The sequence below is a fragment of the Equus asinus genome, chromosome 21 (genome assembly GCF_041296235.1).
Source record: "Equus asinus isolate D_3611 breed Donkey chromosome 21, EquAss-T2T_v2, whole genome shotgun sequence".
Lineage (NCBI taxonomy): Eukaryota > Metazoa > Chordata > Mammalia > Perissodactyla > Equidae > Equus > Equus asinus.
The window spans coordinates 11,662,828-11,948,575 of NC_091810.1; the positions used below are offsets into that span (position 1 = coordinate 11,662,828).

Genomic DNA, 285,748 nt, shown 5'->3' on the forward strand with positions numbered 1-285,748 from the left:
TCTCGTGGGGGCCCCTCGGGACAAGGCTGACAGAGGCTCTGTCTTGACACGTGCCTCCGCCATTATAGTGGCAGCACAGAGCAGTGTCCTGGCAGCTAAATGCTTTGACCTGCAAGTGACACGTGCCACTTCTACGCACATGTCATTAGCCAAAGGTCACAGGGCTTTACCTCTCTTCCTAAGGGGCAGGGAAGGCAATCAGCCCGTCTGCGTGTGCAGGAGGCGAAGCAGAATGCGTGGGCGACCCCCAAGAGAGCCCCATTACACGAGAGCTTGACTCCCAGTCCACAAACCCATGAGAGAGCTTCTAGAATGCTGCTCAGATTCCCACTTGGCCTGTTCTGCTGAGTGGGTGGAAGATCTAACCTCCTCCTTGGGGTTGTTTGCCTGGGCTGTGGATCTAGTCGAGGCCCTGCTTGCACAGTTTCAGGATCAGGGGAGTGATTTGTTATGGGCTGAATTGCGTCCCCCCAAATTCTTCTGTTGAAGCACTAACCCAGTACCGCAGAATGTGACTGTATTTGGAGACGGCGCCTTTAAGAAGTGATTTAGTTAAAGTGAGGCCATTAGGGTGGCCCTAATCCAATCTCACTGGTGTCCTTACAAGGAGAGAAGATTTGGGCACAGAGAGACCCCAGGGATGTGCACGCACAGAGGGAAGACCACATGAGGACACAGGAAGGCGACGGCCGTCTGCAAGCCGAGGAGAGAGGCCTCGGAAGAAACCAGCCCTGCTGACAGCTTGATCTTGGACTTTTAGCCTCCAAAACTGTGAGAAAATAAATGTCTGTCGTGTAAGCCTGGTCTGTGGTACGTTGTTCTGGCAGGCTGAGCAAACTTACACACCACCAGTCGTGTGTTCACACCGTTAGCACTGACAGCCCAGCGCTCCTGGCCACGGGGACCTTCAGGTCTCAGAGCTCCGCGGTGTCGGCGCCACACCTGGGCTGGGAGACCCTTTGCAGTGTGAGAACCCTGGACCCAGAGTCTTCCTCCTCAAACTCACAAGGGTGCCATTTTACCTGGAGCCTGGCCTCACGGGTGCCTGGGTCCCCAGTGCTCAAGGCCACACAGACCTCATTCCTAAGGGAACCCCTACTTGTTTCTTTCCACAGCCCTTTCTGTGCTCTGTAGTCCGAGGCACTTGAGAACAAAGGCAGGAAGAGCTCCACCAGCTGCAGGCTGCCCTGGGCAAGGACAGGACGAAACTCCCACTGTCGAGGGAGGGAGGAGAAGGGTGAAGTTTAGGAAGGAAAGGACAAAAATGGGTATCTGGAAATATTGTCCCGTCTCCCTCAAATGACCCCTTCAGGGTATATTATGATCCCTACAATTCAGTTAGGATTGAGTTTGCTGTAAACAAGATGGCTTCTCTCTCATGTAAAGGAAGCTGTCAAGAGCAGTCCTATGCTGGTACAGCGGTGCCATCATCATCAGGGACAGCAATTGCTTTGTCTTTATATTTGACCATCATTGCTGAATAGCTTCCCAAACTCACCTCCTCATCCAAGGCTGCTGGGGATTCAGCTATCACACCTGCATTCCAGGAAGCAGGAAAGAGAAAGGCAGGAGGACAGAAGAGCACATCTCCTAGCTGAGTCAGCTCCCTTTCAGCAGCCTCTGCTGAAAAAGTCTCTCCTGTGTCTGCTAACATCCCACTGGCCAGAACTTAGTCACATGAGTGGCTATGCTGGAGACTGGGAAATACCGCCTTTTATCTGGGTGCTTCACTGACCCGTGAAACATCAGGGTGCAGTTGCTAAGGGAGGAAAGAGTGGATATCTGCTACCACATGTCCCCGATGAGGAAACTCAGGGTCAGAGAGGAGGTGATCTTGCCCAAGGTCCACGGCCCACAAGCAGCAGCTGTGGGGAGTTAGACTAGAACCTGGCCACACGCTTCCAGAACGCCCCACATCCCGGCCTCTCTTTTGCATGGCGTCTGTTCCCACCCAGCCACAGCACACAGACGTCATCCTAGCAGAAGAGATGCCAGCAGGGCCTTTCAGGAAGATGCAGACGTGAACAGTACCCCGCGTCGGCGGGGCCGTGCTCCTAGGAGCTAACACAGACACAGCCTCTTTGAAGGGTACGTTGGTGCAGATTAGCTTCAGCTATAAGAGAAAACGCCAAAGTTGTTCAAACAAGATAGTGTCTCTTTCTTTCCCACATTCAAACAGTCTGAAGGCAGGCAGTCCAGGGCCATCGTGGAGGCACCAGGGTCAGGGATGGGTTCCTGCCAGCTTGCTGCACTGCCACGAGAACCTTCCATTCCCAAGATTACCTGTGATTCAAGATTGCTGCTACAACTCCAGCCACTATAACCACATCCAGTTAGCAGCACAGAACAGAGCCTACCCTCTCTCTGTAAGGGAGTTGCATGCACGCTTACACCCCATTGGCCAGAACTTAGTCACGTGGCCAGAGCCACCTGCAAGAAAGGCTGGGAAGTGCAGCCTTACATTAGCTGTATCCAGCTGAAAACCCGGGATTCTCTGACAATGGAGGGAAAGAGAGCATATATTGGAGGACAGCTATTAGTCTCTGCCCACAGACCAGGGGACTAATTAAGACTAATTAAGACTGTGTGCTCCAGCAATTCCACTTGCGTGAGTTACCAAAAGCATATGTGTAAGGAATTTTGTCGCTGCATTGTTTGTTGCAAAATATATTGAACACAAAAGTCCCTCCCAAGGGGACCAGTTAGATAAGTTGCCACATATCCATAACGTGTGCAGCTGGCAGGGAGGCGGCTCCCCTACCCAACGTGGACCGACCCCAGATCACCCATCATGTGGAGAACACAAGCCATGGAGCATGCATGCTCCCAAACAGGGATGTGACGCGTGCGCGGGTCCTCGCGGTGCTTGTGGCACTGCCGCAGGCTGGGAAACTGCACGTCGAAGTAGCTAAGGCTTGCCTTCCGCTGGACACGCCCTGCACTTCATGAACTTCTTTTTTTGCCATTTACACCTAACACCTGTTTTAAAAACACTTTAAAATCCGAAGAGAAAGCAGCAGGCTCTCACCTCACTCTGCTACCGCCCTGCCCGCCCTGGGTGCGCAGCGACCGCCCGGGCCAGCAGTGGTGCCAAGGTCAGGCTGCACTCGTCCGCCAGCTTGGGGGCAGACATCGAGTCTGGCCCTCTACACTCGCCCTGCGCGATGCCCTGCGGGCTTTCCTTCCATCTAACAGGCGTCTACCAATACCGTGAGTCATGGCAATACCACTTGGGAGAAGCTTGCCAGGACCCCCAGCATGCTGCAGTCCCCTCGAGCGAGTCCAGCTCGCTGGTGGTGTCTTTGCCCTCGACAGCTGTGCCTGCAGACAGCCCTCTGGGCCTGGGCCCCAGGGAGCCTGGCACGTTGGCCCCACAGCCACAAGCTATTGGTGCTGGTGCCTTGGTGCCCTCTGAGAAAGAGGGCTGGAGGGGAGGCGGCACCAGCCCTGACCGCGGCACCCCCCTTTCCTTGTCCTTACAGATCCCTGCGAGACAGGCCTTCTCATCCCCACTTGACAGATGGCGACTCTGGAGCTTCGGGAGGGGAAGCGGCTGCCTAGGATGACAGCATCAGGAGCGGAGAAGGGAAGGCACCCGCAGGTGGGGAGACCACGCTTCTCCTTCCATGTCCATCTCCTCCACTCCAACAGGGGCCCTGGGGCAGTGATGGCTTCCCCAGCAGCCAGGCAGGGCCTGCGCACTGGCCCACGTCCCTCAGTTGAGCAGTGTAAGTGCCCTGAGCTCCCAGGCCGCAGGCCACAGAGGGACCCACCAGCCCTCTGCATGTCACAGCTCCTCACCCCGGTCCTCGGGCTCCTGAGAGGAAACTGCTCCAGTATTCCTGCAGAACCTCCACACTGACACCTTCTGCTTCTTTTCCTTTTTATTAAAAAATAGATCACGAAAATATACACACTTCAGCCCACCCGCCAGAGAGGGCTTTGCAGAGGCCATTGCACCAAGGGGAGGGGGCAGAAGGCTGAGGAGGACCAGACCAGTCCTGGGTGGCCAGGTTTTCCAGAAAGGAAGTGGCCTCGGACAGCCAGGCATGGCCCTGGGCAATCGAGCCTGGGCCATGCCGCTGAGCAGGGCAGAAGGGGGAGGCTGCCCCCAGCCAGGGCAGAGGTGGCAGAGGGCAGCTGGGGGCCTGGAGAGCAGGACAGGCCTGCTGCCCACACAAGTCCTGTCACTCATTCTCCTCCCCTGGGCACTCTGTGTTCCCTGGCCTTCTCTCTGTCTGCCCTCCACAGGGCCGGCAGGCCTTCCAGTCAGGGTGGCCGCACTCAGGCACTGATGGCCTTCCAACGCTCGCTGTCCGTACTGTTGATGCTGCCGGTGTGGCAGGGCATGGAGGCAATGTCGTCCAGGTAGGCCACCCCACTGGCCGAATCGAACTGTGTGCTAGCAGCCCCTGCTGCCTCCAGGCCCTCCCGCCGGGCCACAGCATAGGGCTGGGGCAGGTGCATGTCCGGCTCCTCTGTCTCGTCCACTTGGCATTTGTAGGAGAAGAGGATCTTGGGCTCCGAGCTATTCGGGAGAACAGAGGGCCAGGGGACCCGCACTGAATAAGTCACGAAAGCCTTCCCTCCTGGACAGCACGCGGTCAGACGCGGGAGGAAACGCGCCAACAGCTGCCTAACACCACCCGCAAGGTCCCCAGTGCTGGACTCTAGAGCGCCTGCTCTCTCAGAGCACAGTGCAGCGCTCCCAGCTCAGCCGGCTCCCTGAGCAGGGCGAACAGAGGTCACTTCTGAGGCTCAGCGAGGACCTGGCCCAAGGTGCTCAGCAAACGTGGGCCGTGACCTCCGCCCCACTTACTACTACCCGCTGTGTGCCTACCCGGCCCCTGCGTCCTCAGGAGAACTCTCTGAGAGGGAAGCATTGCACCCAGTTTACAAAAAGAAGCCTGAGGCCAGGGAGATAAATCAGATCAGGGCAGGGATCCAATGGAGCCCTTCCCACTCCACCTCTGGCCCTGTCCCAGCTCCCCCTGCAGGAGGCAGATCCCCACCCTCCCTCAGACCTGCAGGTGGGGCAGGAGGGCTGGGGTGAGGCAAAATGCCTGTGCTTCCGCCACGGCTGAGGCCGGGGACCAACCCCAGCCCCACATGTCCTTAGATCCCATCTCCCTGACACGCCTTCAACACACAGGTGCACAAGTGCCCCCCACCCAACGCTCAAATACACACTGGACCTCCCCCAAGCCTGCTCCTGCCCCAGGTACCCCCACCACAATACACACTCCCAATGCAAGGTTTGTGTCTACTCTGTGAACTGTTGAGTCTGTGGCTACACAGTGCCTGGCACACAGTAGGTGCTCAATAAATGCTTGCTGACTGAATGAACTAATCTATCCTTCAGTGAAAAACAGCAAGTGCAGAGCAATGTGCACTGCCACTCTCTCTGGTGGGGAAAGCATGCATGTCTCTGTGTTATGTATATAGTGTATATATGCATGCATATGTAAATGTGCTACACGTCTGTATATGCATGCATACGTGTAGATATGTGTGTGTATATACTGTGCACATGTATGTTGTGTGTCTACGAATATGTATATGCGTGTGTATATGAGTATGATATGTATGCGTAAGCAGTCCCCTCTGTCCTGGCATCCAAGCCGGCACCAGGAGCGCCCAGGCGCCCCGGGGCACGCGAACGCGCATGCGCAGGAAGCAGAGGGCGCGGGGCTAACTGCAGCACCGGGACCGAGGCATGAGGGGGGGCGGCCCAGAGCCCAGCTGCGACCCCCCTGCCACAAGTGCCCGGGGGAGACTCACCCGAAGAAGCCCCGGAGGAAGGCCACGTAGATGAGGGGTGCGAAGAAGCTGAAGTAGAGGAACGTGGTGGCATCGACACAGCTGGAGAAGGGGAGGGAGGGCGCGTTGGGGCGCGGTCTCGGCTTGGCCTCCCCCTCCCCGCCCCAACCCGCCAGCCCCGCGCCTGCCCAGCCGGCGGCGACACCCAGTGCCCGGCCTGGCCCCACCCCGCGTACCAGAGCCCCTCGATGATGTTGGCGCAGAGCAGCGCGCTCCCCAGCCCCTGCAGCAGGTTGAGCAGCGCCAGGATGCCCGCATACACGTAGAAGCTCCTCCGCGCTGGGGGGTCAGGGGGGCGTGAGGTCCTCCCCGCACCTCCACCCTTCATCCCCAGTGCGTCACCTGGACCCCTCTGGGGGCCCCCCTCCCTCCCACCCAGGGTTCCCCAGTTCCCGGCCACAGCAGCCCCAACAGACCCCACCCTGCACCCAGCCCTGTGCCCGAGCCCCTCACAAGGCAGGGAGATGCGCTCCTTCAGCGGGGTCTTGGGGAGGATGACCACCAGAGAGTAGACCTGCGGAGACAGGGCGGACTGAGGAGGATGCTGAGGAGCGCCGGGCCCAGAGCGAAGCCCGGGGCCAAGGTGCAGGTCCCTGCCTCGGAGGAGGCTCGCCGCCGCCCCCGCCCCCGCCCCCTCCCCCTCCGCCTCACCAGGAAGAAGAAGCAGGAGCTGACCAGCCAGAACTGGCGGCCCCCGTGCCCGTAGATGTTGAAGTCCTCTGCTGAAAGGTGGGCGTCAGGGTACAGGATCTCCAGCGTCCCCTGCAGGCACGGGCAGGGGAGGGTCTCACAGGCTCCTACCCCCTGGAAAGTCCCCTCCCCAAGCTCTCCACCACACCAAGCCCGCCTCCTCGGTTGGCCCTCTGAGTTCCCTGCCCAGCCTGCTCTCCTGCCATGCCTGGCCCACAGAGCTCCAGCACCCAGAAGGGCCCAGCGGAGGGCGGGGCAGAGCCGGGTGAGGGGCAGCCCTGTCCATCTGAGAAAGGGGCCTCTGGATGCAGGCTCCGCGGACTGCGGATGGGCTCTCCCGTCCTGGGCTGCGTGTGAAACCGCAGCTTCTGGGCCTTCCCCCTTCCCAGCCCCAGCCTATTGCATGAGAATCTGGGGACCCTGGACCCTGCCTTGTTAACAGGCAGCCCGGGTGACTCATTAGGTGCATTTAAAATTTGGGAACGCTGCATGTGACAAACATTCAAACCCTAACCCAGGACCAGGAGGCAGAGGATGCCCAACCATCACTGACCCCTGCCTCCTCCAGGGAGCCCCCAGGGCTGCCCTGCCCCACCCCCTCTTACCTGGGTGACAGAGTAAGCCAAGGACAGCACTGTGGTGATGGCCAGCACCCGCTTGATGCTTGACTTGCTCTCCAGGTGACCTGGAAGAAACGTGCTGGTCAGTCAGCGGGAGCCAGCCAGGTAACTGTGGTGGGGTCGGCCCCCGCCAAGGAGGGGCAGGGAGAGCGTTGGCCCCAGCAGCACACGCACCAAAGGCAAGGCCCAGGATGACCACGCTCAGCTCGATGGCCAACAGGAAGAAGCGGGTAATCTCCCACAGGATCTGGACACAGAGCGGGCACAGCATCAGCCTAGGGCCCAGGCGCCCGTCTGCCCAGCACCCGGCACCCACCCCCTCGTCGGCTGGCCCAGCCACACCTTATCAGCAACAGTCGCAGCATCCGAGGTGCTGACCGTCATGGACACCACGGCCCGGGCGATGCCCACCAGCGCCACCACGAACACCTGGTGGGTGAGAGAGGGGTTGGGCGGTGGAGCTGGGGACAAAACCTCGGGGAACGGCAGGGACCGCAAACCCACACCCAGCGTTTACAGGAGCTTTTGATTCCTCGAGAATGGAGGGATTCAAACAAAGTGAGTCGGACGGGATGCAGGGAGGTGGGGAGACCCTCCACTGCTGGTGACCTCGACCTGGCCCTCCCCTCTCGGGCCTCAGCCTCCTGGCTCCACTGACAGGCTCCAGATGGTTAGTAGGGTGACACAGTACAGCCAGACTGCCTGGGTTCGAATCCCAGCTCTGCTACTTCCTGCCTCTGTGACCTCAGGCAAGGAGCTGCACCTCCGTGCCTCAGTTTCCTCATCTGTGAAATGGGGTAAAAACAGCAGTGGATGTTGGGAAGATCAAAGGGGTAAATAAAGGTAGCAGAGCATGCCTGGCGCCTGGTCATGGCTAGGTACACGTGTGCCCTTAGTGTCGTGTTCATGGTCTTCATCCTGAGACGAGGGGACCGGGAAGAGGCCGCAGGGAAGAGGCGCCGAAGGCCCCAGCACGGCTGCGGCACCGGCAGGTTTGCAAAGGTGCGGTGCTCACGCCTGTGGCTTTGGCAGCCCAGGTCCAGCCCCTTCGCTGGCACAGCCCCACTCCTCGCCCCGCTGTCTCCTCCCTCACGGGATTCAGGGGGCTGACCCACCCCTCCTGGCTTCAGGGGCTGGTCTGTGACCCAGGGCTGGCCATTCGGCGTACACCATTCCCCTGGTTTGGGGAGGGGGTGGGACCCAAAGGAGTCTACTGAAAGTCACACCCAGGACATCAGGTGCTCACGTTTGATGTTTCATTTGGTGCTCAGAGGAGCGCCGCAAGCTAAAGCAGATCCAACACACATCACGTCGGAGGGCACTGGGGCACAGAAAGACCAGGCCACTGGCCCCAGGTCATTCAGCACAGCTGGGAAAGGAAGCTGAGGAGATGCAAGCCTGGAGCTGCTGGGGCCGCCTGGCTGCCACGAGGGCAGAGACTGTGAGAGACAGGGCCATCTGAGAGACGCTGATGAGGGAGGCAGAGACAGAGTCCCCATGGCATCACGGAGCCCCTGAATCCAGCTGTGCCTGAAGCCCTGGGGCTTGTCAGTTTCTCACTCAGTACCTTCCCTTCAGCTTCTATGAGTGAGTTTCAGCTTGGTTTTCTGACACATAAAAACAAAAGAGCCCAGATTCATATACACTCCATCCTTAGTGCCATGAAAATCATGTCCAAGCCTTGGGGAGGCTGACACCACTCAGCAGGGCAGGCTGCAGAAGCAGCACTGCCACGTGCCTACTGTATGCCAAGCCCCCACTGGACCAGAGCTATGCACACTGTCTCATTTGGTGCTCACAGGAGCACCACAAGCTGAAGCAGATCCAACACATCACATAGGAGGGCACTGGGGCACAGAGAGGCCAAGCCACTAGCCCAAGGTCATTCAGCACAGCTGGGGTTCGGAGATGGTCTGCCCGAGTACACTCTTCCCACTGCCTCCTGAGCTCTAGAACAAAGTCTCCAGGAGTCAGAGGGCAACACAGTGCTGTCTCTGCCCTGCCTCCTGCTCTCAGGCATCAGCCCTGGGACCCTTGTCCCTGCCCACTCTCCCGGAAAGGGCATCTGCCTGACATACAGCAGGTACTTAATATCTGCTGAATAAATACACCAACAAGTAAATGGTCAGAGGAGCAGAGAGAGCAGAGAAGAAAGGCGGCCTCAATCCCCACCTCTGCCCATCTCCGCCTCACAGGGGAGCAGGCTCCAGTTGGCCGGCAGCCCCTGGGGCCTCCAACGGTCTCCAGGGTTCCCCATGGCCTCCCTTGCCTCTCCGCCTGCCCACTGCCCACTCCTCTAACAGGGAAGTGCTGAGCCAGGCCACAAGAGGGGGACCAGGGGGCCACTCAGCTCTCAGGTAGTTAAGAAGCAGAGAGGGGAGGACTCCAGTCAGTGAGGCCTGAGCCCTGAAGGAAGGAAGCCGGACAGCGTGCCCCTGGAGCCTGGCCCTGGGGCTGCCTTCTCACCCACAGTCCCGCGACCTTTCCCCAGGCAACACCCACCAGGACCACTGCGTGACGAGAATGCAGGGGCTCCCAACAGACAAGAATGCTGCTCCAAAGAGGTCTGGCAGAATGTGTGGAAGGAAGGACAGATGGACAGATGGATGGATGGAGGCTGCAGTGGGCACGCTTCCCCACCCAACATCCATTCCCCTTCCCTCTAGTAAAGGTGGCCCAATTTTCTTCCAGGGACCACCACCCTCCTCAGTCCATATAGTCTGGCTGCGCTGACTCCACCTTCCCAGCTCCAAACTGCCCCTTTCCCTGCTAGTCACAGTGACTAGCTCAGGAATGAACACAGGATCCAAGGTGGGCCAATCAGAGGGAATTCCAGGTCTACACTGGCACCATCAGGAAAGAGGGACTCTTTGGCTAGAGTTGGCAGGGAGGCAGGATGTTAGCTCAAAGCTCTTCTTGGCTATCTGTGACACCATATGGGGCCACCTCATCTGAGATAAGGCCAGAGGGGAACAGAGATGCAAAGAGAGACAGAGTCCTGATGACACTGGTTAATTCCCTGGATCCAGCCATACCTCAAGCTGGTTTTTTTATTACAGACGTAGTTAATAATTCCCTTTTTTGCTTGGGTTTGGAGTTGGGTTTTCTATCACCAATTGGAGTGAACTCACCAGAATATAGAAGGTGATAAAAATGGGGCTGGAGGTGACACAGATCCTGGCCCGAGCAAATGGAAGCTTCCAGAGCAAGAAGATGAAGAAGAGCACATTGGGGATGAGCAGCAAGAGGTCCCAGTACCGGACCCTAGTAGACAAGTAAAGAAACCAGCTCACTGGTAAGGTTGTGTCTGCACCCCACCCCACCTCTCTCTCATACACACACACACCCACACACCGGGAAAACCTACTCACACACAGCCAGCCTGCCCAACAGGCTGTGGCTGCCTCACCGAGAGGTGCCGATGTCCTCATAGAGCAGCAGCAGACAGCGATGTGGCACGGTGATGTTGGGTGCCAGGGGCGGGGGCAGTGCTGTGCTCCCATTGGCCCAAATCACCTCCTCCAGGGTGTCCATTCCCCCAGCAGCCAGCCCTGGGGGAGAGAGAGCCATGTCAGCAGGGTCTCCGGCTCCCAGGGGAACACAAGAGGGCTGCCTGCTGTGGGCCACTCCCCCACCCGCCAGGCGGGAGGCGACGGGTTGCCCTGCGACACGCGTTGTGACCCAGTCCCTGGGCAGGGGCCATGCCTGTCTCAGGCTCTGTCTCATGACCCCCGAACAATAAAAGCCCCTGCACCCTGTGAGTGAGCCTGTCTGCATGCCACACAGCAGCGCAAGTTCCTCGGGGACCTGGGGGAGAGACGGAGCAGAGGGGCTAGGGGCCAGGGCTCACGTCCCAGCCTGCCCCTTACTTCCCATTATTCTGTGCCTCAGTTTCCCCTACCCCTGGTATGGGGGTAACAATAGGGTCCACCCCATGAGGTCGTGGGGAGCGCTAAGTAAGTGGCGTCAAGCGCCGCTGACAGCCTGCACACGTAGTGTCCCTGGGAAGTGCGAGCTGTGGTCCATGCAACGTGTGTGGCCACACAGCTGCCAAGTGCCAGAGCTGGGCACCATGCACAACTGGGATGCACCTCAAGCCCTTCCTCCCACTGCTGCCATCCTGGAAAGGGAGACGCAAATGGAGGGGACAGTCCCCTCTGCCGGGAGGATGCTCGGGAGGATGCACAGGAGTTCTCCAAGTGGAGCCGGGCCAGGAAGAGGAGGTGCTGCAGAGGGAGGTAGGGGAGCTCTGTCTACAAGGGCTGGAGGAGCAGGAGTCGAGGGCTGGGGCCCCGCCGAGCGCTCACGTGCCAATCTGAGAACGAGAGGTCAGGAGTCCAGACTGGAGGCCAGGAGAGCTGGTGGTCTGGGGTCCTGCAGCCACCCTGGACAACCATGGCAGGCTCCCGGTCACAGGACTCTCGGGGACAGCAGTAGGGACTTCTGCTGGGAGCTCGGGGCCCAGGGCAAGTGAGCCAGGTGCGGCCCAGGGAACCAGCATGTATCAGATGCCAGCGTTTAAAACGATGACTTGAACAGACTGGGCGCTGTAACCCATCTCCACTTCCTGGTACATTCATACCAGCCCCAGGCTGGGAGCAGCTCAAATGCCCACCAGCAGCAGAAGGCACACGGAATGGAAGCCTTCAGGTAAACGGTGGAGCCTCGTGCAGTAAGAAGCAGAATGGCCACCGCTACAGCAGCGATGACAGGACCTCATGGTCTGATGCAGACAGAGCCAGGCACCGGAGCGGACATGTGGTCTGACCCCGCAGAGAGATGCAGGCGAGGGTCATATTTGCGGAGGACGGAGGGCACAGTGGTGGGGGAGGCACACCAGCTCTGGGTGCTTGATCTGGGTGCTGGGTCCTAGGCACTCACTGTGTCAAATGCACGGGGCCATGGACCTAGGATTCTTGCACTTTTCCGTCTGCCTTACAGTTCAGTCAATGTACAAAAATTTAAAAGATATTCTGTCTCCATGTCAGGGCACAGTCTCCCCTCAGCAGGCACAGACCCGGAGGCCCGCGCCCTGCTGGCAAAAGGATTTGCAGCAATGCCACAGGAACCCGCACTGTGCTGTCAGGAGCACCAGCCCTCAACAACAGCAGGCACAAGACGAGGACGGGACACGACGCAGGAACAGTCTCACTATGTGTCTGAGCCACGAAACACAGCCACCTCTGGCTGAAAGACGTCTCCAAAGGGGGTGGGCCAGGACCTGGGGCTCAGGCCGCTCACTGGCTCTGGTTTCTGTCCTCACTGCAACACGAGGGCTTGCCAACAACCTCCAGGTTGATGGGGAGTATTACAAAGAAACTCTGACACACAGTAGGTCCAAATAAAGAAGCTGGCTCTTCCTCTGTTCCCTCCGATGGGAGAGGCGGCCAGTCCCCCCTCCATTCCTGTGTTCCTCCGCCCGCACAGGCCTGGGAGGGCCCACTGGGAGCCAGGCACAGTCTAGGCACAGGGACACGCCTGTCCTCACAGGGCTGCATCCGAGGAGCAGGGGCCGACAGCCAGCATGAGCCTGGACGCGCACAGCCAACCCCTCCTAGAGGTAAGGGCTGAAGCGAAGAAAACAGTGTGGGGCGAAACAACAGAAACGCAGCAGAGGCTGCTGGAGCCCCAACACTCAGCCTGCCCCTTAGCCCTGCAGCCCGTGGACTCTAGCTCGCACATGGCTTCCCAGAACAACGGCTACTTCCCCAGCTCCCCTGTCCCTGGCTGTGGCCATGACTGAGTTTTATTCAGTTGGACATGAACAGTGAGGTTTGCCAATTTCAGGTGGTGCCATCTCTGTTCCCATTGGCTGGAACATGGATGTGGTGGTGGGAGCAAGAGCACCCACCTTAGACCATGAGACAGAAGCCACTCTGTTATTGAGGAGGTCCTGCGATTGAGGATAACAGTAATAAGAAAGGTGTCTGGGTTCCAGACACGAGGGGGCTCCCATGTGCGTCCCGGACATTTTGAACACTGTCATACAACAGACAGAAATAACCTTCTGTCTTGTTATTTTGGCCTTTGTTGCAACAGCTAAGCCTGAATTCCATGAATATAAAGGGGTGCTGCTTAGGACTGGGTTGTCAGACAAGGTGACATTTGAGCTGAGATCTAAATAACAGCCAGAGCTAGCCTTGGAAAAATCTGGACAGAGCATACCCGGGAAAGAATGGCAAATGCAAAGGCCCTGGGGTAGAGACAGGTTCAAGGGCAAAATGTAGGCAGGTGTGGCTGGAGGTGAGATCAGAAAGGTTGGTGTGCCGGGTCAGACGGGGCTGTGTGGCCACATGCGATATGATTTCAGTCTGAATGCAATGAGAAGGTCTTACGAAGGCAGACAACGGGGTCCCATGTCTACGTGCAGAGGATTGCTCTGGCTGCCATGGAGAACAGACTGAAGTGGGGCAAGAGTGGGGCAGGGAGACAGAGGAGCTCCTGAGCCAGTCCAGACGAGAGGACAGCAGCGTGACTAGTGCCGGAGTGGGCTGGGGTGGAGGGATCTGGGGTGACTTTGGGAGGGGGGCCAAGAAGACCTGCCGAGACACACGCACAGGGAGGGGAGAGAGCGAGGCAGGCTGACGTCGCGGTTTCTGGCCTGAGCACTGGATATTCCGCAGTGGTGAGGCTGGCACCAGTGGCGGCGTCCCCAGCAGACACTGCCCCCTTCTTCCCCACTAATGAGCTGCTATTTTGTTCCAGGACTCGGGCCGGCTGTGGCAGGAGCATCCCTGTGGTGAGGGACGCTGCCCTCCACGCTGCCGTGAAGGGGCCTGCAGGGCGGGCCCCTCCCCAGCGCCAGAAGCCTCGCATAAGCAGCAGTTTAGAGCTGGGGCGGGAGCAGGACCAGACCCCTCAGCAGGGCACCTGGTGCTCCGCTGTGATAAGGGGCTGCGGGGGCACGTCCAGGGCTGCCAGCTGGCCTGTGACGCGCGGGACAGTTCCCCAATGACTGCTGGTCCTCCCTGTACCAGCAGGGCCCGCAGAGCAGCTCTGTGAGAGTCAGGGAGGGCAGCCCTTTCTCCTCGGGCAGACCTGCTTTAGGCCGGGTGCCCCGCGGCAGGGGCCTTCCCAGGAAAGCTGCCTCCCTGAGAAAGGGAGGAAGGCTCCTGTGGGCGCCTGTGGTGGCGCTGAGGTGTGACGTCTGAACTGCGGCCATCCTGCAGCCATGTGGACCAGGCCACCTGCCAAGCACAGGCGAGATTAAGTCTCCTCAAGACTTCGGGGGCCCTGAGATAATGACTTGGAAGTGACTGTGAGTTGGAGAGATATTCCACAGCCCCCTCTGCCCCACTCCCCACTCCCCACAGAGCAAACTTCTGGTCCCAGCAACCCAACCCCAGCTCTGGCCTAGGACAGAGCATCAAGCAGCCCCGATAGGGGCAGGCCAAGCACCCAGCAGCCACAGGAAGCTGAGAGGCCCCAGCGGCAAAGAGAAGCCAATGAGGACGAACAGGGCAGGAGCCAGAGCAGCCGGACAGAGCGCCCAGAGTAGGAGGTGGTCAGAGGGACTTCTCTTGGCTTTCCCTGTCCAGCATCCCATTTTCTTCAGGGGAAACCCCAACTTCCCCAATCTCTGTCCATGAGGTTTAGGTATGGCTGACTGTACCCCTCCACAACGCCAGGTAATGTGCATGTGATCTAAGCCTGGCCAATCAGGATGCTTCGTTGTCCCGGCCAAGGAGAATCAGCCCTGAGCCTTCTGCTATAATTACTTCTACTGCTAAGGGGACTAAGCCAGAACTGTACCACTTTGACTCCACATATGGAGACCCACGTGAGAATAAGGCCAACATGGAGGAACACAGAGCTGGGAGGCAGATGGAAATACATTCTGGAGACAGATCCTCATGTGAGCCCCTGGATCCAGTCATACCTGAAGCCAGTCTTACACTCCTGAACTCTTCAGTTATAAAATCTAACAAATTCCCCTTTCTGCTAAGGCATTTTGAGGCTGATTTCTCTAATTTACCACTGAAAAACTTCTGGCAAACATAGGTTATAGAGTTGGGCAGAACTAGGTTGTGCTTCTGGCTCTGCCAGACACTTGCTGTGTGACCTTGGGTGAGTCATTTCTCCTCTCTGCATGTCACAGGGAGAATAACACCTAACAAGGTTGCTGTCAAGACCAGAGAAGTAAATGTCTACAAAAGGTCACACACACCAAGGGCACTGCTGCTTTTCTTCCCAGAGGAGCTGGGCTGTGAGGGGGAGGGATTTGGTCCACAGGCCCACAGGCCCCTTTCGAAGACCCGCTTGCTATGGAGTCTGAGGGGAGAAGGTCAGTTGCCCCCCCTCTCCCAGTTCCCCTGCTCATTCTGTGACCACAGCAGGGGACACTCTGAGCCCTCCCGCCCTGCGAGGGAAGACTTCTGTCCCCACCGTACCAAGCTCAGAGCCGGGCGGCCCCTGCTGAGCCTGTGCCCAGGCTGTGTCTCCAGAGCCCAGGCCCCCAGTCGGGGGCTTGTCAGGTGCCCCCTCTGGGTCTGGGCTCCTCCCTGGCGATGACTTGAGTGTTGTTAACATGAAGATTCCAATCCTGCAGGCCTGGGGAGCTGAGAGTCGCGTTTCTAACACACTCCCAGGTGGTGCCACTGCTCTGCTGGTCCCAGAGCCACACTTGAGTTATGAGGCTGTCGACAGGCCAAAATTGCCACCATGTGTCAGAGCTTACAAAATAACTGAAGCAAGACACAGGGCCGAGCGCTTTACCCCATCGCACCCGCCTCTCCCCACTGTACCAAGGACAGGAGAGCCACAGAGGGGTTAAGTCACCGGCTGCATGTTCTCCTCCTTGCAAGAATGAGCTCCTGGCCTTGGGGGCTGGAGCCCAGAGAGCAACAGAGAAGGCAGGGGTCTTCAGGCTCAGGACACAGGATGGTGGGAAAGCTGGTCGATGGCAGGGGAGGAAGGGGTGGAGCCCAGACCAGAGGGAAGGGGACCCGCAGAGGAGTTCCCAGAAGGTGAGTGCCCTGGGCAACCCCAGGCCTCTCGGGACCAGCGAAACTGGGACAGACTGTTTCTTCCACCCGGGAGGGGCTCTCCTGACCTCATTAACATTTCAGAGGCAATTTTCCCACCCACACCTTGGGCCTCCACCACCCACCCTCTCTGCATCTGTGGGACTGACCAACTCCACCCAGGGCTACTGGGGGGGAACCCTGGGAAGACAGCAGCCCTGAGCAGAAGAGAGGCCACACTTCTTCACGGTGCTTCCCAACCCTCGGGGCGGGCTGGGCTTTTAAAGCCTGGGACCACAACAGGAGGCTCCAGAAGACAGAGGCCGCCCGCCTTATCCTTCAGTCTCGGAAATCCCAGAGAGGCCACTCCTAGCAACCTGTCAGCAGCCCAGGTGGAAGCCCCAGGAGGAAACCCCCTAGCCTTCAAGGCCCAACCTGATCTGACCCCTGCCTACTGCTCTGCCTGCTGCCTTCCACTCTGCAGCCCCGGCCTTCTCCCTGTCCCGCAAGCTCCCTCAGGGCCTTGGTGCTTGCTCTTCCCCCAGCCTCGTCCTCGCGCGGGCCACCTCGCCGGAGAAGGCACAGCTCGTCCCCCCGGGCTTTCCCGGCAGCCCCGGCCTCCGTCCGCAGCGGCCCCGGCTGCGCGTTGGCGTGCTTACTGGCTGTCCACGCACCTGCTCACGACCCAAGCCCCCAGGGCAGCGGCCGGCCCACAGGCAGTCCCCCGCGGAACCTCCCGACGTGGGCACGGGGCAGCCAAGCCCTTCTGCGGAGTGGGGCAGGGGTCCGTGCCCGCCGCGGGGCCGGAGGTGCCGGCACTCCCCAACCTCCGTGCGCTGGGCCCGTGGAAGCAGAGCCCCGGGCCACGGAGATGCGCTCACGCGCCGGGGAACCGGGGCCGCGGCGCCGCAGCCGCAGCACGTGCGCCGCCCCTCCCGCCCCTCCCGGCTGCCGAGGCCCCAGCGGCGGCGCGTCCGCGGTCCGGGGCGAGCGGGGGCCAGCGCCCCGCACAGCCCCGCCCCGCCTCCCCGCGCCCGGCCCTCCGCCGCCGACGCTTCCCCGGGGCTGCTCTGCGCGGGGGCCGGGGCGGGCCGTCAGCTCGGCGCCGCCGCACCGCCGCGCGGCCCCGGCGCCCCCCTTACCTGAGGCCCGGGCCGCCCATCCGCCGCGGCGCGGCCCGGCACAGGCGGCGGGGAGCGTCGCGCAAGAGCCGCGGGCGGCCGGCTCCGCGGAAATGGGGGTAGGAGAGCGGGCGAGACGCGGTCGGCGCGCCGGGCTCACTGCCCCCCAGGACACCCTGCGTCCTTCCTGGCAGCGGCGACCCGGAAGGCAGGAGCGTCCTTTTCGTCCAGCAAAACTACAAAAACAGCCACAGTCCCTACTTGCCGCACTCAGGCCCGCCCCCCCAAGCCCCCGGTAGCCTATAGGAATGGAGTTACACCAAAAAGAGGGCGCAAGCAGCGGAAGGAGCCAATCAGGTCCCCAAGAGGCGGGGCGGCCAGCTGACCTCTTAAAGAGACGGCACGCAGGCACTGGGGGATGAGAAGCCGCTGCGGGGAAGGGAAGCGGCTGCGATTCTCACCCGGCAGGCGGCCCGGATCGCGGACCCACGAACTGAGGACGCGGCCACCTCTCGGCCCCCGCGCCTGCCAGCTGTCAGCAGCTGTCAACCGACCAGCTCGCCCCAGCCAGTGCTCCTCCTCCCAGCGGGGCTGCGGCCTGACCGTCCGGGGAGGAGCCTCCGCGGACTGCCGCCTCGCGTGCCGCCGCCTCGGGCGCCCCGCAGCGGCAGTCCTGCCGGGTGACCTCTGGTCACCTGGGTGAGGAAGGCAGGATCGGGACAACCCCTCCCCCGGAACGACGCGTTTCCACCAGCGTGCCGCGCGGCCTGGACGTCCATCATCAAAGCGCACCGTCCGGATGTCAGGCGCTAATTTTATAACAACCCCGCAGGGCGGTTATGATTAGTCGCATTTTACAGAGGAGGAGTCTGAGACTTAGAGAGGTTAGATCACTTGCCCAAAGCCACGCAACTAGGAAGTGACAAAGCCGAGACGGCCAGGGTTTGAATTGCCCCTCGCCAATCTCTAATGTCAACAATTCAGGCAACTTCCTCTGGCAAGCCTTCCCTGATTGCCCCTGTCCTTGCTCCTCCTGACAGCTATGCTGTCTTCACTCCTAGCCTTTCTCACGCTGGCCCTGCACGGTCTGGTCCCTCCTGCCTCTGGGTCCTCATCTCCCACTCACGCCCTACTCATTCAGCAGGCTCGACCCACACTGGTTTCTGTTTCTCTTCCTTAAATAGACCAAGCTTGTTCTTGCCTGCAGGTCTCTGCGTCTGTCCCCTGCCTGGCTGCTTCTTGTCACATGACTCCTCCTTGACACCCTAGCTGAAGTAGCTGTTCAGTCTCTGTCACATGATGCCCTTTTATTTCCTCAGAGCACCGTCACTCTCTAACATGATCATATTCATTTGCTTGCTTCCTAGTTGGTCATCAGCCTCGCCCCACTAGAATGTCAGTGTCATGAGGATAGAGCCTTGCTCGTAACATTCCCTGCAATGTCCTGAAGCTGACTCAGTGCCTGGCATAAATTGTAGACACCCCTTTACAGAAGTAACCCCAAGACACACACCCTGTGAGAATACAGTTGCGCCGGAATGAGACTGGACCCTGTTCTTTGCCTAGCTCCGGTTCTAGAAAGGCGAAGGTTAGGAAGCAACCACTTGTGACCAGTGGGTCTTGGTTTATCTGGGACTGTGCCAGCCTGGCCCGGGGTCAGGATGCACAATTTCTGTATTAGCCGGAAAAGGCTGGGTCTACCCCGACGTGTGCCTGCATGGATAGGCTGTGGGGAGTTGGGGTCACCCTAGAGTTTCTGCTGGAAGTTACCCGCATCGCTCCTGCTCACATTCAGTTGGTGAAAACAAGTCATAAGCCACTTCCTACCCTCAGGGGGCAGGAAACGTCCCTCCTACCACGTGCTGAGAAGGAGGAGAAAGGAAATATCTGTGACCAGGCTGAGTGATCACCCTTCATCTTTATTTTCATGTTTTTTGAGACAGTACAGACGTCCTGCAGGGAAGATGTTTGCTTTTCTACATTTTATACTCTCAGTTTGGGGCCGCACATGTAGGTTTTTGTGGGGTTTTGTTTGTGGAGTGACCGAGGGTACCTATTTCAGCCCTCCCTTCAGGGCAGGGCAGTGAGTTCTTCACCACAGTATCCCCTGCACACAGGACAGAGTGTGGCATCCGCCAAGTTCAATGCATGGTGGTTGAATAAACACACATCTGACTCCCAAGTTCTGTGCTTCGCCCTACACCAGGCTGGGGGCGGTCATCCTTTCTAGGCCATGGCTGACAGCAGGAGATGCTGCGACAGAACTGGGGATCCAAAAATAATGCAGGTAAGATGATACTGCCCCACTGTGAGAAGCAAAGGGGTACAATCGTCTCCTAACCATCGAGGGCAAACTGGCAGCCAGGAAGGCTGAGCAGGCCACCAGGACAGACACGGTCAGTAGTCGGCAGAGTGCCCACAGTGGTTCCTCGGTCTGTGTGCTGAGAGTTCATAGAGGTGAAGGTGAAGCAGAAGCCCCTGAAACTTCCCACCACCCACCTGCCTCAGCCAAGATAGTAAATAAAAAACATCACATACCAGGGAAAACGGCAGGTTAGTGGCGCCCTCAAAGACCTAAAGCTTAGGGGAAGTTGACCCCACCATATCCCTATTTAATTCCTCAGTCTGCGCTTAAAAAAACACAGAAAATGGGAGTGGATTGCTGCAAACCCAACCAAGTAGGAGCCCAGTTGCAGCCGCTGTGCTGGTGTGACTGCTAGCCCAGATCAACAGGGCTCAGGCACCTGTGGGTGGCCTGCGATCTGACCAGCCCTATCAGGAGCTGGGAGCCTTTGCAGGGAGGGACAGCCGTTTACATTCATGGTCTTGCCCCAGGCTATGGTCACTTTCTCACCCGGTGTCACAATATACATAGTCTGAAGGGCCCTGGCCATCTGGACGTTCTGCAGAACAGTGCATTGACTTATTATATTGATGACATCCTGCTAATCTGGCTGGATGAACAAGAAGTAACATGTAAATGAAAACCTTGATGAGACATATGTGCTCCAGAGAGTGGAAGATAAACTATGAAGATTTGGGAGCTTGCCACATCAGTGAAACCTGTGGAGGTCCAGTGGTCTGGGGCATACCAGGACATCCTCTCTAAAGTAAAGGACGAATGACTGTATCTTACACAACCCATCACAGGAAAGGGAGCAAAATGCTGGAATCCACCCTTTGGGTTCTGGAGGCAGCATATTCTACACCTGGAAATGGGGCTCTGACTGCTATATCTCTGGGTGACATAAAAGGCTTCCAGCTTTGAGTGAGGCTCAAAGCGGGAAAGAGCGGTCCCAGAGGCGACAGGACCCTCAGACCCTACGATATTAAAGGCCCTCTAATGGTAGGGGGAAAAGATGCTGTATAAAATTTATGGCAAGCCCTAGGGGGAAACCACAGTGTAGACCCCTAGGGTTCTAGAGAGGGGCCAGGCCTTCTACTGCAGAGAACTATACCCAAATTCAAAAGCAACTCCACCAGCTACCAGACCCTGGTAGAGAGGACCAGGGAGCATCACGTGACCAGGAGGCCGGAGCTGTTCCTCATGAACTGGGTTCTATCAGGCCCACTGAGTGGTAAATTCAGGTGGGCCCAGCAGCCATGCATGGTGCGATGGCTGCTGGTCCGTTGCAGAGCCATATCATCTACCACTGTCACACTAGTGCCTCTCCCTCATTCACACCAATGGCAGATTGGGAGGTCCCTGTGACCGCTGACAAAGGAGGGGAAAGGCTGAGTTTGCTCAGAGATGAGCTGGCTCATTATGTGGGTCAGATGCAAGGCCTGGAGCGGGAGCAGCCACATGGAGACTTCGAGGATGAAAGCCACAGGCTGCCGACGGTGGAACCAGAAGTTCCAAAGCAGACATGTCCTTGATGACGTTCAGTGTTGGATGCCTACTGATGTGAGAAAGATAAAACCCCAAGATGACATGCACCCAGACTGGGTCTAACTTGACTGTTGGCTGGGGTCCTTGGTTCCTCACTCCATGGGCCCGTCACAGGTCTGCCTGCGTGTCCTTAGGACATGGCAGCTGGCTTCCCTCACAGTGAGTGATCTAACAGATCACTTAATCTCTGAAGTGACATCTAATCACTCTGTCATAGGCTATTGGTCACACAGACCAACTCTGTACAATGGGGAGGAGATTATGCCAAGGTGTGAATGCCAGAAGGCAGAGGTCACTGGGGGCCACATGAGAGGCTGCACCCCACCGTCTTCCACCTTTCTATTTCTCCTACTCTCCCTCCCATTAGCATTTAAACATGCCCAAGTATCTCTCATCTCAAGAAAAGTCCTTCCTCAGCTCCACATCCCACTCTGTTACTGCCCCATCTCCCACAGCCCAGCTTCGCCACAGAGCTGTCCATGTTCACCCTTCTCACCTCCCAGCAGCCTACTCCTCAACACACTCCAACATGGTGTCCGACACCAAGCTGGCATAGCCAGGGACACCAATGGCTCCTAGTCCTTACCAAACTTGACCACTTGGCAGGTTGTCACCTACTGACCCCATCTACCCCCAGTAGGCAGACTCTGAGATGGCCCCCAATGATCTCCTCCCCTTGACAGTGGGTTAGACCTAGCAATTTGCTTCTAACAAACAGAATATGGCAACAGGGATGGAATGTCACTTCCAAGACATCACTTCTGCTTGTATGGCCTCTCTCACCTTCTCATTCACTTCCTCTGAGCAAAGCCACGTTTTGAGCTGCCCTATGGAGAGGCCCACATGACAAGGAACAGAGGAGGCCCCAACCAAGAGCCAGTGTGAAACCGTCCTCTCCAGCAGCCTAGGAGGAATTACATCCTGCCACATGAGGGGCCTGGAAGCAGATCCTCCCTTCAGGTGAGCCTGCAGCCCTCACCTGCACCTTGAGTGCACCACTGTGGGAGACACTGAGGCAGAGGCAACCAGCTCTACCATGCCCAGGTCCTGGACCCACAGACACTGAGACAATACATGGAAATTGTTTTAAACTGCTAGGTTCCAGGATAATTCGTTATGCAGCAATGGCTAATTAATACAGTGCCACCCGCCATCTCTTCTGTGGCTTCTCAGGAGCTCCCTGCATCCCTGCTCCTGTCCAGCATCCTTTGTTGGTGCCACTTAACTGCTGGGGCTCCTGGGTCCCAGGCCTGGGCCTCCTTCTCTTCTCACTGCACTTGCCCCCTGGATTAGCCAACCCCCAGGCGATCTGCGGCTGCAACCCAAACTCCCTCTCAAGCCCCAGACCTGAACATCCAGTGGCCTCCTGGATATCTCCACTCAGGGCCCACGTTCAACACAGCCAGACCAAACTCATCCTCTTTTCCCCCAAATGTTGTCTTCCTCTGCGTTCCCCATCTCAGAGGTGGCGCCATCATACCCTAGTCTCCTAAATCAGAATCCTGGTGTTCTCCTGGATGCCTCCCTTTTGCCATCCTCAAACCCCAAGACCAAAAGACTCCATCCAGCCCTCATCACCACTCCTGTCCCCATTCGGGGGCCCACCCAGAGACGCCTGTTTAGTACACTAAAGCGCCAGGCCAAGAGGGCGGAGATCCAGCCCCGCCCTGCTCACCGAGGGATCCCAAGCTACCTGTAACTAGGAAGAACCACAGTAATCACCTCCACCGCGGGCGGCCTGAAGGATTCTCCTAAAACCCACACTGGCTCCCCTCTCACCCTGCTCGAAACCTTTCCGTGGCTCTCCACTGTCCTCAGGGTAAAGCTCACACTCCCTAGAAAGACCTGGGAGATCTTTTGTGTCCTGGGCTCTCTGAGCTCAAGCCTTGTCCCTTCTTCCGCATCACAAGCTCTTTAACCAGAACTACAGACGACCTTCTTTCTATCCTGAAGATCCTCCCCGCATCTCTGCTCCCCTCGGTGAGGATAACTCCCACTAGAACACCAGATGTGGCCTCCTACAATCCCAGAGCATTTGGGGCTTTAAGTGCCCAGCCTGAGTGCTTTCGGAGAAGTTGAAACGGGCTGTCCGTTCATAACACGGTAACAAGACCTCAGAAAACACGGCTCTGAGCCCCAGTTGCCTCGTCTGTAAAACGACCATAGCGTGAGCAAGGAGGGGTCGCCAGCAGGCGGGGCTGGTCCTCACCGCCCGCCCCCGCAGCTCCGCCTCCCGCACCCGTGCCGGCCAGCGCAGCGCAGACCCGGGGCAGCCCCTCGCCTGGCACGCACGGGGCCCGGGCGGCGTGGGCGGGGCCCCCTCTGGCCCGGCCCCCGCGCGCCGGCTTGACGCAAACGGACGCCGACGTCATGACGCCACGTTCCTTCAGATTCTTCCCGGGTTCGGGAGGGTCACGTGGGCCAGTTTTCGCGCGAAAACTAGTTGTTGCTGGAGAAGCAGGAAGGCGCTGCGATGGCGGTGAGCGCGCGGGGCCCGCGGGCCTGCCCTGCGGTGGGCGCGGGAGGAGCGTGGGCGCGGCGGCCGGCGGGTGGTCTCTGCCAGGCACCGCCCGGGCGCCGGTGGTCCCCGCGGCCTGCACCTCCGCGCGGCGGGCGGGCGGTGTAGCGCGCGCGGGAGCAAGGGCGCGGGGGCTACCAGCTTCGAGTTCTCTCGCCCCCGCCCCGTCCGCGATCGGCTCTCTGGAGGAGGTTGGCCCCCTGGGCTCTGGCATGGAGCTGATTCTCTCCTTTCCTCTCGTCTTGCGGGGTCTGCCAAGCCGGCGGGCCCCGCGCGGCTTGAGTTCTCCGGGTGACGCCTCCTCCGCCGCAGTCACCTGGGAGCGCTGGGCTTCCTAAGCCAAGCCCTGCCCGCCCGGGTATTCTCTTTATTCGCTCCGCGCATACTTGTTGGGTGCTCTCTTTATGCCCGGCGCTGGGTGAACGCAGGACAGACGAGTCCTGCATCTTCATGCATTTCTTACTGTAACATTTTTTTCGCTTTTGTCTTGTTTACTGTCTGTCCGCTCCACCAGTCTGTAAGTTCCAGACCTCTTACGTTTTGGTCGCTTTTGTATCCCATGTCCTGTCACAGTGCGTGGCACACTGGGTGCTCAAACGGGTGGGAATGCGTGTTTACAGGGGAGGAATAGATGATAAGCAGGTAAATAAACAAATGATGTACCCTTAGTGATTTCTCATGGACAAAACTGGGTAACGTGAGTGACAGAGCGTTTGAGGAAGTGTAACTTGGGCTGGTCCCCGTGTGCTGAGAAGCCGCTGGCTCAGAGAGCTCAGAGGAGAGCATTCCAGGCAGAGGGGATAGCAAGTGCACTCTTGAGGCTGGAAGGGGTTCAGAGTGTTGGAGGACAGGGTCACTGTGGAGAGGGAGACCTTGTGGGTGGGGAGGGCCGCAGGACAGGAGGCGAAGTCAGCCCTCACCTCCTCCATCTCTTGCAGGAATCGTCCGAGTCCTTCACCACGGCTTCCAGCCCGGCCCGCCGGCGGCGTAGCAATGATCCTCTCACCTCCAGCCCTGGGCGAAGCTCCCGCCGCACTGATGCCCTGACCTCCAGTCCTGGCCGTGACCTTCCTCCCTTTGAGGATGAGTCGGAGGGGCTGCTAGGCACAGAGGGGCCCCTGGAGGAAGAGGAAGAGGATGGAGAGGAGCTTATTGGAGATGGCATGGAGAGGTATTTTCGTTCAAGGCCCTGCACTCAACATATAGTTTGCAGGGAGCCCGCTGTGCATCTGGCAACCTTGTTTTGGGTGCTGAGGAAGCAAATGAATCAGAACATCCTTGTGTTGAGCGCATCTTGGTCCAGGTTCTGGGGGGAGACAGGTTCATGGAGCCACAACGTAAGTTTGTGTAACTTGCTGTATCTAACTTAGACTAGACCTTGTGGCCTGGGTAAGGCCTAACTGCATGAGATGTGCACTCCAGGGGATAGCATGGGGTCCCTAATCTGGAGGAAAGGGACACTTCAGAGATGCCAGCTGGAAAGGACAGGAAGCAGACAGCCAAGTGTTTTTCTGTAACTTCAAAGAAACAGTTGGGGGAGGGGTGATTAATCAAGATTTAGATTCAATCCAGCAAACATTTGTTGTGCCTAATCTGTAGCAGGCCCCGCGTTAGATGCGTTCTTACGAACACATATTAGAGGTTATCGAGGCTTGATGCTAAGATAGTGGAGTCGGCTCTGCAAGGTAGCAAGGTTAGATTTCTACTGCGGCGTCACCCTGTATTTACTACCGGGATGTGGTAGCTACCTTCCTAGTGGAATTGTGAGAACGCCCAGGAGCATTTCTTTCCTCTGACTCGGGGTTCCAGACTTGGTGTGTATGAGAGGACATACAGGCTATCTTACAGACCAGGGGGCGTGCCCTTTGTGAGCCATCACAAGGACTTTCATCTGGACCCTCTGGGTCTTTGCTTTCAGCACAGCCACCCCAGGTGATGAGACTGGGTGCATAGTGCGTGCCGGACTGGAAGGAAGGAGGAGGCTGGAAAAACCAGCCCTGGCCGCAGGGTCCCCGTTGTGCGCTGTGGAGTTGTTGAGGCAGCGTGCCCCTCCCTGTCAGCCACCGTCTGTCTCCGCTCCTCTCTGCTTCTCTCCCCCCTTCAGAGGAGCAAGGCCCTTTGCAGGGGCCTCTGGACAGACGCGTCTGAGGGCTCGCTGGGCCCAGTTAGGTTTTGTTCTTTGTTTTTTTTTTTAAAGATTGGCACCTGAGCTAACAACTGTTGCCAATCTTTTCTTTTTTCTGCTTTATCTCCCCAAACCGTGTCCCCCCCCCCGTACACAGTTGTATGTTGTATATCTTAGTTGCAGGTCCTTCTAGTTGTGGGATATGGGACGCCGCCTCAATGTGGCCTGACGAGCGGAGCGGTGCCATGTCCGTGCCCAGGATCCGAACCCGGGGCCGCCGCAGCGGAGCGCGCGAACTTAACCACTCGGCCACGGAGCCGGCCCCGGTTTTGTTCTTTTTGAAGAACAACTTTATTAAGCTGAAATTTGTATATTATGAAACTCACATCTTGTAAGAATACAATTCAGTGCTTTCTAGTAAATTTCCTGAGTTGCGCAACCATCACCACAGTCCAGTTTAGACATTTTTATCATCCCAATAAGATTTCTTGTGCTTGTTTGCAGTTGATTTCTATTCCCATCCCAGCCCCTAGGCATCCAATAATCTACTTTCTGTCATTTTAGATTTGCCCGTTCTGGCGATTTCGTGTAGATGGAACCTATACAATGTGGCTGTTTTCGACAGGCTCCTTTCACTTAGTGTGGTTTTCACGGTCCTTCCATGTTGTTACATGTATCATTACTTCGATCCTTTTTGTGGCTCAATAATATTCCATTGTATGGACAGACCATTTTTATCTATTCATACGTTGGTGGACATTTTGTTCTTTGCACTTTTTGGCTGTTATGAGTGATGTTGCCATGCAGTTTTTGTGTGAACATATGTTTTCACTTCTCATGAACAGATCCCTGGGAATGGAATTGCTGGATCATATGGTAACTGTTTAATCTTTTGAGGAACTGCCAGAATGTTTTCCAAATCAGCTGCACCGTTTTACATTCCCACAAGTGGTGCATGAGGATTCCAGTTTCTCCACGTTCTTACCAACACCTGTTATTTTCCTGGTTTTGATAATAGCCGTCCTCAAGGGTGTGGGATGGTGTCTCATTGGGTTTGATTTGCATTTCTCTACTGATTAATGGCGTGGAGCATCTTTTCACATGTGTATTGGCCATTTGTGTATCTTTTAGGATATGTCTATTCAGGTCCTTTCCCATTTTATAATTGGGTTACTGACTTTTTATTATTGAGTTGTAAGAGTTTATTTATTGTAGATACAAGTCCTTTATCAGAGAGGTGATTTGCAAATATTTTCTCAGTTTGTGGCTCATCTTTCTTTTAGTGGAGTATCTCTTGAGGCACAAAAGTTTTTAATTTTGATGAAGTCAAATTTATCAATTTTTTTAAATAAACCAATTAGAATTTTGCTGAGGGCATTTCATGTGACTTAAAATTCTTTTCTTCCCCCAGTTTTATTGAAATAGAATTGACATACAGCACCGTATAAGTTTAAGGTGCACAGCAGAATGATTTGACTTACACATATTGTGACAGGATTGCCAGAGTAAGTTTAGTTAACATCCATTATCTTGTATAAATACAAAAAAAAGAAAAAAATATGTTTTCCTTATGATGAGAACTCTCAGGATTACTCTCCTAACAGCTTTCTTGTATATCCGACAGCAGTGTTATTTATCTGTAGTCATCACATACAGTACATCCCGAGTACGTATTTCTCTTATAGCTGGAACTTTGTACCTTTTGACCCCTTCATCCAGTGCCCCCTTCTCCGACCCCCTGCCTCTGGTAACCACAGATCTGATCTCTTTTTCTATGAATTTGGTTTTTTTGTTCTTTAGATTCCACATATAATTGAGATCATACAGTGTTTGTCTTTCTCTGACTTACCTCACTTAGCATAATGCCCTCGAGGCCCTTCCATGTTGTACCAAATGGCAGGAGTTCCTTATTTTTTTTGGCTGAATAATATTCCATTGGATGTGTATCCACAACTTCTTTATCCATCCATCCGTCCGTCAGTGGAGAGTTAGGTAGTGTCCATGTCTTGGCTGTTGCGAATAATGCTGCTGTGATCATGGGGTGTGGGTGTCTCTTCAACGTGGTGTTTTCATTTTCTTCAGATATATTCCCAGAAGTGGAATTGCTGGATCTGACTTAAAATTCTTGAACAGTCAGATACCTTTTTCCTGAGAACATTGAGAATTCAGAACTGGATCCACCCAGAAATGTATTGCTTTAGGTTCTGTTTCTGGTATCAGCAGTGTAAGATTATTCGTTCTGAGAATATAGTTGGAAAGAGTTTACTGCAAAAAAAAAAATCATACTAATAGTAGTAGTAGAGTTCCCATCATCACTGCTTACCCTGAACAAAGGGTGAGCTCGGGAGAATGGTCTAGGGAAGGCAGTGCGGCGTCAGGGAAAGGCCGTGTGGTTTGTGAGGGTACTGTACTTTGACACCTGGCTCTTCTGGGTGACCACTGGCAAAAATCCCATCCCCCCAACCCTTGGTTTCCTCGTCCTTCAGTCAGAGCACTGATGTCTGCCTCCCAGTTGCTCTCAGTGGGTCCCTTGTTAAGACAGCATTCCCCTTCAGATATCTGGTAGATGACATTGTGGAAAAGAGTCCTTGGAGGTCTTGGAGGAGCTGAGAGGGTGGAGCCAGTGGGCGGGCGTTTCAGAGAGGCCGTTGGGCTGATGTGTGCGGAGGACCTTCCCAGGGCCTCCGGGGGTTTGAGGCGGCGCTGTCTCCCGGAGAGGCTGCGGGGAGACGTCCTGCCCTGTTGGGGAGCTGGGCTTGGCTCTCTGAAGGCCATCCTGCCTGAAGGTTTCGCGGTTCCTCAATTCCTCTGTCTTCCTGGTTGTTCAGAGCTGTCTAGAGAGCCCCTCCCTGCTTTTTTTATTGTGGAAAAATACACATAATATAAAATTTGCCATCTTAACCGTCTTTAAGTCAGTTGTATTAAGTACAGTCATACTGTTGGGTGACAATCCCCACCTTCCACCTCCAGAACTTTTTGATCTGCCCAAACTGAATCGTGCGGTATTTGTCCTCTTGTGACTGGTTTATTTGACTGAGCAGTGTCCTCAAGGTTCACCCGTGTTGTAGCATGAGTGAGACTCGCCTTCCTTTTGAGGACTGGGTAATATTCCATTGTCTATTGTGCGAATAGACCACCCTTGATTTATCCATTGGAGATCCATTTTGAGCCTTTTGTATTTCCTACCTGGACACTGCAGGCCTGCCTGGGCTGGGGCTCCTGAGCCTTCTGGAGCAGGCCCAGTGCCTGGGTGGGGTTTTTTGGGTACTAACAGGGTTTGTTTGGGGGCTCTCTCAGGGACTACCGTGCCATCCCAGAGCTGGACACCTATGAGGCCGAGGGAATGGCCCTGGATGACGAGGACGTAGAGGAGCTGACAGCCAGTCAGAGAGAGGCGGCAGAGCGGGTGATGCGGCAGCGCGACCGGGAGGCTGGCCGGGGCCTAGGCCGCATGCGGCGGGGTCTCCTGTATGGTAGGTTGAGATGTCTGCGTCCTCAAGGCGCTGGTCCTGGCTTCCGGAGCCTTGGGGAGCTGGGAAGGAGGAGGGCTGGGGCAGGCGATAGAAGGTGCTGGCGAGACTTCACTCGAGGGCATCCCTTGGCCCCCAGACAGCGATGAAGAGGACGAGGAGCGCCCCGCCCGGAAGCGCCGCCAGGTGGAGCGGGCCACGGAGGACGGCGAGGAGGATGAGGAGATGATCGAGAGCATCGAGAACCTGGAGGACCTCAAGGGCCACTCTGTGCGTGAGTGGGTGAGCATGGCAGGCCCCCGGCTGGAGATCCACCACCGCTTCAAGAACTTCCTGCGCACCCACGTGGACGGCCACGGCCACAACGTCTTCAAGGAGCGCATCAGCGACATGTGTAAAGGTGCAGCCTCTGCAGGCCCCCTGCCCCTCAGCCCACCTTGCATGGCCCCCTGCAGGTTGTTTGTTTTGGCCTTGTAATGGCACATTCAGCAGAAGCCTGAGGTGCGGGGAATACCAAGTGAGTTGCCTATAGCCAGACAGGAGCTAGGACCTGAAGCCCGAGATGCCCGTCTTCCAGACAAATGCAAAAAGTATTGAGTGTGCTGGGATGCTTCAGCGCACTGTCCAGGGAGCACCTTGGGACCATAGAAGTGCTTTTTGTCAGATTTTGTGTAAGAATCTGGATTACTACTTTGATCAGAAAGTAGCACAATTGCATGTGACAGGAATGGATTTTAAAGGGGGCATGCAAATTGTGATTTCCTGCAGTCCCCTCCATGCCCTTTGTCTTAGTTTTGACACAGTTGACTTGTAGGTTTCCTTCTTGGCCCTTGGGGAGTTTGCAGCCCTGCTCCCCAAGGCCCTCTACGTCATGTTCCTTCACTTGATTCCCCCAGTGTGCTTTGTGACATCCCTGTTTTACCAATTGGGAAGTCGAGGGTCGGTATGTCACTTACCTAAATCGCGTAGCTAAAGCATGTAGACCTAGAAGGGAGAGCTGGGCTTTCCGGCTCAAAGTCAAGGATTTGAGTGGGCAGGCTGCCTCCAACAGGGAGACAGAAATTGCCTCCTTTGGCCCCAGCCGGGCTTAATGCTTAACGTCCCTGCCCACCTCACCTGCCTCTAGAGAACCGTGAGAGCCTGGTGGTGAACTATGAGGACCTGGCAGCCAGGGAGCACGTCCTGGCCTATTTCCTGCCAGAGGCGCCGGCAGAGCTGCTGCAGATCTTCGATGAGGCTGCCCTGGAGGTTGTGCTGGCCATGTACCCCAAGTATGACCGCATCGCCAGCCACATCCACGTGCGCATCTCCCACCTGCCTCTGGTGGAGGAGCTGCGCTCGCTGAGGTGAGCTGAGGGCAGGGCAAGGGCCGAGCGTCTGGGTGCACAGCACCTCGTGGCTCAGGTGTCACCCTGGAGAGCTTCGACAGGGCAGTGGTGGTGTGGGGAGGCTGGCTGCAGCCAAGGAGAGCCCTCACCCCGTGAGCTCGGGCTAGCACAAGGCTGCCATGCAATGGATCTGGTTGTGGTTGGGCCGCAGATTTGGGGATCTCATGTTGGAACCCCCTCACGTGTACCCCTGGCCTCTCTGGAGGGCATAGGTTGAGCGTCCGGGCTCCAGGCCTCTGAGAAGCCCTCTTCTCTCCACAGGCAGCTGCACCTGAACCAGTTGATCCGCACCAGCGGGGTGGTGACCAGCTGCACAGGCGTCCTGCCCCAGCTCAGCATGGTCAAGTACAACTGCAACAAGTGTAGCTTTGTGCTGGGGCCTTTCTGTCAGTCCCAGAACCAGGAGGTGAAGCCGGGCTCCTGTCCCGAGTGCCAGTCAGCTGGCCCCTTTGAAGTCAACATGGAAGAGGTGAGAGGGCACGCGACACCTGCCACCGGCTGTCCTTCCTGTCTCAGGGGCTCCCGGGCACACAGGGCCTCGGACCTCTCAGGCTATTGGAAGACCAGCGTGGGCAGCCACAGGAAGCGTGATGGAGTTGCACATTGGCCACACTCGGGGGTGACCGGGTCTGTGTGGCCAGCCTGTTTAGTTTGGCACACACCATGTTTTCAAGAATTCAAGCCAATATTTAAAAAATCAGATGATTTTGTTTAAAACATCAAAGTTTATGGCCTCTCTTGAAAAATGGCAAGATCTGGCAAAACTGGGTCTGCTTCTTGCCGAGTGACCCCTCTTTGCAAGGCACCTGCCCTGCAGTCCGTCCCTCCCACGGGTGCCAGCAGCCCCCTCGAGACTCCTGACGTGTCTGCTCGCTGCCTCTCTGAGGGCCTTTTGCTGGGGCCCCTGGGTTGTCACCTCCCTAGGCACCGTTGTGCCCCATTCAGGAGACGCCGCCAAAGGCTCTGGGCCTTCAGACCTCAGGCTTGTCGCGTGTGCCTCATCTGTACAGTGGGGGCATCCTGACCCCTGTGGGGGATGCCCAAACCCTCTTTTCTTTCTTACTGCCGTGCGTGTCGGCTGCTAGCTTCTCGCTGCTCCGAGCTTCTGGGAAGTGCCTAGCTGTAGCCACCTTCCAGGAAATGCCTGTGAGGGCACGTTTGTAGCGGCCCACGGCCACAGATAGACCTGTTTAAAAGTTCAAGTGCGTCTTGCCTTGGAGAGGGACAGCCACAGGCTGGACGTCGCTGAGCCCGTGCCTCTGCCCAGAGTCTTCCCTCCCTGCCCAGCGTCCCTCCTTCACAGATTCCGGCTGCACCAAAGTTCTCTTGCACGAGAGCAGAGGAGCAGGCTGTGTTTCTAGGGAACCATCTTCATCATGCCATGTAAGGCAGGTCCTATTATCGACCCCATTTGCCATTGAAGAAACTGGCTGGGTCAGTGAGCCAGGAAGTAGCCCAAACGATTAGGTATCTGACGCAGGGCGTGTGCTTAACTGCTGATTTATGTGGTTTTTCTCTAGACAGTGAGTGAGATAAGCGACATTAAATTGCACAGCATGATGCTGGCACGTGATGGTTGACGAGAGCTCACACTTATTTTGCATTGCTGTTTTTTGCTCATTGGTTTAAATACTGTGTGTGTGTGGCTTGGTTTAAGCCTCCTGTGAGGTTGCATCTGCAGTATTAGCATCCCCATTCTGCAGAGAAGGCACAGAGGGAGTCACTTGCCTGAGACCACACAGCTTAAGCCACAGAGCCAGGCTTTGAACCCAGGCAGCCTTACTCCAGCGTCCGTACACGTGAGGGCTCAGTTATACTGCTGTCTAGCAGCAAGGAGGCATCCAGAAGGGTGGTGGCAGGAGCAGGGACCACCCACTGATGTGCTGGTCACAGTGGGCTCACTCCTGCTGTCATTGGCTCTCCATTTTCTAGTTAGTAGACAGGAATAATAATACTGCCTGCCCTCCCTCCTCACAGAGCCGAGGTCAAGGTCAGGTGGCGTAATAAGTCAGTGCTAGAGGAGAGCAAAGTCTTCGCCATGCAGGGATGGGCCCCTGTGACCGTCTGTTTGTCTCATAGACCATCTATCAGAACTACCAGCGCATCCGCATTCAGGAGAGTCCCGGGAAAGTGGCGGCCGGCCGGCTGCCCCGCTCCAAGGATGCCATCCTCCTTGCCGATCTGGTGGACAGCTGCAAGCCAGGAGATGAGATCGTGAGTGGGTCAGGAGCGGGCCGGGAGGGAGCTGAGCCACTAAGGAAGTGAGGGTGCACATTCGTGGTGGGAGAGGGCTGATGGTAGTGGGGGTCAGCAGAGATGGGTTCTTGAGTCACTGGGCGGAGAGCTTACTCTCCTGTCATGGGTTGGCCAATTGGAATGTTGGGTTTCGGAGCAGTTTTACTCAGTTTCTCATTTTGGTGTCTGTGGCTTGGAGGACTTGGAGGAGAAGAAATTGGCTGAAGTGAGTGTGGAGGTGGCCCCAGCTCCCACTTCTACCCTGAGGGCTGGCCCTTCTGACCACGTGGTCTGTCCACTCTCCCCAGGAGCTGACTGGCATCTATCACAACAACTACGACGGCTCCCTCAACACTGCCAATGGCTTCCCCGTCTTTGCCACTGTCATCTTAGCCAACCATGTGGCCAAGAAGGACAACAAGGTTGCTGTGGGGGAACTGACTGACGAAGATGTGAAGATGATCATCAGCCTTTCCAAGGACCAGCAGATCGGGGAGAAGGCAGGTGGAGCTGTGGGCGGGCTGCCCTGCTCTGTGAGGAGCAGGGGCTCGCTGGGGCTGGGGGCACCCAGGCTCACTGTCGTGCTGCGCCTCCTCCTTGCTGCCCCTGGAACCTCAGTTTTGATTCCTAGGTCTTGGAAACTGTGCTCCTTTCTTATTGTTTTAGTTCCCTGCGTGAGCTCAGTAAACTTGCCTTGATGCTCCAGGGGAAGAAGATAAACGTTGGCGTTGGGGGTCTGCCCCTCTGAGCCTTTGTCCGCACCTGGTCAGGATAGGACTGTGGTGCAGAGGCCTCAGATCACGTCAAGCCCGGGCTCAAAATTGAAAAGGAGGCAGAGCGGTGGGATAAGTGGTCTCTCGTGGGTGTTCCCTGGTGTCAGCCTCCTTCCTACCATGAGTCATTTCTCCAGGGAGAACACAGCCTCAACGTGGTTTTGTTTTTTGTATGTAGATGTTTTTACTGAAGGTTGGGGAGATGTGGCTTGGCGTTGCAGACACAAATAACAACTAGCATGTTAAATTTCTATTATGAAAGTCCTCTGCCATTTCTACTGCCAGGTACCGCCCAACCCCCAGGTCGCTGAGTGCCCTTCTCAAGGTCGCGGTTCTCCTCCTGTCCTTTTTCTTCCTGTCTCCTCAGCTCTCCCTTCTGTTTGGTTTTCAGTGCAGATCAGCACAGCGCTCTCTTCAGCCTCTGCTCTTCTCATTCGGAAGAGCTCGCCCTGGGCTCAGGTGAATCAGCTCAGGCTCCAGCTGGCCACTGAAGGAGTGGGATCCTTTCCTTTGTGCTCTGTAAGCTCCCTGAGGGCAGGGCCCAGTCAGATGTGCTCACCTGTCACCTCTGTCACAGCTGTCTGCCTTCATCTGCCAAGATCTGGGGTTCCCACCTGAGAGGCGGGTGTCCCAGCCTTGGGAGGACGAGGACTTCGGTTCTGCCAGCACACGCTCAGTCCTTGAGTATCTTCTAGGGCCGTGTTCTGGGATCCTGGGGGAGTCAGACACAATCCTTCCCATCAGTGGCCTCATATTTTATTGGGGTTCCTGATAATAAGAAACAGGGTCTTCTCATGAAGCTAGTAACGGGAGGAAAGCTTTGATCGGTGACCTTTGCTGCCCCGCTCTTTGGTGCTTAGCTCTCGCGGAGGAAAACCAGTGCTGATGTGAGGGACGCGTTTTCAGAATCTGCAGTGTTTGAGCCAGTCTCTCGGGACTCAGCCCTGCCTGTGTCCTGTGCTCGCATCAGCTTGTCTGCACGTGCACCTGATGTACCAAAAGAACAGAGTCCTTCCAGAACTCTCCTAGTGCCCTCTTTCTCCTGCTGTGACTTCTAGCCCCTGACCTCCCACTCTGCCGATTGAGGAGACTAGAAAACCTAGAGGTGAGAGTGTAGTGGACGCAGCACGTCTGGACTGTAAACAAGGCATTGGACGAGGCTGTCCGGTGTGTGCCTTGTGCCCCAGACTTGCAGGGCTACTCGTAGTTGCCCAGGCATGGAAGGCTCTGCCACTCTGCCGTGCCTTGATACCTGCCATTCCTGTCTGCCCCAAGAGCCCTTCTCCCTTCTTGTATGCTAGCTGACTTCCCCAGGCACACGTGCCCATAGCCTGGTCCTGATGCTCACTTCAGTTCGCCCTCTGCATGCGTACACAGTGACCCCCCTCGGGTTGGAGAGGATGACTTCTAAAGCAAAGTCCTTTAGAAGGATCTAGAGGAGATCCTTCCAGAGAGGCCGACATCTCTACATGACGCCTCCCTGAGCCCCATGGGGAAAGGGGGCTGGATGAGATCAGGCAGGGAGTGTTGATCTGTACCGCCTCATCTCTTCAGTCCTCTGTTAGGGCGGATATTTTTGTCAGTAACTTGGACAGAGACAGAAGGAACACTCGGCAATTCTGGGTACAAACTGAAGGGATGACGGGCAAGATCCAAAAAGGATCAGGCTCACTTGAACTCTCTAGGCCAGGGGTTTGCAGACAGGTGGCCCATGACTCCCTCCGGCCTGCTGACGAGTTTTGTTCAGTTGGTATGTGGTTCTCTTTTTTCTTTGTTATTTATTTTTATTGGTATTTATTTTTATCATCCTTTAGGAATCAGGAGATTTCACATAAAAACCAGCATGCCTGGGCTTTTGACAGCCCAGGTGTCCGTCAGTGCTTGGTCTGTGTATCTGCAGCGACTCCTGACTGGGGCTGAGCGGCAGCATCCCCTGCAGCTGGGACACGCTCCCTCCAGTTTGTCCATCTACCCACTGCCCACTGCTGTCTTCTCTCCAGCCTCATTAACTCAAGTTTGTGACCCTGCCTGCCTTTTGTGGGCCCACCACTGACAGGGTGAAATATTCAAGGGATCAATGCCTTGCCTAACAGTTCGGTTTTCAAGAACTAACAGGAGAATCATGCAGTCTGAAGCCAGGCTTCCTGGGTTGAATTTGGGCCTAAATCCCCAGTAGGATCAGATGACCCGCCCGCCTGCGAGGATGAGGTGATGATGGATAATGTTGCTCTTGGAGTTGTCACGGAGGTTGAACACCTGATGCGTGGCGTGTGCAGCAGCCGGCTGTTGTCGTTACAGTTGTTAGAAACGTCAGTCTGTGCAGAAATTGGGTGCAGGAGCTCCTCCATTGGGCGTTACCCACCTGTTGTCTGCCTGCAGTAGCCATGCAGCTGGGGGATTGTCACGGGTGGGCGTTCTGAGGGTGGATGGGGTCAGTGCACATAGAAATTTTTTTTTTTTTTTTGAGGAAGATTAGCCCTGAGCTAACTACTGCCAGTTCTCTTTTTTGCTGAGGAAGCCTGGCCCTGAGCTAATATCTGTGCCCATCTTCCTCTATTTTATGTGTGGGACGCCTACCACAGCATGGCTTGCCAAGCGGTGCTGTGTCCGCACTCGGGATCCAAACCGGCGAACCCTTGGCCACTGAGAAGCGGAACGTGCGAACTTAACTGCTGTGCCACCAGGGCCCCAAGAATTGTTTTTTTTATTGCGGTAACGTTGGTTAATACTATTGTCTAAATTTGAGGCGTACATTGTTATGTTTCGATTTCTGTGTAGATTATATCGTGCTCACCACCCAAAGACTAATTACAATCCATCATCAAGCACACGCGCCTCATCACCCCTTTCGGCCTCCTCCCTCTCCCTTCCCGTCTGGTAACCACCAATCCAGTCTCTGTCTCTCTCTGCTTGTTTGTTCTTGTTTTTATCTTCTATTTATGAGTGAGATCATACGGTATTTGACTTTCTCCCTCTGACTTATTTCGCTTAGCATAGTACCCTCAAATTCCATCCATGCTGTCACAAATGGCTGGAGTTCATCATTTGTTATGGCTGAGTAGTAGTCCATTGTGTATATATACCGCATGTTCTTTATCCGTTAATCCCTTGATGGGCCCTAGGTTGCTTCCAAGTCTTGGCTACTGTGAATAATGCTGTGATGAACATAGGGGTGCATGTATCTTTACACACTCATGTTTTCATAGTCGTCAGATAAATACCCAGCAGTGGAATAGCTGGATCATATTGTAGTTCTGTTCTTAATTTTTTGAGGAATTTCCATTCTGCTTTCCATAGTGGCTGCACCAGGTTGCACTCCCACCAGCAGTATATGAGGGTTCCCTTCTCGCCACATCCTCTTCAACATTTGTTTCCTGTCTTGTTAATTGTAGCCGTTCTGACGGGAGTGAGGTGATATCTCATTGTAGTTTTGATTTGCATTTCCCTAATAGTGATGTTGAACATCTGTTCATGTGCCTGTTGGCCATCTGTATATCTTCTTTGGAAAAATGTTCAGCTCTTTTGCCCATTTTTTAATTGGGTTGTTAGTTTTGTTGTCGTTGAAATCTATGAGTTCTTTGTATATTTTGGATATTAACTCCTTATGAGATACGTGGTTTGCAAATATCTTCTCCCAATTGTTAGGTTGTCTTTTTGTTTTGTTGATGGTTCCCTTTGCTGTGCAGAAGCTCTTTAGTCTGATATAGTCCCATTTGTTTATTTTTTTTCTATTGTTTCCCTTGCCCAGTCAGACATGGTACTTGAAAATATGCTGCTAAGACTGATGTTGAAGTGTGTGCTGCCTATGTTTTCTTCTAGAAGTTTCATGGTCTCAGGTCTTACATTGAATTCCTTGATGCATTTTGAGTTAATTTTTGTGTACGGTGTAAGATCATGGTCAATCTTCATTCTTTTGCATGTGGCTGTCCAGTTTTCCCAGCACCATTTATTGAAGAGACTTTCCTTTCTCCATTGTATGTTCTTAGCTCCTTTGTCAAAGATTAGCTTTGCATAAATGTGTGGTTTTATTTCTGGGCTCTCAATTCCATTCAATTGATTTGTGTGTCTGCTTTTTGCCAGTACCGTGCTGTTTTGATCACTATGGCTTTGTAGTATATTTTGAAATCAGGTTGTGATGCCTCCAGCTTGGTTCTTTTTTCTCAGGATTCCTTTGGTTATTCGGGGTCTCTTGTTTCTTTTGTTGCTCCATATGAATTTTAGAATTCTTTGTTCTATTTCTGTGAACAATGTCATTGGGACTTTGCTGGGGGTGGCGTTGAATCTGTAGATTGCTTTAGGGAGTGTGAACATTTTCACATAGAGAGTTAGAGCATGAGCTTCCGCTTGTGAGGATGAATGAGATCATTCCTGGGAGCCCCAGGTCATGGCCTGACAGGTACCCTTGCTACTGGACGTTAAGCTGGCCATCACTCTTGGACTAGCTGGGTCAGTGACAGCACAGTGAGCGCCAGGGCCTCACGGGGTTGCTCCCTTGCCCCCCAGTCCCTTGGGGAGGCCGGCCTGGACGTCCTCCTGGACACAGTGCTTGGTTTGCAGGGGAGGAGCTGAGCCTGGGGAAGCTGCCTTACGTAGCAGGCAGGAAGTGGGCCTACCGCTTTTGGTCCTAGGGAGACATTGCCTCATCCTGTAAGACTGCTCGCTACAAAAGCAGCCCTGAGAAACAGTCTGGGTGAAGAGGCCAGGGCCTGGCCAGCCTGCACACCCACAAGGTGTAGGGAGGGCGGGAGGTCCGTGGACGGTTGTCTCCCAGCACAGACAGGGTTTAATGAAAGAATCATGGGGCTGGCCCCGTGGCCGAGTGGTTAAGTTCTCGCGCTCTGCTCCCTCTCCGCAGTTACCCCAGTGGGGGATGCGTTTGTGAGTTGATTTGGTTGTTGTGAGTCCATGGGGCGCCCTAGCACAAGGCCTGGCCCACGTGTTAATACTTTTTATTACAGAATGTCTCAGACACCCACGTGGAATGGTGTGATGTGCCTACGTATACCCTTCCCTGCTCCCACAGTGGCTGGGCCGTGGCCAGTCCAGTGTCCTCTGTGCTTCCACACACTCCCCTCCACTGCTCTGAAGCACACTCCAGACTTGGTACCTCGTCTGTAACGATATCAGTGTGCATGTCTACAAGGCTCTCTGTACCAGCCTGCCCACAGTACCACAGCCACACTCGAAGTAATTCGCAATTCCTTACCATCAGCTGTTGGGTTTGTGTGCACGTTTCCCTGATCATCTTAGTATTTTTAAACAGTTTCTTGGAGTCAGTATCCAGATAAGGCCCCCACGCTGTGACTGGTTGATCTCTTTTTGTTTTTTTAAAGATTGGCACCTGAGCTAACATCTGTTGCTAATCTTTTTTTTCTGCTTCCTCTCCTCCTCAAAGCCCCCTAGTACATAGTTGTATATTCTAGTTGTGGGTCCTTCTAGTTGTGGCATGTGGGATGTCACCTCAGCATGGCTTGATGAGCGGTGCCCTGTCCGCGCCCAGGATCTGAACCAGCAAAACCCTGGGCCGCCAAAGCAGAGCACGCGAACTTAACCACTCGGCCCCGGGGTCGGCCCATATCTGTCTCTTGAGCCTCGTAATCTTTAGCTCTCCTCTCCTTTCCATCTCTTCTTTGTTGCTTGCAATTTTTTTTTTATTGAGTTAAAGATAGGTTACAATCTTGTGAAATTTCATTTGTACATTAATGTTTGTCAGTCGTGTTGTAGGTGCACCACTTCACCCTTTGTGCCCACCCCCCACCCCCCCTTTCCCCTGGTAGCCACTAATCTGTTCTCTTTGTCCACATGTTTAAATTCCTCATATGAGTGGAGTCATACAGAGATTGTCCTTCTCTATCTGGCTTATTTCACTTAACATAATTCCCTCAAGGTCCATCCATGTTGTTGCAAATGGGATGATTTTGTTCTGTTTTACAGCTGAGTAGTATTCCATTGTATCTATATACCACATCTTCTTTATCCATTCGTCTGTTGATGGGCACTTAGGTTGCTTCCATGTCTTGGCTATTGTAAATAATGCTGCAATGAACATAAGGGTGCATAGGACTTTTGGAATTGCTGACTTCAAGCTCTTTGGATAGATACCCAGTAGTGGAATGGCTGGATCGTATGATAGTTCTATTTTTAATTTTTTGAGGAATCTCCATTCTGTTTTCCAGAGTGGCTGTACCAGTTTGCATTCCCACCAGCAGTGTATGAGGGTTCCTTTTTCTCCACAACCTCTCCAACATTTGTTACTATTAGTTTTAGATATTTTTGTCATTCTAATGGGCGTAAGGTGATATCTTAGTGTAGTTTTGATTTGCATTTCCCTGATGATCAGCGATGATGAGCATCTTTTCATGTGCCTATTGGCCATCTGTATATCTTCTTTGGAGAAATGTCTGTTCATGTCTCCTGCCCATTTTTTCATCGGGTTGTTTGATTTTTTGCTGTTGAGTTGTGAGAGTTCTTTATATATTATGGATAATAAGCCTTTGTCAGATATATGACTTGCAAATATTTTTTCCCAGTTAGTCGGTTGTTTTTTTGTTTCAATCCTGTTTTCATTTGCCTTGAAGAAGCTCTTTAGTCTGATCTAAGTCCCATTTGTTTATTCTTTCTATTGTTTCCCTTCTCTGAGAAGACATGGTGTGGGAAAAGATCCTTTTAATACTGATGTCAAAGAGTGTACTGCCTACGTTTTCTTCTAGAAGCCTTATGGTTTCAGGTCTCAGCTTTAGGTCTTTGATCCATTTTGAGTTTATTTTGGTGAATAGTGAAAAAGAATGGTCAATTTTCATTCTTTTACATATGGCTTTCCAGTTTTCCCAGCACCATTTGTTGAAGAGAGTTTCTTTTCTCCATTGTATGCCCTCAGCTCCTTTGTCGAAGATTAGCTGTCCATAGATATGTGGTTTTATTTCTGGGCTTTCAATTCTGTTCCATTGATCTGTGCACCTGTTTTTGTACCAGTACCTTGCTGTTTTGATTACTGTAGCTTTGTAGTATGTTTTGAAGTCAGGGGTTGTGATGCCTCCCGTTTTGTTCTTTTTTCTCAGGATTGCTTTAGCCATTTGGGGTCTTTTGTTGCCCCATATGAATTTTAGGATTCTTTGTTCTAATTCTGTAAAGAATGTCATTGGCATTCTGATTGGGATGGTGTTGAATCTGTAGATTGCTTAGGTAGAACGGACATTTTAACTATGTTTATTCTTCCAATCCATGTACATGGAATGTCTTTCCATCTCCTTATGTCGTCGTCCAATTCTCTCAGAAAGGCCTTGTAATTTTCATTATATAGGTCCTTCACTTCCTTAGTTAAATTCACCCCGAGGTATTTTATTCTTTTTGTTGTGATTGTGAATGGTATTGTGTTCTTGAGTTCTTTTTCTGTTAGTTCGTTATTAGAATATAGAAATGCTGCTGATTTATGCAAATTGATTTTATACCCTGCAACTTTGCTGTAGTTTGTTTCTTGCAATTTTTTGTGGAACAAACTGTCCTGTTGAGTTTCCCACAGTCTGGATGTTGCTGATTACGTCCTTGTTGAGTGTCTTCCTCTGGCACCTGTTTCTGTAAATTGGCATTCGGATAGGGAGGCTTAGGCAGACTTGGGTTTGATTTTTTTTCTTTTTGGTGGGGGTCACGGCAGAGGTGGGCTGTAGCAGGAGACACGTCACGTCGCGTCGCGTCGCCTCTGTGATGTGAGCTGCCATTGATGATCCTGAGCTGAGTCTGCTCATTCACTAGGGGTTGCAAGATGACCATCTGACCATCTTCTAATGCCAAAGCCTTCATTTCTTCGGTGGAATGCTGCTTTATAGAGAAGCTTCTCTTTGTTAACTGTTTGAGCACCCCGAGTAGAGTTCCTATAGGAAATCCATGATAATGCTGCTTGATTATTTTCTTGTATTTACCAGTTTTCAAAATAATGAGCAGCTCACCTTCTGAGGTGACCACTGAATGTCATTACACTCGATGGACTTAGGCATCCCTGAGGTTTCAGCGCTGCGGTTACCATCTGGGTGGCCCCCAGAGTGCCCATTCTTTGCCAGTGTGAAGCTGCTCATGTTGGCTCCTCTTCACATGACCAGCCATCTCTGAAAGCTTTCGCGCTGCTTTCTAGTACAAGGCATTGCAGGCTCCTCTTGCACATTTCCTGCCCCAGACCTGGAATTGGCTATTTCTTCAAAAAGCCCCATGGGAACTAGGATTTCCTTTCAGTGGGAGATAGTGTTTGATACATCGGCCTGTAGAGGCCATGGGCCAGGACCGCTGTTAGCCTTTCAGTGCTGCACTGCCTCTTTTTGCCTGGGTTCGCAGTAAATTTTAGGGCCCAGGAAAGAACCAGCAAATGTGTAATGTGGAAACTGACCTCTGCTCCTAGCATATTACATAAGATAATGCCAGGAGGCATTTCTGGCACGGTGTCCTTGGTACCCGCATCATTTCCAGAAGCACCTGCTCGTCACACTGCCCTCTGGTGGCCGTGGAGAGTGGCCTTGCACAGGATAAACTGCCAGCTCCCAGCCCCCATTCTAAGAATTAGATTCCTCCTGTCTTCACGCTCCCAGGGAACCCAGAGGGAGCAACTCTGCCGCTGGCTGGTGGTGCAGGCAGAACAGCAGATCCAGCCCCATGCAGCTGTGCCTCCCTCACCACTTTCAGTCTTGATTTTCCTGATTCAGTGTCCCCTGCCCGCAGGGGCCTGGTGCTATCCAAGCCGCCTCGGCCAGACCTGTAAGCAGGGAAGTATGTGGGTGCAGAGGGCAGAGAGGCTGTGCAGAGTAGAAGCATGCCTGCCCCTGTGCGCCATGGGTGCGGGCTGCTTCCAGCCAGCAGGACATTCTTTGATGGCCCTGGTTTGATCTTTAAAATTCACGCACATTTTGGGAGATTCTCCCTCTTTCTCTCTCTGTCTCACTCACCCACAGAAACAGAGAAATGTTTCAGTGACTCACCAGTTGAAATGACTTCTTGGTGGACATATCTCCCAGACGATCCATATTTGTCATGCTTCTCTGTCACAGCTGGGCCAGGAGCCAGGCTTGTGTAAGCACCTCCCTTGGAGCTCACGCACCCCTAAATTAGGTGGTGGTATCTCTCTTTTCCATTGGGGGAAACCAAGGCTCAGGAAGGCTGCAGAGCCCAAGTGAGGCGTCTTCCTGTGTTTGTGTTGTTGAAGCCCACGGTCTACCCACATGTGGCGCTGTGTCCTGGGCCCGCGTCTTGTCTCCTTTCTGCTCTTGGTCTGTGACCTTCGGGGAGTCCTTTGAAATATGACAAAATAAAAGGGTTCAGCGAAGGTTCTCTTAAGCTCTAACATGCTGTGATTCTCAGGAAGAGCCAACCAATTACAAGGCCCAGAGTCAGAGGGCAGGGCCTGTGGAGCTGTGGCAGTGTGGAGCGGGTGCTTTGGGGCTGAGATGTCCCGGGTCCCTGAGTTGGAGCATGTGGGTGACCTGCTGCGTGCACTCAGGTTGGTCCAGACTCGAGAGCAGAAGGCCCTGTTCCCATTGGCTCTTCTGCCTTCTTTCAGATCTTTGCCAGTATTGCTCCTTCCATCTATGGGCACGAAGACATCAAGAGAGGCCTGGCGCTGGCTCTGTTTGGAGGGGAGCCCAAAAACCCAGGTGAGCAGTGCGCCACCCACCTTTCCTCTGCAGCAGCCTCAGCAGGGGCCAGCGTTCCAGGTGTCAGACAAGGCAGGACCCTGCGTTTAAAGCCCAGACGCCTGGGGGGAAGAACGTGTTAGCACAGGGCCGGACTCCGTGTGGCTCGCTCATCGTGGGGAGAGCCCAGCTCACGGCCGTGGCGTCTTGGGTGGTGTTAACTATAAAAATAGTACACGAATATGTATTCATGTTACATTTTCTTCTTAAGTTGTTCAAAGTCACAGAAAGGGTAGAGTCCCCGTTGACCACCCTTTCTAATCCTAGTCGCTTCCCAGTCACCAGGTGATGGGTAGGCTAGCAGACTGTGTGGCCGTTCACACAGACTTACTTGTGTACTTGTACAGAAAACTCAGGGATTCCTGTACCTCTGTATACGTGACCATACATAAAATGTCCAGCCTGTTTTTTCTCACTCGTTAGCATGTCTCGGGCATGTTTTCTCATTGGCGCATATGAACAAGTCTGTTCTTTGAGTCACAGTATCAGGGTCCGTGTGGCGTAGTGTATCTTGCTCTCCTAGTTGGAGAACGTGTACATTGTTCCTAGTTTTTACGTTTACAAAGAACACCTTTATGCACACCACTGTGTATACCCGTCTCTCTGGGTTTAGTGCTCAGAAGTGGGATTGCTGGTCCTAGGGTATCACATCCCTTTCTAGAAAGAATATTCCTTTGCCCTTCGTAATAAGCAGGCTGAGAAATTGGGGATAATCTGGCTGCGTCCTGTATCCCTCACCTCCTTTTTGCCCCACTGCCTCTGCTCCCATCCCTGCCTCCTCCAGGTGGCAAGCACAAGGTGCGAGGTGACATCAACGTCCTCTTGTGTGGAGATCCTGGCACAGCCAAGTCTCAGTTCCTCAAGTATATTGAGAAAGTGTCCAGCCGAGCCATTTTCACCACTGGCCAGGGGGCTTCGGCTGTGGGCCTCACAGCATATGTCCAGCGGCACCCCGTCAGCAGGGAGTGGACCTTAGAGGCTGGAGCCCTGGTCCTGGCTGACCGAGGGGTGTGTCTCATCGATGAATTTGACAAGGTGGGTCCCTGGGCCACGTAGCTGTTGGGATTCCGGGTGTGAAGGCTTAGCCCTCCGTGGGAGAACGAGTGGTAAGGGGAGCGCAGGGACCTCATCTCAGAGTGCTAGGGGCAGAGTCACGCATTTGAATCTCTTGCAGATGAACGACCAGGACAGAACGAGTATCCACGAGGCCATGGAGCAGCAGAGCATCTCTATCTCAAAGGCCGGCATCGTCACCTCCCTGCAGGCCCGCTGCACCGTCATTGCCGCAGCCAACCCCATAGGTACACTGGGCACGATGGCCAGCGAGGTTTCAGGGCCTGCCAAAAGGAGACAGACCCAGAGAGGCCCTGCCTTCAGGAATCAGGAGCCCACGGCGCCCCTCGCCAGGCACAGATCTGAAGAAGGAATTGAGCAACAGAAAGTGTTCCTCTCTTCTGCATTTCTTGCCAGAGGCGGGAGTGGAAGTGCGACTTGGGACACCTGGGTTTTTCGTTGAGCCGTTTTTGAGAACCACCCTTGGTGCTGTTCTCAGAGACATGGGAGAAGAATCTAGTGCACTAAGTTGAGGTGGCATTGGTGTTGGTCCCCCAGCAAGTGGTTAGAGAGCCCAGGCATTCTCGCCCATCCCATTCTTGGTTTTTCCCTCCTGGCGACAGTTCAGCCTTCTGCCTAAAGGTTGTTTCAGGCAATTCGTCAGAGGAAAGCCCTTGTCTTGTCCAGAATGCCTGACAGCGGGCACTGAGTTTCCGTCTGCTGCGTTCTCTTCCAAAGTCATCTTCCCCTTCTGTCACTGAAGCAACTTGGGGTTAGAAAGCACTTTCCATGGTTAGGAAGAAGAGGGGATCTGGGGGGAGCATGGGCCCTGATGACGAGGTGCCTTTGTGTTACAGGAGGCCGCTATGACCCCTCGCTGACCTTCTCAGAAAACGTAGACCTCACAGAGCCCATCATTTCTCGCTTCGATGTCCTGTGTGTGGTGAGGGACACGGTGGACCCAGTCCAGGTACACAACCCCGTGTCCTTGGTTCTATGTAGTAGGTTCCAGGGACCTTGAGTGAGGCTTGGGCCTGTGGTGTGCCAGGCACGGGGAACAGGGCTCTGCACGCACCATGGTGTGGTTTCCACTCTTCTTCTCTGTCTAGAAGTTGTCCTTGATTTCCTTTTCCTTCACTGGCCCCTCTGCAGCCGTGCACCCAGCATAGTCCACACTGAGTCCACTGCTCCTTGCCACCTGCTCTAACCGAGGTATTGCTGTGTTGGGTCACTGGTCTCCTGGCTTCCACTCTCTCCCGTTTAGACCTTCTCCAGTTAGAAAGCAGACCATCTTGAAGGAGTAAGTCAGGTCGTTCCTCTCCTTAAAAACCTGCTGGCAGCTTTCCACTGTAACTAGCAGAGAATCCACCATCCCAGCCGTGGCTGCCAGCCCCATGAGCTCGGTCCTCAGCCCGCCTCCTTCTTGCTCCCTTCACTCATCAACACTGCCTCTCTCTCAGATGCCAGGCCTCGGGCTTCAGTCGTGCTCTTTCCTTTTCCTGGCACGCTGCTCTCCAAGTTGTCACGTGTCTGAGGCACGCTGGCAGCCTCAGCTGGAAGAGTCTCCTTGGGCCCTCGACCCCACCGCCCTACACCTCTTCTTAGCATGTGTTACTTTTGACATTTCCTTTTAACCGCCGTCCCTCTCCTCTCCCCTCGCTGGGGGACCTCTGTGAGGGCCGTCAGGATCACCAGTGTCTCCAGGCACGTGGCAGGAGTGGGGTGTGTGTTGTTGAGACAAGGTCGACTTCTGGTGTGGACAGCTTTCACTTCCAGCGCGCTGACTTGCTCCCAGCCAGGTCACCAGACCCACCCTGCCCCCTGCCCTCTCCCTTCTTAGGATGAGATGCTGGCCCGTTTTGTGGTCGGCAGCCACGTCAGACACCACCCCAGCAACAAGGAGGAGGAGGGGCTGGGTGGTGGCACCCCAGAGCCTGCCATGCCCAACACGTACGGCGTGGAGCCCCTGCCGCAGGAGGTCCTGAAGAAGTACATCATCTACGCCAAGGAGAAGGTCCACCCAAAGCTCAACCAGATGGACCAGGACAAGGTGGCCAAGATGTATAGTGACCTGAGGAAGGAGTCCATGGTGAGGGCTCAGCGTGGCGCACGGAGGGCAGGGCGGGGCGCCGAGGAGGAGGCATCTGTGTAGTCAGTTAATCCAGAAAGTGGGAGAGCAGGAAGGCCTTACGAAAAATGAAACTCACGCACTGTTTTGTTTTAGATGGAATTGAAATGTGCGCGCACTTGCTTTTCTGGGTCTTGGGTCAGTGTCTTTTGATTGTTGGCCACTGATTAAGTTCCATGTTGACTTTGCATAAGTTTCACCCAAATGAACACGTGGTCTGAACTAGTTTTGGTTCTTTCATAGGAGAGCAAGACTTTAAAGGCAGCTTGCAAGCAGTTGGAATGCAGAATTCTTGTAGATTGGTCCATCTCTCCTGACATGAACACAGCAACTTTTTTTCTTCTACCTTTTAACTTTATCAAGTCTTTTCAGGGCATTCAACTTACTTTTCATAGAAACAGCTTTGTTTTCTCAGTTATGTTGCGCTGGATTATGCGATGCTTAGTACTCGACAGTAACAAGGTCAGCTGGCCACAGATATAATGGATTCTGGGGTGCATATGAGTGAGCTGATGGGAGCAGAATGTGCAGGCATGATAGTGGCAGGCATATGCATTGAGCATCCACTGGGCACCGTCACACTTTGAGAAGGAAGGGAAAGCGTGTGTTTGCTGGTGGCTCTGTTGAGCACTTCTGCTGTGGGACTGTTAGATGAGCCCTGGGGATGGGCCGCTGGCAGGGCCGCTTCTCCGTTTTTCTTGCATCTCTCCTGCCTGAGAAGACCTGACACTGTCCTCCTCCTCAGGCCACAGGCAGCATCCCCATCACCGTGCGGCACATCGAGTCCATGATCCGCATGGCAGAGGCCCACGCGCGCATCCACCTGCGGGACTATGTGATAGAAGATGACGTCAACATGGCCATCCGCGTGATGCTGGAGAGCTTCATCGACACGCAGAAGTTCAGCGTCATGCGCAGCATGCGGAAGGTGGGTGTGAGCCGAGGCGCAGGGACCTGTTGGAGCACAGCCTGAAGGGCCAGCTCGGCACAGGAGGCCAAGGATGGGCATCTCGAGGCTCAGGCCTGGACCCTGGGCTTTGCCTGCTGCAGTGGCTCCCTGGTCGGGGGGAAGGGAGCATGGTCGGAGTGGGGACTGGTCAGCCTGCACGCACTCTAAGGGGCCTGGTAGGGAGGGGTGTTGACCTTGGTTTTTCTCTCACACAGACTTTCTCCCGCTACCTTTCATTTCGCCGTGACAACAACGAGCTGTTGCTCTTCATACTGAAGCAGTTAGTGGCAGAGCAGGTGACATATCAACGCAACCGCTTTGGGGCCCAGCAGGACACTATTGAAGTGCCTGAGAAGGACCTGGTGGACAAGGTATGGGCACCGAGGGGAAGGGAGAGCAGGATTTGCTTCCTGGGGGCTGTCAGTCATCTCTAGGGGGAAGAAGTCCTTGCTCTGTCATTAAGTGGATGGGCCTTGGATGAGAGCCACTTATTGGGTGTCTAACATACTGAGCACTGTTCCATGCACCTAAATCTTGGGAGCAGCCAAACAAGATAGTCCTGTTGTTGCCGTTCATACTACAGAGGAGATAGGCACAGGGTCACCCAGTAGCTTGTCCAAGTTCACAGGCAGCTGGCGAAGCGAAGATTTCAAGTCCTACATTTAGCTCCAGACCCTCTCTGAGTCAGCCTCTGACCCTTTACTCTTTCACCCTGTAATGGAGATGTAACTCTCGCCCTGCCTGCCACGCGCGGCCTCAGGAAGCGCGCTGTGGGCCTGCCGGAGCTCCTTCTCACGGCTCACTCGATGTCCCTCCTCTTAGGCTCGGCAGATCAACATCCACAGCCTCTCCGCTTTCTATGACAGTGAGCTCTTTAGGATGAACAAGTTCAGCCATGACCTGAAACGCAAGATGATCCTGCAGCAGTTCTGAACATCCACAGTAGCGCCCTGGGGTGCTGGCTGGGAAGTCACACCAAGCGCTCGCTTCCCTCTGTGTTTCCTGGACTCGAAGCCGAAGCCCTGAGCAACCCAGGGTGGTGGGGCTGGGGCTTGCTGCTGCCCCGCTGACTTCCCCGCGGTCTCCTGGGCCCAGGCTCTGCCTGAGACTGATGGTGCTGATTTCTTTCGCTTCACTTTCTGCTTCTCTCTCTGTCTGGGGTGGGCATGCTTTGCCAGTGTTTCTTTTTCAACAGCCCAGCAGCCCATCACATCCAGGAGATCTACCTGCACTTAGTTCCTTGGATTAGAGTCGCTTGTGTTCAGGACACCCATGGTCTGTTTCAGGTGACTGAGCACATAAGGGGCTTATAAGGACTGTTGCCCTCTTGGCGTGAGTTCTGTGTCCTGGCCGCTCCTGCCACATTGGCTGAAGAGCGAGTTCAGGTTATTTGTAGTGTTTTTCTGAACTGTGTCATGCACGTTTTCTCTACACTGTCGACAGAAGAGAGCACAGCCTGTCAGCACAGCCCCTTTGCACTCTGTCATGGCACAGCGGGCTCGGCTTCCCCTGGGTGGGAGGGGTCAGAGGGGTTGGTATGGTAATGATGTGGTAATGAGGACTGTCCCCTAGCCAGGACTGTAGCACCAATGTCATGTTAATCTGTTCTCCTACCTAGCCGTTTCCCCATCCTCATTGTACATTCAATTTTTGTTTCTGTGGTTTTAATTTTTAATAAAATAAATTCTATATACTGGCATCTGTGGGTCTCCATTCTGTTAATGTCATACTCAGGCTTTGCTGGACTTCCCTTGAAGGCGTCTTGTGTCTCTGCCTTTGGTGTTCTGTAGGAGGTACATCAGGCTAGAAGAGCTGTTTTATTTGTGGCTGTGGAGGAAGCAAAAACAGTGGCTCTCCCTAGGGAATTCAGTTGGCAGTTGCTGCCTGTATGATCCCTGTGTGGAATCCATGGGTACCATAGACAGATTTGTCCACCTGAAGGGACTGGAGGTAATCTGGCCCTGCCTCTGAATGGAGCAACGCTGTTCTCTCCAACGGTGCCATCGGCCTCTGCCTGGAAATGCCAAGTTCTGATCAGCTGCCTTGGGGATAGGTGGACATCAATTCGTAGTGTTACCTGAGATTTAGTAGAAATGTCTCCTTGCATCTTCTCTCTTGTCCAGGTTTTCCATTCTGGAACCTTCCAAGTTGAGTCCTTCCTATGAAAGACTTGCAGATATCTGATGAAACTAGGATGTCTGAGTCCCTCATTCAGTTCCTTCTACAAATCCTTGAGAGAGTGATAAGCCACAGGCCCTGACAAAGGATCAGAAGTGGTCTCCCCCTGGTTGGGGTTGGGGTAGAGTCCAGTCAGCAAAGAGGAGGGCTAAGCGGAAGCAAGCAAGCACTGGGCCTGAACTGGGGCGTTAAAGGTGAGCTCTTTACAAGGAAGATGGGAAGGAGCTGGCCACAAGGAAGAAGTGGCTGTGGCTGAAGGCGGGGCAGCAAGAGTTGAGGGCAGAGTCGGGGGGGCGGGGGGGGCGGTGGTGGAGAAACCAGACCAGGTAGGTTATGCTGGGAAAACTTAGTGCTACTCACAGAACACTTCAGCCGTGAGCCGTGTGGGTTTTCCACACCAAGCAGTCCCATTCTCTATGGACAGCAGGATGCTCTGCGATCTCACTGAGCTCTGCCATGTTGGTTACCTGGAGTGAGCTCAGACCCTGCAGGTTAGGGGCTCAGTCACAGCACTGATCCTGCTTCAGACACCAGTCACAAGTAGAGGGTCCCCAGGGTCCCCAAACTTCCATCTGACTTGGCTACAAATCAGAGGTTCCTATGATCCCCCCTCAGCTTTGATAATTTGCTATCTGTCTCACACAACCCAGGGAAGCAGTTTACTGATTGTTACCGATTTGTTGCAGACAACATATTAACGGATCCAAAGGAACAGCCAGATAGAGACATGGCGTGCGGTCCAGAAGGGTCCCCAGCACAGGAGCTTCTGGCTCTAGGGAGTCACGCAGGCATGTGGAAGTGGCCTTGTTCACCAACCAGGAAGCTCTCCAAGCCCCTTTGGTTAGAGTTTTTATGGAGGCTTTGTTACGTGGGCACAATTGATTAAATCATTGACCATTGGTGATTAGCCCGACCTCTGACCCCCCTCCCCTCCCCGGAGGTCAGGGGCCAGGGCTGAAAGTTCCAACCCTCTAATCACATGGTTGGTTCTCCCTGCAAGCAACCCCCATCCTTAGGGGCTTTCCAAAGTCACCTCCTTAACGTCCCTCACGTGTGGTTGAAAGGAGCTTGTTAGGAATAACCATAGATGCTCTTGTCACCTTTGTTACTCCAGAGCTGTTTCAGGAGCTGGCGATAAAACCTCAATATTACAACAAAAGGTGCTCCTATGGCTCTTCCCACTTGGGAAATTACAATGATTTTAGGAGCTCTGGCCAGAAGCCAAGGATGAAGACCAAAGTATGTATTTATTATATCACCATATCACACAGGACAACTAGGGACTTCACTCTGACTGTAGATGACCCGTGAGGGTCCTGAGCAGGAGAGTAACATGGTCCCCTGTATTTTGCAGGGAGGTCCTGTCTGGCCTCTGTGCTGGAGGGAGAAAGTGGAAGAGTTGAGTCGGAGGCTGTGGTGTGGTCTAGAGATGGTGGGAGTCTGGACGCGGGGGTTGGGGGAAAGTGGACATATTTTAGATGTACTCTGCAGGTAGATTAGACAAGATTTAGTGACAAATAAGAAGTGGGAGAAAAAAGAAACCCTGGATGATGACCAGGTTTCTGGCTTGAGAGACAGGTTGGTGTTTAGAGGGGAACCAGGAGCTTCGTCTGAGTCATGTTGGCTAGAAGTGCCCTTCAGACATCCAAGTAGAAACGGGAATTTTGCAGGCGGGGTTGAGTCTGGACAGCTGAGCAGAGGTTTGGGCGTGAGTGTATCATCTGACAACTGTCACCGTGGGCTGGGTGTACTCACTCAGCAGAGTATAGCGAGAGGAGTGGTGGCTGAAGGAGAAGAGTGCCCATCGTTTGAACCAGCAGTTCACTTGGGTGTGGGCCAAAGGTGGGAGGAAAATTAGGGGAGGGGGCGTTTATGGAAGCCCCGAGAAGAAAAAGTTTCAGGAACGTTGAGGACGGTTGGGGCCAATGCAGCTGAAAGATCAGGTGAAATGACAAACCTGTCCACAGTACCGTGTCTCACTGAATATAAGATGCCATCCATTATTACAATCACCATTATTTTATGTGCTGCTAAGACAAAAATGCTAAGACTTAGGATGACTAGATGCCATCAGCCATAAGACACCCCAGTTTAGAGATGTTGGAAAATTGTTTCCATTGTGCATGTTGAAATATGGTATTTGCGGTAACGGGGAGGTTAGTAGTGACCTTGATGAGCAGTGTCAGCGCAATGTGAGTGCAGTCAAGGGGAGGGAGGTATGGAAATAGACGCTGGGTATGTAGAAAAGTCTTGAGAAGTTTGGTTCTGAGGGAGAGCAGGGAAATGGGACAGCTGGCAACATGGGGAGGTTCCAGGGAAGGCTTTTCCTTTGGTATTAGGATTGGACAACTAAAGTTTTTACTCATGCAATAAGAGTTATTTATGGACTAAGCTGGAAGATAATTGTGAATGAAAAAATAAGTTCCCCAAAGATATGATATCATATACATAAAACTTTAAAATATACTGATACTACCTACTGTTTATGTGTATGTTATAAAGATAGTATAAAATGTATGCCTGTATATTCTAGTGTTTTTTAATTTAAAAAGTGTTTATTGAGATATAATTTACATACAATATGATTTAAAGTGTACAATTCAATGGTTTTAGCCTATTCTGAGTTGTGCAACCATCATCACAATCAATCCAGGAACATATTCATCACCCCCCCAAAAAACCCATACCCCTTAACAGTCACTCCCCTTCCTTCCTCTGCCCTCGGAAACCACAAAGCTTCTCTCTATCTCTATAGATTCACCTAGTCTGGACATTTCAGATAAATGGGCTCGTACAATATGTGGTGTTTTGTGATGGCCTTCTTAGCATATTTTTGAAGCTTCATCTGTATTGTAGCATGCATCAGTCCCTCGCTTCTTTTTATTGTTTAATAACATTCCATCGTGTGGATATGTAACATTTTATTTATCCACTCAGCAGTTGATGAGCATTTAGGCTGTTGCCACCTTTTGACTATTATGAATAACGCTGCTGTAAACATTATTGTAATGGGTCTTTGTGTGAACATGTTTTCTGTTCTCTTGGATAGGTACCTAGGAGTGGAATTGCTGGGTCATACGGCAACTTCTGTTGAATCGTTTGAGAAACCACCACTATTTTCCAAAGCAGCTGCTCCATGTTGCATTCCCCTTATGAGTGCATGAGGGTTCTGATTTCTCCACCTCCTGTGGAACACGTTATCTTTCTTTTTTATTTTAACCATCTTAGTGCCTGTGAAGTGGTTTCTCCTTGTAATTTTGATTTGCATTTCCCTGATTGCTAATGAGGTTAAGCATCTTTTCATGTGCTTATTGTCCATTTGTATATCTTTGGAGAAATGTCTATTCAGATTTTTGCCCATTTTTTAAATTGGGTTGTCTTCTTATTATTGAGTTATAAGAGTTCTTTGTATATTCTAGACATGAGTCCTTTATCAGATTTATGATTTCCAAATATTTTTTCCATTCTGTGGGTTGTCTTCCCTTCCTTGATGGTATCTTCTGAAGCACAAAAGGTTTTAATTTTCTTGATCTCTAAGTTATATATCTTTTGTTTTGTTGCTTGTGTTTTTGGTATCATCTCAGAAACCATTGCCTAATCCAAGATCATGAAGATATACTGTTATGTTTTTTTCTAATAGTTTTATAGTTTTAGCTCTTCCATTTAGGTCTTTGATCCATTTGTAGTTAATTTTTGTATATAGTGTGAGGTAGAGGTCTAAATTCCCTCTTTTGCGTATGGCTATCTGGTTGTTCCAGCAGCATTTGTTGAAGTCTGTTCTTCCTCTGCTGAATTCCCTTGGCACTCTTGTCAAAAATCAATTGACCATAAATGTGAAGGTTTATTTCTGAACTCTTAATTTTACTCCAAGGATATGTCTATCTTTGTGCCAGTGCCAAATTTGTTTTTCTTTCTCAAGATTGTTTCAGCTATTCTGGATGCCTTGAATTTCCATGTGAATTTTAGAATCAGCTGGTCAGTTTCTGCAAAGAAGCCAGCAGGAATGATGACAAAGATTGTGTTGAATCTGTAGATCAATTTGGGGACTGCTGCTTTAACAATCTTAAGTCTTCTGCTCTGTGGAAATGGAATGTCTGTCCACTTATTGAGGTCTTCCTTAAGGTCTTTCAATAATGTTTGTAGTTTTCACAGTAAGCTTGATACTTTTTTTATTAGATTTATTCCTAAGTATTTTATACTTCTTGATGGTGTTGTAAATGGAATTGTTTTCTTAATTTCATTGCAATTTCTATCAGTTTCCTGTTACTGCCTTAACAAGTTATTACAAATTTAGTGACTTAAAATAACACAGATTTATTCTCTTACAGTTTTGGAGGTCCGAATTCTGAAATGGGTCTCATTGGGCTAAAATCAAGGTGTCACGAGGGCTGCCTTCCTCCTGGAGGCTCCAGGGGAAAGTTTATGTCCTCGCCTTTTCCAGTTTCTAGAGGTCACCTGCATTCCTTGGCTCATGGTCCCCTCCTCCATCTTCAGAGCCAGCAACTGCGTCACTCTGAGCTCTGCTTCCATAGTCACAGCTCCTTGCACTCTGACCCCACTTCCTCCCTCTTTCAGTTTTTCAGTAAGGACCCTTGTGATCACATTGGGCCCACCTGGATCCAGGAGTCTCTCCCATCTCATATCCTTCACTTAATCACATTTGCAAAGTCCCTTTTGTCACATGAGGTAACATATTCACAGGTTCTGGAGATTTGGGTAGCCATCTCTTTGGGAGGCCAAGATTCTGTCTACCACAGAAGTGCACAGAAATACATTTGATTTTTGTATATTGATCATGTATCCTGCAACCTTGGTGAACTCATTAATTAGTTCTAAAAGATTTTTAGTGGATGAAGCCTCAGGATTTTCTACATACAAGATCGTGTCATCTATGAATGGAGACAGTTTTACTTTCTCCTTTCCAATCTGAATGCCTTTTATTTCATTTTCTCACCTAATTGGCTAGGACCTCTAGTACAATATTAAATAGAAGTGGCAAGAGTGGACATCCTTATCTTGTTCCTAATCTTGGGAGAAAGCTTTCAGCGTTTCACCATTAAGCATGATGTTAGCTGTGGGGTTTTTGTAGATGCTCTTTATCAGATTGAGGAAGTTTCCCTTCTATTCCTAGAATAGTTTCTTAAGTGTTTTCATCACAAAGAGGTGTTGAATTGTGTCAAATGATTTTCTCTGCAACTATTAGGTGACCATGTGGGTTTTGGCCTTTATTCTATTGATATGAGGTATGACCTTGATTTTCAGATATTAAATTAATGTTACATTCCTGGGATAAATCTCACTTGGTCATGGTGTAAAATTCTGTTTATATGTTGCTGGATTTGGTTTGCTAGTACTTTGTTGAGCACTTTTGCATGTGTATTCACAAGAGATATTGGTCTCTAGTGTTTTTTTTTCCTTACAACATCTGTGTCTGGTTTTGGGATTAGGGTAACGTTGGCCTCATATAATGAGTTGGGAAGTGTTCCCTGCTCTTCTATTTTTTGAAAGAATTTGTGAAGAATTTGCTATTGGTTCTTCTTTAAATGTTTGGTGTTCATTTTTATATAGTTGTATATCTCAATCATTTCCTTTTTGACTTTTGTGTTTGGTTAATACATTTCCTATGTTACTTCCCATTATTTAAAATAGCTTTTTAAAATTATTACATTTAGGGGCCAGCCCCGTGGCCGAGTGGTTAAGTTCGCATACTCCACTTCGGCGGCCCAGGGTTTCGTCGGTTTGGATCCTGGGCACAGACATGGCACCGCTCATTAGGCCACACTGAGGCATGTCCCACATGCCACAACTAGAAGGACCCACAACTAAAATATACAATTATGTACTGGGGGGCTTTGGGGAGAAAAAGCAGAAAAAATAAAAAGACTGGCAACAGTTGTTAGCTCAGGTGCCAATCTTAAAAAAATAAATAAATAAAATAATTACATTTAGTTCTTCAGTCTAACTGGTATGATGATGTGAAGTATGGATCTCAATGTATATTTTCAAAAATAATTGACACAACACCATTTATTGAGTGAGGCTCCATTCCTAACTACTCTGAAAAGCTTCCTTTATAATCAATTTCATGTACACAGGGGTATGTTTCTGACCTCTCTTTTATTTCATTGATTTATGCATCTATTCCAGGTTCAATACCACATTATTTTAATTTCTACATTTTATAGTGTGTTTTGATAAAAATTTCCTTGGCTCTTCTCGAACATTTTCTCTTCTAGATGAATTTTTAAATCATCTTGTCAAATTCCATAAAACATTCTATTAGGAATCTTTGTTGGCATTGCCTTGAATTTATTGATTCAGTTTGGAAGAATCAACATTTTTACAGTATTGAATCTTTCTATCCAAGGATAAGATATATTTTCCTCCTTATTTTGGCGTCATATGAAACTTTAGAGTTTTCTTCATTTAGATCTTATACGTCTAGTTTGGTTTATTCCTGGCTTTAACAGTTTCTGTTGTGAATGGGATCTTTTCTAATTGGCTATTGATGATACATGGAAAAGTTATTGGTTTCTGTATGTTATCTTTCATCCAGCAATCTTGCTAAACTCAGTTTTTAGTTAGGCTGTCCATTGATTGTCTTGAATTTTCTAGGTACCCTTGCAAATAGTTTTACCAAATTTTCCCCAATATTTTAAATGCATTTCCTTTATCATGCCTCATTGCATTGTCTCTTAAAGAATATTCAACATGTGTGGGGTAATAATTATTCTTTTCATGGTCCTCACTTAGGTGGGAATGCTTCTGACGTTTCTTCATTAAGTACGATGATTGCTGTAGGTTTCTGGGAGATATTCTTTATTGAATGAAGGAAGTTTCCTTCTATTTCTTGTTTGCTTTTAATGTTTTTGTTACTTTTCATAGGAGTAGATGCTAAGTTTCATTGCATACCCTTTTTGGGGAGCATCTACTGAGAAAGATTTTTTTATTAACTCTCTTAATGAAGAGAACTAAATAGTGGTTTTTTCTAATACTCAACCAATCTTGCATCCCTAGGATAAGCCCTCCTTTGTCACGATCTATTAATATTTTTACTGTATTGCTGCACTCAACCTGCTCAGATTTTCCTTTTTCTTTTTTTTAAATATTTTTTACTTTTCCTTTTTCTCCCCAAAGCCCCCTGGTACACAGCTGTATATTTTCAGTTGTGGATCCTTCTAGTTGTGGCATGTGGGACGCCACCTCAGCATGGCTTGATGCGTGGTGCCGTGTCTGCGCCCAGGATCGGAACCGGCAAAACCCTGGGCCGCCAAAGCGGAGCGTGTGAACTTAACCACTCGGCCACGGGGCGGCCCCTCATGTTTTCTTTGTGAAAGTTGCATCTGTGTTCAGTAAGATTGACTTAGGGTTGCTTCTATTTGTATTGTTCTTAGTCGTTTTGGTCTCAGGGTTATACTAGCTTATACGATGGATTGGGGAGCTTTCTAACGCTGCTCTGGAAGAGTGTTGATTTTGAAGGCTTGATAGAACACACTCCTTCCAAATGGACCTTATGTCTTCTTAAGGGTAGATGTCTGCTGTCTTTTTATTTCCCCCATTATGTGTTTGTTTAGCTGCTTTACTACTTGAATCAATTCCAGTAATTTGTGTTTTCCTTAAAAGTATTCATTTCAATTAGATTTTAATTTTCTTGATAAATTATATGCCAAGTTTTGCTTATAATTTAAAATTTTTCTTATTTGTAGTTTTGTTTCCTTTTACATTCCTAATGGGATGTACTTAAGTCTTCTCTTTTTTATCTTGATACTAAAGTTCTGACTGCTTTATTCATCTTTTCAAATAACAGGCTTTCAGCAATGAGTTCTACTGGGTTTTGTTGTTAACAACTAGAAATGTATTGATTTGTGTGTGTGTGTGTGTGTTTGTGTGTGGTTTAAAGCTTCTTAAATTGAATGCTTCATTCATTTACTTTTAATCTGTCTTTTTTCCCTAAGAAATGGTTTTGCGGTTATAAAATCTCCTCTGTGCACTGTTGGCTGCGTCCCACGGATTTTAATATGCACTGTTTTCACATTGTCATTAATTTCTGAATAGGCTAAAATTTATATTGTGATTTACTCTTTAACCCAAGAGCTACTTAGAAGGGCATGCATTTGGGGCTGTGGTTTTATCCATCAATTAGATCTCATTTGCCTTTCATCTTTCAAGTGATTCTTCATCATTTTAGGCCCACCAATTGATCCCATCTTGTTTTCCAGGGCTGTTTTGGACTTACGTGTGTGTATGTATCTTTCCTATTATTTCCAGGAGTCAAGAGCAGGAGGGGAAAGCAGGCACATGGGTGCAGTGTACCAGCAGCAAGATCTCATCTCCCTCAGTTGTTTTTTTTTTTAAGGTGAGAGATTCTGGATCATGTTTGTATCTAATGAGAAGGATCCAGAAGAGAGAGAGACTGACACTGTCAGAAAACAGATACCCTAAAATGAAAGTCCTTGAAAAGGAGACAAATAATGCGATGATGAGCCTGAGTGGAGGCAAATGGCCCAGGATAAAGAAGGGACGCCTCCTTCATGGTAAGAAAGGAAAGAAGGAAACTGATGGTGGGTCTACATGCACCCTCATTTTCTCTTTTCCAAACCAGACAGTCTCAGCTTTAACAGTTGTTTTTCATAACTTCTTCGTGGATTTTTCCTCTGTTACTTGGGCCTTCCTAAAAAAAAAGGTTACTCTAAAAACATAATGTTGATGAAGTTGAAACAGTTCAGAATAGCAGGACTATTAACTTCCTTGTTCTGGACACTGTGCTCATTTTCAGTCCAAAACTGCTTTACACTTAGTAGCCATTGCCTGTCTGTGGGCTTTGTGTGTGAACTGTTGTGAGCTAGGTCTCCTCTAATTTGTACTTTCACATAGAACAGCACGGGGAAACACAGTCAGCAAGACTCAGTTCAGTTATCCTCTGAGTCCTATTAGTTCTGTCTCTGGAGAGTTTTCTCAAATCAGCTCTGCCAGCCCTCAGTCCGACTTTCTTCCCCCACCGCCAGGGCTGCTGCTGTGACCTCCCTGCTGGCCGCTTTGCTCTTTCTCTCATTTCTGGTCCTTCCTCCCTGTTGCCCTCAGAACTGTCTGTCGACATATACAGACCTAATCATGCCATGATTCCTACATAAGAAATGAATTTCTTGAGGATGAAGTCCAAACTTCTCAACATTCAAGATCCTTTATGACCAGGTCCTCACCTCCATTTCTAGAACCCATCATGTCCATTGAATAAAATGGGCCATGGAGTTTAAATTGACCACAGGCTAAATGAAATGATGTAGTTCTGTGAATTAAATAAGGATATCGTTACCTAAAAAGTCTAATTCTATGGTACTGATTTCATTATGTTCTTAGACTAGTCACTTTTTCCTTGTGTTTCATTTCCTCATTTATAATATAAGGGCTTGTGACTTTGTGCAGATTAACCAATAATTCATTAAGGTATTTAGCTAGTAAGTCATCTCTCTTTCTAAACTTGTCTTCTGCCCCCATCCTAATCATGAAACTCATCATCCCCCTAAACATGCTGTGCCATGTACAATCATACTGTGCTACATTTTGCTCATATTCTTTCCTTTGCCTGGGATCCATTTCTGCCCTATCCCCCTCACCCAACTCCTATTTCTCCTAAGTAATTAGCCCTGGAGAGCCCTTTGAGATCATATACAATGTTTAATACTATACTCCTGGGCAGAGGGGTGAGGATATCATTTGAAAAAGCAGATTCAATATAATAATTCATTTTAAAGAAGTGCTTTCCAAATATACTATATATAAAGTAAAATTCCACAAAATTATGACTGCTGGAGATATTTAAATGGCAGTAATTCCAAAAAGGTTGGGACTTCTCTCTGTTCCTTAAAGAGGCTGAGCTCCTTTCTAATTCAGGGATTACTGTTGTGCCTTTCTCTCTGCAACTGGACGGTCTTTCCCCAACAACCTCCTCCCTAACACACATTCTTCCTTCTAGATGCCAGGTTAAATGTTGCTTCTTCAGGAAGGCAAGTGTAAAGCTTCCCTTCTCTATGGTCTCATAGCCCCTTACACCTAGCTGACCTCTGACAATCGTAATTACGTGAGTATGTGCGCATTGGGTTGGTTTTCTTTGAGTCATTCTTCACTGGACTAGACTTTGAGGACGGAGGTTGTGCCTGTTTTGTTCACTACCACGGTGCTTGGCACATGGATGAACTTTAGTTGACAAAAGGGACAAACCACTTAACAAGAGTTAAGAACCATGGCCCTAATAACCCAAAGTGCTCGTTTAACTGACAAGGCAACCGGAGCCAAGAGATGAAAAGACATTCGCTCAAAGTCTCAGAGGCAATCCGAAGTAGAGACGGGCACCGGACTGCCGGCCTCTGAGTGCGCTTCTTTGCTCCCTCGTGGCCCAGGCCTTCGCCAAGTCCTCTAACCTTGCCCTTCAGGCTGCGCCGCTCAAGCGCCCCTACGGAGCCTCTCCCGACCCCACTCCTCCCGGAGGCCCGGTTCAGCCCCTTGATGGACGGCTAGCGACGCCCTTTTCGGCGTCCCCTGTCCTGTCATCAGCCTCACAGGATGCAGGTGACCACTCTCTGCCTTTTGGACACGCGGGCAATGCTTCCAGCGCATGGGTGACTGGGTGGCGCCCGCGCTCTCCTCTGTCGCCGTGCCCAGGGCAGGTGGCCACGGTCCGCAGGTGAGAAGTGCGAGGCGCGAGGCGCGACGCGCGAGGTACAAGGCGCGAGGCCCCGACCTGCACTGGTCTCCGCCGCGGCCCCGCCCCCTCCGGGCCCCCGCGGCGCTGATTGGCCGGCGGGGCGCGGGGGCTGTGGCGGAGGGGCGTTTGCCCGCGCGCCCGCCTCGACTCCGCGGGGGCGCGCCCGTGGCACGCGGCCGGGCGGGGCCGGGGCGAGTGACGGCCGCACGGGCCAATGGGGAGGCCGCGCGCCGCCGCCGCCGCCCGCGCGGCCCCTGACGCCGGCGAAGGCGCCGCGCGCTGCGGCTGCGGGCGGCGACGGCTGCACCATGGGCCGGCTGCTGCGGGCCGCCCTGCTGCCGCCGCTGCTGCCGCCGCTGCTGCTGCTGCTGGCCGGGGGTGAGTGCGGCCGCGCGGGCGGCCGGGGGCCGCGGCGGGGGCGGGCCGCGGCGCTGGACAGCTCCCGGCGCCAACAAAGGGGTCGGCGCGCGGCGCGGGAGCGCGGTCGGGCTGGGCGGCCGCGCGCCCCCACGCGCGCGCTCACGGGGCCTGGGGGCGTGGGGCGCCGCTTGTGCCTCGGTGTGAGCGGTCCCCGGCGCGGGGGCGTGCGTGTGAGCGCGACACACACACCCTGGAGAGTGAGCCCGGAGCATGGCCGTGGCGCCTGCACAACGCTCCTGGGGCTCCGCACGGGGGGCATCGGGGAGGGCAGGAGCGCGGGTGGGAGAGGGACCGACCTGCCCGCCAGCCTCCGTGACAGCACGCAGGGCTGGGGACACAGCTTTTAAAGGTCCCGTGGGGCCACTACGTGAGCGTGGGGCGTCTGCGGCTGCCAGGGGCAAACTGCCAGGGAGCGTCTACACACGGCTGCGGCGGCAGTGGGGGTGTGTTTACGTGTGTGGGGTGCTGCTGGACAGGAGGGGGGGGTGTGTCATTGTGAGTGCGTGTACTAGACTGTGCTGGGCAACTTTATTAGGAGCTGACAAAAAAGAGGTTTGATGGCAACCAAAAGGTCTCTGTGACAGTGACACTGCTGGATAGCTCCTGCCCAGCCGACATGCAGGGATGTGTGTGAGAGACCCTCTGAGATGTGGTTTCCATTCTGCAGCGACACAAGGGCATTGCGATGTGTGTGGATGATGACAGGTTGTGGGGTGGGGAGCATTGTGAAATGGATATGCTTGTGAGAAGAAAGAGACAGACCTGCCGAACAGCTGCCGAGTGGCAGACACAGGATTTAGGTGTGTACATGGGGGTTGGCACGAGGTCTGTGACAGCCTGTGAGAGAGGCCACAACCGCAGAATGGGGGTAGGGAGAAGGGCCATTTGCAAGGGTCAAATGAGGACATGACTAAACAGCTTCTTCAGGCGGCCGACACAGTGGAGGAGAGAGGATGACATGAGTACGTGTGTTAAGGTATGATTAATGTTGGTGGAGAGGAGTACTGGGACGAGTGTGTGTGTGTGCATGTATACATGTGGGCACATCAGATAACCTTAAGTGACTCTATTTCCATGGGACACCCAGGAGGATGACGTGTGTGCGTGTGTATGTAGGAGTGTGCATGGGACACTGGCTACCAGGCACTTCCCAGGTGGTTAACCCACAAAGACGTGGGCACATGGTATGCATATGTTTGTGAGTGAAGGAGAAACTTGTGAAGGGTCCCTACTTGAGGGGAGGAGCAGTCTTTACTTTATGGTGGCAATGAGATGGGCCGTTGCCATGGGGTGACAGTGACAGAATCCCAGGGAAAATGGCTGGGAGGGAAAAGGGGCCACTCACTTGCATGCATTCCCAAGAAGGCTCAGTTCAGTGAGAGTACGTTTTCTCTACCGTCACAAGGGATGGATAAGGACCTAAGTGGTATGCACAGAAAGAATGTCCCTCAGTGCTTATCTGAGACACTCACACACACCTGCCTCTATCCTTGCACACCTTAAACCGTCTTTGGGAGAAGGTGGATTAAAATAAATATTGGTGGGGCTGGCCCCGTGGCCCAGTGGTTGAGTTCGCGTGCTCCACTTTGGCGGCCCGGGATTTTGCCAGTTTGGATCCTGGACACAGACATGGCACCACTTGTCGGGCCATGCTGAGGCGGCATCCCACATGCCACAGCTAGAAGGACCCACAACTAAAATGTGCAACTATGTACTGGGGGGCTTTGGGGAGAAGAAAAAAAAATTAAATATTGGTTAGTCTGCTATTTCTTTGTGTGACAGCCACACCAGAACTGGCCAGCAGAATCTGTCAGGACCCATGCCTGGCTGTAACTGCCTATGCCCTTAGGTGGCTAGCAATGGATTACTGTCGGCAGCTTCGTTCCTTCCACTCTCTCCCCCTCCTCCTTCACCCCACAGGCTCTTCACGGTGCATGTTATCACCCCTGAGCTTGGGTAACTTGTGTGTGTCTAGCACTGTGTCTCTTTTTCACACATCTTTGTATGGAACCCCTACAAGGACCCTTCAGCATTGTTTCTCAGACAGGCACACAAGCGTAAGTGTGTGTGTGTGGTAGCATGACAGTGCTAGACAGTTTCTGTTGTATCTGACACTCAAGGGTGTGGGGGCTGTGTGACAGATGCTGCTGGCCAGCTCCCAGATTGGTGTCTGGCAAGGGCTTAGGGAGATCTGGACTTCAAAGCTGCTGATGAGGGGAAGGGTGGGGGTGTGGCTGATGGTGGAAATCAGAAGAAGATGTTTGGATCAGGAGCAGATTGCAGGGGAGATAAAACATGGGGATTACTAGGGCCTTGTTTTTTCCAAACCCTTCCCCTGAGATATAAGCCTGCTTCTTTTGCTTCTTTTTCTGAGTTTGTTTGTGTCAGATTTTCAATTCTTTCAGGCTGATCCCCGAATGCTTTTCACGTGGCTTCTTTTTCTCTCCCCTTCTCTGTTGGGAGTGATGAAGTAAATTAGAGGTGCTGGAGAAAAAAAACGAAAATCAATCACAAAGAGTGTAATTCTGAAATTTTACATCAGGTGGGGTCTCAATTAAGGCAGATTAATTATTAAGTGCAAGAGTAATTATACACAGAATGGCTAGGTCTCAGCTACTATTTTGGTGGGCAAGTTTGAAAATAAGTAACCTCTTGTAATTCCTAAATAATTACCCATTGCCAAGGCTTTTGAAAATATCAAGGTCTATATAAAGAAAAAATAATCATCATAGGGAAAAATAATTTCAATAAAATGGAACCGTTTACTGGAGAAGGAATGAAAACCAGGTTCCTTTTTTCACACACAGCTTTTCAGCAAGGTTATCAGGATCTCTGTTAATTCTTTTCAGACTGTTGGGAAAGGAAGACAAGGAGGGAGAGGAGGAGGAGGGAGAATGTGGCTTCTCCACTTGGCTGGTGGAGGAGAGAGGTTCAGAGGATGGAGGAACTCGCCTGAGTCATGGAAATGGCAGGGAATAGACCCTGCGACCTACTCAGACCACGGCGCTCTGCACAGAGAGGTTCACTGACTAACAGGTGTTTTATCCCCGGAGGTGGGGCATCGATGGGACTGCTGGTCAGACTTTTCTCCCGAAGGCGGACGTGGTTTTCCCAAGATCCAGGCTGCTCCAGAGATGCTAGACCAAGGCGTGGATGGCAGTGACTGCTCTCCCACTGTGCCACAGTTCAGTTCTGACAGGCCGCTCGCAGGTTTTGAAGAGGCAATGCATGTTTGACCCTCCAGTGGTTTTGTGGAGGGTAAAACTCCAAGAATTCTTAAAGAAAATCAGTTTGTACTTTTCTAACAAGGCTGAAGTAACGTCTTTCCCAGCCTACCTGCTGGACTGGAGTATGGAGATAAAGCGCCTCACCTCATGGCCCTCTCAAGGTTGGCTGCTCAGGTGCCCTGGGAAGCTGTAAAATTTTTGTTATTTAATTATTACAAACATTTCTCATCAATTGACTCTTCTTCTTCCTGCACTGCGAGAGATTTTCCCAGATTAGTTTCTCGTGTTTGGTTCCCCCAACCCTGGGGATGCCACTGCTGCAAAGTAGGGCTCTAGTATCGGCTGGTATCTTATTTAAAACTTAGATTACGTTTCCCGATCAAGGGTCATTTCCTGGAGGGCACAAGCTGTCTCCTGTTCGTCTTTGCATCTCCAGAGAGGGCCTGGCACAATACATGGCCCAGAACAGGAGCTCCGGCTGCCATATTCTTGTGTGTGACTGAAAGCCTAATGCGGATTTTATCTCCACGAGGACACTGCAGCCTGCCTAAAGCCCAAGCTCGATTCTAATTGGCGGCGTAGCTGCTTGGCAGTGCGTATGATATGATTCTGACTAACTTTTTAAAAATTAGGAAATAACTATTAAATGAGTGCAGTTTATAGATGAAATATTTCTAAATATGGGGTCCAGGCAGAAATATGAATAAAGGGGATTCTTGGTGAAAATGTAGGGAGCCACTTTACTGATTGAGGTCTTTTGGAAGAGGAGAAGTGATTTCTGCACTCGAGCTGCCATGTGGTTTGGGTTTGCCCTGGGGGCCCTGAGCAGGGTGCTAGAAACGAGGGGGTGTCTCTTAGTCTTCAACTCTAGCTTCTTTCCTTGCTCCTTAAATCCCAGGAAGTATTAGGCTATCTTGGATATTCTCCTCGTTTATGTATCCTTTGGGGAAGGGTACCCAGCCCAGCAAGTAATAGCTTTCCAGTCTTTCTTCATGGAGCATCTGCAAGACCTTTTTGTGGGGAGAAACCAGCTAATTATAGCTCTTCTATTAACTGTCTCTTTGACTGTCATCTCACGAAGCCTTAGTTATTTCATCTGTGAAACAAGAGGGTTATTTATTTGTTCATTCATTTATTCAAACATTTATTGAACCCCTGTCATATTTCAGAGACTGTCTAGGCAGTGGAATGACAAGGTGGAATCAGACACACGGGACACACTGGCTTCGTGCTCACTGTCCAGTGAGGGAGGTAGTAAGATGGTCTGTTACAGTTCACCAAGAAGAAGGCAGTAATTTGTTCAGAGGCCACAGTAACAGGAGTGGTACCTCACCCAGACTAAGAGCAGCCTGGGGATGCTTCTCAGAGGCTGAGGCTGGAAGCAGGAGTAGGGCTCAGGATGGTGGGTGCGGGTGACTGTGGGCATTACCAGCTTTTGGGTGAGGGCTTTTTGAGGCTCTGATGCCATCCCTTGTTTCCCCCTTTAGGCCTAGTTTTTTCTTTGAAGCCACGTGGAATAACTCTGATCTTTATTATTCATATCAACCTTTTATTTATTTTAATATATTTGAAGATACTGACCATGCTTTCTCTTAAATGTTCTCTTTTCCTGGCTAAGAACGTCCCAGTTCTCTGTTCTTTCTCCAGGACAATGGTACTTACATTTGTAGAATACACTCTGCTCTTCATAGTGTGGTTTACACGCACCGCCTGGGGCTTACCTCACCTGATGTCCATGCCTCTGTGAGGGCTGTAGGAAGCATTGTCCTTGCTTAACAGACAAGGAAACCGGGGTCACTGGTGGTGAAGTGGCTTCCCCAGAACCACTCAGCTGTGGAAGCCAGAGCATAAGGCTACTTCCTGGGAGCTGGGTTCTGTCTGTTAGGGCATCCCTCTGGGTCTGATTTCAAGCCTCTTTCTCCCTCTCCTGCACACTTTTTACTTTGTTAAGCACCTTTCGCTCTGCCCCAGCGTACTTTCCTCACAACTAAATATTTGTACTCATGTCCGACTGGTGCAGTGTGCAGAGACTCCGCCACCCTCTGGATGCTCCCTCTGTTTCTGATAGAACTCATTTCTGAGTCTGGAATGCCCCTCTTTTCTTCAGGGACCGGTCGCTGTGCTGGCACTGCCAAGCTGATGGCCTGATACTTCACGAGGTGGTTGTAAGGATTAACATTCATATGATGCTGGCAAAGCATTTAGCACACGGCTCCAATACTGTTAGCTCTTACTTTTATTATAAGCATCACTCAAGGTTTTCATAAACTACTGTCATGCCAGGTCACAGTGCACAGCAGGGTAGAGCAGGAAATAACTCCTGAAATTCCATCTTTCCTGCCTCCCTGAATGTTTGTCTTGGAAAAGAAAATTTGGAGGTCATTTCGTCCACCTTCCTCATGCTTCAGATGAGGAGACTGAGACCCAGAGGCAACTTTCCAGAGGACATACAGCAAGTTGATAATATTTGTAATTAAGTTAGTAACTAAGTTGTGAAACTGGCAAATAGGGCTGCGTTCCTATTCTTCGTGAATGGGAGTGGGAGAGAGGATGAAAAGATGCCCTTTAGTTTATTGTTTTTTTGTTGTTCTTTTGTTTGTTTTGTAAATTAGGAGAGAGGGATCCAAGATTCTAAACAAACATGTTGTTACCAACTCTGGATGAGTTTGACCTGTAACCTCACCTAGTTTTTTAAAGACTGTGTTTAGGATACTGAATTGCTCAAATAGAAAATCACATTCTGCAGTTTGGGGAAATTTTCAGTGTAGGATAGAAGCCTGGGAAACAGTGTCCACACAAGGTCCTTAAAAACAGGGACTTTGTCTTCACTACATTTGTGCCCCCAGCACCTAACATAGTCGTGGGGAAGAAGAGGATACTCAGTAGACGTTATTGAGTGGACAAATGCCCAGCGGATGCTGAGTTAGTCGGTTCCTCCAAAGCTCCCACCCCACCCCTGGGTTCCTTGTTGTAGGAGATGTGTCTTAACTCCGTGCCATTCTGTCCTCTCCAGCTCTCCTAACTGTCTGGCTTTCGTGTCTGTGCAGGAGCATCCCTGGGCACGTGCACAGCTGGGTCTGATGAGCCTGGCCCAGAGGGCCTCACCTCCACCTCCCTGCTGGACCTCCTGCTGCCCACTGGGCTGGAGCCGCTGGACTCAGAGGAGCCCAGTGAGGCCATGGGGCTGGGAGCTGGCCTGGGAGCCCCTGGCTCGGGCTTCCCCAGTGAAGAGAGCGAAGAGTCTCGCATTCTCCAGCCACCACAGTACTTCTGGGAGGAGGAGGAGGAGCTGAATGACTCAAGTCTGGACCTGGGCCCCACTGCAGGTAGCTCTTCTTGCCTGGTAGTAGGTGCTGATCACAGCTGGGTGTCTCGAGTCACGTCTCTCCCCTCTCCCCACTGGCTTTGCCTGTGCCGCAGCCCAAACACAGCAGAGCCAGGTTGCTGGGATTCCCAGTGTCTTATTGGCCAAGGAGGCCCTTTTCTCTTTAGTATTCACTGCTGTTTACTGAGTATTCTGTGCTCATATAGTTCAATATAGTACTAATAGCCTGCGAGATAAATAATATTATCCCCCTCTTAAACATGAGAAAACAGAGCCATGGAAGGTTAAAGGACGCCTAAGGTCCCACAGCTGTTCAGATGTTCAGTCACGATTCAAGCCTGGATCATTCCGAGGCCTAGGGTTTTATTTGGTGGTTTTCCCCCCCTACTGGGCTGTATTGTCTCTGTTGAAGGTTCCCAGAAGTCAGCAGATCCTATGTCCCTCCGTAGGTCTCTCTGACCCCCATCAAGGCATTCTAATTGCCCTTCCCTCAGTCATACAGCAGAGCTGGTTTCTGGGTTTGCAGAGTGTGGCTCACGAACTTGTGGGGCCCAAAGCCAGCCTGAAACTGAGGCTCAGCCAGAATGCGGCAGCCACTGGCTGATTACAGATGCGGCAGAGCGCGCTCGCAGCGTTTCTCGCTTCAGCAGCTGTGTCAGTGTTCTTGGCCGGCAGGAGCCCATTTTTAGATGTTGGGCTGTCACATTGTGTGCATGCACATGCACATGGGGAGGGCGTTACAGAATTTAGCCCTAATTTTTCTTTTTAAAATATAGAATGTTTTGTATTTATGTTCTCTGATTGTAAAAATAGTACATGAAAATTGTAGAAAATATGAAAAATACAGAAACAATATAAAGAAGAAAATAGAATCCACCCATGATCTCACTACTGAGAGATAATTACTGCTAATAGCTTGGGATACGTCCCTCAGGTCACTTTTATATGCAAAATTGGAATCAGGGGACGTAATGTTTTCACTTAAAACATTTCAGAAATATATTTCTACATCATTAAATGTTCTTTTATAACCTGATTTTTAATGACTACATAGTATCAAACCAGTTCCCTATTGTTGCATATTTAGGTTGTTTCCAGTTTTAATGCTGCTACAAATATCCTTATATATTTTTTGCACTTTTCTGATTGTTTCCTTAGGATAAATTTCTAGAATAAAGTTGCTGGGTCTAAAGATGTGTCTGTCAATATCCCACTCAGAAACTGAAGACAATCAAATTAAGATAATCCAAGGAGGGTTTATTTGTAGGGCATGAATTTACAAAGCTATGGGCGGGGGACAGGCAAACCACAGAGGAATCCAGGGCTAGCGGCAGCAGAGCGCTCAGTGCCCCTACACCCAGAGGGACACAGGGTAGGGTCAGTGAAAGGAGCCTGCAGGGATGGAGTGGTGGAGGGCAGGCGGCCCTGACGAGAGCAGTGACCCCACAGGGAAGAAACCAGGAGCGTAAATCCTCGACCCCCTCTCCTCCCGTCTCCTGCGGGGGTCCCTGCCATTCTCCTGCCCCTGCCTCTGCTGAGGAGTCCCGTCAGGAAGCAGAGACGTGACCTCTTGGTGTAATTCACAGGGTTAGTCTCCTGGGGAGGAGGGCAGGGTAGACAAGGGAGAGTGGATCTGGAGGGGTGGAGCATGTCTGAGGCAAAGGGTGTGAATCTTTGCAGAGGCTTTTGTTAAATGTTTCCAAATTAGCACCCGGAAAGGTTGTCCCAGTTTTCATACCCACCACAGGTGGGATAAATGCCAGTTTTTTGATCACTTCCCACCAGTGAAGTGTGTCATTTAAAAATCTTTCTCAGTTTGATAGGCAAAATTATGATGGTCTTTGATTACTAGTAAGTTTTAAGTTATATATGTGCATATATGTGTGTATACTGAGTATATAGACTCTGACCGTTACAGTGCTGCTTTTCCATTTGCAGCAGAGTGTGATTGAGAGCAGTTGTCTATGTGCATATATGTGTGTATACTGAGTATATAGTCTCTGACCGTTACAGTGCTGCTTTTCCATTTGCAGCAGAGTGTGATTGAGAGCAGTTGTCTATGTGCATATACATGTGTATACTGAGTATACAGACTCTGACCATTACAGTGCTGCTTTTCCATTTGCAGCAGAGTGTGACTGAGAGCAGGCTTTGGAGTTGGGCAGATTCCAAAGTTCCAGCGCTTCCGTTGAACAGCTGTGGGGTTTTTGGCGAGTGACAGGCTCAGTTTTCTCATGTAGGAAATGGTATCCTAGGGTCGTGAGGTTTAAATGCAATAGTACATTTAAAGTGCTTAGCACAGTGTTGGTGCGTCAGAAGGACTCTGTCAATATTAGCTGTTATTATTACTTTTCCATTTTTTTCTATTGAGGCTTTAATTATTTTTTACCATTGCACAAGTCTTCATATAAAAAGGATACTAACCTTTTCTCTGCCACATAGAAAACATTTTTCCTGTTTATCAATTACTTTTATTTTCATAGTAATTTTTGACATAAATAAATTTTTTATGGGCTTGGACAGTCTTTCTTTTGAAATGTTTTTAAGTATTTCTATGTGTTTTTGTTGCTTTATATTTAGAAAAGCCTTCCTTCCCTGAGATATAGACGTCTTTATTTTTTCCACTGTTTTCTGCTTAAATTTTTATGTGTAACTGCTTATTCTCGCTTTGATTTATTTTGGTGTGTGGCGTGAGGTCGGGCTCTGATTCCCTTCCCCCATCCAGATAATCTGTTGCTGCAGCAGCGTACATTGAGAAATCTGTCTTCTCATCATTGAAAAGAAATCCGTTTCTACCTTGTGCTGGACAGTTTGAAGTCCTGGGATCTGTCTCTGGGCTTTTCCTGTGCTCAGACTTGAGAGAGTCTAGTATGACAAGCGGGCACGCAGGGAGCCTTGGTCAGAAAGCATCAGGGTCACCTGGGACCCCCTCAGGCCCGGGGGGCATCCTTAAGCTTTGAGAAACTCAGATTTGCTCCCTGCCCACCCCAGTTGTTTTGTTTCCCTTCTCTCATTTCATCTCTTCTTTTCCCATTGGCTTCTCTAGGTCTCTTAATAATAAAAATAGCCGTCATTTGTTGAATACAAGCTACGTAATGGGCACTTGCATACGTTCTTTCTCCTCACCCAGCCCCACAACACGGCTGTTTCCTCATCTCTGCTTTACGCACCTGATGGACTGAGGCGGGACCGAGTGTCCTACAAGGGGAATGGCAAGGGGTGCGGAGGGGGAGGTGGAGGGAGAGCTGCTTCTGTCCAGGCTCCCTCGTGGCTCCTCTTCGGACTGATCTGCTCGCCCACAGCCCTTACCTTCCCTCAGGCCCGTCTGTTCTCCAGCACCCCCACGGTGATTTGTGAAAAAGCAGTACCCACAGAATGAAGGCTAAAGGCCTTAGTATTGCAGAAAATGCTCTTGACAGTCCGGCCCCAGTGTCTCCTCTGGCCTCATCTCCTCCTCTTCTCCAACCTATGTCATTTAATTAGCCTGTCATCCTTCTTGCTTGGCACCCATGGAGCTGATGCACAGGGAAGTTAAGTGCTTTGCCCAAGGTCACACCTGGTGTGGGATGGAGCTGGGTGGAGAATCATGTCTTCTTGACAGTGGCATGGGCTGGTTCCCGAAGCTGTGATGCCCATACTTCTGTCCCGTCTGCTTGGGGTGCTCTTCTGCATCCCAACTGCCTACTGACTTGTAGTCATCCTTCAACACCCAGCTCAAAAGACATAGCCTCTGAGAGGCCCTTTCAGCTCTGCTTGGTGAGCAGGACCACTGCAGACGGTTGTGCTGGTGGTGCCCCGTCCAGGGGTGCCTCGCTGGGCGTGTGAGCTGGGGCTGAAGTCCAGCCTGGGCGCCACTCACCAGGCAGTGGGCTGGATGGAAGGAGCACCTTTTTCTGATTCATCTGCCCAGAGGGGACGTCTCTGTGTGCTGACAGTGACCCTGAAGTTAAGCTAGTCGTTCCTGCTTCTGTTTTCTCACAGCATCTTGATAATACGCTCTTAGGACATGACAGAGACAGAAGGTGTTCAGGGTGTCAGGCTGATTTGTGTGGGGAGGCAGCCCAGAATGGTGTGTGCCGTTCCCCACTGCACTCTTCTGCTCCTGACCCTAAAGTCAGAGACCTCCTTCTAGGAGTTCTCTGGAAGGAAGGAGGGCATCGCCTCTTGGGGTTTTCTCCTCATGTCAGAGGGGACCGAAAGAACCTTCAGAGGGCTCGCCTGGGTAAGGAGTCTGTCCAGAGTTCAGGGAGACCATGCTAAGTGCCATGCTAATGTGGCCCTGGGGACCTGGATGACGCCATGCAGCAGTGCAGTGACTGCTGAGAGCCATGCTGCAGAGGGGCTGGTCTCTGAGCAGGTGCCCTTTTGGTAACCGTGATATCTGCCCATGTATTGGACACTGGTGTATGCCAGGCACTGTGTTGGGTGTTTTAGTTTACTGTCTCATTGAATCTTCACAGAAACCTTTAAGTATGTATTGTTATTCCCATTTGACCAGTGGACAAACTGAGGCTTAGGGAGTTTGGGTAGCAGCCCAGCTGGTAAGTGTAAGAACCAGGATTCGAACCCAAGTTGTCAGCCTCCAAAGCCGGGGCTCTTTCTGTTCTGTTGCCTCTCAGCTCAGTGACTTTACTAGAGACTAGCAGTAGTGTCTAATGTTTTGTATAGTACTTATCACCATTTGTTATAGGATTTTCTCTTTGGTTAGCTCATTTGAGCTTCACAACCACTCTGTGAGGTCATCAAGGCAGCGGGTATTGTCTTTGCTTCACAAATGATGAAACTGAGGCCAAGAGAGGTTAAGAGCTTGACCCAAGGTCACATGGCTTGTGTGCAGAGAGCTGAGTGAGGAATCAGTGTTTCCTGAGCAGTGGTGCCCTGGGCTCTTGCCATGGGAGCACACAGGTAGACGCGTCAGAGAGGAAGCCAATGCGTTTTATTGTTATCAGTGCCTTGTAATACGTCTCATGTCTGGTTTGTTGGGCCCACAAGAACCAGAGCTGGTGCCTTCCTTCTCCTTCTGTAGCTGTGATCCTCAGGGGTCCGCTGGTAAGAACAGCTGGTGGGCTTTCTGCCTGGCCAGTGACAAGTAGTGTGGCTTGAGTAGATTCCTTTTCTGCTCGTGGCTTCAGTCTCTTCATCTGTAAGTGAGGCCTTGGGGATGATAGAGTGAAGTCTTTTCCAGCTTTAAAATAATATGAGGGGCTGGCCCTGTGGCCAGGTGGTTAAGTTCACACACACTGCTTTGGCGGCCCAGGGTTCACCAGTTTAGATCCTGGGCGCAGACCCAGCACCACTCATCAGCCATGCTGTGGCAGTGTCCCACATAGAAGAACTAGAAGGACCTGCAACTAGGATGTACAACTGTGTCCTGGGGCTTTGGGAAGGAAAAGAAGAAAAGAGGAAGATTGGCACCAGATGTTACCTCAGGGTGAATCTTTCCCAGCAAATGAAGAAAGAAAAATTTACTGAAAAATAAAAATAAAAAATAATAATATGATTCTCTGACATTTCGGGTGAAAAGAGTGGTCTCAACAAAGTAGGGAAAAAGAAGTGGAATGTAAATCAATACTCCACCAGCTGGCATCAAGCCAACTTAAAGTCCGGTCAGTTAATTCATGCAAAATTGTTCCTGGTTGGGGGTCAGCCCAGTGGTGTAGAGGTTAAGTTTGCAGACTCTGCTTTGGCGGCCTGGGGTTCGTGGGTTCAGATCCTGGGCAGGGACCTATGCACTGCTCATCAAAGCATGCTGTAGCGGCCTCCCACATACAAAACAGAGGAAGGTTGGCACAGACGTTAGCTCAGCAACAATCTTCCTCAAGTAAAAAGAGGAAGATTGGCAACAGATGTTAGCTCAGGGCCAGCCTTCCTAACACACAAAAAAGTTGTTAATGGATAAGAATAGTTTCCTGGGTTACCTGTTCATCCCAAGACTGTCCCTGCTGTCACCCTCCTTCCCTTTCATTTTCCAATCTCCTTAATAAAATTCTCTGCATGCAGTTTTAATTTTCCTAGTGAACAAGCTAATTAGTGTTCTACAAGAAAAGGGATAAGTTTTGGGGGTTGGCAAGTTGTAGAAACCCAACTCATACAGGCTCACAGGCCTGTGAGGAAAGGGGGCATTTATTGCTCGGTAACCGCAGGGTCCAGGGATAGGTTTCCGGCTCCCGGCAGGTGGGTCCAGGTGTTGAAACCGGGCATGAGAGCCTGCCTTGCTCCACCGTGCCTCACCTTCCCTCGTTGGCTTCATTCTTGGGCAAGCTGTTCCTATGGGTATGCTTAGAGAGACCCTGGTAAGTCCAGTCTCATTCGTCTTTCACTTCACAACCCCAGCAGAGAGAGAACTCTGCTTCCCCAGCACTTCCGGAAAAGTCTCACATGGTGGCTCATTAGTCTGGTCTGGGTCCCGAGCCCATCTCTGAATGAATCCTAAGGCCACGGGGATGGTATTCTCTGACTGGGCCAGACTGGGTCTGGAGCCCCCCAAAGCCAGGGGGCAGGGGCCCACACTCCTGCACCAAGAAGAGGGGAGGAGTTCCCCCCAAAGGAGAATTGGGATGCCATTAACAGAGAGAGGGGATGAAATGATGGTTGGGCATTTGTACTTGAGTAAGGAATGTTCCTAAAGTGCTTGTATTTTATAAATTATTTTCACATGATTTTTTTTTTCCTCAAAGCATCCAGTGAAATCTGTAAAAGCAGGCATGATTAGTGTCTGTTTTATAGCTAAGGAAGCTCACTTAGAGAGGTTTAGAAGTGGCACTAAATTACATAGGTAGTAAGTGGCAGAGCTGAATCTCGATTCTGAGTCTGCTTCCAGATCTGCTCCTTCCGTAGAGAAGAGATTTCTAATGAAATCATCCATTAGACTACTTTTATTACTGCAGCCTGTAATGAATTTGGAGAAACCACATCTTCAAAGCAGCTGCCTGCCGGGGCCTGACATGGTTTCCATGCAGTGAATCCTTGTTGAGCTTGCATCTGCTAGCATGATTGGACCTTGTGGGTCTGCTCACATGTTAGGCACGTTTCCTAAGAGGAGGGCCAGCTGACGGGAGCACTTTCACCTAGACACCAAGAAAAAAAAGCCCTGTATTTTTATTTTAAGCTAGTAATAAATGTCATCATAGGAAAATTAGAAAATGAAAACAAGTTAAAAGATGAATATAAAAACCATTTATAATCCCATAACCCAGAGTTAGCAAATGTTAACATTTTGGTGTATAATATCTTTCTGGACTTTTTTCCCATACGGGAAATACATAAAGTATGCTTTTATAAAAATGTAATTACAGTATACAGATCTTGCTGTTTCACTCACCAACATCTTTCCAAGCCAGCAGATGCACCTCTTCACCCTCTGTTAAGGCTGAAATAGCGTCCCAGGTATGGACCAGCTGCCATTCCTTCAGTCCCTGCTGTGTGAAAGCTGGGTCGTTCCCAGTCTTTTGTTATGTGAACTGTGCTGTGATGGGAATGATTAAAACCAAATCTTTATGAGCATCCTTAATTGCTTCCTTAGGATGCATTTCCAGAAGTGAAATTGTAGATCCAGAACGTTTGTTTTCAAAGCTTTTCATTCATCCCCTCCCCCCACAATGTGGCCCAATTTCCATTCTCATCAGCACAGATTGAGTGCCTGTTTCCTGCACTGATCCAACACCAGGTTTTATCCTTAAATATAAACATATACTGTCAAGTCGGCAGTCCAAAAAATTTATCATTTTGTTTAATTTACATTTCTTTGATGACTACTGAGGTTGACCATTAAAAAGTTATTTTAGGGGCTGGTCCAGTGGTGTAGTGGTTAAATTCATTACTCTGCTTCTGTGGCCCAGGGTTCACGGGTTTGGATCTCAGGGGCGTCCCACATAAAATGGAGGAAGATGGGCACAGATGTTAGCTTGGGGACAGTCTTCCTCACACACACACATACACATGTCGTTTTAAATTACACCAAAAGCTTGCCTTGCACCTCTATTTCATACAGATGTATTATGAATTTGGTGAGTGTTTCGTATTCACTCGGCTGAGTAAGTGTCTGTAGGACAGCACTCAGGGGACAGCTTTCAGTGATTTGACATTAACCTAAAGGGACATTTAAAGTGATCTTTCAAGGCCACTGGCCCTGATGCCTGTTTTAATTCCATATCTTAACAGAGGAATCAGTTCATTAATATTTCAGCTGAGGGGCTGGCCCCGTGGCCAAGCGGTTAAATTCACATGTTCTGCTTCGGTGGCCCAGGGTTTTGTTGGTTCGGATCCTGGGCGCAGACACGGCACTGCTCATCAGGCCACGCTGAGGCAGCGTCCCACATAGCAGAACCAGAAGGACCTGCAACTAGAATATACAACTGTGTACTGTGGGGCTTCAGGGAGAAGGAGAATTAAAACGACGACAGCAGCAAAGATCGGCAACAGATGTTAGCTCAGGGCCAAGCTTAAAAAGAAAAGTTCAGCTGATGCTGAAGGTCATCCACGAGATTATGGCTACCTTGGAAGGCAGAAATAAAGTCCAGTGTGACCTTGATAAATTCGGGGAAGAGACCTAGAAAACTGTGATGAAATATAAGAGGGAAAAAAATGCAACATGATCTTATTTAGGGAACAGAGGCCAGCACCACAGTGAGATTAAAAGGAAAAAAAAAAGCCTGGAGAATCCAAGTTGTCCAGAGACCTGGGACTTCACAGTGACCCCCAGCTGCCTCTGAGCTGCCACCTCAGGTCACAGGGGCAGAACGCAGCTCAGTGCTGTGACCCATTGAAATGATGTGGTGTGAGTCGAGAAACCTGACTTTGCATTTTGCTTCAGTTAGCCTCTAGTTGGTGAATCTTGCTCAGCTTTCAGCAAATATTTATTGTGTACCTGCTCTCTTGATTTTGTAACCACTCTTAAAACTGGCGATCTAGAGTTTTTGCAAGAGAAGAAGAATGACAGTGGGGTTGAGAACAAGGAATAATTATGGTCATTTAGCCCAGAAGAAGAGGCTGAATTGGGACACCTAAGAGAACATGTAGGATTGTTTCCTGAGGGAGCTGCTTTCCAGTGTTCCTCATTTAGTAGATAAAGCAGAAACGGGCTTCAGGTGTAACCAAACCATCACAATTGGGTTTAAGGAAATTAGGGAGAAAAAAAGCCAACAACACAGAAATGCCTTTCTAAGGAGGCCAAGACATGCCCCTGAAGAGGATTGCCAGTCCATCTGTCCGAGACTCACCAGTCACCTGCCAGAGTGCAGAGGCCATCAGGTCACCTCCCAGGTCCCTTTGATCTCAGGACCCTCGACTCCTGGAGTCCTGTTACAGTAACACCTGCCCACAGGTGCTCCTGCTGGGAGCCACGTTGTGTGGAAAGCTCAAAGGAGTGTGAGACATGTGGTGTGACTTTAAGAGGTTGCCCTGGGGAGAAGAGAGTGCCTCCCTTAGGCCACTGTTTTGCATTCATCTTAGTCTCAGTCTCAGAAGAGTGGGTTTGCCCAGCCTATAGGCCAGTGGCCCTTTGCCAAGGCAAGGGGCACCCAGAGTTCCTTCCCCTGCCTGCAGAACTCTGGAGCTTGGCCCTGGCTCTTTAGTGTCCGCCGGTCTGGTGATTCAAGGCCAGCTTTAAAGAGACTGGGCAGATGGATGGGAGAGGCGAAGCGCCTGCCGTCGGGGTGCTCCTCTCCGCGTCTGAAGCCAAGCCCGGGTGCTGGCCTGACATGTGAGCCTGAGTCTGACGGCTTTACAACTAGGACAAGCCTAGCTTCACAGAGCGAGCATCCTTCCCTCTCCAAGCTTTTGTTTCCTCATCTGTGAAAGGAGGGCAGTGGGCCCTTTGATCTCACAGGGCCCCTGTTTACCAATAAAATACCGCGTCTGGGATTTGGAGACTGGATTTTCCCGGAGGCTCTGAGGAAGGTGTAGTTTCCAATGAAAGCCACCAGGGGGCACTGCAACTTCACAGCGCTGTTGCTGGGGGTTTCAGGGAGGAGGGTTGATGAGCCTAAGGGGCAAGGTGCTGGCCAAGGGTGGTCCTCTGGTGTCTCCCGGACAGTCAGGGGACAGCACTAGCTGTCTTCTGAGTCCCCTTGCACCTCAGCCTCTCCTTGACCTTCCACACTTTGAGGCCAAGCTGGAGCCTCCCCCAGAGGGCCTGAGCTGTGGGGGACCCTTCTCATCTCTTTGGTGCCCCAGCTGTTGCTACCCTCCTGGGGACAGGGACGGGCCTGGACCGACTTTGATGCATCTCTAACGTGTCTCCTGGGCATCTCTGCTGGTTCACACCTGTGTCCAGGTATGGGGCTTGTGGTAAGTGCTCTGTAGGCTCGTCTTTGCCCTAGACAGGCTTTTGGGCTTTGTGAGACTCTACTGTCGCGACTCCTGATGCCTGAAGTAGAGGAATAGGAGGGCAGGAGCTCGGCACTAAGCAGGACGGCTCCCCCTGTGTGGAGTTGCACCTCTCCATGGCAGCAGGCTGGGAGCGGGCCTGCCTTACGTAGAGAGGCGACCGTCCCTCCTCCTGCCCCTCGTTGGTGCTGTCCTCTCCTCCGTTTCTTTAGTCTCTCATCTCCACCCGACTCCTTCTCCTGCCCTAGCTCACTTCTTATTTTCTCTTCCTCCGTTGCCAATTTACTCCTTTTTCCCCTCCAAAGTGTGCCGAGACTTCTCCCCCACTCTCCATGTCACAAGTCCCTTGTGGCCTGGTCTTCCCTCCCAGGACCCCAGAGTGGGAGCAGCACTCTCCTCCCCGTCCACCAGGACTGTTCACTGCGTTCTGGAGCTCTTCGTCTGGGATGGCCTGCCCTGTCCCCGCCTCGACTCTCGGCTCTCCTGGTGGCTCAAGCATGTTCCCTAGGCAGCAGTTAAAGTGATTCTCTCTAACTCCTTATTGAAAAATAATTCCAAATTGATGGAAAGAATAATTCCCATGTACTCTTCACTCAGTTTCCCCTTTTGTTAACATTTTGCCACATTTGCTTTATTATTCTGTGTATGTGTTTCTAGACGTTTAGACATATAATTTTTTCCTAAACTATTTGACAGTAAGTTGCAGACATGATGCTCCTTTACCCATAAATACTTCAATGTGTATTTCTTAAGAACAAAGACATTCTCTTACAAACCATAGTACAATGATCAAAATCAGGAAATTGACATTGATAGCAATACTATTATATAATAAAAATTTTTTTTTTGAGGAAGATTAGCCCTGAGCTAACTGCTGCCAATCCTCCTCTTTTTGCTGAGGGAGACTGGCCCTGAGCTAACATCCGTGCCCATCTTCCTCTACTTTATATGTGGGATGCCTGCCACAGCATGGCTTGCCAAGCAGTGCCATGTCTGCACCAGGGATCCGAACTGGTGAATCCCGGGCCGCCGAAGCGGAACGTGGGAGCTTAACTGCTATGCCACCGGGCCGGCCCCTATGATTAAAAATTTTATTCAAGCTTTGCCAGTTTCCCCAGTACTGTCCTCCATAGCAAAAGAGAAAACTTTATTTTTTCCAGTCCACTATCCAGTCCAGGATCACGTACTGCATTTAGTTGTCATGTCTCTTTGGTCTTTTTTATTCTGGAAAATTCTCCAGTCTTTCTTTGTCTTTGATGACCTTGACATTTTTGAAGCAGATGGGTCAGTTATTTTGTAGAGTACCTGTCAATTTCAGTTGTCTGGTGTGTCCCCATGAGTAGATTCAGGTTCTGCGCTTTGGCAGGAAGCGTCATAGAAGTGCTGTTGTCTGTCTCAGTCCATCATAGCATGGTTCTGCTCTTGGATAAAACTTGGTTTCTTTACTCATTAGTCTACATTCGTACGTGGGTCCAGTCCCACTACCCACTGCCTGGGACCCCCATTTTCATCCCATTGAATCTGTCCCACAGGTGCTCATGGCCGGGTTCCTGTCACACCTCTGGTTCATAGTCTGTGCCCCCATTGGGTCTCCTATTAAGTTCTTGTTTCTGGTGTAAGAGGCGTTTCTGATGTTCGGATCATGTCTAGACTCGTCAGTAGACGATCAGTGCTTTCCCGCCCTGCCCTCTCCTGGATTCTCTCTGACTTATCACTCCTGTGCTTATCCTGCCCCTCATCCTGGGGAGCCGTCTTCCAGAAGAGTGCTGCTTTTCCTCTTATGGTTTTACAATGTAAAAATTCCTTTAATGACAATAATAATGGGTGGAGGAGTTGGAGGAATATGCTCTGTACCATGGACTATGCCCAGGCTTAATCTCATTGCATCCTGACCACAGCCCTGTGTGCCAGGTGCTATTATTATTTTATGTATAAGGAAAAGGAAACACACAGGGGTTAAGTAATGTGTCCACGGCCATACGGTTGATAATCTGAGGTCACGCAGAAAAAGGAAAAGGAATAATTTTGGATGCTGAGAGGTGGTAAAGAAGTAGGAAAAACCCTGCTGATTCCAAGCACCAGTGAGCATTGTTTAGTGGCCTGTCCAGTCCCTGGAGATGGGAGGCTGGACAGGGGAGGCTCGGTGGGAGACGGGCGTTCGGGAGCTTTTAGCACGGAGATAGTAGATGGTCTTTGGAATCGGTGAGTCATGAAGAAAGAAGTGTCGAAAGGCTGTGTCAAGGGCCTACTCTTTGGCAGTGATCATACATAGGGAGGCAGGAGAGGTGCTGATGGAGATGATGCAGGAGTCTGCACTGTGATTGGGAGCTTTTCTCTCCCTAGGACAGAAGGAGGCAGAAGATGGGAGGCAGGAGCTCAACACCACACATTGCTCTCCTTTCTGCTCTGGACCAGGCACTGTGTCAGGTGCTGGGAATATAGACATGAAGAAAATCACCTTACTGTCAAAAGGAGCTTGTAATCTAGTGAATTACATTTAATTCCTATTTAGGACAGTAGAGGAATTGCCGTTTTTAATGCCATTGGTGTATAAGATATATAAAGCCTTAGAATATCAGTGCTAGAAAGGACCTTAGAAATCATATGTACCAGCATCCTTTTTGTCATACGAAAAACTGAAGCCCAGAGAAGCCCAGGGACTGACCATTGCTTAGACGAGTCAGAGGGTGACTAAGTCTTCTGGCTCCCAGATCATGTCACTAAGGGCATGACTGCTGTTATTGGCCATCTTAGAGGAGGACATACACATTTTAGGGAATTCTGTTGGGAGCCAGGCTCTCTCTGGAGGTATAGAGACTCAGACTTGTGAGAAAACAGCATCGAACTGAGTGGAGGAATTGTCTTGGTCAGCTTGCCCTCTTGGGAACTCCCCGACCCCAGCGGGGTTCTGCCCGTGAGTGCATCACCATCCACCATATTGCTGCCACATTCTGGTCTGTTGGCTATTTCAAGTGCTTGTTGTGGGTTTCCGTGCACGTTTCCTCTAGACTTCACCATTTCTGTTACTGGCATGGCTTTTCTCACAGTCGGCCAGAGTGCTAACTTCTTCCTGTCAGCCAGCTAACTGATGCATTCTGTCAGCTCCCCCTCAGGCCGTCTCTTGAGTCTGCTCTTCTCTTATTGTCCCTAATGTCTTCGCCTTCGTTTCTCTCTCTTCCCCTTCAGCAGACCCCTCACTCTTTTCTCTGCTTTGGTTCATCCTCTCCTTCATCCCATTCTTGCACATTGCTGTCAGGTTAATCTTCTCGTCCTGAAATCTTATGATTGTAAGAGATTTTATATGTTGTAATTCCCAAGCACCCATCTGACATTCTGTTATGTAGTATTCCTGTCAAGTGGTCATTTAGTCCATTTCAATTATGTTTGAATACATTGCATATTAATTTTAAACAGATCTATCTGTTGTAAAGTTCTGTTGAAGTAAAGGATTTTTATTCTTCTATATATTCTATTCTTCTGTACTTGTTTCATGGGTATAATTTCTTCTTGACTCTCTCTGAAGGTGTTAATAGGACTTTTTCTGAGTTCTCTTTTGTTTGCTAGAGGAACTCTTTTCTCAGGTGGCCCTCCCGCCTCCCCCTCATGCTTCCTCCTGAGGCTGGCTCTCCTCAGATGTCCTGTGAGTCTTGCTCTTTATTTCACGTTTGTGAAGGTGGTGCTGGATTGCTCAGGGTGAGAGGCCGGTGCGGGTTCCTCACCTGTTCTGCGGTCGCTGTCCTGCCAGCAGGCGTCGCCAGAGCTCACAGGGCTGGCCAGCGTGGGGAACGGTGAGCTTCCCCGGCAGGCGTGTGCAGGGGCGGGCAGGCAGGAGCATCCGTTACAAAGTCTCTGCCCCTCAGCAGGAGTCTAGTTAACAACAGGGGGGGCGGCTAGAATATTCTGATGGTTCATTCAGATATTAGAGTGGACTTTCAATTATCACTAAGATTATTCAGCTTCTAAAAATCATACTTTTTCTCCTAGGGAATCAGTTTTTCTCTTTGTCATAACTCTTCTCAGAGCCCTCTGCATCCTTGTTCTGATTTGAACTGATTGCTCTCGAGGCTGCTGCACAGCTTCCACCAAGATGTATTTTCATGATGTTGCTCTCATGTTTCTTGATTTCCCATGTCTTCTTTTGGATTTCTTGGAGAACTTCTTTGAGTAATTCTCTCAGAATCTGCAGATAGTAAAACCTTTAAGTCCTTGCATATATGAAAATGTCTTTATCTTGTAATCATACTTGAATGATAGTTTAGTTGGATGTAAAATTCCAGGTTCAAAATAATCTTCCCTCAGAATTTTGAATACATTTTCAGTTTCCTCCCTGCAGTGTACTGTTATTGATTAGAAGCTTGGTGATAATTTGATATACTTTGCGGGTAACCTGCTCTTTCTCTGAGAGCTTTTAGGATCTTCTCTTGCTCCATAGCATGCTGAAATGTCACGGCAATGAGGCTGGGTGTGAGTTTTCTATCATCCGCCTCGATTGTGTACCCTTCCGATATGAAGCCTCGTGTTGCCAGGCCTTGGGGGTTTTCTTCTTTGTGCAGCGGTTTCCTCTCTCCATTTTGTTGGTTCTGTCTTTCTGGAAATCATATTAGCTAGATATGAGGCCTCCTCCTGCTTTGGTCATCTGTATCTTTTAACTTTTCTCTCTTGTCTTTTTGCTTTTGCTCTGGAGACTTTTCCTTGACTTTTTCTTCCCGCCGTTCTATTGAATTTTTACATTTCGACAACTGAATTTCAATTCCAAGAACTTTTTCTTTTTTAAAGATTACTTGATTTTCTTATAACCTGTTCTTATTTAGAGATGCAATAACTTTGAGTCTTTCTGAGGACACTAAGTGCAATTTCAGAAATCATCTTCTAACTAGAATGACCTACAACTAGGATATACAACTATGTGCTGGGACTTTGGGGAGAAAAAGGAGGAAGATTGGCAATGGGTGTTAGCTCAGGGCCAGTCTTCTAAAAAACAATTATCTTGTTCTCCCTGAACTTTCTGTTCTATGTCTTTGAACCCCATAGTCGCTCTCTCTCCTCCTCTCTCGGTAAGAGGGCGTCCCTCCTCCACTGTCTTTTCCTATGCTTATATTGGCTGAGGGGTTATCTGCTCCTGTGTTCTCATCTGCTTTCCATATTCCCAGAAATTTTATGTAAACTTTCAAACTTTCATTTGGCGGTTAAAAAGAAATCTGTCCTTTGAATGAGTTTCTAACGAAACAGGTCTATGATTTTCGTATGTCATTATCCTGAAGAGGCCTAGGGTTCACTGAAAAGCCAGAAAACATCCTGGTCTCCAGGAGTTCTCTAGGTTCTCTCCTTTCAAATGTAATTCCTCAGAATAGCAGGGAGAATAAAAATACCCTCTCCCACTGCCAGCAGGGACCTTGGAAATTCTGGAAGGCTCTGGAAACCTCTGGCCCCAGCCCCTGGCCTCTCTCTAGCTCTCCTTGCATCTTTTTCATTTCCCAGACAGGGTCTAAATTATAGAAAAAGAGCACAGTTTAGGAACAATGGTCATAATCTGTGGGTCTCCTCTGTTCCTGTTGTAAGAGGGTTTGCAGACCTCATCTGGGATTTCTGACCCCGTAACAACCCATTAGAAAAGGGACTAAAGGGTCTTCTTGGTCAAATCTCCAGATGAGGAAACACAATAGGGAAGATAGACATCAAACTGTTAACCATGGCTGCCTTTGAGCGGGGCAGTCATACAGACTTTTACTTTCTACTGGGTGCATTCCTGTATTCATGGAATTTTAGTGGCAGACTTGTGTCATTTTTATTATCATGAAGGAAACGAGGACCAGCCTGACCCATGTTTCCCCCCAGTCTGCTCTCCCTTCTCCAGCCTGCTTCCCACTCCTTTCCAACACGACCGCCTCACTGTCCCGAGGGGCTCCTGCTTCTTTTATATCATCTTCCCAGTGAATCCTGAGCTAGTAACGAATGAGCGGACTAGTGAACGAGCCTTCTGTCTCTGTCCTTAGATTATGTGTTTCCAGACTTGACTGAGAAGGCAGGTCCCGTCGAAGACACCAGCCAGGGTCAAGAGGTGCCTCGCCTCGCCTCTCCCTTGCCCAAGATGAACCTGGTGGAGCCACCCTGGCACATGGCTCCTGGAGAGGAGGAGGAAGAGGAGGAGGAGGAGGAGAGGGAGAAGGAGGAGGTAGAGAAGGAGGAGGAGGAGGAGGAAGAGGAGGAGCTGCTGCCTGTGAATGGATCCCAAGAAGAAGCCCGAACCCAGGTCCATGACTTTTCTCCCACCAGCAGGAGCCAGACCCCAGGGTCTGCCAAACACAGGCATGAAGATTCTGGGGACCAGGCCTCCTCGGATGTGGAGGTGGGGAACAGCATGGAGCCCAGCCTGCCACCGCCCTCGGTCACCCCAAGTACAGTGACCCTGGGGGGTCAGGACTTCACCAGCCAGGAGGCAGGGAGCACAGTACTGCCAGCCGCAGGGCGTGGGGTAGAGTTTGAGGCCCCGCAGGAGGCAAGTGAGGAGGCCACTGTGGGAGCAGCTGGGTTGGCTGGCAGGCAAGGAGAGGTGCCGTCCTTGGCTTCATTCCCTCAAACAGAAGCTCCCAGCGGGGCTGAGGCTGCAGATGAAGACCCCCTTTACCCTGGAGCCTCAGCCTCTTTCCCACTGGCCCCCCAAGATGTGGAACTGACACCTTCCTCTGCGACCTTGGGGCAGGAAGACCTCAGCCAGCAGCCCCAGGAAGGGCAGGCCGTCGAAGCTCAGTCCAGGATACCCTGGGATTCGACTCAGGTAAAGTGAAGGTGCTCCATCCAGCCGTCCTCGGGCTGCGCGGCACGGTGCAGGGGTCCACCAGGCTGAAGATGGAGGCCCCTCTGTAGCAGTAGAACCCCAGCAGCACTTTTGGGGATGCAGACCTTGTGGCCCAGTAATGGGGTCCTCACCACACTGACATGCAAAACGAAAGCCTCGGAAAAGCTTGGTGCCCTGGCCTGGTTTCCACTTGTTCAGGTGCTACAGCTGCTGCCCTGGGCCTCCCCACGGCTTACGACACTGGCCCAGAGTGGGGACCTGACCTGTGCTCTCCCTGCGCCATCTCCACGCCCCCCACCATGTGTACAGTCGCCCTCTGCTCCCCTCATAAGCCCCTGCTCAGCACAGACACATACACACACACACGTCCAAGTCAGTGCCACACCCCCGACAGCAGGAGGAAAGGAAAGGGGCACCAGGTTATCAGCCTGTGCATCTGGCCCACAGGCACGTTTCTGTTTAGCCTACAGAACATCACAGACAAGTTTGCCATTGAAAGCCTCCGGCTGGGGCAAGCCCTGTGCAGTCTCACCCCTTTGACACAAGCCCCCACTAGTCGTGTGTCACGCCTGGCTTCCTCCTCTCCCTGAAGACGTCTTCTGCTTGGCCCCTGAAGACATCTGGGTTTGTGAACCTTGGGCTGGATCATGGGCTGTCGTCTTGCCGAGGCTATCAGCTCCCACCTAGCTCTCACAACCTACCCCTGGCCCTCACCTCCAGCTGCTCAGAGGGTTTCCACCCACCGTCTCTCCCAGTGCCTTTCCCAATGCCTGTGTAACGGCTGCCCTTCTTTTTGTTTCATCCTCCAGGTGATCTGCAAAGACTGGAGCAACCTGGCCGGGAAGAACTACATCGTTCTGAACATGACGGAGAACGTAGACTGTGTGAGTGCCGCGGTAGGCTGGGCTGCGGGGGAGCATGAGGTGGGGGCAGCGTGGGCGCTGAGGGAGTGGGTGGGTTGGAAAGCTTAGACGTTGAGTCAGAGGGGCCAGCCTAACCCAGGGCATGAACCAGCACCACCAATGTCCAAGAAAAGAGTGCTTTCGTATTTTTAAATTTCTAAAGGCTCTTTCATTCTTGGCCCCTCTGTTTTTAATTTAAAGGAATGGTTTTGTTCGTGTGTGCAATGTCTTCTCTCTCTGGGCTTTGAAATAGTTTTTATAGTTGTTTTCTCCCTGGATAGGTTGCTTGCCCCATTCGTTAGTTTCTGTCTCAGTTTTCTCACATGTGTACTTGCCTCACACGTCTGGTGGCATTTGTTCAGAGCTATTTAAGGAGAACCATCAAGAAGCTGGTTGGAAGCTTTGAGCTTTGTTAACGGTAGCTTCTTGGGAAGGTGGTCAGGCTGGGCCATTTCATTTGAAAATTTTTTTTTTTTTAATTTTTATTTGTTTCGGATGTACGTCATATTTCAAATTCTGGATACATTACATCATGTTCACCCCCCGAACACTAATTATAGTGCATCCCCTCACATGTCGTGACCCTAATCACCCCTTTTGCCCTCGCCTGTCCCCCCTTCCCCAGTGGTAACCACCAGTCCAATCTCCAATGCTATGTGTTTTTTTTTTTTTTTTTTTGTCGTTTTTGTCTTCTACTTATGAGTGAGATCATACGGTATTTGACTTTCTCCCTCTGACTTATTTCACTCAGCATAATACCCTCAAGGTCCATCCATGTTGTCACAAATGGCTGGATTTCATCATTTCTTATGGCTGAGTGGTAGTCCATCGTGTATAAATACCACATATTCTTTATGCATTCGTCCCTTGATGGGCACCTAGGTTGCTTCCAAGTCTTGGCTATTGTGTATAATGCCGCAGTGAACATAGGGGTGCAAGTATCTTTATGCCTTTGTGTTTTCAAGTTCTTTGGATAAATACCCAGCAGTGGAATAGCTGGATCATATGGTAGACCTATCCTTAATTTTCTGAGGATACTCCAAACTGCTTTCCATAGTGGCTGCACCAGTTTGCACTGCCACCAGCAGTGAACAAAGGTTCCCTTCTCTCCACACCCTCTCCAACATTTGTTGTTTCCTGTCTTGTTAATTATAGCCATTCTGACCAGAGTGAGGTGATACCTCATTGTAGTTTTGATTTGCATTTCCCTGATAGCTAATGATGTTGAGCATCTTTTCATATACCTGTTTGGCAATCTGTATTTCTTCTTTGGAGAAATCTCTGTTCAGATCTTCTGCCCATTTTCTAATTGGATTGTTGGTTTTTTTGTTGTTGAGCTGTATGAGTTCTCTGTATATTTTGGATATTAACCCCTTATCTGATATATGGTTTGCAAATATCTTCTCCCAATTGTTAGGTTGTCTTTTCGTTTTGTTGATGGCTTTCTTTGCTGTGCAGAAACTTTTTAGTTTGATGTAGTCCCATTTGTTCATTTTTTCTTTTGTTTCCCTTGCCCGGTCAGACATGGGACTCGAAAATATGCTGCTCAGACCAATGTCATAGAGCGTACTGCCTGTGTTTTCTAGAAGAGACTTCTGGAAGAAAACATCATTTGAAAATTTTTAATGTCAGCATCTTTAGGTCCTTCCTCCTGGGTGATCAGATTCTTTGAAAAAGGAACTTCTGTCCTGCTGGGAGCATAAATGGCTGGTTGCCCCTGTTCTTGGGGCCAAGGTGTGGAGAGGGCTGGGCGTGTCAGTGTCAGAAATATGTGTGCATAGATCCATTCATTTTCACCCTTCCCCAGCTGTGTCCGGTGTCCAGTAGGTCAGAGACCCTCTATTTTACCCTTGTTAAAGAATAACCTTTCAGTCTTCAGCCAGGGACAAGGCACATTTGTCAGCTGTGCAGTGTTGGGGAGAGGAATGAGGGATCCAGCTGCTTCTTAAACAGACTTTCAAACAGTTTTCCTATTTTTAGCATCACTTCCATCCCCGCTTCCAAAGGTAGCCAGTGCTGTTTATTCCGGAGCATCTTGGGAGGTTGACAGCTTGAGTCTGCTTCTTCTCAACTCTCCCCATTTTGGCGTAGGATCTGGCTCTTTGGGGCTTGCTAAATCAGGAAGTTCTAACTCATCCATCTGCTTCCAGGGTCCAGATTTTCTTGCTTTTGTCTCCTCTTCTGTTTTGTTTTGTTTTTGTCTTTGTGGTTTTAGATCTTAAAAAATTCTTTGCTCTTGTTTCGTGTGTTTGAGGGAAAGTGAAAGTACGTGCATGTATTTAATCCAAAAGTGACCAAGGAGATTTTATGTTTCCCAGCATCATTATACACAGGTAGATTTTAACATGATTGATGTGTTTTCCTTTTTTTAATTGATGCTCAAATACCCATCTTTGGCTGGTGAAAGCCTCTTGGAGTTGGCTTCTGAGTCCTTTTGGCCGACCTATTAGTGTTTGATGGTTTCCTCGCTTTCTGGTGCAGTGAGATGTTCCAGGCTCATCTTGTATGTTCCCTCCTCCAGAAACGGAATCAACATTTCTCAAATAAAAGGGTGCCAGGGACCCCTCCATGTTTGGCGTGCACACTTGAACCATAAATCTAAAGTAATGTCTCTCTTCTCTTTCCAAACAACACATAGACCTTAAAATGCTGTTATTCTTCTCTCCCTGTTTTGTCTTGTATGTTATTCTCATTTAATATTTGATAGCCACCTAATTAATCATTATTATTTTTTATGGTAGATTTTCTTAGTGTGGTAAAAAAACATTTGACATAAAATTTACGATCTTAACCTTTTTTTTTTGGTGAGGAAGATTGGCCCTGAGCTAACACCTATTGCCAGTCCTCCTCTATCTTGTATGTGGGATGCTGCCACAGCTTGGCTTGATGAGTAATATAGGTCTGTGCTCAGGATCCGAACCCACAAATCCCAGGCCGCAGAAGTGGAGCACGGGAACTTAACCACTATGCCACTGGGCTGGCCCCCTTAACCATCTTTAAGTGTATGGTTATGTTAAGTACATTTACATTGTTGTGAAATACCGCTTTAGAACTTTTCAACTTGTAAAACTGAAGCCCTGTCCCCATTAAACACTAACTCTCCATTCCCCTATCCTCCAGCCCCTGGCAGCCCCCATTCTGCTTTGTGTCTCTGTGAATTTGACTTCTCTAGGGACCTCATAGAAGTGGAATCATACAGTATTTGTCCTTTTATGACTGGCTTTTTTCATTTAGCATAATGTTCTCAAAGTTCATCCATGTTGTAGCATATGGCTGAATAATTTCCTTTTAAGGCTGAATAATATTCCATTATATCTATAGACCACATTTTGTTTATCCATTCATCCGTCAGTGGACACTTGAGTTGCTTCCACCTTTTGGCTATTGTGAATAATGCAGCTATTAATGTGGGTGTATAAATATCTCTTTGAAACTCTGCTTTCAGTTCTTTTGGCTCTGTATCCAGAAGTGGAATTGTTGGATCATATGTTAGTTCTATTTTTAATTTTTTGAGGAACTGCCATACTGCTTTCCACAGTGGCTGCCCCATTTTACACTCCCACCAACAGTGGACAAGGGTTCCAATTTCTGCATATCCTCACCAATGTTTGTTGTTTTCTGGTTTTTCGACAGTGGCCATCCCGATGTGTGTGAGGTGGAATCTCATTATCGATTTGATTTGCATTTCTCTAATGATTAGTGATGGTGAGCACTAGTCATTATTATTCACAGTCAGTGCTTATGTTGTTTTATCAATATTTTTATTAGTTACTTTGCTCACATCCCCACTCCTTTTTCTGCGTTTAACTTCCTCTTCCTGAAATATATCCTTCAGTAGCTTTTTCTGCAAGGATATCTCAGTCTTTATATATGTAAAAATGTCTTCAATTTTCTCATGTTCTTTTTTGGTAACTTTTTGTTTTGATATAATTTCAAACTTACAGAAAGAATAGTCAAAGAAATCCCATGTATCCTTGATCTAGATTCACGACTTGTTAGCATCTTTTCACACCATTTGAGTGTAAGTTGTAGGCTCCTACCCCTGAATACATTAGTGTGTATCTCCTCAGAACAAGGACATTCTTTTGGATAACCAGAGTACAATGATCGAAATCAGGACATTAATGCTGATGCAAAACTGTAATCTATGGACCTTATTTAGATTTCACCAGTGGTCCAATCATGTCCTTTAGAGCTTTTTTCCTCCTGGTTCAGTATCTAATCCAGGATCATGCATTACATTTAGTTGTCATGTCTCTTTAGTCTCTAAATCTGGAACAGTTCCTCAGTCTTTCTTCGTCTTTAATGACCTTGATATTGTTGAAGAATAATAGGAGTAATGTCTGTAAAAAATGATGGGCTATACAGAGAATGCACCTTCAGAAAAAGGAGAAAGTGCTGACAGCCTCACAGGGAAAGTCTTGCAAAGTAGATCCAGGAATTCAGTCCTCAAGACCTAGAAAAAGCATTGCAGACTCATTGCTTCTCCTGTTTTGCCCAAGATGTCATGGGTAATACAAGCAGAGGAAATGGGAAATAAGCCAAAGAAGATCCAGGAGAAGAAGCAGAAAGATAAATCAGTGGATCAAAGGTGTTGTCTTTGAGTTCCAGAAGGCAAAAGAAAGTGCTTGTAATAGAGATGCAAGGATCTGATCTCTGCTCGGCACAACAGGGAGAAGCACCACTGCACAAGGACGAGCAGGAGGAACAGGTTGACCTCCTGTCGTGAGGATCCTAGAAGAGTGTTCCAGCACGGAGGACTGGATCACCAAGATCTAGAAACAGAGACAGAGCTGAACAAGCAGTCAGTCCTTCGTCTGAGCCTGCTGAGTTGTCCAGCGCACGTTACACACATACTTACAAGAAGATGTTCCAGGACATCTTGTGCTCTCCCAGCCCTGTCCTGGAATTAGCCCTTTCTCCAAGGAGCCCTGGTTCTTTTCGATGTGGAAAGGTGTTTAGAAACCAAGATCTTGGCTCTGGGTGTGCTTGTGGCTGCTGGGGTGTCATTGCTTCCAGACTCTTTTAGAGGAAGAGCTGAGAGATAGGCATGTGTATTTCCTTCATCTATAGACACAGATATGCGTGTATAATACATGTGTACCTGTACATATGTTTATATATGCACACAATACACGTGCACTATACATACATGTACATACGCGTACAACACATGCATTTATACACATGTGTTTATGTATGCACACAATACACGTGCACTATACATACATGTACATACGCGTACAACACATATGCATTCATACACGTGTGTTTATATATGCACACAATACACGTGCACTATACATACATGTACATACGCGTATAACACATATGCATTCATACACGTGTGTTTATATATGCACACAATACACGTGCACTATACATACATGTACATACGCGTATAACACATATGCATTTATACACGTGTGTTTATGTATGCACACAATACACGTGCACTATACATACATGTACATACGCGTATAACACATATGCATTCATACACATGTGTTTATATATGCACACAATACACGTGCACTATACATACATGTACATACGCGTATAACACATATGCATTTATACACGTGTGTTTATGTATGCACACAATACACGTGCACTATACATACATGTACATACGCGTACAACACATATGCATTCATACACGTGTGTTTATATATGCACACAATACACGTGCACTATACATACATGTACATACGCGTATAACACATATGCATTTATACACGTGTGTTTATGTATGCACACAATACGCGTGCACTATACATACATGTACATACGCGTATAACACATATGCATTTATACACGTGTGTTTATGTATGCACACAATACACGTGCACTATACATACATGTACATACGCGTACAACACATGCATTTATACACGTGTGTTTATGTATGCACACAATACACGTGCACTATACATACATGTACATACGCGTACAACACATGCATTTATACACATGTGTTTATGTATGCACACAATACACGTGCACTATACATACATGTACATACGCGTACAACACATGCATTTATACACATGTGTTTATGTATGCACACAATACACGTGCACTATACATACATGTACATACGCGTACAACACATGCATTTATACACATGTGTTTATGTATGCACACAATACACGTGCACTATACATACATGTACATACGCGTATAACACATGCATTCATACACATGTGTTTATGTATGCACACAATACACGTGCACTATACATACATGTACATACGCGTACAACACATGCATTTATACACGTGTGTTTATGTATGCACACAATACACGTGCACTATACATACATGTACATACGCGTACAACACATGCATTTATACACATGTGTTTATGTATGCACACAATACACGTGCACTATACATACATGTACATACGCGTACAACACATGCATTTATACACGTGTGTTTATATATGCACACAATACACGCGCACTATACATACATGTACATACGCGTATAACACATGCATTCATACACATGTGTTTATGTGTGCACACAATACACGCGCACTATACATACATGTACATACGCGTATAACACATATGCATTCATACACGTGTGTTTATGTATGCACACAATACACGTGCACTATACATACATGTACATACGCGTATAACACATATGCATTCATACACGTGTGTTTATGTATGCACACAATACACGTGCACTATACATACATGTACATACGCGTACAACACATGCATTTATACACATGTGTTTATGTATGCACACAATACACGTGCACTATACATACATGTACATACGCGTACAACACATGCATTTATACACATGTGTTTATGTATGCACACAATACACGTGCACTATACATACATGTACATACGCGTATAACACATATGCATTCATACACGTGTGTTTATATATGCACACAATACACGTGCACTATACATACATGTACATACGCGTATAACACATGCATTCATACACATGTGTTTATGTGTGCACACAATACACGCGCACTATACATACATGTACATACGCGTATAACACATATGCATTCATACACGTGTGTTTATGTATGCACACAATACACGTGCACTATACATACATGTACATACGCGTATAACACATATGCATTCATACACGTGTGTTTATATATGCACACAATACACGTGCACTATACATACATGTACATACGCGTATAACACATATGCATTTATACACATGTGTTTATGTATGCACACAATACACGTGCACTATACATACATGTACATACGCGTATAACACATATGCATTCATACACGTGTGTTTATGTATGCACACAATACACGTGCACTATACATACATGTACATACGCGTATAACACATATGCATTCATACACGTGTGTTTATGTATGCACACAATACACGTGCACTATACATACATGTACATACGCGTATAACACATATGCATTTATACACATGTGTTTATATATGCACACAATACACGTGCACTATACATACATGTACATACGCGTATAACACATATGCATTTATACACATGTGTTTATGTATGCACACAATACACGTGCACTATACATACATGTACATACGCGTATAACACATATGCATTTATACACATGTGTTTATATATGCACACAATACACGTGCACTATACATACATGTACATACGCGTATAACACATATGCATTTATACACATGTGTTTATGTATGCACACAATACACGTGCACTATACATACATGTACATACGCGTATAACACATATGCATTTATACACATGTGTTTATGTATGCACACAATACACGTGCACTATACATACATGTACATACGCGTATAACACATATGCATTCATACACGTGTGTTTATGTATGCACACAATACACGTGCACTATACATACATGTACATACGCGTATAACACATATGCATTCATACACGTGTGTTTATGTATGCACACAATACACGTGCACTATACATACATGTACATACGCGTATAACACATATGCATTTATACACGTGTGTTTATGTATGCACACAATACACGTGCACTATACATACATGTACATACGCGTACAACACATATGCATTCATACACGTGTGTTTATATATGCACACAATACACGTGCACTATACATACATGTACATACGCGTATAACACATATGCATTTATACACGTGTGTTTATGTATGCACACAATACACGTGCACTATACATATATGTACATACGCGTACAACACATGCATTTATACACGTGTTTATGTATGCACACAATACACGTGCACTATACATACATGTACATACGCGTATAACACATATGCATTCATACACGTGTGTTTATGTATGCACACAATACACGTGCACTATACATACATGTACATACGCGTATAACACATATGCATTCATACACATGTGTTTATGTATGCACACAATACACGTGCACTATACATACATGTACATACGCGTACAACACATGCATTTATACACGTGTTTATGTATGCACACAATACACGTGCACTATACATACATGTACATACGCGTATAACACATATGCATTCATACACGTGTGTTTATGTATGCACACAATACACGTGCACTATACATACATGTACATACGCGTATAACACATGCATTCATACACGTGTGTTTATGTATGCACACAATACACGTGCACTATACATACATGTACATACGCGTATAACACATATGCATTTACACACGTGTGTTTATGTATGCACACAATACACGTGCACTATACATACATGTACATACGCGTATAACACATATGCATTCATACACATGTGTTTATATATGCACACAATACACGTGCACTATACATACATGTACATACGCGTATAACACATATGCATTCATACACATGTGTTTATGTATGCACACAATACACGTGCACTATACATACATGTACATACGCGTATAACACATATGCATTCATACACGTGTGTTTATGTATGCACACAATACACGTGCACTATACATACATGTACATACGCGTATAACACATATGCATTCATACACGTGTGTTTATGTATGCACACAATACACGTGCACTATACATACATGTACATACGCGTATAACACATGCATTTATACACGTGTGTTTATGTATGCACACAATACACGTGCACTATACATACATGTACATACGCGTATAACACATATGCATTTACACGTGTGTTTATATATGCACACAATACACGTGCACTATACATACATGTACATACGCGTATAACACATATGCATTCATACACGTGTGTTTATGTATGCACACAATACACGTGCACTATACATACATGTACATACGCGTATAACACATATGCATTTATACACATGTGTTTATGTATGCACACAATACACGCGCACTATACATACATGTACATACGCGTATAACACATATGCATTTATACACATGTGTTTATGTATGCACACAATACACGCGCACTATACATACATGTACATACGCGTATAACGCATATGCATTCATACACATGTGTTTATATATGCACACAATACACGTGCACTATACATACATGTACATACGCGTATAACACATATGCATTCATACACATGTGTTTATGTATGCACACAATACACGTGCACTATACATACATGTACATACGCGTATAACACATATGCATTCATACACGTGTGTTTATGTATGCACACAATACACGTGCACTATACATACATGTACATACGCGTATAACACATATGCATTCATACACATGTGTTTATGTATGCACACACATGTTTAAAATGGGGAGTTCAGTACTGCCAATTCCAGCCCATCACTGTGGACTCTTCCTAGCCTCCTTCTGTACCATATTTGTGTCTTCCTTCACTGACAGAGACCTGACTCTCAACATCCTCAATATATTTACTCATTTCTTCAGTTCTAGAATATACAAGTAGTTGCAGAATTGTTAACCCATAACATTGCAGAAACAAACCTGTTAAATAAACTTCAGTATTTATTTGCAGTTTCTTTTATCTTCTTATCTTTAAATGACTCTGCAGTTACTTGAGTTAGTTCTCTTTTTCCCTTTTAGTGTAGTTGTACATTTGAATATAGTTTATTTGTTTCTGTCTGTGTTCAATTTTAGGGTCTTTTTCTCATCTGTGTTGATTTAATTATATTTTCTGAATGTGTAAGATATTAATGTGGTTCTAAATCTATAAATGATGCAAAAATGTATACTTAGAGAAACACCACTCTCTCCACCATCTCTCTCACTCCATTCCCACCCTACTTCGTCTCAGTAGCCAATCTCATTAATTTCTGGGTATCCTTCCTGGGTTTCCTTTTATAGAAATAAGCAGATAGATGTATAATTTCTTCTTCACAAGTAGTGTGCTATTTGTATTTGTGTAGTTTCCTAGGGCTGTCGTAACAGAGTACCACAGGCCGGGCAGTTAGACGGACATTTACCTTCTCACAGTTCTGGAGGCTGGAAGTCCACAATAAGGGTGTGAGAAGGTTTGGTTTTTCTGAGGCCTCTCGTTGGCTGTGTAGACAGCCGTTTTCTCCCTGAGTCTTCACATGATCTGCTCTGTGTGTGTGTCTGTGTCCTGATCGCCTCCTCTTATAAGAACATATTGGAATAGGGCCCACCCTAAGGACCTCATTTTGACTTAATTACCTCTTTAAAAGTTCTGTCTCCAAGTACAGTCACATTCTGAGGTCCTGGGTGTTAGCACTTCAACATAGGAATTTTGGAGGGACATGACTCAGTCCAGAACAATACTTTTTTGCATTTTGCTTTTTTCCCTTAACAGTATATTCTGGAAATCACTTTATATCAGTTTGTGGACATCATTCTCAATCATTTTATTTTTACAACTGAATAATACTCCCTTATGTGTGTGTACCATCGTTATTCATCAGATTTCCTTTGTATGGGCATTTGGGTGGTTTCTCATGTTCTGCGGTTACTTACAGTGCTCCAGTGAAGAATGTTGTGCATGCGTATTTTTGTGTTGTTGGGATGTATCTTCAGAGTAAGTTGCTACAAGTGGGATTGCATATACAGTTTGTTAGATATTGCCAAATTCCCATTTCTGTCTCATTCTTATCAGAGGTTTTTTGGGCCTTATTTTTCTGTCTACAGTGTCTCTTAACAATGCTTTTATGTTTTCTCTCTCTTTAAGATCTCTCTGACACATTCTGAGTTATTTCCTAGCCCTGTCTTCCAAATTAATAACTCTCTTTAGCTGTGTCTAATCTCCTGTTTGATCCTCTTGAGTCTTTAATATAGAGAATAACTGTTTTATATTTTTAGAATTTCTCCTTGGTTACAAATCTCTCCCTTATTTTTTCATTTTGTTCTCTTCTTTCATTATTTCTATTTCTTTATCTTTTCAGTTATTTTAAACATACTTATTTTATGATCTCTTTCATATTGTTTTGGTAACACCACATCTTGGGATGTCAGTTCTTCGATTTGTTGCTTTTGTACCTTAGTTCCTCGTATGGCTTATAATTTATTATTGTGATCTCATCATAACTCCAGGTTGTGAGAGAATTCCACCAGAGTGGTTTCAGGGAGCCTTCAGGAGTTCCGAGTGAGCTAGATCAGCTTGAGTCTTAATTTCCTGGCTTAGATTTCTGTACCACAAAGGATTGCCCATTTGGACTCCACACCCAGGTGAAGTGCAAGCCTGGGTGTTTAGGTGATCTTAGGTAACTTTTGTTTTCTCCTGTCCGTGGACATGGGCAGATGGTGTACTGTACCCTGACAGCTCCTCCAGGGGAGGGGGAAGTTTCCTGAGTCCTCATTTCACTTAAAAGGCTGCTCTTCGAGGTTTCAGGCACTATCTTGGGTGCTGTACTTCAGTGCTCCACCTTGTGTGGGCTAAGAGCACGTTTTCTATCTCCATGTGAGCATTGAAAGCCACGTCTGCAGCTCCTGGATCCTGTATCTGGGTCTTGACCCCCAGGAATTGCTATGGCTTGTGCTTTCTCTTCTGGATTTAGGTTTCCTCTGTTTCTGTCTCCTTTGAGCTTGAGCTTAGACATGCTTTTAGAACATGTTTATTGTTTTGCTGTATTTTATCCACTATTTCTATGTGTTTGTAGCAAGGTGGGAACATGGGACTTTCATCAACTCCATCTGCTGTGTTGCCAAAAGTCAGAAGGATCTGCTGGGTAATGACATGTGTCCCTCCCTGTTCACCATAAGGACCACACCCGTAGAGCTGGAGCCCTTGCAGTGGGAGAACCAGGGATGTGCGAGGAGGACCACCTGCCCTGGCCTCAGAGGGGAGATAGTTTACACCCACGAGTGTACTGCACTTGAGGAAAGTCCTACTGACTTACAACATACGTCCAGAAAGGCACACAGATCATAAGTGTACAGCTTGATGGATTGTCACCAGGGACCACACCCACGTAATCAGCACCCACATCAAGATACAGAACATGGTCACGCTCGTTGAGCCCTTCTCATTCTCCCTGCCAGACACTGCTCCCACAAGGGGAACCATTTTGTTGACTTTTAACACCATAAATTAATGTTGCATGCTTTTGAACATTATATAAGTAGAATCATTCAGTATGTGATATTTTGTGTCTGGCTTTGCACTCAACATTCTGTTTTGAGATTTCATCTATATTGTTAGGTGCAGTCGAAGTTCGTTCATTCTCATTCTGTATAGTATTTCATTTATTTCTCCATTCTACTGTTGGGGGCACTTGAGTAGTGTCCAGTTTCAGGCTGTTGTGAAGATGCTGCTCTGGAGATTCTTGGACATATATTTTGGTGAGCATATGGACGCGTTTCTAATGGGCACATGCCTTAGAGTGGCCTTGTGGGGTCACAGTATATGCAAATGTCCAACCTTAATAAATACTGTCCAACAGCTTTCTGAAGTGGTTGTATAGCAGGTTATACGTCCATCAGCAGTGCCTGAGAGTTCTGATTCTTCTTGTCTTTGCCAACTCTTGGTATTGTCTTTTTCATTTTAGCCATTTTGCCAGATGTATAGTATAGTAGTATTACCTTGTGGTTTTAATGTGCATTTCTCTGGTGATTAATGAAGCTGAGCAACTTCTCAGATGTGTTTTGGCCAATTGGATAGCCTCTTTTTTTGTGAGGGCCCATTTAACTATTGGGTTATCTGCCTTTTTAAATTGATTTCTATCAATTATTTATATATCCTGGATATGAGATCTCTGTCAAGTATATACATGGTAAATATCTTCTATGGAACTTCTTGATTTTTTTTTAACTTGATCATAAAATGGTCCCACTTACCCGTTTTTTCCTTCATGGTTAGTGTTTACGGGTCCTACTTAGAAATGTTTGCCTACTCCAAGGTCATGAAGAGAGCCTTCTGTGCTTGCTTCTAAAAGCTTTAGATCTGAAATGCATCTGGAATTGATTTTGGTGTGTGGTGTGAAGTATGAGTCAAGGTATGTTTTTTCTTTTCCATTGGGGTATCCAATTGTCCAGCACCTGTGATTGAATAAGTCCTTTTCTTTTAATCCTCACAGTTAGCCCAGGGTGTTAGGACCAATGCCCACATTTTTAGATGAGGAAACTAAGGCTCAGAGGGGTGCAGTATTTTGCTAAAGATCACAGAGCTGATAAATGTCAGAACCCGGATTGAACCCAGATTTATTTGATTTCAAAGCCAGGGCTTTTCTCCCATGCCACTGACACTCAGTTCCCACCTATAAAATAACTAGTATAAAACATATGGTCATCAGACTCTCCCAGAACTGACATTGTAGGTTTGTGGGCTTAAGCCAGGCAGACATCTGGACCCAGGAAAACGTGGCACGCACACGTGGTGGAGCACAGGGCTGTGGCTTGCAGAGAGGTACTGCCTGAGGCAGGAGGGGTTTCTTTTGTAAGAAGTAGGGCTGCTGGGTCACAGTATGTGCACCATGCTTAGGCAGGTGCAGGTGTGCACCCCTTCCCTACACACATGCACACACATACGCACGTGTGTATGCACGCATGCATGTGAAGACGGTAAGAACCATTTCAGGAAGCAGGGCTTTCCTAGCTGCATGTAGCTATCTCCCGGTCCCAGTCTTCCAGATTTAGAACTGAGTTGGCTTTCTGTTAGGCCAGTGAGTGCCAAGGCTTGAGCCTGTGCCTGGCACTTGCCATGGTAACCAGGAACAGAGACTCAGCACTTCAGTCACCCTGGTGGCCTTTAGCTTGGCATGACAACCAGGGAAAGCTCATTAGCTTGGGCTCTAGCAGAAAAGAGACTAGGAGTGTCAGGGATCCCCCTGGGGCAGCCTGGTGATCCTCTGCCTCGCCAGCAGCCCTGGCTTGCAACTCCACAGAGAGAGCTGAGCAGCTGGGAGGGCAGTGTCCAGCTGGGAGCTGTGGAGGCTGGGAGCAGGGCTTTGGTGATTTCCCCGGTACAGGAGGGAGAGGGCTGCTGCAGAGGAGCAGGGGATCAGAGGTGGATGGGATGGGGATCAGCGACAGGGCCAGGGGAGCATCTCTTCCCAGAAGGGGGTAGCTAGCGACAATGGTAGGCTGTGAGCCAGAGGCAGGGTCCTGGCCCCCACCTAGGCTCCTGCCACTCACTGAGCTCCTGTCCAGTGCTAGCTTCTTGTTTTTGTTTTTATATAATTACATATACACAAGGTCACGAAAATCTAACCAGTACAAGAGAGTGTCAGATGAGAAAGACGCCCCCTTCCACCCCTTCTCCTGCTCCCAGCCCTGCTTCCAGGGTCACCATTTTAACCTTCTGTGTTTTAATCCTTCTGGTCACCACTACCACCATTGGAGTATAGGATGTCTTTCTTGCCTCCCCAGCTTTGTGGCGTGTCTCTGCAATGACAGGCAGGAGAGGAGCACGGTTAGACTGCTTCCCACCCCTCCTCCTGGTTCCGCTAGCTATATGGCTGTGTACTTCTTTTGGTCCGTTACCCACCCCCACACACGCATTCCTCCCGTGCACTGTACACTTGAACACTCAGGCGTGAAGACCAGTCTTCAGTAGTCCTCCACACTCTACATACTCACTTCTTGGACTTGCCATTGTGTATGGGGAGATCCGTCCCCCGGCTCAACTGTGAGGACCCCTGGGCAGGCCCCATGCCCTCCTCATGGTGAGAGGCCAAGCGGGGAGGAGTGCCTGGATGCTCGCAGGGAACAAGTGCGCCTGTATCTTGGCATTCCCACAGCTGCCCAAGGCCACGCTGACAGCCTCTTGAGCGGTCCTCAGAGCTATCAGAGCAGCCCCCCTGGACTAACCAGATGGCCTCGCCCAGCGTTTGGCCGCTGGGCGGAGGTTGAAATGGGGGCTAGGTCTAGAGGCGGGGGTCAGCAGACCTCTCTCCTTCGCTGAGCATGAGGCTCTCTTTCTGCCTTGCAGGAGGTGTTCCGGCAGCACCGGGGGCTGCAGCTGCTAGCCCTGGTGGAGGAGGTGCTGCCCCGCCATGGCAGCGGCCGCCACGGGGACTGGCACATCTCCCTGAGCAAGCCCAGCGAGAAGGAGCAGCACCTTCTCATGACCTTAGTGGGCGAGCAGGGTGAGCAAGGACCATGCACCGGAGGGACAGTGTTGGCGTGTCTGGAGAGAGGGCCCAGGAGGGCAGCAAGTGGGAGGCAGTGCTGAACCAGCAGCTTTCCTGAAGGCCATGGGGAGGCTCCCTCGGAGCCATGGGCAAGGGCACAGACAGGGCTTTGGAACGTGGGGCTCTAGGATGGCAGGGTGAGGTATTGGTCGGAGGCCCTCGTCTAGGGTCAGGGGTTACAGGCAAGCTTGGGTTTTGGAGAAGGGGAGGAGGGTGTGAACAGCGGGAACCGGAGGGGGGAGAGGTGTGGTTTCAGCGCAGGTTCTAGAGAACCTGCACACTGTGTGGTGGGATGATGTGGGGGCATTCAGAATGCAGTGGTGTGGGGCTGAGGGAGTGACCACGGGTGTCACACCTGTCACATAGTGGGCATTCACTAAATCCTTTTTAAATAGTCAGTGGGAAGCAGGTCTAGGAGGGAGTGGGAGTTTTTGTAGCACGAGGTCCGTGTGTGGTCAGGAGATGGGGTGCAAGGCTCTGGAAGCTCAGGCGGAAGCTGTCTGAGGGGCTGGGGCCTGCAGAGGGAGTGCTTCAGTGGCCAAGGCTTTGCTGACATGGTTCTCCCCCCAGGGGTGGTGCCCACTCAAGATGTCCTTTCCATGCTGGGCGACATCCGCAGGAGTCTGGTGGAGGTAAGAGCACCGGGACATGCTCCCCTCCCGTGCCTTCAAGCTTTGGGAGCAGGGCTGCCTTCCCTGAGGGCAGGAGGCAGCCTGTACCCTGGGCTCATGGAGCAAAAGACAGACTGTTACTCTGGGCAGCTCTTCCTTTCGGGTCTCCTAAGACACAGTACCCGTGGGAGAGACCGAGTGTATGAGCACCAAACTACCAACTGCACGGTGCACACCACGGCCGGGCCAGAAGGCCGCACAGGGGGCGGTGGTCAGGGGAGGACTTCGGGGAGGGATCTCTGAGGGGGATCTCCATGGGTAGGTGGGAATTTTCTGGGCAGATAATGGGAGAAACACCATGTCTGGCCAAGGAATTGTGCAGAAGCCTGGTGGAATGGGAGAGCGCGATGCAGTTCCAGAAGCCAGAGGAGGAAGCACGCGATGTGTGGGCATGCTTTGGGAACCAGCAGCTAGATGCTCCTGATGGGGGTGGGTCAGTGTTTGGCCAGCCAGCTGGGGGCCTGCTGTGGGTTGGAAGATGGGACTCAGGGAACAGGAGATAGCCCTGCCATCTTGAGAGGTACCCCTGACCCCGTGCGGTCAGCTGGCTGCCCCACTGGTCCTGGAGACCTGGGCTGAGGACACAGGCTGGCCAGCCTCTCTTCCTGCACAGCCTGCCGTACCTGTGCCCCTTGGTCCTCCCACTCCTCATTCCACCTTCCTGAAGAGGGGCCCCTAGAGTTCCTCACCTCCCTTCTTGGGGACAGCCACCAAAACCACTTTCACTCACTGTGAAACCCAGTGACCTGTCATCAGTCCTCTTCCCTCTCAAGGGCTCTGCGATATTTGACAGCAGAGATGAGCTGTGCATGACTGTGGGCCCTGCCTCCTTATCTACTACATGCAAGGCGGAGAGGTGGTTTTTGTTTTTGTTTTTTTTGATAAGCACATTGAGGGCCTACTGAGTGCCAGACTGTGCTGGGTTTTCTCCCTGGGCCCTCACTGACACCCGAGGGCTTGTGAGCATAAGAGAAGGCACTCTATTGAGTCCTGTCGGTACCCCATTTAAGATGAGCTGAAGCCTAGAGAAGGGAGGTGACTTGCCTGAGCTTGCACAGCTAGTAGCGGGGGAGCCAGGCTTCAGACTAGGCCTGAGTGGTTCAAGGGCCTGGGCCTTTCACCATGGTGTGGCTGTGACACTGCCCAGATGGCCAGAGGGCCGTTCCACTTGTGGAATTCTGGGTTCATGAACGCTGGGGGACTAGTGGAAACTTGGGCTGGCTATGACCTTTTTTTTAACAGATCCTCCTGCCTCTTCTCCTGGCCCTGTGTTCTGATTTTACTGGACACTTCATTCAGACTGACTTGGTGAAAAGGCATGCTGGGTCTTTGGAAGTACATTAGTGGGCAAATTTAGCAAGTTCATTGATGGGTGAACCTAGCAAGAAAAACTGCTCCTTGATAACTTAAAAAGTCAATAGAGAAAGGTATTGGAAACATACAGGCAATATGAAGCCAAGGAGAGCTGTATACCTGGCCTTAGGAAGGGGCCCAAGCCAGGAAGGCGGCTGCCAGGTCTCTGCTCCAGGAGCCAGGAGACAGCACCTTCGCTCTGGCACCTGTCCTCTAATGAGGATGGCACCTCACCTTACTGCCCTCTGCCTGAGATGCTGATTTGTGGGGAGAGCATCTGCCAGGCCCATTAGGGGCACAGCAGCCTCTTGGCCAGAGAAGGCAGACCCACAAGACAGCCTGCAGTGTGGAAGGGTGCTGGGCCGTGAAACACCATTGGTAACCACTCCAGTGGGAAAAGGGAAGAAGCTGGGAGGCTGGGGGTGGCCTATGATGTGGGCTTTCCCCAGCACCCCCTGCACTGTCTCTGGCCCACAATGGCCAGAATGATACCAGAATAATAGCCAGCCCCGGTGGCCTAGTGGTTAAGTTCAGCACACTCCACTTTGGTGGCCTGGGTTTGGATCATGGGCACGGACCTGCACCACTACTGGCTGTGATGTGGTGGTGACCCACATACAAAATAGAGGAAGATTGGCAACAGATGTTAGCTCAGGGTGAATCTTCCTCAGCAAAAAAAAAAGAAAAGAAAGGAAAAAAAAAGAAAGTGATATCACAATAGCACCACCCCTGAAGTGGAAGCTGTGTTTCCAGAGCCTGATTCAGTGTGATGTGTGGGGGAAGATGTGTGGAGAGGGTATCACAGCTGTCCTTGTCTTCTTTTTTTAACGAGTAGGACTCTATATAGTTGGATTGTGACTGACAGCAGGGGGGCCAGCCTCACTGGGGAGTTAGGGCCACAACCAGGTATATTTAGAGCCAGACTTCTGCCCCACTAGGGGCAGGGGCAGGGCAGAGCCACAGGAGGGATGTGAGGGAAGGCTGGGAATGGAGGCGTTGCGTGGAGAGGCTTGGAACTGCCCTCAGGTGAACAGGATGATGGTAGGGCAGAGAGAGTCCCTGATGAGCATGGGTCCAGGCCTCTGGGAGAGCTTCAGGTGCCAGGAGAGTGCCAGCTCCTTCTCAAAGTCTGTCCTTGTCCTTGAGCCCCAACCCCATAGGCTCTGTTGGGAGCCATGGCACCCCAGGACCTCAGCTGAGGAGCCTGGCCCCTCCCGCCCCCCTAGATCGGCATCCAGAACTACTCCACAACAAGCAGCTGCCAAGCACGAGCAAGCCAGGTGCGCAGCGACTATGGGACGCTCTTTGTGGTGCTAGTGGTCATCGGCGCCATCTGTGTCATCATCATTGTGCTGGGCCTGCTCTATAACTGCTGGCAGCGCCGGCTGCCCAAGCTCAAACACGTGGTGAGTGTGGGGTAGGCCAGGCAAGGGGTCCTGGGCTGGGGTGGTGCCAGTGGAAAAGGCAGTGCCTAGCAAGCTTAGTCATCTGGTGACTCTGTCCTCATCTGCAGGTGGGGTGGCAGTAATTGTCCTGGGATGGGGTACTGCACAGGAAGCCACTTGTGCAGGGCTTGCACAGGATTGCCCATCTCTGCGGGGTGCTGGCCCCATGCTAGGTGCTGGAGGTGGGGGAGTGGGATGCGTGCCCCACCCACAGGGGCCCTCCATGACACTAGCTCCTCCTGGGGCAGGGTGGCCCTGCATGCCTGGACTCATCTGGATGTCTCACCAGACAGGCCCTGGGTCCATGGTCCCCAGGGGTTAAGGAGAGGCTCCAGCAGCCTGGGGGCTCCTCCCGAAGGAGGGGACAGGGCACAACTCCCACTTTTCCTTGGAGTCTCCTGGAGTCTCTTTATAAGGGGCTGTTGGGAGGGGTCAGATGGTGTCAGCAAGGCCACAGGGTGGTTTAATGCAAAAGAATCAACAGAAATATTTTAAGAAAGGAGTTGAGGCGTGGGACCAGAACAGAAGGGAACTGCCATCTGTCAAGTGTCCCCTGGGGATTCCCTGTGTAGGGTTTTACAGACTAGGGAAGGAACAATGAAGTGACTCGTTCAAGATAAAGGTCTCAAGGCCGTCAAGCGGGCGCGTGCCTGCCGCTCTTGGGGCTGGCGGGGGCCGGGCCGGCGGCACTCGCCCAGCAGCCCTCTCCCACCGCTGCAGTCGCACGGCGAGGAGCTGCGCTTCGTGGAGAACGGCTGCCACGACAACCCCACGCTGGACGTGGCCAGCGACAGCCAGTCGGAGATGCAGGAGAAGCAGCCCAGCCTGAACGGAGGCGGGGCCGTCAACGGCCCGGGGGGCTGGAGCGCGCTCATGGGAGGCAAGCGGGACCCCGAGGACTCGGACGTGTTCGAGGAGGACACGCACCTGTGAGGGCGCCCGGCCGCCGCTGCGACCCCGCGGCCTCACCCTGGCCCCCCGGGACTGCGCCGGGAGGGGCAGGGCTGGCCCGGAGCGGACTGCCGCCTCCTTCCCGCGCGGCCCCGCCCGCTCCCCCGCAGTCCAGCCCTCGGTGCGGGGTACCCCCGCTTCTCACCGACTCACAGAGCAGTCTGGCACAGCCCTCCCCTGTCCCACCCGACGCCCCGAGGGGCCGGTGCTCCCGTGCCCCGGGATCCCCATTAAAGCCGCCCGGAGCCACGCCGGGCCCAGCCGGTCCGCCTGCCCGACTCGTTCTTGCTCCGGGGGCGCGGGGCGTGGGGGGTGGGGCGTTGGCCGGCGGGAGGCTGCGCGGCCGCTCGGTCCTCCGGGCGCCAGGCGCCGCTGCCGAGCGGGGCGGGGCCGCGCGTGTTTACATCCGGCACGGGCGCGCCGCCGCCGCCGCCGCCGCCGCCGCCTGGGTCGTTCGGCCCGGGTCCGAGCTGTCCGCGCCATGGACACCAGCGATCTCTTCGCCAGCTGCAGGAAGGGGGATGTGGGCCGAGTGCGGTGAGGACCCCGCAGCTCCGGGAGGGCGCGGACGGGGGTCCCTGGGAGCGCTGCGGCCCTGGGGCGTGCAGTGGACGGCGGCGGGACGCGCGGGCGCCGCGGCCCCGGTGCAGCCCTCGGCCCGGCGCCCGACCCACCGCGGAAGCCCGTCTGCAGGCGTCTGGACGCCGAAGGGGGCGGCCACGACAGCCTTCCGAACGGGGGCGGCGGGGAAGGGATCCTGGCGATGATTTACTCCTGGGGTCCGGAGGGCTTTCTGGAGGAGAGGGCTGCTACGCGGAGGCCCCCAGGAGAATGGGGCGGAGAGAAGAGAAAGGTCTTCCTGAGGACTGAGTGCTCAGGGCCGAGAGGCCAGACTCGCGACCTGGCCTCTTTCTGATGCGCACTGGGGCTAGCTTTGGGAACACTTAGAGCCCAGAATCGTCTCTGGTCCCTGGGGATTCGCAAACTCCTAAATGCAGCTAAAGCAAACCTTGTGCTGAAACCGCCACCTCCGTGGGCCAGACGGGAAGGGAGGGGATGCCCTTTTGGGTTGTGGGGCGCCTTTCTTCGTTGGCCCTTCCTTCCCCATTGCTTGGTCTTGACCCGCCGCTTCGACCTCTCCTCGGCTGGTCCCGGGTTTCCTTACTCCCGCAGCTTCCCTGGTCGTGCCCCACGTCCCACCCCGCCCCCACATCAGGTGCCACCTAGGAGTTAGTTGATAACCGCCGAAGTGGAATGCAACTTAGCACTCCCGGGTCGGACCTGGATGTCTCCCGCAGGCTGCCTCCTCAGTGGTGGCTCCACCGCCATCCATGATGACCCCCCCCCCCCCCACCTCGCTCATCAGCTACCGTCTCCTGACTTCCGCTTTCTAGAATCTGTCCACTTCTCTTCATGCTTCCACGCCACCAGGACGTCTGCAGCAGCCTCCTCCTTGGTCTCCCTGCCTCCAGTCTCCCTAGCCAACCTGCTGTCCCAAGCAGCCAGGGGACTCTGGCATAAGCAGAGTCGTTCCCGCCACCCCCCCCCCCCCGCCCCGCCCCAGTGCTGTCAGGCCAGAGTCTCAGCCTCCTCAGCTCAGCTCTGGGCCTGACCTCTGACGCTCACGCCTGCCTTAGGTGCCCCCCACACACACACCCTGTCTGTGCTGTGCCTCTGCGTGGATGCCTTTCCTGCTCTGGGCTGCTTGTCACCTGCCCGCACCTTCTTCAGCCAAAAGGGATGTCTTTTCTCCTTCCCCTTCCACGAGCCTGCTGTCCTAGACCATGATCCTCTCCTGACCCAGGCTCTGACCTCCTCCCTGCTCAGGTACCTGCTGGAGCAGCGAGACGTGGAGGTGAATGTACGGGACAAGTGGGACAGCACCCCCTTGTGAGTGCCAGGTGGGTGGGTGGTCAGGGGGGCTGGGCTGGACCATTCAGTCCTGACCACTGCCTCCCAGTACTCCTTTTCTCCCTCCCTCAGGTACTACGCCTGCCTTTGTGGGCACGAGGAGCTGGTGCTCTACCTTCTGGCCAATGGTGAGAGGAGGGGCGGGGTGTGTACACATGTGTGCAGGCAAAGGCGTGTCCACATTTGCAGATGCCCTTGAGCCCTCTCCTTCCCTCGCCCTGCACCCGATCAGCAGGTGCCGTTAGCTCTGCTTTCAGAACTGGTTCTAGGCTCTGCCCACTGCCCCATCTCCACTGTTGCCCCCCAGCCTAGCTACAGCGTCTCTCTGGACGCAGTGCCAGGCTCTCCTCTGGGCCCGCAGCTGCCCCTGTGCCCACTGCAGTCTCTTCTCCAATTGCAGCCAGGTGGATCTCACAGCGAGTCTGATCTGCTGAAACTCCTCCACTGACTTCCCACTGCGGGGGGCGTAGAGCTGGAGTGCCTTGCCATGCCTGTGAGCTTCCGCATGACCTGCTCCTCCCCCTCTGGCCTTGCCTCCTTTGGCTGTCCCATGTGCTCAGCCACTCTGGCCTCTTCTCTGGCACTCCAGCACTCCAAGCTTGCTCCTGCCTCAGGGCCTTTGCACTCGCTGTTCTTCCTGCTTAGACTGGCCTCTCCCAGCTCTTTGCTTGGCGGACCCCCTCACTTCATTTAGGTCTTTGAACATTGTCACCGCCACAGTGACTTCCTGTGGTCTCCCTGTGTGGCAGCCATGACCACTGTCACTCTGTCTGCTTTGTTCTCCTTCCTACCATCTGACGTCATTTGTTAACCTGTTTATTGTTCCTGTGCCTCCCTGGAGTTTCAGTTCAGTGAGGATAGGGGCTTGTCTCTTTGTTTGTGGCTGTGTTCCCAATACACAGAACAGGGCCTGCCTCCGAGCCTGCTGTTTTGTGTAGTCGGGTCTGTGTGAGTGAGTGTGTGCGTGTGTGAGTGTACACAGATGGGCCTAGTCCCCGGCAGTGAGGACACTGGGGTCAGAGTAGGCACAGGGGCATTTGGGAAGGGGTCTCCAGGGCTTATGGGCCCCGTGTGTGGGGAGGGGGAGGGAGATTAGGGTTTCCACCAGGTCCCTCCTGAGCTGCAGCATCCAGCCCTGTGGCCCTGCTGCCCCCAGGAGCCCGCTGCGAAGCCAACACCTTCGATGGCGAGCGCTGCCTCTATGGGGCTCTGAGTGACGCCATCCGCCGGGCCTTGCGAGACTACAAGCAAGTGACAGCCTCCTGCAGGAGGCGGGACTACTATGATGACTTCCTGCAGCGGTGAGACAAAGCACAGGGTGCCAGGGTTGGGACAGCCTGGTGCCCAGTGGGTCTGTGGTGGGTGTGGTCTGCATGGGACCGAGGCTCTCCTGCGGGATGGGATGGGGGACCAGAGTGGTGAGACTGAGGGGAGGCGCTCTGCTGAGCACTCCCTCCACCTGCCCGTCGCCAGGCTTCTGGAGCAGGGCATCCATAGCGACGTGGTCTTCGTGGTGCACGGGAAGCCCTTCCGGGCACATCGCTGCATCCTAGGTGCACGAAGTGCCTACTTTGCTAACATGCTGGACACCAAGTGGAAGGGCAAGAGCGTCGTGGTCCTCAGGCACCCTCTGGTCTGTCGTTGCCTGGGGGTGGGGGTGGAGGAGCAGCAGGGGGCTTGTGCTGGGCCTCTGCCTCTGATCTTCCCTCCCTGCTGTCTCTGCCCACAGATAAACCCCGTGGCCTTTGGGGCCTTGCTGCAGTACCTGTACACAGGTGACCCCCCCAGGCCCAGGTGGGGTGGACAGGGAGGGGCCTGTGGGTCTGTCCATCAGAAGACCTTGCTGTAGCCTTGGGCCTTTCACCTCCTGGTACTTTGTCCCCTGGGCGGTTCCAGCTGCCTCCTAGAGCAGGTTGTGAGACTGAACTGGTGTGTCTGCTAAGGAAGAGCTTTCCCCACCCACAGACTGAGGCCCTTCTCTTCTATCCTGGGGCCTGTAGAATTCAGGTGGTGGCTCTTGATGGGGAAACCAAGGCAGCAAGCAGGCCCAGGAGTCCCAGCCCTGCAGCCAAGTGGCTGGGTGGGAAGGACCACCTCCTAGGAAACTCAGCTGTAGAGGACAGCTGAGGGCCCCTCTCAGACCCTGGACCTCCCATGCTGTTCCCAGGCCGTCTGGACATTGGCGTGGAGCACGTTAGTGACTGTGAGCGCCTGGCCAAGCAGTGCCAGCTGGGGGACCTGCTCAGTGACTTGGAGGCCAAGTGTGAGAAGGTGTCCGAGTTCGGTGCGTCCAGGCTTCGGGGTTCAGGGCCTTGGATGGGAACTGGCAGGGCCCACCTGACTCCCTGAAGCTACGTTCTCTCATTTGCAGTGGCGTCCAAGCCAGGCACATGTGTGAAGGTGCTGACCATCGAGCCCCTGCCGGCAGACCCTCGGCTCCGGGAGGACATGGCCCTGCTGGCCGACTGTGCCCTGCCCCCTGAGCTCCGTGTAAGTGCCCGGCTGCCTGGGGCTGGGCCAGGTGGGCAGGAGGGGTGTCTGGGGATGGACTGTGGTAGGCAAGCCCTGTACACTTATATTCAGTTCTTCGTGTGACCTTGAGCCCGTGACCTCTGTTTCCTGAGCTTGGTGGCTTTTGTTGTCTGTCTCGTATTGAAATCTGCAAATGGGGCAGTAGTCCATCCTCCAGGATCAAGCTAGAACTGACTTTTGGTGGGGCCAGCCTCTGTTCCTCTGCTTCCTGCCCTCATGGCCCCTCCTCTCCCATCCCCCAGGGTGACCTCGGGGAGCTGCCCTTCCCTTGCCCCGATGGCTTCAACAGCTGTCCTGACGTCTGCTTCCGGGTGGATGGCTGCAGCTTTCTCTGCCACAAGGTGCCGTCCCCTCCCCTGGTCCCCAGCTCCTCCCATAAGTCCCAGGCCGGCTCCTCCAGGCACAAGCCCTGGACCTTGCCCTTCCTGAGCCCAGCCTCCCCCAGGCCTTCTTCTGCGGCCGCAGTGACTACTTCCGGGCCCTGCTGGATGACCACTTCCGGGAGAACGAGCAGCTGGAGGCCTCAGGTGGCCTCCCAGCCATCACCCTGCACGGCATCTCGCCCGATGTCTTCACCCACGTGCTCTACTACATATACAGTGACCACACGGAGGTGCGGGACTCAGGCGGGCTGCGTGCACTTGGGGGGGTGTGGGCACGGCAGTCAGCACAGGTGCGCATGGGTGCTCCTGGAGGGTTAGGGGTGCCAGGTCATGATTGGCTCCGTACACAGGCTTTCCATGAGGCTGAGAGGGAGTATGGCACTCATCTGGATTTTTCTTTCAGGCAGAGGGGGCCTTGGTAGGTTCCAGAGCAGGAATGAGTGACTGATGTCATGAGCACATGACACAGGGACATAGTGTCAGCCACCCTAACTTCTCCAGCCAGAGGGTGGTTGGGGACAGTAACCCTGAATCCCCACAACAGCGAAGAGCCCTGAGCCTCCCCTCTGGATTGCTGCGGATCGCTGGGGTTCTGGATTCTCCTGTCCCTGTCCTCCCTTTGCCTCCCTCTGTCTCCAGCTGCCCCGAGGCATCCCTAACACGGGGCGCTATGGGCAGCAGCAGGTAGGGCCAAAGGTGCGCTCTGTCGGCGGTGTGTGTGCGCGTAAAGGCCACACTGCTGTAATAGAGAGACCCCCAAAATGCAGGGGCTTGAAGAGAGAAGTTAGCTTCTCCTTTGTGTCTGAGGTGAGTGCCCAGGGCAGGCGGCTAGCTGGCACCCAGGTTCTCCTCTCTGTCTTGTCACCCTGGCATGCGCTAGGGTGGGGGTCGGCAAACCTGTTCTCTGAAGGGCTAGGTGGTAAACATTGCATGCCACAGGTTCTCTGTCACAGCTGCTCAGCTCTGCCGTTGTGCAAAAGCAGCCATAGATAGTACAGAGATGATGGGTGTGGCTGTGTTCCAGTAAAACTTCATTTACGAAAACAGAGGCCAGATATGGGTCACAGCCCCAAGCTTACCCACCCTCCTTGGGCATTGTTCTCCTCTGCACAGGGAGGTTGGGGTACAGGCTGACTCATGCTTCAGGAGGAAGAGGAAGACAGGGCAAGCAGCTTCCTTTGCATTAGGCCAGGTGGAAATTGCACACACCAGTTCTCAGGTCATGCTGGAGAGAACTTAACGGCCATACTTGCCTAAAAGGCAGGCTGGGAACCATGGTCTCTGATTGGGCCCCTCTTCCTGTGAGAGAAGGCATGGGAGACAAGGGGGCTGGGACATCAGCTCCTCGCTTGCCTCCTGTAGCCCCCCATTCCTAGCAGTCTCCACCGGCCTGCCAGCCGCTCTGCGTGGGCTCCCTCCCCAGGCCTCGCCCCCTGCGGGCTCCTCAGGCCGCCATCCCTCCCGCCTCCTTTCTTCATTTCTCCTGCGACCAGTCCGGCTCTCTGGCCCCTGCCACCTAGTGTCCCCCTTGGCCCATCCTTACCCCTCAGGAAGGAGTTTTGCCACCCTAAGGGCTGTTTCTTAAGGCTCAGAGCGTGGACTTTGGCTCCAAACCTGGTTTTATACTAGGTTAGCCCCTCTGTGTGATCTTGGGTTAGTTACACAATTGCTCCATGCCTCAGTTTCCTGCTCGAGAAAATGGGATCCATAGTCATTTCCTCGTAAGGTCTCGGGCCGATGACTGTGTGTCGCAGGTGGAGCGCCTGCTGCAAGTCAGTGCGGTGGGTGAACTGTGATGTGCTCCAAAGGTCCTGCCCACTCTGCCTCCAGCCTGGGGCTGTCCCGAGTCTGGACGCGGCTGCTCATGTGGTCTCTCCCAGCACAGGCGACAGTGTGGGTGTGCCCTGGATCCCACAGCCTCTGTGGGCGGGGAGCAGTAAATAGTGAACTCCCCCTTTGTGGGGTCCCGGCCTTGGTTTTGGATGGCAACTTCAATTCTACTTTCCTGACAGCCTTTCAAGGCAGGTGTGGTTGTGTGCGCCTCACAGAGGGAGCTGGGCCCAGAGGTGGAGTGGCTGGGCAGAGTCCCCCAGCTGGAATTTCAAAGCCCAGGGCTGTGTGCTTAGAGCTCAGGCTCTTTCCTCTGCTGAGGCCCTGCCTGAGGCATGCGAACCCCAGTTTCCCCAGCCCCTCCCGGTCCCATGGACGCCTGCAGGGGCAGGGAGTTCCGCCTGGAGCCTCTACCCTCTCCCAGTGGATCCCAGCCTTGCTGCCAGGTCCCTGAGAGGCCTTGGTGACACACCCTCCCTCACCCCTTCTTTCACTGCAGCTGCCTCCTGAGGCGGCCTACGATGTGCTGAGTGTGGCTGACATGTACCTGCTGCCAGGCCTGAAACGGCTGTGCGGCCGCAGCCTGGCCCAGCTGCTGGACGAGGATAGTGTGGTGGGAGTGTGGCGTGTGGCCAAGCTGTTCCGCCTGGCGCGCCTCGAGGACCAGTGCACTGAGTACATGGCCAAGGTCATTGAGAAGGTGGGCGAGGGGAGCCTCGGTGGGCTGGGGCGAGCTGAGGGCCGGTGACAGGCATGCCCTGAGCCGGCCCGTCCACAGCTGGTGGAGCGAGAGGATTTCGCGGAGGCGGTGAAGGAGGAGGCAGCAGCCGTGGCGGCCCGACAGGAGACAGACTCCATCCCCCTGGTGGATGACATCCGCTTTCACGTGGCCAGCACGGTGCAGACCTACAGTGCCATCGAGGAGGCGCAGCAGCGGCTCCGGGCCCTCGAGGACCTGCTGGTGTCCATCGGCCTGGACTGCTGACCACCGCCAGGCCAGGGGCTCCCTGTGGATGGCACATGTGGTCGACTGTGTGCCCAGCTGTTCTCTTTGCTCCTTGTACCCATGAGGAGGGGCTCATGGGGCACCCCTCCCCTGGTGTGCCTGGGGGCCCTGGGGAGGGTTACCTTGGGGTGAGCCACCTTCCCCAGGGCACAAACCAGCCCCCAAGGCTCTGGGGCTGGGCACCACTCAGGGAAACCTGGGGCAGGGGTCTCTTAGGGCCTCCCTCCCCCAGCACCCCTCCCCACCCTGTCTCCTGGCCCCAGCTTGCCTTGCCTCCCGGAGCTGAGCCGACCAGGAGGGAGCAGGAGGGTCTGCATGTGGCAATAAAGCTTGAGTTTACTGTGGAGCCTGAGCCTGTGTCGGCACAGGAGCAGGAGCTGGGGAGGGGCGGGCAGGGGCTCTGGCCTGGGGCCCCTCGTCCAGGGCAGGGTTGGGTGCCCAGCAGGGGCTCCTTCGGGGTTGGGGAGCCCTGTGACTGTGGGTCTGAGTAGGCAGCTGCTCTCTGTAGGGGCCCTGAAACCTCCCAGCTGGGCTCAGCCCCTCTGATGGCGGTGGTGGGCCTCTCCTTGGGCACAGCTCCCTTCACGGGCTCCTCTGGGTGAAGCCAGACTGACCCACCTGCCCCCTTGGTGGCCCTGGGGGTGTCAGTGGGGTAGGGCTGACTGAGCAACCACAGAAGCTGCTCCCCTCTCACACCAGGGAAGGACTGGCTTCTGAGTCATAAATACTTCTGGTGCGCACTCACTGAGCACCCGCTGTATACCAAAGGCTGTTCATACAGTCGTGGTGTCTAACTCCACCATCCTGCATTTCGCAGGTGCCAGGACAGGCTGGGCCGTGGGCAGCCTGGCAGCAGCTTGCCCTGCAGCCTCAGGCCCAGGCCCAGGGAGGAGTGGGTGCAGAGAAGTGGAAGGGCTGGAAAGGGGCCCAGTGACCCCAGCCCCACCCTGGCTCCCTCCACTCCCCACGCCACTGGCTGCTGGCTGTGGTGGGCCTCGTTCCAGGAGGGGACTGACAACTGAACCTCCATCTCCTCTCAGCCCAGGGTCAGCCTCCTCCTGGCCTCTCCTGCAGGGGCTGCGACATTATTAGGGGAGGTCAGAGGTGGCTTTCTCAGGATGCTCTTTAGGCCTGCCGCCACCCCTCTTGGGCACCAAGGCCCTCTTGGCTGCCCTCTGCCCTGGGAGCAGCACTGTTGCAATCAGAGGTGCACACAGCACCGGGGAGGGGGGCTCACTGCCCTTCACAGGCTTTCCTATGGGGGGCTGGGTCTCCCTGCAGCTGTTCCACAGCCCTCCATGCCTTTTTGCTCTTGTCATTTTCCAGAACTTTGGGGACCTACCCCCCACCCCTGTGTGTTTCATCTGCATTGGGCTAGCATGTTGGCCAGGACGGGTGATCTGTTGAGCAGTGGTCCTGCTCAGTGTTGGTCAGGACGAGTGGTCTGTTGAACAAGTTGGTGGCATGCAGGGAGGAGGGGTGGTCGGCATGGGGAGGGGCACAGGGAGAGCCTGCTGGGTGGGGAGCAGGATCTGTGCAAGGGCCTGGGAGCCTGAAACAGCCTGAGATGAGACTGAAGGGGTCAGCACGCCCAGGGCCCCACCCTGGCTCTGTGCCCTACTTTGCCCATCTGTAAATTGGGGATGGCTATGGCAGTTCCTCCCTCCCCGCCTGAGGTATTGAGGTGGCTCCTGCCTGTGAAGTGCTTTGCCCAGCACCTGTTGGAGGGAGCCTGGTGTCTTTGTGGCATGCTGGGCTCCACCGAGGGAGGGCAGCAGGGAGTGACAGCTGACAGCATCCTCAAGTTCACTCTGGTGGCCCTGGGACCCACAGGTGGGAAGGGCGGGGCTGTCCAGCGGCCTGAGAGCCCAGGTCCCACCTCAGACCTCACACTAAGCCTGCATGTGCTGACGTTTGCAGTGAGGTTTGAACGTTAAAAGAAAGTTTTCATTACCATGCGTTTCTTTTAGTAGGTATTAGGAAAAAATGAGCTGGTGCATCAAACCCATCTTTTTACAGGTATTATTTGAAACCATATAAAGTTTGTTTTATATGTTTAACAGATTTTAAGTAAAAACATAGGGAGTTTAGGGAAAATACTCTGGGACGGATTTCTTAGTGGTCACTGATAGAGCACGCAGGTGAAGTGCGGCCTAGGAGGTGTGGGAGCCAGGAGAGTCATGGCCCCCAGGACAGTGGTCCCCCCGCTGCCAGGCCCTGGGGGCCCTTGTTTCCATGCTGCTTCCAGCCTGAGGTGGGGAAGCCTTGTGTGCAGAGGTGTTCAGTGCAGAGTTGCAGATGAACGGGAAACAGCACAGGCAGCGCAGAGGGTAGTCGGCGTGAAGGAAATTGTAGTAACTGGATGCAGCGGAGCTGCCTGTGGCCGTGAAGAGGGTCAGCTCAGCTTCTGTCTGCACAGGGGGATGCCGAGTCACTCAGGCTGCCTGCGCCACCCCGCAGGCTCGGCATGCTCCTAGACGGCACAGAAGAGGGCTGCTGAGTGAGAGTTGGGGTCATCTGACTGTGTTTAGTTTTTGTAGTGTGGTTGTACTACTTTTAGAATTAAGAAAGCATCTCTCTGTCACTTACCAACTTTAATTCATTCCTGCCTTCAAGTGAGAAACCGTTGAATGAAAAAATATTTCCAGGGCCGGCACGGTGGCATAGTGGTTAAGTTCATGCACTCAGCTTCGGTGGCCTGGGATTTGCAGGTTCAGATCCCAGGTGGGGACCTACACGCCACTCGTCAAGCTGTGCTGTGGTGGCGACACAAGGACAAAACAGAGGAAGATTGGCACAGATGTTAGCTCAGAGCTAATCTCCCTCACCAAATATATAGAGAGAGAGAGTACATTAAAATATTGCTTATCTTGATTACTTAGATTTTTGGTGCCCTCTTAAAGTTTGCATCCTCATTTTCCTCATGCTAGTCCTGGCCACTGAGCCAGTCGTTACATGAAGTAAGTCTATAATGGAAAATACTTTTTCACCCATCCTATGCTATCCTCCCCACCTGCAAAAAAAAAAAAAAAAAGCCTTCACATCTGCTCTCTCCTCTACCTGAGGAGCTCCTGTGTGGCCTTCAGTGCCCTGTCTCACTGCAGCAGACTGAGTTGCCCAAGGGGGTGAGGCTGCCATCTGGCCACTGGCCTCACAGAGTTTGGAGAGCTCTCACCAGGGCTGGGAGTCCTGCTCTTAGTCCCTGGAGCAGACATCCTGAAGGCGGAACTTAAGCCAGGACGCTGCCCTCAGGTGACACTTGTCCCTCGCATTGGCACTCTGCCCCTGGTGCTTTGTCATCTGCCTGCCTTCTGTGGGAGGCAGCGGGTGTCCTGTGCCTGGGTCCCAGAGACCTGGGCTGGAGCTCAGCATGTCCTGCTGGCTTTGAGCAAATCACTGAGTCCCTCAGAGCCTCAGTTTACTTATCAGTCTAAATGGGAGGAACAATACCAACCCCCCCAAAGCTGGTGTGAAAATGAAATGGGGTGCCTATGAGGAAGCTGCCAGCGGGAGTAGGGACTCAACTAATGTGGATTTCAATTGCCTTTCCATTCTTTCCCTGGAAGGTGTAACTTGAGCAATTTTGGGCACACTTGGTAACTTTTCTTTATCTATGGAGTTTTGGAGATGCCCATGTGTTCTTTCTGTTCTCTTCTGATTCCTTGGCCCTCAAACGTAGTTGGTCACCAAACCTCGTTGATTTTGCCTCTTCATTAGCTGCTGGTTCAGTCTCCCCTTGTTGGGCAGGGTCTGCTTACCTCCAGCTCATTCTCACCTGCTTCTTGGCATCTCCCAGGCAGATCCTGAGCCTGGGTCGCCCCTCCTTGCAAGCTTTGGCGTGCACACTTGGCTCCTGGGTGCAGCCTGGTATCTGAGCCACCCTCTAATGCGGGCACCTGGCGCGTTTCCCAGCCTCCCTTGCATTTAGCTTGGCCCAGTGGCCAGGTTCTAGATGTGAGCTGGAACACTAGCTGTGCTCTTTGGTTTATTCCTTGAAAGGTGCACGCCCGCCCCTTTCCTTTCTTTCTTCCCCTCCTGTGGGCTGGAACCAGGATGACACAGTGGCAAGAGCTGGAGCAGCCACCTTGGACCGGGCCCTAAAGACTGCAGGGCAGTGGCAGGGAGGTGGGAGGAGAAAGGGCCGTGGCTGTCCCTCCCTGCTAGCCCCCTTTTGGGTTGGTGTCCTGTGTCTTCTACCTGATGCCACAGCCTGACAGGCAGCCCCTCCCACAAGGGCAGCTCTGCTCCCCTGACAGCTCTCCAGTCAGGGCTGTCAGCTCCCCCCTGTGGCTGGTCCTGGTGTGGCACCTACCATATGGGCTCCCTTTGTCACACTGTCCTTGGACGGATGCGCTGAGGGTGCCCTCGGTTTCCTCCAGCCGTCCTGAAAGTCCAAGTTCTGGAACCAACCTGAGCTCTCTTCACCCCCAAGTCTAACCTGGAGCCCCCTTGGCTGCAGGCCTGTGCACTCCACTCCTGCTCAAATGACCACTCTCCCGCAGGGCTGCGTCTGGAGAGCCTGTGGGCCCACTGCATGCCCCCATTGTCTCTCTTCCCACCCCACCACTGTTAGGCACTGGCGTGGCAAGTCTGTCTTCCTTCTAGGGGGCAGCCCCAAGGTCAGCATGGCACCTGGCACATTGTGGGCACTCAGTAGGGAGCTTCTGATGGTCTGTGAATGCTCGCAGGAGGCAGGAAAAGCCAGCGAAGGCAGGACGCTGCCCAGGTTTGACTCAGTTAGGCTCAGAGTAGACTTGGGAGAGGTACGCAGAACGTAGACCTGGGGGGAGTGGACTGGCCTTCAGGGCCCACGTGATCTGAGGGCAGGGCCAGGGCAAGGCCAGCTCCACTCCATGTATGTGGGGCCCAGTGCAGAATGGATATGTGGGGCCTTGTCCAAAAATGATTGAGAATTTCAAGACAGCAACAGCAGAGCACTAAACCAAATGGGGGCCCTCCTAACGCGGGCCCCTGGGTGACTGCATGGGTTACACGCCCATGAGGTTGACCCAGGGCCAAGCTCGGGGCCTGGCTCAGAGAAGGCGTTCATCCCCCCACCTCCCTCATTCTCCAACAGGTTCTCTCTGTCTCCCCTCCCTCCCTCCCTCAAAGGACAGATATTTACCAGGGACTCTCCCCAGAAACCAGACAGGGGTCTAATGCAAGGACACAGCCTCCTGCAGCTGAGTTCCAGTGGGAGGACAGACAGCTGCCTAGTGGTCAAGCAGAACACGGGTCGTGTCAGACGGCAATGAATGTGCTGGAGGAAGGGAAGGCAGCAAAGGGGCAGGGTGGGTGTGGTGACTGAGAAGGGGTGAAGGCAGGGGGCACGCACTTCCTCTGAGGGAGAGGGCAGCCACAGGCGGCTCTTGAGAGAAGGATTACAAGGGAAGAAAGGGGACATCCCAGGCTGCTGTCACCAGCCCGGCAGGAGGAGATGTGACAACCTGGGGCCAGAGGGAAATGGTCTGCGTGGCCGCTCTTGGGAGGCAGAGCCCTTAGGACCGCTGCTAGGTCAGGTGCGTTGTTCGGGGGGTGGAGGAGGTTGTCCAGAACTTTGGCCTGAGCAGCAGGAAAGCTGCGACCCCCTAAGCTGAGAGGGGTTGAGGCCAAGGCGTTGGCGACGCGTGGGTGCACTCAGAGCTTGTTTCAGCACGTGTCAGGCATCCATGTGGGACCATGGGGGAAGTGGGTAGCCATGGGATCTGGAGCTGGGGTGGCCAGGCTCCACTGGTACCCAGTGGTGGCTGAGTCTGTAAGAGGATGCGGGTGTGGAGTCTGCTCCCTGGGGTAGCAGTCCCCAGGAGAGAAAATCAAATCCACACACATTGGTTTGTGTCAGATGACTGGCTCAGCCCAGACTCTCAAAACTGCCTTGCAAAAGGGCCTGCTGTTCTCTCTGCAGGAAACGTGGTCGTCTCTGGCCAGACAGACAGCACCATTCAGAAAACATCTGGTTTATTAAGATTAGCTGTGGCATACATTGGTTCCTTTAATGGTTCTAAACTGATACATGTGTCCCCACTCACAGTATACATGTAAAGATGTGGCTGAGCTGCAGCGACAATAACAAACTGGTAAATTGCTCAGAAAATCATTGTGATCCTAATGGGTTTGTTAGCAATCGGCAAGAGAAAGAAAAGGCAGCGTGGGGCCTTGCCGCAGGATGCTGAGCAGCGCCAGCATCCTTTACTGCTCTTACCACGAGCCCCAGTGTCCCCCAGAACCTGAGGGGGACACTGGGGTCGCCGCTGGACAGGAGGGAGGCTGCCCACCCCTGCAAAGGAACGGAGCCTGGTGGGGTTGGGAGTCCCATTAGCTGCAGGTGGTATCTTTTCCTAGAAAGATTTTCAGGCATGAAACCCCTTCCTGTGTGGCCCGGCATGATCCGAGTCATGGGGGAAGGCACTGTGTCCGCATCAGTGCTGGGTCCTAGTGTCCCAATAGTGTGTGGGCCCCCAGGGGTTTGGATCAGCAGCATCTCCACGGGTCCTCCCCGGCCTTTGCCCTCTGCTCACTTCTCCAGGCCAGACCGTGTGTGACCCAGCTTCCCTTCCAAATCCAACTCTTCTGTGCTGAGGCGATGGCACTTGCTGGAAGCTCCGAATCTCAGCACGGAGCTGTCAACACTGAGGGTGAACTCAAGCCAACACTCGCACAGCCTCCCCAGGACAGGAAGGGCGCGAAGCCCTGGGGCGGCCGTGTGTGGGACTCCAGACACAGGTCAGGTCTGGCTCCTGCACCCGGTCCTGATTCAGCAGGTGGGCACGACATGGAGATGTCCCCTGTCCCCTCTCCCAGGAGACAGTCCTGGTTTCAAATAACTACTTTTTTCTCTTTAATATAGGTGATTCTTTAACCAGATGCGTAAATGCGGAATGTGTCCCTGTAAGACATTCATATAAACAATTTCATGCATCTGAAAGATTCCTGGTCAAACCACGCACCTGATATTTAATTTGGGAAATGGCATTGCTGTCACATGCTTCTGGGAGAGGCGCGGGGGCGGGAGGGTGGGACTTGGTGTGACCTGTGCTATCACAGCCCCAGGCTCCAGCTTCCAGATCTGGGCCTGCGGCTGGTGGTTTTGAGGAATTGGGGTGGGGTTTCTGCAGCCCCAGCTGAGGAGCAGAAACGCCCACACGGCTGCCCAGCTGAGCAGGCAGGGCTGGCCTTCTTTCTCAGTGCATATTTTACATTTCTCTCCTCCAAAGAGAAGCCAGAGAAACAAGATGGGGTGATGGGAGCCACTCTCCGTGGGGATCTGGGCCCTGTCGCCCTGAGGCGGACGCCTGGGCACTTCGCCCCTCCCGAGGGGCAGGAGCAGGAGAACACAAACCTCAGTGCTGCAAGAGTAACCTTTGGCCGGGCCCAGGCCACCCGCTGGCAGTGACCAGCTCTGGCTCCCCCATGGTGTGGTCAGGGTTCCCAGAGGGAGGGCAGAGGGGCTCCCCTTCCCGGGGACCCAGGACAAGCCCCAGGAGTGCCCACTGCCAGAGGAGGAGGGGTGGGAGCCCCAACTCCCAGCCCCGGGCCAGGGGGCTGGCAGGAGGAGCCGTCGCCTTGGCCTGGGCCCCTCACTGCACCTTCCATGGGGTTCTGGGCTCCCGGCGGCCCCCAGGGGCTCCACCCCTGCCACGGCCATATCTGCACTAAGGGGCCTCATGAGGCCACAGTGAGTCCACTTGAAGTGCAAGTACTCCCACGGTGGGTGGTGATCCCCATTTATTGCTGCCGCTAAGTGAGGGCCCAGGGTGGGCAGGGGTGGCACCGAGAGAGGCAGGTCCAGTGGCGGGGACCTTGCTGGGAAAGGGTGGCCCCTCTGGCTTTGGCTTCCAGGGGCTCACAGCTCTGGGCAGGGCCACCGCACTGGGACTCTCTTCTGCCACCAGAGGTAGCTGTGCTGCCAGCACCCAGGCTCCCAGGACGGCTGTGGCCCAGCGGGCGGGGCCCAGGGACAGGCCTGCTGCTGCCCCTGCTGACGCCTGCCCTGCCTCCCAGGGGCCCCTGCGCCTTCAGGCCCCCTTGTCCCACCCACCTACCTACCCACGCAGATAGTCTCTGTTTCAGAATATACATTATATATTAGACATTTCATCTTTAGTACAATTGTCCTCTCGCTGTGGCAGGTAGAATGAGTCAGGGGTGGAAAGGCAGCCCCTGACTACACACGGCACTCGGGGTGGCCTCAGGCTGCCCTGGAGGAGGGAGGGGAGGAAGGCTCTCCCGCCTAGTCCTCCTCTGGGCCAAGCCTCCTGCCGACAGGAACTGCCTTGGGTCAGGGTGGCTACTCATTTTGAGGACATATGGAATTTTCTGGGTCTCAGAGGGCACGGGAGTGTGCCTGGGGGAGCTGAGGCTGGCCACCCCATCCCACGGCCAGAGAAGAGCCACTGGGCGAGGCCCAGAGGAGAGGGGCGCTGGGGTGGGGGCCGGAGGGTGGGCAGGAGGGGAGTATCCCCCAGTTATTGCGGTCAGGCATCCCGGGACCACCAGGAGCTCCTGGGAACCTCCTGGGAGCCGGGAGAGGCGGGCAGAGGCTTCGCTGTGTTCTTGGGACACTCCGCACCTTCCCCCCTCTCTGGAAGACTGCCTGGGACCCTTTCCTGTGTTTGCAGACAGCATCTACCTCTTAAGGTAGACCTGGTGGCAGACAGCCTAACGCCACAAGAAATTTTTTTTTTTAAGTAAATTATGCTAGGGATTCCTCCAATTATGATTTTTTTCTTTTTTTTTGCAAGCCACATCTGAGAAGCCAGCTTCTGCCCTTCCTCTGCCCGCTTCTCTGACTGTGGATGGCCCGGGGCCAGGGCACTCAGGGCGGGGACCCCCTCTCTGTCGCCGCAGTCCTTTGAGAGACCCACATGTTGATTTCACGGAAGACGGAGTTGGTTACTTCAGGAAGCTCTTTGTGGAGAACGTGGTAGGCACCTTCGTAAATCTGCAACGAGGAGACAAGAAGTCAGGGCTTCAGGAAGTGACGGGTGAAGGGAGGGAGGCCATGGGCGGCAGAGGGGGCCCTCCAGACTCTCCCCATGCCCCAGGACTCCCATCTTCCTGGCGCCAACACCTGTTGATCAGATGATGGTTCAAATAAATTAAAGTGTGCCCCATGTCCTAGCGCTGCTTTTCTCACGTCCAGTGCACACCTAGCCTGGGTTCCTCTTCTCCCTGCAGCTGTGGAGGCCGGGCCTCCACCTCACTGGTGACTTCCATTTCCTGTCTCCGTCTCTTTGCCTTCCATCTGGACCTCAGCTTATCCCAGTCTGACTTTCACCCCCACCAACCCTGGCGACTGTCTTTGGCACAGGCTCCAACGACCTTCAAGTCACCGCAGCCAGGGGACACTTTTGTTCTTGTATGGTTTGGCTTCTCAGCATCACTCAAAAGTTGACCAGTCTTAACCTTCTAGAAACACTTTCCTCTTGTGCTTTCCGAGGCTTTCTACCCTCCTGGTCTTCTTTCTGCTCGCTAGCAGCAGCTTCTCAGTCCAGGCTGGACCTGGAGGCTGATTTCTGCAGGCAGGTGTGGCTTGAGCCTGTGGGCGTGGCCCTCTCCCCCGAGTTATCTTTGAAAACCAGGTGCTGGGGACTTGAAATTTTTGCCTCCAGCCAGACCTCTCTCTGGATGCCAGATGTGTATATCCAACTGTCTATTTGCCATTCCCAGTTGATTTCTATTGGGATCTCCAATTTCTATTTTTTTAAACTGTTGTAAAAAACCACATAAAATTTACCATCTTAACCATTTTTAAGTGTATAGTTCAGTAGTGTTAAGTAGATTCACATGGTTGTCCAACAAACCTCTAGAACTTTATCTCGTAGAACTGAAACTCCACGCCCATTAAATTCTCCCTTCTCCTCCTCCTGGTCCTTGGGAACCACCATTCTACTTTCTACCGCTATGATTTTTGACTGCTTTAGAGATTTCATATGAGTGAAATCATACACTATTTGCCTTTTTGTATCATTTAGCATAATGTCCTCCAGCTTCATCCGTGTTGTAGCAGGTGTCAGGATTTCCTTCCTTTTCAAGGCTGAGTAACATGGCCTTGTCCGTACAGACCACATTTTGTCTGTCCATTCACCTGTCGATGGGCACTTGGGCTGCTTCCACCTCTTGGCTACTGTGAATGATGCTGCCACGAATGCTGCTGTGCACGTGGGTGTTTGAGACCCTGCTTTCAATGATTTTCCCAAATTTCTTTCTTTTTTTTTTTAAGATTTAAAAAAATTTTTTTTCCCTTTTCTCCCAAAAGCCCCCCAGTACATAGTTGTATATTCTTCATTGTGGGTCCTTCTAGTTGTGGCATGTGGGACGCTGCCTCAGCGTGGTTTGATGAGCAGTGCCATGTCCGTGCCCAGGATTTGAACCAACGAAACACTGGGCCGCCTGTAGCGGAGCGGCCCACCCGGCCACGGGGCCAGCCCCCCAAGTTTCTACTGGGACTTTCTAATAGGTGTCTCAAAATGGAACTCCTGATGCTCCCCACATCTGCTTCTCCCCCACAGTCACCCATCTCAGAATAGGGTGTCACGGTCTCCTCGTTAGCACAAGCCCCAACCCCAGGGTCCATTGCAATCACTTCCATCTCACACTGTCCCCTGGGCCACCAGGCCTGCCCTGCCTCTGTTGCCCCCCCAGGCCAAGCCCGTCCTCTGGGTGACGGCACAGCCGCCCCCCGTCCCCACACGGCAGCTGGAGGATGCTGGAGAACCGAAATCAGCACAAGTCACTCTTGGGCTCAGATGCTCCCGTGGCTTCATCGCCGTAAGAGAGAAAAGTCGAGGCCTCTTCTGCTGCCAGGCCCTCCCCGCCTCCACGCACTCCCACGCAGTCTTCCGTTGCCTGCACACATGAGAACTATCCTGCCTCAGGCCTTCACATTTGCTCTTCCCTCTGTCTGGAATGTTCTTCCACCACTCTCGCACTGTCAGCTCTCAAGCTGGCCTGCCCCCATCTGAAGTAGGCGCCTCGCCCTTCCTCTGGCCCCTATCCCAACCCCCTGCTCACTGTCCTTCCGGCACTGACCCTGCCACCGTCACCCTGTTCAGCTGTGTGTGCCGCTCATCCCAGCAGGACGCAGGCTGTAGGCGAGGCCAGGACCGGGCCTGTCCTGTTCTCACGGCCCAGCACAAAGCAGGCACCCATTGAATACTGGGATTGAAGAACGAATGAATGGTGAGCAAATGAGTGAATGAGTGCCCTTTGTGGACTCCCTTCGTAGGGCCAACAAGCTTCCACACTGGTGAAGGGCATGACCTGTCTGATGCCTTCACCCAGACTGCAGAGTGTCCCCTTGTGTTCACAGACTCCAGCATTACTGAGATCCAGCTTTTCTTTTCCCTTTTTCTCCTTCTTTCTGTTCATCCACGAGTCCATATGTGGTAGCTGATGTGGGCCAGGGTCTGCAATTCCTAATGGTGCGAGGGAAGCACTTGACAGTTTGCAAAAAAATGGGAGTCTTTGTCAGTGCAGTGTGGAGGGAGCAGGACAGTGGGCTTGGGTCAGAGGATCTGAGCTCAGATCCCGACCTCACCACTCAGTAGATGAGACCTGCAGCGACTGCCTGGGTGAGAAGGGGCCCTGGGCCCAGAGCCTCCGCACGGCCATGGCACAGGCCAGGTGGCACAGCCCTGAGACAGGTGCGCTCAGGACTGTGCCCTGGGGCTGTGGTCTGCCCGACTGACCACGGAGAGCCACCTTCAGGGTCAGCTGTTGCTGGACGGGTTCGCAGCAGGTACCCGCTCCCCCTCGTCCTCTCCCCAGCTGGGGCTCTTTCCGGTTCAATCAGACAAACAGGAACTTCTTGACCCCAGAACAACATTTTCCACCTCAAAAGTCACTCTGAGTTAGTCCATTGCGGTCTGTTGTGTCTGACATGCCACGTGGCTAAGCCACAGGTCCTGTCCCCTCTGAGGGACCCGCTCTTACAGATTTCCTTACAGACAAGGCCCAGCAGTGCCTGTGCGCCCAGAGCCCCTGACAGCGGCGGCTGCTGGTGCAGGATGCCGACTGAGGGAGGCCGGGTGCCAGACATGCCCCTGGACCCTGAGCACGACAAAGCAGAAGACATTCTCCTGGAAAACGTTTTGCTCAATGCCCAGTTCTTTTCTTGACCATGACATCTTCTGAGCGTTCTCCCTTTCTTCCTTTCAAGCTCATTCATGCGAACAATCAGCTAATTACTTGTGTGCTCTCTCAGAATTAATAGATGCCTCATGTTCCCGGTACTTATCCCCAGCGGGGCCAGGCTGGCCCCTAACCCGAGACGCCCCGCTGGGGATGGCCTGCGGGGCTTTGCGCAGATGTGCCCAAAGGGACGCCACCTCCCTCCGGCCTGGGGAAGCGGGGCGGGGCGGGGGGGGGGGGGCAGCTGCTCACCTTAAGTGTCTTGTCCTGGCTCTTGGAGGACTCCATGAGCAAGTAGGCTCCTTTGCTGTCGCACAGGCGGTCAGCAGAGCCCTGGAGCAGCAGGAAGGGCAACGTCAGCTTGGGGAGGGCCCGCTCTACCCGCGAGACGGCATTGAGAAGCTGGATGCCGAAGCATACCTTCAGCCCTGCCCGGCAGATGAGGGGGTCTGCGTTATAAAGGTCGACCTGGAAGAAAAAAGAGAGAGGGCTCCATCAGTTCATGGGCGGGGGCTCCCCTCCAGAGGCCCAGATCTATCTCCCATTGGCTATTCCTTCTGTTCTGGCCTGAAAAGCTGACTCCGTTCATGGCAGCTGGGTCTGGGGAGTGGGGGCTGCGAGCCAGCAGCACAGTGGCCAGCCCTTCAGCAAAGCCGACCATGCTACTTTCTCTCCTTCCAGGCTCTGTTCTCGCACTCCACATTCACATGTGTGCTCTGGACAGGTTCAAGTGCCAACTCATGTTTTCTTAAATACAAGCTCATAGAGTTGTTGGCTCTGACCACTCCACTCAGGGGTGGCTCTGGAGACGTTTTGGTGTTAGTCCAAGTGTATTTTGTCTGCTCTATGTCTGTCGCCCCTGACTTAATGTCCACCTTGTTCACGTGGGTGAGGGGCACACACCCCCACAGGAACAATGGGGGCCACACTGGAATGTGGGGCCAGGATGAGGAGGTCCTGAAGGTGCTTCGGCCAGGGCACTGCCCCATGGGCTTCAGGGAGAGCAAAGCCCAGGGCAGGTCTGGGCCAGTGGGCTCCAGCTTCCGTGCCCTCTGGGCCGCAGAAGGCCGCCTGCCCATCTGACAGGGAGGCCTGCCCCCTGCCATCTGTCTCCTCCCTCCTCTGCCAACAGGCTGGCAGGGACCTAACTCTGACATACTCCCTGCTGTGGCTCAGAACCCGCCCCAGCCTTTTGCGGGGCTTTCTGGCACCGTCCTTGGTTTCCAGCTTCATTCCTCTTGCCTTTAAGGAGACAGTGAGTTGGCCTGCTTACCATGGCCCGAGATGGGGCATCTGCCCCACAGAATCGGGGTGAGAAGTTTCTACAACTCTCTCAGGCCCATATGGGTGGGTGTGAGGCCCTGATGCATCTTCACTCACTTCCCTCATCCTTGCCAGTGAGCTCTCGGCTGTTTGGAGAAGTGCCACGTGGTGTCGGGATTGGGTAAGGTGTCAGGAGGGGCCCCGGGGACAAGGAGCGCAGAGACAGCTGCCATATGAGGCTGCCAGAGTGTCCGCTGTGTGCTGACTCTGATTCTCCAAGGGTGGGGGCTACATCTCCCCTTCTCCTGCCACCCCTCCAGGCCTCGTCCAGAATTCTGGATGCATGCTGAGAGGGGACAGGCTGTCCTTGGTCACCCCTGCCAGCCCCGATTCCTCCCATGCTGGGGACCACGCACAACAAACCAGACCATTTGTGAGAAGCCACACGAGACGGATTAAGCACTTCCTGCAGCTGAGCTGGCGTGAATCCTGCAGGGCCAGGCCATCTGTTTGGGGGGCTGAGAGGACAAGGCGCTGGCAGGGGCAGTGCATGGCTGCAGCAGGGGCTCACTCAGGGTCCACCAGGAGCCCTGTTTGGGAAGAGAGCTGTGGGGCCCCCGAGAGCCCTGAGCCTGGAGTCAGAGGAGAGCTGACGCTAACAAGAGCAATGGCGACTGCAGCACCCCTGAATGGCACAGACCTTGTGCCAGCATGGTGCCACGGCGTGACGTGCAGGATCTCAGTTAGTAAAGGAAATAAGAATAGCTAATATTTCTGAGCTCTTCCAACACGCTTGGCACTGTGTTCAACATGTTTAGCCTTCGTAAGCACCCGGCATGAGGAATGGCTCTCACCATCCCCGTTTTACAGGAAGAAACCTGGCTGTGATTAGTTAGCCAGCTCCTGTTCTCCCCTATAGAACCCTGGGTGTCTCCTTTGGAATACAATCACCTGAAGAAAGACTACATCTCCCAGCCTCCCTTGCATCTAGATGTGGTCACATGACTGAGCTCTGACCAACAGGAAGTAAACAGCAGTGCCCTGTGTACCTTCTTGTCGAGGGTTTGTCCTGCCCTCACCCCTTTCCCTATTCCCATTGGCCAGAACACAGGTGCAGCAGGGAGAGTTGACGCCACCAGGAGGGGGCTGCACCCCAGAACCAGAGAGCAACAAGATGGGTGTTGTTGATGCTAATACATCACCATACAGAGAAATAAGGTTCTCTCCTGTTGAAACCACCGTTGTCTGGGGTCTCCATCTCAGACAGACCCTGGCTCCAGCAGCCCCGTTTGATGCTCCTTGCAGGGGACGTGCCTGGACGAGTGCACGGGGCCAGAGCCCATCAGACCACCTCCTGCCTGAAGCGGCCTCCACTTTGCCCTGCTGACCCATGTGTCCTGCACGTGAGGCCCCTGGGGGAGTCTGCTCCCGGGTTTAATTGCTCTGATGGCCCACGTGGCTTCCTGCTCTTGGCTTCCTTTTCCATGTCTTGATCACGTAGGCCCTGTTTACACAATGGCCTATTTTGGGCCTGGGGAAGGAGCTGCCAGATATGTCGGGGAAAGGGCAGGCCCCTGGTGCAAGCCACCACCAGGGCAGGGGGTGAGCAGCAGAGGGAAATGGACCAGGAGGGAAGAGGAGGGCCATACCATGTGGGGAAACTGAGGCTCAGAGGGTGCAAACCGTCCTCTCAAGAAACCCTTTTGGCCCAATCATGGTGGCCTCTGTTTTTTGAGAGCTTAAGATCTAAGTCCACCAGAAGTCCTCCTTGAAGGGAGGACATGTCCTGTCGCCCCAGGAAGGACCCAGACAGGGCTCTCCCTGTTAGACCAGGCCCAAGCCCAGAGCACTGGGCAGCAGGACGAGCCCATTCAAAACCAAAGACCACTCAGTCAGTCCCAAAAGATGACTTACTATATGACTCCATTTCTACAACATTCTTGAAATGACAGACTTAGAGAAATGGAGACTAGGTTAGTGGTTGTCAGGGCTAAGGAGACGTGAGGGCGGGAGGAAAGTGGGGGTGGCTATAACAGGGCAACAGGAGGGGTCTTTGTGTGATGGGATAGACTATATCTGTCCTAGCGTTTTGCAAGATGTCACCCACCATTGGGAGGAACAGGATAAAGGGTACATGGGACCCCTCTGGATTACTTCCCATGACAGCATGTGAGTCACAGTTTTCTCCGAATACAAAGTTTAATTAAAAACACATAACAAAGGGAGAAGAGCCAAGATGGTGCCGTGAGTAGTCCTCTTTGTCTCTCGCCCTTCGAGTCTACAATTATTTGGACACTTATCGCTTGACAAAGGATATCCAGACAGCATCTCAGGACGTCTGAGACACCCACGCGACTATACATTGGAAGGCGGATGGACTTTCCTCCGGGAGGATGTGGAAATAGGTGAAAACTCTCCGACCCCGACGGGCAGCCTAGTACCCGCAAGCGGCTGTCTTCCAACGGACGCCCCCAGAGGATCCACACACATCTAGGGCAGGAGCGAGAACACAACAGAGGAGCGACGGTGGAAACAGGTGACCAGAACCCTACCTAAACCCCCTGCAATTACTCCTAAACGCAGAGGGAAACTTTGGAGTTGCACACCTGAGCCCGCGGGGAGAGTCTCTCCCCGCCATTGGCGGGGAGACCCAGCCTGGTGCTCGGGGCACCCGGAGGGTCCCAGAGAGAATCATGGAGGGCACGGAGGTCTCCCAGCTGCCGTTGCCCGCCCCGTGGGACTAGGGATTGCCGGAGATCTCGGAGAGGACCGGGGCTGGGGGAACTTTCAAAGGCCGGTTCTGCGACCCGGAGGGGAAGCGCCAGAGCTCTGCCCGGGCAGCAGACAAAACTCTCTGTGTGCCGTTAGCAGAGGGGCCACGCTGAGCATTCACGGCTCTGGGAGAGGCCCGGAGAGAATCCCAGAGGGCGAGGCGACCCCCAGCTGCCGTTGCCCACCCCGTGAGGCTAGGGATTGCCGGAGATCTCGGAGAGGACTGGGGCTGGAGAGAGTTCCAGAGACCCAGCTTAGTAGCCTAGGGGGAAACCCTACAGGCTCACAGCAGCCTTAGGGAAAGCCTCTGCACAGCACCAGTAGAAGGCACCCAGCCGCCAGCCACAAGGCTGGAAGACCCCAGGGCAAAAGCAGCATAGCTAGGTGTACTAACCACAGACTGTAGAAGATGCCAATAGCTCTCCTGTGACCCATAGAGGACAAGTGAGATTTGGTGGGTGCCAACAGCAACGGAGCGACAAATATAAGTGATCCCACCCCTGGCCGCTGGAAAAGCCCATAACACCGTTGCAGACCCCAAGGAGAGAGCACATCTAGGTGGGCTGCAACAGTAGGCACCTGCAGCCTGAAGCCCCCCTGTGACGGCCCCCATGGCAGAGGAGGGAATCCAAAGGGCCACTGTGGCTACGAAGAGGGGCCCAGGCCCAGTTAGCAACTACGGACAGGGTTCCTGGTTGGTGAAGTATAAACAGCTGCTCCCCCCACCGCAGCAGCTGAAACAAGTGAAAGGAGCAACTAAACTCTATCTCCATGCGGAGGCACAAATCAACAACATCAAGCAATATGAAAAAAATACATTAAATCTCCAGAACAGAAAGAAAGTAACAAATACACAGAAAACAATCCCAAAGAAAATGAGATATATAACCTAAATGACGATGACTTCAAAACAGCCATCATTAAGATTCTCAATGAGTTAAGAGAGAATTCTGACCGACAACTCAACGAGTTCAGGAGCTATGTCACAAAAGAGTTTGATACGATAAAGAAGAACCAAACAGAAATATTGGAAATGAAGAACACAATAGAGGAGATTAAGAAAAATCTAGATGCTCTGAACAGTAGGGCCGATAATATGGAGGAAAGAATTAGCAATTTGGAAGATGGCAATATAGAATTGTTGCAGGCAGAGGAGGAGAGAGAAGCAAGACTTAAAAGAAATGAAGAAACTCTCCGAGAATTATCAGACACAATTAGGAGATGCAACGTAAGGATTATAGGTATACCAGAGGGAGAAGAGAAGGAGAAAGGGGCAGAAAACCTATTCAAAGAAATAATGGCTGAGAACTTCCCAAATCTGGTGAGGGAGATGGATCTTCAGGTGACAGAAGCCAATAGATCTCCAAACTTTATCAATGCAAGAAGACCAACTCCACGGCATATAGTAGTGAAGCTAGCAAAAGTCAACGACAAGGAGAAAATATTAAGGACAGCCAGGCAAAAGAAACTAACCTACAAAGGAACCCCCATCAGGCTATCAGCAGATTTCTCAGCAGAAACTTTACAGGCTAGAAGAGAGTGGAATGATATATTCAAAAATCTGAAGGACAAAAATCTACAGCCGAGAATTCTCTACCCAGCGAAAATATCCTTCAAATACGATGGAGAAATAAAAACTTTCCCAGATAAACAAAAATTAAGGGAGTTCATTGCCACAAAACCTCCTCTTCAGGAAATCCTCAGGAAAACCCTCAATCCTGAAAAATCCAAAAAAGGAAAGGGGCTACAAAACCAAGAGCAGAGGAGATAAGTAGAAGGACAACAACAGAGAGTAGCAGCTCTACATCAGAACAGATTAAACCATGGGACAAGAAACAAAGGAAACTGAAGAAAACCGGAAAACAAGACACAAAATGGTAGTGGTAGGCCCCCACGTCTCAATAATCACTCTAAATGTAAATGGATTGAACTCCCCAATCAAAAGACACAGAGTGGCAGGATGGATCAAAGAACAAGATCCAACAATATGTTGCCTCCAGGAAACACACCTCAGCCCCAAAGACAAACACAGACTCAGAGTGAAGGGATGGAGAACAATACTCCAAGCTAATAACGAACAAAAGAAAGCAGGTGTCGCTATACTAATATCAGACAAGGTAGATTTCAAAGCAAAACAGATAAAGAAAGATAAAGAGGGACAGTATATAATGATAAAAGGGACTCTCCACCAAGAAGACATAACACTTATAAATATATACGCACCCAACACAGGAGCACCAAAATTTGTAAAGCAACTCTTAATAGAACTAAAAGAAGACATCAACAACAATACAATAATAGTAGGGGACCTCAACACACCATTAACACCAATGGACAGAACATCCAGACAGAAAATCAACAAGGAAATAATAGAATTAAATGAAAAATTAGACCAGATGGACTTAATAGATATATAGAGAACACTTCATCCAAAAACAGCAGGTTACACATTCTTCTCAAGTGCACATGGAACATTCTCAAGGATTGACCATATTTTGGGAACCAAAGCAAACATCAATAAATACAAGAGAGTTGAAATAATATCAAGCATCTTTTCTGATCATAACGCTATAAAAATAGAAATCAACTACAAGAAAAAAGCAGAGAAAGGTGCAAAAATGTGGAGACTAAACAACACGCTTCTCAACAAACAATGGATCATTGAAGAAATTAAAGAAGAAATCAAATATTATCTGGAGACAAATGAAAATGAGAACATGACATACCAAATCATTTGGGATGCAGCAAAAGCAGTCCTAAGAGGGAAATTCATCGCAATACAGGCTCACCTCACTAAACAAGAAAAAGCTCACGTAAGCAACCTCAAATGACACCTAACAGAACTAGAAAAAGAAGAACAAACAAAGCCCAGAGTCAGTAGAAGGAGGGAAATAATAAAAATAAGAGCAGAAATAAACGATATTGAAACAAAAAAGACAATAGAAAGGATCAATGAAACAAAGAGTTGGTTCTTCGAAAGAATTAACAAAATTGACAAACCCCTAGCCAGACTCACCAAGAAAAGAAGAGAGAAATCGCAAATTAATAAAATCAGGAATGACAGAGGAGAAATCACAACAGATACCAATGAAATACAAGAGATCATAAGAGAATACTATGAAAAACTATATGCCAACAAATTGAACAACCTGGAAGAAATGGACAAATTCCTAGACTCCTACAATCTCCCCAAACTGAATCAGGAAGAAATGGAGAATCTGAATAGACCAATCACAAGTAAGGAAATAGAAACGGTAATCAAAAACCTCCCCAAAAACAAGAGTCCAGGACCAGACGGCTTCTCTGGAGAATTCTACCAAACATTCAAAGAAGACTTAATACCTATTCTCCTCAAACTGTTCCAGAAAATTGAGGAAGATGGAGCACTCCCTAACACATTCTATGAAGCCAACATCACTCTGATCCCCAAACCTGACAAGGACAACACAAAGAAGGAGAACTACAGGCCGATATCACTGATGAACATAGATGCAAAAATCCTCAACAAAATTTTGGCAAACCGATTACAGCAATACATCAAAAAGATTATACACCATGATCAAGTGGGATTTATACCAGGGACACAGGGATGGTTCAACATCCGCAAGTCAATCAACGTGATACACTACATCAACAAAATGAAAAACAAAAACCACATGATCATCTCAATAGATGCAGAGAAAGCATTAGACAAGATCCAACACCCATTTATGATAAAAACCCTCAGTAAAATGGGTATAGAAGGAAAGTACCTCAACATAATAAAGGCCATATATGATAGACCCACAGCCAACATCATACTCAATGGACAAAAGCTGAAAGCCATCCCTCTGAGGACAGGAACAAGACAAGGGTGCCCACTTTCACCACTCCTATTCAACATAGTACTGGAGGTGCTGGCCAGAGCAATTCGGCAGGAAAAAGAAATAAAAGGAATCCAAATAGGTAACGAAGAAGTAAAACTCTCGTTGTTTGCAGACGACATGATCTTATACATAGAAAACCCCAAAGAATCCACAGAAAAACTATTAGAAATAATCAACAACTACAGCAAAGTAGCAGGGTATAAAATTAACGTGCATAAATCAGTAGCATTTCTATACACTAACAATAAACTAACAGAAAAAGAACTCAAGAACTCTATCCCATTCACAATCGCAACGAAAAGAATAAAATACCTTGGGATAAACTTAACCAAGGAAGTGAAGGATCTATACAATGAAAACTACAAGACTTTCTTGAAAGAAATAGGCGATGACATAAAGAGATGGAAAAACATTCCTTGCACATGGATTGGAAGAATAAACATAGTTAAAATGTCCATACTACCTAAAGCAATATACAGATTCAATGCTATCCCAATCAGAATCCCAAGAACATTCTTCACAGAAATTGAACAAACAATCCTAAAATTCATATGGGGGAACAAAAGACCGCGAATTGCTAAAGCAATCCTGAGCAAGAAAAACAAAGCCGGCGGAATCACAATCCCCGATTTCAAAACATACTACAAAGCTACAGTGATCAAAACAGCATGGTACTGGTACAAAAACAGGTCCACAGATCAATGGAACAGAATTGAAAGCCCAGAGATAAAACCACACATCTATGGACAGCTAATCTTCGACAAAGGAGCAGAGGGCCTACAATGGAGAAAAGAAAGTCTTTTCAACAAATGGTGCTGGGAAAACTGGACAGCCACATGCAAAAGATTGAAAATTGACCATTCTTTTTCACCACACACCAAAATAAACTCAAAATGGATCAAAGACCTAAAGATTAGGCCTGAGACAATAAGTCTTTTGGAAGAGAATATAGGCAGTACACTCTTTGACATCAGTTTCAAAAGAATCTTTTCGGACACTGTAACTCCTCAGTTGAGGGAAACAATAGAAAGAATAAACAAATGGGACTTCATCAGACTAAAGAGCTTCTTCAAGGCAAGGGAAAACAGAATTGAAACAAAAAAACAGCTCACTAATTGGGAAAAAATATTTACAAGCCACTTATCCGACAAAGGGTTAATCTCCATAATATACAAAGAACTCACACTGCTTAACAACAAAAAAACAAACAACCCGATCAAAAAATGGGCAGAGGACATGAACAGACATTTCTCAAAAGAAGATATGAATATGGCCAATAGACACATGAAAAGATGTTCATCATCGCTAATCATCAGGGAAATGCACATCAAAACTACACTAAGATATCACCTTACACCCGTTAGATTGGCAAAAACATCCAAAACCAAGAGTGACAAATGTTGGAGAGGTTGTGGAGAAAGAGGAACCCTCATACACTGTTGGTGGGAATGCAAACTGGTACAGCCACTATGGAAAACAGTATGGAGATTTCTCAAAAAGTTAAAAATAGAAATACCCTATGACCCAGCCATCCCATTACTGGGTATCTATCCTAAGAACCTGATGTCAGATATCTCAAGAGTCCGTTGCACCCCTATGTTCATCGAAGCATTATTTACAATAGCCAAGACGTGGAACCAGCCGACATGCCGAGAAACTGATGATTGGATAAAGAAGATGTGGTATATATACACAATGGAATACTACTCAGCCATAAAAAAAGACGAAATTGGCCCATTCACAACAACGTGGATGGACCTCGAGGGCATTATGTTAAGCGAAATAAGTCAGTCAGAGAAAGACGAACTCTATATGACTCCACTCATAGGTGGAAATTAGTATATTGAGAAGGAGATCTGATCGGTGGTTACCAGGGAAAAGGGGGGGGTGGGGGGAGGGTACGGAGGGGGAAGTGGTGTACCCACAACATGACTAACAAAAATGTACAACTGAAATCTCACAAGCTTGTAATCTATCATAACACTAATAAAAAAAAAAAACAAAAAACACATAACAAAGACCCAGTCTTTGGCACTCTCTCTCACACATCCCTCCCCCCATTTTTTGGACCACAACTCTTCCTGCCCGCTGAGAACAGTGTCTGCTGGGGACATCAGCTGGAGGCTGCGGACCTGAGTCCAAGTGGCTGCACCTTTGCTCCAGATTACTGACCTCTGGGGGTGCCTCCACTGGCTGAGACTCGAAGTCTTTTTCTTGGGGGGTTGACTGAACGATGTGGGGAAGACTGGGGGTGTGAGGACCACGCAGCCCTGACGTTTCCCAGCTGTGTGATCCAGGCGAGGCTCTTCTCTCCTAGGCTCAGTCTGCTCATCTGTGGGATGGGGTGATGGTGGGGATGCCTCTGAGGACATGGGGAGATTCAGTGATGATGCAGCCGCAGTGGTGTCGAGCAGTGTGGGCTGCATCTGATCAGACCCCAGGAGGCAGGGGAGGAGAGCCACTCCGCTGGAGGCCTTTCTGCCCAGACAGGCCAAGCCACGTGACCTTGGGGGAGCCCCACTCCTTCCTGGGCCTCAGTTTCCCCATTGAGGGGACCTCGAAAGTTCCTCTTGGGTGTGAAGTTTCACAAGCTGCTGGCCTCCTGAGGGGTGTTAGTGGTCCTCTCTACCTTCCCTGTTTTCTGAGGCTCCGAGAGCTTCAGCAAGGGTGACCTTGACAGCCAGGAACATGCCACCTGGGGCTTCTGACTTCTGAACTCTGTCTCCCTTGGGGAGAAACTCTGCCCTGAAGCACGATAAACAAAGCTGCAATCCACAGCCGGGAGCTTGCTTAACCTTTTGGTTGAGCAAAATCTGGGCCCCACCCCTACTGTCAAACCTCTTGACCTGTTTTTAAAAAATCTGTTCCATGATGGATTGCAAAATTACATTTTTAATTAGAACAATATTAAAAACAAATAACACAGCAAGCCCTTCACTCTGTTCCAGGTGCTGTGTTGAGCACTCGCACTTGCTCACAAAGTCTTCGCAGGAACCCTAAGCAGGGATTATTATTGTCATCGCCATCTGACACATGAGGAGATGGAGGCCCAGAGAGGCTACATGACTCACCCAAGGTTACGCAGCAGGTAAGGGGCAGAGCCAAGATGAGAACCTGGGCAGTCAGGCTCCACCAGCAGCACTGTCACCCACCTGCTGTGCTATGCCACCTGCCCAGAGAAGAGAAAGCAAAGCTGGGTCCTCCGGACTCACAGGACAGCCAAGGTGGGGAGGTGGCGCTCCTCAGAAGAGAACGGTGGGGGGACCCTGGTGAGGACCATAAACCCCTGGGCCTGACAGAGAGTGAAGTGACTTGGTGGGTTCTAGAGGGTGCCACCCTTCACAAACTGCCAGAGGGGATGGGGTGCCCTCTGGGCACAGACAGACATGTGTCCTCCCCACATGACACTGCTTCCCACTTCACAGAGAAGTACAGCCCAGCAGGTCTAATCTCCTGCAGTTCCCCTCAGGGGCCTACAGATATGTCTACAGCTGGGTTTCTTTACCCTCCTTCCCTACAGCCCCCTCCCTTTTCCTGTGGAAGCTTCATACTTCCACCTGTGCTTTAGAGCTTATCCTGGAATTCCCACCTCCTTCCCCTATTGTTTAGATCTCTCTTAATCCATCCATTTTCACAAGGAAATCAGATAGCCTTCTGTGGCATATTGGAGAGAGGGTGCACAGCAACTCAACCCAAGCAATCTCTGTGAAATCTAGAAACCTGTGGGAACCCTAAAATGAACTGGCAGGTTTTTGCAGAGATAATGTCTTCATTTTCCCCTTGCCTTGAATGGCAGGAGACGCAATTTGTTATAGAAAGAGTTGCATGAAAGAAACTCCTCTCCTGAGCGCAGTGACTTCCCTTGCCCACCTCGAGCAGCTTGTCCAGCCCACCGCTCTCGGGCTAATCCTCATTCAGGCCTCCTTCCAGCTTCAGCCCAGACTTCACCCCTTTGGGGAGGCCTTCTGGGCCCTCGTGGGCCCTCGTGGCTGGCAGCCCTTCCGCAGCGCTGCGCTCGCTCGAGCACCCTGCTCCTTGCCCGGGGTTTGTGCATCTGCCCCCTTGGGCGGGGCTCGGCCTGGCCTGCTGGGCTCAGGGGTGAAGGAGCCGGCCTTTCTCCAAGCCGCCCGGCGGCAGCGGGCCAAGGGGCTGCCTCGCTGGAAGGACGCCCAGGAGCCGCAGCGGGAAGACCCCGTATCCCTGCACGACAGAGGTGAGCACTGACAGAGCAAGCGCCCCGAAGCCAGCTCCTGGGAGCCACTTGGCGCTGCTTTCCCTGAGACTCGCGGGGCTGTGCGCTCCTGCACGCCAGGCTTCTGGAACATTCTAAATGCAGATAGGAATTTACCACTGAAACCGGTCTGAAGACGGATGTACTGAACAGGGTGTGTTTGCGCCCAGCACACGCTCCCTCTCTCCACACTGCCCTCCTCTAGGGCCGGACCAGCTTGCCCTCAGCTGTCTACAGCATGGCCCCTGCAGGCTGCACCCAGCTTCCCCTGGTCCCCCTGCCCCTGAGAACCCTCCACACTCTCACGGCCGAGCGCCAAGTCCAAACTCCTCCCGTGGCCGGAGAGGGCACGAGTCACGGGGCTCTGGCCAGCCCTCTGCCCTCCCTGCCCTGTGCACCTCTGGGCCCTTGCACAGTCGTCCCCTCAGCCTTGGCTGCCTATAGATAGAGTTCTCTTCCCTCTGACACTCAGTTCAGCTGCCCCTTCCTCCAGGAAGCCCCCGACCCTCCCTGGGACATGTGCGTGCCCATCCCAGCTCCACTCCTTTCTCCATGTGCTCGTCTTCCGCACCTGAGACTGAGGGCTGCCCCTGACGGTTCCTGTTTCCAGACTGCCCCTTTCCCATGCCCTTCCTGTCTGCCGGGAAATCCTTGTCCCCTCTTCCAGGCCCCATTCAAGTGTTTCCTTCATTACCGGGTGCCCAGACACCATTGGTACTGGCACTTCTCTCCCCTGGGCCCCTGTATCTTCACCAGCACTTCTTTAAAAACAGCCGTGATAACAACAGCTCTCATCTACCTGGTGTCCATGCTGTGCCAGGCCACTGTGTGGATCCCTCAAGGGACCTGAAGATCAGCGACACTGAGTGTGGTTTCCAAGGTCACCCTGCGGCACAGAGACAGAGCCGCAGGGCTGGGTCCAGACTCAGGCCTTTCCGCGGGGAAGCTCAGGCTCACCCCATCAAGCCCTCTGCCGGCTGCTCTGTCCTCTGTGACAGAGCCACCAATGTGCCCTCCCCCGAACACTGGGACCCATCCAGAGTCCCCATCCCCCGCCGAGGGCCTGGCCTGAAGCGGGAGCTGCACCAAAGTTAGTTAACTTGGCGTGCCGCCTGCGGGAGGGCAGAGTTTGGGCGCTGCCAGACTGAGCAGGAGGGCTCCCCAGCCCACTGGACCAACAGAGCCCTTCTGCCCAGGGGGCCTGAGAGCCTGAGGGGCTGCCGGAGCAGGCGCCCAGCGCGGTGCTGAAATTGCTGGGCCATGAGGACACCACAGCTCCATTTGGAAGGAAAGAGGATTAATCAGGATTAGCCTACGTGTATGAATTGCCACTTAACCAAGGATATGTCAAGTACCAAATATTTTTTCCCAAAAATTCCTTTTTGCGATTAAAGCTTGAATTCCTGGACAACCTGGTATCTGCTCTTTTGAATGATGAGCTGGGCCGGCAGGCCATGGCCCTGGGCATGTGCGAGCAGGCAGCTTGCACCCACCACAGGGCAACGGGGCCTCCTTCCGGAGGGCCGAGGGTCTTCACAGCCAGAAGTGCTGCAAAAAGTCAACCTCACTTGCTCCTTTGGAGTGGAGGTCCCTGAAGTGTGGCCTTGGGCCCCGACAGAGGTCCTGAGTGGCCCCCCGGGGAAGGGAAAGAGCGGCCACCATGTTCTCCACGCGATGACACTGGCCACGGCCACCTCTTCACAGGTCCAGGGACTGAACAAACCGTAAGAGAAACACGAAGGAATTCCCAGGATCCTGCAGGACCACTTTCACAACGGCCAGCCCCAAAGCAGCAAGACCATGTAGTGTCAAGTCTTAAAATCAAAAGTCGGTGGCAACTAAGGAATCAGAATCTGGGCCAGAGAGAATGACAACAGGGAGCTGATGTTACTTTCCAAAGTGTGATAATGTAGAGGATTATGCGTTAATGTCCTTATTCTGGATCTATCCTCTTGGGCAACACACGCTGAAGCAATCAGGAGTTAGAATCGTGGTGTCTGCAACTTACTTTCAAAAAGTTCAGCCAAGGGGCTGGCCCCGTGGCCGAGTGGTTAAGTTCGCGCGCTCCACTTCAGCAGCCCAGGGTTTCACCAGTTCGGATCCTGGGCGCGGACCCAGCACTGCTCATCAGCATGCTGAGGTGGCATCCCACATGCCACAACTAGAAGGACCCACAACTAAAATATACAACTATGTACCGGGGGGCTTTGGGGAGGAGAAAAAAAAAGGAAGATTGACAACAGATGTTAGCTCTGGGCCAATCTTAAAAAAAAAAAAAAAAGTTCAGTCAAAACAACGTATCCACTTCATGACAATGGATTCAGCAATGATTTCTTGAATATGACACCAAAAGCACAGATGACAAATGAAAAAAATAGATGAACCGGATTACATCAAAATGAAAACTTTTTGTGCATCAAAGAACTAGCATGGCAACCCACAGAATGGGAGAAAATGTTTGCAAATCATATATCTGATAAGGGTTTAATATCCCGAATATATGAAGAGCTCCTACAACTCAATTACAAAAAACCAAACCACCTGACTAACAAATGGACAAAGTACTTGAAGAGACAGTTCTCCAAAGAAGATACACAAATGGCTAGTAAGCATGTGAAAAGATGCTCACCATCACTAATTAGGGAAATGCAAATCCAAACAATCTGGCAATCCCACTTCTGGGTATACACCCAAAAGGATCGAAAGCAGGGTCCTTCAGAGCTGTCTGCAGCCCTGCGTTCACAGCAGCACTAGTCACGACAGCCAAGAGAAGGACGAACCCCAGCATCCAGTGACAGACGAACGGATGAGCAAAGTGTGGGCTGTACACACAATGGACTGTGATTCAGCCTTGAAAAGGAAGGAGAGTCCGACTCCTGCTACGACATGGATGAACCTTGAGGACACTGTACGCAGTGAGATAAGCCAGTCACAAAAGGACAAATACTGTATGCTGCCACTCACGTGAGGTCCCTAGAGCAGGAATCTGAATGCCTAGAGACAGAAAGTGGAATGGGGGTGCCTGGGACTGGGGAAGGGGGTGGGGAGTTGGTGTTTCACGGGGACAGAGCTGCAGTTTGGGAAGATGGAAGTTCTGTGGATGGTGATGGCTGCGCACAGTGTGAATGTACTTACTGCCGCTGAGTGGGGCACTTCAAAATTACTAAGATGGCAAATCTTATGTTCTGTATATCTTACCACAATCAATTTTAAAAGGTTTACTATATATCTCCATATTGATAATTTCATATTTAAGCATAGAGAAAGAGTATGGCAGAGTATTTCCAGTTGGTGAATCTTGGGGAGGTGGATGTGGGTGTGCATTGTACTATCATGTCAACTTTTCCGTAGACTTGAAAACTTCCGTAACTAAAACTGGAGAGAAAGCCTGGTAACTGCCTTTGACCTCTCCTTTCCCCACAATCTCGGTTTTCACGTTCTTTATTTTGGTTCCTTTTGCCAGCAGGAGCCAATCGTGCCTTAGGCAGGCTCGGGGCAGAGTCCCCTGTTTGGGCTGGTATCTGGCTCAGCCACTTATCCCAAACCTCGGCAAGTCCAATCCTCGAGGTTCGGGCCCCAGCTCCCGGGCTGCTGCCGGGTGACCGGTGGTGTCCTCGAGAGAGCTCTGCCCGGGCCGTGCTCCTGTGTGAGCCGGGCCGAGCGAGCAACTTCTTTCTGTGCCAACCCCTCAAAGGCGCTGGAAGAGCTGGCCTGGGGGCAAGGGGCGCCTCATTTTGTCTTAGGGCTGGCTGGCAGCTGAGCCTACCCCCAACAGTCTCCACAGAGTCACTGGCTTTTCTGCTGCCATTACAGCCGCCGACTCCAGGGACCTGCCTCTCGAGTGCTCAGGGCTGCTTCCCCCAGAGTCGGGGGCTGGGGGAGGGCTGGGAGCAGGAAACATCCGGGGGGCAGGTGGAGCAACAGACCCCACGTGTGCAGGGCACGAGAGCAGGTGGGTCCACTGACATGTCCCCCCGCCAGCTCCCCATCCGGAGCTATACACGCCAAGAGACATGCGAATGGCTCATCCTTTCCCTTAAGGCATTGCTAAATTATTAGCTGCCTCAAAAAGATGAGTCTTTTGTGGGGACTATAAGATAAGAACGCTGGAGTGTTACAAAATAAAATCAGCTACCTAAACTGGAAAGTTAATAACGGGTGCTCGGAGGGGCCTTCCGTGGGAGGCTGTGTCCTGGGGACAGAGTGGGAGGCCGCGGCCTATCTTTAGCTGTGGTTCCACTCAGTCAAAAGCCTCAGTACGGCCGGGCTTTCCAAGACCTGGCAGGAACCTTCTGAAGGCGATGGGCAGATGTGGCCTCCTGGCAGTGTGGGTCAAAGACATACAGGCAACAGGGGAGCGGGGGGCCTAATTCTTGATGCTGGGCACATCTGAAATACTGGGAGGGGGTCTGGAGCGGTACCCACCCATAGAAATGAAAGGAAGCCGAGCTGGCCACTCCTCACAGCTCTCCGGGCGCCCAGAACCCACCATATGGCCTGCTGGCGTGACTATAAACTAGCCAGGATGTGCTTGGAGGCATCCCAGCGTATTTATAGAGAACAGACACTTGGTTCTAGAAGACAGATTGCCTCAGTATATAAACAGTGGATGTCCCTAATAGAAGGAGCTCTCAGAACGCGGCATGGCTCCCTCCCGGCTTCTGCCCAGACCACAGGGCCGAAGGAGGGGGCCGAGAGCACGTTCTGTCTGTGAGTAATGGGGGTTATCGCTGGGGGAGGTCCTCAGCAACCTCCTCCTCATCTCTTCCCCCTGCATCCTTGGCCGGAGAGCTATTTAGAATATTCAAGACTTTTCTGAGTGGGAGGGCTTCATCACATTCCATTCCGAAAATCCCATTGTTGAGGGTGGAGTGATGAAATGCCAGTGCTCCAGTGTTCTCAGCAGGGCTCTAAATGTGTGGACAAACATTAAAAACCTAAGTAGCATCTTCTTTATCCCCAGCATTTTGGTGCTAAGAGCACTTGGCTCGGAGTAGATAGAGCTGGGCTCAAATCCTTACTCAGGAGCTGTGTGTCCTTGGGTGGGTAACTAGTCTGGGGCCAAGCTTCCATAACTGCAAATACAGGTAGCAAGACGGCCTTCCTGGAGCTGTGGCAAGATGGAAGGGCAAGCGTGTCTGACACAGAAGAAGGGCAAGACAATGGTGCACCGGATGGTGTTGACACAATAGGGGCCACAGTGCACCTCCACGCCTGGGGGCTCCACACGTGCCGGGAGAACGTGCCTCTACAGCTGGCAGCTGTGAAGGGTGTCGTGCATACGGTCCTGGGTGGGTTGTACAAACACTTGCCACAGCAAACCCCCAAACATACATCCTGCTTTTGTCACTGGAACGACAAAGCCAGCCTGCTGCCCTAGAGACAGACTTCCCACCCTTCACACGGAGCCTGCGCCCCCGCCCCGCCCTCCCCGCTTTAGGAAGCCAGTTAGCAAACGCTTCTTTCTGAGGCTTTTATAGCTGCGGAGGTCTATGGGAAATAGCTTAGCTAGAGACAGGCCTTCAGACACCCTGACGGTGCCATCAGGCGGGGCCTTTCCTGAGCACAGTTCGCCCTGGGCAATGCTATTTTTAAAGCTCGGCAGAATGTTAAAAGGGAGCAAACACGACAGGTGAGGGGCTAGCTCTCTCTGCTGAGGGCTGGGAACTCTTGCTCCTTATTCATTGCCACGGGGGTCCAGCCTTCAGGCTGACCAGCTGCCTCCCTTCCTCCGAGTCTTCCCAGCAGGGAAATTCACCAGCGTTTCTAAAGAACCGCCCCCTTTACCTGACTAGCCAGAAACCCGGTACAGGACAGGTGCAGCCATGGGGAGCGGGCGAGGGCGCAGCAGAGAAGGGGGGACCTGAACGCTGGATGTCCATGCCAGACTCTGCCATCTTCTATGAGGCCTTCAATGGAATTCTCCGTTTTTCCAAAAATGAGAATAAAGCTCTCAATTTTGCAACTTTTAAACAAGGAAGGTTTGGAATCATTTCATTCTTTCTTTTTCTCTTCCTCTTTGCCCACGTATTTTCAGGTGGTAAGATAAACAACTCAGATTTACCCCTGGGTCTTTCATCTCAAGGATCTCAAAGAGAAGGGAAGTCTCTCTCTCAGCCCATCGCTGTCCTAGCACAGCCGCCGCGAAGATAGCTGGTCTCAGTACAGACGGCACATTTAAGCCAGAGCCACTACTGGGGACCGGCCCCTGCCCCACAGTGAGGTCCCCTCGCACAGTGAACCCGCACACAGAGCAGCGGCCGCGCCACGGGCTGCGTGGGCCAGTCACCGAGTAGCAGGACAAAGAGCCTACTGATGATAAGTACCAGCTGGCACGTGACACCCAAGCATGGATATTCGAATGCAGTGGGTTCAGATCCCAGCTCTGCCTGTCACCGGTTGTGCAGCCTTGGACCAGTTATTGAACTTCTGAGCCTCCATTTCCTCATCTGTGAACCGGGGTTGATGTCGATCGCACTCACGTCAGGATTAAACCAGACGGCACATTTGGTCTTTCTGGGTCCTCAAGTTGTGATTTCACCGGACAGGTCTGCCTTTAGGGGGTCAAATTGGGCTCCAAGATGTGGGTTTGGGAGGCACTATGGGTTTTAAAAATTAAATTAAAAGATTTTAATTGAATGTGATGATTTGGGTGGACCGGATACCCTTGGGCTCCCTCAGGCCCCACCATTCCCCAGTCTCTCGCCAGCCTGGTCACAAATAGCTGGCTCTGGGGAGCCGAGGAGTTTTGGTCCCTGATCAAGGATGTCTTCTTCCTACACGTTAGGGATGACTCCTGTTTAGCTGCCCACTCCCTAAGTGACTCAGAGACCAGGAGGTCACAGTTTATAAAGAAGCTAGAGACCACTGCTCAAGTCCCCAAGAAATCCAGGAAAGCCACTAGAATGCCAGAGCACCCCTCTCCATTTTCCAGGTCCTCTGGGAGCCAACAATTCCGTGATTTCAAATTCCTAAGGCAAGAGGAGAAACTGAGGCAGAAGAGTGGCAAAATGATTTGCTTGATCCTGACGATAATCCAGCATCTTCCAAATACTCAGGGTTGCCTCTCATCCACTGGTCGCAAGCCTGCAGGGGTTCGTCACCCCGACAGACAGGGCAGGGCTGGGGCCACGCCTGCCTGAGCTCTCAGGTTAGCCCCACCAGTGGGTGACCCCAGGCAAGTCCTCTCACCCTGCAGAGCCTCAGTTTGCTCGTCCACAGTATGGGGCTGCTGCCAATGGAGGAGCATACAGCGCCTGGCCCAGTCAAAGGGAGGGACAATGCTGGCCTTTCAATGAATGGGAAGTGGGTGGGTTCACTGAGTGGGCTCTGGGGTTTTGGACTCTGCTCAGTCCCAGCGTCCCAGGCACATGAATTCACCTTGACCTTTTTGTCCACACTGATCTTGGTGTCCGGTCCCAAAGGCAGTGATGTCAACTGGATGGCACAACCCCCCAGCTTCTCTCTCCCAAAGCCACCTTGCCTCTTCCTTGTGAGCTTCTTCCAGCCAGTTTGGCTTTTACAGAAGGCAGCAGAGCTCTGCCGGTGGGGCTGCACTGTCTCCCTGGCAGGGCAGTGGCCCCGGGGTCGGGGTTCATGGGGTACCTTATGAAATGACCTCGGATCACCCCTTTCCACTCACCTGCTGCCCTCTAGGTTGTGGTCAAACCAAACTATTGGCTGTTCTGAAAATCGGCTGTCCTCTGCATGCCAGGTCTTTAGCGGCACTGTTCCCCGGCCAGGAACCCTCTCCCTTTGAGCCCTCTCCAGCTCTGCACCGGCCCCCGCCAACCCATGGACATATGACTTTTGTCCTGGCCCCAATCCATTCTTCTATTCTCTGCTACCACTATCCCAATTCCCACCCCTCTTCCCGGGAATTGCTCTTTGCTACTCTCAGTCTATGAGGATGGGTGGGGATGACACTGCCCGTTTTCCTGTAAATCAGCCAATAAGATTCAGCCCTGAGGCTTTTGCTGGAAAGCGGCCCTGTCTTTCCACTGGGGTTGCTCAGGGAAAGCAGCTGGCAGCCAGCTTTGTCACCACTTGGGGAGAGTTTGGCTGGGAATGAAGCTAAACCAGGGGATATGAGGGCTGGCGAGAGTAGATGGTGAAGAAGACTTCTGAGCCCCTGTATCCAACCATGCCTGAAACCCTTAGTTACATTCATCAATAAATCCCTCTTTTTGCTTAAATCACTTTGAGTTGGGTTTCTGTCACTCGCAACCAAGAGACTCAGCTGATATATACACAGCTTCATCTGGTTAGCTCCTTTGCACATTTAGGACACAGCTCAGGCATCACAACCACCCATCCCTTCCCACCCAGTTCTGAAGCCAGATGACGTCTCACACATCTTCTTGTCCCCGTCACTTGCACAGGGCCTTGGTGAAGGGGCGGCACAATGCCACAGACAGAGCTAAAACTTGGACGGTCCCCTAGGGCTGCTGCCTTTACCCTCTCACAGCCCCCAGAGACCTCCAGGTTTTCAGAAAGATTCTTACCTCCGTCTTATTCCGAGAGAGCATGCTGGCGTCAATCGGGCCCAGGGACATGTTTGGCAGGACAAGGTTGAGAACTTTTGCAGCAAGGACCTACCCGGGGAGGGAAAACAAAGGGTGTGAGTGCAGTGGGCCCCGCGCCCAGCTCTGCCCACGGGGCACTTTACAGTAAATTAAGGAAAGTGATACTCAAGCTGAACATCAGCCAGGCTTGTTTCCAAGGCTGAACACCCAAGAACCCTGCCTGCTCTGATTCAGACAGCCTCTAGCTAGTCTGGCTCGGGTCTGCCGTGGGTGAGCCGGGGCAGGGGTAGGCCTCTGAGGCTGACAGCGGGAAAGCCATGTCTAGGTTTTGCCTGCTCCAGATTCTGTGCGGTCGCCCTTCCCGAAATCACTCATTGGTTATAATTTTGAATTATTTGCAAGAGCTGCCCAGCTGACCTTTTGTGAAATTCACAGCAGGAGCAGAATCACCCGGGTCAGCAGAGTGTGAAGCAGGATAGCTCAGCAGGCCCCGAAGGAGTTGCTCTGATCAGAAAGAGTCTGTTGATTGTCTTGGTTTCTCTCGGAGGGAAACAGAGACAGTCACCAGCCCGATTAGGAGAGGCGCGGCAGAGGGAAAGACACTGCTTTCATTCTCAGCTCCGCTGCCCCGTGCGCTGAGACAGGAGATCCGAGCCGCACATCACCTCTGATTCCTTAGCCGCCGACGGGGACCTCGGCACCCCCAGGGGACCACGGTGTGCAAAAGTTCCAGACACACAGTAAGTGCTTTGTCCATGCTCCCTGAACTTGAACCTGATGCAGGTACAAGCCTTCCTACTCGACCCCATCTCTCCTGCTGGGCCTGGTGTTCACCCAGGAAAAGCATGAACCTGGACCTCACACTTCTGCCCGCAGAGGGGGCTGGTCTCACTTCTGCCTGTGCACAGACACTTGGGGATGAAAGATGCTATTTCGAAAGTAAGCTGTGAAATGCTGAAATTAGAATCACATGGAAGGTAGCGAGCAGTGAATTCTTAGTCCCTGTTGAGGCCACACATCACAGAGCTAAGAAGCGATGCCCCTCGGTCCCATTGGTGGGGGTCGAGGGCACGCGCATCTGCCAGGTAGCAATCTTTCGGTGTGTCGGGCACAGTGCTAGGTGCCCAGTCTGGAATCTGGACACAGATGCCGTGAGCTGGGGGTTTATCCTGACTTAACAGACGAGAGAACAGAGGATGAGCGCCACCCTGCACAGTCAGCTGGAAGGGGTGCGGGCCTCGCTGAGGCTGTGCCCTCCCTTCAGGCCGCAGCCTTCAGAGTCTCTCTCTTACTAATCACCTGAGCGGCCTGGCCTCTGCTGGGGATGATCACAACAGCAGCCACCGGTACTCGCCATGGGGCGCTACTGCTGTCCTTCCCCCAGCCTCCTGCACGCTCGGAGCTAGAAAACGCCCTATTTCCCCAGGCCGCACAAGCTTGATGTAACCTCACACAGTTTCTCAGACCGCCAGCGATCAGGCAGAGAACAGAAAAGGGCCTTGCTTCTAAAAAGCACACACGTGCAGGAACTTACCCTGAGACGCGCACGGTCACCTCTCCATCTCTCAGGGCAAGGACGGCACCCTCTGCCTCTAAGATGGTCACAGCTCATCACACCCTAAGCTTGGTATGCGGACAAGCAAACCCCATTCGTGCTGACTCACTGCCATCGACGTGCCGGGGGCTACGCCGAGCCCTGGGCTGGCCTGTGACAGTCTAGCGCAGAAATAAAAAGGAACCCAACTTGGAGCACTACTTTAGAGGCTGGAGTCAGGCCACACAATCTGGAGCCTCACGGGATGGACATGATCTGGGGGGCAGGTTCAAGAGTTAAGGAGGGCTTGTGGGCCAGCTCCATGGACAAGCACAGGACTGGAAGGGCTCAGAATTCTGGGAGATCTACAAAAGGAAAGGATTGGGGTATTTCCAAACACAGATCAAATGTCTGTGAACTCCAGGAACTGGGGGCTCCTCTGGGAACTTCAGGAGCGGGGACCTGTGCTTTCAAAGGTTAACATTTTAAATGAAGAGAAAGTACAGCAGACAGGAGGCGCACAGCCGGCGCGCAGAGACGTAACGGGCATCAGCCCTGTGGCCTTCCCTGGGCTCCAACTGCATAAGGAGGGCGGACTTTCAGGGACTGCCCTCCTCCAGAAATAGTGGCCTGAGGACGACATTAGGAAACAACAACGTGCACCCCAAAGTCTGTAGAACTGACTTCTAGATATTCTGCTGTTCTCGGTGACTCTTGCCACGGCTCCCTGAATGGACACAGGGGCTGAGATTTGCCTCCGCACATGACCTGCCACACCTAGGAATCACCACGAGGCTGTGTGTGATAGGACCTTGCACAAATGCCAGTCTCCAGACACCACTGCCCCGTGTGGCCTGTCTGCCTGCCTGGTCTGGCACAGCCTCCTCAGGGACATGGCTGTTTTTCTGCAAGCCAGCTTCCTATTCATTCCCAGATCAGATGGCTGGGAGCCAAGAAAGGGCCCAGGGACATCCTGTCTCGGTACCTGCCCTGCAAGCGAAGGAGAGAGACTACGCGGCGTCCATTCCATTTCTCCTGAGTCCACCACCAGATTTATCATTTGCCAACAATTTATGTTTTGTTGCCCATCACCTGATTCCGTGTGGACCTGCACACACCAGTGCTGGCAATTTGTGAAGAAACAACTTACCTTGGTCTTTGAATCTAGGCTTCTGCCATTGGCATTTCTTTTTTCTTTTTGAGGAAGATTAGCCCTGAGCTAACTACTGCCAGTCCTCCTCTTTTTGCTGAGGAAGCCTGGCCCTGAGCTAACATCGTGCCCATCTTCCTCTAGTTTATACGTGGGACGCCTACCACAGCATGGTGTGCCAAGTGGTACCATGTCCACACCCGGGATCCGAACCGGCGAACCCTGGGCCGCCGAGAAGCGGAACGTGTGCACTTAACCGCTGCGCCATCGGGCAGGCCCTCTGCCATTGGCATTTCTTAAACTAAAACATTTATACCCCAAAGTGCCAAGGCCTCTGCTTCCAGGAGAACATGCTGACAGTTTAGGCTCAACAAGGATCAGAGAAGGCCATACTGTGGCCTGAGCCATCCTTGCTCTAGGTTCACAGCGGGGAGCGGAGGGGGACTAGAGAGCCAGGAAGAACTCCATCTCCAGGAGAGAATTACAGAAAAACTTGTTCTGTCCTCTCTGTGAGTGAATGGTCTTCTCTTTCTCCTACCAGGGGAACCTTCTGCAGCTAGAGGAAGCTTTTAGGAAAAGAGTTTCACAGGAAAAATAAAAGAGGAGGGCTACTTCTGGAGAAGTATTTGCTTCACCTCCTGGGTCTGATGGCTAATGGAAGAGGAAAGGGTGGGACGGGGGAGGAAAGAACTGGGCAGGTTGATTGGAGCCACGGAGGAAAACAAAAGGGCTGAGAAGGGGGTCTTAAAGTCACGTGATAAGGAAGCAGAGGGGGACAGAGAGAGCCCGGCAGACCTCACACCTGGAAAGATCAATTTTGTCCAGATGCCCAAGTGGCCGCTGCTGTCTCCCATCACGACCTCCCTTGGCCTCCAGCAGCAACCAGATGAGCCCGGCTGCCTGTTTCCAAGGGAAGACCCAGGAAGCCGGCAGAGGCGTGAGGGGAGGGGGCGGCTCACCCAAACAGGAACTGGAATCCAAGAGAATACAGTTCTTGTCATGTCCACCAAACTCTTCGGGTAATCCTGCGGGAGTGTGGAGAGAGCCTCGGATCCAACTCAGGAAGGGGCGACCTCAAACGGGCCTCCCTCAGGGGGAGACCCAACCCTTCATCATGACCCCAACAGGCAAAGTCAGGTTTGTGCAACCACAGAGCTCGCAATGATGCCAACTCAACGGGACCCTGGGTCTCGTCATCTGAGGATAACCTAGGGGGCTGAGACTCTTGACGAACGGACTTGTGGTTGCTGGACCCCCACTTGGGAAGAGGCAGACAGCGAAGCGGAGGAATCGGACCCAGAGACTCAGAACCAGGCAAGTGTGGATCCAACTCTGGTTCTGAATCCCCGAGAAGGGCTATGATCCTCAGTTCCTTCATCTCTAAAGTGGGGACGATAAAATGACACCTGAAGGGCAGCTGTGAAGGTCAGAGGAGACCCGATTCCTACAGAGCTCCTCCCTACCTGCCTGTTTGTTGAGGCGACACTCAGCAAATACAGATTGGTTGACTGAATGAGCGAGCACATGCTGACGTCATTCAGAGTGGGGGCTTCAGGAAGTGTGTGACCTACAGCTTTGCAACAAATGTCACGGTCACAGCCAGAACCCCCAATTATTTCACTCACAAAAGAGGACAGCTCTCCACCTCAGGAAGAGCAAGAGACCAGAATGTGTCCCACGTCCTTGACATGCCCTTGGGGCATTCTTGGATACTGCAGGGCCCATCGCTTTAAATACTAGTGACTTGCACAAATGCCTTTATTGATCCAAAAGGTTTTAATGGCTCCCTAAGATCATTTTCAAGCTTCCGCCAGTGAAAGACTTGACACGAAGGAGGTAATTACACTTGCTATCTTCTAAAGTGGCTCCAAAAAGGTGGCCTGTCAGAGGGAGGCTAGAACTCCACACCCTCTGCAGGGGCCTCAGCACAAGGGTCACAGGACGGCCTCGGGGCTCGGCTTTCTCTTGGGAGGGAAGGGCACCCTCGGACAGACACAGAAGAGAAAGCGCCCCGTGCCTTCTCTGGTCAGCAGGCCGGGAAAGACAGGACACCGGTGCACCCATGGCCTCCAGGGCCTGTTCGACTGACCCCTTCTGATCAACAGTGATGAAGAATCACCTCTCAGAAAATGTGCAGTTACGTGGCCAGAGCACGCACACGAGAAATCTTCGCCTGAAATGACTGTGGAACCAAGATCGTCTTCCCCATGGAAGGGAAGACCCGGGACAGCACCGGGGCTGAAAGTCGGGCTCTTATCAGGAGTTAGGGGTCCCACAGTCAGGGAGATCCAGTGTCAGACTTCCTTCCCCACCTCATTGTGACTGTTCAGAGCCCTCATAAAGCTTCACACCTCACCACAAATGCTTGAAGCCCCCAAGCAAAGCCTGGCCCACCAGCGTTTCTGCGTGCCAGCCTGTTCTCCCTAATGTCTTAAATTTTGCCATAAATCCTGAATCAGGGAGACAGATCTGAGGGCACACGCCCTGCAGATGGATCTTGCAGAATAAAGCTGATTTCTCCCCGAAAAGCAGATGCCATAATTAATTGGCTGTTTATGCACACTGGGCAAGAGAACCCCAAGTGTGTGCAGTAGTGCTTGCTGTTGCATGCCTAGTGCCTGACACATAGCACAGGATCCCCAAAGACGTGTTGGGGAGACGACTCGTTCTTCGAATCCTGAGCGTCTAGAAGTCTGACCCAGCTATTAGAGAGCAGGTGCCTGCAGGACAGGGGCACTTACTCCTAGGGTGTACGGCTGCTGCCAAACAGGCCAGTTCACCACCACAGCTCAGGCCTGCACTCCGGGGTCTACCTTCATGTGAAGTTTAAGAGTGGCAACTCTCCACGCCCCCACCCATCTCCCCTCCACCCCCATCCCACCCCCGCCACCCCAAGGGCCTTCTGATTCTAGTGACTAAAAACAGAGAAGTAATATTCAGAGGAGAAGTAGGCTCAAGTCAAAGGAAGGGGACCTTGGGCACATTTCAGGGTGAAGGGATATCCTGCCACGCTCGTCGGCCCGAGCTGCAGCTCAGGCTGACCTTGAGTGAGATAATCGGCCTCATTTCCTTGTTTGTAAATTGGGAATGACTTTCCCTCCTTACAGGGTGTTGACCAAGAGGAAATGAGACAACGTGTGTCACGCACGCAGTGCTAGGTTCACGGTGGCCACTTGCTTCTCCCGACTTGACAAGTGCCCTCCCTGGTTGACGGGGAGTGGAAGCACCTGGAAGCACTGGGCTGGCTCCTGCATCTCTGACCCTGGACCCCAGGGGACAATCTCCAGGCAACAGGCAGAGAAGGCCATTTAGAAGATTACCCTCCCAGCAGGCTGAGTACCCACCTTGACCACAGGCTCTGCCCACGGGGATTTCCGGTTTTGCCCCCATCCCGCAGCATGTTCCGAATGCTGGCAAGTCCAGGGGAGGAGACCCGCCTCTAGCAGACCTACTACCTGGGCAGCTGAGGGGTCCCCTCTGTACCCAGGAATTACTCCAGCCCCGCCTTCCCCAGGGCATGGGACTTTGAGAAAATCTCCATGGAATGACCTCATAGGCAGCTGAAACTTGTTCTGATGCACTGGATTTTTGTTTCTAAATTTCTCCTGTTGTCACTTCCCTTGTGCAGCCACATTCTCAGCACAGACAGTGTTTGGGGGCCAGAAGCCCCTCTCCAACTTGTCTCTTCTCCAGGCTTGTTGAAAATGGAGCATCAAGGTAAGAACCAGATGTAGGCGAGGTGTTGGGGGGATCTGGCCTTCTCACATTTCAGGGAGGGGCTGTCATCTTCCACATGCCTGTACCTGAAGGGTTCAGTAGCTGCTTGCTCTGATGATTTTGGGACTCTCTCTAGCAGGAACTTGGTGCCATGAAACAAAGTTGATGGTCGATGAGCTGAGCTCTGGGCGAGGAGTCATGAGGCCAGAACTCGGCTCTCTACGCTCTGCGGCCCCTGACAGTGCGACTCGACCCGGGGGAGGCCCCCCAGCTCAGCCTCAGCTTTCTCAGCCAGCAGTGGACGCTAGGAATCTGTCCATCCTTGGGGTCCGTAAGAGCAACTCACTGGAAACGACCCAAAAGTTGGCCGGCAGGACCTCATCTAATCCAGAACCCATCCCTACGGTGGGACCCTTGGTAGTTCTGATGGGGAAGGATGCCAGGAGGTGTTGCTCAGCAAATGATCAAATGAAATCCCACAAACACAAACAAGCTATCCAGAACAAAACAAACAGAACGCGCAGAGAACACGTCCCCGTTGTGTCAAATGCAGGCACAAAGGGAGTGTGTGGGCAGAACCTCTCTGCTGACTGGCCGCCCACCTCCAGCCGGGAGGGGGACTTGTCACCGCATGCCCTCTTTTTATCTTTCAGATTCTGCACCGGATAAATGTATTATTCTACAAACGTTTACATTCAATGGTAAACAAAGGTTCTGTGCGACTCTTCAGGAAGATTTTCAGACGAGATGAGATGCACAGAGGCTAATCAAGTCATCAGGGGGCGGGTAGACAATGAATCATAGACTGTCAGTCCAAACTGCCCAAGACCCAGGGCCAGCAACAGATTTCATTGTGGGGAGGATGTGTCCTCAGGTCTGGGGGCAACGGGAAATCTAATTTGTCTTGGTTAACAGGAGGAGACCCGCACCCCCAGGGACAGCTGGCTCCTGATTTGACAAGGTGATCTATTAGCGCAAAGCTCTGAAAGGTCATGTTGATGACCTTGTCCAGAAGTTCCACCTCTACCAGCGACTCTGGGAGGGAACCTTCCTGGCTCCACCTCTGGGACCAGCTGCCCTGAACCCTCCCCACCGTGCACTTTATCTGAAAAGCCGCATGGTTCCTGGCTTTTCTCTAAGGGAAAGCATCCACTTTCTTCCATGGGAAACAGCCCATGTTCACATCCATCACACGAGCTGTGTGACCCTTGGGAGTCACTAGCCTGCGGGAGCCTCAGTGTTCCTATCTGTAGAATGCAGGTTGTGACCTCTGCCTAGGGTGGTGACATGAGCCAGGCAGGATAATGCACGTGAACGCACAATGCGTGCTTGGCACTCACCGACCGGAAGAAATCATGAGCCCAAGCAGGCGGAGCGCAGTGGCAAGTTGCCTCCTCTCTGTGATCCTGGTCTTGAGGATTCTACTTGGACAAGAACCTTGACTGACTTGACCTCACGTGATATAGTCACAGTGACAATGGGAGCTGCCCAGGAGGTCGTGCCTCCTCTTGCACATTGACCAAGGAGTAGCCGGCCTGCGCATTACCTGGCCCTGTGAACATCTGCGATTATCTTTCCGAGGTGGAGGAAGGGCGGCGCCCACCTCCCTGTTGTCCATACAGCACTGAAATTTACTGAGGATGGTCGACTTCAATGAGTCAGTGGTCATGTCCTCAAAACGGAGTAAAATTCAAAGGAGCCAGCCATCTCTCTTCTTCAGCAGATTAAATCAATCGCTATTCTCTGATTAACCCATCGGAGAGTTCCAGGTTTCCCTTTTGCTCAGCCTGTCCTCACTTCAAATTGGTGACGTTTTCTGTATCTAACTGGAAGCCCAGACACAGGACCTGCTGCCCATCTCTTAGGGCCAGGATTAAGTCTGCTGCTGTGAGCTAGAAGAAACATTTTGAGGACACTTTTACAAGGTTTTGTCCCCCGTACTGCGTTCCATCGTTTGGGTCCTCAGGAGAACACCCCAGGCATCAGCGCTAAGTCACTTACTTAAACGTGCCCACTGTCATTTGATGGTGAGGCCAGGGAAAGCCGAGTAAGCCGGCGGGCTGGTGGCTGCCCTCTTCCCCGTGGCCCCGTGACCCACCACCTCGCCCCTCACGCTCCTCTGAGAGGCCTGGGAACTAGCTCAGGAGGCAGCAGCTCCCACCCAGCACTGGGGAGGGACCGAACCTCCCTCGGCGAAACGCAAGGCTGGGATTTTCCACTTCCACTGGGTTAATGTGTCTCTCAAACCTCACGCCCCTCGAGGACAGGTCCATAACACGTCAACAGCCCACGTCCACAACTAAGCAGCCCGCTGGTCTCCTCTCCTTTCTCAGGGAGAGAAGGCACCTATTCTACTTCTGGGTAGGATTTGTTGGCTCATTTGCCTTGTCACTGTCGCTCAAATTCCCGCCCCATCTCCCCCCACCCGCAGCATGTGCCGTTCAGTGTGCCATTGTTTAACATTATAATGGAAAACAAAACAACGCATCAGTCAGAATCCGGAATGGAGGAGAGCTACTGTGAATGCCACTCTATGTTGCAGTTACAAATTGCCTGCAAGTCCATTCACTATGCTCTTCTGCTGAAGTTGGCAAACAGTCAACGACAATCAGCTCAAGCCTTACAGGAGACTTGTTAACAAAGGTTACTTTGCTGGATTCCTAATTAGTGCAACCTTTTCTCCTTTTAACATTCACCAATAAAACATGCACAAACAGGAAGTCATTTTTGTTTTGTCTTTGGGAAAAACGCACCTGGCTTTAGAAATTATGGAACCCCCGTGGCAACAATGTTTGATATTTGTCCAACCTTAACACAATACCGCATGAAGTCCAAGAACGGATGTTGGCCCCTTTGTCCAGACTCTAGCTATAAATGGATGCTCCAAGGCCTGGGGAAGCTATAGGAGTTTCACAGAACCGGAAGTCCATTTACCTTGAAAGTGGTGGCCGACTCAGGATTGGCAAGAACCAAAGGCGAAATGAGAACCATGCCAGAGAAGTGGCCTGGCCTCTCTGCGGCTGTGAGGATGACGATGGCACCTCCCTGCAATGCAAAACAGGCAGAGTTGCTGCATGCGGCTCCCACCAGGGCATGTATTCCTCATGAGCAGCAGCAGTGAACTCTCCCAGGCTGCAGGCCTGGCCAGGAGCCCTGAGGAGGTCCACCTCGCCACAGACACCATGGAATGCTAGATAAACTGAACCTACAATTATTTTATGACACCTGGTTTTTCTCTGGGTTTTTCCAAGAGCAAACATTTCAGAGAGATATAAATAAGTTTCCTGCTTGTGGGCTGCAAGTGAAACAGTAGCTGGCAGACCTCCAATTCACCCATTCCGTCAGGCTTAATAAGGGACTTTGTTTTTCTTCTCATAACCTGATAATAATAAGAGATTGCTACACTTTTTCCCCTGGCTTAGTAAAGGTCCCAGAAATTTAGGTTCCAAGAAAAATAAGGTGGATGGTGCTGAAGGCAGGAGGTGTCAGCTGCTGGAGCTGAGGGTAATTTGAACACTGCGTTGAAATCACAACTGCTTGAGGGCCAGGCAGGTAAGGGAAGTGTAGGAACAGAGGCAGGCTGTGGTAAAGGGGGCCGAAGGCCCGGCACCGCGTGGAAAGGCCCTGGGCGCTCAAATCCAAGCCATTTGAAGTCCTCAGCAGCCACCCCAGCAGTCTGCCTGTAGGGAGAGGGGGCCTGGGCACTGCCAGTTTGAAGACTCCGATTTAAAGATGGTATTTGGCTGATTCTTAAAGGATTTTATAAATGTAAAAGGTGAGAAGGGTTTTGAATGCCCTTGAAGGAGCTGGTTCCACGTGCTTCTCCCCAACCGAGGAGCCCCAGGCTCCAGGCAGTGGCTCTGCAGGGAGCAGAAGCGCCCTTGGGAGCCTCACTATGAGACAGCACTGAAGGGCCAGCGGGCTCTGAAGAAAAGATCCCATTCCCAAAAGGCCCCACCCCTGAGCTCCTCAGTGAGGGCTGGCGGGTGCCTGGGGCCCTGGCGTGCACTCCCTCGGGGGCTGCCTCCGGGACTCTGAACCTGGCTTGTTTGCTAAGCACGAAACTGCCTGGGATCCCCAAGTGCAGGGCGTGCAGAGGGCAACGTGTCAGCTGGCAGCAAGCGTGGGCCGGGGGGCAGGGTGGCCCCTGCTCCATCGCAGCTTCTCACCCCTCCCACCCCCCCGGGGAGGTGGGGGACCGGGCTGATCCGGACCCCGTCTTCTGAGGTCGACTTACCATGGAGTGGCCCAGAAGGAAGACAGGGATCCCGGGATAGTCTTTCTGCATGATATCCACGTGCTGGAGCACGTCCCTGACGAAAACGTGGAAGTCAGACACGACCATCCTCTCCCCTTCGCTCTGTCCGTGGCCAACTGGAAGGGAACGGGAGACCGAGAGCTGCCGTTACCAGGAGGTGACTCCTGCTCAAGCTCAGCGGTTTCTTCACCGCAATCACCAGCTACTCTTTCTGTTTTTTTTAAAGATTGGCACCTGAGCTAACATCTGTTGCCAATCTTCTTTCCTTCTTCTTCTGCCCAAAGCCCCCCAGCACATAGTTGTAAATTCTGGTTGTGAGTGCCTCTGGTTGTGTTTTGTGGGATGCTGTCTCAGCGTGGCCTGATAAGCGGTGCCATGTCCTTGCCCAGCATCGGAACCGGCAAAACCCTGGGCCGCTGAAGCTGAGCACGTGAACTTAACCACTCAGCCATGGGGCTGGCCCCCACCAGCTACTCTTTATTGAGGACCTGAATGTATCATCTCATTAAACCCTTTCCAACCTTGAACTCTTGAATGTGGGAGTTCTTCTCTCCCCATTTCACAGATTAGGAAATTGAAGCACAGAGTGGTTAAGGAACTTGCCCAAGATCACACAGCCAGAAAGTGGTGAACCGGGATGTAAATATGGCAAAGCCTGTCCACACAGTCAGGATGCCTTCCTTGTGGCCATTTCAAGGAAGAAAGAAAGGACAGGTACATGGAAAGTGTCAGCCAGCCTGGTTTTCTGCCCAGTGGGCAGGAGCAAGAGTGGACTCCTCCTGGGTTTTCCCAGTTCCCTGACCCTCATGGTTATGTTTCAGTGTTAGCCTTTCACCAGGTAAAGTGATGCATCCTGCCACCTCACTTTACAGCCTTCAGTGACAATAATATGACAAACATCAAATAAAATAGTCAAGTGTGCTTGCCAGAAATCTCAATGGAGCAGCAATAAAACTAGGTCACAGGCTGCCCTTCCTGGATTTTATTGTCTCTCTGATATCCGTGCTGTTCACTTCCCTTGTTCTTTTCTTGGGGTCTCTGCATGTCTTCTCTCTCTGAAGGACGTCAGTCGCTATAGAAACAACATGCTGGCTTCCTTATTGAGGCCGAGAGCAGCGGGTAGTTTGACAATCGCAAAAGGAAAGAGCTCCCAGAGAGCAGGGCCCACCCAGAGTGTCCGCCCAGACCCTGCCGCCACCGCTGTGGGAAGCCGGGATGCTGATAACCACGGTGACTCACTTCACAGATGGGAGGGGCGAGGACCCGTCAGCACCTGGAATGGACCGGCTGCCCAGACTTCAAACTTGGACACCCTCGTCGTGGTCACACCACAAGCTCCTGTTTCCTCCTGTCCTGTCCGCCATGCGTCCCCACCCTCCCTGTACCCGCTCCCACCCACCTCTCTGGCCATCACACGCAGCCTGCAGCCCACAGGCCTGGCACCCCTCGGTGGCACCCTCGTTTCCGTTCTCCTCTGAGGAGTTTTTCCCTTCTTAAATTTATTTTTATTTTTTACTGTGGTAAAATATAGGTAACACAAAATTGACCATCTTAACCATTTTTTAGTGTGCAGTTCAGAATTATTAGGTACATTCACACTGTTATACACCCATCACCACTATCTGTGTCCAGAACTTTTTCACCTTCCCAAACTGAAACTCTGTCCTCCTTGTTTGGGGCTGAACTGAGGCCCACCTTCCTGCAACATCATGGGGTCGACGTCCTAAGCCCCGTACCTCAGAACGTGACTGTATGTGGAGACAGGGTCTTTAAAGAGATAATTTAGTAAAAATGAGGTCATGTGGGTAGGCCCCAGCCAATCTGACTGGCGTCCTTATAAGAATAAGACAGACACTCACAGAGGGAAGCCCGTGTGAGGACACGGAGGGAAGATGGCCACCTGTGAGCCGAGGAGAGAGGCCACGAAGACACCAACCCTGCCGACGCCTTGATCTTGGACTTCTGGCCTCCAGAACTGGGAGACAATCAACTTCTGCTGTTTAAGCCCCCAGCCTGTGGCACTTTGTGTGGCGGCCCGAGCAGACTCTCGTACCCATTAACCAATCACGTGCCAGGCCCTCTCCCCCAGTCCCAGAATACAGTTCACGAAGGATATGGCCAGAGTTCTGTGTTCATAGGTCAAATTATTACAAACATGGAAAAATCATTTTCTCCATATCCCTATCTTACTAATTTAATATACAATCAGTTTCATTAATTTAAAATGAAATTTGTTTTCAATTATAGGTTTGGCTTTTTTGCTTTTTAATTTTCTTTTCTGAAATGGAAACACCTGGTACGACAGTCAGAAATCTGTAAAAGATTCATCCAGAGAAGTCTTGCTCCTCCTCCGAGCTCCCCACCCCTCCCCTCTCGTTCCCTATAGTTAATCATTTTAATTATTTTGTTTTTTTCCTTGAAGCATTTTATTTCCCAAAAATGAGAAAATTACCTCTCTCTCTATCTATCCACCCATTCATCATCTATCTCTCTATCATCTATCAATCAGTCTATCCGTCATCCATCATCTATCTATCTATCATCTATCTATTCTTATTTTGCCTCGTTTCTTACGTAAAAGGTCGCATGACACATATCCATCCTGCTCTCCATCTGGTTTTCTACACTTTTAACATATTCTGGAGAAGGGTCACTTTGTATCACAAACAGGACACAGCGCCTCTCCGTTCTGTTGCCTACCGCATAGCGCTCCTTTGTGTGGGTGAACTATAGTTATTCAAGCGGTCTCTTACTGAAAAACGTTTGTTTTCTATCCAATCTCTTGTTTCTTAAACATCTGGCTACAATGAATAAGCAGGGGATACTTTATTTCATCTTTGTGAAGGTGTATCTTCAGGATACATGCCTAGATGCAGGGTCACTTGCTTGAAAGGTGTGTGCATATACCATTCCGGCAGATGGTGCTCACTCCCCTCCACGTGGATATACAGCTTCTATCTGCCAGGCCTGGGAGAGGACCTGTTTCTCTCAGCCTTATCAGTAGCATGTGCTGGTTGATGTTTGGATTTTTGCCCAGATAACAGAAGAGAAAGCGTAGGTTGAGCATCTTCTCCTATTTTAAGAGCCATTTGCATTTCTTTTTTGGTAAACTAAGAATTCATATCTTTGCTTATTTTTTCTATCAGGGTTTTATGTTTCTTCTTGATATTTAAGAACTCTTTGTACATTAGTTGGTCATTTGCTTCTTGACTTTATATTGTCTTTAGCTATGCAGATTTTTATTTTAAAATTGTCAAATTATCAATCTTTCTTTTTATGTCCTCTGAATTTTGATTCTTAGTTACAAAGGCCTTCTCCACTCCAGGGTTGTAAAGAAAGTCAGCCATGTTTTCTGTGAGGTCTTTTATGGTTTCATTTCTTTTTCTGAGGTAACATACATATAACATAAAATTTACCTTCACAACCATTTTTAAGGTACAGCTCAGCGGCATTGAGCACTTTCACATTGCCGTGCAGCCATCACCGCCATCCATCTGCAGATAAGGTTTCATTTTTACCTTTTAATCTTGATCCGTTTGGAGTTTATCTTGGTATATGGTGTGAGATAGGGATCTCTTTCTCGATGGTTCTCCCTTTTTTGTTTTTAATTTGAAGTGAAATTCATGTAACAAAATTAACCATTGTAAAGTATACCAATTCAGCTGCATTTAGTGTATTCACAATTTTGTTCAATTCCCTCCTCCATCAAGTTCCAAAATGCAGACGAGCCTTAATTCTCTTAACAGAAGAGAAGTCTCTTAACCTAATTGTGATGCCACCCTTATCATACCTTAAAGTTCCTTTTTCGCTGGAGCCTAGTCTATTTCTGGATTTCCGCCCAGCCCTGCTGGTCTGCTTACTCATGAGTCAGCCCCCATTACTAAGGCACCACAGCGTCTGTCTCTCCTGTCTGCATGTTGTGCGCAGGAGGCCCCTGGTCACTCTGCAAGCTCTCTCGAATTCAGGTCCATCACTCCCAAGTGATGACTCTCCTCTTGATGTAGACATCTCCTAACTATGCTTCCTCTGGCTCTGGGCTCTTTCCAGAGCTGCGGATCCACCTTGCCAGCCCCCATCAGAAAGACTCCCCTAGTTGTCGCACGGCTCCTCCAGCTGCTTCCAAACTGGCTCTCCTCCTGGGTTGCACGTGGTGGTTTCTATCCTTCCAAATCATTCAGGCTCAAAACAGGGCTGTCGTCTTTGACTTTAATTGTATTCCTACATCCAGCTGGTGCCCAAATCCTTCTGGATTTCTAGATCCACAGCCTCCTGAATCGTCTCCTCCTTTGCGCTCCTGTGTCACTCACGGGGGTGAGACGCTTGTCGCCGTTTAACTGGCGATAGCTTCCTAACCAGTCTCCCTGCCCGCCCCAAGCCCTCCCTGCTCTGACCCACTCTGCACTGTCCTGCCGCCTCTTCCGGAAGCTGCTCTGATTTTGTGGCGGTCAGACTGCCCCCTCTGTTTCAGAACACGGTCACATGTGCCAGCCCAGCACGGGTCCCCACGAAAGGCTCCTCTTGGTCCCGCCGCCTCGCAGAGAGCACACGCACACCCATCTGCCCACTGTTCCTCCAGGCACATCCACACTTCCTGCCTGTGCCTCTCATGGAACAGCCCCTCTGCTGCGGTGCCCTCACCCCTGCACCAGCCTGGGAGTCAAGGCCCTTAAGGCCCGTCTCAAATCCTGTCACTTCATGGAGTCGATGCCCTCCGCACAGGTGTGACTGTTGCCCTCCACACCCACAAGCACAGCACCTCTGTCTCTCACACTCGAGGTGATGGGAGCTCCCCTCTTTCTTTCCTCCAGCACCACCCCTCCCATGGGGACTGGGGGTCCCTAGAGTCAGGGTGACAAACAGCTCTGATTTGCAGCTGGAGGTCCCCACTGCCCTGTGCTGTGGAGGATTCTACAGTGAATCTGGCTGGACTGGGCAGAAAAGAGTGCTGTGAGCGATCAGTGGTGTCTGCCGTGTGGCCAGTGATGTCTGCCGTGGACTTGGGGAGGAGGGTGGGCATGTAGGTGCCCCATATTTGCCAGGGCTTCCCTTGAGAGCAAGGATTGTACTTTATTCACCTGCGGTTCCTCAGGGCCTTGCACAGGCCTGGCAGAGGGAAGATGCTTGACAGACATCTGTTGAAATGAATTGTAGGTGGTATTTCCATAATGGCCACTCACCAAAGAGATTCAGCTTGGTTACTCCAACTATGGCTGACGTGATACATTTCTTTTCCCACCGGAGAAACTGAGTCTACTGAGCAGCAGTTCTGCGGAGGAAATTAAAATTCTTCTTTGCCTTATATTTTTTTAAAAGAAAGAATCCCGTGCCACAGATCTTAATCCAACATATTTTTAGTTTTGTTTACCCTGATTCTGCCATGTACTAACAGCAGTTTTGATTTTCTGTACTTTGATGCTTCAACATCTGGGTAGAGCCGACCCTAGAGGGTTAGCTAATTTCTGGAGATAGGAAAGGACTCACCTGTGAGCTAGCCTTTCAGATGCAACCCAACCAATCCAGTGTCCACACCCTCACCCACCTCCTCTACTGAGGTCTCACACTCTGGGCCACTACCCGGATCAGCCAGGGCCGGGTACCAGACAACTCGGGACAGCCCTACTTTCCAGAGTCCTGAAATTATTCAGACCAGCCAGTCCTAAGCCCGTCCTTCCTTCCCACAGAAACCACAGTAAAGGCTCCTGCCCACATTTTCCCCTCACTCCACCTCCTGACCACCTGGTGCTTCCCCGTGTGGCCCTGCACGTGGCCATGTTTCCTGTTCCTAGGGATTCATGAACATAATAAAGTCTTCCTTCATGACAGTCATTTCTGTGTCCTTTTCTTACCATACCCGATTAAAATAAGCCCCAGGCACCCTTACAACCCTCCAGCACTATATTTGATGCAAATAAGCCCTCAATAGTTCTTTGCTGAATGATTAAACAAGGCCAGTCTCTGTCTCATACAAATGTTTCTACCTGGAAATAGCCTTCCATGCTGTTACTGTGCGCAAGGAGAGAGGCCACCGGGAAGTTCCCAGGAGGCTGACGATCCCATTAACGCTAGAACAGGAAGAAATGAACATCCCACTTCCCTTTCCCTAGGGAACCGGTCCTACTTAGTATTCATTTTCTTACAGAAGAAAAAGCTGGTCAGACACAGCCCTGAGTAAGGAAAGAGAGATTAAGCATTCAAAAAGCAGGAAAAACAACCCCTGATATTTGCATGGCTGTTTGTAATTTACAAAGCCCTGTTCCCAGAGTTTATTTCATTTGATCCTCACGAACTCTGTGAGTTAAGGATTCTCTCCCCCATTTTCTAGCTGAGAAAACGGACCCTCAGATAAACTGGATGGAGCTCAGCCTCGCAGTGAATTAGAGGCTGCGCAAGGAGTCAAGTGCAGGTTTCAGACTCCAGATCCAGGGCTTCTACTGTCACAGCTCAGTGCAAAACATGAGCAGGAAGCAGGAGGCTCAGAGACGGATGGAATGAAAAGAAAAGCCCTTTCTAATAGGATACAGAACCTGCTGTGCAAACACATGGCTGGCGCATTCCCTCCGAGCTGGTGTCGGGAGCCGCTCACACCGGAGGCGATCCTATGCATGATCGGGTGGCCGTCTCATGCAGAGATGGGTCACGCTCGCCACGTGGCTGTGCTCTCTAGCGTCTACAGATGTGCAAACATGGAGGCCACCGGGAAGCTACTGGAGCCGTCATAAATATTTGAGAGCGGGGTATGGTGGGAGCACAGGGGCTGGGCAGAGACTGACACTATAATAACCACAGCAAATAGCAACAGATGTTCACAGAAGACCTCTCGTCTACAAGCTCCCCGTGTTCAAAGATGTTCCCCACGGCACGTTCCATGGGCACACGTGCGAGATTTATGGACAAGAAAACCGGTCCCTGGGAGATTCGGCAGCTTCCCAGGCCCGGAGCTTCCTTGAGGAAGTGCTGTCTGAGCCCAGCTGGGAAGAGTGGCCAGGTCCACAGAGGGGCGGGGTGAGCATGTCTCAGACCTGGGGACACAGTGGACGAAGATCCTGGGTGGGAGAAAGTGTGGTACCCTGGGGCCAGGGCTACAGTTGGGGTGTTGGCCTCTACTCAGAAAGATGGGGGTCCGGGGAGGGTTTTAGGCACAAGAGTGACATTTGCATTTTTAAAAAATTGGCCTCATTTTATCACTTTCACCACAAGACCATCACGGAAAGTCTTGTCCAAAGCTTTGTCCATCAACTATATCCACAGCTCCCTGGGTATAAGGGCCCCAAAGCGGCCTCTGCTCTGGCTACTAGGGGCTGGGAGGGGAAAGCGTGGCCTCTGAGTGGAGGGAGGGAGTTCGGGAGCGTGGAGGTGCCACCTGGGGTGAGGCTGGGTGAACACACAGCAAGTCACAGAAGATGTGAAACGAAGAAGGACGTGGCGGCCGAGGAAACCCTCTCTCGTCTTGCCTCCAATGAGAGAGCACCCACACAGAGGGTTACGGCCGTCAACTCAATGGTGGACCCGCAGCATCACACAAGTGGCCCTGTAGGATTTGCTCAGCCTTCCAAAGAAACCAACTCTCTTAAAAGATGAAAGAACTAATCTAGAAAAAGGGCGCTGGTCTTGGCTTTGTCCCAATTCCATGACACCTGGGTAGAGAGATGCACGTGCAATTAGCTCATTAGCAGGCTCCTGTATTTATTCACAGCAGCCCAGCTAGTTTCTCCTTGATTTTCCAGGGGATGTTTCCTCCCGGGAGGAGGGCAGCCATGGGAGGTGCACAGGGCTGAACAGAGCCGAGCTCTGGAGAGCGGGCTTTGGTTTCTCCAGGGCCATCTGATAGGTAAGAGGACACTCTCCTTCTGCCAGTTAGGGTATCAGCCCTGCACTCCTGGCCAGCCCACGGGAGGTCAGCCAGCTCCAGGAGGGGCACTCCTGCAGCGTATGTGATTCAGCCCTACGAGACAGGCGGTCACTGTGGAGCCTCTGGCTTCCAGGACCACATGACTGGACCAGCAGGAGCCAGACGTGGGAGTCACAGCTACTCAAACCCAAAGGGAGAATGAGAGCCACTTGTGGATGAGTGCCAGAGCAGAACACAGCACCGCTGGGAGCAGGGAGGGGGACCTGATTAAGCCCTCACTTCTCAGCTTACAGGAAGCCACAACCCATCTATGTTGCAGGAGAGAGAAACTGGTACAACCACTTTGGAAAACAATTTGGCCTCTTGTAAGGTTGATCTGTCCTACTTTACAACCCAGCAGATCCACCCCCGGGTGTACCTGCAACCAAGAGAGACCCTGTGCACGCCCGGGCACCAGGAGAAAGGCAGGAGTGCTCCCGGCGGCCTGTGGTCACAGCTGGAGAACAGATACATTGTAGCAAAAGAGATTATTCTACGGTAGTGAGAAATGAATAAAGCTGCCTGCAGCACCATGGATGAAGCTCAGAAACAAAATATACACTGACCGCATAAGTATGCAGTTTAGCCATTTTATATAAAGATAAAAAACAAGCAAAAGCAAACAATATATTTTTTAAAAAGCCATACATATGTGATAAAAGCATAAAATAAAAAAGCTAGGGAACGAAACACGATTTGAAGATGGCAGTTACCTCTGCTCATTGACCGTCTGTGACATCTACTCATAAAGTTGGCGGCGTGGTAAATGAAATCCTGTAACACACCCAGCAGGTCGTGGGTCCTCAGCCAAGACTAACTCGCGTCCCTTCCCCTACATGCAGTTTCAGAGGAGAAAGTCATTAGTCACCCAGTTAGTTCAGCCTTCTTTCCTGTCAGAGATTCTTCTATATGTCTAACCTGCATTTCTCGCACTTAAAGGGCTTTCCTCGTATTCAGCTCTCCAAAGAGATGACGGACAGCTGGCCTGCATCCTCGGTACAGTCATGGCTTTCTTTTACATGAAGCACTAGCTTGTCTTTCCCCTCAGTTTCCTTCAAACTAAAAATTCCCAGGTTTCACATGTAACAGACCTTTTGTTCCCCTTCAAAAACATTAAGTTAGATCTGCTCTGTTGTCCACAGGTTAGAGGAGTTCTCAGGTGGCTGTTACGGTTGTTTGGAACTCAGGCTCGGTAAAACAGGATAAAAACATAGAAACCCTGCAACCCAAGTTTAACTTCTGTTGAAACTATAACAAATGCTACTTTTAAAAAAACAAAGGAGACTGCATATGGTAAACTGAACTGCTGCAAAAAGAAGTGCGGAATCATTTCTCCAGGATTTGAACTGCTATATTTTTAATATTTACAAAGTGGAACTTTCTGAAAGCCTTGGTGATACGAGCAACTAAAACCAGCTGGAGTCAGGACCCCAGAGATTTCAGGAAGGGTGGGAGACAGGCCAGCATTTTCTGGACCACAGAGTGTAAATGGATGTGACAGCAGCGCGAACCCGGCCTGAGAACGCTCCTCTGCCTCGGAGAGCTCAGACTCCTGCCAAGCAAGGCCCCAGCTCCCCGCATCTGTGCCCAGGCAGGGCCGGCAGGGTGAGCGCCCTTACACATTCACTCACTGAACCGCGAATGAATAAACACTGTTGCAAGTTCAAATTCAGCTAAGATGTGATGAAGGTGGAGGAACAGACTCACTTGCCGAGCACTCACTCCGAGGGCCAGCCCCTGGGCCTGGGCGTCCCCTGGTTTGATAACAGCAACCCAAACCTGGAGGGACGAGTCACCGCTCAACGTGAAGGCGGGAGCCGGAAGCCAGAGAACTACGGGAAAGAGAGGCCAGGGCCTAGGGTGGGTCTACAGTCTCAGCTCCTCCTGCAAGTGACCTTGCCTTCCGAAGGCTGAGCTTCCTCACAGGCAGGAAGGAGCACTGGCGAGGGCCACTCGGCAGGTGCTGCGAGGACTCAGTGAGGGTGTGAGTGTGAGTTGGTTAGCGGCACGCGTGTGTGGCTCAACCTGCCGTTCTAGGTTCTTAAGGGAGCAGAGCGGCCCTGTCTGCTATGCACTGGAACGTCTGCTGGGTCATTTCAATTCCAGGATATCGCCGACGACCTCCAGGAGACAGTGCAATCATCACTGCTCCTTGCAAGTGGCATCATTGCTCACTAACATGGTTAGTACATGAGAGTCATGTCAGAAGTGCTCTTGACTCCTGCAAGTTTGGAAATGGTGGTCTAGACTTTCCTGTTGATTCCTCAAGCGAATGCAGAAGCAAGCCATGCCCCAGGAGGCCTTGTTTCTGAATCAAGTGTCCGCTTCATGAGGAGTTGAGTGGGCGTCTGGCATGATGACGGCGGAGAGGTGGAGGCTGGGGGCCTGGAATGTGGCCTCAGGCATTCTCTACCCCTCAGTCTTGTCAGAATAACAGACAAGGCAAACAGAGGCCTTTGGCAGAAGCCATGTGCCAGGGCCGTAGGCGTCCTGCTGGCTGGAGCCCTGACCCCTCCAGCCCCGCCTGAGAAGAGGTTAGAGATGGGCCACCGGGCTCCCTGCTCCTCTCCCAGCTCAGAGGGATGGAGCATGGTCCTGTGGCTGCCAGCCCAGCCCCCTGAGGGAGGGAGCACTCCCAAGGAGACCAAGCAGGCCGGGTGGCGCCTGGCTCCTGCCAGCGGGGCACCGAGTCCTTTATCCATCAGGCAGTGTGGCCCAGGAAGGTGCGACAGCAAACTGCACTGTCCAAGACGGCAGCCACCAGCCACACGGGTCAGTTAGGTTTAAATTAAGTTAAAATTAATTAAATTACGTTTAAATTAATTAAACACAAGTTTAAATTAAGTAAAAGGAAGACTATTAGAAACTCAATTGCTCAGTCTCACCAGCCACATTTCAAGGGCTCCACAACCTCACACGCGGGGCGGCTGCCGCACTGGGCAGGGCAGGCGTAGAGGATGCCCACCATCGCAGAACATTCTACTAGCAGCACTGAAAACACCTTCTATTCAGGGGACACCATGCGGACTGAAGATAAACCCTCTATCCACTTGCCGCCATTGTAAATAATACACCCTGCATTGTTGCTCCGGTTATAGAAGTGACACACGTTCAAGGGAGATACCTGGGAAAAACGCAAAGCATGGAGGCAGCCACTGGGTGCGAGTTAGGCGGGACTCTGGAATTCGACCTCCCCACACAGTCTGGCTCCACCTGGTGAGGCCCCAGGCAAGCTTCTCCCCTCCTTTGGGCCCCAGTCTCCTCATCTGCAAAGTGAGGACAACGGTAGTCGCTCCTGGGACACGGTCACTAGAGCATCGCAGAAGCCGAGACCCACACAGGGAGAAGGGAATGGGTGTAAGTCAAAAGGCAACAGTTGCTCTGAATGGGAGAGGAGCAGCAGGGAAGGTGGAGAGAGGGCAGGAAGATTCCGTAGAGAAGCCAGCCTGGGGCAGCGGAGTCGCAGGTGAAGCACCCTGGAAAGACACAGCCCCTCCTTTCCTGGACTGTTGGTAAGATTAGCAGACAATCTAAGCCAAGTGCTCCATCAGGGCTGGGCACAGAGGACGGGCTCAGTAAATAGCTGTAGAAATGAAAAATTAAAAAACAAGAACAAACCACTCCTGCCCTCGCCAACCAGAAATAAGTATTACTAAAGTTTGGTCTCATTTCAGTGGTTTGCCTATGTGAACTATATGACCTGGGAAGCCCTCAAGGACACATGGCTGAGAGAAAAAACTCAAATTGCGGAATGATGCCTACACAGCTCACCACTTAGGTTTTTAACACCACAAAATCAGACTGTCCATTTCCGGTGGCCCCGGGAGCCGTCTGCCCGCACAGGGCTCTGGATGCCACGTTGGCGGGCCGGGAAAGCTGGTCAGGGTCTCAGGCTCCTCTCGGCCAGCGAGTGTGCGCTTACTCTGCCGGTGCTGGGACGCCATGCCACGGGGTGGTCACGGAGCTGCGGAAGGGTTAGGTGGAGGTGGCCATGGATGTGCCTGCCAGCGAGAACAGCCAGGGGATGTAATTTGACTCCTTGCTCCACCAACATCTGTTTTCTCAGGGTGGTCCCTCCCGAGGGGCACGTGCTAGGGGTGGGCTGGGGAGAAAGTCAGTCCTCCAATTGGACAAGGCCTCTCTCTCAGGGCTGCTGCCACAGGAAAATGGCGAAAGCAGGTCCTTTTCAACGGAACAAACTTTCCCTCATACCTGTTGTGTGTCAGGTCTTGGCTAGGTACTGGAGACCCAGAGTTGATTTTGAACTTGACATGTATAGTATATGAACACTTCTCCACATTGGTACATAACTTGCACTTGTGGTTTATAGGACTGCATGCTGTCCCACCAGGGGGTAACTCAAGACTCGCTTCACTTTTAACAGAGGGATGCTGAGACTCCCTTCAACCTTTGTTATTCTAAATAACACTGGGATGAACATCTTTTTACAGATGTTTATAGAATTGTTAGGATAAACTTGCCAAAATGGGATTTCTAGATCAAAAGATAGGAATATTTTTGTAAGTCTTAATTCATTGAACCAAAAATGGTTTCCACCTTGACAACTTTCGCTGTCCCCAGCAAAGTATGGAAATTGAGTTCCATCATATCCTGGTCAGCACAGGGAGTTAGCGCTCTGTTTATTATTAGGAGGTGGCAGAACCACCTGCTTTCCATTACAGTGTTTGGCTTCCAGATGAAAACCCAGTGGGAAGCTATTGTTTTGGCCTGAAGACACGTAGCTCGAGTCCTATGTTCTTCTCTCCTCTTTTTAAGGCAACCCCCTCCTCTACCTTTGGTAGGGAGAGAGCCATAGAGCCTACATATGTGACCCAAACAACGGGTCCTAAAACAATCCAGGCTTTGGGCTGGCTGATTTGGAAGTCCCCATTGCAGGGAGAGCCTGTGTGACTGCTTGAGCCATGTCAAATGCACTCAAAAGTGATGTGACAGCAAACCAGCGGAGTGGCCGCCGGCACATCAAACCCAGGTCTCCCAGTTCCAGCAGACCTGCCCGTGATTGCTTTGCATTTTCTGCTTCCAGCCTTTAACTGCAATGCTTTATTGGAACAAGGATGCCAGCAGCCCCATATTTCCTTCCTGCTTTAGGCTGCAACATGATTATGCTGTTTAAAATTTAGATATCATGCTTTCTAACGAAGGTCTGGTTAGTTTTCTGTGCTTCTGTGACAACTAATAGCAGAAATCTCATTAGCAAAGGCAGTCTATACCAAAGTGTAAGGACATAAGACCGATGACAAATTAAAAGTAAAGGAATTGCATCCTTAAGATAAAAGGTCATACATCCATTTGCTGCCACCAAAAAAATATATTGGGCCATCAGCCGACATATTTCACTAATGCTAAAAATGTCCTTGTGGAGAGTGTGGGAACAAAGGGAGACTGACAGTCACGGGGCAAAGAGACCTGATCCAGGCGGACAGGCCTGCATGTGACCACGTGCGGGCAGGGACTGTCACAGGACCAGGGAGGCTCTGCTGCTGTCTCTCTCGTTCTCTTAAAAAAACATGCATATGGCAAAAAGTCCAAGATCACAGCTTGTTGGCCTGGAAAACAGTTTGTTTCCCTCAACAAAAGCCATTTCCTCCTCTTCTGTTTGCTGATGGTCCAAATCTCCATCCGTGGACACTTGGAACAACATGTTTTCGTCTCCCCAACTACCACTGCACTGAGTAACCCTCACTGAGAGCGCCTCCCTTCGCAGCTCTCCGCCGCATCCAGGCAGGGGCCCGATTTTACAAAGGACATAAAGACAGAGATTAATTTCTTTACTAATTGACAACAGCTTGAAAAAGGTATAAAGATGCCAGAAATCAGCATATGGGCTATGGAAACACATTTCGGCTCAGATTTTTTTTTTAAGCTGTTACAACATGCTTTATAATGTAACCAGCTAAAAGGCTGTTAAGGGTGCGGCGTTTTAGAAATAATGCATTCTCAGGATTTCATATTTAGAGGGTTTATTTGAAAACATCCTACTCACCACTGTATAAATAAAAGGAAACAGCATGACAGAAAGTGTCATAACTACGGTTCTTGGCGTCTTGCAGGCCGATCTTCCTTTTGTATCGTGCTGCAGGAGGACGATTTGCTTTGGGAGGATGGAGGGAAGCTGGTGCCCCTGTGGGATTAGCGATCATCTTCCCACGTGTCATGCCTGTGGGGACCATTCTGTCTCATGAACTGGTCACACCTGTTCATTTTCTGGCTCATGAACTGGGGGGGACTCAGGGTGATTCTGAGTTAGCCAGAATCATCCAGAAATGCCAGACCTTTCATCCAGATCTTTCCAATAAAAGTTGAATATACAGACAGTGCCTCTGGCTTATAAACAGGCAACAGCTGTGGGGTGGGGCGAGGCATTCACCACCAGAAACTTCCAGGATGCGACGAAATCAAGGAATAAAAAGTCTGTGACAAAAATAACAGGATGCTCTGCAAATTCAAAATAATGCCTAGGGCAAATTATAGAACGCCATGAGATCAGCAATCCCCAGGGTTTGAAACTTCAGAAAAATATTTAATATAAAAAAAAATCCTCATGTACTTAGAACCAAATAAAGGGGAAACGTCAAAGGGATGGAAAAATACGTGAAACTAGGCAAATTCCCGACCTGACCCGGATTTTACAGAATATTTTTTTAAACCACTGTCTCCTGTCCTTTAGGTCATCTTCATTTTTACTAGACAATAGCCTATGTCTTGGCATATATTTGCCTCCACACCACAAACCCACTGACTGGCAGAGTTTCTGGAAGACGGAACACGGACTTCGGCACCAGATCTGGGTTCAGATGCTGACTGCTGCTTTTCGGCTCCCTGAGCTTGGGGACGCTGCCTCCGTGCTATGATCCTGGTTTTCCCATCGGTTAAAATCGCCATCGGTGGCAACTGTATCTAGCTCGCAGGTTGACGAAAGGCTTAAATGAGAAAGCAGGTGAAGGCAGCTGTCACACAGCCGACGCCCCACAAACGTGCGTCTTCTTCAGCCGGCCTTCGCCCCGTGGGCAGCACTCCAGGAAGGGGTCCTGCTCCAGGACGCTGCAGTGCACAGCGAGGCGTCTGCCCCCCTCCCCTCCCCGCAGGCCAACAAGGCTCTGCCGTGGGTGGCTGCCCAGAGCAAGTGCCCCTCCGACTGTCGTCCTGAGCTGTCCCTGTGTGTTGGGGGGGGGGGGCAAATGGCCACGAGGACAGGAGAAGGCTGACTGGCCACCAACCCCTTATGGACCGGTGGTGAAATGTCCTTTTCTGCCCACAGTGTTAACAAAAGTGATTTTGATCTTTCTGAAGCAAACCAAGGAAGAGAGTTTGAGTGGAACAGAGACCCAGCGTCCAGAAGGCTTGGAGAGGTGGTGGCCTGACGGGGACACCTCAGGGGAAGGTCTCGAGGGCTCTGTCGCGGAGCTGCCAGCGGAGTCATCTGGCTCACCTTCAGGGCAAACGTACCAACACGCTGCAACCACGTGGCCGTTTCCACATTTCTCCGGGCCTCTCCAGGCCACTCACGTCCCTGTGCAGCCCCGTCAGCACCACCGCCTCTGCTCACGAAACACTCTCTCCAGCCCCCTCCCCGCCCTGCGCTCCTCACCCAGACCGGGCACCTGAGTTGCGATGGGGTGATGACCCGGCTGTTTTCCCGTCTTGTTTGGCTCCCAGGTCCCATCCCCATGTTTCCCACCTGCTTAAAACTAGTTCCCTTGTGTCCCCTCCCAGCCTGGTCCTCACACTGCTGCGTTTCCTTATCTTTGCTGGTGGTGGAACCACAGGGTCATTCTCCACGCTCCCTCGCCCTCCTGCGCGCTCGGCTCCCCTAGAGCAGGCCCCCCTGGCGCTCACACGCTGCCACCCTTCTTCCACCTCGCGCTGGCCAGCCCAGCGGTCTCCACACCCTGCAGGCCTCGGGGGGGGGGGGGGGGGACACGCTCCTGCCCCTCCCTCCTCATCTTCCCCAGGGAGGGGGGGGTCTACTAATCTGATTGCCCTGTGCTCGATGGCTGGTGGGGCCACCCTTGCTAGGCAGTAGGATGGCTGTGTGTTGGAAAGTTGTCTGTCCCTCCTGCTCAGCAGGAGTGGGAAGCTCCTTGGCTCCTGCCCAACAATGGCCTGGGGCTCGGAGGAAGCGACAGCACCAAGGCCACCCTCCCAGCCTCTACCGTCTGTCCTCCCCAGGCGCCAGGCATGGCACACTGAACCGCCGCACATCCTGCATGTCCCTGGGCCTTGCACACGCTCTTGCTCCATCGGGAACACTCCCCTCACTCCTTGCGGAGCTCCACTCAGCTTGTCTCTCCCCTAGGAGTCTCCCCTCACTTCTCCCTGTGCACCCGGGGTCCCCAGCTCTGGTGCTGGCACACAGTGGTGTAGTCATGCTCTGCACCGTGAGGGCTTCCTTGAGACTGTGCTCCTTGGGACAGGGGCCTTATCTTAGCGTTGTAGCTCCAGCATCCAGGAAGTGCCAGGCCCACAGCAAATTCTCAAGAATGAGAAAACCAATGAGAACCAGAGATTGCCGTTTATTGGGTCACAAACAGAGGTTCGCTCCAGGTCAACTAATAGGCTCACCTGGAATTGGCTGCAGGGCCTCAGGTCCAGCCAGCCCCAACTGGGGAGGGGCCCTGGAGTGTCCAGCAAGATGTGGCTGTCCAGACACTCTGGAACAGGTCTCAGGCTGCCCTGGGATGCAGGCTTCCACCGTAACGCCTATCTGAGCAACTCAAAGACTGTCTTGAAGGAACCACTCAGAAACCGTGATGGGAGCTGGAGCTCAGTCCACACTGGCCCCTGGGGTGGGCTCACAGACTCCTGAGCTTGCCCAACCGAGTGACAGTCCCATCACGGGAAGGGGGGCTCTCCCCACAGGAGCAGGATTTGGCCGCAGCCCTGGTGTTCCAGGACCTGAGGTCGAAAACCGGCCAGGCAGGACCAGATGCCATCTCCTTTCGAGTTGACTTAGGATTTCAGGAGGGACGGGGCCCCAGAGGTGTTATATAGAGTAAAAAATAGTTAGCAAGAAGATTCTGAGTATTCTCCAAAATGACAAGTGTTAAAAGTAATTGTAAACAAACATCAAACAACTTTCAACACTACTTTGTGGATCTCACCAGGACAGTATATGGAGGGCGGTTTTAGGTTCCTCCATAAAAGCGAGTCCACCTTCTTGCGTGGCCTCAGAGTGGCGTCCCTCTGTACCACGAAGGAGCATCCGGCATTCAAAGCAACATCCGAGTTAAATCTGAGTTCTTCTGAACTCAGAGTTGTACATCGTACTGTCCACTCCTTCCTCCATAACTCGTGGCCGTGGCGCCCAGGGCCTTCCACACCTCACCTGACTCATTTCCTGACGTGGTGCTAGGAGTGAGTCGTGCCCCCTAAGTTCACATGTTGAAGCCTCACCCCCAGCACCTCAGAACGCCACTGTATTTGGAGACAGCGCCTTTCAAGAGCAAGTTAAGTGAAAATGAGGTACTGTGGGTGGGCCCTAGTCCAACAGGTCTAGTGTCCTTATAAACGAGGAGACGAGGACACAGACACACACAGAGAGAAGACCACGTGAGGACACAGGGAGAAAGCGGCCTCTAGGAGCCTCGGAGACAGGCCTCAGAGAAACCAACCCTGCTGACACCTTGATCTCAGACTTGCAGCCTCGGGAATTGTGAGGAGTAAACGTCTGCTGTGTGAGCCGCCAGCCTGTGGTCTCTGCCACGGCCGCCCATGCTGAACGACACGCGTGGCAACCTTTCCCTTATGCTCCAAACGCAAGAGGCCTGCGGTTCCTGCCACACACCTCACCGCCATGGGACTCTGTTCTTGTGCAGATGTAATTCTCTTTGCTAGGAATGCCACCCTTCTCTGCCCACCTCCCAGACTTCTACTCAGCCACTAAAGCTCCCTCTCAACGTCACCTCCTCCATGCACCTCGCCTCGCCCTCCACCCCTTCAGGGAGCTGCTCCCTCGTCTCTGTCTACAGCCCCGATGGTGCTTTGCCGCCTGCGAATGGCAGCTTGATGAGATGCCTGCGATGGGGTGCAAAGTCTGAGCCCCCGACACGGGCTCACGGCCACTCTCTGACTGAACAGGACCCGAGCAAACCTTCTAAGAGCTTTCCTGCCAGGATGCCTTCAGAATGCATCACTTCAGACAACATCCATCTTAAAAGGAAAAGTGCACACTGCCTCCTCCATTCCCTGATTTCCAGCCCTCCTTCATTTCAAAGTCTACTCACTTTTTATTCAACCAGGTGTTTACTGAGGCCCTCCTCCCCCGCAAACAGACCTTTATCACTCCAGTGGAATCAAATAAGAAACACAAAAAGAGGAGAGCCGGTCTGCTGGTGGTCTGCAGAAAATAGAGCACGGGGCGGTGGAGGGAGTTCACATGTGCGTGTGTGAGTATGCGTGTGTGTGACTGCACGTGCGGGGGATCGCAGTTTTAGAGAAGGCCTCATGAGAAGGTGATGCTTCAGTAAAGAGGAGAAGGAGGGGACAGAGGAAGCCGTTCAGCCGTCTGGGGACACATGTTCCCATGGCAGACGGAACAGCAAGTGTGGAGGCTCCAGATGGGGGCCTGGTGGGCGGGGAGCAGAAAGGAGGCCTTGTGATCTGGAGCCAGGGGTCAGGGAGCGGCAGGGCCTGATCATGCAGGGGGGGATCCGTGTGGGGAACACACTGTGGGAAGGGGGGGCGGGGCTGAGGCTCCCTGCTGAGGAGCCACCACCATGGCCAGTTTGCTTCCTCGTAGAATTCAGGGCCCTTTTTACTTCTGGGTTTCCCGTAGGAAAGGCATATGAGTGACAAGGAGGCCACATAAAGTGGCCTGGGACAATGGGCTAGGAATCAAGAGTCCCCATTTTGCCCCCAACCCGCTGGGTGGCGCTGAGCAAGACAGTTGCCCTCTCTGGGCCGTCACTGCTTCATCTGTGCAGTTAAGTAGATGGTCTCCATATCTGGTCCCATCAAGCTTCCAAGTGCTGTGCTCCCATTTTCCAGGTTCAGAAGCAACTTCCAAAAAAGTGGAGGAGGGCACAGAAAATGAGAAAGACCAATACCACCACGAAGGAAACAAGGATGCCCCAAGCAGCAAGAGGAGGCTGGACCCCACGTGACTCAGAAGGGAACATCTGTGGATTCTGTTGGCAAAGCCACTGGTCTCAGTCATTTCCACACCCACACAAACCCACATATGACAGACACACACACATATTCACACACAAACACATATACACACAAAGACCACACACACAGACACACACACAGCTGAAAGGCTATACCACAAAACATGTACTAGTTGTCTTTGGGTAACTGGATTAAGGTTATTTTAACTTTTTTGTCCTTTTTTTTTTGTATTTTCCAAAATTTCTACAACGAATTGGTATTTTGTCATAAGGGTTTTAAGGGTTTGTCATAAAGGTTTTTAGCTTTTTAATCACACATGTACAAGTACATGAAGCATGAAAATAAATCCATCCAGCTCTGCAGTCGGCCCACCGTCTGCTCCTGAGAACAACTGTGATGGGGATCAGGGCATTCATACGTCAAACCAATGGGCCCGCGACTCGGCCAGGCGCCGAGAATATGAAAGTGAGTGAGCTGAGCGTGGGGGTGGGTGGGAACAGGGACAGTGGAACTGAAGAGCCCTTTGATAGGGCAGTGATGGTTCTGCCAGCCTGGATCAGAGCCATCCAGACAATCCCCTAACCGCCACCATGACATCCTGGGACAGGAAACAGCAATTACCAGAAATAGCCCCAAGAAACACTTCTCACTCTCTTCTCCCATCTTTGCCTTCTTGGAAACACACCTGGGAGCTTATGTGGTCACTTGGTAGGCCGACCGTAAGGCGGCTGCAGTCCTCGCTTCCCACGAGCCCCTGCAGCTCCTCCAGCCAGGCCTGCACCTGGGCTCCGGACTCGTGCTGGTGGAAGCTGTGCAGAGAAGGTGAGGTTTGGCCAGGTCTGAGCCTAGGCTCGAAAGGTCTTGCAGTTTCTGGAAACCCTGCCAACCTGCCGGATGACAGAGACCAGTCCAGTCACCTCCATGGCCTCTGTTACCCCAGCCAACGGCCAGCTGATCCCAGACCAGGGCTGCCTCACCGACCTGCAGCTGAGCCCAGGCGACCTCGCTGGCTCTCAGGATCGTGAGCTACACAAACAGCTGTGTCCTAAGCTGCTCCATTTGGGGCAGTTTGTCGCACAGCAATAACTAACTGATTAACTGACCACTGTCGCCGATGTCCCTGAGTGAGAAAACCTTGGTTCAGTGTAAACTGGCCCTCAGAGAATTCTGTTTTAGAATAGAAGCCTCCGGCCAAGAGACCCCTTCTCCTGTGGTGGACATCTGGGGCCTCTGGGTCCACAGGGGCCCTTCCAGAGGCCAAGCGCTACGGCAGGGGAAGGGCCACAAATGACACCTTGGTCAACAAGCATTGCATCTACTGATTTTAAAGCTGTCATTTTGGCATGTCTCCTTCTAGACCTTTCTCTACACACTCACTCACGCGTCTGTGCCGCCCTAGAATTTCGTGTTATGATCTTTTTCATTCCATAAACAGCACTCTATTTTTTCCCTTCACAATATGTCTTGGAGACCTTTCCAGAGCCGCGATCATAGCTCTCTCCCTCTTGTAACCACAAGTACGAGCGAGCGGGCCTGCCCTCGTCTGCGTAACTGCTCCTCTGCTGGCAGCACGTGGGCTGCTCCCGACTTTTCACTGGAATGAAGTTGGTTTCTGCACACACATGCCAGGTCCCTTGAGGGTGGAAACCGACGTGTGGGCTCACTGGTCAAATGAGCATTTTAAAGGGAAGACAGTGGCAGATGGAGGCTTTCCAAAATCCACAGACCAACGAACCGACCCTTCCTGCCAAACCAGCCAGCGTCCTCTGCCCTGCACTCTCCGGTTTCTGTCACCCCCTCCTCTCTCAGGCTCCCTCCCTTTCCTCTCCTCCTACAGCCTTAAGCTACAGAGCATGGGACTCTCCTCAAATAGAGTTTTCTCTGTCCTGCCTTCATGTAAAAAGCATGTGCGCTGTATTTTTCTAAGAGGGAAAAAAATCGCCCTCCATTTACTCGCTCTGTGCCCTTGATTGATTTTTTTCTGAGTCAATGGTCTTGCATTAAAAAAAAAAAAATTTTCTCCTGTTGCATTATAAAATAAACACGAGATTCTTATGGAAAGATGACTATAAAAGGAGTCACTATGAAAATGGGAGACAATGTTCACAGGAGAAAGTACAAAAGAAACTTAGAAAAGCAGAAGAGAAGTAACAGCAGTGAGGAGGTACAGAGCATCCCGGCCTTGGGTCTCCAGGAGCCTGGACCACAACAGCTCCTGCTGCCAGGCAGGCGAGGGGGTCTGAAGCTGATGATGTTGCTGTGCCCTTTCCCTGGCGATTCTGAGAACCCAGTGACATTCTGAGGGGTTAGGTGTGCAGCTGTTTGCCCCCACCCAAAATGGCCCTAGACCACAGGTTTTCCAGGTTGGCATGGCTCTTTGCTCCCCACAGTCACATTCCATTGATGATCCTGGCATCCACTGAGAATGGAACACGCGCGGCTGCTGAGCCGGGCGCGTCCGCAGCGCTGCTTCCCTGAATCAGCCTCGGACATCCCTGGGCCCGAGTTTTGGCTCTGCCATCGGAGAGCTGTGCACAAACGCTGTAACCTCTCTGACCTTCACTTTCCCCATTGAAAGGTGACAATAATGAAAGCAGCATAGAGTCTGCGAGGAGGAAAGTTCCTTCTCCAAATAAGAGGGGGCTCAGAAGCAGCCCGATGACTTAGTCAAGGCCACATGTCACAAGATGGCAAAGGCACCTGGTCCAGGGGACATGTAGGTCTCACCACCCCCAGTAGGGCCCCCTGACACCTTGTCCTTGGTGATGGGCTTCCATTTCCACCCCTCATACGTCTCTGCCTCTGACTTGGCATGCTAAGGTGGACCAGCCTGGACCAGCCTGGACCAGCCAGTATCCTGTGAGCCCTGTCGTCCCTTGGTGGCACTTCCTGCCGCCAGCCAGATCACAGCCTTCAGGAATCCGGGCACCCCAGCACTTCTCAGCTACGGTCCTTGTTTCTGGAGGCCCCGCCACCCACATGCACATTGTTCTGTTTTGGTCGCTTCTGGTCAGTGGCTGTTCGAGCGCGTGGGGCTGACAGTGCACCGTGGAGAGCAGGCCACACTCTCCCGCCTCTCAGGCCCTGGTTTCACTGTGCTTTTCTGAACTTCCTTCTCCTGCTCGTGCTTCCTTCTGTGAACTCAGTCCACAGCCTGCGAGAGGCCCCCAGGGCTGACCTCTGATCCCCAAGACCCGCAGGCCGGGCTGCCCACATTCTCACCATGCTCACTGCGAGCTCCTCAGAGCCCCGTGAGAGAAGGAGGTACCTCGACTAAGAGAGAAAATCTCTCCCTTTTAGGGAATCAGTTCACCTGTCACCTCACAACCATAAAAGGCAAAATAAGAAAGAAAAATACGTATAAAAAGCTTCGTACCAATATGTTCCAAGATTGCGAGAAATACTTCACTCCCGCTCCGGTTTCCTCAGCCGTCAGAGAGCCCCTCAACCTCCTGCTGAGGGCTCTTGGGAGACTTAGAAACACTGCCCGTCCATCCGGTGCCTCAAGCTCTTGAGTTTATTAAGGGGCCTGCTCCTCAGCACAGCCCCGCCAGGGGGGCATACTACTGCTCTCCATTCACCGCTGAGGAAACCCAGCCTCAGAGGGGCAGTGTGACCCGAGCGCCCAGTCCACAGCTGGCCCGCTCTGCTCTGACCTCCTTAGGCTGTTAGGCCCGGTAGGTGCCTAGCACGGTCAGCCTCCAGGCCGGGGAAGCAAGGAGCCCTGGAGGCCTGGGATGGGAGGCACGGGCGTTCTCGGAGGGCTGGGGCCCAGGCCCGGCCGTGGCCTAGGAGGCCAGGGAAGGCCGTGCTTTGTCGCCCAGTCTGTCCCCTGAGGCTCCCAGCCACCTCCCCACACTCCCTCCCACTCAGCAGCTGAGGAAACCAACCACGGAGAGAGAGGGAATGTCAAAACGCTAGGGGGTTTGGGTGGGCATCTTGTAAGATGCAGTTTGAAATGTGCGTGCTCCTGTTCTCACAGCCCACGCCCTCTGGACAGCAACGTTCCCTCCACCGTCTGCGCTTTCTGATTTAAAAATTCACCTTGAGCCCAAGTGAATGGACTGTGCAGGAGGATCGCAATGATGGGCAAGACACGGGGTGTTTGTGTTTGTTTTTATAAGTATTTTCTGGCATCCTCAGACTTTTGGGTAATGGCACCTGGTTTGGGTCATCACCCAGCTGTGGTGTCTGGGAGGCCCCTCAAACAGTGGGGCTGCTCTTCCAGCCTACACAGAATCATCCGTGCGGGACTGCCCCAGATGTTGCTCAACTTCGGAAAGAAAAGCAGAACATAAAACCTTAATTCAAACAATTTCACTTCTCACGAGCCACTCTGACCTAGGAACAAGGAGAAAATCGAAGTTAAACTGTGTTCACGTCAGCTATACTCTGTTCTTGTGAAAGAGGGAAGAGGTGGTTTAAAAAAATTCAAAAGGTTCCAATATTTGCTCGCAGCTTCGTAGAGGACAAGGTGCCTCTCGCACTCGGCCCGTCTTCCTGCATCTCAGTCCCCTCCCACCACCCCCACGACGGTCTCCCACACATGGGAGTGACACGGAATGCCAGGCGTACGTCAAAGGACATTTAACGACAAGTGCAAAGAAGGGAAGCGTGGTTCTGAGGGCGTGTGGGTGGGGAGGCACACTGACGCCATGCACGCATGCCTCCTGGGCAGCCACCAGCCAGCAACGTGACTCAGTGCAGCTGGACACTGGTGGATTTGAATGGACATGTGTCACTGGTGCTCTGAACCCAGAGTCAAGGGGACCCACTGTGGGCCCCAGAAAAGGCATCAAACCTTCTATGGCCCGGAACTTCTTCCATAGGAATCAGAGTCACCCAGTCTTCATCCCAGGGCACCACCTTCACAATTTCGTCCTGGCCACACACTGTCCGTATTATTATCTACCTATTATACTTCTATATATTACCTGGATTCATTTTGTTTCTTACATCAATGCCTTTGTCAAAGACACTTCCTCTCATTCCTGTTAATGGGGAACCAGCGTCCCCTCCCCTAGACGGGGAGTACTCAGCTGAGATAGCCATTTGGCCAACCAGTATCTATTCTCTCCCTTCTCAGAAACTTCAACCTGATTTTATTCAGATTGGCCATGCTCCCAGCAATCAGGTGTGGCCATGTGACTATAAGTTCTAGTTATTAAGATATTAAAGGAAGCTGATAGCTGGAACTTCCAGAAAGCCTTCCTAATAAAAAGGTGGGCATCATTCCTGATGTCTGGAATATAAATGGGATATGCTGGCTGCCATCTTGGACTAAGAGGAAACTTGAGGCTGGATGCTCTAAGGGTGGCAGAGCAGGTGGAAGAAAGCTGTTTTTTTGTTTTTTTGTGAGGAAGATTGGCCCTGAGCTTTCACCTGTTGACAGTCTTCCTCTTTTCCTTGAGGAAGATTGTTGCTGAGCTAACACCTGTGCCAATCTTCCTCCATATTATGTGGCATGCTGCCACAGCATGGCTTGATGAGCAGTGCATAGGTCCATGCCCAGGATCCGAACCTCGAACCCCAGGCTGCTGAAGCGGAACGTGTGCACTTAACCACTATGCCACTGGCCTGGCCCCAGAAAGCTGGTTTTTTGATAATTCAATGGAGCCATCATCCCAGGGTGTATTCAGTATGTCTTTTTATTCTGGTATTTTGCTCTCTGGGGCCTTACTGACCCTGGGGGAACTGCCCCTCCTGGGGCTAACCGGGTCCTAGAGAAATCACACAACTTGCCTTGGAGGGCACCTTTCACATACAAACTAACCCACCCAGGGCCCACTCATGCCCCATCTTCTCCATCAGGCTGTCACACTCAGGCCAATGTCACCCTGCCCGAATCACCCCAGGGTCAGGTGCCAGACAGTCAGGGACAGTCCCTATGCCCCAGAGCCTGCGAAATTATTCAAACTGGCCAATCCTAACCCTGCTCACCCTGCCTCACCACCCCCCTTCCCATGGGAACCACGATAAAGGCTCCCGTCCACGTTCCCCTCTGCCCCTCACTGACCCCAGGCGGTGGCCATGTGGCCCTGCGTGGTGGGGTGTACTATCTTTTCAATGGCAGGCATCTCCTGATCTCTTGGCCTCACCACACCTGAATAATAATAAACCCTACACTTTAAAACACAGGCCCAGAGTATCTCCAGACTTCTTTTCAGTGTGAGAGAAGCTAACTTTTCTTGTTTAATCTACTGTTATGAGCAATGTCTATTCCAGCAGCCAAACTTAATTCCTAACTGATAGAGAAATCATAAAATAAATATACATCTTTTAAAACAAAAAGTGATTGTCTATGTACTATTTAGAATCACCTCGGGTCCCACCCTTGATGGCCAAGGCCTAGGTCAATAGCGGGATGGGCTCTAGGTCTTTTCTGGGGAGATCTCCATCCATGCTCTTTACCACATGTCATTATGGGTCCTCCCACCGTGTGAGGAATGCATGTCCCCAACCTGTGAATGTCGGGCTTGGCCATGTGACTTGCTTTTGCCAGTGGAATATGGGCAGAAGTGATGACGGGGCAGTCTGAGCTTAGACTTAAAAAGCATCACAAGATTCCACTATCCTCTTGTGGTCCTGACATCACCCTGGAAAGAATATGACTCAGCTAGCTCACTGGCCCGAGGAGGATGAGAGACCCATGGAGAAGACTGCCGCCAGCCTGAGGCTTGCAGCTAAGCCCAGCCAAGCCCAGCCTAACTCAGCTGACCTACAGCTACACGAGAAAGACATAGCTAGGGTTGTCTTAGGTCAATGAGTTTTGGTGATGTTGTTATGCACTATTATCGTGGCAAAAAGCAGCAACCTACAAATATTTATTGAGTTCTTACTGTTTGTTAGAAATGGTACTGAGCATATCCCAATGCATAATATATAAAATATATATAAAATACACAATATTCACACACATAAAATTAGTGACATGATTCCTGGCCTCCAGGATTTTATGTCTTAACTTTGGAACTCTCGACTTTCAAAGATGGTTGAGTCTAGCTAGATGCCACTTGAAGCTCCCGCAGGGATTGCATCATCAGTCCCCAGATGAACTGACTCCACCAGAGAAAGAAACTCTTCACTTACCTCCCTAAAGGAAAAAGCCGCTGGGGAGCCTTGGGACAACTAAGAAGCTGTGACGGTGCCATAAAGCTGGGGGGACCTGCTAACGAGAGAGCACTCCTTGATGCCCACCGGGGTGGGTCTGACCCCAGGCCCATCCTGGCGCAGCTGCGTTTAGCCACGTGTCACTGACACCTTGAGAGTAAAGAGCCGACTGACCACACGTTGGAAGTAGGAAACGCGCACACACGCGGCTCACCATCTCTGGGCGCTTGGTGGGTGTGTAGGTACTTCCGGTACACGTTAATCCCATCAAATCTGCATGATGGCCATGTGAGGTCATTTATTACTAGTTTACAGTGAGAAAACCGGGGTTCACTGTGCCCCCGAGAGCCTGCTCCTTGTCATGTCTGTCTCATCCGCCACTCTCTCCACTCCCTGCACCCACCCGGGTCCCCTGGTCTCCTGACTGCTCGGCTCCTGAGCCAGGCACTCTCCCACTCAGGACCTTTTCACTGGCTTTCCCTCTTCCTCCAACTGCTGCCTGGCTCCTCCCGTCCTTCGGGTCTTTGTCCCACTGCCACTTTCTCAGAGGGGCCGCCTATTTAGAATGGCACCCCACCCATACTGCCCTGCCCTGCCTTTTCCTCTGTGACACCTATCTCCAACTTCTGCTCTCTAAAGTCATTCACTTCTGCTTATGGTCTGCCTAGGGCAGGGACTTTTGTCTGCCACGTTCACAGCTGTATTTCCTGCGCTAAGGACCAGGCCTGGCCCATGGCAGGTGCTCAGTAAATTACAGAGTGAAGAATGAATGGATGAAGGACTGAGTGAGGCTCAGAGATGTGAAGGAACTTGCAAAATGTCAATAGGAAGAAGTCTTCTGAGCAAACCGAACCCGGGGCTGCACAGCCCCCTCACACAGCCCAGGCTGCTGTGTATAATGAAAGCCGCAGCCACGCTTCCCTCTGTGGCGCATCCCATTGTTGGCTCTGAGAGACAAGGTGTCAATCTCTCAACAGTTCTGTCACGTGGAGCACGGAGCACGGGGAAGTCACTTACAATTTTCTTTCCTCTCTTGCTCTTTAAAAAGCCCTTTAAAAATCAGATCTATTTTATGGGAAAGCCAGTCGATTTATCATGTCAATGACAAGCTACCACTAAAGGGGAAATGTCCCTCCTGAAGACATGCTGAGATGCACTAGCCCTAAGGTGCAGGTGAGGACAATGCAGGAGGTTCTGGACAGTTGGTTCAAACAGCCGCCGGCGTGGTAAACCAGCTCCCCTACTCTGTGACTGCAGCAGCTGAAACGTGGGCTCAGGCGGGGCTCCCCTACCCATGTCTCAGACCTCTCCAGACCTGTCCTCACCCCTCTCTCCGTCCCTACGCTCTCAGCATGGTGCCTGGCACCCCGTGGGTGTTCAGTGGAGGTCAGTTCACCTCCCTCTTGGGTGTCTTATCCACTGTGATTGCAGAAAGCTTAGCCGCATGTTCTCATTTCTCACTGCACCTTCTCCCGCTTGGACGGGCTTTAGTTCACAGACACGGTGCCACTTTATCGAGATGCTTCGAGCCCAGGGAGCCCGAGGGCCTCAGGGGCTCTCGGTTGGAGGGCCAGCTGGGAGGAAGGACAGCCCGACTTGCCTCAGGTCAGCCCAGCCCCTCCCGCCTCATTCCGCCCAGGCCTTGGAGGCCGGCCCTCTCGCCCTCAGATGAAATACTGCAGATGGTTCCTCTCCTTTTTCGGTAAAAGAGAAAGTTTCCACTGAATAAACCCTCTAAGCGATTTTTCCAATCTGGTGACATCTGCACAACAACCCTGGAAAGGAATCATTATTATTGTGGTGCCCAAATGACCCAGCGCTGCTCCCCAGCTTGCACGCTGACAGCCTGCTGGCAGGCCCGGCCTGGCTGGCTTGGTTTTCTGCGTTGGAGAAAGGAAGCTCGAGGCGCAGTGGGGAAGCCTGTGCGATGTGAGTGCAGCCTCTCAGACAAAAGCAGAGAGGAGGGAAGGCAGAGAATTCCACGGGAGCCCACAGTTATTGTGTACGGAGTTTGTGCTGGGCTCCATGAGTCACGGTTTCTAGGGGAAGCCTCAGACCCCATTACACAGGTGGGAAAGCTGAGGCTCAGAGAGGTACACTGACTAGTCCCAGGCACACAGTGGGACAGGCCCTGTGCCCCAGTCCCTGGGGCTCCATCCAGGAGAGTCACATAAGAGAGTGTGCTGGGCTGAGCTCAAGCTGAAAACAGGGAGCCGAGCCCTGTGAGATACTCACAGAATGCAGTAAGCACGGGGCACGCGGTGCTGTCTCTGCTGGTGTGGGAGCCAAGGAATCGGGGCGAAAGCATTGTGCTTCCACTCCTGAATTTGGCCCCTGACACTGTGTCCGTCCCTTGGCTGGGCCTGGGTGCCACCTTTGGGAGTCAGAGCATCTCTGAGCAGAGCCTTGGCAGAAGGTGCGTGGTGGGGAGCTGGCACGGCACCCCTGACAGACTGCACATCACGAGCTATTCCTGGAGTCACTCTGTCACTTCTGTCGGATGGTGCAGAAACCCCAGGGCCACTTGCGGGGGGACCGCACTCCCAGCCAGGTTCCTCAGAGGCACAGCACCGAGAGAGGCATCACTGGTTGGACAGACGCTACGGCCCCCACCCCACAGCAGCTTTCTAAAAGTTAAAATCCTAGTGAGGTGAAAGAGTGTGGGGATTTGAATCCAGCTTTGCCACCCAATGGCTGCGTAGCCTTGGGCAAGTTACTCTACATCTCTGAGCTTGCTTCCTCAACGGGCACATCGCCTGCCTCGCCACATTGCTGCAAGGATTAAATGGGCTGGCCCACAGAAAAAATCCCTAGCACAGAGACGATGAATCTTCCCAGGTGGGAAAGCGCTATTGAATTATCTCTAAACAAGGCCCATCCTCCAGTCCAAATCCGTACACATTCATGAGTCTGAACTTGGGCAAACCCAGAAAAACCATCCTTTTTAATCAAATGCCTTGTAATTCAGCAGACGTTCATTGAGCAGCTATCAAGTGCTGGGTACCAGGCAGAAGGTAAAGATCAGCAAGGCCTGGTCGCTGTTCTCAGAGCACTTACAGCTGGGGGGTGTGTTTCGTGGCTGACCATGCTGAGAGAGGGCCCTGCCGTGTGGGAGGGAGCCCCGGGGAGGCCGACGAGCAGACCGCCCTGCTCCCGGAGCTCTCCAGGCGCACCGGCTCTTCCACGTGCTGCGTCTCACTAACGCCTCTGCGTTGGAGCTGCTGGTTTGGTTCAGGGTAGGGGTGAGATGCTGTGTGTGGGGTGGTGTCTTTGCAGGGCTCCTCCTTCTCCAGCAGCCAGTGTCACCTGCTGCCCAATCACTGTTTCCAGAATCGGACATCCAGAGGAAGCCGCTTCTGCAGCCACACCTACAGGAGTGGCCTGGAGCCGAGACTGCATGCTGCTTTTCCAGCTCCATCCAAGTGCTTTCGCGTGTACAAGGGTTCTAATAAGGCACTTGGCCACCACGGTTCACGTCGCAGGTGGTGTTGGTCTCATCTTTTGCAGAGGAGGAATCAGAGGCCCAGGGAGGTCAGCCCACAGCTTGTCTCGGGCAGAGCCTGGCTCAGCTCCAGAACTCACAACACAGCCACTCAGGCCGCCTCGGTTCCCACACGTCCTGCCCACTCACTTCACTGGCCTGGCCCTCAGGAGCCCAGCTCTCCAGGCTCCAACTGGCCCAGCCCTCACATGTGAGCTCTTCCTTCTCGAATGTCCAGGCGAGCACCGAATATGCACAGCACCCCCACGGTGCTTGCCAACTAGATCCAACTGTGTCTCAGTACCCCAGGCAAGGCGGGGGCCGGGGGGCCTGCAGTTTTTCCTTTTACCACCAGTAGGAGAAGAATCAAGGCGCTCGAGTGCAGCCTCACAGAGTCTGAGCGGGAATTGTGATCCTGGCCCTCCCGCTCCTGGCTTGTTCCCTCACCTGGAAAACGAAGGCAACGATCCCTCCAGTTGCCATGGAGGCGGCTTGTAGAAATGAAAGGAAGCAAAGTCGATGAGACCTCAGGAAAGGCGTCATGGATGTGCAGCCAGTTACTACGTCCAAGTGGGTAACGCACATTTAAGAACTGCCACCAGAAGCTTATGAAGCACCTCATCTGCCATAACGAGGTTCTATTTCTGGCTTGAGGGGGACCCTGGGCTGCTCCCCTAGCCTGGGTTCTGTCGACGTGCCCTGGCACAGGGCCTCTCAGGTGGCAGCCAGTCCTGTTCGCTGAGCTAACAGAATAGTGCCACCCCGCCCAGGCTGGTTGTCCTCCTCTCCCCTCCCAGAGGCAGGACCTCGGCTCTGACATGATGGAGGGGGGCCAGGGAGAGCAACTGGCCACACAGCAGACTCCTTGGACTCTGCGAAGGCGAAGGAGGAAGCAGCTGTGTTGCGCTCGCAGGGGAAGCCGCCCGTGCGGGCCGGAGGAGAGGGCTCTGGGCGGCAGACCTGGAGCAGGAGGAGCGCCTGCCGGCCTCCTGCCACCTGTGTGCCTGTCCTCTGCTGCGCTGTCTGGAGAACGGGCAGACCACGTCCATGCGCTACATCCGCCGTGCGGAACAAACGAGGTGAAGGGTGGGGATGCCCAGGAGAGGCCTGGCCCACAGCGAGTGCGCAGAATGGTCGGTAACTCCCGCTGGGGAAGGGCAGGCACGCATGGAGGGTGCACACGAGCTCTCCTGTAACAATAACTGCACCGACTTCAAGGCTGTCAGAGGGGCAAACAAGGCAACGTTCGAAAAGCTTTTTGCATGGACAGTCAGGGGTACAATTTTGTTGTCAGCACCGTGGAGTGGAAGCCGACCCCTAGCGGCCCTGGGTGCAGCTGAGCGAACCTGCCCGGTCCTTCTGCGCCATCCTCTCACCTTCCAGGGCTGTTATCAGACAGTGCTGCCCTGCTATTCACAGTTTTTTGGAAGTGAGTGGCCAGGTCCTTCTTCCTAGTCTGAGCCTGGAAGCTCCGCTGAAACCTGTCCACCATGGGTGACCCTGCTGGTATTTGAAATATTGATGGCACAGCTTTCAGTATCACAGCAACACGCACCCATCATGTATGATAACCAACAGACAGGTGGTGTGGTCCCTGACCTGGAAAGGAACCCAGGCCACAGGGCTGAGAGTGCCAGATCTTAACCACTAGACCACCAGGCCTGGCCCAGGAGTACGATAAATATTAATAAATATTAATTAAATATAAATATCATCTCCCCCTGTGAGGACTCACAAATACTCCATCAGATAAGTAATATTAACAACTACTTTTCAAATTTGGAAACCACACTAGGATGAAGCTGCAATTGGTGTCAAACTCAGGTTTTTCTAAGACCAATAAGTAGTCACCCATCAGAGCCAATATTTATGGAGTATTTACTGTGAGCCAGGCAGTCCGCATGGATTACCTCATTTAATCCTTCCACTGACCCTACGGGATAGGTAGAGATTTTAATTTTTCTCTTGCTATAGATGAGAAAACCGAGGTTCAGAGAGGTTAGGTAACTTACCCAGGGTCACATAGTAAGTAAGTGGTTGAACTGACTCAAACTGGGTCTTTCAGATGCCAAAGTTAACGTTTTTGCTCTACTTTCAAACCTAGCCTATGAGTATGTTATAATTAGGTACATGTTTTATCAGTTCCTGAAGCACGGCAAAGAGCATCCACGGCACTGAGAAGAATTTCCTTCCTTAGAATTCCTTGGTCTTTCTTTTTAATACAGCCTCACATGTAAGTAATTTGACTTTTTTCCTCCTCCAACAAGTGACTCATTTGAACACTTCAGAAACTGCTCCTTCCAGAAACCCAGAGTGATATCTGTTTTCTCCTTACCAGAAAACCTCAAATATTTCCACCTCGGGGACCATATGAATAATTTCAAATACACAAACCCTCCCTTGGGGTACATTCCTTTTGAAAGATAACCAGGTGGCAAATTATCGGGCAACTCATGCACGAGAAAAGATGGCACTGGATTTCCAGAAACATCTACTTGGCTTTCAAAGCCCCTCACACTAACTGGGGTTCAGGATTCAGACCACAAACTCGCCAAGGGCCCTGGAAAGGACTGCGCGCTTCATGGCGCCAACAGGGTGCCTGGCTCACGCATGCATGAGTCAGTGCTCTGAGAGCATCTTCCACAGCAATCACTTTCTAAATTTTTCTTAAATGAAATCACCAGTGGGTGAAAGCCCAGCGATGACTACACCAGACATCATCAGGGGAACCCCCAGATGCTGCTTCTGCGACAGTGACGCCGTGCAAGGGCAGTCCCATGGTGGCTAGACTGCTTTCGGATTAAAAAAAAGAGAAGTGTGAGCAACTGGCTGCAGAAAGGATGGAAACTCCATTTAATCCGAGGGAACTGAACAAAAAGTTTCTCTTCTTAAAGGTACTGTCTAACGCGTGGTGGAGAGCAAGCAGTCTGCCGGGGAGGGCAGCACAGCAGTTACCGAGCATCTCTGACGCACCCAGCAGCTCCCACATTCATGTGGTCCTCACCAGGTGAGGACTATGACTCAGTCACAGCTGGGGAAACAGAGGTTCAGTGACTTGTTCGAGGGCCGAAGTGTCACGGCCTTGGGAGACTTTCCCCATGATCACTCCCCAGGGTAGCCTCGGCGCCCACCCCCCCCCCTCCATCTGCCCCAGGCTCACTTCCACCAGAGCCCGTAACAGCCCTCCACTCTGCGTTCTTCTAAAGCATGTCTGTCTCCTTTGTTGCACTGGGGTTCGTGGAGGCAGTAACTGGGTCCGTGCCTTTCCACGTTGCCACACCCGGCTCAGACCCAGCGCGCAGGAGGTCCTCATACAAGTTCTATGAGACACTGAATCTGTTTATTGCAAATAGGGTGTTTCCAATTTAACCACATCTACACTGCACCTTATTTAAAGTAAACTCGACACAAGAGACAGCTGTGAGGGCCCTGGCTCCCCACTTCTTGGAATTTTCCCAGTTGAATCTGAAAATCGGGGGGGTGCCTAGCCACCCGGGTATCCACAAGCCTTCTGGGACATGAATGCGTCTGGGGTTTGAGAACCCTGCTTTCTCTCATCTTATCCATAACCACAACATAACCCTGTTGTTATTATACCCATCCTCATTTCACAGATGAGCAAACCGAGGCTCCTGGAAGTCTTTGTATTATTTAAGAAAGAGGCAAGCCACCGAATAAATCCATGCCAGAGATTTACATCCAAGACGGAAGGTTTGTGTCCGCTCAATTATGGGAGTAAAAAAGGACGAGGAGGAAGGGACTGCCAGGCCTCAAAGGCCACGGAGAGCGGCACTTGGACACTGGGGCCCTCGCGGTGAGCCCGAGACCCGCTGCACGTCAGCCACAGGGGACCCGTGACCTCTCAAAGCCTCAAAGGGCAACCCGCTCTATTATTTTCACCCTCAGTTTTACCAAGGCAAGAAAAATTAACACATTTTTCAAACATTTCAAACAAAGATATATTTCTGTAACTGATGGCAATCTGTTTTAGAGTAGATCCAGCAAGAGACCTTGACTCAAATCTGTCTTCCTGTGTGGAAAACATACACTTCTCATCTTTTTTCCCCTGAATTTCCTAAATACTCCTCTTCTGACTGCGCAGGCCCTGCCCCCACGAGAACCAGCATAACTGCCGCCCACAAACCTTCCTCAGCTTCCTCTTCGCACAAACCCCAGCTGAGCTAAAAAAAAACTCCCTTTAACACCTTCCCTCAAATATTTGCAGATAATTAATTCCCTGTTAATCAGTCTCTTGTACTCTGTAAACAAAGAGGGAGCATCTCCGGCCCCAGCAAATATATTTTCAAACGTGTCAGGAAGCAGAGTTAGGAGGCTGCTGCGGGACGGGCCACCTTGCCGGCAGCCTTGTGCCTGGAGCCAGCGATGCCCACAGCCAGGATGGAGCGGGCTTCAGCTCCCACAGCCACCGCCTCCAGCACCTCCAGCCCACCCCCTGCCTCCCACCCCACCCCCACGGCCACATCACTGCTTCTGCCTGCGGAGAAGGCCAAGGGGTTTCCAGTGAGTCACTGCCAGCAGCCAGTGACCGAGGGACCCTCGAGCAGGAGCCCGGTTTTCTCTGTGCTATATTCAGAACAGCACAGAAAGTCCGTCCTCTGGTGTCCCCACCTGCTCGGACATCCCGGCAGCTCCTCCACTTCTGCCGGCCCGCACCTCCCCTCCCTGCCCCTGCCGTGGACCCTGTCTTCTGACAGCTCCTGGTGACCCTCTCTGCTTCCAGCAGCCGTCCTGCCACTCCCTGCTCAAAGTCTTCCACGAGCTCCAAGTGTCTGCAGGGACTCATTACAGGGTCCCGAGCCTTGCAAGCCAGAGGCTCGCTCCTCTTCTATTCCTGCCGCTAAGCTCCAGGGCCCAGCTAAATCCTTGGGCCAGGATTTCTCCCTGAACAGGACATGAGCGTGTGACATCGTGTGTGTGTTTTTTGCCTGTAAGGTCTCCTCCGTCTGGAATGGTGTTTCTCACCCCTGGCCACACATTAGAATCACTCAGGGTGATTTTAAAAGTCTCAATGCCCCGGCCACACCCAGGACCAAAGAACCAGAGCCTCTATGAGAGAGGACCCGGGCATCAGTACTTTTCAAGGCTCCTCAGTAATTTCAATGGGCAGCCAAGGTGAGAACCTCAGCTCTCAATGATCAGTGCCTCTCTCTACACCCTTTCTTCTCCTGGCAAGCTCCTACTCACCCGACAAGACCCAGCCACCTTGCCAGCCCTCCAGACATTGGGGAAGCCTGTGTATGTCTGAGCACACCTTGGCACACCCGAGTCATAAGCCTTGTGGTTCCTCTGCTTCAGCCTAAATCCACATCACGTTCAAGGTCCACCTGACAGCTGCCCCAGCCGCAACCTTGGCCACCAGCCTCAGAGTTCACGTCCACTGTGCTAGGTCTCTCCATGAGGAGGAGATTCAGCAGCGCCCTGCCAGCGTGGATACGTTCATGTGGCTGCTCTGCTGTGGATATTTAAGACATTTCTGGTCTGATCTATTCTGGATCCCAACTCCTTCATTCATTCAACAAACACTAGTGATGCCGCTACTCTCTGCTCAGTCCTGGGCTCTGCACAGCAGATGAGAAGGTTGTGGGGGCAGAGGGAAGAGCTACCCCAGGACACAATAAGACACAGTCTCTGTTTGCCAGGAGCTGACTGCCTCCATCACAGAGGAACAGCTGCCAACAGGAGAATAAACACCATCGTGAGGCTGAGCACAAGGAGGGGCTGCTTAACTTTTCTGGGGAAGAGAGGTTACTCTGCCACTAGGATGACAGTGGCTGTGTCCGCGTTTCTCCCCGTAAGACACCTAACGCAGGGCTGGCAGACAATTAGGAACTTTAACCACTACTTACTCATGATGCCAGTCATAGCCTTCACATCAAAAATTATGAAAGAATATAGGGATGGCGAGACAGAAAGGCGACACGGTTATACCCAGAGACTCTATACAGTAGAAACGGTTGCGAAATGCTCTCTCAAATAATAACCCTGGAAGTACGGTGCGGCAGAGGATGAGATGGCCACTAGCACCGTCCATTCTCTGCTTCTTTCTTACGCACAGAACCCTGTTTTGTTGGGATCAGAAAATATGCTGGCAGCAAATCATCTTCCCTGCCTCCCTTGCAGCTGAGGGAGCCACGTGATGCAGTGCTGGCCAACGGGACGCAGCCGGCATCTGCCAGGGAGCTCCAAGAAAGGTCTGCTTTCCTAATAGGAGCCCAGCCCCGTAGTCTGCGCTGCTTCCCGCATCTCCTTCCTGCCTCTGCGTGCAGTCCAACGGCCCCCGCCTGGCACATGCGCTTTGGTGCAATGAGAATGGACTCCCTTGGCTGTACACCCTTGGAATCCTTCTCTCTAAAATGGGGCGGTAACGTTAACTGTTATGAGGAATTAGAGATGGTGCACAGAAAGTGCCTACTCCAGGGCCTGGCATGCAGTCAGCGCTCAGCAAACAGCAGGAATCATCATTCTCCTTGCTGGCAAGCTGTTCATACCCATGAGGTCATCCTGTACAATTCTAAGGTTAAAATAGAAAACAAAGTTAAATGAAATACTGAACTGCCCTGTGCACAGTCCCCAGGTGTGCTGAGAGACACAGGTAGGCTGCCACCACTGCACGTGGAGATTCCTGTGTGAACAATCAACACTGTAAGACAGCTGAGCAACGAGATCAACTTCAGATCAAGTTAGCATCAGATTTGTAGAAAGCCGTGTTTCTATCAACCGTATTCATGAAACCAGGTCGGGAGGCCTGTTCCTTTGTTAAAGCACTTTCGCATCTATGGCTTCATTCTGTCCTCGCAGCAGCCCTCCAGGCCTGACCAACGACCCGCCTGGACAGCAACGCCCACTTGAGAACCCAGAGCCCCTGACTCCCGGCCTCAGCTTCGCCGGTCCCACTCAGAGCCTTGGGGTCCCTGGATCAGGTACCAGCACGCCAGCTGGTCTGCACTGTGGCGGAAGGGGGTCTGGGAGGGGCCAACTGAAGGTGAAGAAGGTCCCCACTCTGTTGGGCCCTCCATGTGCCTCATCTCCCCACAATGCTCACTGCAGCCCAGCCTTTGGAGACGACAGCCCATGTGCAGACAAGAGGACTAGAGCTTGGAGTGGACCGTTACACCAGGTCCCCGAGACCACACAGCTGGGAAGCGCAGTCCCGTGGGGCCTTGGACCCTGGTGTGTTTGCGTCTGAGCCCTTTTGCTGTCGGAGCCGAAGGTCCCAGCAGCAGGCCTCTGACAACACACAAGAGCGCAGGATGACAACGTGACTACGACATGGAAGGTTTGGGCCAGGAGTGCACTGAGGCCATGGGCCCTTGAGCAGGTTTTTTAGCCCTGTGCTTTTAATCCTTCATGTACCTCCAAGTGGCACGACAAACGCCTTGACAGTCTCCTGTATATGCTTTATTTAAATTTGAAGCCGTGTTGGAAAGGATGACGTCTGCGTACGTCTCTGTGTGTATTCTTGCCTGGTGTGAACAGAGTGGCAGGCAATAAAGGAGGGCCGGCCGTAGAACCAGCAGATCCCTCCTCTCACTCACGCATTTTTCAGCAAGAAGGAAGCGAAGCACAGATCGCCCCGTGACCGCTTCTGCAGCCCGCACCAGACCCCGCGGGGACAGCCACTCACCCGCTGTGTCCTACTAAGTAAGGTGCGGTCGGCTCCATCTGTGGACAACAAAAGTCACACACGTTCACCTGGGTTCATTGTGGGAATGAAACATGCCCCTCAGACACTTGCCAGAGAGATTTCCAGTGAGTCGCTGGAAGAAACCCACAGACAAAGTAACTTAAAGCAGATGAACGTGGACAACGGGCTTCAAGTTACACTGAGAACGTCGCGGGGCTGTGCCTCAGCTTTAGCGCGATTCCGGAAACATCAAAGGGGGCTGCTGCTTTTCTCCCCTTACTCTAGAAAAGAAGCCTTTTAAAATTGTTTTTCAAATCTCCACAGTCAGACAAAATGAATAAGGCACAACAGTCACCTGCGCCCACAGATTTGGCCAAGGACATCTGATAAGAAGGGAATCGACGCCAAGATTCAAACCAGAGACTTTTTTCAGGATGTCCCTATTCATTCAGTTTGAAGATAATGACGAGGATTGCAACGAATTTTAATGGAGACGAATGCAATAGGAGAAAAATAATTCCTATCCTGGGCCTGCAAAGCAAAAAGTGCCCAACTCAATGATGACACAGCCCCCACAGGGAAAATCAGGACAATCCTCGAATGTTATTTCTCAGTCTCACAAATATTACTGGGACCATTCGCAAAGCACTAAAGAACATTGCAACCATAATAAGAAAGAATTTAGTCAATATTCTCAATTACGAGGATGCTTGCACATATCTGCTTAAAAAGGGCTTTCCGCATGAAAGGCCCCAGCGAGCTGTTTATGCCCACATTAGCAGCTCTCTGTACCCAGACAGCTTTCCCTCCTGGTTACAAGGCCTCCTGGTCCCATCACTGCTCCCCTCTCCCTCTTTCCAGCAACGTCACTTAATTATCTATTTTAAAATCAGATAAAACAGAAGCAACATTTCTGGATCCAGGCCAGGATGCTAGATTTCTGCACTGAAGCTGTGGGAACCCACCAGGCTGGGTCACAGGGAACTCTTCCTTCTAAAGACTGTTAGGCAAAAAACGGTCTAAGTTGGGAGCCTTCCTAGCCATGGAGAATGTCCCAGAAACAAGGAAGCTCGTACTGACTTAGGCAAGGACCACTGCATTTTGATGGTTATTGTGGATCTTGTTATATGACAAAGAATCAAAGACTTGGCCCGGGGACGTGTACGTACGTGTGTCTGCATACGTGTGCATGTGTGCGTGTGCATATTCGAGGTGTGTGGTTCGGGGCTTTCTTGGGACCAGTATGGCCTCCTGAGGCATGTTCCGTTCTCCTGGTCTGAAATGCTTTGTAAACCCCTCGGGGTCGTGCTGAGGTTTCAACCGCACTTGCACTGAGGACACGCTTCCATCTGGAGTCCCCTGGGAGAAAACCAGGGCCCATTTTGTACAGAAAGCGCTTTGTAAATGGAAGAGAGGATTACTTGGCCTGGGGCAAGTTATTCTGTAAACACATTCCAACTGGTTTTTCAGTTGAGCTTTCTAATCAGCCTGTATTCAACCCCAGACTCAACAGAAACTGCTGCTCAGACATATTTTTTGTTTACATAACCACATTTTTTTTTACTTAGAAACATCCCATGGAGAAAGTCTTTTCCCAGTTCCACTGCAGCAATCAGAAGAGGCTAACAGGAGGAAGAAGGATGGAGGTGAAATGGACTAGAAAGGAGGATCCCCAAATGGCCAGGCATCGGCCAGCAGCCCGGGCCCTGCCCGCAGCGGCCCTGGAGGTACTCACCGTGGTCGTGGGCGAACACCAGCAGCCCCAGCCCCACCAGCATCTGAGCCAGCTCATCATAGCGGCCGCAGTGTTCCCCAGCGCCATGGGACACAAAGATGAGGGCCCTGCGGACAAGAGGGCAGCTGGGTTAGGAAGGCAGGAGACCACGAGGCTGCAGCTTAAGCAGTATGGAGCTTTGCGACATCAGCCACGAGTCAGAGACTGAATCACAAACTAATGTGTTAGCGAGAGGGGGCTGGGCTTCAGGGTCACACAAGATGGAGCCCAAATCCTGGCTCTGCTGGGAGCTCTCAGGCAAAGGACCCAACCCACGAAGCTTCATTTCTTCGCCTGTAAAATACATCTCCCTCCAGGGGAGTTGGAGGGTCCCAGCACCTAATTTATGCTGAGCACCAGGCACAGTGCTGGCAGGTCCTCCATGGGTGATGGTTTCTGCCAAACCAGGCCACCTAGGTGGCCCAGCCCTTGCCAATCAGGGCACTCTGTGGCCGCGGCCACAGTGATTGGCTCAGGGACAGGCAAGTGACTCAAGGTAAGCCAACCAGGTCCAATTAGAGCTGACCCGAATTTTGGCTGGAGTAGCCAGCAGACATTTTCATTTCCCACCAGACTGGAGCCACGGAGGTTGTACAGCTAGAGTTGCCCCAACATCTGGCCAAGACTCAGGGTGAGGTGACCCAACAGAAGAGAGCCACGAGAAGGAGGGACACCAAGTCCTAATGGTGTTGTTGAACCCTGAATCCAGCTGGACCTGAAGCCAGCATTTCCCCCAAAACCTCGCCTTTTGTTGTGTTGTTGAGGTCAGTGGGTTTTCTGTTACCTCAGAAGAATCCTGACTGACATGCAGCTCTTTGCATCTTTGAGTGCAATAATTTTACTCCCATACTCATTCTTCCACAGGCTACTGGAAATTGTGTTATGTGTGCGCCTTTTATTCTCTTCCCCTCTTTCTCCACCTGGCAAACTCCTCCCCTTCCTTCAAGACCCAGCCTTAAGGTTCCTCTCCTCTGAGAAAGATTTTGTGTGTGTGAGGAAGACTGTCACTGAGCTGACATCTGTGTCAATCTTCCTCTATTTTACGTGGGATGCTGCCACAGCATGGCTTGACTAGCGGTGCCACGTCTGCAACCCGAGATCAGAACCTGTGAATCCTGGGCCGCTGAAGGGGAGCACATGAACTCAGCCACTACACCACTGGGCCGGCCCCTAAGAGAGATTTTACAACTTCCGGAAGGTTCTGTGAAGTCTCCTCTCTCCTCTGGGCTTCCGTAGCCCTCTTTAATCCCTCTGCTGCTGCAGGGCTGACAGCTGCTTTCTGCCTACCGCCACCAGGGGCTATAACCTTCCTGAGAACATGACGAGACTGCTCCCTCGCTGTGGCTTTAGTGGCCAGCACCATTTTGAACTCATGGTCGGCACTCTGCAAATGCTGTTTGAATGAATGAATGATGCAGGTTGTAAGATTTTAACATAAACAGCTATAATTCACACCCAAGATCTGTGCGGAAGAAGCCTCAGGAGCTGGAAGCAGAGCGTGCTGGGTGCTCGGTCCCAGGAAAGCCTTCCATGGGGCATGCCGCTCTGGGACGCAGACAGGAGTGGCCATCGCGCTGTGCCGCAGCCCAGCTTCTATGCTAGCCAGCAGCCCAGCAGTGGCAGGGCTAATGCGAGGGCACGGGGATTCTTAAATATACAATTGTCAAGACTCGTATTCTTAGCATAAGACCCTGGGGAGCTCCGCTCCCCTTCAGGCAAGGAGTGACTGCTGTGAGCCACACCCATCCACCCTCTGCCAATATGAGGAGGAGGACGACGACACAGCTGCTACTCCCTGAGCATTTGGTATGTGACAGTCCTGTTAAGTCCACATCCAAGATTTCTAACCCACATAATCGTTGCATGTTTCATCTTTGTTAGAGCTGAGAGTGAAGATCAGAGCAGTTAACTGCCCATCACAGAGCAGGTTGGCAAAGTGTAGATAAGAGCACATCCCCACCAGCCTTCAGGTCTCCAGCAGGCCACCAGTGGGCTCAGAATATAAGCCATGCTGTCGGGTGCCTGTCTTGCCGCTCCTGGCTATCCTGCTGCTCACCTCCCCGTCCTCACAAGGGGCCTCCAGCACCGCCCTTCCCACCTCGGGCTGTGGGCCTTGTGAGACCCTCTCCTCCGAGCGCTGGCCCCCAGATATCCCACGCTGCTCCTCATGCTCAGGGCTCAGGACAGACAGCACAGCTACCACCAGCCACACTGCGACTCTGTGTTGAGGCACAATTGCGGTGTCAGAAGCCTGTGTTCTCTCTGCAGCTCGTCCCCGGCGGCTGTCAGGACAGCACGGCCCTGGTTTGCTTCACCATGACACGTGCTGTATTCTTTGAGCAGAAAAGCACCAAGTACCAGCATTAACCTCATTTCCCTGTGGCATCTGTCTTCCCTGCCTTCTCCTAAAAATACAGGAGAAGCATTTCCCTCTCCTCACTGCTCCGTGGAATGCCCGGCCACCTCTGCTTGACCGGACATGGGTCCGGGCAGATCACACCTGCCCACCTGACGCTGCTGGCATCGGCTGCTGGCATCTCTCAGCTACTGGGGAGCGTGGCTGGAACTGCCACATGGTCATCGTCTCCCATCTGCAGAGGGGGCTGCCCTTCCAGATGGGCGGCTCAAGCACTTTAACATCCTTGGGGAATGTGGCAGCTGCTGGATTAATTCAGCCCACAGTAAATGCAGACAGACAAGTGATCAGGCCGACTCATGCAACAGTCAGCCTCTCACTGCCGGCAGGGGCCAACTCGGCAAAGGAGGAGGGCTTCAGGGATTCACTTAGCATCCAAACGAGTGGCACAGGCGTTGTCATCGTGCCTGGAATTGCCGGCACAAGTCCTCGAGGCCACCCCCGAGGCAGTATGTGGAAAAATACTTGGCCTCCTACTCTACAGAAATTTCTTCTAATCCAGTTCTGCCACACCCTGAACTCACCTGGAGAGCCTTCAAAAATGCTGAGGATGGCCCCACTCCCAGAGGAACATCTGGGTTTAACTGGTCTGGGGTGGGAAAAGCTCCCCGGTCATTCTGGTGTGTAGCGAGGTGGAGAAGCACCTGCTCTCATCACAGTGTGTGGCTCGGGTGACGATGCTGCTCAGATGCCACACGGAACTCACCAGCGGCGAGAAGGCAGCCATTCTGGCGTGGAGCCTTACAGCCACTCTGAGCCGCTTATCCCTGAGCAGCACCCCGTGTAAACCGCGGCTGCGTCTGTAGAGATGCAGCAGCTCCTGGAGCTTGCAGCTGCCCTCCCTTTGGGAACGAAGCAGACGGGTGTGGCCATCCCATCGCAGGGAGCAGAGGCTCCTGCAGCTCTTCTCTGCTCAGGTGGGGCCCACCTGTAGGCTCAGTCCCCTCCCCCCAGACCCAGGTCGGGCATCTCAGCAGACACACCTCTCACAACTGGCCTCACTCTGGTCTTAAGCTGATGCCGCCATCAGTGGCGTTCTCCTGAGTTCCTGGATTCAAGTATTGCCTGGACCCCAATTCTGAGCATCCATCTACCTCCTCTTCCCTACACTTACTTGTTCCCTGGACCTGAGTCTGTTTCGTAGAAACTTCATCTGGCAAACTGAAAATCAAATCATGTTAGCTCTGCTCTAAACCCTTCGGGCACTTCGTGCTGCAACAGAACAAGGCCTGCCCCTGCGGTGGCCTCCAGCCCCTTGCCTGTGCCATAGCCTGGTCCCTGGTGCTCAGATATGCCCATTGGGGCATGCCGGTAAATGTTTAACCCGGGGCGGGGGGTGATCCTGACTTTCAGTGTTGCCAGTTTCCAACGTGCAGATGCTCTCAGCATGGCTGATCCCCAGTTATTAACGCTCAGGTCGCGGGGCACAGACTTGAGAAGAGGTGCGACGATCGCCGGCTCGGCACACGCCTGGCCAGCCCATTCCCACCTTGGCGCCTCTGCACCTACTGAGGCTTCTGCCGGCAACCCTCCCTTCGCATGCTGGCTTTGGCGACCTGCGGCTCTCAGGCCTTTTCTGCCCACTTCAGCTGAAGCGTGTCTTTGGCACTCTCATCATCTGAAATTGGTATCCCTCCGCATGTTTTCTTTCCTCCCCCGAAGGCGTTCCACGAGGCAGAGCTCTCATCTGCCCTGCTTACTGCTATACTCTCCACTGAAAAAAATGCTGGCGCATAGTAGGAGCTTTGTAAGGATGTGTGGATGGACTGGATGGCACCTGGGGCCTGGATCCCTCTGGCCGCTACAGGCCCCACGTTTGGAGCTCAGGCCCAGGAGCAGGGGCCTCGGGAAGCCGCTGGCACTGGGGTTTTCCATTGCTTTATCCTCCCACCTGTCAGGACACCCCACCTCCCCTTGTCAGAGCTCCCTCCCTCCCCCCCCCACACACTTGCTGTAGGTGAAGCCACCGTCTAAACCCAAGCAGGGCTGTCCCCAGCTCCCAATGCTCCTCAGCACCCGGCCCACCCCTAGCTCCCCCACCCTTTGCCATGAACACACGGGGCAAGTCCTGAGCTGTGTAGTTTATGTCGGCTCTGTCTGGGGAAGGGGAAATCCTCCAGCACGAGGCTTCCTGATGCAACTTCCACAGTCACCCGGGCACCGCCTGGAACTTCTCTTTGGGGTTTCACAGGACACCATGATTCTATTTCTGCTCTGAAAACATGCAGCACTAAGGAACCATGATGTTGAGAACATTGCGTAAACAGCGCCATTGCTGGGAGGCCATGCACAGAGAGTGAGCCCTGAAGCCAGGACCACTTGGTTTGATTCCCAGCACAGCCATGCGTGACCCTGGGCAAGTCGCCTGGCTGCTCTGAGCCTGCACACACAGGATGGCGGCAACAGTGATCCCTCGACTGAGCTCGTCCAGAAATACTGACTCCAGGCTTTCCACGTGCCAGGCTCTGGGCACACAGAGAGGGACGAACAACACTGTCCCTCCCCTCACATGTAAGCATGTACCGTGAGAAGTGCCATGACACAAAGAGAGGGGACCACAGGGAGCTGTACTTGGACAGAAGGGAGTGGCCGGGGAAGGCCTCTCAGTGTGTTTAAGCTGAGAACTCCAGGCTGAGAGAGACACAATATCATGGGTGCAGATGACAGCCGTCCAGGTGCAGGGTCCCACCCGGGCCAGCACAGGTGTGCCTCTCCCAGGCACAGAAGGCAGGCCTGCGAGGTGAGGCGGCAGGGCCCGTGCTCTCTCTGTACAGAGGGCAGTACGGAGCATGGTAGTGACCTGCGCTGACTTACTGAAGCTTGCCTGGCTGCTGCGCACAACAGAACAGGGAGACAGGAGATGATGTTTGTCAAGGAACCTGGAGAGACAGGCGCTTAACAGGTGCCAAGGAAAGCGTTCCCTCCCTCCCTTGGCCTTCTGCCACCTCGACGAGGAACAGCAGCAGAAAATTAGCAGGGCCACTTATGCAGACAGGGCAATCCCCACAGGGCCAGAAATTAGGTTGCAGAAGAGGCTGGCAGAGATCTTTGTCCTGGAACTTCTTTAACGGCTGCAGTCAGTTGGGAGCCAGTCATTCCGGGAGAAGGCCTGGCTGTCAGGGGGAGGCCCAGCCCGGGAGCAGATGGCCTGCCTGGCATCCAGCCCCGGGAGGCGGGGCAGCTCCCAATAAAGCATATGCAGCCCTTGAGATGAACACGCTGCAGAACTTCTCAGAATTTATAAGCCATGTCCATGCCCAGGTTTGATGAAGTGCAATTTCTCCTCCAACAAAAAATTAATTCTCCCTTTATATTCTCTGCTTATTCATTGGTGAAGTGGCTAGCCCCTCTGGGTCTCAGTTTGCTCACCTGTAAAATGGGGATAATCCTAACACCCACAACCTCCGAGGGCATTGTGCGTGACTGAGAAAATGCACGTGGAGCACCGGGGGTCTTGCCGGCACAGAGAAAGCACTCCGTAACTGTCCACTGCGGAGCGGTTCTCTCTGATGCACAGATAGTCCAATGTAGTCGGGGGCCTGGGCTTACGCTCCAAGCTCCCCATGAGCTAGCTCCTGGATCTGAACAGTCCCAGTGTCCCTGAGACACTGGCACGTCTTCCCTGGGGCTTTGAGATGAAGTGAGAGAAGGCACATGAAAGTGCCCTGAAGGGCTCTGCAACTCAAGATTGGGGTCTCTGCCTTTCCAGCCATCCACCGCCTCGCTCACCACCTGGATGGCAAGGCCCATTCGTGGACCCACCCTGTGCAGGGACCCCTGGAAGGATGTGCAGGAAACAGGCCAGCAGCCACCACTATCTTGAAAGACAGACACCAGTGCTGGGATGAAAAGACTTCACTCCACCAAAGAGGCCCTCACTGGTTCCTACAGGACTCTGGGCTCGGCCAGGATCTGCTCCCACCTCCATCTGCACCTCTGTAGAGCGGGGCCCGCGACGCCTCCCTCACAAGGCCTTCGGGAGAATTAAATGAGTTGATATGGCGAAAGCCCTCAGCGCAGCCTGGCACCCAGCAGAAAGCAGTGGCCTCCTTCCTGTGTGCCTCTCCCAGCAGGGCCAGCCTTCATCAGAAAAGGAGCTGAAGGCCCACCTGAAGAACCGCCTGCTCATTTGATTAGGAGAAAGTCAGAAAGCTAAGGCTGTGTTGGAGGAAACTACTAGTCAGAGGGATACGGTGGATGTTCCTCCCCGTGGGCAGCAGCTACGGTGGTGAGGGGTGGTGAGGTGGGGTCCTCTGATCCAGACTGGGGAAGGAGCCTGACGATGTCCTCAAATGAAGGGGCGGGAGGGCGCCGCCCACCTCTTCCGGGGCAGTCTGTACTGTTACTTCTCGCTTATTTCCAAGGCATCCCACTCAGGCAGCTGGATGGCTTGCTTCCTCATCCACTTCCACCAGGCTCCTTACTGCCAAATTTTATGACTTGAAAAAATTCACCCGGCACGTCTGTCATCAGGCCTGTGAGTGGGACCATGGGGCTGAGTTGGACCCCTTTCCCATAACTATAACAGGAAGGCTCTGTTGGAATCCAAATTTAACTGTTTCCCCTCCTCTTTCAGAGTTTCAGGAGGACCTTGCTCCTCTCTCCCTGGCAGGGCTCCAGCAGCACGAATAGCGTGCAGAGGGACGGAAATAGAACGTAAACCTGTGAAGGGGTCTAAAATTTCATAGAAGGAACTAGAAATAGACTTCTCATTTGTACAACAGATCAATAATGCCTATTTCCCAGGGTCTTTGTGAGGACTGATTAAGGGAATTTATGGAAAATAACCCAGCAGGATGCTTGGTGCAGAGTCAGGCATTACATAATAGCCACCGCTAACAGCCGGTATTTACCGAGGCCAGAGACTGGTCTAAGCGTGTTCTGTGCTAACTCATTCAACCCTCACAACAACTTCACCAGGCGAGGATAGCTATTTTCTCCATTTTACACATGAGAAAAGTGAGAGGCTAACCAGCTTGCCTGAGGTCACACAGCAAAAGGTTTGAACCCAGCAGAATTTGAACCCAGTCAGGCTGGCTCAAAGATGTCTGCACTCCTGACCACGGTGTGATTACATAAGAAGAGGAAGATTCCACAGAATCATGTCACGGTGTGTGGTCAAGTGGTGTCCCAAAGCCCCCTTGCCCTGACCAGCTTATCCCTGTGGTCTCCCGCCCAGCCCACCCCTTCTCCAACCCTGGACCCCAATCCAAGAAGGACATCAACACACCACCTCTGGTTCCCCCACACAGCACCTCTGCCCGTGTCCCGTGATTTGGCACATGTTCCACTCATGCCCTCCACGAGGTCCTTCCCAGCTTCCAGGCTGAGGGAGCTGCTCCCTCCTGGGCCCTGTGACACTGCCTTCACATCTCTTTATCCAGCACTCATCGTAATCTATTGTAAGTAGATCACGTGTCCTTTGAGGACAAGGACCATGTTTTATTTATTCATCCTGGTGTCCCATGCCTAGCAGCTAGCCCGGCCTCTGTTCCATAAATGCTGAATGAACAAATGAATGAATGAATGAAGTGTCTCAGAGAAGGCAGAGACACCCGTGGGCTGGAACAGTCAAAGGAGCATCCTGGAGGCCTAGAGACCACTCCTGCAGCCCCTCCCACTCTTTTGAAAGCCGCTGATCCCCCTGTTAAACCCCCTTCCACTCCGCCGTCTGCAGCCCAGCCGATACCAACCCCTCAACAGAGGCGGGGACTGCTCTGGGCCCGAGGAAGGACAGAGTGCAGACAGCTGAGGAGGATCTGAAAGGAGCCACAGGAGGCAGGCGGGGAGCTGTGGCCGACTCAGGAGGCTGGAGGAGAGGAGGAGAGGAATCAGGTGGTTGAGAGGAGGGCGGGGACACACGACAGGAGGGGGAGGGAAGCTCTGCTGAGTGGGCACAGGGAGCGAGAGCACAGAGGACCCAGACTGGGGGGCAGAAGCGCTGACTGCATCCCCCAGGCTCGGAGGAGGTGACAAGGCAGAGGGACACAAACTCAAGGTTCAGGAACACGATGGGAATTAGACCAATCATCTCTAAACCCAACCCAATCTGAGTCTTTTTAAAAGGTGGAGCTTCAGGGGCTGGCCCCGTGGCCGAGTGGTTAAGTTCGCGCGCTCCGCTGCAGGCGGCCCAGTGTTTCGTTAGTTCGAATCCTGGGCGCGGACATGGCACTGCTCATCAGACCACGCTGAGGCAGCGTCCCACATGCCACAACTAGAAGAACCCACAACGAAGAATACACAACTATGTACCGGGGGGGGCTTTGGGGAGAAAAAGGAAAAAATAAAATCTTAAAAAAAAAAAAAAAAATAAAAGGTGGAGCTTCAATAGAGGCATTTTCTGAGGAGAAAAAATAAAAAATAATTTTTAAAAGGTCACAGTGGAAGCTTCCTCATGCATTCTTTCATTTAACATACCTTTCAAAATGTGCGCAACCCAAAACCCAGAACAACCTTTTTTTTTTTAAAGATTGGCACCTGAGCTAACAACTGTTGCCAATCTTCTTTTTGTTTTTTTCTGCTTTATCTCCCCAAATCCCCCCCATACATAGTTGTATATCTTAGTTGCAGGTCCTTCTAGTTGTGGCATGTGGGACGCCGCCTCAACGTGGCCTGACAAGCGGTGCCATGTCCGCGCCCAGGATCCAAACAAGCAAAACCCTGGGCCACCGCAGTGGAGCGTGTGAACTTAACCACTCGGCCACGGGGCCTGGCCCCCAGAACAGCTTTGCATCCAGCATGTTTTACCTCAAATGCTGCTGTCCACCCTCAAATTATATTTTTTTTATTATTATCATAAAGAACACTATAAAACAGAAGACCTTGGCTAGGCCAAGATAAGACGTTTGGTACAGATCATTAAAAGCAGATAAACCGACTGTGACCCTGATTAGCAACTACCGTGCTAACCGCCGTGGGGCACAGCAGCGCCCTGGGGGCCAGCCTGCACACACTCTCTGGGCTGGAATCCGGGTCTGCCCCTCACTGGCCACAGGCCTCAGACCAGTGTCTCAGTTTCCTTATCTGTAAAATGGGCACCAGTAACAGCCCCTCCCTCCCCGAGTCACAAGGACTGAGTCAGTGATGTGGAGCACTGAGCCTGGCGCCCAGCAGCTAGTGAGCGCCCAGTCCACATGAGCTCATGTTATCTTGCCAGGCGTGAGCTAAGTGTCACCGTTTCATGCCATTTTGAGAATTAAGGACACGGGCACAGAGATGTTAAATATTCAGCCAAAATCACACACATGCCAAACACTGAAGGAGGGAAATTTGATTCGAGGACCCTGTTTTTTAATCAGTAGATTAAATGGGGATGATCTCATGGGAGGGAAATTGGGGGGAGCTTTTCGTGTTCCCGAGGGGCAAGAAGGAGGGGTGATGGATTGTGAATAGCTTCTGTGCAGGACGGGTCTTCACAGAGGGCAGCAGTCACCTCATCAGCTGGAGGTTCCCTATGGAACACCTGCTTCTACTCTGCAGTCCTGAAATGAAGGCACTGCCTCTTTCACTCATTCATCACTGATTGACTAGACTCAGCACATGTCAAGGCATCTAAGGAGCCCACGAATAACCCACAGCACTGCCTCCCCACCCCACCCCTTCCCGCAGCCTCTTGCCATCCCCTGGATTGAATGCCTGGCCTTCCAGTTAGTGTCCCTAACTCAGCCCTGCACCCGTCTGCCTGCCGGCTTCCTGTAGGACCCCGGTCTAGGAGCCTGGACTCCTCCCATACATGTTGCCCCACTGCCCATTACCCCTGGACCCACCATGGGGACCAGAGCAGCTGCCTCCACTCTGATGTGACCCAGGGCTTATACAGGCTGGCTGGGAGAGGCCCTGGTCCTCCGTGACTCACGCCCACTTCTCTCTTCCCCACTGGAGAGCACGGTTGGGTCCCCAAAGTGCAGGCTTAGGGTGTGGCCAGCCGAATCCCTGGTGAGCCCTTCCCCCAGACCACCATGCTCCTAGAAACAGAAGACGCAGAAGACAGGTGCAAATGGAGGTCCCCGAGCTCCCGCCCACATTCCCGTGTTCTGAGATTTGCCTGTCATCACGAGTGCTTCTGGATCACTTGAGAGCTCATCCTGCACACCCTCCTGCCCCAGGCATTAGAGAGCCCTTTCTCTTTTTCTTGTTTGTCTGCGAGCCCCCTATTTTAAAGTACTCTGAGAAGAATCTGCAGCCCCCAGGGTAGCCACGGCCCAGCCACAGTTCAGACTTCATATCCTGATTATTCTGCACACTTGTCGTGGGTTCTTTTTGTGTTTATGTTGGAAGTGTCTGTGCATCTCTTAGCTACCCCACTATGCAAAAAAGGAGACATTATTATTTGCTGAGGTAGGTGCTTTACATGTTATGCTGTCGAATGAGCTGCTTGATTACCCCACCCCCAGCCTCCTCCCAGGACCAGGAGCAGGAGACTCAGTGCCAGCATGGGCCATTTATCCCAATACTGAGCTCTTGAGGCCGGGCGTTTCTTCCTCACCTTTTATGGAAATTCTCCGTGATGCAGCCGGCTCCCTTTGCATTTGTTCTGTCCTCATGGGAAGGGGAAGTATGGGTCCCTCTTCTAGAACATGCCCCATGCCAGCCCCTGGAAGCCACTCACTAGGCCAAACCTACGCATCTAGATCTCTCTCCGTGCAGACCTATACCCAGCGATCTGGCTTTCAGATACTTGGTTTAATCAACTCATTCACTTTATTTTTATCTCACAGACCAATGATACAACAGAAAAACATGGCCACTGCCCATAAACGTGTGTCTACAAGATTTGATGGAACGGGATTAGAGAAAACATAGAGTAATGGAAAGGAGAAGCTTTAAAAAGCAGCTCCTCCTGGTTCGAACCCTACCTTTGGTGTGAGAAAGTCACTCACAGCCTCAGGTGCCTTACCGATAAAAGAGGAATAAGAACCCCTGGCCTGCAGACGTGTTGGGAAGATTAAATGACAACGTTCTCACAAGGCTCAGCATTACACCTGCCCCGCAGTGCGTGGCTTCCTTTTCTCCTTACGTGCCGGACTGTATAAGCCAAGTCATCTGAGAACATGCAAAGGATGCTTGCACTTTGAAAGAATGCTCCAGACAACCATTTAGTTACATGGCAGGTCACCCCCTGGTTTTCTGGTCTGCGTATTCGGGTTTTCAAATACACAGGCCCGGGGGGCTTTCACTTGCACCTGTCTTCTACGTCTTCTGTTTCTGGGAGCATTGTGGTCTGGGGGAGGGGCTGCATATCTGACTCACAAATGTTGTGTATCTGACTCACAAAAAGCAGGCCCACGTGCCAAAAATGGGTGAGCCTAATTCCACCTGGCGGTCATGACTTGAAATATTTTACCTTGGGAGCAGTGATGATGGTTGTCAGCCTACCTAAATCTGAAGGAATTCTCCATTCGTCTGTCTGCGAGCCAGATGGAACTCTTCGCAGCTCCAACATGCTAATGATGGCTCCCGCCAGAGGAGCAAAGCAACCAGAGCAGAACCAGGTGTTCGGCAGGATGACAGCCGCCCTGGACCTCAGCTGGCTCAGCAGCTCTCCGTGCCACACTCGAGTCTCCGTCTGCAGCCCGTGTATGTCCACGGGGAGGGAGAGAAGAACCTGGCTGGCAGATTTGCACAAACTGCATGGTTTCGAGAACCCCACTTAGCATAACTCCTGATAAACCCAAGTTATCAAAACATTAGAAAAATAGGTAATGTGTGTGTAGCTTATAACACAAATATGATTTTATTTTAAAAATTACAACCACCACCTATTTTGAGCGCCTCTGTGGCACAGGCCAGGCTACGTGGTCTGTAGGCACAGTCTCACCCCCCCGACTGGAAGAGCTGCAGACCCCATGGAATCTTCTCAGATGTCAGTCTGGTCCCTCTTCCTAAGTGCCCGTTCTTACTTCACAGAAGCCACGTCTGCCTGGATCGTGGTGGAAGTTATCAGAAAGTTTCTAACTTTCTCATAGCAAGACTACCGCATACGAAGATGTTGCTGCGGCTCCTGAGAAGGCTCCTCGGCGGGCCGCGAGGCCTCCGCTCGCCCTTGCCGACCAACGTCCAGCGTTAGAATTTGGGAGGTGATTGTGAGGGTGCCTGCCCAGATATTTCAGTCCAGAGGAAGCAAAAGGTTTAGCACTATTTTAAGTAGCTACTAAGAATTATATTAAGAGGGAATAATTAATGTTCCTGGTGAACTTATGAAGTGAAAAAAGCTTGCCATCAAATCTCCATTTTTTACAATATGAAAAAAATGCACAGGCCCGTGACCACATACAGTTTATCTACGTTTGAAAAAGGAATGCCAGTCATTCTGAAAAATGGAAAAATACAGACAAACATAAAGAAAAAATAAAATCCATCTACAATCTCACCACCCAGCGATAATCATTATGAACATTATGGTAGATTTCCTTCCAGGTTCTTCCTTTCCATATATATTTAAATTTGTTTAGAATAATTATAATTTAACTGTAATCACACTACACGTTGCATTTTGGATCATGCTTTCAATTCCTTAGCATCTTTCCATGAGCAAGCTCCCCCGGGCAGAGCACCGTCCACTTCGGAGCTGCCGTGAGACCGAATGGGGAGATCATCCGAAAAAGCCCCCAGCACCGGGGAGGTGGCTGGGAAATGGTTAGATGACAAACAGGTGGCACTTAAGCCACTACCCCCACTCCTGAACTCAGCAGACATTACTAACCAATCACGGTTCCCTGTTCTGCTGAATCCCAGGAAGCCTCTGAGCCTTTTTTGGCGCCACAGTCTGGACGGCACGTATGATATTCCTGCGCTGGGCCCTGGTTTTGAAAAGGCAGATCTGAGCAGCTTCATTTCCCAGCGTCCGCCTGGGAGGATTTCTCCACTACCTGAGCGTCAAGCCTCCTGCCTTTGATGAATCTGCGGTTGGACCTTTTACAGTTAGCTTGAACCGTCACTAAATAGCATGTGGAGCTAATGCATGTGGGCTGCCATTCTCAGGGTCTGGCTTCACACCTCTGGCCAGGCGTCCAGCAGATGGGCGGCTTCCCTGATGTGTAACTAGTGACAGGGCAGAATTTAGTTCCAGACCAGGCCATCTTCATTCCCAGGCCGTCAAAAGAGTGTTATGACACAAGCCTCAGAACAGCAACATACTGAAGCCAAAGTGCCCCAGGACAAGTGTCACCCGTGTCTGGAGTTGTCTAGTCTTCTGAGCACTGAACCAGGGTAAAGCCCTCCCAGGATAAGGATAATTAAATTCCAATGTGGGCCTGCCCTGAAGTTATTCAACTAGAAAGTTACAAGACACAGCAAAGGTGCATTTCCACCGAAATGTGCAAAAGCAAATCCAGCATCAAGCAGCCTGAAACAGAGGGGAACAGACAGTTTGACACATTTTAACACCTAATTTATCACACCGCTAACATCTCTCTTTGGGCACTGACTGTATCCCCCTGGGCCACCAGCATGCCTGCCTTATCTAGCCTGCTAAGCCAAGAGGTTCTGGAAGGCGATGGCTTACCCACTCTGCAGAACCTCGTGGGAGCCTGCGATCGAGCGGTGTGTCTGCAGGCGGGGCTGGCAGAATAGAAGCATGCGATACCACGCTGTCACCAGGCACAGGAGGACATGTTGTACCACCCACATGCCTGTCACTGTGGGCTGCGTGACCATGTCAACATTCGCCCTCCCCCCCCCCCCCACTGTCCTTGTTTCTCTGCAGAGGACATGTCCAGGACTGCTCTCCACTCAGCTTCTGGCACGTTCATTCCTCGGTCTCTGCCAGCCTCTCCTTGGCTGGCTCCTCTCACTCCTCCATTCCATGTGGCTGTCCCCAAGAAGACCTGGGCACAGCAAAGCAAGGCCAAGCCCCTCCTCCACCCACAGCCTTGCTTTCTGCAGGCAAAGAAAAATGTTTCCAAGATGCACAAGACAGCACATCTTCTCAACACTGCTCCCCCCTGACCCTCCCAGGCTCACTCTAGGCCTCCTCTGCACATCGCCTCTGTGCTGAGCTGCGAGACCTCTGCAAGCAGAAACCCAGGGCCAAAACATGGAGATCTAGCATAATCCTTTCACTACGGTTGCCCATAACTCCTTATTTATATGCCTAAGCTTGTATATAATCTCAATATCACTAATATCCTAAACTATTCCAGATTAGAAAGACAACATAAAATCAAAAACAACATAAAATCAAAATTCTTGCTATAGCACAGGAGAGCATTCCCAATGGGCTCCTAACCCTCATCTCCAGCCTCATCTCAGCATCAACACCAACTACACAAAGGTCAGTGTTGCCAGGTTGGCAAGGTGTGTGTGTTAGCTCACTGTGAATTTGCGCCAGCTAAATAATCATGATAAAGTGAACACCCACGTCAGCACTGTAGAAGCACGTGTGGATCTCCTTCTCCTCCCGAGAAGTCCTGCCTCCTGTGAAAATCATTTCCTGGCTTCTCTTCATAGTTTAACCACCTGCGTATATAGGTCAACAATGATCTGTCTAGTTTAGCCTGTGTTTGAATGTTTATGTAAATAGACTTATCTTAATGGTGTTTCTGAGTCTTATTTCTTTTGTTCAATATGCTTTGGGGACTCATCCACATGGATACATGTAGCAGGAGTATATTTTTCACTACTGTATAGTATTCCACCGTGAGAATATTCTATAACGTATTTATCCATTCTCCTACAGATGGACATTTGGATTGTTTCCAGTTTGAGTTTGTTACAAGTCATGCTGCTGTGGACATTCTTGGGTATGTCTCCTGGTGCTCCTGGGCAAAAGTGTCTCTATGACGTACATCTGGTAGTACAGTCACTGGATAGGGCATGAAGACAGGCAGCTCTACCAGGTGATGACAAATTGTCTTCCAAAGAGCTTCGTCCAATTCACACTCCTGCCTGTGGCGGATGGGTACTCCTTTGTCCACATCCTCATCAACACTTGGTGATGTGACACTTTGTATTTGCCAGTCAAATGGGTGTGAAATGGAGTCTCACTGTGGTTTTCATTCCCGTTTCCCAGGTTATCAATGAGGTTGCATGCCTCCTGGTACATGAGGAGCCTTTGGGCTGCACTGTCCCATGCTGCCATGACCATATACCCTCTGGAGTACTCTTTCCTCTTTGCCTGGTGAGCTCCTGCTCATTCTGCAACACCCAGTTCAAATGGAACCTTCTAGGGAACAGTGTCCTTCCAGTTTTCCCAGCTAGAATGAGTCATGCTTCCCTCTGGGTTCTCACGCCCCTAGTTCGTGACACAGGACTTGTGTCACACTTCTTGCTGTCCCTAGGCTGGAATAATCTGTTTCCTTGCTGGCTCTGCCAGTAAATGACAGTCTCCCTTATTCTCTCTTATTTCTATAACTCAGAACGACGCCTGGCACAGAGCGGCTGCTCGTTATGTTTGTTGACGGATTTCATCAAGTTTAGAGAAAAACCTTTCTAGCAGAGAGTAGTTTGGGTTTAGGTAGAGAAAAAGTTTGGATTTAGACAGACAGACAGACAGACGTGGACTCTTCACAGCCCTCTGTGCGTCAGCCCAGCACCTGGGGCTCTGGGGGCGCTGGCCTCTGCTGTTCCGCCTCCGCTTTGCCCTGAGCCCTCAGCCCCGGGTCTCCTCCAGCTCCTACATGCCCGGTTTGGACTCCTGTCTTGTTCTTGGCCCTGTGACCACACCTGGGCTCCTGCAGACGGCCTCTGGACACTGAGCGTGGGCTGACCTCTCCCCACAGGCCTTCAGTGAGGGCTCACCTCTCTCACATTTGTTCTCTCCATTCCCTCTGCCACCACCCCCAACCCTTACTACCTCAGACCTGATGATTACGACAGCCTCCCAACTCCACACCCTGCGCCAGCCTCTCGCATGCAAATCTGTGCTGACACAAAACCCAGCTTTCTATTGTGTTGACAACTAAAAGTTGTCCACGCTCTCCTCCGACATCAGACTCATTCTCAGCCCCACACCTTTCCTCTGCCCTCTCCCTGCTTGGGGGCCCTGGCCATCCTATCGCCTCCGTGGAAGTTTCCCATCCTAAGAGGCTCTGCTCCAGGGCCTTCCCAGAGTGCTCTGGCCAGTGGGACCCTGGTGAGACTGTGGATAGTCAGGGATCCACAATGAAGTGAGGCCACAGATGCCATGGCCAAGCCAGGGAGCCCCTGAGAGAAATCACGGGTGGAGCAGGCAGGAGGTGGGAGCGGAAGGAGCCCACCAGGGGGGCACAAATAACGAGGGTCAGGATGAGAGAGCAGCGGAATTTCCACAAGGAAGGGAAGACGTGAAGGGATAGGCAAGGCCATGTCCAACATCATCAAACATGCAGGATAAATTGTCAGGGACCAAGAGCTCCGAAGAAGCTGGAGGGAAGGACACACATACCGAGGGAGCGTCCACTCACCCAAAGCCTAATCCATTCTCCCAGGAGATTCTTCCTAGGAGCCCTTTGATGTAAGCAACCTTAGCACAATCTTACAGATGAGGAAACTGAGGGTGAAAGAGGTGAGGTTGTTCGCTGGTCATCAGAAGAGCTGGAACTAGAATTTGGATCCACCTGACTCTGAATCTATGCTTTGCCCATTCCACTACAACCCCGAGGGATCTCGCTCCTCATCCTGGCTCCATCCCTCACCAGCGGTTTCTGGTGCTTATGTAACTTCTCTGAATCTACCCTGCTTCTCAGGGTGGGCAAGAAGATGAACGAGATTATGTATGTGAACAGCATTTTGTCAACTGTATATTATTACAATTTCACTACCTCAAGTTCTTTCTTAGAATGAGACATGTAAATAAATGAGTGAACAAATGAATGAAATCATGAATTGACTCTCTCTACTCTTTCCTGTTTCATGGCCAATGTCTCATCTCCCAGCTATGTCACAGGCAGAGACATGAATAGGGTTTCCTGGGGGCCCCCAAACTGCTCACCACAGAGCTCCCTGACAAAGAAAGCCTGAATATCATTTATTAAATGAGTAAATGACCACATGCCTGCATGATAAGAATGAATACGTATAGCACTTTACTCGTGAGAGACCAGCATTAAACATTCCTGAAAGAGGAGGTGGTCTTCACAGCAGACTGCCAATTGACTGCCCCAAACTCCATTCTCCCTTCTTCCACAGTAATAGAATTTTACCTGGACATGGCTGCCCAGAGAGAGACCACATTCCCCAGCCTTCCTTGTAGCTAGGTGTAACCACATGACTAATTTATGCCAATGCAACATAAAAAGAAGTGAGTTATGCAATTTCCACAACACCCTCTTGAAAACAATTTGCTTGCTTTGCTCTCTTTCTCCTTCCCACGGTTTGGAACACAGAAATGGCAATGACCCAGCTTTGCTCACTGGACCAACCCTAGGGGGAGGCAGGGCAGAAAGATGGCAGGAACCTGGGCCCCTGAATGACTGTGTGGAGCTGAGCGGCCATGCCAAGCTTGACTCACTCTGGACTGGTAAGGGAGAGAGAAATAGACTTCTGTCTTATATAAGCAACTAAATTTGGGGGTTTCTTTTTTACAGTGCTCAGCCTGAACCTTAACAAATGTAGATTTGTATTAATAAGATTGCCCACATGTGGAGGGACAAGTTGACCTGGGTTCAATCCAGGCTCTGTTACTTCCTAACCTGTGACTTTGGGTAAGTTGCTCAACTTCTGTTTCCTCATCTGTGAAATGGGGATGACAATAGGACCTGGAGTGAGGATTAAATGACACAGAATACACACAGCAAAGCTGGCTATTGTTATTATCATCCTATCAAATGTTTTCCTGCTCGGAGAGCCCCAGCCAGGCCACCCTGTGTCAGTCATCCTGTGCCAGAGGAAGTAGCTTTTATGTTGGTCCCCTGTGTGGTTAGCTGTTGTCTTCGTGCTACAAATGATTTTGCTGTCCTCATACCCATTTTAATGCAAGATCCCTAACAAGCATGGTACTAAGAAGGGCAGAGTAAAGTTCAGATGCATTCAAGGTTTGGGAATATTTTCCAAAGCATCTATTGCCTTTAAATATATACACATATATTTTCATATTTATAGTTATATACATACAAATAAATAATAAACTTTTTATGTTTCAAGAAAAGATGAAGCCCCATGAGAGAGGCCAGAAGGCTGCTATGATGACACCCATAACATGACACCAAGGAGGAGCACAACTGCCTGTCACCAGCCGGATGCCCATGCTGCTCTCAGACCTTCATTTCTTTATCAACAGACAGTCATTGAATGCTTTGTCTGGGCCAGGCACTGGTTTAGGCTCTGGGGATACATCTGAATTAGATAAAGTGCCCACCCTTACAACGCTTCCAGTGTAGTGCCTGAGGCAGAACGATTAGCAATACACGTATGCCAGGTCGTGTTAAGCACTATGGAGAAAACAGTCAGGGTCGGGGGACAGAAGGATATTCTGCTTGGTCCTTTACAACACAGAACGACTTCCCACAATCTAGACATACTAGAGCTCCAAGGTGCAAGACTTTGGCCAGACAATCTCCAAAGAAGATACATGAATCGCCAACGGGAACATGAAAAAGTGCTCAACATCACAATCATCAGGGAAATGCAAATCAAACCCACAGTGAGCTATCGCCTCACTCCTGTTAGAACGGCCATCATCAAGACAAGAGATGACAAATGCTGGTGAGGACGCAGAGAAAAGGGAACCCTTGTGCACTGGTGGGGGGATTGTAAACTGGTATAGCCACTATGGAAAACAGCATGGAGGTTCCTCAAAAGATTAAAAATAGAAGCACCACATGATCCAGCAATTCCACTTCTGGGAACACATCCAAAGGAAGTGAAAACACTACGTTGAAGAGATGTCTGCAGCCCTCTGTTCATTGCAGCATTATTCACAATAGCCAAGACATGGAACACCCTCAGTGTTCACTGACAGATAAAGAAGTTGTGGGGTATGTATACAATGGAATACTATTCAGCCATAAAAAGGAAGGAAATTCTGCCATTTGCGACAACATGGATGGACTTTGAGGGCATCATGCTAAGTGCAACCTCAGGCAGAGAAAGACAAATACTGTACGATTTGATTTGTATGTGGAATCTGAAAAAAGAGAAAAAAACAAACTCATAGAAAAAGATCAGATTTGTGGTTACCAGAGGTGCAGGGTTGGGGGAGGGGGAACTGGAGGAAGGTGGTCAAAAGGTACAAACCTCCAGTTACAAGATAAACAAGTACTAGGGACGTAATGCACAACACGATGACGATAGCTAACGATCCGTGTGATATGTACGAAAGTTGTTACGAGACTAATGCTAAGAGTTCTCATCACAAGGAAAAAAAACATTTTTCTTTTTTTTTTGTAACTGTATGAGATGATAGATGTTAACTAAACTTATCTGGGTAATCATTTCACCATATATGTAAGTCAAATCATTATGTTGGACACCTCACACTTACACAAGGCTGTGTGGCAATTAGATCTCAAAACTGAAAATAACAACGACAAGAGTTGGGTCAGAGAGGGCTTCATTAACTCAAGTGCATGCCTTATTGCTGCCAATAAAATGCCAAAACAACCAAATGTGGGGTCCCACCCAGGCACTTAGCAGCCCGGCAGTTCGAGTACCCAAAATGCGGTAATGGACAGCACGGATTCCCTAAGGACACGCCATTAGCCTCTCCCACATCTCCTCCTTCCTGCAATCTCCAGGAGGTGCCGGAACTTTGTCAATTCCAGTGAAGGGAGGTGGCTAATTGCCTCACACAAGCCGAGCTGAAACTTAGATGGAAATTACAATCCCTCCAACATCAGACATGCCCTGCCTCAAAATAATTTCCTACATTTTGTGGGACGCAGCCTCCAGGAATGATTTATTTTTAATTGCAAAGCAGTTTTGTACCGAAAGAGGCGGAGAGATTAAGACCCTTCATTAACACGTGGCCTCTCTTCAGAGGCCTCTTCTGGCAGCGTGGCCTTGGCCAGCTCTGGAAAGGTTCTTGTGCCAAAGGGCTCTTCAGAGGCCCCATCCAGATCAATATTCGGAAGTGCCTTCTGGGAAATCACCAATGGCCTGTGGAAGGCACATGGCATGACTCTCAGGACGGTCCATTAACGAAGAGCTTCACAGCTGTCCCAAGGTTCCGGAAACCGAAGGCTGAGGGGCCCGATGTTGGACGGGCTGACTTGGCCTCTGTGTGAAAGAGCTCTGGGCTCTGTTTTCCCAGCCGGAGCCTCTTCTTACTGAGTAGAAGAAGGTCTCTGTTTGCTCTTGTTCCCAACAGTGGGGCGTCCACCTGCGGGCCACCTGAAGCGCTCTGGCCTCTAGCTGTTCCCCTGAATCCTTCCAGCTGCTAACAGGCTCGCAGCAACAGCCGACGCAGACAAGCTCATGCCATCTGAGCTGCTCGTGCTGTGCAGGCAAATTCCAGAGGAGGAGAACAGCACACTCATTTCCAGGGTGACCTTCAAATGCAGATGTGTATATACACCAGGAGGGGGGAAAATGGAAGAGAGCGAGACCATCAGTCTCTCGGAGGGATGGTACAAATGCTCAACACTGACCATTTGGTAGGATGAATCTTGGGGGTACAGAACTCCCATCTTACAGGCTCTCAGCCTGTAAGATTCCCACAGTGGTGGCTCTCAGGATGAATTACGGAGGTTCTGGGACACAGCATTAGATAACATTACAACGCACAAGGAGACTGTTATTTTCTCCCTAATGCGCCTCATTCCGATCTCTGAGCATGTTAAGGGAGGATCTCAGTAAGGTGCTGATCTGTCTTAAAGACCTTTTGAACACTAGTCAATTTGCATTTTCAGGACACGGAGGGAAGCCCCAGGTTCAGGGCTCTCAGCGCAGCGCTGGAATTTAGCAAATTTAGCACTGTGGTTTTGTTTGCTCCTGTGGTCACCTTCTATTGATGGCATCTAACACTGGTTTCCCATTTCCTGCGTTAGAATAACGCTTCCTCTTCAAATAGATGTCAAGTGAACAAGAAAGTGAGTTGAGTCCAAGAAGAGTATGAAGAAATAATACTCAATGCAAACAACTGCAGTAAAAATCACACAGGCGGCATGGGAGCCACGGAGGTGTGGGGACAACAGACCCGATGAGGGCGCACAGTGTCTCCCCCCGGGAACGGCCAAGAAACTCTGACCTGTGCAGGGTCACCAGGCCCCTCTCCCCGCGGGGTGCTCCCTGTGGCCTTTGGGAAGCATTTGAAGACTCACTCGGAAGTAGAGACGGAAGAGCGAGCCATGAGACAGAAATGACCTGAATGAGAGCCAGGCGGTTAGGAGGTGAACCTCCAAAAAGGCCCCGGGGGACCGGAAAGCCCTGTTGCCAGTAAGACAAGTAGCAGAGCGAGCTGAGCAGCAGAGCGCTGGACGGCAGGCGGACACGGAGCTCAGGCCTGCCTCTGTTGCCGGCCAGCAGGTCCCCGTCCAGACCCAGGTCAAACATCACCTGGGCTCAAAGCCATCCTGACTGCCCTGGCGGAGGCAGCCACCGCCTCTGCTCACTTGTCACCAGTCCCACATGCCCCCACTCGTCACCTATCCCTCAACTATTTTCTTGCTGGCCTGAGGACTTCTGGCTTCCTGGGGATGCGACCCTCAGCTCACATGGCTCTGACTCCCTGGCTCCTGCCGCTGCCGCTAGATCTCTACCAGGGAAGGAAGGACCCCAACTCCTCTATGCCTCAGTTTCCACATCTGTAGACATAAGAGAGAAATGGTCAGGCCAGGCCAGCAACCCCAGAGAGGCTCTAGGAGGAAGTGGGCAAGTGTCCACGGGACCCTCAGTCCCCAGAGATGACCCCCGTCCCAAAGGACAAGGAGACCAGCACCGACTGCTGGGAGGAAGGCCACTTGAGTTCTCAGGAGAAACCTCTCTTCACAGAGCCCACAGGAGACTCTGGAGAGAGGGCAGCTCCACGCGGATGTGGCCATAACACTTAGCTTCTTCTTAAAGGCTTTGCAAGGGAAATGTTTACCAGGGTAGCTGCAAGGCGATTTTGGACCTGGACGAAACAGGAAACCACCAGCAGAGATGACAGGAAGTTTCTTTAGTCAGAGAAGCAGCTCCCAACATTCCTATAAGAATGTGCCGGCTTCCATCTTATGTAACATTACATTTTTTTTTCCTGGAAGGAGAACAGCCTGAACTTTCCAAGTCTGCAGATGGCTCTGAGTTCTTCTGGGTGGGGAAATGCCAAGCGGATGGCAATAAACCATCAAGAATTTATTGAGAAGGCAGGAGAGGTGAGATGCGCGTAGAGCGATGAATTTAAGGGAAATGGTCACAGTTTTATGGGCACAATGGGGCCTCTGAGCTCTGCTGTGACTCTAACGGGCAGCTGCAGCCAGGCTGGCATAATCAGAGCAGACGCTGGACCTGGACACCTGCGGCGGGTGGAGCGGGGGCTCACACCACAGACCTGTCATTCCACCACGGGACCTCAACCAGGCCACCGTGCCTTTCTGAGCCTCAGCCTTCGGGTCTTCAAAATGGAGTTATCATCCCTACCTCCACAGGTTGTCGTGAGCATTAACTAGCACCTGTGCACACAGCTGGGTTATATGACTGACTGTGTGAGCCTTTCATGAGGCAGGGCTGGGAGTTGGGAAGAGAATAGTGCTTTTAAAGCAAACAGACGTGAGTTCAAATCCTGTCATTGCCATTTATCAGACTATGGTTCTCTGAGACTCAGTGTCTATGTCAACAAAATAGCAAGAATGACGCTAACCACGTGATGGCATTGTGAGACTCAGGGAGGTAAAGCCAAAGAAGTATCTAGCAAGGTATCACACTCAGGCTCGGGCCTTGCTGAAGATTTATTCCCTTCCCCTTTTTAAAGATGATACAGGCACGTATTCAAGGAAGCCTGGCTTCTCTGCTGCCCTTTGAGGTTCAGCCACGGAGACCAGCCAGGCTCTCTCCCCAACTCTTGGCTGGTGCCTCAGTGGAGACGGAGTCTGACAATGCTCATCTTTGGTCTGGTGTATGGAATTCTGAATGTACTGAATGGTCAGGCAGGATGGGGAGGGGACAGTCAGTGAAGCTCTCTAGTCTCTCCAGACAACACACCTGGTCTAGACCCCAGGCGCCAGTGGACCCTGGCATATGCACAAGTGGCTTGGCCGCCTGCCTTTCTCTCTGCACTGTGAGCCCTCAAAAGGCAGATACCATTTGGTCTCAATGATTTCTCTACCTCCCAAGGCCCAGCACAAGGCCTAGCATAGAGTTGGTGCTCAGTAAATATTTGTTTAATGAAACTAACGGAGGGATGGGATGGGTGGGTGAATGGGTAGATGGATGGATGGATGGATGGACAGATGGGTAGGTAGATTGATGGGTGGGTGGGTGGATGGATGGATAAATGGATGGGTGGATGTGTGCATGGATGGATGGATGGGTAGGTGGATGGATGGGTGGGTGGATAGATGGATGGGTGGATGGATGGATGGATAGATGGGTGGATGGGTAGGTAGATGCATGGATGGGTGGTTATAACTACACATTTGTCTCTTCCCTTGCAGATGCTACAGGACATTCAGGCCCACTCTTCTTGGGGCCTAGAAGCTGGGTCCTGTTGACATCTAACACCCTTCCCTCTTCAGGGGATCCCTAAATTGTTTTGAGAAGAACTATCTGAAGGAGTGCTGTGATGGAGTCATCCTCTCAGCAATCTCCTACTTTGTAGCTGAGCTCACCCAAGTCAGGGATGGGAGACTCCCAGGCCGGCTGCTTGTCCATAGGAGCTGGCTCTGACAGCCCCACTGCTCCTTCTGTGACCATGTTCTCTTCTGGTGCTCCCTCTGCCCTACCTACTATTTTTGGTCACTCCTCTCCATACTTCCTGATGCTGGACCTGCTGTTGATCTGAGCAATAGGGTCTCTGGTCTTCTCCCTGTACTAACCTGCACAAACTCCCACCAAAGGAGTCTTGGAGGCCTCCTCACTGGCCACAGGTTAAAGTCCAAACAAGTTACACAAGGCCCTTTCCAGCCAGACACCCACCTGGCTGCCCAGCCTCATACCCCAGCGCTGGGGTCATTGGCTCTGTCTCCGCCATGCCTTCTGATGCTATCAAGTCCTTCTGCCCGGAAGGCACATCCCGTTTTGTTCACATCCTGTCATCCTTCAGACCTGGCTCAGGTATAAAATCCTCCAAAGCCTTCCCCCAAACTGGTTCTTTTTAGGAAATGTGGGAAAAACTGAAAAATCTAAAGAATAAAATGAAAGTTACTCATCACAATTCCACAATCTGGAATCTTGTATTTCTGGTCTTTTTTCCATCCTTCTACTTTTAATATGATTGAGATGACAGTTTTACATTGTTTTTTCTATGTATCATTATATCCTAAACAACTTTCTGTGTCGTTAGACATTTTTTTGTAAAAAAATTCATTTAAAATGTTTGAATAATATGTCTCAACTCATTTCCCTAGGTATTTGCATTTTTTGGTAACAGCTTCATTGAGATATAATTCACAGACCAGACAATTCTCCCTTTTAAAGTGTCCAATTCAGTGGATTTTAGTATATTCACAGAGTAGCGCAACCATCACCATCATCAGTTTTAGAACACTTTCATCACCCCAAAAAGAAACCCCATACCCTTTAGCTATCACCCCCTAACTTCCCCAACCTCCACCCGGCCCTAGGCAATCACTGATCGACTTTCTATTGCAATAGATTTGCCTATGCTGGACACTTCATGTAAATGGAACCATATAAATATGCGGTCTTCTGTATCTGGCTTCCGTCACTTAGCATAATGGTTTCAGGTTCATCAATGTTGTAGCATCTATCAGTATTTCATTCTTTTGTATGCCCAAATAATATTCCATTGTACAGATACGCCACATTTTATTTATCCATTCATCACCACTGATCATCCATTCATCATCACTGATAGACATCCTCACCAATACTTATTGTCTATCTTTGTGATTAGAGTCATTACAGAGGGTGTGAAGTGGTATCTCATTGTGGTTTTGATTTGTATTTCCCTTATGACAACTGATGTTGAGCATATTCTCATGTGCTCATTGGCCATTTGTGTATCTTCTTTGGAGAAAGGTTATTGAGGTCTTTTGCCATTTTTGGATTGGGCTGTCCTTTTTTCATTGAGCTGTAAGCATCCTTTTTATATGCTAGATACAGTTTCCTTATCAGAGAGATGATTTGCAAATGTTTTCTCCCACTCTATGAACTGTATTTTCACTTTGTTGGTAGTGTACTTTGAAGCATAAAAGTTTTTAATTCTGATGAAGTCCAATTTCTCAACATTTTCTTTTGTTACTTGTGGTTTTGGTGTCATATCTAAGAAATCATTGTCAAATCCAAGGTCATGAAGATTTACTCCTAAGTTTTCTTCTAAGAGTGTTATAGTTTTTGCTCTTACATTTAGGATTTTGAGTTTATCTTTGTATATGGTGTGAGGAAGAGGTCCAACCTCATTCGTTTGCATGTAGATATCCAATTGTCCCAGCACCATTTGTTGAAAAGACTATTATTTTCCTATTAAATTATCTTGGCCTTCTTGTCAAAAATCAATTGATCATAGATATTTAGGTTTTTCTGGAGTCTCAATTCTTTTCCATCTTTATGCCAGTAGCACACTGTCTTGATTTTTGTTGTTTTGTAGCACATTTTGAAATCAGAACATGTGAGTCCTCAAACTTTGTTCTTCCTTTTTAAGATTGTTTGGCTTTTCTGGGCCCCTTGAGTTTCCACATGAATTTTAGCAACAGCTTGTCTATTTCTAGAAAGAAGCCATCTGCGATTCCAATGGGGATTGCATTAAATCTGTAGATCAACGTGGGGAGTATTGCCATCTTAACAATATTGTCTTCCAATTCATGAACATGAGATGTCTTTCCACTCGTTTGGATTTTCTTTAATTTCTTTCAGCAATGTTTTGCAGTTTTCAGAGTATAAGTTTTGCATTTCTTTTGTTAAATTTATTCCTAAGTATTTCTCTCCCCTTTGATGCTTTTGTAAATGGAATTGTTTCCTTAATTTCATTTTCAGATTGTTCACTGCAAGTATATAGAAATATAATTATTTTTGTATATTCATCTTGTATCTGGCAATCTTGTTGAATTCATTTATCAGTTCTAATAGTTTTTAGTGGGTTCTGTAGGATTTTCTATATGCAAGATTATGTCACGTGCAAGTAGAGGTAGTTTTACTTCTTCCTTTCCACTCTGGATGACTTTGATTTCTTTTTATTGTCCAGTTGCCCTGACTAGAACCTCCAGTACAATGTTGAAGAGCAGTGGTGAGATGGACATCCTTGTCTTGTTCCTAATCTTAGGAGAAAAGCATCCAGTTCTTTATCATTAAGTATGACGTCAGCTTGAGTTTTTTGTCATTGCCCTTTCTAAAGTTGAGGGAGATCCCTACCATTTCTAGTTTGCTGAGTGTTTTTATCATGAAAGTGTGTTGGATTTTGTCAAATCCTTTTTCTGCATATGGATCACTGAGATGATCATGTGTTTGTTTTTTATTCCACCAATATCGTGTGTCGCAGTAATTGATTTTCAGATATTAAACCACCCTTGCATTCCTAGGACAAATCTCACTTGGTGACGATGTATAACTCTTCTCTATCTTGCTGGATTCGGTTTGCTAGTATTTTATTGAGGACTTCGCATCAATGTTCACAGGAAGTATTTGTCTGCAGTTTTCTTTACTCGCATGTCTTTGTTTGAGTTTGGGATCCAGGTAATACTGGTCACTTAGAATGAGTTGGGAAATGTTCCTACTTCTCTTTTTTAGAAAGATTTGTGAAGAATTGGTATTAATTCTTCTTTCCATGTCTGGTAGATTTCAACAGTGAAGCTGCCTGGGCCTGAGCTTTTCTTTGTGGGTTAGTTTTTTCTTACTAATTCAATCTCTTTATTTGTTATAAGTTTATTCAGATTTTCTATTTCTTCTCAAGTCAGTTATGGTAGTTTGCATCTTTCTAGAAATTTGTCCATTTCATCTAAGTTAGTACTTTATTGGCATACAATTGTTCATAGTATTCCTTTATAATTCTGTTTATTTATGAAATACTGGTAATAATGTTCCCTCTTTCATTTACGATTCTAGTAATTTGAGTCTTCTCTCTTTTTTTCTTGATCAATCTAGATTTGTCAATTTTGTTGCTCTTTTTGAACAAGCAACTTTTGGATTCGTTTATCTTCTCTATTGTTTTTCTATTCTCTATTTCATTAATTTCGCCCTAATCTTTATTATTTCATTCCTTATGCTTGCTTTAGGTTTGATTTGCTCTTCTTCTACTGCCTTAAGGTGGAAGACTGGTCCTATAGCCAGACCTAGCTGCAAATGACACTGGGACACGGAATGGAATAGTCACAGCTGATTAAAACCAATCAGGAGTCATAGCCATAAGGACGAAAATCAGTAAGAAAGAAGGGGGAATAGCTACAGAGAAGGCAACTACTAGGCCTGCACAGTGCCCTGACTGCAAAGACAGAACTTATCCCTGGCGTGCTCCCACTCTTGTGTCTGATGCTGCCCCTGGGCCAGCTGGCCCATGGGATTTGCTGAGACTAGATGGTCTTAGACACAAGGCATCAAGGCAATGATAAATCCACAGCTACTTCAGACAGGCCGGGGCATCCACCATGAAACCCCAAAGAAGCACAAACGTGAGCAGTCAGGATCCTCCTCCAAGTTCAGCCGTGGAAGACTTTCCCAGTTGCTTCGAATATACTAGACCGTAAACAGTCACCTATCCCACCCGACCCTGACTCTGCAAAGGTTCCCACACAGGCCACACAGTAAGGCCCAAATTCCTGAGCGTGTCCCATACGGCTGTGACAAGCTCAACTGTGTCCCCCCAATCCACATGTTGAAGCCCTGACCCCCCCCCATGTGACTGCATTTAGAAACGAGGCCTTTAGGAGGCAATTCAGGCTAAGTGGGATCACAAGGATGGGGCCCTGATCCAGAGGACTAGTGACCTTACGAAAAGGGGAAGAGACACCAGGAGTGTGCATATGCAGAGGGAAGGCCAAGTGAGGATCCGGGGAGAAGGCGCCGTCTTCAAGCCAGGAAGACTCTCAGCAGAAACCAACGCTGCTGGCACCCTGGTCCTAGACCTCCAGCCTCCAGGACGGTGAGAAAATAAATTTCTGTCGTTTAAGCCACTAGGTCTGTGGCATTTTCTTATGGAAGCCCTTGCAGACTAACACAATGGCCATTCAAATCCAGGCTCCTGACGCAGCCATTCCCAAACCCATCTTCTGCATGTACTTTAGACTACAGTTTCCGAGAGCGTCTGTCATTTGCAGAACACTCCCCCACGTCTGTGTGAAAGTTCCTCCTGCCTAGAATGACCCTGTTCACCTTCAAGACCCGGCTTAAAGATATCTAAACTTTTCTCTGAAACTCCAACACATGCATTGCCCTCACAAGCCGACGCCCACCATGCTGGGAACTGCCTCCCCCTAAATGTGCGGAGACGTCTTCAAAGGCAGAGACAGAGCCGCCTCATTTCTGTAGCTCCAAACTAGAATGAGGTGTGGTGCACAGAGGCCGTGCAGAAAGAATGTGTGTGGTTGGAGGGCTGCGCTCAATCAGGCCCTGAGTCTCCGGCCGCTCTGTGGACCCTCCACTGCCGTCTCACATGGTGCTGAGTTGACATCTGGAGCTCAGTCAACTCCTGTTGCATTATCCCCCAGCATCAAAAAGGAAGCAGACCTCATCTCCAGATTCTTGCGTCTACGCTGACTTCTGTGCTAAAGGGGACGACGCTCTCTGCTGTCCAGCAGTTCCCACTCATAGATGCATTTTCACATATAGAATTTCACTTCAAAGTTAAATTGCCACACAGCCACCCAGTAGCTCCAGGGACTACCTGCGGGGACTGTTCTTATCCCAAGGGTTACCAACGGCTTCAGCGAGACTTCTGGACGTGGGTGCTCCAGTTCCTGCATAGACAGTCAGCCCCTTTGACGCACACTCAACAGAAACGCTTCTTTTCTCTCCCTAGGAGACCGTGCCAGAAGGCACTCTGGGGAATCGTCCAGCCCAATCACCTCACTCTAGTGGAAGTTCATTCCCCCATTCCACAAACACGTTCACAACCCTCATTCTGTGCCAGGCACAGAACTCTACTAGAAGCAAGCAATGGAGTAGAAAGAATAAAACTGAACACGAATTCTGCCCTGGAGAAGCTCACAGGTTGTTCTACCACCACGAGATGCAAATCACTCCAGAGTTACATAAAATGCAAACACCTCTGGGAACTTGTTGGAAGGCCAAAGAGACGACACTTTGTCTGAACTTACTCAGAAGTGGAGGCAGAAACAAAACTTCAACACTAGTTTCCCAACTCTTACAACAAAGATCTTTTCCCCGTGGGGTAGATTTCAAAGTGGCCACAACATCTCGTCTCCCTTCACCCTTGCTCCTCGGGGCGCCCTCACACCGCCTCTGGCTGACTTGCTTTGACAGTGGGACATTGGTAAACTTGACACAAGCAGAGGCTTGAAAAGCACTTGCACATCAGGCTTTGCGCTCTTGTTGCTCTTGAAACGTTGCCACCTAAGAACAAATCTGCGTAGCCTGATAAAGGATGAGAGACTGTGTGGAGGAACGGAGTTGTTCCTGCCAACAGGCCGCCAACGCCAGACAGGTGAGGGAAGCCATCCGAGACCAGCAAGCCCCAAGCTGGCCGGCCAGTGCCTGCAGGGCGGCAGCAGACCGCAGACACGGAGGGAGCCCGCCAAGATCAGCAGAACTGCCCAGCTGAGCCCTGGACGGATTGCTAACCCACAGAACTGTGAGCTAAAGAAATACTGTTACACAACAATATAGATGCCTGATGCAGCCCAGACTACCTGCCCACTGCAGAGGAAGTAAGTGGCAGGTGGCACTTGTCACAATAATCTTATCCTTGCAACACAAACATTTCCACACAACCCTGACACACAGTCAGGATCCAAGGAGAAACGTATGTCAAAGACTGAAATAACTTAAGATACAGACCACTGAAAATGGACCGGCTGCTCTCACCACGGTTTGTCCGCACGAACGGCCAGCCTCGCTCAGGCCACCGCTGTTTGAGTCTTCTGCCAGTCAAGAGCCAGACTTCAAACGGCCGCCACAGAAGTTTTACATGAGATGAAAGAAAAGATCCTATCATACTAACTGTGTGTTATCTCAAAAAGAATTTCATCACCAACCGCTTCCTCACAGCTTTCTTGTTTCCTTTACTTTAACTAAGCACTGCAGAAGTTTATCAGGGAGTTTGAAATTTCATTGAAATGCAACTGAGTTTTAACTGTTAAGAAAAAAAAAAGGCACTGACCCCGACACTCACATCTCACTCGCACAACCACGGGGGGGGGGGGGGGGGGGGGAAGGTGCTATTTCTCTCAGTTTTAAAGTGAGAAACCAACGCAAGACTGGTCAAGTGACAGATCCACAGCCCCACACCTTGTCCTCAGGGACCTGCCTGGTCCTGGTGTGGCGCCAGGCCCCACTGTTCTCCTCCGCGCCATCCTGTTTTGCACCCCAGAGAGAGCAGTTTTCCCCAAAACATGTCTCTTCAAGATCAGCTGAACATGAAAAATGGAGTGGAAGTTCTAAAATGTCAAAAGACAGCAATTTCACCCGGGAGCCTTTCAGCTCTAATCCAGTGGGCTGACAATGACCTGGGGAAACTGACCTGTTTTCACAAGAGGCTACGGCCAGCCAGGCGTGCAATTTTCTCCTGCCTTCAAGCTCCTTCTCTTTCGCTTCTTTTTTCCCTCCTTCCCCCTCTTTATTTGGGGCCCCTTATCTCCTCCGCCACATTCTTCTCTTACTTTCCTAGAGGCCTCCTGGGTTTCTCTTCCTCCTACAATGTGTATCACCTTCCTCCCACCCCATCTCTGGGGTCTTCTTAGTCAGTCTCCTGCCGTCTTTCTGAAGTTCATCCACCCCTCTTACTCAGCCTCCTTGGGCATCACCTGGTGAAAAACGTCTAACCACTGAAAACAGAACCATCAAAATGGAGATGTGGTCAAACAGCTTCTGGGAGGGACCTCTACAAGCCCCGCCCCCAAGTGGACATTTGTGTAAACCCTACCAGCAAAGGCCGACCTGTGGTTTAAACCCTTCTCTCCTTCCTCACTTCCACAATACTGATAGAGCTGTGGCGTCACGACCAGCAGCGCGCTCGAACACATTGGAGGAAGGTGAGGCATGTCCTTTCATCGCCACACACAGGAGGGTTTGTTGGATGCCAAGAGCAGAAACGCAGGGTCAGCACCGCGGCGGGGAGAGGCCTGCTAGGAGGTGGCCGCGCATGTTAAACCAGGGCCGCTGCGAATGAGTGCTCCTCTCACGGCCTCCTGGCTGCACTGTCCTCTGCCGGAGCCGGCCAGGCCCGCAGAGACAGAGGAGCAACGTCACCCCCAGTCCCACTCAGTGACCACCGTGAGCATCCCCACCCCCACCCCCAAGGAACCAGGCCGTGTGAAAGGAAAAGAACCTCCTACCCACAAGAACCTTGGATGACCCTAAAATATGGGACAAGGGTCGTCTTGTAATCTCAGCTGTAAAAATTCACACCACTACAGACCACTTCCTCCACACATACAATAACCCATAGTTTGGTTTGCCTTCGTGGACCAAGTGCATCTGGGATTAAGCTCGGAACCTCAAAGCTGCCCATAAATAGACAGTGGTGGACAACGGTCGCTATTCAGGAAGCAGCTTATTTTGCTATTTTTTTCTAAGACTCCACTGCAAAACAAAGCCAGATTTGTATCTGCAGAACATTCTTGTAGCAACTGGAGGAAATTATCCCCTAACGAAGCTGTTGGAAAAATCAGAGGCAGGAATAGCAGCCGGCCTCTCCTCTTGCCATCAAAGGATCTTTGCTATTCGGAGAGTCTTTAAAAAAATACCCAGAAGAGATGCCCTATTTAAAAATAAGGCAGTTTGCTATGTTATAACAAAGGCAGAAGCATCAAGAGGAGAAATAACAGCTTCATACAAAAGAGAAACTTTTGGTAATTCTTAAAATAGGCAAAAGAGAATTGAGGTGCTGCTAAGAGGCAATAATCTGATTAAAAATAATGTCATTGCTATAAATGCATAGTAAGGTCCATTTTCTCAGAGTTTAAGTATAAATTTCATCAAACAGACATGAGTCAAAGGTGCCTGCTTTCTGATTGCTCATTGTGGGGAGACAATGCAAGGCATGATTCCTCTCTTACCTTCACGAAAACGAACCTGTCCCTGTCATTAATATTGGACTGGCAATTCGGTTTGCTTGGCCATGCTTTCTCTCCTCCATTTCTCCTACTGGTTTTTTCCAAGGCTGCTCCAATGGCCCCACCTGTCCTCGCTGTCAGAGAGCAGCTTGGGCAGCTTTGGAGCGCTGGCAAGGAGCCCCCCCCCCCCCCCCCCCCCCCCCCCCCGTGCTCCCTGGAAGCCTGTCACTCAGGGAGACGCCCAGGAGCATTCTTCTCCCTTCCCTGCCCGTCATCATCAGGCCCGGTCGACTTTAGGCTCTGTTTGCTACTACCACGTGGTGCCGCTGCTATGCCACGACTCAGCCCTCTTCCCCTGTCACCTGGATCACTGCCAACACCTCCAACCACTGGCTGTCCAAGTTACAAGTCTGACTTTACCGCGTCCTGGCTTAGAACCCGTTCACGCTTCCCCAACTCGGGCAGGTTCAAGCCCGCCTGTAGTGTGGCCTGCAGGGCTCCCCAGGGCCTGGCCACCTCCTGCCTCTCTAGTTTCACTTGGCTCCTGCCACTTTGCCTTGGGCTTTGTACCCCAGTATAGCACGCTGCTGCAGCTCTGAAACCCGCGCTGCTCGTGCTTGTCTGTCTCAGCTCCCTCCCCTCGCATGCCCTGCCTGCAGGTGCAATACCATTTAAGGGCACTGACTGAAAGGGTGCGTGGGAGTTGAAACCCAGCCCACGCTCTGCTCATCAAGCCACGCACCTGAGAGGCTATGTCTACCTGGTTGGTCTCCTTTTTCTAATTTGCACAAAGGCTCTTCGTGGTTTAGTGGCAGTCCTACCTCTAGGTACTTGTCACATAAAATTACCCATGTGTTCATCTATTCCCACCTCCTCATCAACCAAAGTGGTCTTTGCCACTCCCTCCCCACCCTGGTGCCCAACACAATGTCTGGAACACGCAGACGCCAATAAGCGTCTGCTGCACTGATGCGCTGAACGGGAGCCGGACGAGGCCCAGCAGCAAGAGCAGGGGTGCGGCACGTGTGAGTCCCGGGGCCTGTCCTGCTGCAGAGGCTCTGGGGAGCCCAAGACCTACCCCAGCTCCTCAACATCCGGGGAGGGTACAGCGGGCGGGCTTGAGGGCAGTTCAGCTATCCTCATAGCCATGGAGACGACAGACTGCAGTTCAAAATGGCTACTCTCGGGGACAAATAAGGGATGCAATTCTGTCGACCCTGGGGATGTAGCAACCAAAGGCAAAGACGGGGTAACACCTAGTCACATAGGTGGCAGGAGATCAGAGGGGAAGAGGTCATGAGGGCTGCAGGAGTCAGCAGGGACCACACGGTGGGGCAGAAACACTCAAAGACGTGAGCAGGACCTGCAGAACATGGCCCAGAACGCTGAGCCAACACCCCAGGCTGGGAAAGCAAGGCACCAGCTAGCCACCTCCCAGCCTGACAGAAAGACTCCGGGGAGGGGAGAACAGGGAAAGGCCTGTCCGACTATGAGCACAAAACTTCCGGAAGGCAGTGGGGATTGAAATTACGTTCAGGCAGAGGGTGAAGGTTCTGGATCGAGTTGGCTGGAGGGGCCCCTATCTTCTGGAGCCACAGGTGCCACACCCAAGTGGCTGGTGGCTGATGGGAGGAGGACGCAATGAGGGTGGCAGCAGGGGAGGATGTTTGGTGGCATTTAAATATATCCCAGCTTTGGGGAATCGCTTCTTCTCCAGGTAAATTTGCATAGGTGGGAGGAAGTATCCTAAGACAGCATTGCCCAGAACTGCAGACTGGGAAGGCTTCGTGCAGAAAGCGATCAACGTGACCCAGGAAAGGGCAGGACAGAGGGAGGAGATGTCAGCTGAGCCCCACTCGGGGAATAAGCCAGAAGGAGAGAAGGGGCGGAGGGTCTTGGTTATTGATTCTAGAGCCAATGACAACAGCTCGGCCCTCAGAACTTGGGGAGGCTCCAGAAATTATGCCACATCACCCTTGTTAGTCCATCCCCTGCCATGTGCCCAGCTCCCAGCCCAGACTCCTTGTCTCCAAGAGGAAAATCCTGAAAACCACATGGCCACAGATACCTCAGGGCAGCTTAGACTGCTGGACCTGAGCCTGAGAGGAGGAATCCGCGGTGAGGATGTTGCTGCAGGGTTACTGGAGAGAGAAACCAGGTGACTGAAGCCCGAGGCAAGAAAGGAAAGGAGGGCAAAGTCAGCAAAATCTGGAGAAGGAACTCCAGAGGTTCACGTTCCAAAAGGTCTCTGCAAATGTAGGGGAATTGGAACAAAATGCTAAATGGAACTTTCAAAGATGAGTCACTTGCGAATCCCAGCGATTCTCCAGGCAGGGTGGGAGGGCGCCTCGCAGGGCTCGCACCAGGGCATCTGCCAGTGGAGGGACACCTGCATGTTGAAACGGCTCCCTCAATACACCAGTTGTTATCCAACAGAAGCTACAAAAAGGAAAGCTTGTCAGCTCTTCCAAGCTGAAGGGGCTACCCACAGACCAAGCGCACACAGCACGAGGGGAGCATCAGCTCTGAAGAAAGATGACGAGGCAAAGTATTCATTCCACACGTATCTACTTCATGTCGGCCCTGGCTGATAAAGGAACGTGTTCTGGTCCACGCCTGAACTAACCCTCCGGTGGGGCTAGCAGCTGTGTAAACACATAATTACAGTATGCTCTCCAGCCTGCCTGGTCACATGGAATCAAAGGACGACTTTTTTTAGAGTCTAAGCCACCAAACTGAGTATTGTTTCAGACCACCCCCAGCCCCCCCACACAACGCTATGCGGTCAGTCATTCATCACGTGGGGCAGGAGCACCTTCACTGCTCTGAGGAAGGCTAAGTAATAGTCAGAAGCTAATTTAAAGTGGACTTCAAGTGGACTGAGGGCCACTTGGTGGGCTTACTTCAAAGGTGCTAAATATTGCTCCGGGGCACAAGAGCCCACAGGCAACTCAACTCCCATCTAGGGGCCAGTCTCTCTTACTCTGCCAAACCAAGGGTGGAAATCTGCTGAAGAACCAGTATTTTAAAATTCCAAGATACTGCATCTGGATAAGGCAGCCAGTCCCCCAGGGCATCAGCAGATTTTTTCTTTCAGAATGGATACATATCTTTAATCTATTTCCCACTTTTAATATATTATGGGCATTAGGAAAATTAATTATTCCATTACTCCTTACCAACAAAACCCAAAAATTTAGCAGGAAGACACTCCTACCTATAAAGACAAAAATCTGTCTTTCTTGGCGGTATGTCGACAAGAGCAATTGACTTGGAGGCAGAGGAATCTTAAATAAACCCAGCAACTTCGGGCTGGGTCATCATGGGCCTCTTTTCCCATCTGTAAAATGGGAATAATAATGATAATATTTGTCTCACAGTTGATGTGAAGATAACATGAGCATGTCTGTACAGAGTCTAGTCCAGACGGCAAAACATACCTGATACTCAATTAATATGAGATATTTCTGCTATACCGTAAGCACAACGTTCGTTATTACCGTAAATACTACTAGATGAGCATGAACTTGCCTTGGTACCGCCAAATGTCAGTTTAAAGTTTGTGGTTCATAATGATTAAAGACGGAGCCTCTGGTCTGCTATATTAAAAACAGCACTGTGTTTGGAATGTATTTATTGAAAGGACCCTGCCGAGAAATGCCTTCTTCCTTCTCAGGGTCCAGTCCAAGGAAGATGGCATTGATAAACATAATCTGCCTCCATAAGCAGGTTAAGCCGGTTTCCCAGCTATGGCTGACACGTGCGACCCAGTGTTGCTCTGAGCCACTGCAGAGCTGGTGTGAGAACCCAACAAATCTTCTGAGGGCAAAACGTTCAGCAGGTGCTCTGGGACGGCCCTAGGAGCTGGACGCAACTTGTTGATCAGAAAACCGACAGTGCCAACTAACAGAGGTAGGCATGGACTCCTCTGGGTAAGACGGCCCCACTGGGTGGTATCTGGGGTCCCAAGGGCCTCTTGAGAAAGATTTAAAAAAAAAATGGAGCAGAGTGGAGAGAAGGAGCCATTTGCTGGTACTTTCCCACAGCTGGTACAGTAAGCAAGACTCCAAACTAAATTAGGCAAAAGGGCCTGGAGGACACTCCCTGGAGGGGACAGACTGAAACTGAGGGTGATCTGAGTTCTTCTCCCCCTTCCTAAAAGCAGCAGGCAGCAGTGCTGAAACACGACAACAGAGATGTCTCAGACCAGGCGAGAAGGCAGGCCCGCCCCTCAGTGAGGGAACAGAGCGGATGGTCTCAGTTATGAAGATATGGATATGCTTCTGGACCAGCTGGCATAAACCTCTTCTGCCCTGAAGCCCCCACTGCCTCCCCACCCCTCTGGCTGCTATGATTCCTCCTCCAGGACCCTTTAGGCCTTCCTAAGATGCAGCAACCACCGTGGTAACATCTGTCACTGCAGGGGCCCTCCAGGACTTTCCCATTAGGCAAGGCGGGTTGTGAACTGTCTTAAAGATGGTCCCTGACAGAGGGGGGAGCTCCAACCCCAAGAGGGAATTTATTGATCTGTATCACCTCCAGGGGCTGGAGGCAGAGTGGGTAGGCGGGTGGCCTCCCCACCACATTTCTCTTCCAAAGCCCAGGGCCCTGCCGCCACAGCCATCCACCCTTATTCTGATCCCCGTCAGTACGCACAGCATCAACACTGACTTCCGAGAGAGGCCAGTTTCAGCTCCCGGGGTTGTCATCTCTAACTGGAGCAAACGCAAAGGAGCAGAGAGCTCCCCGCAACGCAACGTGAGCAGGGAGACTGTGAAAACTGTCACAGCCCAAGGAGGGGCGGCCGATTCGGCGGCTCGCCCACCGCCCTGCCCCCACGGGAGGACTGCAGGCCCTCTACTTCACCGACCTGGCACCAGGACAACCTCCTCGCTCAGCTCAGCAAGCCCCCGAAGTCCGAGACTCGCACATTCAAACTTCTACTTTGATTTCTTTGTCCTCTTTTTGTATATTGATCAAATAACACACCATATACCACAAAGTTCTTAGAAATTAAACCAAGAATCTGTAATTCTATGGCCAGTGAAGTCAGAGTGGAGAATCAGTCAGAAGGAGAACTCACGACAATGCTTAACAACACTCTCTCCCCCTGCTCGCTCCATCTGACACAGATGCACAGACAGACAGACACACTCTTCTCTGGAGGAAATCTCTAAGAAAGAGATTGCCAGAACGGTTAGGAACTATTAACAGCTCCTTAAGATAGCCAGTTTGTGTAGCTGCCCTGAAGCTATGATTTTAAGCCAGCTCTTTAAAAGTCTGTATCTCTATTTTTTTTAAATATGCAGCTACCTGGGTTATATGCACCTTGTTGAAAATACAAGAGAAATTTTATCGCTGTGCCAGGGTTGGGTGATTACTGAAACACAAAGGCAGCCATAATCCATGCCACACCACATCCCCAGAGCTGAGAGGCCTGAGAGACAGGTGAAATGTCCCCAGAACAGAAAACGTCCACTCCTCACCAGGCCAACTGGTCACCACAAATTATTTCTTTCCCTCAATAACACAAGCAAGCAGGGTTTTCCCTGTTTCCGACAAGAGGAGGGGCGCAGCAGGAGGCCAGCTGTCTCATTGTGTCCAACGCCTCTTTCTAATAGCAAGACAGATCCTTGATGGAAAAGGTATAAAGTAATTGAGCTGGCAAGAAATCAGAAGGAAATACCCAGACCTCTCTCCTCCTTGTTACACACGTATAACACCTTCTGAAGCTCATCATCAAACAGGAAAAGAGAACAAAGGTTGCTATACATATATACCATTTTGATTTCCTTATCTGAGTAGGTGGTTTTCTGTAATTGTTGGGCGTGATTTTAAAGGAATGCCTGTACAACAGCAAATCAACTCCAGGACGAAACATAAGGTCATGCGGAATTTTTGAAAATTGCCACACAGTAAACTCTGTATCCTAGTTGTCATAATGAAAATAGAACTCCGGCTTCTTAGTTTTAAAAAAAATGATGAAGTGTAATCTCAGCTTTGTTAGCACTGCTGTGCCTAACGTTAAAAGAGCATGTGAAGTAGGTCACAGAGAAAGTGGCCCTGCAGGAGATGCCCCACGAAGCAGGAGAAAGGCGGGTGGGATGCTCCCGCATCTGGGGCAGCCCTGGGGGGGAGACTTACTTGGGTGTGCCAGTCGGCTTCCAGTACTTGCAGAAGAGGTACAGCCCGTCAGCGTTGACCAGGTGAGGGAGGTCCCGGTACGGAATCTTCTGCGGGGTCTGCCTGAGACAACTTTCCTCCGGCATCGTGAGAGGATCCTCAAGCCCTTGGAAGAAAGGAGGACATATTCCGAAGTCAGAAATATGGCAAAAACACATCGAGATAGGAGAGGACAGCCTTGTTCAGAGTCAGTAACATTTTTTTTTAAAAGCAGTTAAAAAAAAAAAAAACCCTCCATTTCAAAGATTTTAAAAAACATATTTCTTGCAATCTCTCCAAGACTGAAAAATCCCATTTGTTCTTAAGAAAATGCTCACTTCATTTTTTAAGTATTTCATTACAGCTTTCCCCCCCTTCCCATCTGTGTTTATTTTAAATCATTTCAGGAAACTTCATCTTAAAGACTATTTTAGCTGTAATCAAGTGCAAATTATAGTCAGCTTTGTGGGCATAAAGAGCCAGCTGCAACAAGACCCATCTCGCTTAAAATCCCCAAGGGAGTTTCAAAGGGGCACAGTAATGAGGTGGTTGATGCTCCGAGTAATGCCTCCTGTCTGAAATTCCAAAGATGCCGTGACCAACCTGGTTCCATCATGTCCTGGCTTTTGCATTCCACAGCCACGACAGCCTCGAGAATCAGGGCCAGGCAAATAACGGCTGCTCCCTCATCTCGGCGGTCACAGGGCGGCATCCACGCAGCTCCCGAGCCCCTGTGCCCGGACCGGCGCGCTGCCCCCGGATCCCGCCTTGCGGGCTTTAACGGTGCTGAGCCCGGGAGCCTGCTTCTGGCTCTCACTGAGAAGCTCTCGGGGGCTCCCCCCCTCTCCAGGGCGGGGAACAGGCGCCTGCAATTCTCCGCTACTAGTTCATGTCATCACTTTCCTAACAAATCACCAGAGGGGCTCGGGCGCCTGGCACCCACTGCCCGGGAAACTGGAAACTAGCTCCGCGCACACCGAGGCACAAAAGGGGTCCCCGAGGCAAAGTCACCCCGAGGCTCCCGACAAACTTTGCTTCCTGCCTTTCTCCGACAGTGCAGGGAACGGAGCCCCGCAGCTGTCACTGGAAATGCCACAGGAAAAAACAAGACTTTGCCTGATGTCTCTGCACGGGGACGGGGGGCACTGGGAAGATGGAGTTGATGGGGACAAGTTGGTTTGGGGGCTGGTGCGAGGGAGCAGGGGAGGGCGCGCGCGCACACACACAGCCACGCGCGCGCACAGACTAGTGCACACACACGCGCACAAGGGGGCGCGGGAGCCCACGCCGAACGTGGCAGGGACCCCCGAGGCTGCTACCCACCCCTGGTGACGGCACTTGCAGGCTGGGGCGGGGACCAGGAGGCAGTTACCGGGGCCACGAGCGCCGCTGTCGCGTTCCCCGAGAGCCGCGGGTCCTCGTCTGCGGCGGGCCAGGGCCGGGCCGAGCTGCGCGCCGCCGGCTCCGCAGCGACAGGGCGCGGCGTCTGCGCCGCCACTTTATCCCCGGGCCGGCTCGGCGGCGGGGGCGGCCCGAGGTGGGTGGGGACGCTCGGGACCGGCGGGCGGGCGGGCGGCGCGGGGAGGCGGCGCCCGGGCCCCACGTGTACCCGGCCCGCGGGGAGGAGCAGGGGCGCAGCCCGCGGACCGGCCCCGCGCTCCTCCCTGCCCGGCCTCACGCGGCCTCGCCCCGGGGGTGGCCGCCGGGGACTGTCACCGGGGCCCTGAACAGAGCTGGGCTCTCAGGAGTCTCAGCGGCAGGAGGACACGCCACACCCACGCACGCACGCACACCATGCGCGCACACCGACCCCCACACAGACACACATAGGGACACCCATGCACACAACGCACAAACGGTACACGCACACAGATAACACGTGCACTCACACACAGATACCACAGGTACAGACGTAGTCAACACATAGGGACACACGTATACGCACACACTACGTGTACACAAGGACATAGGCACACACAGATATCAAACGCGTGCACACACACATGCCATGCGGGTATGCACACGGACCTCCCCACAGATACACACACGTGGGCGCTACACACAGACACACAGACACCACACTATATACACAGACACAGACACATACACACTCACACAAAAATAGACACATGACATCCATAGAGCCAGTAAGCCCATGTAGACACACAGAGAAAGGAACACAGACACGCAGACATGCAGACCCAGACACCCCGCACAGATACACAGAGACACGTGGACTTATCTAGGCATACGTACCTGACACACATGTGGGCAGACACACTCATATCACACACACACACATACAGACACACTCAAACCCACACAGAGACACAGACATACACATGAAAAGCTGGGGGACAGAGGGCACCTCTGTCTCAGTGTCACTCTGTGTGTGTACAGGGAGGCTTGGGCTTAGCAGAGCCTGTGATCTAACTTAAGAAATAAAACAATAGCCTCTGAGAAGCAGCTGCCCAGCCTGCTCTCTGGCCGCGGCAGGTCCCCAGGCCTGTGACAGAGAATGGGGCTGGCTGACTCCCTGCGGGCAGAGGCAGCTCTGCCATGTCCCTGCAGGCGGCGTCTAGAGGCAGTGGCTCCAGGGCAGGGAGCTGGGGCATGGCCTTCTAGCTGGCCCTGCTGGGCACACTGGGTTTACTTGCATTGTAATTCATTCGAGGGGGGCTCTTGGGGGTCTGGTGGGTGTTTGGGGGCCCCAAAGCCTACCAAGCCACCTTTTTATACGGCAGTTGTTTCAAATTTTCCCAGCTCCAACATTTCAAATACACGGTGTGAAAGTTTTCGCTGGAGTTGGCAGCGGAACCCTGTGGAAGTGGCAGTTGAGAGCTTGAAAATGTCCCTCGTGTCATTACCAGTGTAAAGGAGGACGTGGTGGCTGTCAGCAGCCTGGGGACCTGGGAGCTAAGAGACGGGGGTCCTGCTATTCTGTGTGTGACTTTTTTTAAATTAAACTTTTTATTGTGAGATAATTGTGGATTCACACGCAGCTGTCAGAAATAATACAGAGATAGAGTGTACCCTTTACCCCAATGGTAACTTCTTGCAAAGCTGTAGGACAACATCACAGCCAGGATATTGACACTGATCTAGTCAAGATGCAGAGCATTCCATTGCCACAAAGACCCCTCACCTTGCCCTTTTCGGGCCACGTCCACTTCCCTCCCATCCCTATTCACCCCGTAGCCCCTAACAACCACTAATTTGTTCTCCATTCCTACAATTTTGTCATTTCAAGAGTGCTCTATAAAGTGAATCATAGGGTATGTAACATTTTCGGATTCACTTGTTTCATTCAGCGTGTCCCGGTTGTTGTGTGTTGCACTCCAGGGTATGGCTGGACCACAGTTTGTTTAGTGACTCATCAGGTGAAGGACTTCTGGGTTGTTTCCAGTTTGGGGATATTATGAATCAAACTGCTGTAAACAGTTATGCACAGGTTTCGGTGTGAACGTAAGTCTTCATTTCTTTAGGATATATGCCCAGGAGTGCAATTGCTGGGCCATGTGCAAACTGCATATTTGCATTGTAAGAGACTGCTAAAATGTATTCCAGAGTGGTTGGACTATTTTACATCCCACCAGAAATGTATGAGAGATCCAGTTTCTTGGCATCCTTGTCAGCATTTAGTGTTGTCACTATTTTTTTTTTTTTTTGAGGAAGATTAGCCCTGAGCTAACTGCTGCCAATCCTCCGTTTGCTGAGGAAGACTGGCCCTGAGCTAACATCCGTGCACATCTTCCTCTATATGTGGGACACCACCTCAGCATGGCTTGCCAAGTGGTGCCATGTCTGCACTAGGGATCCGAACCGGCAAACACCGGGCCGCCAAAGCGGAACGTGTGCACTTAACTGCTGCGCCAGTGGGCTGGCCCCAACTTTTTTTTTTTTTTTAGCTATTCTGTTAGGTATGTAGTGATATCTCTTTGTGGTTTAATTTGCATATGCCTAATGACTAATGGTGTTGAATATCTTTTATGTACTTATTTGCCATCTGTACATCCTGTTTGGTGAAATGTCTCTTCATATCTTTTGACCATTTTCTAACTGGATTGTTTGGAGTTTTTTTACTAAGTTCTGAGAGTCCTTTGTTGGAGGTGTGATTTGAAAATATTTTCTCCCATTCTGTAGCTTGTCTTTTCATCCTCTTAATGTGGTTTTTTGCAAAAGAAAAGTTTTTAATTTTGATGAGCTACAACTGATCGATTTTTTCCTTTATGGGTTGTGCTTTTGGAGTCAAGTCTAAGAACTCTTTGCCTAGTTCTACGTCTAACAATTTTCTTCTCTGTTTTTCTCTTTAGAAGTTATCCAGTTTGTAATTTACATTTAAGTCTGTGATTTATTCCGAGTTAACTTACGTATAAGGTATGAGATTTAGATCAGGATTCGTTTTGTTTGTCTATAGATGTCCAAATGCTCCAGCACCGTTTGATGAAAAGGCTCCATTGAACTGCTTTTGCCCCTTTGGCAAACTTCAGTTTGTGAAACTTGTTTGATCTATTTCTGAATTCTCTCTTCTGTTCCGTTGATCCGTGTATCTATTTCTTCATCCATACTACACAGTCTCGATTATTGTTACTTCTAATAAATATTGAAATTAGATAGTCTGGTTCCTCCCACTTTATGCTTATTTTACAAAATTCTTTTAGCTCTTCTAGCTCCTGCACCTTTCAATATAAATTTTAGAATAATGTTGTCTATGTCTACAAAAAATCTCACTGGGATTTTTATAGGAATTGTGTTAAACATGTATATCAACTTGCTGAGGGTGGATATTTTTACTTTGTTGAGTCTTCTAATCTAGGAACATGGTATGCCACTTCATTTATTTAGATCTTCTTTGATTTCTTGTACCAGTCTTGTATAGTTTTCAGCATACAAGTTCTGTATGTGTTTTGTCAGATTTACAACTTTCTTTTTTTTAATAATTGTAAATGTTACATATTTGTAATTTCAGCTTGCGTGTATTCGCTTCTAGTGTATGGAAACACAATTGATTTTTGTATGTTGATCTTCCACCCTTTGACCTTGCTGAACTCACTTATTAGATATAGGAGGGTGTTTTGTTGTTGTTGTTGTTTGGGTTTTGGTTCTTGGTTTTGTAGCTTCCTTGAGATTTTCTATATAGACTTCGTTATACTTGAAGTGAGTTTCTTGTAGACAATATATAGTTGGATTATTTAAAAAAATCCATTCTGCCCATCTCTGTCTTTTAATTGGTGTATTTAACCCATTTGCATTTAGTGTAATGATTGGTACATTAGGGCTTAAGTTCAGCACTTTATTTTTGTTTTTATTATGTCTGTTTTTCCTTTTTGTGCTTTCTTTCTCCTGCCTTCCTATGGGTTACTTGAACATGACTTTTTTAGCATTCCATTTTTATTTATCTATACCATGTTTGAGTGTATCTCTTTGTATAGACTTTTTAGTGGTTGCTCTAGGTATTGAATTTTATATATCATAGCTTACTGACCTCATTTTACCAGTTCTAGTGAATTATGGAAACCTAAGATCCCTTTATACCCCTTCGCTATACTCCCTTTATACTATAATTGTCTTAAATATTTCCTCTACATACATTGAGAATCACATTAGACTCTGTTGTAATTTTTGCTTTGACTGTCAAATATAATTTAGAAAACTCAAGAGGAGAAGGAAAGCCTATTTTATTTGCCCATATTTTTTGCTCACTGTGTTCTTTCTTTTTTCCTGATATTCCATTTTCCTTTTATCATTTCCTTTCTATTTAGATAACGTCCTTTAGCCATTTTTTGAGAATTAGACTGTTTGCAAAAATTCTCTTGATTTTCCTTCATCTGAGAATGTCTTGATTTCCCCTTCCTTCCTGAGGGATATCTTCACTGGATGTGGAATTCCGGTTAGCAGTTCTTTTCTTTCAGCACTTGAAACATTATTTTGCCACTTCCTCTGGCTTCATGGTATCTGATGAGATATCCACTGTCATTTGACTTATTTTTCTCTTATAGGTGACATGTCATTTCTCTCTCGCTACTTTCAAAATTTTTCCTGGTCTTTAGTTTTCAGAAGTTTGACTGTGATGTGTCTTGGCATGGATTTCTTTGAGTTTACACCATTTGAGGTTTATTCAGCTTCTTGGATCTGCAGATTTATGTCTCTTGCCAAATCTAGGACATTTTCAGCCATTATTTCCTCAAGTACTTTTTCAGCTCAACTATCTTCTTTCCTCTCCCTTTGGGACTCTGATGATACAAATATTAGATCTTCCATTATAGTCCCATAGGTCCTTGAGCTCTGTTCATTTGTTTTCCAGTCTATTTTCTCTCTGTTGTCCAGATTGTGTAATTCTAGTGTCCTATCTTCTAGTTCACTGATTCTTTGCTCTTTCCCCTCCATTCTGCCTTTGAACCCATCCACTGAGCTTTTTCTTTCTATTATTGTATTTTTTAGTTCTAAAGTTTCTATTTGGTTCTTCTTTACATCTTCTATTTCTCTGCTAAGACTTTCTATTTTTCATTAGTTTGAGGCGTGTTCATAAGTGCTTGTTGAAGCATTTTTATCATGGCTGTTTTAAAATCTCTTCATTCTGTTGGCATCTATTAATTGTCTTTTTCATTCAATTTTAATTCTCTCTGGTTCTTAGTAGGATGTGTCATTTTCTTTTGAAACTTGGCCGTTTTTGTACTATGTTGTGATACTCTGGATCTTATTTAAGCCTTCTGTTTTAGCTGGCTTTCTCTGAAACTGCTCCAGGTTGGGAGCTGATGGTGGGGAGGTGCTACCTTATTACTTCCCAGTGGAGGTAGAAGCCCAAGTTTCCCGCTCGGCTTTGTGGATGGAGGTGTGCGTGGGGGCCACGTTTTCTTTCTGGGATGTTTGACTGGTGTAGAGAGGTTAATGTCTGAAAGTTTTCTGTCTTGCTCAGCTTTCTGTCTCCTGGTCTTTTGGCTAGAAAGAGCAAGCTTTTGTTGAATATTGTCTGGTCTGTGCCTCTGCCATTTCTGGGTTGCTGGCTTCCTCAGCTCCAAGTCTGGAATATACAAGGCAAAACAAAAACCCAGGGAACTCGCCACCATGTCATTCCTTGGGTCCCGAGGTCCCTAGCCAATCTGCCCTTTGTCTTCACCTTTCCGAGCCTCCTTATGTTGTTTTATGTATAATATCCAGGGGTTCTAGTTGTACTAGTGGGAGGCGTAGGGAAAAGTACATCTCTGCTTTGCAGATGCAGAAGTCCTGTATGTGAATGTTTGCTTCGGTGGTGAAGTCGCCGCGTCTCTGCCTGCCTCTATGCCCACAGAGACCTCGGGGCTCCACTTTCTCTGGACAGGATCACTCTAGATACAATGATCTCCCATAAAAGTGCTAGTTGGCAGGGTCTGCCCCTACAGCCTAGGATGAAAAGACAGGGTAGCAATTCAAGTAAAAGTGGCACCTTTCTGCCCCCACAAGTGTTCTTGTGTGGCCTTCCAGAGATGCTCTGAGGCTTGAGGAGAGTGGAACATGCTGAAATAGCTGTGAGGAGGAATGGAGAATTAGCAATTTTTGGTATGTGTGAAGCAATATCTACAGCGTTTTGCAATCATAAGAATTTTGGTTTTGTAAACTTCAATTATAAATCACTCCTAGTGGGAGAGAAATAGAGGTTGGGAAGAGAAATGACAGGGAAGTAAGACTTTATACAGTCAATCTTAGGGGAAAAGAAAATTGAGCAAAAGTAAGCCTCAGAAATATGCTCCACTGACTATCTGTGTAACTTCCCAGCAAGCTGCTTCACCTGGCTCACCCACCTCCTCCCCTGGAATGGGGGAATTTGAACACCCCCTCCGGGCCTGGGGCAGGGTCCGTTGAGATGGTGTCTATGGAGCGGTCAGCACAGTGCCTGGGGGGCAGCCAGCTTACACTAAATCAGGTGTGACAGCCTGGTGGCCCTGATGTCGAATGTGACCCAAGAAAAAGTACTTTTTCATCTGAAGCTTTTTAATAGGAATTTTAGAAATTGGTGATTTTGCATACAAATCCCGATTCCCAGTTTCACATGAATTGCAGGGGAGGATGGTCATTTGGTGCCATGGTGATGGACGTGTTGAGCTCGAGGTGCCTGTAGGGCAGCTGGATATGTGGGCCTGGAACCAAAGAAAGAGGCCAGGCTGGAGATGTAGGAATGGCCTAGAAACAGTGCCTGCGTCCGTGGGAGGAGTGTGCTCACCCAGGAGAGTGAGCAGGCAGAGCTGTGAGTTAGCCTGTGCGCTGCGCCCAGCCAGCAGCAGATTTAGCTTGGCCTACGCAAATATATTTCAAAATATTTGAACTAGTACCCAATATTTAAAAATGAGGACATTTCACATGTTTTCACAGGGTTGTTAAATCCCCTTTGAAAAGCCAAAGCCCTGGCGCCGTGGTGGAAGCTGCCCCGTCAAGCGATGCGAGCGTCTACCCTGCCCTATGCTGTGCTGCCTCCGAAAAGCTGGCCCCGAGCTGTCTGATTCGTTTCACTGGGTTGGAATGTGAAGGGGGGATGGGTGTTGATGGTGGTGAGCAAGGTGTGACATGTAATTCTAGACTTTTTGAGTTCTCGGGGACATCCAAGTAGAGGCCTGATGGGCATAGCAGGTGCAGTGTGAGACTCAGGATGGAGGCGAAGATTTAGAAGTAATTGGTAATTGATGTCATGGGAATGGATTAGATTGCCCAGAAATTTGGACTAGAGGGAGGAGCAGGCATAGGAGAGATCCTTGTGAGGAGGCAAAGGAGAAGGAGGAGGGAAAAGAGGAGAGGAGGAGGAGGAGGAGGAGAATTTGCAAAGGTGATGGAGACAGAGGGGGATGACGCAGAAGGTGTGATTTCACAGAATCCAAAGGTACAGCATGTTGTAAGAAGAAAGGACCAATGGAGCCTAACACCGTCCAGAAGTCAATCAGGAGGACTGAAAGGTGTCCAGTAGGTTGGATGAGAAGAAGGTCATTTGTGAGGCAGGAGAGTGCAGTGGCGAAATCTGTGGATTTTGGAGCCAGACAGCCTGGACTCAAATCCCAGCTCTGCTGTCTGACTGTACAGTCTTGGGCAGGCGATTTACCCTCTTGATGCCTCTACAAAATGAAGATAATTAAGATTACTGTCTATATTTCATGGGACTGGCATTTGCTCCATGCCTAACACATGGTAGGTAGGGCACAATAACATTTCACCATTTTTTTTTTTAAAGATTGGCACCTGAGCAGACAACTGTTGCCAATCTTCTTCTTTTTTTTCCCCCTGCTTTTTCTCCCCCAATCCCCCGAGTACATGGTTGTATATTTTTAGCTGTGAGTCCTTCCAGTTGTGGCGTGTGGGATGCTGCCTCAACATATCCTGATGAGCCGTGCCATGTCCGCGCCCAGGATCTGAACCCGTGAAACCCTGGGCCGCTGAAGGCAGAGCACGCGAACTTAACCACTAGGGCACGGGGCTGGCCCCTCACCATTATTAAGTTAAGGTAATATATGCATGTGTTAAAAATTCCAGTGAGAAATAAAAATTAAGAGTGAACTATAAGTCTCCTTGCCACTCCTGTGCCCTGGTCCCTGTCCCCAGAGGCAACTACCTCTGCAGGTTCTGGTGTAACCTTCCAGAGATGCTCTAAGGTTTGAGGAGAGTGGGACATGCTGGAAACACCTGTGAGGAGGAAGGGAGACAGTGAGATGCAAGGGCATCAAAGAGGATGGGAATAACTGAATTTCTGGTGGCTCCGCCTCACTTTCCTCTGCTGTATCAGCCAGCCTGGCTAGCTTGATGGAGAAGGGCCAAGGTGCATGGAGGGAGCCAAAGCTCTCCGGTGGACAAGCAGCCAGTCCCCAGAAGCAGATGTGCCCTGCTGACCCTCAGCTGCCCGCAGACGCACCAGGGAACCCAGCTGAGACTGAAAGAACCACCCAGCTGAGCCCAGCCCCAAACTGCAGACCCACAGAATTATGAGCTCAATAAATGGTGGTTGTTTTAAGACACTAAGTTTTGGGGCGGCTTGTTACGCAGCAATAGCTAACTGATGGAGCAGGTCAGCTGTTACATTTGCCATCTTACGCATTCAAGTTATCCTTACTCTACAATCGTTGTGGGACCCAGGAGGTGGGATTCAACAGTTTTAGTCAAAAAAATTGAAAAAATCACTGAAAGTTTGGATGGAGGAAAAATGTGAGATAATAGAAAATATATATATCTTGGTCTCTAATACCAGTTCCTGGCACAGAGCTCCTGAAACTCTTGTAAATTCCTCAGTGATAAGAAGACCAGGAGCATCCTTTGTTCTACTGAGGAGAAGCTGAGCCGGCTCCCGGATGGCTCCTGGATGGGGGCAGGTCACCAAAGGACGACGCCACCATCAGAAGCTTAGAACTTTCAGCCTCCCAACGACTTCTCCAGAGAGGGGAGAGGGGATGGAAATGGAGTTAATAATTGATCGTGCCTACATGAGGACGCCTCCATGAAACCCCAATAGTATGGGGTTCGGAGAGCTTCCGGGCAGGTGAACACATCCATGTGCTGGGAGAGTGGCGCACCCCAGCTCCGCGGGGACAGAAGCTCCTGCGCTCGGGGCCCTCCCAGACCTCACCCAATGTGTCTCCTCATCCGGCTGTTCATCTGTGTCCTTATCATATCCTTTAACAAACTGGTGAATGGAAGTGTGTGTTTCCCTGAGTTCTGGAGGCTGTTCTAGCAAGTTACCTGAATCCAAGGGTCAGTAGGTCATGGGAACCTCCGATCTGTAGTCATGTCGGGCAGAGTTTTGGGTCCCCTGGGGCCCTACCACTTGTGTTGGCATCTGAAGTTCGGGGGGGGCCTGTGGGACGGAGCCCTGCGCCTGAGGCCGCCCCCGGGAGACAGTGTCAGAGTGGAGTTAAATGGTAGGACATCCAGCTGGTGTCACAGAATTGTTTGGTGTGGGGAAGACCCGCATACACTTGGTGACAGAAGTGTCGGAAGTGAAGTGTTCTGAGCAAAGGTAAAGGAGACACAACAGGAGGGAAGAACTGGGTTTTTCCCTACTCGGGAAGACTACTCAGTTTTCCTAAAACAGAGAGAAAGGAAACAAGAAATACTTTGTACTATATACAATATCTACAAAAGAGAATTTATAAATGGCAGATAGAACAAACAAATCATTAAGATGTACCCAATGCCGTAACTAAGATTTCATAAATATTCTTATGACAGGGTGTATTGATTCTGTTGTTGTATCTTATTGAAGTGTGTATAAAAATTTTCCCAAAATTACTTCTGCCTTGCCCCTTTACCATGTTTTCCCCATAAAGTCTTAAATTCCCTCTTGATAAATTCTTCTTGCATAAGAGATTTGGGGCCAGTAATGCCCATGGTTGAGAAAGAACTGCTGGGTATGAAATGTAAACAAAAGTTCTTAAATGTGTGTGGGTGCAGAGTAGTTTCTGAGAGTGGCCTCGGACCACCACGCTCCTGTTCCATGAGGAGACAGTTGTAAACGTCACTGGAAGCAATCATACCAGAAGGGCAGGCATGGCGGTCAAAGGCACTTGCCTTGACCACTAAGAGTCATGCAGGAAAGACAAAACAGTGAATTATAAATCCTTTTAGTGTGATTCTTAAGAAGTTGCATCAATTGGAATCAAAATGAGGGAAATTAATAGGTACCAATGCCAAGGCTGCTACTGTCATCACAGCGACACCGTGTGTGGTCTCTAAGGCGGAATTTACAGCGGAGGAAACTGCACCTGTCTTTTACTTGCCCAGGGCCGTCCGTGGGGAAGTGGCAGAACCAACCTGGGAACCTGACCTGCTGCCGACGTTCGCGCCTTTCCTTTAGACGGGCGTGTGGACCAAGGCTGCCGGGGAAGACGGATGCACCTGCTCGACATCCAGGGAATTCAGTAACACTTGGCTTCCTTGTGGGAAAGTCCCTCTACAGTTCTCTTATCTTTCTGGTTGGTAAAAAGCAAAGCCTTCCTTAGACTTTTATGTGTCTGTGACACTCTCCAACAGCAGCAGTCAAGCTTGCTGTCTTCCTTCCTAATAAAGACAACCACGTGGCCCTAGAGGTGAACCACTTGGCCTTGTTTTCCTTCATTTTATTTGTAAGGTTACCTTAAACGTGTGGCAAGCATTCATTTTCCATTGGAAGAAAACTTTTCAAATAAATGAAGTTTAGAACATGGGTTGATTTAAAGAATGATATTAAGTAAATAACAGGGCATGTGCAACACAGATATGGCAAAGGCATAATGTCAGTGGTGTGGCCATAACTGAGGTTGGGGACACCCAGGGAGGAGACCCGGTGGGAGAGGTAGGTGTCGAGGTGGCCCCTTCCCTCCCCTGCTCGGCCTCTGCCCTGCCCACAACACGTCCCGGTTCAGGCTCGTTCCACACCAGCCTGATGCTTCACTTGGGGCTTCAGCTTCTTGGGATTGGCCCAGGAGAAGGATTGGCCCAGATGGTCTCCAAGGCCCTTTCCAGCTCTCAGAAACAGTCATTCTGTGGATGGCTATTTTTGCCTTGCATTTAAGCACCAAGGCCAGGCCTATTGGGAAAGGCCATTAAGTACAATCAAATCTACAAAGATGAAATTACAGGTTCCCCCCACCCCCCCACACACACGCCACCTTCTTTAAATGCATTTGGCAAGTCCAGAATGTCAGCAATTAGTAACCGGCCCAATCACTGTAATGAGATTTGCACTCAGCGGTAAAGGAGAAATTGTCCCACTGACTAATGTGGTTAATGGAGCAGTTAAAGTTATACACGCTGAAAAATATTCCACTGAGGTCATTATAAGTGCAAATAAAATGGACTCCGCCAGCAAGTAACAGTGGTGGGTCACACGTGTATCTTTCTACTTTGTGTTTTGAAGAAAATTTTTTTGACTTCTTTTGAAAAAGATGCCACTGACCTGATGCTCTGTTTCGGCCTTTGAAGGCAAATGAGGCAGAGCTTTGTTTAGGAGGGAAAGTCCGATGACTGGTTGAGTAACTATGCGGAAACTACTACGTGTGGACAGGTATTTCCAGATGTCTAGGCAAAGTTAGGAGTGGCGAAAGCACACTACACAGCTTTTCGAAACAATAGCATTCTTTTCCTAGTCTGTTTTTAGTTGGCTGGTTTTGGTCAGAGAGGTCATGTGGCGTGGTTGTTAAGGGCACAGATCCTGGGATCTGAATCAGCTCTTTAACTTAGAAGCTGTGTGACCTTGAGCAAGTGACTTAGCCTCTCTGCACCTCAGTTTCCTCCTCAGTAAAATGGAGGTGATAATAGTACCTGCTTGATAGAATTGTTGTGAAGATTCGATGAATTAATACATTAGAGTGCTTAGAACAATGCTTGGCATATAGCAATAGCTTTTTGTGGGAGCTATATTATTATTATTATTATTCGTAAAACAGCATCAACTCTCCCCTCCAAATTGCCTCTGTAAGTACCACGCACCTGAGAAGCGGCGTCTCCTGAAACCATGTCACCTTATGCAGCGTTAACTGTACGTTTCCTGTATAGTAAGCAAGACTGGCAAGCTTTTGGGAGGGTTCTACACCTGGAAGGTCCTAGATGTCATCTAATCTAAAGCCATCATTTTGTAGATGAAGCAACTGAGACCAGAAAGGTGAGGTGAGGTGACTTGCCCAAGGTTGCACAGCAAGTTGGTGATCAAATCTGAATTAGGAAAAGAGTCTGGGCCCCTCCTTTTGCATCTCAGCCACTATTTACATCACCTCCCTTCATTCCCAGTGGATTCTTAGTGTAGCCAGGATGAAAAGCAATTGGAAACCAGGAATGAGGATCCTTGGGGGTCTCTCACATACACCTGGCCACAGCCTTGTATCAGATTTCCCCTCCTTTCCTTCAAATCCTTCAAATGGACATTCATTTTCTTTGATTTGTTTGTTTGTTTTTTGACCACCAGGCAACACTTGCTCTCTTCTCACAACAGCTCTATTTCCTTTTAAGGAACCCTCCACCACTGTATGGAATCTTGGGGCAACTGTCAATCAAAGTGCCTACATCACTGCAGCCACGGGGTGGGCCCAGGGCCTCAGGAAGGCCCCTGGACTCTAACGAATTCTTGAGCAGAGCGACACAGGATGGCAGGCAGGCGGAGCTCCCTCGTGCTCAGGCCCTCTGGACAAGGTGGTGGGGTGCTCCTGCTGCGGGAGGCCTGCTACACGTCCTGGCTCCTAATGTGTTGTTTCCAAGCGTGGGCTTCCAGTCTCTAGCATGTTCTATGAGCTACCCAACAGACCTCCAATGAAGTCCCTTTGGGCTTAAGTCAGCCAGATTTGATTTCTGTTGCTTGCCATCAAAGCACCTTGACAGATACAACTTAACTTAGCCTATCAGCACTATTGGGAAAATTCCTAACAGGCAGAGAGACAGTTGGAGACATGGGGAATAGGAAGTGAGGAGCAGGCTCTAGAGGGTCCAGGGAAAAGAGAAAGGAAGAGCTGTGAGCTCAGTAAAAACTAAAGCATCTCTTCAGACCAGCGTTGGGAAGGCTCAGCAGCAGGAAGACAGGAAACAGGAGTTACGTGAAGCTGAGAAGTTGGCATATTTAAGTCCCCAGGAGTGTAGGGGGTGCGGGCACACTGTAGCTGATGACTCAGAAACAGCAAAATGAGAAACCAAGAGAGGAAAACTTCTAAGGGCTCGTTCCTTTCTCGGTCAAGTCCACCAACGGCCACAGCAAAACAGTGCTTTGCAGGGAGCTCTTAAAAGTGAAACAGAAAAAGTTATTTTAAGGACAGTCTTGAGATTAGAAGTCAGTCGTCATTTGTTCTTTCATTCACTCCACTTGTGTTTACTAGCAGCTGCTACAGGCCAGACATTGGGCTAGAGGCTGGGGTATGGAGCTAACCACGTTTGTCCCGCCACTCATGTGATTTACAGCCCAACAAGGAAGCGGAACAAGGAAGCAGATAATCACAGCCAGGAGGTGAGCACTCTGAGGAAGGTGCGTGTGTGACAGGAGCAGGCCACCAAGGGTCAAGTCAAGGTTCCTACAAGAAGCCACGTGAAGGGAGCAGCCATCCTCAACAGTCGGAGGAGGACCTGTGCAGACTCGGGGAGAGTTCCAAGGTGTATCTGCAGCTATGTTTCCCTTAACTCAGTCCCTTCTCCCCTTCTGGGCTTTAGCATGGCGGAAATAGCATAGAGAGGCCAAGTCGGGCATTGCTCTAGTACCCAAAGCCCTGACAGTTTAGTGCCCAGACCCCCTAAGGACTTGCACAAGACCCTCTACTTCCTTACAACAAAAGTATGGTCCACAGACCAGCAGCATCCGCCTCTCCTAGGAGCTTGTTCGAAATAGAGAATTCCAGGTCACATCCCAGAGCCCTGAAGCACAGTCTGCATTTTAACGAGGTTCCCAGTGATTCTTGAGCGTGTTTCCATTGAGAAGCGTTCGTCTAGTTAAACCCTCAGGTGAAGTACTGAGAGATTCATTTAAGGGCGTTTGGAAGGACTCAGGTCAGGAACTGAGCCATGTCAGCCAGGAATAGCGCGTAACAATGTCCTTGTCACTAGTGGGAACAATGGCAGAGGGGTGGGGGAGGGAGCAAAAAGACTCATCAGGACAAGTCCCTGTGGGCTGGAATTACCACAGAGTTGCCAGATCAGAAGCACGGTGCCCAGTTACATTTGAATTTCAGATAAATAATGAATAAATTTTCAGCAACAGTATGTTTCATGCAATATTTCTCCCCACAAAAGAGTAAGAACCTGAGGTGACTGAGGGTTTAGTAAATGGTGCTGGAAAAATAAAGTGGAACCTAACACCACATGGATTACAGACCCCAAAAGTGAAAGATAGATTTAAAAAGTTAATAGAAGAAAATGCAGGAGAATATCTTTGTTACCCACGTGAAGGGAAGAATGTCTTAAATTAAAATTTAAAACCACAAACCATGCAAAAACAAAAAAGAATTGATTACATCAAAATCAAAGATTTCCTTTCAACAAAGGACAGCAAGGACAAATAGTGGAAGACAAAGAAAAAAGACGACAAATTAAGAGTTAATCTATAAAAGGTGCAAGGAATTCTTGAAAATCAACAAGAAGAAGACAACTATCTTAGTAGAAAAAAGGGTGAATGGGTAAAAAATATGAACAGGGAATTTATAGAAACAGAATCTCAATGAGCTAATAAAAGTTTTGACGAGATGCTCAAGATCTTCGGGAATGAGAGAAATTCACAATTAATTAACTTCAACACATCACTTTGTACTAGACCCTGTTAGCCTGGCCACCAGGGAGAGCGGAGCTGTGGGAAGCGGTGGCAGGCACGGATGGGGCCGGGGGAAGCTCTGGCCTCGCTGTGGGAGCGGACAGCCACTGTCAGTCAGGTGCACGCACCCCCACGGCCAGCACCTCACACCCACACTCTCACACAGGTCCAGAGCAGGCAGCAGAAGCCTTGGCGGAGGACTGTCCAGGCGTCCTGAGCAGCCATCACTGTCGTGGCAAGCCATGCAGAATTCGAAGCAGTGATCGGACGCACCCAAATAGGATGGATCTTACAGAACACTTAATGGACAAAGTGAAAAACAGAATGAAATCTATAACACACTTCCATTTATGTGTATTTTAAAACGTAGGTGCCCCAAACAAAACCTGTTATAAAAACATGAACTATAAACAAAATAGAAAGGTTGCATTGTCTTGGAAGGAGAATTGGGAGAGGGATGCAGAGATACAGAAAATGATAAATGAAAAATAAATAAATAAATAAATTGCAAACAATAAAATAAAAAGTAAAGAAGAAAAATGTAAATAAAAGAAGAAAGAACCAATCACGATAAAGTGGCGTGAAACAAGAGGGATGATGGGCTCAGCCCTCTGCACCTGAAGTTCAAAAAATAAACATGTAAATATATAAACAAGTAGCTACAGGTGTCTGCAGTCACTGTCCTGGTCCCCTGTGGGGCTCACCCTGAGGATCTCACTTCTCCCCGTACTTAGGAGTGCCGGCCTCCGGTCCTCATGCTCAGCTCTGCTCAGCCTCCAGGTCTGTTGCCCAAGGTTATCCCCCTTTTCAGTCCTGTCTCTGCAGTTTGCACTTTCGTGCCCTGCTTCCCATGCTGAGATGGGGGTCTTCCCCTGGTCTCATGGGGAAATGCCTTCACGCACAGCGGGGTGGACCCATTGCTCAGCCCAGCTCCACTCTCTCTCACTGGTGGATCTGAGCTGCTCACGTGCAGGTCTTCATCAGTGGGTTCTGACCAGAGAAGCGGAGCGCCACCAAATCTCTTCTCCTTCCTAGACATTCTCCTGTGACCTTGGATGGGGGAGGGAGTCTGAGAATCTCTATTTGAAAATATTCCTTGAGTGCTCTTAGGGACTTTGCAGGTTGAAAAATACTGATGTTGAAAAAAAAAGGAAAAGTCCATAAGATAGCAAATTATAAAATTAGCACATAGGGGCCGGCCCCGTGGCCGAGTGGTTAAGTCTGCGCGCTCCGCTTTGGTGGCCCAGGGTTTTGCCAGCTGCAATCCTGGGCATGGACATGGCACCGCTCATCAGGCCATGCTGAGGCAGCATCCCACATACCACTACTAGAAGGACCCACAACTAAAAATGCACAACTATGTACTGGGGGGCTTTGGGGAGAAAAAGGAAAAATAAAACCTTTAAAAAAAAATTAGCACATAGAAATCAATAGCCTTTAAATATATATATATATATATATATATAATAATCAGATGATATTAAGGAAAGTCCCTTTTACAATAACAACAAAAAAGATAAAATATTTATAGGCATAAACTTAACAAGAAATATGCAAAACCCATAAAAAACACCTCTGAAAGACACAGGAAAAAGATGTCAATAAATGGAAAGACATTCCTCGTTCTTGGACAGAAGGACAACATCATAAAGATGCCAGTCTTCCTTAAATTAATTTATAAAGTTTAAACAATCCCAACAAAAATATCAACCAGCTTCTTTGTGGAGTTAGACAATTGATACTAAAGCTCTTAATTTTAAAAGTGCAAGAATGGCCTTTACTGTCTGAGAGGCAAGGACACCTTACCCGACATTGAAGGGTACCTTTCGAGACAGAGTGCTACTGGCATGTAGTTAGACCCACAGACCCGTGGAAAAGAACAGACAGTCCAAAAATAGACCCAGGCACATCTAGGAATTTGGTATTTGATAAAGATGGCATCTCATATCACTGGGCAAAGACAGACTTTTTAACAAGTAGCCCTGGACAAGTAGTTAGTTGTTTGGGAAAAGATACCCTTAAATCCGTAGCTCGCAGCTTACCCAAGAACAAATTCCAAAGGGATCAGGGAGCTCGATGTAAAAAAGGAAACCACACAACTGCTGGAAAGCCATTGGTAGGAAGGAGTTCTCAGATGCTTGCATTTTAGCAACGCTCTGGTGCAGCAGCTTACGGCAGAGTGTGCCCCTGAGAACAAATACATTCTTTATGGATTTCAACCCACCCCTGGCTCACCTACCGATGCAGCGTGGGACAAGACTGGGATGCACGTGATATATTAAAGCCATTTTTGTGGCAGAGGCTCCCAGCACTCCTCCTCCTCCTGGGCATACACTTACACTACATTTCCCAGACGCCCTTGCAGCTCACGGGGCTCACGCAGCTGCATTCTGGCCAAGAGAATGTGGAGGAAAGTGGTTTGTAGCACGGCCAGGCCTGATCTATAAAACCTCTCTCCCACTGTGTGCCAGCCAGGTAAAAAGTGGGGGATTCCTGGAAGGCGGTGTGGAGGCACGCAACGGAAGGAGCCTGGGCTCCTGAATCACTGCCCGGAGCAGAAAAATCCCAACACCAACTTAGGCTGGACTGTGAAACAAATGAGAAATAGCCTCTCATTGTGTTAGGCCACTGAGATTGGGTCTTGTACAGCAGCTAACATTGCTTGTTCTGACTAATATGATACTTGAACTGTTGCTATCCCAGTAGGAAACCCTTTTAGCCCTCTAGAATCTTTTAGTTCTTTCCTGCCTCAGCATATATGTGATATGTCAACACAGGGACGTGCAAATCTACAGACAAATAGATAGATGTGTACCAACCCACACCTAGGCTACCGCCTCTCTGGGCTCAGGAGACACAAGAAAACAGGGAGGACCTGGGCATGGGGCAAAGGACAACAAAATGCTGGAAGAGACCAAATTCTTTACATTCTGGCCCCTGAAGCAGAGCACGAAGACCCAGTTTGAAATGTTGGAATTAAAGTGTGGTTCTACCTCTAAGCTAAAACTCTCCTACATTTACTTAGAAATTAACCCAGAACAGTGGGGAGCACGGCTGCCCTCCTGGGATGGGATAGCCATGTGAGGTCACGAGGAGATGGCAGCCTGGGTAGGAAGGGGGCCGCTAGTCACGCAAAGCTATAATGAGGTAGTAACATTTGGAATCTCCTTTTTTGAGGTTAAAAGAAGTTGTTTTCCTATAGCCCAGCAGCCCCACACCTGTTGTAACAGGAATCTTGGATCTCCCCTCAGGTAGGGGAGCACTGGGCCCCGTGACATCTTAAACCACCAGAAGAAAAGACACATTTAACCAACGTTTATGAAGCTCCTGTCATCCCCAGCACTGGGCTCGGAACCCTCCAACACTCTCTCACTTCGTGAGCGTGATGAGCATGACTTGGCTGATGGCTAGAGGACGGATCAGAAGTTGCTTGGCAGCAGAAAGTGGACATGGTCACACCACACTGACCTCCCAACCCCAGGAGGCCAGAGAGCAAACTTACGGGCTGATGGGGACAGGCACTGCAAGGGAAGGGGCTGGGAAAGGGGAAGGAGGGGGAAGGGATGACAGAGACGCATCTGCAACATATCGAGGCAGTCTGTAGAAAGAAGCAGAAGGGCGTGCTGGTGACTTGTGACCCCCTGCAGGGAGAAATGCCTTTAAGTGGCGTGCGTTGGCCTGTGATGCTCTCCAAGCCCCAGACATGGTATCCACGTGTCTGGAGCACAGTGGATCCATGGCAGTTGCTGTAATGTAGACACTGTTAGGGACACAAAAGAGGTGACATGCTAACAAACCACATTTAAAGTGTGGAGACCCTAAGACGGCGTCAGGGGAAGGCTTTTAGACTTTTTACCCCTCAGCATGGAGAAACTGAAACATCTAGGAAACAGGAGCATGGACTCATGTCCTCTGACGACAGGATACAGGCACAGTAGGCCAAACCCCTTACCTGGCCTGTGAGGTTTCACAGGGCCCGCCCTAGCCCAGATGGCTCCCCCGTTCTCGCCCTTCCATTGCTCCAGCCACGCGCACCATCTTGCCGTGGCTTGACCACTCCACGCTGGGCCCTGACTCAGGGTATTTGCTCTTGCTGGGCCCTTCACCTAGGAAGCGCTTTCTCCAGCCTCAGCATGGCTCCCTCCCCAACTCGCTCCAGCCTCCTGCTCAGGTGTCAGCTTCACGGGACAGGCCCAGACAGGCCCTGTCTGACCACCCTGGCCACATAGCTCCCTTCTCCTCCTTGTCCTGTTTCAGTTTTCTTCATAACGCCCCTACTGTTATGTATGTATCATAATGCATCACAATGCTCAACACTAAAACTATACTTATAAACATATTTATCATATACTACATCTTTGTTTATTTACTTGCTTGTTGTCTAGAAGGCCACTGTCCAGCTTGGTGGCCACTAGCACTTGGAGTGTGGCTAGTTTGAATTGAGGTGTGCTGTAAGTGTAAAATACACACCTGATTTTGAAGACTTAGCTTACTTTTTAATAAAAGAATGTGAAGTATCTCATTAATGATTTTTATACTGATTACATGTTGAAACAATAATATTTTGGATCAATCCCATATATTGAGTTAGCCACAATTTATTATTGAAATTATTTTCATTTGCTTCCTTTTATTTTTTCAATGCGTCTACTAGAAAATTTAAAGTCCCACATGCAGCTTGCATTTGCGATTTCCCTTCTCTTTCCACTGGACAGCGGTGATCTGGGAGGAGCGTTCCACAAGAACAGAGGCTTGTCTGCCTTGTCCCAGCGTCTGGGAAAGCACCTGGCGCACGGTACAGGCTGAGTGACCATCCGTTGAATGGGACCTTGTGTTTGGTTGGAAACAGAGCAAGGTGCAGTCTCTCCCTCCGCCCTCGACCTCCTCCCCCTGCTTCCCTCCCTCGTCTTTTCTCTCACAATTCCTTGCCCCATTATCATCGATACCATCGTTACATAGAAACTGACAGCATTCCTCATCTGTTTACTTAAGCCCCTGTCCTGATTTAGCCTAACCCCTTCCTCGTTAGATTTTAGAACATGTTTTTAAAACACTATCTTCTGAAAATAACCTTAATTCTTTCCCAAAATAGTTATTGCATTTCGAATGGCCCACCTATGGACAAATTAGTTGATTTAATTAACCTGAGAGAACACCCGGAGGAAATTGAAAGAAAAAAAACAAACAAGCATGCATCACACAGAGCAGCTGAGAGCAAAGGCCTGGGGCTCAGAAGGATGCCACGTGCCTGATAAGGAAAGGACAGGAGTGAAGAGAGCCGGGGACAAGCCCTGACAACAAGTCTCTACTTCCCAGGTTAGTCCAGGTGTGCCCCACTTGGAGCAACCGGCTATGCAACAAACACGTCTACAGAGGAAGAGAGACAATCCACGCAGTCACTCCGCAGGCTGGGTGAGCGCCTCCACGGTGCCAGGTGCTGGGGAGACGGCCAGAGGAAGGCAGACAAGCTGCATCTCATTGGAGCAACTGTTCTGTCTGGGGGAGACAGAAAAGGAGCAGATCAGCATTTAAACATATATGTATTCCTTTATTATTGCGTGCTCAGAGAAGGGAATCCACGCTCTCAATTTTTAAAATCTACAGCTTGGGGGATGAAGTTGGGCAGTGGAATTATTTTGGGAGAATAATTTAAGGTTTTTACAAATTAGGGGTATTTAAGATAAATGTCTACAAAAATAAAACCCAGGCTAGATATGAGACCACAGAGGCCACCACCTAAAGGAGCATTCAGAATGGGGGTGGATTCAGCCCCAGCAGAGTGCCATCGACGTGGGACAGCTTCACGACTTGTCAGACGTGTTGCAAGTCGAAACGCAGAAAATGCTCAAATTATATTTCTAGAGAGGAAAAAACTAATTTTTAATACCAGTATTAACATTGGCACAAAAGCAGTTCAAAATGCACCTGCGGAGTTGCCAGGGTTGGTATGATATTTGGCACAGAATGAAAGGAAAGCAAACCCTGACAGCCCTGGAAGGGAACGCGCCAGCCTGGAAAGCCCTGGCTCTGCAGCGTTCCAGGCCGGGGAAGCGCGCCCGTCCCTTTGTTAGCTCTGAACCCGCCTGAGCATTTCTGGAAACTGCTGGTACTGCAGCCCAGACCGCCGGCTCTGAGCTCAAAGGGAACGGAAACAGACGGAGCAGAGGCATTGATTTACAAGATTTATAATTCTGCAGTTGCTGCAGTCTCACGGCAGGGGCCATCGACAGAGCTGTTGAGCTTACGAGGCCTGACAAATCTAGAATGCAAGTGTTCAGGCAACGTGTAATCAGTCCCTGGCTGACAAATTATAGAAGAGCCAACTTGTGCTCATTGAGTTTCTGTAGGAGGAATGGGTGTGCTATTCACAAGTGGTGTCTCAGTAAAGAAGGAAACACTTTCCTAAAGAATGAGGATTTGTATGGGTATACATGTAATTATATCATCTGTGTTCAGTCACCCATTCACCAAAGATCTATTAGTGCCTTTTACAAATTCAGTGTTGGGGATGCAAAAATGAGCAAAATAGGGTCCCTGACTTTAAGAAAACTACAGTCTAGTTTGAGAGATCAACCTGTGAGCAAAGAATTGTGGTCCCACATAGTGGTAAGTGCTAATAGAGGTTTGGACGCATTATTGTGGGCCCAAAGGAGAGAAAAGAGAGGGAGGGGAGTCAAGGAAGGCTCCTGGAGGAGGCGATATTTGAGTGGAGTGTCAGAGGGTGAGGAGGAGTTTACCAGGCAGAGGAGGGGAGAGGGTACTCAGGCAGAGGAAGCAGCAGACAGAAAACTCACATGCAAAAGCAAGCATGGGGAAGTGCAGGGTATCCTCAGAGTGCTGCCACAGGAAGGGAGGAAGGGGAGCAGGGGTGGAGACGAAGTGGATTGGGGCCCTGAGTGTTAGTTTGGATGTGGGTTCAGCTGTCCTCAAAAAAAGGAAGACCCAAATAAAAGTGGCTTTAAAAATAAAGATGTTTATTTTCCTTTCACATAATAGTGTGGGCATGAGAGGCGCAGGCCTGGAGGGAAGGCTTCCCAGCGTCGGAGAACCAGGCACCTTCTAGCTTGGTGCCCCACCACGCCCCAGGCTTGGCCCTTGGTGATGTGGTCCAACGAGGCTCAGCCTGCACATCTCCATTATACCCTTACACCTCTGAAGTCCACCCTCAACATGGCTACAGTCACGGCACACTCTCCATCCACCCCGCCAGCTTCCACAGTCACAGGACACTCTCCATCCACCCTCCAGCTTCCACGGTCACAGGACACTCTCCATCCACCCTCCAGCTTCCACGGTCACAGGACACTCTCCATCCACCCTTCAGCTTCCACGGTCACAGGACACTCTCCATCCACCCTCCAGCTTCCACAGTCACAGGACACTCTCCCTCCACCCTCCAGCTTCCACAGTCACGGCACGCTCTCCATCCACCCCTCCAGCTTCCACAGTCACGGTGCGTTCTCCATTCATCCCCACTTTTACATACTCATACTCTGTATTCTGGCTGGAAGGGTGAAGCGGAGGACCAATCTCTTCCCTCTAAGGGTACAACTTGGAATTTGTACCTATTACTCATGTGGCATTCTGAAATCACAGAACTTAGGTACAATGAAGCCTGGGAACTGTAGTTATTGTTCTGGGCAGCTATATGGCCAGCCATCTGCCAAGTCTAAACCTTGAGGTCCTACTTCCATGAGAAAGAAGGGGAGAGTGGAGACTGGGAGCCCTTGGCAGCCTCTGCCTTTGCAGGCTGTACAGCGATCTCTCGAATGCCATTGGGAAGAAGTGATGTAACAGGCTTGCATTTTCTGCTTGATTTATTCTGACATGCTGACTTGATAGTGAGTGTCTGACTTCTCAAAATTAGAATTGTCAGGATGTGAGAGGTTCCTCATTGCCAGCAAATAGTAACGAGTGCTGACTCCATCACATGTGCTTGTAAGGACAAATTCACAGTGCCTTCCAGGACTCTTCTAACATCTCTAGCCTGCAGAAGTTTTAAGAGCTCCACTGCATCTGTTGCCCAAGTTTACAGAAGTAAGTCATGAGCACACTTCTACTGCCCCCACTAAGGAGACAGAACAGACTTCTAGGCAGTGGGGTTGGAGGAAGGGAAATGAGGCAGATGTCAACTTTACACCTTCTTGAGTCTTAATCCCAGTATATTGCTTAGGGTGCTACTTGGAACATATCACTTATCTTTTTTTTTTTTTCCTGAGGAAGATTAGCCCTGAGCTAACATCTGTGCCAATCTTCCTCTACTTTATATGTGGGTCGCCGCCACAGTATGGCTGACAAGTGGTGTAGGTCTGTGCCCGGGATCCAAACCTGCAAACCCGGCCCACCAAACCAGAGCATGACAAACTTAACCACTATGCCACAGGGCCAGCCCCACACTTATCTTTCTTAGTTTAACTATCTCTTCTGTAAAACAGGGATAAAGATGATTCTTGTTGGTGGAATTAAATGAGATACTATATTTGACCTACAGAAGAAGCTCAGCACATGTTTGCTTTCCTTCTAATTCAGGACATCGACTGTCAGTTACTGTGCGCACAGCACTTGGATAGAAATAACACCTCAAGAAGGGATTTAAAAACCTGGGTTCTTGTAAAGAGATGAGAGCATCTTTACAGTGGTACCTTAACCAAGTGATCAATCCTAACATGAGTAATAAAGGGACAAAGTGACATCATGTGCCACCTATTGTGTGGCACTGGGGACAGACCGTTACGTCTGAGATATTCCTTCCAAAAAACGCAAGACCTGAATTTAGTCACAAAGAAACATCAGAGAAACTCAAATCAAGAAACATTCTGGAAAGCAACTGGCCTGGAGTTTAGAAATGTCAGTGTCATGAAATACACACACACACACACACAGACACACACATGCACATGCGCACACAAAGGAGGAGGAACTAATCTGTCACAAAGGAGATGAAGAAGCATGACAAATGAATGAAAATATTTGATTAAATATTCTAGCAAAGAAACCTGTAAAGGATAGCACAAGATGTTATGAAGGGTGAGAATTTGAGTTATATATAAAAGGATTATCTGAAGGCAATATATTCAAGAGAGCTTCTGGATCCTGCTGACCTGTTGTTTTTTCCCAGTAACAATGTAGAAAATAAATAAAAATACTTACAGGAAAAAAAGAAAAAAGCAAGGTGTCTTGGTCCATTTGGGTATAACAAAGTACCATAAGCTGGGTGGCTTTTAAACAACAGAAATTTATTTCTCACAGTTCTGGAGGCTGGAAGTCCAAGATCAGGGTGCCAGCACGGTTGGGTTCTGGTGAGGGCCCTCTTTGGGTTGCAGATGGCTAACTTCTCATTGTGTCCTCACATGGAAAGAGAGAGTGAGCTCACTCTCTGGGATCCTTTTATAAGGGCTCTAATCTCATTCAAGGGGCTCCACCCTCATCACCTAACCACCTCCCAAAGACCCACCTCCTAAAACCATCACGTTGGAAATTAGATTTCAGTATATGAATTTTGGGCACACAGACATTCAGTCGGTAATGCAAAGGTCCCTTGCTCACAGTGGACCCAGCACTGTCAGTGGGCAATGGATGGAGCAGGACGAAAAGAAGGGATGTCAGTTTCCGCCCTCCCTCAGGCATACTGTCAGGTTTGTCACTGATAACAGCACCTAAGACAGAGTTCAGAAGCAGAGGCAGAAAAGTAACAGGACAGCTGTCTTAGAAAATATTTTCACATAAACATGAATTTCCACCAGTGAGATCAAAAGCCATCAAGAGGCTGATGACAAGGCTGAGCCTGAGGACAGAGGCTCATGATTAACAAGTGGGCATTCTGGCTGCTGGAGAGGGGAGGCATTGGGAGAATCAACGAATGCAAGGCTTCTAGGGGGATTGGAAATCCTCCCTCTATTCTTCCATTTGTTTGAAGAAATCGTTTACTCTCATGCAGCTGGATGATGGAGTAACCCACAATTCAACTTCACTAGAGAGGATTTTCCATTTTGGGGATTAATTGCAGGCACAGGTGACATGGAATTGCTTAATCTGGTAGCCGTGAACATTGATTGCCAAAATTATCCAAAGAAGACTCAAATAAAAATATAGATATTAAGAAAACACAGATGAAAGCTCTCAGCTTTCCAACCAGCAATATCTGGAATATAGTAGGTAGCCAACAAATTTCACTTTAAAAATAATTTAAGAAACTTCTAGAATGTGATGTATGTCAATGCAGACGCTATATATATTTCTTTCTTTCTTTTTTTCCTATATAGAAGTTAATTTGGAGAACTTCCTGTTACACAGTTGTCCCCAACACAGGCGGGTCCAGCTGCATTCGTTCACTGAAGCTCAGAATCATTGACACTGTCTTTAGGCTTCTGTCTGCAGCCCGTCTGTGGCATGGGTACCACATGGCCCCGCTTTTAAACAGTAGATTCAAAATAAACAATGCTGGTGCAGCGATTTCACAGAGGAAGAAAGGGAACTTGAGTGACTTCAGTTCTGTTATTCTTTTATGTGATGCCTTGGAGTTTTATTTCTGTTTAAAATTTAAAACCCTGAAATTGAGTGTGACTGCAGTACAAATTCCCCCTTTAAAAATAAAGTAATTAAAAATAGTCACCATTGCTCTTGCTGTTTTCGTATGTCTATGTGCTGACATGATTGTATATACAAAGGTAATAAAAGAAAATTTCCACTGTCTGCAGCATTTCTCTTCAGATCTTCTTCTTCTTCGTTATTATTATTCTTTCACGATTACTGTTGAGAAGCATTTTGTCGTATAAAGAGAGAGATGTTAGACAAGGTATTCTCTGGAAAGCCACAGCTGTCAGGTACACTGAGCAGAGGCGGCAGACTGAGCACAAGTGTCTCCTTTCTTCCTTCCAAAACCCTTTTAGATGACAATAAAAGGGTTGCTTTAAAGTCTCAGATTGCAGGGAGAGGAGAAAGAAAAGGGGACAACTGAAACATGACTTTGGAAGCTGGGGCACAGACGGTAGAAGTTAACCAGATTTACCCTGCAGAACCCCGGACTGCCCAGGACGGAGAGGCACCCGACACCTCTGGAAGTAGTGGTGATGATGATGGTGACGAGAAAGGTTTGAGGGAAGTGAGATGCTCAGACCGCCTCCCTACTCTGTGTGGTGATTGCCCTTCTCCTCACCCAGCAGAGACTTATTTGTAGGGGAGGATAAAAAAGCGAGTCTTCTGGACTTGGGGACAGCAGGCACAGTTGAGATCACTGTTGTCATACCAAAAAAATGAAAAGATTGTGTGTCTTGTGGACGCTGAAATACCCAGCCTCCCTCCCGACTCAGTTTCCAGAAGTCTTCCCCTGGAGGCAGGAGAGCGGAGGATCTTTCTGGATGACATGTGAGGGAGACACTGAGACGACCCTGACTAAACGAGCCAGCCATACTGCCTGCAGTGAAGCTCAAAGGCCAGAAACCCTGCCACACCCACGGCTTCCAAACAGCAGTTTAGTGCTTCATTCCTGAATATGAAGAGAACAGCATCAGAGGAAAAGCTCTAACATGAAAGACTGAGACAAAAATGCAGATGGAGGTAGACCAAGAAACAGAGAATGGCCATTTGGAGAAAACAGAGATTTTTATAAGGAGAAGAATGCTCAAAAAATAAAGATCAGGGGCCGGCCCAGTGGTGTAGAGGTTAAGTTCGCACTCTCTGCTTCAGCAGCCCAGGGTTTGTAGGTTTGGATCCTGGGTTCGGACCTACATACCACTCACCAAGCCATGCTGTGGTGGCGTCCCACATACAAAATAGAGGAAGATTAGCACAGATGTTAGCTCAGGGACAATCTTCCTCAAGAAAAAGGAGGAAGATTGTCAACAGATGTTAGCTCAGGGCCAATCTTCCTCACCAAAAAAAATAAATAAATAAAATAAAGGTCAGTAATATCCTCAGAAAGATAAAAGAAGATATCGCAACCATGAAACAGACAGGATGTAATAAAAAAACATTCACAGACCAAAAAAGAATTCTTGGAAATTAAAATCATGATGGCTGGAATGAAAAGCTCAGTAGAAGGGTTAGAAGATAAAAGTAAGAACAGAAAGACAAAAAGGCACTTGGAAAATAAAGGAGAAAAGTTAAGAAAATTATAGTACTGGTCCATGAGGCTAAGTATTCAAATAATAGGAGTTCGGGAAAAAGAGAGCAGAGGAAGCAGAGGGTGGGTAGGGACAGATGGGGGAGGGGTCTAAGAAACTCTCCAGAAGATGAGTTTTCACATTTAAAGGACGCACCAAGTGCCCACCAAGCCACACCATCCTGAAACCTTAGGATGCTGGAGACAGAAAAGATCCTACAATCTTCTAGAGACAGAGGAAGACTGAGAAGAAAAGATCAAGAATCAGACTGAGAGAATGGCATTTGTATTAGTTTCCCATCGCTGCTATAAAAAATAACCTCAAATTTAATGACTTACAACAACACACATTTCGTATCTTACAGTGCCGGAGGTCAGAAATCCCCAATGGATCTTATTGGGCTGAAGTCAAGGCATAGGCTGGGCTGCATTCCTTCTGGAGACTCTGAGGGGAGAATCTGTTTCTCTGCCTTTTCCAGCTTCTAGAGGTCACCTGCATTCCTTGGCTTGTGGCCCCTCCATCTTCAAAGCCAGCAGTGTAGCATTTTCAAGTCTCTCTCTCTGCCTCTCTTCCACCTTCACATCTCCTTCTCTAACCCTGACTCTCCTGCCTCCCTCTTATAAGAACCTTTGTGATTACATTGAACCCACCAGGATAATCGCCTTATTTCAAAATCCTCAATTTAATCAAGCCTGCAAAGTCTCCTTTGTCATGTAAAGTAACAGGTTCACAGTTTCCAGGGAGTATGGCCTGGGTGTCTATGGCCCAGGGCTGTTATTCTGCCCCCACAGCGCTGGACGTCTAGAGGGCCACACTGGAACCCAGCGTGGGGAGCAGCCCTTTCCATCCTGCATGAAACCATTTCCTGCCTGGAAGATTTCTCTCCTCAGACAAACTACCAATCATGTGCAAGGGTAAAGTAAAGACATTTTCAGATGTGAGTTCTCAAAAAATTTACCTCCCACACATCCTCTCTCAAGAAGCTCCTGGAGGATGTTCTCAAAGAAACGACCCGACTGAGAAAGAGAAGGCATTGAGGACACAGGAAATAGCAGATCCAATCTGAGGACAAAGGAAGGGTATCAGCAGGATGATGTCGAGACATTCCAGAAGGACGGATGTGAAGTAGTCCAGATAGGAGCAGTTCAGAAGATTCCAGAAAAGACGTCCTTGGGAAGGTGAACTGACAGGATGTCTGACGCATGTGACCTTATTGTGAGGATATACAGACAATAGGTAACGAGTTTGAGATGGAATTAACAATAAGTTCATGGAAAATCAGGCACATGAAAATAGAAGATAATTATTAACTACAAGGAAAACAAAAATTGTGCAGGAAAAGAAAAGTTAATCATAGTTTACCATGTTTGGCAGTTTCACAGCTGCAAATGGTATTCCCACGGCCATGATAACGTGAACACTGATTACCGGCTTAACCAAAATCAAGCTAAAACAACAATGGGACAGAGAGGGAGGGGCCAGAGTAGGAAGCAGGGCCAACCTCAAGTTTCAGAGTGGGGATCCCCAGATATGGAGAAAAACTGAAAAAACAAGAAAGAGCAATATGAGAATGTTATTTAGGGACCTGGAGGCACACACCAAAATGATCATCCAGAAGAGGGGAAGGCAAGGGGAAATCTGGATGGAGAAAGAGAAATGGGGGCTTTTTTAGTATGAGGTCAGCAAACTTTTTCTGCAAAGAGCCAGATAGTAAATATCTATAATACAAAACATATCTGGATTCATTTTCTAGGCTGCAAAACAAATGATCACAAATGTAGAGACTTGAAACAACAGCTGTTTATCAGTTCTCAGCTCTGTAGGTCAGAAGACTGGCATAGCGTGGCTGGATTCTCTGTTCACGGCTCACGTGCCCAAAATCAAGGTGTGGGCTGGCCGGCCTCTAATCTGGAGTCTCTGGGGAAGAACCTGCTTCCATTCGTCTGGGATGCTGGCAGAATCCAGTTCCTTAAGGTCGTAGGACTGAGGGCCCCATTTCCTGCCACATGGCCCCTTCTGTCTTCAAGCCCTTTGGTGCTTCCAATCTCTCTACTGCTTTTAAGGCCCATGTGCTTATAGTGGGCCCACCCAGATAATCCAGGACAACTTCCTTATTTTAAGGTCAACTGATTAGTAACTTTAATTACACCTGCAAAGCCCCTTTGCCGAACAAAGTAGTATATTCACAGGCGTAACACTAGGTGGTGAAGATCATATGGCTTTGGGTGCCATACTGTCTCTGTCCCACGTACTCAATTCTGCCTCTCTAGTGCAAAGCAGCCATCAACAATATGTAGAAATATGTACATACCTATATAAAGGCTTGGGGAAGGAACTGAAAGAAATTCAGCTCTTAAAATCCCTAACTGTCATCACCTCTGAGGAAGGGGCGGGGCTGAGGCGGGGCCTTTGGGGGCTATTCACGGTCTATTCCGCATACGCACCTCTCTTCTGATCACTTCATGACGTACTAAGTAATAAAAATTAAAAATTGTGTGTGTATAAAAATATACAAGTATTAATATATGTATAAAAAATTCAACCAATGATGATTACAGCTGAGGAAATGATGTGAGGAACTTTCTCTTTCCAAATTACGTATTCCCGTCATCTTTAATTTTTTTGTTACAGTGAGCTTCCATTGCTGTGGTGAGCAGGAAAATAGGTATACTTTTAATTTTACTGATGTTTATGAAGAGTTTGAGTAAAGAGTTAGATAGTAAATATCTACAATATTTATGCATAAAGGACAAATGCTTATGTTTCGACTTTAAGTTCAAAGTGCAAGATAAAAGAGTGTGCCCAGAAAATGGATGCAGCTATATAAATATTCATAGAAAATGACTGAAAGAAAATCCACTAAAATGTTAACTGTAGGTGTTCTATGCAGTGAAATCATGGATAATTATTTCTTCCTTTCCAGTTTTTAATGCTTCCCAATTTTCTATTATAAGCATGTATTATTTTTATAATTGAAAAAATAAGCACTATTTTTTTTAAACTAATGGTAATTGCCAAGTATACTGCAGTATTCGTGTCAGTGGGTTGTCAAATTTTCTTCCCAGCAGAGAAGCTTGCTTGGAAAACAGTAGAAATCAGAGGAGATCTCAGTGAATCTGGTTCTAAAGAAAAGGAGGCTGAGGATGCTTGGGCGAGAAGGCAGAGATCCTGCCTTTTCACAGTTGTGGGTGGAGGGACTGCTGCCAGTGACCAGAACCCTTGGGGTATTGAAAAGCTCACCCCTCCCCCAGTCCATACTTCACACATGCTAATGAGCTGCTATCTTCCATATGGGCCAGATTTCTGATTCCCATATTCCTAACAACACCTACCTTTTCAACACCCCCGTTCCCTGTGATATTCTCAGCAGGTGGCTTTCTGCATGTTCCTGAGGTGGCTTCCTCTGTAGGTTGACGATATGCTTCATTAGTGGATGTGCTTACAGCTCAGAACAGGCGTGTGCCTGAAATGCAGCTCTCACCAGCTCTACTGATCAGGACCTTCCCCAGAGACACACACTTGTGACCCCTCCGCCTTCCCGCATGTACCTTCACCCCTGCCCTGACACCTTGCAGCTCCTGCCTCCTGCAAGGTGCTGTGGGAGAGCAGGGGATGCAAAGTGTAGGGCACCTGCCCTCGCAGGAGCTCTGGACACAAAACGTGTCCAGAAAAGGAGACCACACGGGGAGAATGGAAAGTGCCTGAGAAAGGTCAGGATGGAGTGCCTTGTGTGTGGGGAGAAATCAAGTCAGTTTTAATGGACAGAGTGACAGCTGAGCTATGCCTTAAAGGTTGTGGAGGGTTTGTTCATGGTGAGATGGGAAGAAAAAGCAAAAGTATTCCAGTCCACTCCCACAGAGGCAGCAGAGAAAAACCATAATCTTCTATGATTCTCCAGGATCCAAAATGTTCAAGTATTACTCCCCTGGAGGCTGGACGGCAGAGCCCCACCTGCAGGCCATTAGGCCAAGCTGCCACCCTGTTGGAGTAAAGAAAAATTCCTATCTGCATATCTAAAGTGCTCCAAAAATAAGGTTCCGAGATCTCAACCTTGCTATATGATATGAGAGGTGCAAATTAAAACCACATTGGAAAACCAATGTATTCCGTAGGTGAGGCTGTGGGGAGACAGGCTTTCTCATATATTGCTGGTGTGAGTGCAAAATGCTACTACCCCATGGAGGGAATCTGGCAATAGCTAGGAAAGTCATATCGCTTTGACCAGTGTTACCACTTCTCGGAGTCTCTACTGAAGACGCATTGCATCCAATGAGGCATGTGCACAGGCTGCCCTTGCCAGCTCTATTTGTAATACAAAAACCGGAAACAACCCAAAAGCTCATGAACCGGAACTGGTTGAACAAACGAGGGTAGACCCACACAATGGGGTGCTATGCAACTGTAAACAGGAATGACAATCATCTCTGCTTCTGCAACAGAGCCATCTCTAGGATATTATGTTAACTGAAAAGAATAAGAAACAGAACACTACACACAGCAGATCAGATGCCCTTTATCTAAGAAAGGGGGAAAATAAATATGTACTTGTATTACATGTATTTTAAAAAAACAATGGGAGGATAACCCAAAAGCTAATAGGCTGCCTATGAGGTAGAGACAGCATGAGTTGCAGGGGACAGGAAGGGAAATTATACATCTGCTTTTGAAATTTGACTTTGAAACAGTAATTTGCACCCCCAGTGGGAGGTGCTCTAAGGACAAAAGAAGTGCAAAGAGATCTTAAAAGTGTTTTCAATAACCACATAGTTGGTAATAATATTGGTAGTGTAATTCTGAAACACAAACACACATATATACTATATGTACAGATATAGTAAATAAGTGTGCAAACATAACTAGAAACCCAGCCTTTTTGTTAAAAAATATAACATCTAACAATTTAAGGAAAAACTCCATAATCCTTAACTTGAATGGAAAATATCATTATAAACTCATAACATATTTACTCTTATAAAAAATAAAGTAGGGGCCAGCCCCGTGGCTGAGTGGTGAAGTTCACACACTCCACTCTGGCGGCCCAGGGTTTCCCCGGTTTGAATCCTGGGGTGCGGACATGGCAGCGCTCATCAGGCCACGCTGAGGCGGTGTCCCACATGCCACAACTAGAAGGACCCACAACTAAAATATGCAACTATGTACTGGGGGGATTTGGGGAGAAAAAGCAGGAAAAAAAGGAAAGAAAAAAGAAGATTGGCAACAATTGTTAGCTCAGGTGCCAATCTTAAAAAAAATTTTTTAATTAATAAAAATATAAAGTAATTCCTAGCAACATCTAGAAAGGATGACCAGCCTTGTAACTATGAATAATACCCCTAGTACCCACGCTGAGGTTTCTACATGCCATTTCCTACTCGGAGGTGACCAAGGATTTTTGGAAATCAGCCAATTTCAGATCTGTGACAGGAAACATACAAGATGAACCTGCAACATCTTGTCATACTTAAGGTCATGTCAAAAGGACTCAGGATCCAGCCTGAAGAGGCTCACACTAGTCAAAAATGGGGCAATTTGATCATCAGAAAGAAATAGGAGAAATCATCAGAAAGAATGAGTGGATGGAGCTAATCAAACGTGTTTTAAAATCTATGGGTTAAAAATGAAACTGATATAAAAATTCTCTTTTGTCATCTTTGGAGAATGTTTGGGAATTAATGCATTATTTTGAAAACTGGTAAATAGAAAAAAAATCAGACATGGTGAACTCTGCCTTGGGATAATCATGTAGCTAATAAAAATCTTACGGAAAAAGTCCAGCAAATAAATAAAGAAGGAAGGAGAGAATTAGAACCTCACCGTCTTGCCACTCCTTACCACATGACGGATCCGGGCAAAGATCATCGTGGCTACTAAGACGAGAAGGCCACACAACAGTGGTGAACTTCATGGCTCAGGCTGACAATCCGAATCCTCTTGATTGAACTACCAGCTGACCAGAAATGAAGGTGATAGAATAAGTCACGTGTGCGTAATCAACAAAATACGGGACGTGAGAAACACTATGGGACAAGAGATCTGATTTTTTCCATTGCAAAAAATTGCAATAAGATCATAATCTGGCCTCTGTTCTCCAACCCTTCTCCTCATCCACCCCTCCCCCACCTCCCAAAGTTCCCGTTTTGGCCATTAAGGCAACCCCTAAGGACCATTTCTTAATGTCCTCTGGATCCCCATTGCAACAGATCAATTGCAAGAAAAAAACGAAAAAGGCAGAGGCAGAATCCATAAATTAAAAGGCATCTAAGAGGCATATCAACCAAATGCACTGTGTGAATATATGGATCCTGATTCACATAAATTAAATTTAAAAAATATTTATTAGCCCATGAGGGTAATATGAACATGAGATATCTGATGATGTTGATGGGCTAAATGATAGAATATTCGAGACTTAGTTTAAAATAATCTATCCCAAGATGGGGGGGAGGTACAGGTAAATTGCAATAGATCATTAATTTATAATTGGTGAAGATATTAATTATTTATTCTCTCTTCTTTTACATATGCTCAAAAATTTCCAAAATAAAAGTTTCTAAAACATTTGAAGGTTTTCTAGTCGCAGCACTCCGCCTGGATTCAGGAGGAGCTATTGAAACAAACTACATAAAGATGACATGTTTTTGGACATCTGCTTTAGATGACAAGAAGCAACTTTTGAGCAAAAGAGATGCTAATGTCAAAGATGCATGTGGAAAGTTTGAATAAAGTTGTTTTCATAAAATGAGAGAGTAGAAAAATACAACTATTTCAAAATTAATATATCATATATGTGATTTTAAATGTGGGTGTAACTGAATTAACAAATTACATAAGTAGACTGTTGCCTAATTAATATCTCTAAAAGCTTATATTTTCAAATTAGCAAAAATGAACCTTCTTATTTTTATCCTGTCACTGGGAAAATAGAGGATTGCCTGATTCTTGGGTTGTCTGTTGGTAAGCCAAGTCCACGCCAACTGGCAAATTTAAGGTAAAATATTGTAAATCAGGTCCTTTCTCCCATGAAATCAACAGTATACTTCTTAGTCTTTGCTTCTAATAAAATTTTAAGGGAGTCCAGATTTGCAACTTGAATGAAATATGAAGCCCTGGTACCCAAAATTTACATTAAATAGTATTTCCATTGAATATTTCGGTCAGATTAAAGCTCGATCTACCCAGGGCACTCTCAAACTCCCCATGAAGTCTGGGCCAGGGGCTTTGGAGTGCATTCTCCCCAGGAGCTCCTCACTCAGGAAGCCTGCGCCCCACAACCACTGAGTTCTTCTGGTTACGGGATAACTATTCAATTTAAAAGCAGATGAGAACCTTGGAAATCATCTATTTCCATGTCTTCACATGTCAGAAAGGACAACTGGGGTTCAACCACAGGAAAGTCTCAAGGTCACACCCCAAGTTAGTGAAAGGGCAAGGATAGAAATCTGTGGTTGTTCAGCTCCAGATGGAGCTGATGTTTAGCTGGGATGAGGTCCACCCGTATGATCATTTCATGGTTGTGAGAAGATTCACTCCTTCTGCGTTAGGTAGTAAATAGCTGTTCTCCCTGAGGCCTCCAAGGGCCCACCTCCTATCCAAGCTGCCCTGTCTCCTCTTCTAGAACTTTCCAGACATTGTCAAGACCCAATGTCTACAGGCCTATCCACAGAAATGGCTGAAATTTAAAAGACCGACAGCACCTAATGCTAGTCAGGGTATAGGATGACTGGAATTCTCACACATTGTTGGTCAGAGTGTAAAATGGCACAACTAGTTTGAAAACATGTCTGACAATGTTTTATAAACAATGTCTTATAGCCCAAACACCTGGGCGTTTGCCCAAGAGAAATGAAAACATATGTCCACACAAAGACTTGTGCAACAATGTTCATAGCAGCTCTACTCATAATAGCTCCAAACCAGAAACAACCCAGTGTCCCTCAGTGGTGCCTGGATACACCAGCTGTGGTGCACCCGTACAACAGAACTCTGCCGGCAGAAAAAAGGAACAGACTACATGCAGCAGCGTGGATTACTCTCACACGATTATGCTGAAGGAAACAAGCCTTAGACAAAAGTACAGACCACACAATTCCCAGAACAGGCAAAACTAATTGAAGGTGGAAAAATTAGGACAGTTGTTGCCTCTGGAAGGTGAGGGTGAGGGTAAAGCTTGACTGGGAACAGCAAGGAGGAATTTCCAGGGTGACAGTATCTTGATAAGGGTCTTGGTTGCATAGGTATGTACGTCTGTCAGAACTCCTCAATCATATGCCTGGAATTGAGGTGTTTCATTGTATGTTAACTTACCTCAAAAGAAAAAGGTACACAAATATGGAACTCGAGCTAATGACGTTCCTGCTGAAGTGCTTAGGGGTAAAGCCCTGATTTCTGCAACCTACTCTCAAATGCATCATCGTAAGCTGGATTTGACGATGTTTGGAGGTATGGATAGATGGATAGATCAGTGATAAAACAAGTGTAGAGTAAAGATCGAAGAATACAGGCGATAGATATATGGGAGTTCGCTGTAACATTCTTTGAACTTTCCCGTATATTTAAACATTTTCCTAATAAAATGCTGGGGGAAAATCTATAGGTTAACACCCAAAGGAGATGTGAACAGGGGCTCCCAGGACCCTGCTCAAGTGTCCCTGCTGTGCCAGTTGTGGACGAGGTGTTAAATACTTGTGCAATGACAGCTGTTCCCAATCCGATGCGCTTTCTTCTGCCCAATAGGTAAGGCTGCCGCCTCCTCCTCGGAGCCTGGAGCACCTGGAGGGTAACAAATACATTGTACCCTGAAGAATTCTTATCCTTTAAAGTTACCTGCCAGTCCTGGCAATAATACGTCTCCAGAAGCCCTCTAGCCTGTGAACTCACCAATGTCTTTGGAACATGGATTTATCTTTTGAATTTAGGTGGAAGCAAAATTGAGATGTCCAATTAACAAACATTGGTCAAGCGTTTGCTATGTGCTAGACAACAGGGATCCAGAGGATACTAAGAAACGGTCCTTAGGGGTTGCTTTAATGGCCGGAATGGGAAGATTTGGAAGTGGGGGAGGGGTGGATGAGGAGAAGGGATGGAGAACAGGCCAGATCACGACCTTATGTTTTGTGTTATGCTAAGACGTGTGAATTCTATTCTCCAAGCAGCAGAGCTCTCTCAGCCCTCCTGAAAAACGGCGTGTGAATCATTCCATGTTTCAAACACTTTGCAAAAATTTCCAGGAGATTTTGAAATTTAAAAAGACATATGGGAGATCTTTTTGGAAATAAAACATTATTTTATATTGGAAATCATTAATTTTTACTTTTTTTCATTTCAAATTTGAAGATATATCCTGCACTTTGCCCTTTTAAAGTAAAGCGTACTACTTACGAAATTAGCCCTGTTCACAGACAGTTCTCAGCAGCTGAGCCTCTCAGGTCAGGAGAAGATGTGGCACACAGCACAGGGGACGACTAGCCGGTAACATTTGTGCTGTTAGTGACTTTGAGACTCCAATCAAGACCCCTTGCCCTCAAATGGTCTTTATTTCCTCGGTAGGCAACTTGATTACACATATGTATGGGCTTGTATCTCTTGGTTGAATCAATTAGATCTCAACGTATAATCGTCCAACAATCTCAACCTAACAGTGCTGGGAGAGCTGTAGGAACCACCTGGTCCAAGTCGCCCCTCACTTTACGGTGAAAGAAGATAAAACTAGGCAACATTTAAGCGACTTAAAGTTACACAGCCAGAAAAGGCAAGCCGGAGACAGATCCAAGTTTTCTAAAACCTTTCTCTTTTTCTTAATCCATAGTATTTTGCAATTCTTAAGAGAAGGAGATAGGTAAAAATTAATTTTAAATTTTTTAACATTTCTATTATTTTAAGAGTTTTTGTCAGAAAAAATGTTTGAGCAAGAATAATTCTCAAAACGGTTAAAGCCCAAGGTCTATGGTCTAATTCAGTCAGACACGTCACATCACTTGGCTCTCTGTTCAGAGAGAAACTTCCCAGGAGGTTATGGATTTGGACAATATGAGCTACTTCACTGAAGGGTATTAAAATATCCTTCTATAAAATCAAATTCCACCGAATGAGCAAAGAAAGATTTTTAAATGGGATCACGTCTCTGAATGCCCTATTGTTCACAAAGCAACCAAAAGAATGAATGTTCCAGGCACTGTTCTAAGGACCACACATGCGTTAACTCATTTATCCTTACAACCACCCTATGATTGTTGCTCTTATCACTGCTCAGGGGAAACTGAGGCACAGTGATCCCTGCGCTGCTAAGAGGCAGAGATTGAACCAGGCAGTGCAACTTCTGAGCTGTTTGCTAAACCCCCAATGAAATCCGCTCAATAATGTCTTGTTATCAATTCCACACGCAACTTAGTCTGTCCTTTTTCGTTTTTCAACTTGATCCTTTCTTTTTCTCCCTTATACTGTAGGGGTGGAAGCAAGAAGCCCAGTGACCAGATGTCCCTGACAGCAGGGGTTCAGCTGTATCTTTCCAGTAGGAGGCGCTCATGCAACTCAGACACCAAAGGCAGGTGCCAGCCATTTGCAGCAGCAAAAGGAGGCTCCGCTCCTACAGAGGCAACCAGCAGGCACCCCCAGACACCATGGTGACCTCACGATGGACACCGACAGGGGCGGCAGCATCTTCATTCACTCCCTGGTCTCTGGGTACCAACAGATACTCCCTTTATGCCCCTCCAGCCCTTCCTTAGTTGAAAACCAATTTCCTTCATTCAGTCCTTCTCTGCTTGAAATACATAGGTCAATTTTTTTTCCTTGAATACTGATAGATTCTGACACCTTACTTAAATATATTACATTTCCCTGTCTTTTCAAATGAATATAACGGACGTCTCTCCTTGACAAGTGAAATAATCATGTTGCTGTGACAGTGACGTCCTCGGGACCTATTTAAGGAGCACACATATCTGTCATCCCTGCTTCTCAGGATCACTTCATAATGATGGGAGAAAAAAATATTTTTTAATTTATGAGCTATAATAGCATTAGAAAGCAACAAAGGGTGCCCCCTGCAGACCAGAAATGTAGAGGAATTCTAGGAAGAGAGAAAGCAGTTGGAGTCCAATGGATGGAAAAATCTGGACAGAGGTTTAAAGGTATTCTTCCCAAGGGAGCCCGAGAGAACCCCTTGGATGGATATCAGCAGGTGCAGACAGCAGGACTGAGCCACTCGTGGGCATCTGAGCTGCATCCAGAACTGGAGGGAAGATCAGAGTCCCTGCCTCTCCCCTCTGTAAACACAGTTGGGGCAGTATGGGAGCTCCAAAGAAAGGCAAAGGGCTTCAGGTGAGGTCCTGAGAGAGAGAAGAGCAGAACATAGACAGACACAGGGGAAGGATGCAGGAAGGAAAAAGGGAGTCAGTTCAGCCAAGGACTGGGATACACCAGAACACAGCCCTTCTTGCCGTGGCACCTGTAGGGGTCTCCAGTCAGCCAGCAGCGCCAGGACCTGTACCATGCAGAGGCCCTCTGCCTGCCCTGGGCTCCCGCTCCTTGTTCACACAAGACATGCTTTCAACGGATCTGGCACTGGGGGAAAGAGGCCCACAGCAGAGGAAGCAACGCTGACCAGGATCGTCCTTGCTTAATAAACACACATGGCAACTAATGGTCACCAGACCTTTGAGGAAAACCACCAAGTAAGAGAAAGATGGAGAGAAACTTGAAACAAGTAACTGACGCTGAAGGAATCAGAGATGATTCAGGATGCTAAAGAAAAACATAATATAAAGCTTAAATTTATTTTAATTTTTAAGTTTTAAAATATATTTTAATTTTAAAAAATCTATACTATACTTGCATGATTCAAAAATCAAAGAAAAATAAAAAGAGATATCTGTTCGTCCAGGCGTCTAACCTTTTTTTTTTTCCCTTCGTTCATGAAAAATATTGTACATTCCTTCCTTCAATGGAAGTACTAAAATCATTAAAAATACTGAAGATATAAAACACATAAAAAAATAAAAATAAAAAGAGATATATTGAGAAGTATTCCTCCCCACCCCATAGGTAGTCACTTTTATTAGTTTCTTGTGCAAATGAAAGCAAATATGAAAAAATGTACTGATTTTCCTTCCTAGTTTACACAAAACATAGCATACTATCTGCATTAGTTTGCTAGGGCTGCATAACAAAGTACCACAAACTGAGTGGCATAAACAACAGAAATCTATTGTCTAGCAGTTCTGGGGGCTCGAAGTCCCAGAGTAGAGTTGGCAGGGTTGGCTCCTTCTGAGGGCCGTGAGGGAGGGATCTCTTCCAGCCTCTCTCCTTGACTTGTAAATGGCTGTCTTCACGTTCACGTGGCGTTCTCCCTGTGTGCAACTCTGTCTCCAAATTTCCCCTTTTCATAAGGATACCAGTTAAAGTGGATTAGGGGCCACCCTAATGACCTCATTTTCACTTGGTTACCCCTTTAAAGATTCTATTTCCAAATAAGATCACATATGCGGTACCAGGGGTTAGGCCTTCAACATGCGAATTTCGAGAGGACACGATTCAACCTGTTTCACTATAATACCGTTCTCCTGTTTTGTGCTTAGTAATATACCCCTGGAGCGCTTCCCATCGATACACAGAGAGTTTTTCATTCTTTTATGGCTGTACACCACTTCATTCAGAGGATGTGCTGTGGTGTATTTGAGCATCCTCTATAAATGAACACTTGGGTTGCTTTTTCAATCTATTGCTATTATAAACTAAGCTTCATTTCATAGGTGTGTCAGGCATATCAGTACGATATGGGATACATATGGGATTGCCTGGTCAAACGGTAAATGCATTTGTAATTCTGATAGATATTGCCAGATTGCTCTTCTTGTGGGTTGTGCCATTTTGCACTTCCCCTAGCATTGTATGCGAGAGCTTGTTCCCCCACAAACCCCACAGTTCCCCCACAACAATGGAGTATATTGTTAATATTTTGGATTTTTGCCAGTCTGATAGGTGAGAAAGGCTTTCTTCCTACAGTTTAATGTTCATTTCTCTTATGTGAGGTCAAACATAGTTCACATATTTTAGGGCCATTTGTATTTCTTTTTCTGTTAACTGGCAATTTTTAAAATCGAGTTTTACCTCTTTTTGTTCTAGATTTCTAGGTACTACCTACATTAACCAGGTTAGCCCTTTGTCTATGATATGCAATGCAAGTATTTTCCCAGATTGATCAATTGTCTTTTGATTTTGCTTTCTAACTTTTCATTTTGGAAAATTTCAAACATTGACGTAAGTAGAGAGATTATATAATGAACTCCATGTACCCATCACTCAACTTCAACAGTTAGTAACACATGGCCAATCTTACTCTCTCAATAATCCCACTCACTCCCACCCCAGATTATTTTAAAGCACATGCCAGTCATCATAGCTTTCATCCATAAGTAGTCCAGTAGGCATCTGTAAAAGATTCTGTTTGTGTCTCTCTTTTAAAAAAACTGAATCACAATACCATTATCACATACGCAAAATTAACAATACTTCCTTAATTTCACCAAATAATCAGTGTTCAAATTTTCCTGAACACACATTGTGATTAGTTATGTCTCTTAAATCCCTTTTAATCTATAGGTTCAGCCTCTGTCACTCTTTCTTCTTTTGCTTTAAATTATTATTATTTTTAAAAATTTTGGTGAGGAGAGATTGGCCCTGAGCTAACATCTGTTGCCAATCTTCCTCTCTTTTTTTTTGTCCCCTAAGCCCCAGTCCATTGTTGTGTATCCTAACTGTGAGTCATTCTAGTTCTTCTATGTGGGATGCCACCACAGCATGGCTTGATGAGCAGTGCACCGGTCTGCACCCAGGATCCAAACCAGCAAACCTCGGGCTGCAGAAGTAGAGCACATCAACTTAACCACTCGGCCATGGGGCTGGCCCCTGAAATTAACTTCTGAAGAATTAATTGGGTTGTTGGTTTGGCAGAATTTCCCACAGTCTGGATTTTCTGAGTGCATCCCCATGGTGTCTTTTAACATGTTCCTCTGTCCTCTGTATTTTTTGTAAATTGGTAACTAGATTTAGAGGCATTATCAGATCTGGATTTGATTTGGGGTGGGGGCAACATGACTTCATAGGGAGTGTTGTGTATGTCCTTCAATAGGCACATCATGTCTTGTTTCTCTCTTTTTGTGATGTTGGCAGCTATGATGATCATTGATTAAGTCCATTGATATGTTAGATGTTGCAAAATGATGCCTTTCAAATTCTGTCATCCTTCTTCATTTATTTGCTGGAATATATCTATAATGGGAAACTTCCCCTGATCACTATTCAGTTAACTGGAAGTGCAGTTTGTATAGCAAAGGTAAGGTAAATGTTTGGTTCTTTCCCTCTACTGACACTTTAAAAATAATGATTAGGGGGCCTGCCCAGTGGCATAGTGGTTAAGTTGGCTGGTTTGGATCCTGGGCACTGACCTACACATCGCTCATCAAGCCGTGCTGTGGTGGCATCCCACGTACCAAATGGAGGAAGACTGGCACAACTGTTAGCTCAGCAACAATCTTCCTCATCAAAAATAAAGATAAAAATAATGATTGGTTCCCTAGGATACTGCAAAGGGACATGTTATATTCTTACCACTATGAACTCATTTCTTTTAGCATATTTTGTGTTTCAGTCCACCCTAGTTATCATCCCTCTTCATGCTCCAATAGTCCCATCTTTGGTCAGTGAGAGCTCTCTAGGTTGGCTCCTGAGCCCTTTGGATGTAACCTCCGTCATCATTGTAACTGTCCTTGCTGTTTGGTCTGATGAGCTGTTGTAGGTTCATCTTGTATATTTCCTGCTCCAGACCTGGAATCAGCCTTTCCTCCAAGGAGTCTTGTTTCCCTTTTGTGTGAAATGGAATTTAGAGACCACAATATGGACATACTTGTGATATAATCCCTTCTAATTAGCGTGGACAACATTATTTACTGCTGTGTAAAAGGAATAATCCAAACCCAAAAGTTCTTAGAAATTAGAACATGTTTACTGAAATAAGACATTCAGTGGGCACAGAGAACATAAAGGGCATGGAGGAAGACCAAGTTAGTGATCTGGAAAATATAATCAAATAAATCTCCCTAGATGTAGAGCAAAAAGAGACAGAAAAGATGAAAGAAAAAATTAAGAGGCATAGAAGATAGATTCAAGGTTAAATATTCAACAGTTAGGATTTCCAGAAGTAAGAGAAAGGAACAATGACATACAGATAATAATTTTCAAAATAATAAACGTATATACTGTTTAGCCCATGGGTACCATCCTGGAAATGGGAGTGCTGAGTCAACTTCATCACTAAAATATAGACTCTGTAGAAATGTGTTTCCGATGTAGTAATTTATTAGGTAGGATCAGCAGACAGTTAGATCTTTATCTTCTTCTGTTCATCATAATTGTTTGTCTAATTCTGTAAAATGGGAGTGCGTAGGCCTACCTGGGTTCGATCCATATTCATTAAAGCTCCTCCCTTGGAGTTACCAAAATAACCCATACGCAATCTCTACCTTCGTTATCCTTTGAAAGACAATCTATTTTCTGAGAACCGAAGGACCTCTGGTTAGGAAAGAGGATGTTAACGGCAGAAAAAAGGACGTGCAAAACAAATACATCGAAGAGAGCCTCTCAAACTGGGAAAAATGCTATATTGTGCTTTCTCTGTTGGCCTAGAGCAGGAGCGACAAAATAAGGTCTGTGGACCTAATCCTACTCTGCCTGGAATCCTACTCTCTGCCTTGTACAGCCTGCAAGCAATGAATGGCTCTTTAGTGGTTGGAAAAAATCAAAATAATATTGTGACATGAAAATATACTAAATTCACATTTCAGTGCCCATAGGTAACGTTTTCTCGGGACACAGCGATGCTCCTTCATCTCCCTTCTACATGGGCGCTTTCATGCTACAACAGGAGGGTTGAATAGCTGTAGCAGAGATCCTCTAGCCAGCAACGTGGCTGGCAAAGCCTAAAACGCTCACTATCAAAAATATTCACCTTTTCAGAAAAAGTTTGCCAGCCTTTGGTCCAGAGGGTGTGATCCAAGACAGATTTCCCTTTGGCCCTGCACTCTAATGCGGAAGGTCTTCAAACTAAGGAGAGCAGAGGGCCAAGCAGGATTGTGTGTGTGTGCGCGTGGAAACTCACATGCAGACATACGCTGGTGAAACTTTAGAACCAAAAGATAAACAGAAGATCTTAAAAACCTCAGAGAGATAGAACAGGCTTTCTAGAAGGTAATGGAATTATATTTTCCCACCAACTTTTCACAGGCAATAATAGACACAAGACAACAATGGAGCCTTGTTTCAAAGTTCTTGGGTGAAGAATTTGGAACCTAGAATTCTAGTCTCACCTACACCTGATATCAATGTGAAAGTAAGAGAAAGACATCTAAAAAGACAAGAACTCAAAGTTTATTCCCCATATGAAAGAAAAACCTGCTTGAGGTAGTCTAGCAAAACAAACAAAAATACTCTTTAAAAAGACCACATAAGGGGCCGGCCTGGTGGCGTCATCGTTAAGTTCGTGTGCTCCACTTAGGTGGCGCGGGGTTTGCGGGTTCGGATCCTCAGCGTGGACCTGACACGGCTCATTGGGCCACGCTGTGGAGGCATCCCACATAAAAGAAAGGAAGACTGACACAGATGTCAGCTCAGCAACAATCCTCCTCACACACACACAAAGACCACATGGACTATAACAAAGTGTGGCAGCTGCCTGCAACCCAGAAGACATGAATGAGGCCAGAATGAAAATAAAAGGATCCAGCAGAATGATGCTGCTCAATCTTTAACGTGTGGGAGAATCACAGTACAGATTAAAAATGCAAATTCCCGTTTGCTGGTGCAGAGCCTCTGGTGGAGCAGTCCAGGGAGGAAGCACACTTTACACGAGCTTCAGGTCATTCTCTAACTTCACTTAGAGGGACCTCACTAGATTCTGACAACTGTCCAGGAGCAATTTTTTTTTAACTTTTTATTGAGATCATGATAGTTTACAACTTTGTGAAATTTCAGTTGTACATTATTGTTTGTCAGTCATGCTGTAGGTGCACCACTTCACCCTTTGTGCCCACCCCCACCCCACCTTTCCCCTGGTAGCCATTAATCTGTTCTCTTTGTTTACATGTTTAACTTCCACATATGAGTGGAGTCATGCAGAGATTGTCTTTCTCTATCTGGCTTATTTCACTTAACATAATTCCCTCAAGGTCTATCCATGTTGTTGTGAATGGGATGATTTTATCCTTTTTTATGGCTGAGTAGTATTCCATTGTATATCTATACCACATCTTCTTTATCCAGTCATCAGTTGATGGGCACTAGGTTGCTTCCACGTCTTGGCTATTGTACACAATGCTGCAACGAATATAGGGGTGCATGGGACTTTGGGAATTGCTGATTTCAAGTTCTTTGGATAGATACCAAATAGTGGGATGGCTGGGTCATACGGTATTTCTATTTTTAATTTTTTGAGAACTCTTCTAAGAGCAATTTTGATGACAAAGAATTACATTTTCTTTTCTATGAGTCCAATCATACCACTTAGTTTTTTCTTTTTTCTTTTTTTACCTAATAAATCATTTCAAGAAATTACTGATTTTTTTCTTTATTGCAGTAACATTGGTTTATAACACTCTACAAATTTCAGGTGTACATCGTTATTTATTTTGATTTCTGTGTAGATTACATCATGTTCACCACTCAATGACAATTACCATCCATCCCCACACACATGAGCCCAGTCACCCCTTTTGCCCTCCTCCCTCCCCCTTTCCCCTCTGGTAACCACCAACCCAATCTCTGTCTCTATGTGATTGTTTGTCATCGTTTTTATCTGCTACTTATGAGTGAGATCATACCGTTATTTGACTTTCTCCCTCTGACTTATTTCATTTAGCATAATACCCTCAAGGTCCACCCATGTTGTCACAAATGGCCGGATTTCATCATTTCTTAAGGCTGAGTAGTATTCCATTGTGTATAAATACCACATCTTCTTTATCCATTCGTCCCTTGATGGGCACCTGTGTTGCTTCCAAGTTTTGGCTATTGTGAATAATGCTGCAGTGAATAGGGGTGCATGTATCTGTATGCATTTGTGTTTTCAAGTTCTTTGGATAAATAACCAGCAATGGAATAGCTAGATCTATAAGAATATGGTAGTTCTATTCTTAATTTTTTGAGGAATCTCCATACTGCTTTCTATAGTGACTGCACCAGTTTGCACTCCCACCAGCAGTATATGATGGTTCCCTTCTCTCCACATCCTCTCCAACACATTGTTTCCTGTCTTTTTAATTATAGCCATTCTGACAGGAGTGAGGTGATATCTCATTGTAGTTTTGATCTGCATTTCCCTGATAGTTAATGACGTTAAACATCTTTTCATGTGCCTGTTGGCCATCCATATATCTTCTTTGGAAAAATGTCTGTTCAGATCTTTTGCCCATTTTTTAATTGGGTTGTTAGTTTTTTTGTTGTTGAGATGTATGGGTTCTTTGTGTATTTGGGATATTAACCCCTTATCTGATATGTGCTTTGCAAATATCTTCTCCTAGTTGTTAGGTTGCCTTTTGTGTTTTGTTGATGGTTGCCTTTGCTGTGCAGAAGCTTTTTAGTTTGATGTAGTCCCATTTGTTTATTTTTTCTTTTGTTTCCCTTGCCCAGTCAGACATGGGACTTGAAAATACGCTGCTAAGACCCATGTCAAAGAGCGTACTACCCATATTTTCTTCTAAAAGTCGAATGGTTTCAGGTCTTATATTAACGGCTTTAATCTATTTTGATTCAATTTTTGTGTATGGTATAAGATAATGGTCTAATTTCATTCTTTTGCATGTGTCTGTCCAGTTTTCCTAACACCATTTGTTGAAGAAATTTTCCTTTCTCCATTGTATGCTCTGGGCTCCCTTGTCGAAAATTAGCTGTCCATAGATGTGTGGGTTTATTTCTGGGCTCTCGATTCTGTTGCATTGATCTGTGTGTCCGTTTTTGTGTCAGTACCATGCTGTTTTGGTTACTATAGCTTTGTAATATATTTTGAAATAAGTGAGTGTGATATCTCCAGCTTTGTTCTTTTTTCTCAGGATTCTTTTGGCTATTGGGGTCTTTTGTTGTTTCATACACATTTTAGGATTCTTTGCTCTATTTCTGTGAAAAATTGTTGTTGGAACTTTGATAGGGGTTGCATTGAATCTGTAGTTTGCTTTAGGAAGTATGGACATTGTAACTATGTTAATTCTTCCAACCCAAGAGCACAGAATATCTTTCCATTTCTTTGTGCCTTCTTCCATTTCTTTCAACAATGTTTTATAGTTTTCAGTGTACAGATCTTTCACCTCTTTGGTTAAGTTTGTTCCTAGATATTTTATTCTTTTTGTTGCAGTTGTAAATAGGATTGTATTCTTAATTTCTTTTTCTGTTACTTGATTGTTAGTGTATAAAAACACAACTGATTTTTGTATGTTGATTTGTATCCTGCAACTTGACCATACTCATTTATTATTTCTAAAAGTTTTTTGGTGGATTCTTTAGGGTTTTCTAAGCATAAAATCATGTCATCTGAAAATGGTGACAGTCCCACTTCTTCCTTTCCAATTTGAATCCCTTTTATTTCTTTTTCCTGCCTGATTGCTCTGGCTAAGACTTCCCATGCTATGTTAAACAAGAGTGGTGACAGTGGGCATCCTTGTCTGGTTCCTGTTCTTAGAGGGATAGCTTTCAGTTTTTCTCCACTGAGAATGATTTTAGCTGTGGGTTTGTCATATATGGCCTTTATTATGTTGAGGTACTTTCCTTCTATACGCATTGTATTCACGGTTTTTATCATAATGGATGCTGTCTCTTGTCAAATGCTTTCTTGGCATCTATTGAGATGATCATGTGATTTTTATTCTTCATGTTCTTAATGTGGTGTATCACGTTGATGGATTTGCAGATGTTGAACCATTGCTGCATCTCTGGAATGAATCCCACTTGATCACGGTGTATGATCTTTTTACTGTATTGTTGTATTCGATTTGATAGTATTTTGTTGAGGATTTTTACATCGATGTTCATCAGTGATATTGGCCTGTAATTTTCTTTTTTTGTGTTGTCCTTGTCTGGTTTTGGTATCAGGATAATGTTGGCTTCATAGAATGAGTTAGGAAGCTTCCCCTCCTCTTCAATTTTTTGGAAGAGTTTGAGAAGGATAGGTATTAAGTCTTGTTTGAATGTTTGGTAGAATTCACCAGGGAAGCCATCTGGTCCTGGACTTTTATTTTCTGGGAGGTTTTTGATTACTGTTTTGATCTCCTTACTGGTGATTGGTCTATTCAAATTCTCTATTTCTTCTTGATTCAGTTTTGGAAGGTTGTATGTTTCTAAAAATTTATCCATTTCTTCTAGATTATCCAATTTGTTGGCATTTAGCTTTTTGTAGTATTCTATTATAATCTTTTGTATTTCTGAGGTGTCCATTGTAATTTCTCCTCTTTCATTTCTGATTTTTTTATTTGAGCCTTCTCTCTTTTTTTCTTGGTGAGTCTAGCTAAAGGTTTGTCAATTTTGTTTATCTTTTCAAAGAACCAGCCCATGGTTACATTGATTTTTTCCTATTTTTTTCAGTCTCAATTTCATTTATTTCTGCTCTGATTTTTATTATTTCCTTCCTTCAATAGAAAGAAGATTTGGGGCTTTGTTTGTTCTTCTTTTTACAGTTCCTTTTGGTGCACTTTTAGATTCTTTATTTTGGCTTTTTCTTGTTTGTTGAGGTAGGCCTGTATTGTTATAAACTTCCTTCTTAGAACCCCGTTTGCTATATCCCATAGATTGTGGCATGTCATATTTTCATTTTCATTTGTCTCCAGGTAATTTTTGACTTTTCCATTGACCCAATTGCCGTTTAGTAGCATTTTATTTAATCTCCACGTATTTGTGGCTTTTCTGATTTTCTTCCTGTAGTTGATTTCTAGTTTCATAACTTTGGGGTCAGAAAAGACAGTTGGTATTATTTCAATCTTCTTAAATTTGTTGAGACTTGTTTTGTGGCCTAATATGTGATCAATCCTGGAGAATATTCCATGTACATTTGAAAAGAATATGTATTCTGCAGTTTTTGGATGGAATGTTCTGTATATATCTACTATGTCCACCTGGTGTAATGTGTCATTTAAGGCCAATGTTTCCTTATCGATCTTTGGTTTGGATGGTCTGTCCATTGTTGTAAGTGGAGTGTTAAAGTCCCCTACTATTATTGTGTTACTATTTCTCCTTTCATGTCTGTTAATAATTGCTTTACATATTTAGGTGCTCCTATGTTGGGTGCATAGATGTTTACAAGTGTTATAGCCTCTTGTTGCATTGTTCCCTTCATTATTATGTAGTGCCCTTCGTTGTCTCTTATTACAGTTTTTGCTTTAAAGTCTATTTTTTCTGATACAAGTATTGCTACCCCAGCTTTCTTTTCTTTGCCATTTGCATGGAGCATCTTTTTCCATCCCTTTACTTCCAGTTTGTGAGTCTAAAGTTAGGTCTAAAGTGTGTCTCTTGTAGGCAGCATATATGTGGGTCTTGTTTTTTTTTTTTTTTTTTTTATCTAATCAGCCACTGTATGTCTTTTGAATGGAACATTTAGTCCATTGATATCTAAAGTAGCTATTGATAAATATGTACTTATTGCCATTTTGTTACTTTCTTTCTGGGTGTTTTAGCAGTTCTTCTCTGTTCTTTTCTTCTCTTGCTCTCTTCCCTTGTAGTTTGATGGCATTCTTTAGTATTATGTTTGGGTTTCTTTCTCTTAATTATTTGTGAATTTATTATAGGTTTCTGGTTTGTGATTACCATGAGGTCGATATATAATAATCTACATATATGGCAATCTATATTGAATTGATGATATCTTTAGTTTGACCTCTTTCTTAAAGCTCTAGTCTTTTGCTCCCCTCCTTCCACATTTTATGTTTTTGATATCATATCTAACCTCGTTTTGTGTGTGTACATCCATTACCTTCTTATTATTGACATAGGTAATTTTAGTACTTTTGTCTTTTGACCTCCATATTTTCTTCATGGGTGGTTGATCTGCTACCTTTACTGTATTTTTGCCTTTACTAGTGATATTACTGCCCCTTTTTCTGGATAATTTTCTTATTCTTGTTTAAGTATGCTCTTTCCCACTTAAATAAGTCCCTTTAGCATTTCCTGTAAAACTGGTTTCTTGTTGATAAACACCATTAATTTTTGCTTGTCTGGGAAACTCTTTATCTCTCCTTCCATTCTGAATGATAACCTTGCTGGGTAGAGTATTCTTGGCTGTAGGTTTTTTCCTTTCAGCACTTTAAATATATTGTGCCACTCCTTTCTAGCCCATAAGGTTTTGGCTGAGAAGTCAGGTGATAGCCTCATGGGGTTTCCTTTGTATGTTTCTTGTTGCCTTTCTCTTGCAGCTTTTAGGAGTCTCTCTTTATCTTTAATTTTGGACATTTTAATTACGGTGTGTCTTCGTGTGGGCCTCTTTGGGTTTATCTTGTTTGGTGCTCTCTCTATGCTTCCTGTACTTGGATGTCTGTTTCCTTCCTTAGGTTAGGTAAGTTTTCAACTGTTATTTCTTCAGATAGGTTCTCTGTGTCTTTATCTTTCTATTCTCCTTCTGGAACACCTATAATATGAATGTTAGTGTGCTTGATGTTGTCCCAGAGTTCCCTGAGACAATTCTTGTTCTTTTTAGTTCTTTTTTCTTTTATCTGTTCAGCTCGGGTGATTTCTCCAGTCTTTCATCCAGATGGCAGATCTGTTCTGTTCTTCTGTGTCATCTACTCTGCTAGTGAGTCCCTCTAGTGAATTTTTCATTTCCAGTACTGTGTTCTTCATTGCTGCTGGTTCTTTTTTATATTTTCCAACTCTTTGTTGAGGTTCTCACTGAGTTCATCCAGTCTTCTCCCAAGATCACTGAGCATCCTTATGACTTTTTGTTTAAACTCTTTGTCAGGTAGATTGTTTACTTCTGTTTCATTTAGTTCTTTTTCTGGGGTTTTGTCCTGTTTTCTTGCTTGGAATGTATACCTCTGCCTCCTCCTTTTGCCTCTTTCTCTGTGCTTATATCTATGTATTAGGTGGGTCAACTATTTCTCTGGATCTTGGAGAAGTGACCTTATGTAAGAGGTGCCTTTTGAGGCCCAGCAGTGTGCTTCCCTCTTGTCACTAGTTCCAAATGTTCTAGGAATGTCCCCTGTGTGAGCTACGTGTGCCCATCTGTTGTGGCAGAGTTGTTCTGGCTGCAGGTGTCCTGGGAGT

General features: G+C 50.0%; 5 protein-coding genes across 29 annotated transcripts; 3 read left to right on the forward strand and 2 right to left on the reverse strand.

The window, feature by feature from the left end:
* Positions 1-3,868: 3,868 nt before the first annotated feature.
* Positions 3,869-18,013, reverse strand: TPRA1 (transmembrane protein adipocyte associated 1). 8 transcript variants are annotated; one of them, XM_044754575.2, is made up of 12 exons: positions 17,676-17,796; positions 17,236-17,450; positions 10,540-10,681; positions 10,262-10,394; positions 7,473-7,559; positions 7,305-7,377; positions 7,116-7,195; positions 6,472-6,582; positions 6,274-6,334; positions 5,997-6,099; positions 5,782-5,862; positions 3,871-4,528 (listed from the first exon to the last, which is right to left on the reverse strand). In XM_044754575.2, the coding sequence occupies exons 3-12, from the start codon at positions 10,662-10,664 to the stop codon at positions 4,285-4,287; spliced, it is 1,098 nt and encodes a 365-aa protein (XP_044610510.1). In that variant the 5' UTR covers positions 10,665-10,681; positions 17,236-17,450; positions 17,676-17,796; the 3' UTR covers positions 3,871-4,284. The 8 variants fall into 8 exon arrangements, with proteins under 8 accessions (XP_070348650.1, XP_044610510.1, XP_070348649.1 ...); XM_070492548.1 differs by having other exon boundaries at positions 17,601-17,744; XM_070492549.1 differs by lacking the exon at positions 17,236-17,450 and having other exon boundaries at positions 3,869-4,528; positions 17,676-18,013.
* Positions 18,014-23,452: 5,439 nt separating this feature from the next.
* On the forward strand, positions 23,453-49,115 carry MCM2 (minichromosome maintenance complex component 2). Its single transcript, XM_014846101.3, has 16 exons — positions 23,453-23,585; positions 24,563-24,795; positions 29,047-29,222; positions 29,359-29,619; positions 30,346-30,565; positions 30,869-31,076; positions 32,687-32,821; positions 33,151-33,342; positions 43,154-43,247; positions 44,071-44,321; positions 44,461-44,587; positions 45,197-45,309; positions 46,180-46,428; positions 47,213-47,395; positions 47,632-47,787; positions 48,239-49,115. Exons 1-16 carry the CDS (start codon positions 23,580-23,582, stop codon positions 48,347-48,349), a joined length of 2,715 nt encoding a protein of 904 aa, XP_014701587.1. The 5' UTR covers positions 23,453-23,579; the 3' UTR covers positions 48,350-49,115.
* Positions 49,116-60,518: 11,403 nt separating this feature from the next.
* On the forward strand, positions 60,519-105,532 carry PODXL2 (podocalyxin like 2). Its single transcript, XM_044755190.2, has 8 exons — positions 60,519-60,674; positions 66,991-67,269; positions 83,588-84,369; positions 85,200-85,274; positions 100,644-100,800; positions 101,416-101,477; positions 104,096-104,275; positions 105,035-105,532. Exons 1-8 carry the CDS (start codon positions 60,605-60,607, stop codon positions 105,245-105,247), a joined length of 1,818 nt encoding a protein of 605 aa, XP_044611125.1. The 5' UTR covers positions 60,519-60,604; the 3' UTR covers positions 105,248-105,532.
* A 60-nt stretch (positions 105,533-105,592) lies between these two features.
* On the forward strand, positions 105,593-113,271 carry ABTB1 (ankyrin repeat and BTB domain containing 1). Of its 8 annotated transcripts, none has more exons than XM_044755192.2 (12): positions 105,593-105,802; positions 107,093-107,155; positions 107,249-107,304; positions 108,333-108,477; positions 108,650-108,809; positions 108,906-108,951; positions 109,344-109,460; positions 109,548-109,666; positions 109,951-110,049; positions 110,154-110,321; positions 112,421-112,621; positions 112,700-113,271. In XM_044755192.2, the coding sequence occupies exons 1-12, from the start codon at positions 105,747-105,749 to the stop codon at positions 112,904-112,906; spliced, it is 1,437 nt and encodes a 478-aa protein (XP_044611127.1). In that variant the 5' UTR covers positions 105,593-105,746; the 3' UTR covers positions 112,907-113,271. The 8 variants fall into 8 exon arrangements, with proteins under 8 accessions (XP_044611127.1, XP_044611128.1, XP_044611129.1 ...); XM_044755193.2 differs by having other exon boundaries at positions 105,652-105,802; positions 107,093-107,120; positions 107,226-107,304; XM_044755198.2 differs by having other exon boundaries at positions 105,657-105,802; positions 107,093-107,166.
* A 5,597-nt stretch (positions 113,272-118,868) lies between these two features.
* On the reverse strand, positions 118,869-236,551 carry MGLL (monoglyceride lipase). 11 transcript variants are annotated; one of them, XM_070493071.1, is made up of 9 exons: positions 235,530-235,674; positions 234,140-234,284; positions 195,368-195,474; positions 156,355-156,491; positions 155,052-155,162; positions 145,696-145,785; positions 125,480-125,527; positions 125,312-125,392; positions 118,869-121,868 (listed from the first exon to the last, which is right to left on the reverse strand). In XM_070493071.1, the coding sequence occupies exons 2-9, from the start codon at positions 234,262-234,264 to the stop codon at positions 121,743-121,745; spliced, it is 825 nt and encodes a 274-aa protein (XP_070349172.1). In that variant the 5' UTR covers positions 234,265-234,284; positions 235,530-235,674; the 3' UTR covers positions 118,869-121,742. The 11 variants fall into 11 exon arrangements, with proteins under 11 accessions (XP_070349172.1, XP_014701589.1, XP_070349174.1 ...); XM_014846103.3 differs by having other exon boundaries at positions 234,761-235,674; XM_070493073.1 differs by having other exon boundaries at positions 235,481-235,668.
* Positions 236,552-285,748: the final 49,197 nt, after the last annotated feature.

Bases quoted from the DNA above. Each gene is read 5' to 3' on its own strand.
- TPRA1 (XM_070492549.1), bottom strand. From the start codon at position 10,664: ATGGACACCCTGGAGGAGGTGATTTGGGCCAATGGGAGCACAGCACTG. The intron at 6,583-7,115 runs GTAAGAGGGGGT...CCGTGCCTGCAG, and splicing joins TGGCTTACTCTGTCACCCAG to GGGACGCTGGAGATCCTGTA. The intron at 5,863-5,996 runs GTACGCGGGGTG...CCCCTTCTCCAG, and splicing joins AACATCATCGAGGGGCTCTG to CTGTGTCGATGCCACCACGT.
- MCM2 (XM_014846101.3), top strand. The intron at 32,822-33,150 runs GTGAGTGGGTCA...CACTCTCCCCAG, and splicing joins GCAAGCCAGGAGATGAGATC to GAGCTGACTGGCATCTATCA. The intron at 47,396-47,631 runs GTGGGTGTGAGC...TCTCTCACACAG, and splicing joins TCATGCGCAGCATGCGGAAG to ACTTTCTCCCGCTACCTTTC.
- PODXL2 (XM_044755190.2), top strand. From the start codon at position 60,605: ATGGGCCGGCTGCTGCGGGCCGCCCTGCTGCCGCCGCTGCTGCCGCCG. The intron at 67,270-83,587 runs GTAGCTCTTCTT...CTCTGTCCTTAG, and splicing joins GGACCTGGGCCCCACTGCAG to ATTATGTGTTTCCAGACTTG. The intron at 100,801-101,415 runs GTGAGCAAGGAC...TTCTCCCCCCAG, and splicing joins GACCTTAGTGGGCGAGCAGG to GGGTGGTGCCCACTCAAGAT.
- ABTB1 (XM_070493068.1), top strand. The intron at 110,050-110,153 runs GTGCCGTCCCCT...AGCCTCCCCCAG, and splicing joins GCAGCTTTCTCTGCCACAAG to GCCTTCTTCTGCGGCCGCAG. The intron at 110,322-112,420 runs GTGCGGGACTCA...CTTTCACTGCAG, and splicing joins TATACAGTGACCACACGGAG to CTGCCTCCTGAGGCGGCCTA.
- MGLL (XM_014846102.3), bottom strand. From the start codon at position 234,869: ATGCCGCCCTGTGACCGCCGAGATGAGGGAGCAGCCGTTATTTGCCTG. The intron at 156,492-195,367 runs GTGAGTACCTCC...GTTCCCTTCCAG, and splicing joins GGTGTTCGCCCACGACCACG to TTGGCCACGGACAGAGCGAA. The intron at 125,528-145,695 runs GTAAGAATCTTT...TTTTTCTTCCAG, and splicing joins TCTCTCGGAATAAGACGGAG to GTCGACCTTTATAACGCAGA.